Source organism: Clinocottus analis, unplaced genomic scaffold, assembly GCF_023055335.1.
Source record: "Clinocottus analis isolate CAN_PGR_092001 unplaced genomic scaffold, fCliAna1.0.p SCAF_5, whole genome shotgun sequence".
NCBI classification, from domain to species: domain Eukaryota; kingdom Metazoa; phylum Chordata; class Actinopteri; order Perciformes; family Cottidae; genus Clinocottus; species Clinocottus analis.
Window position 1 is genome coordinate 9,291,227 of NW_027176207.1, and position 262,425 is coordinate 9,553,651.

Here is a 262,425-nt window from a genome sequence, read left to right on the forward strand (position 1 = left end):
AGATGTAGCCGGTATCAGGTCGTGAGAAAACAGAGATACCCGACCCCCCTCTTCGAAAGGATATTAATGCGTCCGAAGAAAGAGTATCCTTGGGCCAAGCTTTTTGATCTCATGCTCCTTCATTGTAAATGTTGAAATGAAACAGGAAAGTATGATACATTTTAGCTGTTCGTTAATATCCCCTTTTCCACACCAATTTGGATATATTTACTTCATGATGCCTGCCTGTAATGTTTTGATTTGTTGACAGTGTCATACATAGGTTATCTCTCTCTCTCTCTCTCTCTCTCTCTCTCTCTCTCTCTCTCTCTCTCTATATATATATATATATATATATATATATATATATATATATATATATATATATATATATATATATATATATATATATATGGTATGTCTTATCTAATATCCAGCCTATTTCATGTACATGTGAAGGACAAAGGATTCAACACAAAGCTTCAACACCACCTTAAACCATCACCTCAATATCAAACATATTATTACTAACACATTTTGAACAATGTCCAGACAAACTGGACATAGGAGCTTGCAAAGATAGATGTTGCCTATATTATTGGATTGCATAAGATTGAAGGAGCTCCTCTTGTATTTAAAAATGATACCCATTTCAACTATGTCCTGCATGTACCATGTTCTCTTATATAATAGTGTTAATCTTAATCTCTTCCAGTTCGTGCAGTTTCTGTCCAGTATATTACACTATAGGCACAACCCATGTGTCTGCTTTTCTCCACTGCCAGATGTCTGCCGTCCAACCCTTTTTCCCTCATCACCCTCCCACACCATTCCCCATGTTTCTTTTTCTCTCTGTCCTCCTCGGTGTCCTTCTCTCCTGGATGGTCATTATCACTTCGAGGTCATCAAACAGCTTTGACTCCGTCAGTCTCGCTGACCCTCAACTAGCAGTGTACATGCAGCAGCAAATGGCTATCTAATAAATCTGTCATTTCAAGTCCAGCTGGGAAAGAATGATAAATTAGGGAATCTGTAGTGTTGTACATTATTAAGTATGTACAGAAATAAATAGCAGGCGCTGGGAGGTGGGTGATGGCAGGTATTGGCAGGGTTAGGGAGGGACCAGTTTAAAGTAATCCAATTTTTTTTAAAAAGATTACAGATGTCTGATAGTAACACTATTCACATTAAGCATTTAAACGGGTCAGACCTGTGCTAATAAAACCCTCTTACAATATTATTTACAAGTCTTAAACGTGAATTGTAGTCAAATATGTTGTTATTATTTGATGCTAACAATTATTAAATGCAAGCTCTCCATGCATCTCTTTTTTAATATTCTTCCTCTTTTACTCTTCTGGAATAACATAATCGGTCCTCAAATATCAAGTAAGGCATCTTTGTCTGTCCGTGTGTTCTTCACATATCTCGAGAACCGTTCACCTGATCTACTTCACACTTGGTGGGTGTATCGCTAGGAACCCAGGGGAATGGAGCAATTTAGACATGCAGCACTTTCAATCCAAGCGGATAGCCGTCAGGAACAGCACCACTCTGCCATTGTAACTCAAATTGTGGACGTTTTTCTTATACTAACTTCTATCATTGAAAATGTTACCACTAGCAAAATAACTCGGGGGCCCGGATGAGTCCCCTAGGTGTCTTTGAAATTGCATACGAAGGTCTACTGCATACTGCATAGTTAATCAGAGTGTCCTGCATTAATGAATGATTAAGTATGATTTTACCAGCAGACTCTTCATACCACGGGTTCATAACATATGCAAAGCAACAATGCCGGTTTCAGGGCACCTGTAGTTCATCTCCCATCTCCGATAACGATTCCCAACAGATATTATTTGTATAAATTGACCATAGTGGGAATCTAAATGGTTACTTTTCCAGTAACTAGTAAAACTAGTAATACTATAATATTTACTTCAAGTAAAGAGTAAAAGAGGCATTCTTAGCACAATGTACTTACATGTACTTAACATTTGTTCAAGGTGTTGGTCTCAATTTATAATGCTGGATAAATAATGTATCATCTATTCATTAATATATACTTTGTGAGTATAATCTTAATCTGGATTGTAATCAGTCTATCTGTCAGGCAATTGTAGTACTATGTTTTCTTATGTCGTAGACAGAGTGCTTTGGGGCCCTTTTGTATGTTAATTTGGGTTACCTTGAGTTAGAACAGGAGCATAATTCAATAATTTCATATCTAAATATCATAATAAATCTATAACTGTTGCAGCCCAGGTTGCCCTGCCTTCTGCCGTCTCACGTAAAGTTCTTCTCCTGAAGCAGAGTGTTTGTCACCAGTGTTTCTGAACGTGAATAAACACAACTTGGTGTATTGTTCAGGACCCAAGGAAGCACAGGGTTTTGTGTAAAGTTCTGTAAGAAAGCTGAAAGCAGCAGTATAATTTTTAATCAATGTAATAAGTCCAACGTCATTTCTATCTGTGACCTCCACTCCCTTTTTCTCATTTTCTAATCTCCATTTTGTTCCACGAACGAAAGTATTCAAGTGAAATCTTAATCATACGCTGGAGGGCAAGAATCAGCAGGAGGAAGGAGTAATGTTTGATGGTTGTAAATGTGCTTCAGCTTTACATTTCTCTTGCGGAGGGCAGAGTATTTCTCTCACAGCGGGGTGGATGTTTAGGCAGCGAGCTCGGCTCAGCTAAACGGTTTCTAGGTTTCTACAGAATAACCGGTCTTACAGGCCGCACTCGGGAGGCAACACCCGCTACTCATTCTTCCCCTTTCTCTGTCTGTCTTTCTCTCCCTGTCACATCATTATCAAATTCCCTATGTCCAAAGCAACACAAAAATAAAGCATACATATTTGTCAAATGATTTATGGAATCTATATGTCTACAGATTTAGCCCAAAATATTACTGTGTACAAAGCTACCGAGCGATGCTAATCATCTACTGTATGAAATAGCTAATAGCCAGTTTTTCTGGCAAATGTTTTGTGTGTTCTCGGCCATATCCAAGACTGGATAGGTGCTATGAATAAAACATTGACTCCATTAAAAAATTAATCGCCTTTTACCTTAGGCATAATTATGGTGCAATTCCTCCCTGAGTGTGTGTGCGTGCGTGTGAGCACAAGTGCTCATTTGTATGTGTGCATAGAGGTGCTGAGTTCAAATGTGCACATGCTAATTTCATAACTCCAATGTTGATTATTTATATCTTACAATCCCATTTTAAAACAGTGTTCTCCTGCTCTGATGGGAAATAAAAATCCTTTCCCTTCAGCATGTTTTCCAAGTTGACATTTAGGAAACAGGGACTTCTTGTACTGAATTTGTAATATCGCAATTCATTTTTTAAAATTTGATTTAGTGTCAGGACCCAGTGATGTGTACAAAAGGATCTTTGCTGTGGAAGACAGTGATCTGTGGTACCACTTTGTGTGAACAATTTAACATGACCAGTTTCTCAGCTCCAATACACCTCTATTAATACCTACATAATACTCATGACATATCGTGCTTTTTTATCATTACCAGTAGAATAGAGACTGTGTTGGCATGGTAAACAAAGTCTTTGTTGTTTCATAGAGTATTGTAAACTATGGCAGAGTCAGACTTACATAGTAAAGCTATAAATACACATCTCATATCTATAATAAGTTGTGAACTTTAGTAGGCTTTTCATGAGGTATGAACCTCCCGGGCTGAAAATTAGCACCTATCAGGCCCCGTTGGGAATTCAAAGGTTTTGTATTTGTATAAATTATGTAGATGTTTTTCAGATAGATGGTCTTTAAATGCTGTAACAAAGCCTCACGATGTGCTGTCATAGGGTTGTGTTTGTGTCCTATGAAATATTCAGGGAGTGTTCATGTTGCTAACCAAACGGTGTGGACGTGCTCCTGGGTGGCTTTGGGACACATCAAGGACCTGTGGGTAAAGGGCGGAGTGCGAGGGCAAGGTGTGGCAAATATAAGAGAGGACGTTAGAAGGATAAAAGAAATGTGGGACGGATGCAGAATCAAACAATATGTGTGCATAAACAAGGATTCTAGTTGCATTGCATTGATTTTGAACCGGAAGACAACTTGATAGATGTGGCAGAGCCTCAGTCAGTTTTCCAATATTTCTACGAGTCGGATTTATTGATTTGTTGAATCAATCATTCACTATCATTGATACATTAACTTGAAATATAAATACGAAAACATGAATGTTCTTCATTTTCAATTTTAAAGAGCAACTCTTCTCCTCAATGATTTTTATCTGACAGCATGAGACCTTTCACATCCTTCATCCATTCACAGTATTTGCCTTGTTGTTCCCTCCCTGAGGACTTTACACTAATTAAGGCAAAAGGGTCTCTGCTGGTAAACGCCACCACGGCTGTTTGAAAAAGACACTGAGTGAGTGAGTGAATAAGTGAGCGAGTGTGTGTGTGTGTGTGTGTGTGTGTGTGTGTGTGTGTGTGTGTGTGTGTTGCAAAGGCCAGGCTGATTTCATGACTCTACTGGGTACACACGGGATAATAAATTACAACAGAGCAGCAGCTGGGGGCCTGTGATGTGATTGTCAATGTGTGTGTGTGTGTGTGTGTGTGTGTGTGTGTGTGTGTGTGTGTGTGTGTGTGTGTGTGTGTGTGTGTGTGTGTCTTTGGGCATAGATTGAGCAAATATGTAGGTATGTGAGTAAACACACATTTCAAAATTCAACATTGTAGCAAAACTGGAAAATTTGCCGTTTGACTTGAGTTTTTATTCCTCATTTGTATTGGATCATGCTGTTGCTTCCCATGTTAATAACGGGAAATAAGTCTTTAAAAACAGTGCTTTACGAATTTATAAACTGCAAAATAAAAAAGAAGCAAAATTGGAAGAATTTGCGTAATTACTAAAACTGGCATAGAACATGAGTACTGGTGGATGACCCATTTTTGCCCTAGTGGTATTGTGATAATAAAATGAAGATTTTGCATTATGATGCCAAAAAGTTTCACAAAGAAGTGGGACTGAAAACAATGTCTTGGTTTAGTAAAAGTGTTCTTGTGAATAAATTGGGTCAACGATGTACTGAAAAGTTATAATTTTGTTTGTGTATCTTTCTATCTTTCACTACATCTCTGAGTGATTCTTGTACTATATGTGGCAGTCTGCAATGTGTGAATTTGTTGTTGCCATGGAAATGTTGAATTTGGGCTACTTGTTTATTCATTCACTGTTGGTGACACATAAAAGGGATTCAGATGCTGCTTGTTTTCATCTTAATTTTTTTTTAATGAAGAAAGAAGAAAAATAATTTAGAAACAAGTACCACCCTGCCAAATGTGTGTGTGTGTGTGTGTGTGTGTGTGTGTGTGTGTGTGTGTGTGTGTGTGTGTGTGTGTGTGTGTGTGTGTGTTTATAAATCCAGAATGTGCACAGATGTGTGTGAAATCAATGGAAGGAGTGGTTTCATTTACCTTCTGGGCACTTCTCCATTGCTGATGAGTCTGGCTGGTCACCGGTTGAAAGGAGCCAGGACAACAGACGCTAAAATGAATGAAGTGACCAGCTCCATAAGAATCTCCCAATTTGATTATTTTTGATACATATTTTTTTAATCACATGATGTTCGGTTCACCGTTCAAGTCTCTATGTGAGTCGTTTATTCAGAAAGTGTTTTAATTTGGATTGGACATTAAACATAATCATGCTTCCTCAAATTTCAAATGTATCCACATCTTGGTTTATACCCAAACACCTGCAAAAGTAATGTCATTCCCATCAGCCGCAACTGTAATGTTTAGTGCAATTAGCTAATGTTAGCATGCTAGGCTAAGACGGTGAACTTACACCTGACACACATCAACACCTTAGCGTCGTCATTGTGGGCATGTTAGCATTCTGAAGTTAGCATCGATGGATAGTCACGTGTATATCAGGGAAATATAAATAATTGTAATAATATTTTTTTAACGTTGCATATTGGTAGAATTTCACAAACAATGTTAAATTAACGCACTCAATTCCATATGTGTTCATATCAGATTATTATTTAAGTCTAACTGCCAGTGGTTGATTTAGAGCTATTCGGCACAATTTTTTGAAACTTGTGTAGTTTTTTCTTTTGCCAAGTAGGAGACATTGTTGCCCTCAGATATTCACCAACCTACCGTCTGGGCAGCTGACATTCCCACTTAACTGCTCGCCAACTTGTTTGTCAGTGGTTTCAGCTCCCTCTCTCACTCACAACATGGTTTGTACGGAGTTAGAGGAAGGAGAGCATCCCGTCTGTCATCTGTTTGTTGTCCACTGACCTGCTAGTTGTACACTGACTCTGGCTGTGCCTCTTGTAAGGTCTGTCTGCAATGGGTTCATTGTGTGTGTCTTTCCCTTGTTTTCTCTTTCCTGTGTGTCTGTACACACACACACACACACACACACACACACACACACACACACACACACACACACACACACACACACACACACACACAGTGCTGACAGAGGCTAAAAGAAAGACCAATGGACAGAGGAATGCTGAGTCAAGCAGACGTGAGCCACTCGCTGCCCCAATAAAGGTACAGAGCATGTGGCCTCATCAATAATGAAAAGTCCTCCTTTAGCCCTGAAAGTCACTGATATATGTGTGCGTGTGTGTGTGTGTGTGTGTGTGTGTGTGTGTGTGTGTGTGTGTCAGTCAAAGAAAAAGAAAATTAATGCCTGTCTGTTTATGTCTATAGTCCATGATGTGTCTCTGTGGTCAAGACAGGAACATGGTTCGGTTTATGGTATTTCCAGATCCCTTTAACTGTGAGGTGGAGCTCCATGTGTCTCTTATCAGTTGACACAGCTGTAGCTCTGAGGATACTGTGATGTACTGTGATGTGTGTGTTAGCCAGCAGATGTAGTGAAAGCCAGTCTGAAGGATGTGCACGCTGTGACTATCAGCCGAAGGTTTCCAGACACGAACACACGTAGCTCCCTCCAGCAACTCTGTAATCCCTCAAATCTCCGTTCCTTTAACTATGAACTGAGAATTAGAGTCATCACTAACATTAACTGGGTGTGTTTTGTGTGCATCCAAGATTCTGGGACAATTTTGTTTTTATTGGAAACATATTCTTGTTAAAATATATCCAGCATTTTAATTTGTCCAAACACTATTTTAAAGCATACAAATAATGTTTCTATAAGTTCTTGACAATCTTTAGCAATTGAGCCAGTTGAAGTCAACTGCTTTTGTTTTGCAGGTAGAGTAATGATAGCCTTAATGGTGTTGATCCTTCAATTGAAAGGGTATTCAAAAGATTTGACATCTTTGGTATCCTCACAGTTTGGATAATTTTGTTTTGTTTAGAGATGTTTTCACATGGAATTATGTTCTTTACGTTCACATTCTATGAAGTGCAGTAAAAAAAGGTGGGCTTAGGTTTGGAGGGTTTTTGAAGTTGTGGATATGCCTCTCAAGCCACAAGCAGAAACATCTCAGGGAGCAGAGAGAAGCCGCCATCGAGCTCCAAGAGGTTTTTAAACGAGTGCACGGGCACACAGGGCACACGAGTAGCTGATGAGCTCAGGTGTTTCCACTCAACTGATTGTGCCACGCCCATCTGAAATACCTGCAAGGAAAGCAGCCAAACACACAAAGTAGCAGGCAGACGGGCCAGCGAAGGTCGTCCCAGTGAATAGACTTGCAGGTGGAGGTTCGGGATGAAAGTTTTGCGCATAAAGAAGACATATTTCATCGAGACCATAGTTGAGTGTTAATCTCTCAGGCCTGCAACGTTTTAATTTAAAAACTGTAAAAAAAACTCTTGAATTCTTACTAGAATGGTGTCAACCAAAATGTGTTTTCCTGAAAAAGACAATAGGCCATTTTTGGGATTGGACCGGTTCCCAGACAATCATTGGAGACTCCATAATATCCTGATAATTATCACATAGTATTGAACTATTCCTTTAAGGCACCTCACACCTAACCATTATTATTTTGCCCCGTCTATTTGTTCTATTAAATGAATCTAATTGCCTGCATAAAGATATCCTATATGTCAAATTAAGTTTCTGCTATATGTATGCAATTAAGCAATGGACTACCGATAATATCACTGCTGGTAAATTCACAAATGTACATTGCGGTTATTGCAAGCTAGCTGAGAAATATTAATGTGAAAGGTTTTATCAGGTTCATTTGGCATGCTCTTTTATATTAGGAATCAGTGGGAGTTGGGAGTCTTTGAAAGAATAAGAAGAATAAGTGATTCCTCCCTGTCCTTGATTTCTATTCTTATATTCAGATACTTCATAATTACTCCTACAGATGTTTCTATCATGTGGTGGTCCCTTTAGACCTAAAAACCTTTTCAGCCAAAAGCTAACCGAGGTAACCTAGCATAGTCATAGTGTACTGAGGCCGTTCTCTTTCATCTCAACTTACTCTTAAACCATAGTTCAATACACTGTTTTGGGAAGTACTTGCCTATGCCTTTTATAGATGCCTGTGCAAGGGCAGAGTTACATAACATGACATGCTCCATGATTTCTTAATCTACACTCCAAAAATCTGATCTGAAGTAACATCTCAAGATTTTGAGCTTTCAAACAGATCCGAGGACGGACTGCGGTAAAGGGAAGGTCACAGATGCACAGCAGGTCACAGGAGTTTACAGGATTGCACTAATCTTTTTTTTTAATGACTGGGCGGGTTATGATAGCTGTACGAGTTGCGGTATCAACAAGCAGAAAGACTTTGTGACCTTTCCAGTGAACGACAGTGTAAGAACGGGTTCTTCAGTAAAGCGATTGATCTCTCCCGCCCCAAACCCTCAGGGCCCCCAGGATCTGTTGTTTATTGACCTCAGCTTGCAGAGTTCACAATATGGCCCGTCGGTAGTTAGACCCATTGATTGGAGTATAACACATAGATGATCAATCTGTTAAAATTGCACAGGCTGGGAGCTCAGCCAGTCACCAGTCTCTGGGGTCATGGAAGGCACACAGCCATGTGAGTGGTCATGGGAGTTCTGCATGCATGCAAATAAAAAAGCATTTTGTGTGCATTCATGCATATCTGTTCATCATACTTTCATATATGTTTGTACTGTGTAAACGGACATTAATCATGAACCGTCCATATACACTGTCTACACACACAAAGGTAATGGGGCCCACCATGTAATCCCTCAAAAGATTTATAACCAACAGTTATGTACAATATAGGGTATTCTTTGATCATCTGCAGTGCGCTCCCAGAACAGCCGTTTAAAGCAGAAACATGAATGGTGAATATCACATTATTCTTTCTTCTCTTTCACTGTTTACATTTTTTGACATCCTACTGACTAGGATGTAAAAAAAAAATGTAAGTAGTGAAAAAGATGCTCACAGAAAGACATGACATGACATGTCTATTTCGCAAATGCTAGCATGCTAAAACTCATGATTGGCTCAGTAAAGTTTACAGAGGTGAGTTGTACATTAAATGAGTAAATAATAATGCTTTTCACAGGAGCAAAATGAGAGTTTGGTAGGTGCATTTGGTTATTTACTCCACCACGGCTATCTTGCACTTTATCAAAGGGTTCTACATATATAATACAAGCAATATTATGTATTTGTCATATGCAAACATTCCATATACAGGTCTTCCATACAAAAACCTTAATTTAATCATACGTTCAATGACGAGGGGTCAGATCTCTGTAATGCTGCTTACACAATGACACGTGAGCATTTCGATCTTTTTTTTACTGTTGTCTGTGTTCGTGCTGTCTACTGTGACCCAGTCTCTCTGCATCTCTCTTCCTCTTAGCCAGCAGTAGTGGACAGATGGTAGGATCAAACCCCATCAAACATTTACAACCTCACAGACGCAAGCCTCATCACACTCCCTCCCTGACATCAGAGAGGTTTACCCACACCACCCCCACATGTACATACACATACCTGCTCCAGCTGCAAGCTTGCTTTATTTTCAAGTTAAGAGTTTGATGGCGCTTTGACAGAAGTCTGAGTGGTACAGTAGCTCTTCTTCTCAATGACCAAATGAATTTTTCACCAAAAATGATCCTATATGCTCTGCTTTTCTTCAGCTTAATGCCATACATTCATTAGGTTGTTGAAATTTTGGTCAAGGACTTTCATTACGACATATTGAATTCATCAGACTTTTTTTTTTTACTGCAGCCTTGAGTCCCCAGGGTCCTGTATCTCCAACAAAAGGAGAAGGACGGTAGAGAGGGAGGGAGGACAAGGATGATGAGTCAAGGGTGAGAGAGAAACAGAGTAAGAGAAGGAGGAGGTGGAGGAGGATGACTGTGTTGAGGAGGATGGGAAGAGAGAAACACAGATGATTAGCAGGCGGGGGAGATAGAGGAGGAGTGGTGGAGGTGGAGGAGGAGGCACAGGAACTAAAATGGATAGCTGCATTGCTGTCATGCTACAATGTCCTTCAGGCTTTCACTGAAAAAGCAAGCACCCACTGACTGATGACGATAACATGCAGCAAACGCTCTTACACAGAAGAACTCAAGCTGACATGACTTGCAGAACCACGAATGTATGTTCAGGTAAAAGTCCAGCTTCGTAAACATGATTTTTAATATGCTGAGCTGCACGGAATAATGTCCTTTAGCCTATACATACATTGCAGACATTACTATGGTCAGAGAAGGATCATTTTGGGACTGCAGTCAAACAAACATGATGCATACTTACATGGAGACAAATGCAGAGTTAAAATTGTGTAATAATGATCAGTCTGTTTCTGCCCCAACAACCCCACAGAGATTTGGTTGCCAAGTCAACCACGGCCACCTCGATGACAACCAATCATCAGCAGTAGTCAGCTGTCTTTACTGCTATTCCATATTCATCTGAATCACTCATGCTGCTTTTATCATTATTCATTTGTATTCTACCTCTCAAGCTTTGGGGATCATTACAAGTTTGCATGTTAAAGACACTAGTGTTCATCATGACATTAAGCTGCACGTTCAGTCTTCATTGTACCTTTTGTGATCCATCACTCTGTTTGGCTTGATCTGCCGAGGAGCTTTCAAGAATCTGGTAAACAATGACTACAGGGTTGAGGAGAGCTCTCCAGACGTCAGTAGCACACCGGTCTGTCTAACCATGCAACAAGAACAGCACTGGATGGTGCAGTGAATTGGCACAGTGGCTACAGTTAAAAGTCAGAAAAAGAGAACGCTTCAATCTGCAAAGGGCAAAGTTCACAACTGAGTGGTGAACATTGTGGGGCATTTAGCAGATAAAGAGACAGATATCTCCCTCATGAGTTGTTGGAGTCCAAAGTAAAAACGCTCAATATCATCTTAATCCAAAGTTTGTGGGAAGGGCTGGCGAGTTCAGGGAGCGTGTACACGTACACGTAGGAACGAGGAAGCAAACCAGGAAGAGAGAAAATCTTCTTGGCACACGCACTGGATGAGCAACTTTCACTGTAATGAATGGGCGGCATCTTGGAAAACCACCTTTTGCAAACCATCTATCTATGTGTCTAGCTGATCATTGGAATACAATAACAGCTAGAGCCACAGTAATTATGTTGGATCACAAGGCGGCTGTGATATTGTGGGCATGTCTGCTGACTGATTATTTCACAGAATTTTGATAAAATGCACCATGGCGAAGAAAATGTGCCATAGAATTCAGCACTACTGGAGCGATGCCTAGCTGAGCTTACAGTAGGATTGTAACACATACTATCAAATGAGATGAGCTTGAAAATCAAACACTAAATCAATGAGGATGTGTGTGGAGAGTCTACTCGAAAAATTCCATATGATGTCAGAAATGTTGGATATGTTACACAGTGAAGGAGAGTCAGGGTATGTGACCAACCCATCTGTTTTTATTGTGGTAAATAAGGTCAATCTATTTAGAGACACTTCTTTCTTTTTTGTACAGCAGCTCCTCTTAACGATTTAGACCAATAAGGAGAGGTGTGTTTACACTAAAATCTAAATATTGTTAATTGATCATTTATTGCCCCGGAGTCTCGAAAAGTGAACTATTTCGGTCATAAAAGGTTTTCCAATGGGAGTAACACACATTGGTTTACAGGCTGGCTGCTACATGAGCCGCAACACAAACCGAGATTACATGATGACATGAAGGGTTGCACATGATTCTCTGTGTTCAGGCTGTAAGAGTTTGTAGAGCTTTAGCAGAGCGCAGGGAAACAGTAATGGCATGAACATACCCAAATCAAGCATAAACTACAGCGAAAACATTGGCCTGCTCATACTTGCATGGATTCACTCACTTCCTGACCCACAGACAGCTTTGCTGTCCATGCTGCTTCTTGTCACACCTTGGTCTATAATAAGCTGTGTGAGTCATGCCATTTTACACAGGCAAATACCCATAATGACTCTGGGCATGGAGGCCACCAGAACGACATAGGTGCAGAATAACACAAAGGTCACAATCACACAATAGCCTTAATGACAGTCAGTGCGTCATTAGGCACACTGTGCATATCAAGTTAATCTATAATTTGAGGTGAGTTATAAAGATAGACCAAACAATATCTCTGTCTCTCTTTCTCTTACACACGCGCGCACACACAGAAACCTAGAGCCAGAGCCAGTGATGAGTCTGAAAGCTCTCCCAGTGTTGACAGTGCTTGACTCATTCTGCAGTGTGCCTGCAGTCATTGAGATGCATAGCGAGGTCTAAACAGAGTTGTGCCAAGTTGTAGGCAGCTATTTAACCACCACTAACACACACACACACACACACACACACACACACACACACACACACACACACACACACACACACACACACACATGTAAACATAGATGCACAGGGAGGCAGAGACAGTCAGGATCATGTGAAAAGGCAATTAACTAAAGCCTTTAATATCTGTGGTGTAAATTCAGAAAATAGAATATGTGTTGCATAGATTTTTTAAAAGAGGAAATCATTTAATTGTGTTAGCATGAACATTGCAGAGGTGTTGTATTGTGCCTACTCCCTACTAACATTGGTACAAATGAAAATTAGCAGCTCTGTGACACTAAAAACCCAATGCTAACATGTTTAGCAAGGAATAATGGCAATAATAGTCTCGTAGTATTAGCACTACAGAGCAATATTCTGCAGGTTTCCTGTGCTGCTGCTTTGAAATGATGACTGGTGCTGCTCCTGCAAGAAGAGCATCACTTAAGGTTGGATCAGGAGATGATGAAACAATGCAGAAACCATTCAAAACGCTTCTTGAAATGCAGGTTTAAAAAAAAAAAGTCAATGTGAGTCTGCCATCCAGGTTTATAATGTTCTTTTTTTCACCTCTTCAGCTCTAATCTAAACGTCTATTAAGTGATCCACCTTTTGGTCTGGACTGAAATACCCCAACAACTGTTGGATGCATTACTTCGACCGTTGGTACAGATATTCATGGTTCCTGCAATTTATTTGATGAAAATGGACATTTTCATCTCATACATTGTTTTCTGGCCAACTATTGAAAATATAAAACTACATTCTCCTTAACCTCAGTTGTACTTTGTGAGTAATGCTTATTAGCTTATATTAGCACGCTAACATGAAAAACTATGGCAAACTTCTTAAATATACTTTGAGGTAGACATCCACATGCTGCCACTGCCAGTGTGTGTATTCGCCCCATGATTCGTATTTGATTCTATTTATTTTCATTAAAATCAGGCCAGTATTTTTTCCGTAGTCTTGCTGGCAAACCAACAAACCAAACAGGAAACATAACCTCCTCTGCAAAGATAATTATCCCTGTTTGGGCATTTCTTTGCTGTACAAATGTTGCTCGAACAACCCAAAAGAAGAGTACATTCATAAAATGTTTTGGGCATTTCTTTGCTGTACAAATGTTGCTCAAACAACCCAAAAGAAGAGTACATTCATAAAAAGAGTTATTGATCTATATATTTAAATGTCTTTATTGACATCCCTGCTCTCTTGTCACCAGATGCAGTTAGCTAGTCACACCCCAGATGTTGCTGGAAAAGCTGATGTTGAACTGAGTGTACGCTCCACTAATTTGAATCCAACCCAATGGGGCACACATAGAAAGAAAAAGAAAACGTGGACTCAAACACATTTAGTTGAAAAGCAGGTGCATTTAAAACCAAAAGCACAAAGCAACACCCTGATCTGTAATCTGTAAAGAGCATTTAGTGGAACAAAGGTCACAAGGCAGCAGTTTATCTGCATGCGTGTTTGGGGGAAGGGTTGGCACGATGAAGGGATGATCAGCCAGCCGGCAGAAGGTGATTTAAACTAATCATTTAGCATATTTACTCAGCAACGTTGTCATAGTGCTTTAATTACATGTCAGAATGTTTAAAGAGGAACAATCGTCCACTATGAATATAGTACAAGACTGTATGTTATTAGTCATCCTGCATGATGTTGCAAAAACTACCGGCTTGAATACCGTGGAATTAGTAGGATTATTTAGGATATTCATGATCCCCAGAGGATGGATTTTACCCCTGACTGACAAAAGTATGCACAAAATGTCATTACTGGACAAATTTACAGCACATGTGCTGCAGATTTTCATGTCCCCTTGATGGTGAGGCATTTTGTTTTAGGACAGACTTGAAGGACCATACGTTCTTTGCCCTCGCATCTTCCTTCGAACACACCACCACTTGTCAGTATGTTGCTTAATCCAATAGTTAGCCGACATATTATGGGGTGTGATGGTCATTGCAGCTTCTATCAGGGCCGTAGAAGCTATTACTTGGATTCAATTAAAGCCAATGGTTTAGAATGATAACTCATTCCAAGAAGGGATCCTTTATTTTTTCATAAAAACTGAGATGTGGATTTTCAGGTGACTTTTTTATGATTAGTATTTGCATTTAATTTGCATATTTCCTTTTCTTCTGGGCATTCACTTGAGCTTTGTTGTCGATAAAAAAATTTTTTTTTTAAAAGAAATGTTATATTCACTGTTGTGTGCTTTGCACAAGAACATTTGAGGAAGCCAGACACGGCTATTGCATCAGTGTGAAGGAATTAGCTTCTTCTTTTTTTTTGTCCAATATTTTTCAGTCAATTACCATTTATCTCTGCACGCAAACCTCACAGCAGAGAAGACATCCAACTTTTTTTTCTTTTTTTTTTTAAGAAAAAGGGTAATCACCTGATCCTGCTGTTATAATTGAGGTCAAGGAGAACTCATCATTTATGGAGAAATATCCCCATTCCCAACCCTTTCTCTGCCTCTCCCTCTCCATTTTATCATCTTCTAGGGAGGGTGTCATGGCACCCAGAAAAAACTGTGACCTTGCTGTTCCTCTCCAATCCAATTGTGTGTGTGTGTGTGTGTGTGTGTGTGTGTGTGTGTGTGTGTGTGTGTGTGTGTGTGTGTGTGTGTGTGTGTGCGTGTGTGTGTGTGTGTGGTCTTCTAAAAAGGTTTCATAGGAGGTTTTTGTCCCATCTGACAGAAATGTCTCCCTAATAACTAGACCACATACGCCACACACATTCACACTTGCACAAAATGAATACACGGACACCTGAGGGCAGAAACAAAGGAAGGAAGAGGTCTGTATCAGAGAGCGAGAGAACTGCACTGTCAGTATACATCCAGCCTCATTTTCTAGAAAGCTCTACAGTAATTCCTCAATGAAAGGGAAACTGCAGCGTCACTCCAAACAGGGATGCCATTTTGTTTCAGAGGCAGTGCAGCATGAGAGTATCAGGACTCGTGCGTTGAACACATACATGCAGGTTTGTCTCAGCCCGTCTGTCTATCTCTCTCAGTGTCGATTCCACTGAGTTTCGCTCTGACAATTTCACCATTTTGTGTCAGTGTGCATGTTTGCATACTGTCTTTGTTATCTTTGTCTCAAACATGCATTTTTCTGTCACACCCGCTCTTATCTTTCCGCACTCTCTCTTTTTCTCCGTTTTTGGTGTCCTGATGCCATCAGATAAAACAATGAGATTACCATGACAACATGAGGGAGAGAAGTTGGGGTTATTTCTGAGGGCACGCAAACTTCATGTCACTGATGAATCATCAAGAGAAGTAGGACCAGCATACGTGAGAGCCTTCCTAGTTCCTGCTTATCCAGTATGCATGTTGTTTACATGCTAAACGATAGGAGTTGAGCTGCTACAGTATGTAATGTAAATGATGACAGACTGGTGTTTTGAGTATTCATGGTCTTTATCTGCATGATGTTGACACACAACACTGCTCAATGGCACATTGTCTGTGCTTGTCAAGGAAGAGTATACCACCGGTTCAATTTCTTCCCACAGATTCTCAATAAAGCTCGACCGAATTTTCCTCTTTAACCTTCACAAACACCTTCCTCATCTTCACACCCCGTACCTGACTGGTTTTTTTTCACCTTTCTTCCTCCTTCTATTGTTCTCCACCTCCTGCTGTGAACAGACCTGTTCCATTTCCTTTTGTATTCTTCCTTCTGTTCATCACCACCATTACCCAGCCTTTCGCCTTTCTGACTACTGTGGCGGTGGTTTCGCAAACACCGTCCTCCATCTTCGCACCCACAGCCTCGCCATAGCAACAGAAGTGACTATGGGACTGCCTGCATATCAAGAAAGGGAAAAGACGGAGGAGAGGAGGATAGAGGGGAGAAGAGGAGATGAGAGGAGAGGAGAGGAGAGGAGAGGGATGAGTAGCAGTAACATTGGTCTGTTTGAAGAAAGATAGTGAGGGGAAACGCCAAGCTTTGCTCTCCCAAAAGATAAGTAGGTCAGTCCTAATCTGGGGTTGAGTTTAGCATATAAATAAATAATGAAGTCAGCTTCACAGTAAAAACACCAACTAGGTGGAAAACACTCTAAATATGAAAACCCACTGAATTGCATTATGCAACGTACCCTTACACACGTTTCAACTACTTGGTTAAGTTTTAAATAACTGTTTGCTCCGTGACTTGGGTAGGTGCCGTTTATTATGTATGCAGTAAGTTACGCAGCAGAACTACGTGAAGTGAGTCAACGTTGACTTTTGGTTTCACACGAGTCAAGAAAAAATGCGGTATCTTGAGTGAAACAACTGTTTGTGTGACTCCTCCATCCACCCCGACCTTTGTCCTTCTCTAAACCTTCTATCTGACTTCCTTATCAGCGGTTCTTCATGGCTCACAATTACAGAGGTTATATGTAAATTACAGTGCATTACTTTTCATAGCTAAAGGTACAGACAGTGAATGAGAACCGCCTGCACTCTGATACACATGGTTACCTGGTTCACCTTCACCGCAAAGCATCATAGTGATGAATGATTCGTTGGACGCGGAGTGATGGAGGCAGATGTGGCCTGAAGAAGCTGGCCGTAAGACAGCTGAGATACAGTAGATAATAAGGATTTAATCAGTAGCAAATTGCGTCACTGTGTGTGTGTGTGTGTGTGTGTGTGTGTGTGTGTGTGTGTGTGTGTGTGTGTGTGTGTGTGTGTAAGAAAGAGAAAGAGAGAGAGAGAGAGCCTGGACCTGGTTGGGGAGATGGCCCTGTTGGAGATATGAGGTGCATTAGACAGATGGGGCATGTGATAGGTCACATCTGGTGATGGGTGGGGAGGAGAGGACAAAACAAAGGGTGGTTAGATTTTATTTGCAAAGGGATTTTTAGGGATATTCCTGTACATTTCAGGGCGGAAATTTTATATATATATATATATATATATATATATATATATATATATATATATATACTGTACCAGCACCTCGAAAGCTGAATAAATTACACAATGTATCTCATGCTTACCAAATGTGTTAGTGACATCTCACTCTCAGACAGAAAGTGCATACACTTGAACTGTTCGTATGAATACAAATATACAAACCCTGACACTACCAGGCCTGAGAGAAGAGTTTGATGCCATTTTCCTCACTCTGCCCCCAAGCAGTCCGTCTTCCATCTGTGCATGGCGCCAACAATGTCTTCTGCTTTTGGGTGTTGCTTTCTACCCCACAACCTTTTTATTCATCTTGTGTAGACAGCCCAACCAAACCACTTACGGCAATTTAATTATAAGTACCCTTTTCATGAACTTGCAAGTAATTTTTTTTTTTTCCCAGGCACTTGTCTTGACCCTCAATGCACAGCTTTGTTCAATATCCTGCATCTTGTTCCAGGGAACAACACCTGCACTTGACCCTGTGCTGATATGTGGGACGCCGCTGTGCTGCCTGACACACTTCTTTGTCCCCATCAGACTGCTTTGATTGGGACGGACGGAACAAAGACAGCAGTGGACCCGGCCAACATCTTCCCTCCTGGCATCTATTTTCCTAATCTCGCTTTGCAGTGGCTCAGTCATTTTGTTAAACCCGTTCTCACTCAAATTTCAATCACCAGGTATATGTTCGTATTGTTCTTGAATACATAAGTTCTCTCCTGGAACACTTTTGCATGAATTAACAGTGCTCGTCTTCATAACCTCCACGTCAATGGTGTTTGTGCTTTTCCATGTAATTCAACAACTTGTGCATTCAAACAACAAGGAAGTGATCCGACTCTTGCTATGTTGTCCTTTGTCCTGTCTACTGCGGAAGTGAGAATAATTTAGCACATAAGTAGCTTGTTCTAGATGACAAACATCAACTACTATTTAAAGAGCAGCGCTAACAAAGTAAGTTTTCTCACACAGAGCCGGGAACAGCTGGGGATGTTACTGTTATGATGGCGATTGTGCAGATTGTGTTGGGTATTTGTGTTATGATACCATCTTCAGTCAATCATATTAGTGTAACAAGTTATAGCAATCAATGACATAAACATTACGTCATACAGTTGAGTTAAAAGATTTGATTCTGGACCAACAAAGTAAAAATCACAACAGAGACAGTTTAACAAGAATGCTAATATTGTTAAGCTGCATCATGTGCATCAGAAGTCTTAAAAATAGCTACTGTGAAACACAGAAAGCAAGTTGTAAGCTATTTCATTTTTTTAAATTTCTCTTTATAGGGACCGTGTACAGTTCAAACATGAATGTTATCGTTTGACGCACAGTACCAGATTATTTGGATCTGACAGGTCATGACAAACATAACACAAGATCAAACAGTACAGGATGAAAGACACAATACAACATACGTGGTGAGAAGAACACACAAGACACACAATACAAAGCTACAGAGCAGCACATTAGAAGTAAGTTGTAAAAACCATAATAATGTTGCTCAAAGAGTACAGCGCTGAGCAGCTTTTAACTGATTTTTTAAACTATTTTTAATAGTGTCGCTAGAGATAATGTCCCAAAGATCATCTATTTTCATCACAGATTTGTGGTAGATGTGTGATGTTAGGACATGTATATATTGAACCTTCTGAAAAATGTGGACAAGTTGTTCCCAACTTCGAGAAATGTATATTAGTCTGTGTGAACGAATCAGGATGTGTTTTATATTTGCAGTGAAAAAGTCAAAACGGGAAATGGAATAAAAGGTGACCTATATTCTGACAAAATATTACTTTGAAATGATTTTTAAAACCTGACTGAGATTTCACAGATCAATCTGGAGGGATGTTTTCTCATCTCTTTTAATTTTTGGGAACTCTGCCACTTGTGGCTGCACATTATAAAATCATTGGGAACGCGCGGTCTGGTTTTGGTTTTCCCGGTGTGGTGTGTAAATGCACCGGATCACACGCTGGCTGCGATGGGTGATCTGATTTCCCAGGACAATGGGTGACCTCACCATGTGATTGAACACCAACACTGGTATCTCTGGTTACCGTCGTCGTAGCAACAAACGCTAATGCTTCATGTCCTGATCTGTGTTGATGATGACAGCCCGGTTTGGACAGTTAATCCCTCTTATCAGCAGAATCTTCCTTTTTTGGGCTTTCCATTAACCCTCCCAAACCCTCATCCTCCTCTCTTCATCTGTTTCTAAATCTAAATCACTGCTTTATTAGTCACAAAAAAATAAGGAGGATGGCAGCGATATTGTCCTGATTAAATTATGCCTAAAGATTAAACAAAACAAATACTGAACACATCTTTGCTGCCAGTGGAGATGAGGCTGGTGTTTATCATAGCTGCTGATTCCTCCCATGTGCGGTGTAGAGAATTTCATCAGATTTAAAGACAGATTAGGAGTCACAATGCTTTACATTCTGTGTAACTTCAAAACAGTAAGTCATGCCACTGAAATGTGCACCAAAAGCAGAAACTGATCAAAGATCCACACACACACTCTGCACTACAGCTCCCGATAGATAAGGTAACATCACTGAGCAGTTATTTAAAATACAGTTCTTATTCTAGTAAAAGTCTATATTTTTCATTGTCAACTACTCTCATTAAAAGTTGAGAACCATCATACAATGAACTGCTAACATGTATTGTCACGTATTGCTTTTTGTACATGCAACAAATATTAATGTATGGAGGTGTGTGTGTGTGTGTGTGTATGTGCATGAACATGTGATGTGTGTTTATGTGTAGATGAACCTATGTCTATACAGTATGTATAACAATGGGTCGTATGTGCATATTAACAGTAACATTTGCAGTTACAATGCAACAAAAAAGGTTTGCCTGTATGAGGCAATTGAAAATATAATAGTACGTATTTGCAACTTGTTTTTTCTATTGATCTCTCACAAATTTGCTTCTTGCTAAGTGGCACAGACGGCTGGTTTTGGTCTTTTCCTGGGATCTGTTGACGATCAGAAAAATATCAAATATCAACAGACTAAACCAATAACAGCAGCAGTACAACTCTCTCTGATACACCCCAAACGGACAACAGGTGCCTTGATAAAAGAACTACTGTTTTGTATGAAAACATATTAAATATACTGTAACGTAACATTTCAAAAGCTAGCAGATCTGTCTGGCTGGACTTCAGCAGAGCGGCGCTTTATCATGCTACTGCAAGTCAGAGAATCACCAAAACTATTGAAATTTGTTATGAAGGAAGCACACACGCGTTCAAACTTCATAAAGATCCATCCGCTATGATCAGAGAATTCATTCTGAAACAAAGAGTCAATCTTTTGGCGACGCAAGATGAAATATCAGAGGATCAGCAAGGTCATTGTGACTCATCGTCATGATGAATATCGGAACCAAATTTGAAGCCAATTAATCAAAATGTTAGATTTTTCACAGGATAGTTAAAGACCGGCCATCCAACAGACATTGGCACCCCTATGTAGCACTACTGCTAGTGTGGCTTTACATTCAGGGAAATGCAAGTATGAAACAGAGTCCCGTGGCTTTCATCACTTTGAATGTCTTTTCCTGCTGCACTCTGTCACCTCAGAGTGGGTTTCATAAGATGAACTTGACGGTAGACTGCACTGTGTGGTCTGACCGAGCACAGCTGCTCTTTATGATCTCCTGTTGTTATTCCTGCCCCATTAGGACACCAGAGAGCAGCTGAGTGGAACAACAAAGGACCACACGCTGGATGTGTGAATACTGAAAGATCACCAGATCAACTTAAAAGGTGGTGCTGTACCGGTCTTTTACTTAGAGCTTGTTGTGCTACCCTGAAGTAGAAAACCCCCACAAAAGCAGTAAAACTAGCAGCTCAATCATACAAATGTATGTTAAAAACATAAGTAGAGATTTGCTTTTTCGGAAAACAAAGTTCACAGTAAAACCCTGATAAGAAGAATCCTAATGCGTTATACACCTTTTACAAGTGCAGGCCTTAGCGTGTTATTTTATCGATCGACCTCTTTCTGTTCGTCTCTTTGCTCCTATCACGGACTACACTTTGACTCAGAGATGTTGTTTTCACAGACACCTGTGACCTTCCCTCCTCTCCTTTCACTTGCCTCCTCCTCTTCTTTCCGGTGCCTCTTGGCCTCTGACAGTCTGCCCACCTCCTTCATCTCTCTGCAGCCATTATTTCCTCCCCCTCTTCTCGCTGGACATTGTAGTTGAAGGCCCGACAAGAGCAAAGAGATAAAGCCGGCAGATACCCGGACAGAGAAACGGGCAGAAGGGCGATCTGCTTCTGAGACACATAAAGAGGTGTGTGTAGTTCAAGATACATCAAATTTGTCCAAAGAAAGTCATCATCTGATGCTTTTTCAAATTTATTCAAACATACAAGTGCAAAAGGGACATAATTACTCTTCAACAAAAGACTATAGCACACCTCAAAATCATTATTAACAGGACTCTTGGCCTTGAAATATCCAGACCCTTATGTCAGGATGCTTTGTTTAGATTACAATATCATGGGTCTCAACTTCTGGTCAAATCAAGTCAATTCAATTTGATATCTATAGCTCAATAATTAAAAAAAAAATAGTCTCAAAAGGCTTCGGTAAACTCAACTCGAATAAAGTAAGGAGTAAGATCTCAATTGCACCCAAATGCCTTTTCTATTGACGTGGAGGTCTATGACTGTTACTCACGACTCAGAAAAATCGTTTTTTGGTATCTTTGAATTTCTAAAGATAAGAATTGCGATGCTTGTGGGTTTTTTTTTTTATCTCTCTCTTATTCCTGCCAGTTTGTCACACTAACTTTCTGTGATACATCTGTGTACTCCAGGCCTCAACTAAAATAACCCTGATGACACCACTGAGATAATGTGCTGTAGTGTTTTGTTGTCATCCTTGTTGCAGTCTGCTTAGCACACTGTGCCACAGCGTGGGATTACGCTTTCAGTCATGCACTGGAGGAAGTTGATTACCAACTGTTCGGGTACGTTGTGTATTTTTAGCTTCCTGAGGTAGTTTCAGGACTGATGGGCTTCAAACATTATTTAGAGGGTATTAGTAATCCTTAAAAAAATACTTCATGATGTGTACTCGAGAAACGTACAACTGCAATTCCATTGTTGAGACATAACTCTCTTTTGATTCTCTCTTGAATTTTGAATAATTGTGTCCGTCAGGTTGAGTCATTTTTGGGCTGATTCAATGCAAACTGATCCGGCATAAAGTTAACCCAGGTTTTTTACTTGAGTCTGTCGGTTTTGTCTTTCATCATAAACTTCCCCATGAAATTGAATTCAACACGGAATTACACTTTCATGCCTCGTCCTTCCTGTCAGGCAAACAGCAACAAAAAAACAGTCACACAGAAGCACACTGACAGTCCTGTTTTGTTAGCACAATCACACACACACACACACACACACACACACACACGCACACACACACACACACACACACACACACTGAGAGGATTGTTGTGTGAATCCAGTTCACCAGGCCTCAAGCAGCAGCACATGGTGAGCCCATGTGACCATCACACACACACACACACACTATCTCTCTCTCTCTCTCTCTCTCTCTCTCTCTCTCTCTCTCTCTCTCTGGGGCACATCTGCAGCATTACAGGCTTGAGGATACAGAACATCTGATAAACACATATGACACACATATACTGTATAGTGCTGTAAACACATCACACATACAGTTCTGCTAACACACGTGTGGCTCACAAATACATAGAAATCCCCCACGTGAGATCACTCTGATAAACTTTGACGTGAGCTGTGCACACACATCTACGCTTCGTTGTCCAGAGATTCCTGAGGCACTGATCATATCACCAACTGTCAGTCAAAGGAGACTTAACTCTGCAATGACAGGAATGATAAGGCGTTGTCTTGGAACCAAGCCAAATGACCATCTGCAAACATCTTTAACAAGATAATAATTGTCCTTCTAAACAAGCCAAACGTCACAATGTTCCATCTCCACTCCACCACCCAGGTGCGACAGGGAATTTCACAGCCGTGTTAAAAACACAGCGGCAGAGGCATTGTAGCAAATTGCAGAAATAAATTCCAGTCAAACAAGCCTCAATGTTAATTGTTAGGGAACACAGTATCACCTGCAAGGTGAGGTGGTGAAATGTTGCTATATTTAGTCGTGTTAACTCACTTGTCAAAAGAGCGATAATGAGGAAGAATGGTGGATTACCAAAGACAATAATGTGTAGAACATCAAATGTCTTAAACCGAGTAATAGCTTCTCTATATGTAATAATGTTCATCAACACACTTTTTGTGATGTTCTGTTTACAACTGTTTTTAGGTTTCTAATCCTTTCGTGACATTTATTCCAATCGAGTACATTTTGTATCTGCATTGTCAGAAGCCATGAGATCATATCGGGACGGCCTCTGGTTTTTAGTCACAGTTAAAGTGAAATGTCTTAGTCTTTCTTGTAGTATTTATCAATCCACAGTCTTTTGGTGAAGGTTGCAGATTATTAGAGATATTGGGCATACGAATGTCTGCCTTCTCTCGAATATAATAGAACCAGATGACACTCTGCTTCTAGTTCTTAGAGCGACAGTTAAAATATATTTGGAAAACTCAACAACAGTTGAGAAAGAAACAGCAGTTTCCTGAAATCATGACCCTGTTACTCAAGGTAACTCACAGACCTTGCTTTGAGCAGCTTCATGAAGGAACTACCTCCTGTCTACCGAACTACTCCTGACAACCGTATCACCATGCAGAGGGAAGTGCATTTAACGACTCCAGCTCCCGTGAAAACAATGAGTACCAGTGTGGGTTCGTTCGTTACAATATCTGCTCAATGTTTTGTTGCTCCAGACACCACTCACCTGAAAACTATGCTGTTACCTGCTCCTGTTTGTATAGCATGTGACAAGCCACACACCCTGCACCCCAGCACCCACCTGGAGGGTCTGTAGTTATTATCACCGCTCCCCAGTCCCTGCTGGGCTGAACTTGGAGCCTCCTTGTGGGCAATGACAAGGTCAGAGCCTCAACACTAAATATCGGTGCTGTATGTATGTAATCTTCTATTTCATGTGAGTTGGCTGAATGGACTGTTTCCAGTGAACCTCCCTGTTCCTTCCACAGAGCGCCGTGGTTAATTCAATGGAAAAATAGTTCCCGCTGAATTGAGTTTAAACGCCTACACAGAGGTAAGGTAACATATATTATTAAAAAGTAGTCTCCAAGCTACTCCATAGCTTTCACTTATTTTGTTTGTCTTTATTTATTTGTTTTTATTGAAACCCATGTGTAAATAATGCAATTTCTCGGCCTTAAGTCAGGAGGCAGCACACAGTTAGTCTATATAGGTTCACACTGATCACGTGACAGGGTGTAGTTGCAGTGTGTGTGTGTGTGTGTGTGTGTGTGTGTGTGTGTGTGTGTGTGTGTGTGTGTGTGTGTGTGTGTGTGTGTGTGTGAGTGTGTGAGATAGTGTGGATGACACTATGTTTGTGAGGATCCTCTGTGCACTAGAGCATGTGAGGAATGAAAGAAAAGGATCACATCTTATCTCAGGACCTCAGGGTCTTCTCGTCCCCCGAGCCCTTTTCTGCCTCTGCTCCTTCCTCTCTCCACACCATAACGTGTTAAAGTGTGTTTCAATGAGTAAAAGGAGATCTACCAAGGGCTTGTCCTCGAAACAACTGTAAAGGCTGACGTGTGCTTTAGGATAATGTAATTTGCTGCATATGTATATGTGGATTAGCATCTTAGCAGAGGGGCGGGTGTAGGATGTAGGAAGGGAGAAGGGCAAGAAAGAGGGAAAGGAGAGTAAATGAAGGATGACAAAATGGCAGGATGGAAGAGGGAAGCTACAGCTCTAGCCATGTGTCCTGGCCAGCAAGACTTAATTGACTGAGACAGCTCACTTCCAGTAATTCAGCTGATGAAGCGTTTCACTCTCAGGACTGCTGGCTGGACACAAACAAACTCACGAGCAGGGCAGCAGAGCAGTGGAGACGAAGATAAGGGATAAGGGAGGGCGGTGGGGGGGGATGCACGGTGTTTTGTTAACATGTCGACCCACAATCAGCCCCCTCTACACACACACACACACACACACACACACACCACCACCATCACGACAACTGAGGGGAGACAAAGTGCTGATAGTGCTGTTCCCATTCCAGGGTTGGTGAAGACACATGCATGGCTGGCTGGAGCTGTGAAGATAATGTGGAATGCTAGGCAGTAGACAGTCCTACTGGTGGTGCATAGGAATGTTGTCTGACCCTGTTGGGTCTACATTTTTTAAGACTACCAAAGTCTGAGCTCTATCAACTTGATTCAAATGATCTAATCTAGTACGTAGCCAGTGCAAATCCAGCCAAACATGTCCAACAATCAACCCAAATCAGTTCAGTTCAGCCGAGAATCAACCCAACCAAATTCAGGCATCAGCAGCAGTATGCGGGCAGATTATAGACCCGTGCTTTCCAGTGAAGGCAGCCCTGCACTTCTCACCCCTCCCCTCCTCCCCTCGAGGCTCTCCCAATCCCTGCCTCATTCTCAGCCTTGCTGCCGCATGTGCATGTGTGCCATAAATAGCATCAGCGAGGCTGCAGAGGGAGATCTGTAGATGAGAGACGCATGGCCCTAAGATTACACCTTCTACCGCAGTCTCCCATGCAGCCACAATCTACTCCGATGTTCTGGATTATGAACTGGGATTGAAGTGCAGGAAAGGAAAGAGAGAAGAAGGATGTAGAATAGGAGGGTAGTGGACGAAATAGGATTAGAAATCCCCCCATCATAGCTGTGACTGGTTTTCTGGTGAGGTTTCCCAAGCTTCTTGATAGATATTACACTGATATTTCATCATTGCACACTACACTTGATTAGATTTCTGTCCTTAAATCCCTTTTCATACTTGAGCATGAAATGTCTCTGGTATTAGTTGGAAAGCAATAATCTTTCTCTGTGTGAAAGCTACATTGGACAGATTTATGAAACAAAGCAAGAGAGGAGAAAGAGAGGGAGTTGATACAGGGATTGGCGGAGGAAGGTGTGCCTGCTTTAACCTCGTTCTTGTGATGGAGGTCTGTATGAGTGAGGTAGTGAGCAAACAATATAATGTGCATTCCAATTTGTGCAAAGGACTCTTTGTTTTAGCCAGGCAGGTTATATTATTGCTGTCTGATGTCATTCTAATGATGCACAGTTATATGACCTATGAGTGGAGGAATGAAATGAATGAATTAAATAAAGAGTACGAGAATTACAGTCTACAGTACTGAAGTAAGCAAGTTAAATGTGCCCCATGTTCAGCTTCACCGTCTTAGCTTCGCTTGTGAGATTCTTACATTTCATAGTTCAGTACTAAACACTGACGCTGATGAGAACGGCATTTGTGATTGTGGAGCACAGTATTGCATATATGCACATGTTAAATACTATACAAATACAAAATAACTAATACATGCATTTAGGTGGAGTTAACAGGCTATGTCGTACTTTTCATTTCCTCTCATCTGTTAAACAAACAGAAGATACTCCATATTATATGAAATGTTACATGGAGGCTACAATTTATCAGAACGATTTCCGATTGCGGATCTCTACGGTAGCACAAAGGTGTACTGCAGATATCAATATTCAATTCAATTTGAACTACATTTATTTTGTAAAGCCCCAATCACAAATACGGCTCAGAGGGCTTTACAGTCTTTATACAAATGACATCCTCTGTCCTGGGACCTCACATGGGAACCCCCCCGACCCCTATTTGAAGAAATTCTTCAAATCTAGCCGGCGACCCGAATTTGAACCAGCTGTGGGATCCGACCCGGTCTTTGAGGGTGACTGCAGAGACAAAACATCAGGGGATCTCCAAAGTCATGGGATTCATTTGGATCATGAATATCTGCATGGATTTATCTGTCATAATATTTGACTATATTTTAGAGCTTGTGTGGCTCTGGCAAAATATAATAATAATTATATATATATCTATATCTATATATATATATATATAGATATAGATATATAGATATATATATATATATATATATATATATATATATATATATATATATATATATATCTATATAGATATATAGATATATATATATATGTTCTTAATAAAATATAACTAACATTATTATTTTTTCTGTCAAAAGTGTAATGCAACAACTGGGTGGAAAAGCTGCAATGCTATATACTATTCTATATCAGATATAGAATATATATATATATATATATATATATATATATATATATATATATATATATATATATATATATATATATATATATATATATATATATCAGTCTAGGTCTTTACATTGTATTACCACCATAATAAGAATATGATTATACTATATCCATAAGTAAGAAGAGGATGACATACATGGCTGATAATATGGATATTATCAGCCATGTATGTCATCCTCTTCTTACTTAATAATATCTCCTCTGTTTGGACTTTTTTGAGATTTTCAATGTAAAGTAAATTGGTGTGACAATCTAACGGCAATACTACTGTGTTCCTAATAAGTTAAAAAGTCAAAGCATTCTGAATAGTTGACACATTTAGAGATTACTTTCAATACTACAGACGTCATCCTAGATTAAAATGTGTTATTATTTAATATGATAATTATAAGCACAACTGACAAAGACGTCTCAGGGCCAAATCTGTCACTCAAGCCCTATTGATCTCAAGTAATGAAACAGCGGAAGCGACCACCACAAGGCCATTGTGTCATAGTAATTACAGTGAAATATAGCACAATTAAATTGGAAGCAAAAGGGAGCAGTTTGGAAGTAGAGTAGAAGATACATTTTCTTCCGGGAACATTGGCTCTATTGTTAAAAAGTTCTGGGTATAGACGCAAGATTTCAGAACTTCTATTCATATGTAACCTGTCTGTAATGTTTCAACATTGGCGTGTCATGTGATGTCAGTCATTAATAATTGATTGAACAATGCATCTATGCTTCTTGGATACCTCTCACTTTTGCTTTGGATTTACTAAAATAACATGAAAGGTACAAAGGCAGCGATCATTGAATCACAATGACAAAGTAGTAAATGTGGCAAAGAGAACATTGTTTAAACCCACAATGTTATTATTCACTTTTTGTTTTTTAGAGCAGCAGCACTGGGAAACTATTTTATATCCAAATATCCAAAAGGCTGCGCCTGGGGTAGAGCGTGCACCATCTAGACCTCTGAGCAACAGAAAACAGCAATATGGTGTGATGAGGTCTTTGTAACTCTCATTTAGAGAAAACCAAATCAGTCAGCCCACCACGTTTGCTGCAACAAGATGGTGGATCTGAACCAATATGGCAGCCATCTCATGAGAGTCATTAGCTCCAGTGATTGCTCTGCATGGGTGTAGAGGGAATATGAGGCTTTATTACATGAGCAACAGATACTATTATCATGCAAATACTGTTTCCTCACAGTGTTTGCATATTCAAAGTGTCCCATGTGTACACCTTGGATGCCCTCCCAGTTCACCTCAGTTCACTGCTGTACGTTTATTATGAATACTGCAACACAAAGTGAGGTTAGTTCTTCAGTCATCGTATCTCTCTCAATACTGTACGAGGGGAAATTCAATTAAAGGCACTCTGAAGACAAAATACGGCTTAATTTCTCCTCAGGGACATAAAATCTACATAGTGGTATGGGAGGGGTGGCAATGTCAGTCAGTCCAGACTAAAATATCCGAACAACTGGATTTCCATGAAAATTAGGCAATTATAGTTATAATTATAGTTATAGCGGATGCATCTTCATGCTTTGGTGAACCCCTGACATTTCCTTATAGCGCCATCCTGAGGTAAAAAATGTACTTGTTCAATACTTTTGGTTAATGCCTGCTACCACTATGCATACTATTGTATTTTGTTTATAGCGCTAATAAGCAAATGTTAGTTAAACTACGGTGAAATAAAGTGATGAATATTTGTATAATATGTTTGCATGTTAGCAGATGTTAGCTCAAATTATTGTTGTGTCTAAGTACAGACTTACAAAGCTGCTAGCAAGGCTGTCGACTCTTGTTAATTATTACAGAGTCGACATAAGAAATGTGACCCCTACGTCAGTAAGACCGTCTTTGTATTTAGCAGTCATTTTCGAAAGTTGCCACCGGGTGGATTTTTTTCTGTCAAATGCTTGTCCAGAGCGATCCATATTCTTTCACGTAGAAGTAAAAGCACTTCTATTACACAGTGTGAATTGTGTATATAACGAGAATGTCAAAAATAATACACTGTTGTGGGTAATTTATATTTCTTTACGTCCAAATAAAAAATAAAATAAAATAAAAACTGTACAGTTAAATGATGAAAGTGTCAGGTAATGTGGCCTGACAGATGACAGACACATGAATGAGGCACTAATTTCACATCATTTTTAATTAAAAACTATATTATGTAAATGTCCCAGCAACCTGCACAAAAACTAAATCTATCATAAATCAGGTATTCAAAATGTTTGAAGATTAGCATTTCATTGTGATTCTGTTACTTTCCTGTGGCAATCCAGTTAATGTGAGAACAACAAATATAAGTTGATTTCACCGTGTTGCTAAACATCTTTAGCTGTGAAATGGGGCCAAAGGCAGTGACATATACACCACCGCAGCACAATAATTAACCCCAATTTTCTGAGCCAGATCTTTATTCAAACTCTGAACTGGTGAATGCAACTACATGGCACACTCAAAGGGTACCATTCACATCGGTTTACACATGCATTGCAGTAGGAATAGATCTTTGTGATAACTAGGCTTCACAGACTTGCAACATGTCAGACAGAAGCTATGTGACAGTACAGGGAGACACATAAGTGGGCACAGCGGGAGTTTGTCAGACGCTCCAAGGCAGGGAATGAAGGAAGAAGGGATCCTGACACTCAAGGGGGCAGAAAGAAAACAGGAAGGTAGGAAGGCAGGCAACATATTGGTCTCCACTCATTACATTGTCACTCTGAGTGCCAAATCTGGGACTAGTTGGCATAAATACAGCCTGATCCCACCATGAATGTGTGTGTTTGCATATGCGTGTGTGTGTGTGTATGTGTGTGTAGGCTAAATGACTTTGTCCTAGTGAAACCAGGCCATGGCAACATCTCCTTTGGGAAAATAGGCAGAGCTTAGGTCTGGATTCATATTAAACCAAGGATTACACTAATATAAAGCCACAGGGTTGGACTGTGGAGTGCGTGTTTCTGTCCATACAGTATTTCCGTCTCTCTGCGTGTGTCCATGAGTCTGCCGTACACACGCATGGATGGTTGCTCATATGTGCTTTTGTCCATGCTGGTAGTGCACATATGTGCATGCGTAGTGCATCCACTGTATGGGCGGGTGACCGGGCCACGTCCAGCCATGTTAATGCATGTGTGTGTGTCAGAGCACCGTGCTGTTGCTGAGGGAGGCTGCCATTTGTTTGCCCTTGGCCCGCAGAGGACAATCGGCTGCCAAGGAACGGCTCAGCGGAGTGGTGGAAAAGAGGCATGGAGGAGTAGAGGAGGAGATTGAAATGAGGATAAGAAGGATGAGGGGACGTTTCCTGTATGTGGCTTTCATTTAGGTGAACTACAATTAAATAGTTGTTATATCGTTGTTTCACCTAAATTACAAGAAACATCCTCTTTTAGCTTTAATGGTCAATAAACTAATCCAATTTGGTTTTATGTGGAAGAAACAATCCCAAGAGAAATTGTATCTTTCACAACCCAAGCCAACAATACGCTGACAAAATCTCCCAAATTCAAATGTTGAAAATTTAACTGAAACTATCTGTGTGACAGATATAACCACAGGTGTGTGAAAAAAACATGTCTGTCACTTGTTTAGAGATCTAACTGAAGGTGGCTGCCAGTTATTGTAATTATTTAAGAAATAAAATGAAGAATTAAAGCTATTGCAATGTGCCCAGAGACGATAAAAAAAAACACTGAATTGTGAAATTCTTAGTTTACTGTCCTTGGGTGTTCATAGAAAAATATTTCAAAGTAAAAACAGAAAAGAAAGGAGAACACAAACAGACACAAAATAATAAACATAAAATGAATAATGACCAAAGGCCGCATTAATAAAAAAGGGAAATAGGAAAGGACAAAGGGAAGGAAATAGGATGCAACAAAAAACAAAGACAAACATAAACACACACAAAGTGGTACAGACCATGATCACTTATTCATTCAGACCTGCAGAGAGAGAGAGCTGGGCGGATCAGGTTGCCTAATGACTTACACACACACACACACACCCACACCCGCACGCACACACAAACACACACACACACACCCGCACACACACACACACACACACCCACACCCACAGGCAGTGAATCCCACAGGCCAAGGCTCGCCAGCTCAATTGAATTACTGTTATCATACACCCAGGACTGAGACTGGGACCCTGTCTGCCCACTAACCACACCCTCTTCTGTTTGCCCTGCACTGGAGGACACACACACACACACACACACACACACACACACACACACACACACACACACACACACACACACACGACCAAATACCAGCACTATATCCCCTACTCACTCACACAGGCTCCAACCGCATCACTACTGAAATGACCCACCACAGGCCTGGTCCCATTATAGCCATCATTTACAGTCAGTATCGATTACTGCTCTGGCTGCGGCTCCCACATGCACATATGAAGACATGAAGGGAAAAAGGTACACATATTTGAATAGACAAGCAAGTATGTATTCACATGCATACTGCACAAAGACACATATACACACATGCGCACACATGCTCATAGAGTACACATTTACACATACGTTCCCAAGATATTAGATCTCAGTGTATTGATTTCTACCGGGAATGGAAATCCCTCCTCTAGATTACACTGCTGTATCTGCTCTCTCCCGTCTGTTTTCCTACTGACGCATGTTGTTTCATTGTTCAAACTAAACAGAAAAGAGCAGATGAATAGCCTGACGAATGGTGAAGATCAATGAGAAAAAATGCAAAACAAAAGCCCTACTTAACAGACACGGAGCAGAAACGCCAATGAATGGGGAATTAAAGCATGGCCAGAGAGGCTGCATTTGAAATACTCTGGGTTTGGTGTTGCATAGAAATGCCGGTGTCAGAACTAGAATATCGTCCACACAAACATCACCAACTCAGAAAAAAATAGCATCCAACACTACAAATCTGATAATGAAAACCCATAAAAACTGTGTGGATTTCAATTTATTTATATATTTATAGCAATGTGTAGACACAACAAAGTGAGAACAACCACAAAGGTCAAATGAAGATCAGTGATATGGGAATCGACTGTACAGTATTTATGGGGGAATCGTGGAATTGCATTGTGGCGATATGTGTAACATCTCCATAATTTCCATAACTCGTTGCCAGAGACAAGAGTGGCTGGCCGTGGACCAACTGATGCCATGTAAATGAAGGCTGGTGGCCTGCTTACTGTGGTAGGAGAGAAAGACAGAGAGAGGAAGAGAGGCAGAAGGACGGAAGACAGAAATAAAGGGAGAAAGAGGGAGAGAAAAATATGGGAGTAGAGAAAGCCAGAGGAAGACAGAGGGGTAGGAAGAGGGAGAGATGTAGAGGGCTGATGTTGCTGCCATGGTAACTGGCGTCACCTTGGAGAGGAACAGAACAGAACCGCTCAGGGGAAAGACCCAGTGTGCGCACACACACATACACACACACACACACACACACACACACACACACACACACACAGGCACACAAACGCCAAACTCATCAAACAATCTCTTATTCATTCATGTTTAATCGACACAGCCCTATTTTTGGACGTGGAGTCTTGGTTGAATGCATGAATTCTTGCTGGGTTTCACATCCGTAGGTGCAGTGCCGTCCGTGCAGTGATGCCCCGCTGGCCATTGATGTTTAATTGATATGTTTGAGCCAGGGCAATGTCTTATGGATGCCCTTGCCTCCCTGTCTCTCTTCATCGACTGCTCTTTTGTGCACTATTAAAATTCCCAAAGCCCGATATCGACCAGCTTCTGTTTCCTATAGATTGTATCCTATGCTCACGTACATTTTTTAAACGCCAAATATGCTTGAGTTTAACCTCAGTGCAGTGCCTGTGCCTGAAAAGCCTTTATATGCGTACTGTACACCATACTGTACGCATTCCTCGCCATCTGAATATGCATACTGCATATCCCCTGCTGTGGCTACGAGGAGTTCCCATCCCCCCACATTTCATTTGGAGAGTAATGTGAGTCTCTTCTGCATATGCGTGGAAGATTTCCCCCATTCTATAACGTTATATTCCATTCTATTAATTGTATGGGCATATAATTAGATGTTTTATTAGCTGTGCCTTCTATTAACTAAGTATTGCATTTCTCTCTTCCCTTTTGATTGTAATGCCATTGTGTGAGACAAAGATCAGTCTCAGTGATGGGAAAACCACTTTACATGTTACACAGAGCGCTATCCTGTCACGCATCACATACTGTATGTATGTACAGTGAAGTATCTGTAAAAAACAAAAGGCATCTGTGCTCAACATCTCGGGCAGCAATTACTGATTATATACTTTATGAATTCATCTGCCGACTATTTTTTACAATTAGATTTAGATTTCAGATTTTCATGACTTAAAATGCTGATTAATTTCGTTTAAATCAATTAATAGTTTCAGCATTAAATCTATCCCATGCCAACTTGTGAGTGCAGTGAACATCGTACTGTAAATGAACATCCATGTCCTCTGTGTAGAGTGGTGCAGTAGTTCCAAAGCACCAAATTCCTTGCAGATGCCGTTTTGCTATTTATAGCACATCATGGGCCGGATAAGTGTTAAAACAGATGCAATGGGTGTAATAAAGACATATAGCAAGTAGAGAAGGTGAAGACTGTGATGCTTCAGGACAAGCCCTGAAATATATGCCTGTTATTCAGTATGTGGAGATGGGGCTGGATAGGATGAACACAGAAGATTAGTCTGTAATGCTGGACTAAATGCTCAGATCATATAAGCTTTGTTTACTTCCCCCATCTAAATTTAGCTTGTGAGCATGCCTCTTAGCATGAAACACAAAGTACAGCTGAGGCTGACAGGGATGCCATTAGATTTGAAGATATTTCAGATAAAACTCCGGTGTTAGATGAAAAGTCTGGCGATCCCTACAATCAGCAACAATGAGCACATCGGTCCGCGTGACAGCCGTGTGTGTTACTTATCTGGCTTTGTGCACCGTATCTTAAAACAGCAAGACCCAGCTTGGACTGGCTACAGGGAATACAGGGGATGAACAAAGTGTTGAGTGTTTTAGGTATTGCATTATTTGTCGTTTCCTAGGGAGTACAGACGAACATCTTTGTACTTTTCCTTAATTGGTTTGAGATGACAACAGAGTGGGCTGGTTTTTATCTTGAGTACATAATGTGGTTTCATAAGTGGGAGTCACTTCACCCTTTAATTTGATTCCTGGATTCCTGGCAGTGTCTCTGGTCAGTAATGTGTTGGTCCAACCTCCACAGACGCATATATCATCTTAAATGTGATAATACAAGGTCAGCGTCTGTTGACTATATGCTTTGTTAAGAGTATTGTGATCCGGGGATAGGTATCTACACACCTCGGCTGCAATATTGATTCCATTAAGGCACTTAAAAGGCACATATATAGTCTTAACCGTGGTGGCCATCATTTCTGTGATATGTAAACCTCATAACTCCATTTATGTGTTTGTTTAAACTGGAAGGGATGCGAAAGCTTCTCAATCTCTCCAATTTATGAAACCTCAATCCTTAATGCCAAAAATGTTTCATCATCAAGAAAAATTAATCATGTCCATTCCTCATAGATCCTAGAAAAAAGTACATTTTGGAGATAAGAGGTTTCACCTGGCACGGATTATATGTAAAATGATACAGCAATGACTTGCAACCGGATATTCTGCTAATGCACAGATGATATAGTTTACTGCATGGGCTCCTGCATATCTGATGTCAGTTCTTACTCTCTCATGTCTGCCCTGTAACTGCGGCTGAAAGCAAAGATACATTTAGCAAATGTGTTTTGTGTAACATATAATATGTGCATATTCTCCCACTTCCTTCTTATCTCTAAGGTATATTTTCTACAACATTCTCTGCAAATGTGCGCTTTGCCGCCTGTCATCTGTTCCCCTCTCGCACCAGTTATTTTCCCGTTTCGGTATACAGAATATGTTTGCAATTTGTAAAGACTGTGATGTGGCTAATGAATGGGAGAGATGCTGTGGTTCACACAGAAATGGCTTGAGCATAAGGAGAGGAGTTGGAGGAAACAAGGATGGGAAAGCAAGTGAAAGGTGTATTTGAGAGAAGGAGAGGAGAGCAGGACGCAAAAGTTTAAAAAATGAGGGGGAGGCAGAGGGAGGTCAACAGAAGGAGAAGCAGATGCTTGTGCCGCGGATGCCTGTGTGAATAATTATCCTGATGAGAATCACCGAGAGCGACACGAAATGCAGAGGATTTGGGGAATACCGCACGACACAGAAAAAAAGGCAGACAAAGGATGGTTCAGTTTTATATAAACATAATGTGGTGGAGTGTGTGTTTATGGTATGTGGGTTAGGCACCTACTGTTCTCCTTCATCTGTCTCGTGTTTTCTCCCTCCTCGTCATACATGGCGTGAGAAAGTGGAGCCTCCCTCTCATCTTTTAAAGATGCATGAAGCAGCAGCTACAGAGAGTCAGGCTGAGACTGTAAAGGAGAGAAAGATAGAAGAAGCACTGAGCACCATTGATATATAAAAAAACATAAAGCTTCTTATAAACTTTGAACCCTTTCGAAAAAAGACGAGTGGAAGGACAACTAAACTAAGTGCATATTGTTTAGTCTCCCTCTGCCCTGATTGAATGTAGATGCCAGCCCAGAATGTGTCAGGGATAGCTTTCTGTTTCTAGTGTAGCTTATGTTTTGGACTGCTGTGTGCATCCTAATATCAGTAGCCGACACCTTTTTGAGATTCTGCCCGACACAGTTGGATGGCAGCACATCAAAAACGGACTCAACACGAGTCTCTTTCTTCATGCACTGGTGAAAGAGCTTGATCTGTGTCTCTCTACAATCCACTGCTTTTCCTGAGATTAAAAGACAACACCTGTCTAGGTTTATACACATAGTCTCAAACCACTTGCAGACAAAAAAGTTTGCTAGCATCCTCTTTGTTTCAGGAGTTAGCATGCTAACATTTGCTTATGAGCTTTAAAGTACAGTTCAGCCTGCTGGAACAGCCCTAGTAATGGGCATATTTGGACCTAATGATGGTGCTAAATAAAACATAGAGGGATCATCAAAGTTTTTACAAATCAGCCTGATGTGAATATGAATGTGCGTACCAATTTTTATGTAAGAATCCATGCAACACTTGGTGAAACATTTTGACCAAGACCAGAGGAAAAGTCTGACGATCATTGAAGTCATCAGCATGAACATAACAACTATGACTGTGTGGAGGATGTTGGAATAATCCAGCAAGTATGTTGAGCTACTTCTATCACATGTCCACTATAGAAATATGAATATGCTGTAGGGGGTAGAGGCAGACAGGCACTCAGAAGAACCGTGAATTGGAAATCAATTGTGGCCAAATTATTAAAGAAATAATGTTTCCTACAAAGGATGTCAATTCATATCATTGTCGAGATTATATGTGGAATATCATCTTGTTGTCCTCTGATGTCTGATAAAAGTCCTAAATAGTAACTTAATTAATGAATTAATAACTGGCCAAACCTTTCATATCCTTGGAAATTATATTTTTTGATTAGCAATATTATCCAGTACAAGTGCAATACTGTGAAGAAAAAGGAGGATAATTTGAGGAGAAAGCAGTTCTTCTCTCTGTTCCCTCTCATGCCCGATGCAGCTGATTTGTAGGTCATGTGTGAGTTTTAGAAATAAACCAATAGAGTGAGCGAGCGAAGGACTTTTACCCTCTAGTGGTGAGCCCGGGGAAAGGACTGTCAAATGCATTTATGAGAAAAATATGAATGTCCAATTATCCCTGTTCAGTTGTGCATGGAGGCAGTGACCCAGTTGGAAATCAGTTTCAGATTTCCAAATTTCATATTTTATTCACTCGAGAATGAGAAGCGTATGCTGGACAAGTATGTCAAAGTTTTGTTTTTTTAGAGTACACCACCACTCGGTCTGATGTCACTCTGAATAAAAGGAGCAGATCAAATCGGATGCAGAAGCATATGTATTACAGAGAACAGTGATACAGTCATACTCTGTGCAGTGACTTTTGTCATACATAATAAAACATATACATTTTGATTCAACTCTAAATAATCCTGTATACGGTCTCCCCTACTGCGTATATATTTACAATATTTCCATTTTAGTATGAATAATGAATGTTTATCGAATTTCATGAACATAGATAGACTGCACGGTGGTGTAGTGGCTAGCACTGACGCCTCACAGCAAGAGGGTCTGTGGTTCGGATCCCGGGCGGGGTTCGCATACTGGTCTGGCAGATTCTTCTGTGTGGAGTTTGCATGTTCTCCCCGTGGCAGCGTGGGTTCTCTCCGGCTTCCTCCCACAGTCCAAAGACATGATCCATAGGTTAATTGGACTCTAAATTGCCCGTAGGTGTGAATGTGAGTGTGAATGGTTGTCTGTCTATATGTGTGCCCTGTGATGAACTGGCGACCTGTCCAGGGTGTACCCTGCCTTCGCCCTTTGACAGCTGGGATCGGCTCCAGCACCCCGCGACCCTAATGAGGATAAGCGGTTAAGATGATGGATAAACATAGATGATGCTTGGTAAGCATTAATGTATAGGTCACAAAGGTAAACTGGGAATGGACCACCTGAAGAAAACACACACACGTACGTCCAGGTAATAAATTGAAGAAGACATTTTGTCTTTGTTGGAGGAACAACATATTCAATCTTAATCAGTTACTGATCAGACTGTTTCACGGTTATATTCAGACTTCTCATTGAACTGTCGTGATGTGTATTTAAGAGGAGTTTTTTTGAGAGATCATTGAGCAGTCTTGGATATGCAATTTGTCTATCACGTTGTACTTCTGACTCTGCTCCTTCCTTGCAATGAATAAATGTTCCTGTTTTAATGATTTTACTCCAAGGTGTCAAGTGAATTTTCTAACATCTTCTAAAATGAATCCATATAATATCTCATATAGAGTAATTAATGTCAAATATGCCTATATTTACAGACCAAAAGTCGAAGAACATTGATGGGTACAACGGTACAATTTATGATTTAATGAATGCAGATATTTCTACCATCCTAAAAATAAACCCTGACTAAAAAATGTTTTTCAGTTATTTACTCTTTAGACCAAAAATTAAAGGGTTCTCTGCATAGATTTAAGTGTGCTTATATCTTTTTATTTACTCTGGAAAAGCTCAAATAAATCTTGATTTCACATGCAAATGCTGCTATTATTGCCAAATGAACATTGTAACAGCTGTTGCATTGGGTATTTTGTCTTTTACGTACAGCATAACCACAGTAAACACACAATTTGGAACACACTGCAGCAGCTGCACATGCTGGACACCAGAGGGAAAATCTAGTTGGTTGAAATTCTGTTTTTTATTTCCAGTGTTGGCATAAATTAATACATCGCAGTGTTATCCCTGACAGTCGCGCATCAATAACAACGCTCAACAACTGTGCCTTTTTCATTCCTTTTTTTTTTTTACAGATAAACACAAACACATGCAATCACACTTTCACACACATGCACACAATGGCATATGTTTAGAAGAATTGTCAATGGGCTCAATATTTCACAGTTTTGACTGTCCATATTCCAACACAAAAACTGTGATAGTGTATTTGGGAAACACTATCCCTGAGCAGAAAAAAAATCTATTAAGATGATTTTTCTTTTACAAAGAAAAAAGAAAAAACAGGGAAATCTCTCAGTGTGTGAGAAAGTGTGTGGGTGTGAAAGCAAAAAAGTGGAAGAAGGAATGATATAGATAGGAAGAGAATAAGGAATGTAAAGAGACAAAGAGAGAGGAGACAGGGAGGGAATAGGTGTTATTTAAAATGAAGATGATACATGGGATAGTTTTCCATTGCACCTGAGCTGGCTCTCTTGAGGTGGGAGAAATTTAACATTTCAGAGTCTCTTGTGAAACACAGACACACTGTGACATATGCACACATGCACACGCACACACATACACACATACGCTCACATGAAAGCTTCGCTTGGCTCAGGAGAGGCCGATATGAAGGTTTTCTCTTGAGGTAAAGACAGAATAGAAATATAGTTAATTCTTGAGCTGCATAAGGACCAGGGGAACATTTACTCTACTGCAAATAACGCCATACACTTATAGTGGCTTAGTAAAGTGTGTGTGTGATTGAATTTTTACAACCGCAAACTCATTTAAATGTGGGAGCTTTTCAGCGCATGCGTTTGGTGTTTATAGTGTGTATGCGTGGGCAGCGCTACAGATTTAAAATTCATAGAAATCACCAAACCATTCTGTACCCATTTGCTTATTTATGTTGTCTATACATAAAACATGACTGACCCGCTCTTTCGTTTCCTCCCATTTCCCACATCAAATCTAAATTCCAAACCAAAACGGTGACATCCACACAGATCTCACTGTGTAAATAGGAATTTGAAACCGTTATATTTACCCAACTAACATGAGTGGACGTCCCCTGATTTCATCATGTGTATTTTAAGTGATGCCTCAGTTACAGTATTTATGTAATTTGTTATTCAACAATTGACAGTCACCATGTACTTACATGGTACACGGCTTTATTCACTACATGTCCAAAAGATTGTAAACTCATACTCTTGGTCTGAACATCATAGCTTTAACCAGCCTTTTAGTTCCAATTTAGGGAAATCTAAACCCCTTTCGCATACAGTAATATCTTGTGATATCTTAACTGTGGCAGCAGATCCAATCAGTGTCCAACAAAAGTCCAAAACCGGGTCCAAAGTCTCAATACAACAGGCTATTCCAATATAATGTGAATGTCCATGGTTTAGGAATGAGAAATTAACAATAACATCTGGTGGTACAGGTAAGGTGACACGTGTCCACTTACATTTATCAATATAGTGTACATGCTTTAATTAAATGAAAATAAATTATGTTTATTTTGTATAGCCCAAAATCACAAATTTGCAAACTTGCAAACTTTACAACTGTACACATACGACATCCCTGTCCAGGGACCTCACATCGGATCAGAAAAAAACTGGAAAAAACTTTGACAGGGAAAAAAGGAAGAACTCTTTAGGAGAGAAACAGAGGAGGATCATCCCTCTGCAGGATGGACAGAAGCAATATTATGTCATGTGTACATAATTAACAATGTAACAGCACATTAAATGAATAGCACAGACATTGTTCATATAATGAGTAGTACATTTCTTTAAGAGTCTTTAAGATGGAAATATAAGGCTAGTGCTTTTCAACCTTTTTTCAGCGATGTAGTGATTTCAGCCTGTGAAATATGTCTTCAGCTAATTACGCCCTAACCAGCACAAAGCTTTTGTAGTTTTTCTGTAGTAGAGAAAATATGTAATGCACAGCACTGTGCCATCGGTGTCTTATTGAATATAGAATATATCAAATTCATTTTATGAACTTACACTTGTACGTGTTCTTGAATATTTATTAAATAACATTTTTTTAAGGATTTTTGAATGAATGCTAATTTAAAATATGTTTTTTTTTTTTTTTACAAATCTCATGTACCCCCTGGAGTGCCTTCACGTACCACCAGGGAACACGTAACCCCATTTGAAAACCACTATATTAGGCTGCAGGTTTGTTCATATTATCATATAAACACGCAGCTTGATTGCAAAAGCACCAAATGCATTGAAACCTATTCGCTCCTCCACTTGACCTTTGACCTCCAAGGCTGCCGGCGTCACCTCCCCGTGACCTGAATCCAGACACGTGGACGTTAGCTCGTCCCTCTCGGCTCTGGGGTTGGCCTGAAGGTAAACATGAACCGATATGTACAATGTGTTTGTTTGTTTTTCTCGGACTGGCGGCGTTGTCTGTTGGAGCAGGAATGGCGTCGACGAAGTCCGCCATGTTTAGTCCGTTTGGATCAGTAAGCTAACTGGTGTTAGTTTCGTTGCTAACTGGGTGTCGCGTTTAATGTCGTCCACCTTTGTTGACTGCGTTAAGTGTATTCAACCAACGTTATATAACATTACACTGCGTTTGGCCATATTATAGGTTATTTTGTGACCGGCTAATCGTTCTCAATTAAATTTTTAAAGTTAACATTGGCGGAAAGTACTGAGAAAAACAATAATGGTATTGCTGATTACAGTTATAAACCTGATGTCCCACCTGTCCTGTTATCTAAATGGACTGTTTATGACTAATACAAATCGTCATGATTGAGAAACTGGACACTAAAATAGTCTAGACACATGTTTCATTTAATAGCGTTAAAGAAAACGCTTATTTATACTAAAGTTTGTGTTAATTGTGTCGAACTCCTGATAACTGTAAAATCGCAGAAACATAACTTGAGTGTATATTATCTCTTCAATCCGACATCCGTTTAATAAATAAAAATACACAAACAAGAACGGCTCGTTTTAGTTCAGTTCACCCAGTTCTTGTATGGAGTCAAGTAAAACATGTTTTAAATGATTTGCAAATTGTGGAATTTGAAGTTGTTTTAAAAATGATCTATTTCAGATTTGTTAATTATTATTTTTTTAATTACATTTTTTTCTGTTGCAGCATGTAGCAAGTATTCTTGTCATTGTGATACAGTTGGACTTTTGACACTTTTTTTTACAGGTTTTAAGAAAATCATGGCGGATCAGAAAGCATTGAAGTACAGCCCAAAAAAGACCGCTGCTTGTTTTCGGTCTCTTCGAGACTTTGACTCAAGTTTGCACCTTCGCAGTCCTCAGGTACAGCTGACAGACGATGTGTCGGTTTATCGTGGTGCTGCTGGACTGAGGTAAGGAAAAAGTTGTCAGTATTGTATTGTGCAAGGAAAAGTAAGGCAGGCTTTATTTGTTTGCACGTTTCCTACCAGGGGGATGCACAATGTGTTTTACTTGACGATTAAGAAGAAAAATAAGAGGTGAAACAACAAAAGACAAAAAGAAGAACTACAGTGAAATGCTACCGAAAGGACTTTTATATAAGGAAAAGAAAAAAAATGTCAGACATTGTGGTTAGCACTGGCAAGCACTGTGATAAGTGCAGTGATGTTACTATTTTGGGCATGAAGCAACGATCCATTAATTTTTTTATGTAAAAAAACAAATATATATATAAACTATACTATATTATAGAATTCTGGTACCCTCTTGTTTTCCCAATTTTTCAGAGTATGCCTTGATGTTTGAGCTCATTTCAATGGTGACACATTAACCTTGTTTTTAAATATGACTAACTTTTGTATTTGGCCTGACTTGACCCTATTTCACTTTAGGCCTTTTTTTCGTTTTTGGGGTGCACTCTGATTCAATGCAACCAAGCTGTCATCAGCAATTCAACTTTTGTTTTGTTGTGGCTGCTTGTTACTGCGGTTTCAGATGGGGCCGGTAAGGAGCCTGTTGGCGAGTATGTCCCGTCCAAATTGGGCAAACACACACTGTCGGTTCCTGCAGCTCATTAATGAGAGTTTCCATAGTCACAGGAGACAATCCAGTAGCTCATCATGTCAGATTCAAGTTGGTTTGAATCTGGTTTCAACCTTTGGTCCTTTTGTCATCGTGTCTCTTTTTTTTTCATTTCTGTCAACTATGACATTGGGAACCAAAAAACTATCTTAAATTACACATAAACATATCCCCAAAAAGTTGTTCAGCTGAAAATATGAAACATAAATGAAGCGGTGTGATCCAATTTGTGAGTCCACAGGCTATTTTGATTCACTTCTACTCACTACATACAGGTAAGGGCAAAGGGCTTATGAGGCAATCGTGAGCCTTGTAATGATGCTTTGCTCTTGAGCCTCACCCTCCTTCCATCGCAAGAATCTGTTCAGAACTGTAGCTGCTATTGATTGAAAATATATTATGAGCCTTATTTCATTAAAGATACTCTCTAACTGTTTAGCCAGCTTTGTGATATTGTGGGATGTGCACATGTTCGTTTACAGTCATTTAGACATTTTGAAGGATTAGCTGCTTTATTTAATATTACATCTTTTCTTTGTTTGTTACCATCGTAGGAAGGATCTTCCTGCTTCCGGAGACCATGAGCTCCTACTTTCCGAAAGAGGTTGCGGACCCAGAATTGAGAGCGCTTTCATCCCCTTGCGCAAAGATAAACTTGATTCCGGAGACACCCAATTAGAAGATGAGGTAGATGAAGAGAGAGTCAACATCAGGGTTCTCCATGTCTTTGGTGATGTAATGGGTTATTGTCCAGGCTTTCTTACATTTATTTAATCTATAAAAAAAAAGATAATCATCAATTTCCTCGTGGGGAAAAACTTTATATGAAACCTTTTATATGCAATCACCTGCTGTCATGTGGACGCTATCCTTCACAGACAAACTGAAATGTTGTGGGAATAAATGACTGTATTTGGCCATATTTGAAAATTGGACATGAAAGTGAAATCTCAACACCTGTGATAATTAACAACAGATTACTTGACTGGCAAGTATAGCAACGCCTAAAAGGTAACCTCCAGCTCCAGCTATCTGGAGGGGTTCAAAATCACCAGCAGTCACTTTATCTGAACTTTGAACCACACATTGTCAACATTAATTGGTCTTAATTTGTGCGTCTTGTCTTTTCACATGTGCGAAACCATCAGAATGATTTTTTTTTTTCAGGATAAAGACTTTAATGATGACCACGGTGCCCTGTCTCCCCGTGGCACGTCACCCGCTGCAATCATACGCTCGGATGAAAAGCTCATCCTGGACCAGATCAAGGATCTCAAGAATCCAGATAAGACTGACGGTGCAGTAGTAGTACTCTTAGTGTGTGATGGCAGCATTCATGATCCAATCATAATCTGGCTCCCTGTTGCAGCTTACATCTAAGCTGTCGTCTCTGGTAAAGAACTGCTCCTTCCTAAAAGACACAGAAAAACGAACAAGGATCGTGTCCTCTGGACCATTCGCTTTCCGTTCACTCCGAGAACCGAGTTGTGACTTGTTTCGGTCGAGGCTCTTCTCAGTCCTAAAGTCAGGACAGCAGTCATTACACATCTTTCTACATAGACTGAGAATCATCTCTTTACACACCTCATGCTCCCACTACTAAAACAAGAGCTGAAAGCACTTATTGTGAGTTGCTTTGAACAAAAGTGTCTTCAAAAGAATTTACAACTACAGTCCTTGTAACTAGATGTTTAGGTTTGTCTGCTACATTCATAATACTGGGCCAGACCCACTGCTACATTTCCAGGGAAAAATAAAAGTTGTTGCATAAGGCAAAGAAAATAAAATAGAAATGCAATTCTGTTATTGCATTTAAGATGGTATATCTTCATGTACTGAACTATATAATATATTGTAGCAATGTTAAGCAACAGTCTATAATATATATTTTTTTTTTATCTGAACCACTTAATTTGACTTTGCGATCGAAGTAAAAAAAAAAAAAAAAGTGAAAACTATTTTAGACAAAACAAAAAGGTCATACATCTTAAGTCAATCAACTACCCAGCACACTTTGTGCAGTATAATATTATATACATGCTTAAGGCGAGCAATACTTCTCATCACTTGCATCTAAAAGGTTTTTCAGAACAGCGTTAACATTGTGATGTCCAAAATACATTCTATTCCTTATACATCGCTGTCTTTTGGTTTCATTTTTGTCTTCCAGTTTGGAGATCTGACTGGCACAAGAAGTCCATGTCAGCAGTAAGTAGTGAGAAGTTTGACAGCCTCCTGAAGATGTGCCTGGATTTCTACAGCTGCAAGAGCCACATGGCAGCATTTGTCTTGATACGAGGTATGTTAGTGTAATACACATTGGATTTTCATTATATTCATATATTTATTTTCTACTTTTTTTTAAATGTCTGCCTGCTCTGCATATGGTACATCACACTTTATTTTAGATTTGATTAGCTGTATAAAAATACTGTCCATCTACATAGAAGAATAAAGTTAGACTATAAAAGAAAGACATTGACTTTTGATCTTTAGGATAATTTACAGTATTGTAGATGAGACATTTCTGTTTATCTTCATGTACTGTCAGAATGTTGCTTCACGCTCAGAATAGTAACATCATTTATCCCCATGCTTTCCATTGCCAACCACGATTTTGACATTTTAATGCCGTAGTGCTGTAATTTCTTACTTTTCTTTATTCAAAGATAGACTATGACTGGCAAGTCCTTTCGGAGGCATTTCACTCTTGTTTGCTTCTTTTATATTCAATCAAAGCATTTCAAATATATTGTTAAACATGTGTCATTGCTTTTTCACCTCGTTGAATGCCCTTCACACACCTTTTTCCTCCTGAAGTGCTGGACACAGCAGATGGTCCCTGTGAGCATTACAAGGTGGTGGCGTTGGGAGCTGGCCATTCATGCTGCAGCAAGTGGCTTTGCTACAATGGAACAATGGTCCATGACTGCCATGCCATCATCATCGCCAGACGGGCTCTCAAAAGGTACAAAACTGCTAATTTACAAAGTCTGAATAAAAAATACTAATAAAATGTATAGCTAATTCTTTTTCTTCAGTCATGATGGTCCTTCCCTCCTCTTGTTAGAGCGGATCAGCCTGGAGCAGCCGTTGATGGTGCTTCTCGTAGATTGAACGTGTCGGTTTAAAAATTGTATTTTCAGGTTTCTGTACAAACAGCTTCTGCTGTTCTTTGATGCTGATCCAAAGGCCAAGAAGAACTGTGTTTTTGAGAGTAGTGCAGACAGCCATCAGCTTCAGCTCAAACCCAACACTAGTCTGCATCTCTACACCAATCAGTGTCCTGAAGGAGCAGCGAAGAACTTCTCCTTCAAGTACTGTTCTTCCCCTCTTTGTACTTTGTTGATAGCAATGCATCCTACAAATGTTGTAAAACACATTATCGTTATTAGCCTATTAATAATTTCCCTGAAGATAATAATACGTTCTGTCTTCTTTAGGGACCCTGTGAATATGTCAACAGATATGAAGCTGCAGTGTCATGCCAAGGGCCCGCTGGTCCCTGTAGCCAGTCTTGACCCGAGTGTGTGGGGGGCCAAAGTCTGCTGCATGTCTGGTAGTGACAAATTGTGCCGCTGGACTGTCACTGGGGTGCAGGGTGCATTACTGAGCCACTTCATCCAGCCGCTTTACATCAGCAGCATGGTGCTAGGTAAAGGTGCTCAATCCCATCTCACATCGTGTCTCCACACGGCTCGCAACATCGCCATGGCTGAACTACAGTGCTAACGGTGTTTACCCGGGGGAACCGGAGGAAGGGGGCTATGGTTCCGCGTTGAGGGTCTCACATGCAGTAACATGCTTGAAGTAGCATGCAAGGCCGGCCTGGCCTTGTCATCAAAGCACTGAGTCACTCGAATTACAGCGCACACACAGGAGAGCGATTTAATTTTACTCAGGATGACATAACTCCACTATATTTTTACATTACAAATATTCCTTTGATGCTATGTTTTTTTCTTACCTTTTTTCAATGCTCTTCATGTTGTATATAAAGTAACTATTAGATATTTTAGGGAATGCGCTTATTTTGTTATTTTAGTGAGTTTTGTAAGAAGACTCTCAGATGCTAAATGTGAAGTCACAGCCAGAAGCTTTCTGCTCTCAATGAAGAATTGTTCAGAAAGTACCTCATGAAATCTTTTCCTAACATAACGGAGGTGTTGGTAGACAGATTGCATTACATTTGGACAAAGGCAGAGTGGCTGTTTCTCCAGTCTTTATGCTAAGCAAATTGGCTGCTGGCTGTAGCTTCATGTTTAGCATGCAGACATGAGGGTAGAATCAATCTATTCCTCTAACTCTTGACAGGAAAGAAAATAAGCATATTTTCCAAAATTACATTTTAAAGTTTAATTCTGTATTTATTTTAAACTTTAACTCTAGGTGGAGGTTGCACTCGTTTTACCATACTTTAGTGTAAAGCCTAGTTTAACACATGTTGTATTTCCAATGCTGTCATGCAGAAATTGAGATGTTTTTGAAGCTGTACTAGCTGACATGGATTTATTTTCAATATGTTATTTTAGACATTTCATTTATTTCACCTGTTTCTAAATTACTGTGCAAATGCTGAGATGCAAATGTGGTTTATTTAGGAGTTCAGGAGCTCTTAAATGAGGAAGTGTCTGATATCGCCAACATGCGACTCGGGGATGGATGGGAAGACTTCCTGCCGCCGTCCTACAGAAAACACAACATCTTCTTCCTCTGTGACGACTCGGTGGGGCCTGTTGAGACCGCCCATAGTGATCTCAGTGTCAACTGGTGCCTCGGAGACAAGGGCGTTGAAGTTCTGGACAGTGGCAAGGGCTTTGTCATTGATGGGTAGGATACAAACGCACGCACAATAAATCCATCTCCAGCGCTTGGTCTTTCTGCAAGCTGCATAATGTTCAAATTTCACTAACTTTTCCCTGCCTCAGAATGTGGGACCTTTTTATATAATGTCCTGTATGAGTCTCGAGCTGACTAAGGCTTACTTCATTTACACTCCAGCAGCCAGTTCCAGGGTTGGAACTGCTGGCAGTGCCTGATGCAGTGTGTTTGTTTGACGGTCTCAGCGATGCCTGGGGCTCCTGCCATGCCTCGGTTTTGAAGCTGCAGACAACTGCTGATGTCCAGTAGTTGGAGTGTCACGCAGACGTGGCTCTCACTGGAGGCTGTGTTGTCCTTGGGCAGCGATTACAGCCAGAAATAGATTGTGCGATCGTGCTTGGCGCTCGCAGTGTTGCTCCGTATTTCAGCTTCCGTCCTGCAGCCTGAACTATTCGTTTTATGGGCGACATTGTGTTTTAAAGTGTCAGGATGAGCTCCGCAGGACGTTTCGCACAATAACCTATAAATAGGCAATGAAAAAGAGGCTCCCTGAAAAAGAAGAGAATACATTTAAGGGCAAGAATACAGGACATTAAACGTGTACGGGGAGGCGAAGACAAATTGAAAGGATGCTAAGAACATCTACTGAAAAGAACATACAAATTATAGTGTGACACCTCAAGGAGAAGAAGCTTCTGCTGTCATTGAGACTTTTTTAATTTGGTTATGTAAAAGTAGCATGCCAATTAATCTAAGCTTCTTTTATGAATGGATTTCTTTAATAATTGCTTCATAAAAACCTTGACTTGCACTCAAATCTCTTGATTTTGCGTAGTAGAAAACATTATATGTGGAATGAATTGTTCAGGAGAAAGGAATATAGTAGGCTGTAGACATTGTGGTGGTCATGGATCACCCTGCACAGCCATCTGCTAGTGCCGGCTTCTGTCGATGCTGTCATATCCTCGATACCACCCCAAATTTTCACTCTGGGATCTCACTGCTGGTCTGCTCTTCAGGGATCCTCTCCAGGGTTTCCCTCAGGAGTAGCAGCAGTGGTAAGTGCTGCCTGTGGGAAACCCTTCCATCTCTCAGCCAGAACACACTTTACATTATTTCTGTAACAGCACATAAGAATTGTCTTGCCAAACACTTTTTTTTTTTTCCAATACTCAGCCCAACAAAACCCCTGAAGCGGAGACTGCATCTTCCAAAATAGTGTTAGAGGTGGACAGTGTTAAGAGCAATGCACTAAACGCACATTTACAGTTTTTAGTCTTACAAGTGGATGCTTGAAGAGGCAGCAGCCTCCCCTCAGTGCTGCGAATTAACTGGCGAGCTTCTGCATGAATCATTGGTGAAGGAGTGTGTGTTACACGTACTACAAAGCACGAAGGGCTTGACTTGCTTGTTGCACCGATAATAACCACAACAGCTTTTTGGATGTATTTGTATCGTATATTGCAACTGGATACAACATACTGTCAAATTGTGTCTGTAGCTCCTATCTCAACAATATGGGACGCGAAGGATTCGATAATCTCTTTAAAAAAACCAAGGCATTGTTATGAGGTTGGATAATATATAACGCAGTGTTTGAAAGACGATTGATGGCAGTAAAGGGAAGCATTCATTGCACTTTGTTGTTTCCCAGCTCTCCATCTGTGAGTGGGCCGGGCTTCTCCAGCAGACTTTGCAAGAGAGCCTTCTACAGCTATTTCCTCCGAGTTGCACAGCTGGGTGGGCATGGCTATCTGCTGGAGCTTCCCACTTACCACAGCATCAAGGTGTGTGTGCGTGTGCGTGCGTGTGTATGTGTGTGCGAGCTATCGTTACATCAACAACTTTGCATCATTGCAGTTATCAGACAAATGTGATGCATGAAGTTGTGAATGATTTGTTTTCCAGGTGGAAGCCGTCGTCTACCAGACGGTCAAAGATCTGGTCAATCAGCGGTTTCTGAGCAACCAGGCGGGTCCTTGGGATTCCAAAAAGCTGGTGGACTGCTTCAGCACTTGAACGTGCTCTTGATGACGTTACATGAAGAAGTTTAAGTTCCTCTTGAGTTTGTTTCCTGCTGTTCGCTCTGTACTTCATATTCAACCTTTTAACCGTAAGTTCAGTTCAGTTTAGTTCTGTTTATGTATAATGTTGCTCTTTTCAGTCTGTGTAGGTGTTTGAGAAAAATAAACGAGACCCTACTGTTGTACACCACAGTGAAATATTCAATTTGAATGGGTTGTGGGTGGAAAAACATGGTTTATAGGTCCACATTTGTTTCTTCCTGTCAAGTAGAATTGAGCTGCATTATCACCCATTATCACATTTGTGTTCATGTGCCAACCAACCCGGAGCTGAATGACCAACGTTTTAACTTCCTTGATGTCCACTCTAGTTTTATTGATTTTTTTAAAGGTAATAAATCCTGTTTTCAAAATAAATAGTATCTCAGTATAATTGAATTTGATTTTATTTCTTAAAGTCTCCTTTAACTCAGTAATTTAAATACAATTTTTAAAAAAAAATGTTGACACCTCAAATTTCGTATCTTTTTCCTTTTTGTTTAATCTATCTGATCATTTGGAAGCACACAGTATTTTGTATCAATCTTAAGCTGTTTTACACAGTTTGCTTTAAGTGGTAGTTTTTATTTAATTTTTTCTTTATAAAGTAAGTATTGAGTGCACAGCGTAATAACACTAGAAACAAGACACCACCAGCATTTAGATTGGTTCCCTAGAAGCCCGGCTTTCACACTGCATTGCTGTCTGCCACCTGGTGGGATCGCCCGAGAAAATGAATGTTTGGTTCACGGCACAGAGACGCCACCCGAGTGTCTTTGTGACAGCAGCACCAACAATAATAACACTTGGAACCGCTCGGCAGTCTATTGACACTTAATTGATTTAGTATATTAGTTAAACTGGAACTGGTGCAATTCCCAAACTATGACCTCAACACCTTTGCTGGTCGCTAAGTAGGTTTTGTGAGACCAGGTGTTGCCAGCCTCTGGGTGAGCTTTACACTGTGCAGGAGTCAAGGACAGTCCATATTAAAACACCAGCAACCCTAACCCACATACATGTCAAACTTTATAGGGACAAGTGTATGGACTCCAGTTATGTCTCCATAATGCTACCAATCAAAGTCAGTGGTATTTTTAAAACAAACTATTTTGGGCCATCACATGCTCATCACTAGAAAGGTGTCAGCATTTACATGAACAAGTCAGCAGTCACACATCGATGGTGTGATCCGCTCATCATCCTATTGAAGGGATTAAGGAAAGACTGGATCTTAATTTCTTAGCTTAACCTATAAAATACACATTTTTGGTCACAAATCGAGGTGAAACGGGAACACGGCGAGCCTTGCATCATCTTAAATTAAAATGTGTATTTCCTCATACCACGGTCCATTGTCACCATGGCTCCACTCACCAGTTGCTTGGCAACCAACTCCTCCTTGGAACGGATGCAACTACTCATGTCTAAATAATTACAGGCTCTTTTACAATATTTAGCAAAAACACAAAACAATAGAATTGCATGGTAAAATTACCTAATGAAGATGGAATACAATACAATTAATTTCATATCTCTTTATTGAAATACGATATATGTTAATGCTGCTTTTTTTTTTTTCTTTTCAAGATTTCATGGCAGTTTCTGGAATTTGCATGTCTGCATGTGTCTGTATGCAAATGCTTGCGCCTGGTCTTGTGTGTTTCATCTTTGTTCTTGCTGGCCAAGCAAGTGGCTGTTCCATCCAGGTGTCGGGGTCGTTGCCCTCTGTGGAGGCGGAGCTTCTGGGCCTGAGGAGCGTGTCTGGGCGCGAGGGAGAGTCAGGGAATTCACAAAAAGGCCTAAAAGATAATTAAAGATCCAACAACAAAAACAAATCAGATGTGAAAAACAGACGTTTTCTCAAGTGTGGTTTGAGAATAGTTTAACTTAAATTGAGCCGTCGGATGGTAAAGGAAACCTTTACGAAATAACAATGATGTCCTTTTATGCTCAATTGCCACGGCTTTCATGTCATTATTTAACGCCAGTGCAGCCTCATTAATAAATGCAGTGACCTTCACAGTGATTCTGGCAGCCAAGGGACTGTTATGTCTGACTAAAACTGATCATCATTATTTCATATGAATCTTGAAGATGAATTATAACATTTGACTGAAACCCTAAATGTCTTAATAATAGAGTAGAATTAAAAAAGTTTCATCTTAAAAAAAGAATAACCCATGGTGGTTTATCTCTCAAAACACATTTTTACAAATTAGCTTTTATTCATGCACAGGAAAAACGGGCGAGTCCTTTTCGGTTACTATTATTTTCCTCCAAAGTAGTATTTTTCATCATTTTGGAGCGTAATTACTAGGCGTAGCCAGTAGAGTAGGAACAAATATTCAGAATAAAATCTATTGGTGTAAAACAGCGTGACCACGCCCATCACGGTTCTTTAAGTTCTGTTTCCTCCGCCATGAAACCTCTTGAAACCTCTCACCACGCCGGACTGTTTATGGGATGGAAGAGAATCCAATTCTATAAAGTGTAGAATTATATTTAGAATTGAATCCAATTTATAACAATTCTATATACAAATTGATTGAAATCCAGTGAATTATCATCATGTAGACTTAAATATAAACACTGAATAGAATAACAAATACTCCTAATTATTAACTCTAAAGCAAGAGCATAATTTACTCTATTTAGATTGAGTACATTTCTTTTTTTCAATTTGACTAAGATTTACTTTGACAAATGTAGTGTGGGTATTAATGTTGTGTCGCTGTGGAACTTTCTATCATTGTCTCTCATCATTTTGGCTCGTCGGTGAGCTGAAACGATTTCAGTGTTGGCAGACGGATGGTGAGCTGCTCTGGAGTCACGATGCTTTGCTTCCTCACCCAGGTCTGGTCTCTTGCAGGACGAGTTCCTCTGGCTCGAGTCGGAGGAGGCCGATGTGCTGTTCGTGGAGCTGGACTTGACTGAGCAGACCGACGGTACGAGTGCTCGTGGAGGAATAGATTTGGGTTTGGCTGTAAATCCAACTGATGCAGAGTTGCTCCACTCTGGACAGCAACACCGAACACAGATAACAGATATCAAGTCCAGGATTGTAATCGATTAATCTCACGAGGATGATTCCGCTTTCACAAACAGTGGTGACAAAATATATCTGTATATAAATATGTCACCATAAAAGTAGTTTGAGTTATCAGATGACATCATACAATGTGTGGCTGCCATACCAGAATACTCTTCAAGTCGGAAACGGCCAAAGCAGAGGTGAATCCTCCACTGTTTCCGGACATTTTCCTTCATCAGGCAGTGGAAGAGGAAGATAAAAAGTCCTGGAATATAAAACATGCTGATGAGCTTTGAAAAACAAGATTGGACCTGGATTTGTTTTACTTTGCTCCTCAGCAGTTATTTCTAAAGTCCACTTTAACGATACTTTTCTATCCCTAGAGTAAAAACTGGTGGGATTTTGTTGCGTCACTCCCAGATGAAACATATGGCAATATAACAAAGACCAGTCGAGGTAAAGGTAGCGGAGAAATAGTTGCATCATTCAGCCTGATTCCCCTTTTCTTTTTTTGAAAAATCTGATTTCTTTTGAAGTGGAATGTTGAGGAAAACTGCATTTGAGGTTCGCAAACCGTCACTAAATTATTTATATAGCGGTACATCACTCGTACGTGTCACTTCAGGACACATCTGTTGGTACAAATGGTCCTTACATGGCGCACATTCGCTCTGATTACATATTTCGACGTAAATTACCCAGCATGCCTTTCGCTGAACATATCGAAGCAAGAAAGAAGCTACAACCTTGCAGGGTGTTGAGTCCAGCGAAAAGGTAGAGCAAAAATACTCTGGCTGGTCCCCAGGTGAAGAACCCAACAGTCCACGTTAGTCCTAGTAACAAGGTGAGGCTGGCCACCCCCTTCAGGTCCTGCATGAGTCCGCTGCGGGTCCCAGCCGGGCGATTGTCTCGCATGTGGCGAATCTGGATCAGTACCACCACAAAAACCTGAAAGAAGACTCAAAAGAAGGCTTATTGAAGTTAAATTACATGGAAACAACGATACAATGAAATAATTGTAGATATTCCTTCTTCAAATGAGACGATTAGGAGACTGCTGATATATTTACCAGTAAAATGTGGACATAGCTGAGTGTTTAAGTAGTTTGAACTTTTTGACATTTTATTCAAATATGAAAATGATTTACCGCGATGTTGAAGAGAAAGACCAGCACCGAGTAGGCGACAACAGACACGTAAAATGTCACATCGTCCTGAAGCCAACAGCTGAGGGAACAATGGTTTGAATGAGAAACTCAGCACTAACGAGGAGGAAGGACGGAAAACGTTTCACAACCACATTTGAAAATGACTTTCAGTTTGACACTTTTTACACGTAAGACTAGTTTGATCGGGCAGTTGAAAACATGAACAACCATGTGTGCATAATGTAGTAGTACACATGTAAATACTAATATACATGTAGATTGTATACTGTTGATTGAAACCTGGAAAATGAATATAAGATGAAGCAGAGCTCACAAGTTGTTCGAGGTGTCCAAAGGCTGCAGGCTACGATGAGCGTCTGTGTAGAGGTGACTGCCGTAGGCCTCTCTGTCCACGATGAGCACCAGGATGCAGATCACCAGAGGAATCCCTGGAGGTTCAAACATAGCATAGCATTGTTATCGTGACAGGGTTATAACTATTGACCCACTATTCATTATTTAAGTCAACAGCAATGTCCAGCTAAAAGAGACACTGCTTTGGCCGGCAGCGACCTGAAAGTGGCTTAAGCGTGTGACTAACCCCATCCCAGGGCACAGAACTTGAGGATGTAAGAGGGCACGTAGACGTTGAAGACCTTGACGAGTGCAAAGTACATGTTGACGGCCTCTAACCCCATCCAGGTGAATGACGCCAGGAGGAAGTAGTGCAACGCGGAAGCTACAGCCACACAGACGCCATATACACCCCAGGAGGACAGCCAGGAGTTGACCAGAAACACGAGGTTCAAGCCCAGCAGGGCCAGGGAGAGGTTGATGAGGATCTGAGAGGGGTAGTCTCGACGGAGCTTTCTGAGAAGGAGACGGGAGGAAAAGCGTCCATTAGTGCATTAGTGTTAACATAACCTTTAAGACCTATCAACAGGTTACCAGTCTGCGTGCACAACATGTAGGAAACAGTTGTAAAATAGCAGCTCGGTGGTCGGAGTCTCACTCGAAGGCGGTGTAAGTGAGAATGGTGACTCCCAAGAACACCGATGAGACTCCACATCCAGCGTAGGTGATGATGGTCAGGATCTGCTCATTAGCCGCGTCCACCTGAGTCCTGGAGACATCCTAGACACACACGACACAGGGTTGTAAGAACAGGTGTACTTATTTCCTGGTGTGCCACAAATAACTCTCATAGACACAGACGGCGCAGGTCCTGTTCTCACAGGGTTACCAAGGACAGGGATGACCACTCCGATAACAAGCTGACTCCAGCACCACTGTGTGCAAATTAGAAATTAAAAGTGTCAATTTCAGTAAGAGGAGTTTTTAACCGTGATATTCAATTTTCAAACATGTTACAATGCAAATCCGTCTAAATTATGTAGCTGTTCGATGTCATTATTAGATATGACATATTTGAATATTTTATATAGAAAAAAAAAGAGAAAAGGGGGCATATGTCAGAAAGATGTGGTCTAATCAAAAATAATGAATTGTGTCAGACTGAGCTTGAAAGGAGTTAACTTTTTATATATATATATATATATATATAAAGTTATATATTGTGCTTTGATCTCCCTCTGCTGGTGAATTTGAGTTGAACCACTCCCCCTTGGCCAGAGCTGCGTACTGCAGTCTCTCTAAGGGTAAAAAAAAAAAAAGATTAAATGCAGACCAGAAGAACTCCGAAATGCGTGAGGTGATCACAGAGGCACGTGGTGTATTCCGAGCTGCTGTTGAACGTCCTGCAGCCGTAATCATCCCAGCTTCCCTGTCCGTCTAGGGGAAGACGCAGACGTTTAGTATCACGCAGCTCATCCAGCGATGGACGTGATCATTGAGAGCAGGACCTACTGTTTTTATTGAAGTTCCAGTACGCACACTGCATGTTCTTCTGAAGCTTCAAAGGAGATGGAAATGAAAAGCTGTTACCAAAACCCATCTATTCATCATATCAGCAGCAGTGTAAGCGGCGGTGACTCTGGGACAATGTCCTTCAGCGGCGAGCCGTACGTTAAAAGGCGAGCTGAGCCTACTGTATTGGGTGTCAGATGGTGGAGCGTGACTTTGACATCTTCATCCAGGTCTTTGATTGGAGAGGTGGCATTCGTCACACTGGCCGACACCACAAAGGTGTTGAGACTCAACCCTGTTTGGCTGCTCTGAAAATAATAATAACACAATGCATGTGCACGTTTGCTTCCCTAAATATAACCATGTATAAAATTAAAACACTGATGGGTTTTTTTGCATGTTTTTCCGTTTCCTTTCACATATGCATAGTAAACAGTACCTGAAAGAGCATTGGGGTGCCGAAGAACTGAAACTTGACCCTCGCCGTGCTCTGGTTGGAGCTGCTCTGTGGGAAGCTGTGCTGCAGGGCCGACGGCAGGGAGATGTACGCCACCGTGCCGTTGAAGGGATACTCGTTGATGAATATCTACAACACAAAGAGAAATGTCTTAATTCTCTCTTAAGCTCAGACTCAGTCTGCATGAATCAACAATACCAATGTGATAGAGGACATCGTTGGTTGTTGTCATTGTGACTTCACTCACCTCAGGCTTTGTGCCTGCGCGGTCGGATGACACCCCGAATGTCAAACTGCTAAACTGTCCTGGATATACATCCATCACCGACATAGCAACGGCAGGAGCAACCAGTGTGAAGGAGCTTTGGTAGTCCACCATCGTGTCTCCGACCGCATCGGTTATGTTTAGGATGCTGGAGGGGAAGACAGAGGAGGGTGAACGGATGAGTAACAGAGAGATTCATTTCCCCAGTCCTTTCCCCGTCCTTACGTGTTGGTAAAAGGTTGCAGGTGGCTGTCAGATTCCAGGATGTCAGAGATGGTGTTGATGAGAGCTTGGCCCACGATTGGTGTGATCCGACTTAGGTTGACAACATCCTGCAGCTTGTTGAGGACGGTGAGCAGCTCCTGGTAGTTGAGTGTGGAATGGTTTTTCAGTAAACCGTCAATCATCTCCACCACTTCCAGGGCATTGTCTGTTAAGGTAAATGATACAACTGGCTGTTATGGGAGCCTATATGTGCAAAAAAAAAGTATCAACTATACAACACTGGAGCATACAGTGGCTGGTATACAACACGCAGTGATGTCATTTTTATGATTACATTTTAAACAGACGAAAGACTGATAAAGGAAGTAAAAGCTGTGTAACGGACCAGCAGTGACTTGGACATGATCCAGATCAGGGATGGTTTCCACCACCAGCTGGCAGTCTTTGAGGGTTGGAGTCTTCCAGTGGGTGTTGAGGCACAGTTTACTGTCAGGCCAACAGGTGGTGAGAGGACAGACGGAGAGGGCCTCAGGAAAAATGTTTCTCAAAATGTTTATTTTCTCGTATTGTATTTATCCAACACATCCTGCATCTCATTTTTTTTGTGGTACGTATTCACACTCTATACTTCCCCAAGTCTTGCTTATGCAGAAAAGGCATCCTGTAGACAAAGCTCAGACACCAGGGAGGTGTTTCATCCGGTCAATCACACATCAATTAACTCTAATCATCAGTGACACCCGCCTCTCGATTAATGATTTTACAGCACCGCCTCCTCCAGGTCACGAGCAGTCGTCAGAGACAGTGTCCCACTGTGTCGCCACTCAGTCTTGAACACAGTGACAAAGCTGAATCCAAATACATCATCGGATGCAATCAATACCAAAAGTAGGTCTTTATTTATTCATGTGTTAAATTCATGTTGCCAGTGTCAACCAGCTAGATACACGCACTCTTTTCTCAGCGTGACGAATTATGAATTGTTTGCAGGTGATGAGTTCAGTGATAATAGTTAGCAGCAGTGACCGAATGCAATTAATATGCAGGCGTTAACATACTGGAGAGCTGGAAACATCAGAAAATGTCACTTCACCAGTGTATTTAATGTGCGTATATTAATTTAGCAAGCTTTCTTAGGTAAGAGGCAAGTATTACTACTTACAGTTGACAAAGAAAAGAAGAGTAATGTTAAAAAAAATAAACCGTTTGGGCCTAAACATCAGTGATATTTGTAGATTTGACCAATTTCGCTTTAAGTGAACATTTCGATTACAATGCTTCAATTCAGCAGGAAATTGTAATAAAGAAATAAATTGTCTTTTTATTATTTGAGTAAATTAACTCTAATAATTGTCAATCACAATTTGTCAGAGCACAAAGTGGTGCTTCTTTTGAGCAATCAACAGTCATCAAATCAAAAAGTATTCACGCACCGTGAACTGCTGCATTCAGTGGTGTTCTTCCACAAACTAAAGACATCGCAGTCAGATAAACTAGTCGTGATGGTTGAGGTCAAACTGTGCACTTGTTGTCATGTCAAGCACCTGTAACTATAAGTAAGCAGGCAGTTGTCAAAAATGAAGCAGCAAACTGTGCACTCACCAGAACCGGGTGGCGTAGCGCTGAGGGTTTTTTGGGCATGGATGAGTTGCAGTTTTCCCTCCTGAAGTGGCGGGCCACTCAAACAGTCCTTTCCGTGTCTGGTGGGTTTGTGCGTTGCACTTTAATATCACTAAAACAGGGTGAGAGGGTGTGGAAATAGAGAAAGACAAACTACTGTGTTTTGTCACTTAATAAAACTGAATATCTGTTGTTCAAAGTCATATTTATTCAGTTGTACGTCTTTATTCTGTGAAATCTGTCATTGGATTTGAACCGTCCTCACATATTTGGTGTATCTGTATGTCCTTAGTTGCGATGGAGATGGATCCGTTGTTATAAGGCGTCAGCAGTCGGTCTCGTATCTGCTCTTCCATTTCCTGTGTGTCTGACACCGACATCATGACCCAAACCTGGAAAATACAGCTCTCTCTGCAGCCCGTAAAAGAGTTAATTAGCTATGGGGTGCAAAAAGCTCCGTATCAGTTCAATTTGAGCGTCACAAATGAGGGTGCAGTGTGAGAAAGTGAAGATGTCTTCTAAGCAACCCTGGTGCTGTTTCATTTTCTCATTGTGCATCTCCCATTCAAATCGTTTCAGCTTAATTTGTTCATAGCGTGAGTGAAATTCTGTCGAGCTTTATGATCCATACCTTGAAACTCTGGGCTCGACCACCTGGAAACAATACAAAATATTGACACAACTTCACAGCTGTAGGGACATAATGAATACATTCAAGAAAGAACGTACAGGATTTAAACTGAATGTAAAATCTACCCAATGAAGGGGAATACAGTTTGCCACATTTTGTTCATTCATTTCATTGTCTAGTTAGATTTAGGTCAGGTGAGACTTCATTTAAAGATAATATTCAACAATTTAAATTGTTGAATTATAATTATAGTCAACATTTGCAGAATATGTGATTGTTTTACTGAAAATATTTTTACACCTTTAACCAGAATAAAAGTCCATTCTGCAGCAAAACGCTGATTAGCTTTGAGTTGCATGAACATGTTGAATGTTGAAGGAATAGTTTGACATGTTTGCTTCCCTGCAGGCATTTAGATGAGTCAACTTATACTGCCCTCTTTTCACTACATCATCTGTGAAGCTGGAGTCGGAAAGATGCTTAGTTTATCTTAGCTTAGCATAAAGACTGGAAGCAGGGGAAACGACTGGCCTTCTAAGGCCAACGTTGTCCAGTTTGCCTTCCAGGACCATTTCACTCATAATCATAAATTGCCAAAATTGCACATTCAAAGTTTCCTTTGTGTCGTCAGAGGTTTTTTTTCATTGTTTACTTACTCCGTCAGATGAAAAGAGGTTTGACGGTTTAGAATGATGTCTGGAAGTGAGATCAGTCGCTAATTAAAATTGTTTGCGTTGAAATCAATCTGTGTGATATTTCTGGAAAAGGATGGAGGAAGATGTGGCAACTATTACATACTTGGGGAGCAGCTGGAGGTCAAGCACCATGATCATGTCGTCAGGTAGACTGGAGTTGAGCTGCGGAGGATCACAGGCCACGTTGACGACACATCACAGTTATATTTCTAAAACATAACGAGCTATTCTGTTCTGTCAGACATACCCAGGTTGAAATAATCTGTTGTGGGTCACAGTCTCCCGTTATGGAAACATTCACCGCAATCTCAAAAAACAGCTCTGCAGAGGACATCCAGACAAAATAAGACACAATTCTCTAATAACCCAAACAAGCATGTGATGGCGAGCATTGCTGTGACTGACTGGAGATATTAGCGGGGTGTGTCGTCAAGGTGGTGGCTAAGGCCACAGTGGTGGAGGCAGCTGTGACGGTGCTAGTGGTGGTGGTGGATGTTGTGGTTTTAAATGTGGCGGTTGTGACTGCCACCACATCAGTTGGACCGATGGTGATGGGAGCAGAGAAGCTTTCTAGAAACAGGGGGGGGAAATTATTGTAAACCAGAATCAGCTTTTCTGCAAACCAACACACAGAAGCATCGTGAGAAGTGAGGACTACTTCCTACCAACGGGTGTGGTGTGGATGCTGTCCGTATTAGGCAGCAGCTGAAGATGACCATCGGGGTGAAGGTAGCGGTTACTCAGGTTTGTGCCCATCTCATTTTGCACATACGCCACATCCAAGCTGGGAATAACGCTCACATGGACCAGGCAGTCAAACCTGCATAAGAAAGTTCATGTTTTTACTTTTTGCTTTCTATCCACGAGGCCTTGGTGTGGACATGATTCATATCAATTTTTAACCAAAGAGAGTTTTTTTCTTTCTTTTATAAGGATTTGTTTTTTTTAATCAGCCGTCTTCTTCAGTTTACTTTTTGAGTTACTGTGTGTATCTCAGAAGAGTCATGGGAGTATAAATGGGATGAATTTAAAATACTAAGAAGCTTCGGCAATGTAGATAATACCAAAAAACAACATATTTACCAACAAATATTTGCATGTACATACATTTCATAATGAAAGGAATATCATTTAAGCTAGAGATTGATCCTGCACCCGAGAGTTGACCATCTCATTGCCCTGCCAAAATCTGACTTTATTGTATTTGGAAAAACCTAAATTAAGTATACGAGTAAACCTGAAACATGTTACCTCTTAGTAGTAGGAATCCACCGAATCTGAAGAATAAAAGACACAGAGCCGGAGAAATACTGGGTTTGTTTTAGGTTCACAACACCAATGTTTGAGTTGAACAAATCTGATAACAATGTGTTGGTCAAGAATATTACTTTACTGCAATCTCTTATTACTTATCTGTCAACATGTGATGTGCACGACTACAGCTGTTACTTGACTCGGTCAGCCTCTAATGTACTTACCAGCCTGTCGTCATGTAATGTTTTTACAAGGCTGTCTTCTTGACTGGATCTGCGTAAGAGATCAGAGGAACGCAGTATTCTTACGGCCTACAAGTTCCCCGTTTCAGTCAAATGATATAGAATACGGTTTGATTGATGTGACATTCACAGGTATTTTATTGCAAAATACATAGAGTCAACGTCGATGTTGTAGACCCCAATCTTCTCTTACCTGGTTACTTCAAACACAGACACTCTGTTTAAATAGATGTCGGAGTGCAGAATAGCTCTGAGCTGCAGGAACAACAAACAGCAGAGAGCAGTTAACGTCAGTGAGATTTACTGTTGTTGCAGATACACTGACGTGACAGCGAGAAAACGAATGTTCCAGTGTTTCAATGTTTCAGTAAAACGTAGAACATTTTTGGGTCTGTTTTTACAATAAAATAGGCGATGACTGTGCTTTTCTTGATACGATATATTTGTTTCTTTCACCCAATCATGCGCGATGTTTCTGGCCGTGTAGGGCTCGGTGTCGTTCCCATCAAAACGGATGATGGCAAACATCAGTGTCACTTCGTAGATGGACCATTCTGCCAAACAGACCAAGGAAATATAAAACACGATTAAGGACGAGTTAATAGGTAAAGAACAAGTAAAGGACATAAAAACACAGTCACTGCAACATGGAAACAAATAAACCATACATTTCAGGTATGGTAAAGAAGTCAAGGGTGTTTTTTAAATGTATTCTTACAACGGTTTTGTCCTCGTTTTATTCTAAAACCCTTTGAACCTTATTGCAAACAAGTGTTAACAGGAAGTTTTAAGGTGAACAGCCGGTTCCAGCTTTGCAGAAAGACAACAACAACCCCTGCCAGCTGTATGATTCATGCTCCTGATCGCCATGGTATTGATCACAGAATGGTTTCTATATTTACTGAACTGATAAAGAGACAGGGCGGTCAATATTTATTCTGGGGGCTGAGGACACACAGTAAACCAAAGACAGCCGCGGAGGCGACCATTAAGGTTGGAAAAGCTGTAAAACACTTGATGAAACTGACGGGCCATTTACTGCTCGAAAGTGAATCACTGACTGGTGTATCAACACGGTGGGAAAGGGAGAAAATATTAAACTTGTTGGGACTTGCAGGCGCTGAGGTGAATGTAGGGTTGATCACATTTTAAAGAAAGCCTGTAAATAATCAGAGAAAGCATATCCCAGTTTGCGTAAATGACGTTTTTCCATCGGCTCACCGCACTGCAGGCTGGAGTCACGGCGCGGAGCACAAGTCTGACAGTGCCAGTAGTCTCTCCCCCACTTCACCAGGTCCCCCTCTGTACAACTCATCGACGTCACTTCCTGTTTGCTCCGCTCTCGGCCCCAGAGCCGAAATAGAGATAATTTGGCCACCGGAGCGGGCTGCGGAGTACTCGTCCCGTTGACCAGGCGGTGTGATGCACCCAGAGTAAGCGTTCCATTGGGGGCCAGTTTGCAGCTGGACTGTGCAATGGAGGACGTCGTATCTGCACCAGGAGCGAGGAGAGGAGGAAGCAGCAAAAATAATCAGAGCCAAAGGAGCACAACGTAGAAACAAACTCTCCATTCATCGTTCATAAGGACAACACATTCTGATACGCAGATTGGTTACAAATGGATGATACCCTATCCTTTGCTAAACTGGATGGATCCAGTACACCAGATGGCTTCCAGTTCTCATACTGACCTTATAAAGCAGCAAAGGGATTTGGACCCCACATGACCAGTCCAACCTTAAATACAGTGTCTTTCTCAATGTCATTGTAAATGTACCCGTTCTGATCTCCAGCAGCACAGGAGTATAAAACATATAAAACAAGTATCAGACCATTACCAGAATAGAACACATAGTTGTGAGGAATATAAATGTATAAATACAGGCCTCAACATGTCAAAACACATCAATAACCCTTAAATGGAAACGTGTAAGTCAGTTACTCGCTTGACCCACCTGCCGTGATGTTCACCAGGTTGCCATCGACGTACAGGGCCGGCCGGTCTTTAGTATGTGTCCAGGTCAAGCACAGCGAGTACCACTGTGACAGACGGAGGTTGATCTTCGCCGTGGTCCACGCGGTCCCGAACAGCCAGACCACTAACCGATCCCTGTTTCCACCCAGGCCCAACTCAGTGCACTGACCCTCGGGGTGAGTGTACATGAAGGCGGTCCATGATGTGGAATTCTTAATGGTCTAGATGTGGTTGAGGAAATATCATACATGATTCATAAAGACTTGAACTGTGCAGTCCTTGTAGGAATTACTTGGCCAGTTTATCATGAATACCTTGAACTTCATGTTGAAGCAGACTGTGAGCTCCTGCAGGGCGGGGATGGACACCTGAGGCTTCAGGCTCCACTGGCCGCATCCGGTGGAGGTGAAGTCAGCGACCTCCCCCCACAGGCTGAGCCGAGGGCCTGAGACACAGACGGTACGCAGTAAATCATTAACGCACAGCACATAGGAGTAAATGTCTTGTTTCTGAAGCTGCTTTTTCTACATCTCAAAGTCAACTGCTGGCGGTTGGAGTTGCATTGTGGGTAACATAGGCGCTAGATTAGACTACGGAAGAAGGTGTCGAATGAAAAAGATAATGTCTTCTTATGTTACTGTTGATGTACACAGCTGACATGAGTGGATAGAAAACGTTTAAAGTCCATCACTTTATGTAGGTACATCTCAATTTGAAGATGAAGATGAAAAGATGAAAAGATGAATTGTATAACCAGTTAACTCCTTCAGTTAATGACCTCTGATTTAGCTTGTTTCAAAAAACAGTGAAAAATGCCCAAATTTGACAGATCCCACTGAAATCTTTAAACTGCTTGTTTTGTCTGATACTGATAGAAACTATAACTCATGAACAGATGTTTAATATACATCATCACACTGGAAACAACATGTCTGACATTTGTTTGAGCTTCTCTTGGCTTCCAGCTTTTGATCGTCATCTATAACTTATATATGAAACATGCATGTGCGTCGCCGTGTAGTGTTTAACTTCCGCACTGTTTGCTTTAGATATTCCTGATTGTTTACAATGAACAGTGACTTTCTCACGGACGCGCGCAGGTTTTAATCTAAAAGATAAACACTTATCGTAGAATGAGAAATTGTCTCCCATCATTAGTAGCATTTGGACTCAATGCATCACATTTTATCCAAAGTGACTCGACGTACCTGACTCCATCGAGGTCAGACTGCCCAACAGAGACAGAGTGATAAACACATGCAGGATATTTTGAAGAAAAATCATAATTCTGAAAAACAGAGTAAGTTTAGTGCATTTTAATTTTTGTTTTTCAGTTCGAAGAATCTTTTGGTGTCAACTGAAAAAAGTTCTACAATTAAAAAAAAAAACTTTAGACATTTTCTTTTACAAAATTCTCATTATTAAATGAATTATGTCTTCAGGAATTATAGTTTTAATGGCTTGAAAGATGTGAATAAGTGCTTACCTGCATTAATAAAGATCTCTAAAGGTAAATCCTGCTCCAGACTCTCAATACCAGCAATACTGCAAACCGCTTCAAAGTGGACAGAGCATGAGAGGAACCACACACCCGTCTCTGCAAACACGGACAGTATGACCGAGTGCAGGGGCGTGGGGGGACAGACAGAAATCTGTGTTGAATATCATCCTAACAGTCAGTTAAGGTTTAAAAAAAGTGATTGACTCCCACAAAGACCTCCTGTCAACACTCCTGCACACGTCAAGCTGAATCACTTTATAAAGCTCACATAAAAATCGTAGAGCATCATTTAGTACATGTAACTTTTGTCTCTATATTTATTTCCCTTTTTACAGGCTGTAAAAAGTGTTATTACGCAGTATATTTTAACCTGTTCCTGTTTTCACAAAGACAATGTTATATGTTTTTGGTTTGAGTGTCATAGTAACTTTGTCAAATACTGTGCAAAGTATTTTGCAGTTTGTAGTATGCCAGCATGGACCCTTTAAAATCAATAATAAACATAGTAACCTAAACCGAAGAGGTTTGGTTGGTGCACAGGCTGCTATATCTTTTACTGACCTTAAATATTCTAGAAACGTTGTCCAGGGTGACGTTCGTTTCCTGGATCTGATAAATGTGAGGTCCTCTCCAAAGAGTGTCATTGGATCAGATAAAAGTATGTTAAATGGATTTGTGACCGATATGTGGACCCAAAGCCCTGTTGCTCAGTTTTACCGCCACATCAAACTACTTTTATTAATATTGTGTTACTTCTATAATCAGAATCAGCGTTAAGTGTGTGCACATATAATGAATATGACGTATCTAAATGTACATGCACAGATATCTGCAGTCATACAGCTAAAAACAGGAAACAACGCCGAACAATCATTTGACTATAAACCATGTGAGACATCTTCATGTGAGAGTCGCTCTCCATGTTTGTATCACTCATAAAGTCCACTCTGACCGCAGTGTTCACACACAGCACCGTGCTGTACCATTCTTTAGATCAGAGTGTTACACCATGATGATAAAACACAACAGGTTAGATGTTGAATGAGTACGACAGTACCAGTGATGCTGCTGCAGTGATGATGAACCAACTGTCTCTTTATTTTTTATTGTCATTATTTATTGCCTCGTGAACACATGCTCACTTCCACGTAGAAATGTTTGGTTCTAAAATGACACAAAAATATAACAATTAAATACCTGATGTATACAACCAGGTTGCAAATGAAGCATGAACATTAAATATCAGAGAACATAATCTGTGTTTTATTCAACCAAACCGTAGCTTCATGCTCACCAGCAGTCGGCTCCTCCTGCTGTCCACAAGGTGCCTGAACAGCGCTGCATGCCTTTATGTTTCTGCATGTGATGTTAACTATGTGTGTGAGGCGAGAAGGAAACGCCATCTTTATTGAGATTTGTAGTAAAACCTTTTGTTCTGTAAAAGTTGTTGTTCTCTAGAAAAAAAGTCGGTTGCACTTCCTTCTTACAGGGAAACCCACAGCATACAGAAACACATATTTAACTAATTGAGTTCGCATTTTCCATTATCACAAAGCCAGCGTTATATAAATGGTCTTATCCCATTTATCATTCTGTCTTTATCTAATTGTAACGTAATAATGTCAAATAAACATATTTAGCAATTTGTTGCATGTCAACATGGACCAATAAAATACATTTTAAATCAATAAAAACAAGTACAATACTCAGTTTTGTATACAGTTTATTCAATTTTAGCAACACATTGTGTATATTGAAAATATTCCGATCTCATATTTAAATGTTTCCTTTTTTTAAGCGAGAATGGTTAAAAAAGTGCTAAAAAGTGTACTTACTCAAAACATACAATAAGCAAAGCAATCCCTTGGAAATTACAGAACAATTACAAATATGATGTAATTTAATGATTATTCAAATTATTTTTTATTTAAAAACACCATCTATTGTTTTTCTCACCCTTACACAAATAAGTAGACTTCAAAGTGTATGTTTTAGTGTTAGCATCAAAGAAAATGATAAACAATGGAAACAAATAACATTTGTGGACACAATGTTTTCATCACTTTCATTTCATCTCCCAACACGTCCCATTAGTTATTAAGAGAATATTGAAACGGAGAATCTGACCTTCATGTAAAAATAAAGAAACAATAAAACATGATGACGATATAAAACCACCGTTAAAAAAGGACCAACCTCTCCAGCTCTACTTGCTGCTGCAGTCGGAGCAGAGGATGTCTTTTCCCTTGGCTACGAAGCTCTTGTTGGACAGACTGAGGGAGCATTTCTTACAGTTGAAGCAGTATTCATGCCAGGAGCTGCCTTCATACTTCACCACGTTCACTCCTTTACCAAAACCTGAGCGCAGAGAAGGGGACAGATTGAGTTTATTCCAACCAATGCATTGTATTCTGTCTTGTATAACATTGGAGGTATGGGTCCCTTCATTCATATATCCTTATATGAGCGTGAACATCTCTGATTATGCTTTACTTGTAAAGAAGTCAGGAAAGTTAATGGAAGTTAAATGGATTCACAATCGCCATTGGCACAATTGTCCCAACTTGTACAAGTGAACTGAGTTGTTATCAAAGGAGCATCGATAGGAGCATAACATTTCAGTGCAACATATCTGCTTTTTGACTTTGCAAGTTGACAAAGAGCTTTCAAATGAGTGGCACACTGTGTGAGGCTGGACTGTTTTTTTATGTGCTACATATTAAAGAAACAGTATGAAAAAAAAGTGTCTGACCGGATAATGAAGGTTGCACATAACCCTAACCCTGGAGTGTGTGGATGCTTTTCTTTTACTCATTTTTGGATTAGTAACTCTGAACGGCATGCCATATTGTTTTAAACAACGTCAACAAGGAAAACAAATCTGCAGATTAAAAGGCGCTGAATTTTTGCCCTGTGTGACGTAACAAAATGTAAGTATGTGTTCATTTGACATGGACCTGTGATGGGGTTTTGGCAGCCGCTGCATTTCTTTGCCACGGAGGTCTTGTAGCAGTCGACACAGAAGACCTGGTCCTGGTGGTTGGTGAAGCTGGTCCCTGCCAGAGGTTTGGAGCAGGAGCTGCAAACAAAACAGTGGCTGTGCCACGGCTGGTCCTGGTAGTTCACTCCTCCAGAGGTGATAGCCTGGAGACAGATGGAAGAGAGCAGCTAAAGTATGAATAGTGATTATTGTTGTTTTTGTTATACCTGTTGCTTTTAGGAAAAATGATGCAGGTCTGTTTCCTGTTTGAGAAGTATGACCTTTTTGCAGCAGACGCAGTGCTTAGCAAACTTCTTGTCATAGCACGGGCTGCAGTAGACGTCACTTCCTTTGGAGAGGAAACTCAGAGATCCTATTGGTTGTTTACAGGTGAAACAGGTGAAGCATTCGTCGTGCCACGAGTTCCCTTTGTACTCCACACTCTCCGTACCTGCAGAACACGAGAGAAGAGTTGATGCTACTGCAGAGAAACAGGCAGTGAAGTAAAAGCTGCTTTTTTTGTTAGCGGTTTAATAACAATGTAGGTACTTTTGATGAATTTGTAAGTTCATTTCTTTTGAAATATATTTCCTCTATAATAACTTTTAAATCTTTACAACTACAATCACCAAAGTCAGTTGACCAAATGGCCAGTTTCTTCAGAAGTGCTTTTGAAAGTCTTTGTGCTTTTCTTCTAATCTGATGGGACAAAGTCAAGGTGTGCAGCTCATTCGTCTTACCAGCTGGTATGGCTTTATAGCAGCCGTGGCAGCGTGGAGCATCCTCTCTGGAGCAGCACTTCCCGCACATGATCCGATCGTCTTTGGTGCTGAAGGGCTCCTTGGCCAGAGGCTTGTAACACTTTGCACAACGGAAACACTCCTCATGCCAATACCGGCCCTTATGACTGAGCTCCTGGTGGAGATAAGCAGTTTGATGAGAGGGGAAATAAATGGACAGATCTGATAAGAAATGCATTAAAAAAATAAATAAATGGCAAGCTGATAACACACACACGCACCTTTGATTCCACAGGGATGGGTCGATGGCACTCGGCGCAGGAGTTGGCGCAGAACTTGGTGTGGCAGCGGACGCACACGGGCCTTCCTTCATTGCGGACGAACCTCTTCCCCCCGAGGTCCTCTCGGCAGTAGAAGCAGTGTGGGCTGTCCGCCATCGTCACTCCAAAGGGACGCTCGCAGCTAGAACAGACAAACAAATGGCATTTTCTTTATGTGTGTCTCATAAAAATACTAAAGTTTCACGTCTTTCCCACATCAAAGTTTTTTAAGAAGGTGACTTAAAGTCACCACACAGAGGTGCTGTTGATCCACTCTGGAGGACATTCAATTGAACAAAGCCATGATATTCACTGCTGCATGTTGCTGATTAGATGACTTTCTTTCTGACATAACAGTGCTGCTGAAATATTTGTTTTGTTTAAAAGCATGGCGAATCCTGTATTTTGATGATGGTAACTTAAAATGATATTTCAGATTCTGAATTTTGCACACACAAAGTAACTAATTTGCTCTCAGTGCTGTAAGTTGCCTAGTTACATTTCCCAAAAATATGGTTTGCATTAAAAAAACATTTTTCTCAAAACATCTAATGTTTTTTTTGGTGAAAATTATTTAAAAACTATAAATGTTGTACTCCATTTACCAAAACCTGCTACAATCATATTAATCAATCTGATCATAGTTGGGATAACTCAGACAAAGATTTCAAAAGGTGACAAAGTCCACAATCTTGAGTGTATCAAACCCAAGTCTAGGAGTATAGTCTAATTATTAACATTACACAGACACAGGTCTGTTGTACTTTTACTACAGTGTTTTCATTTTATGGTATTTCACACCTTTTACTTTTATTTAGTTCCAATATGTTGCGAAACTACCCAACAATGTATACGGTTGCACAAATTAGCTCCACCTCAACAAACTACGACATTAAAATACTGCTTACAAATAAATGTATCAATATGGCTTCAATAATATACAATAATCTCCCGTTCACATTTCTCTGTATAATGAGCACTTTAACGTTTGGTGCCTCTCGTAACTGTTGCTTACATGACTTCTGTAACTTGTAAAGGAGTATATTTGTACACTGTTGTTGGTGGTTTTACTGAAGTGAAGGGCCCGAATGCTCATTGCTGTCCACCTTCAACCAAAATTAAGTTCCAAAACTGGATCACACCTGATTATTAAATTCTAACTACAGCATGTCTGCAGCATCCTTGTCTCACTTTATTTATCACACACAATATATTCCAAAAATCACTCTCCTTAAAATACAACACTCATAAACTTCCTAAACATAGAACCAAAATCACCATGTTGATGACCGAAAGAGCGCTGATTACAGGCTCTGGTCCTCTGATGGTAAATGACGCCGGACGCGACGGCAAAATCACAGCGACATAAAAGGCCCCGAATGTGGATGAAGAGACGGCTGAAGTCAGTCCACGCCATTATTTCCCGCATCAAGTTCATGCTGGCTGACCGCGAGGAATTCTCCTAAACTGCTGCAAAAAGCTGTGTGTGTGTGTGTGTGTGTGTGTGTGTGAGAGAGAGAGAGTGTGTGTGCGTGCGTGTGTGTGAGAGAGAGGTGAATACATGAAGGAATGCCTGGTATGTTTAATGTGGTGAGATGTGGAACATTGACAACTCACACACGCACACACACACGCACACGCTTTTTTCGCGGACCACTCCCTTGAAGACCAACAAAACCACAAACTATAGCGTTCACCTCCTGGGCGGAGTGGCATGTCAGCACAGATTCAGGAGGAAGTTCTGGTTTTGGCACAGGAGCGACGTTACCACGAGGTTAGGCTGCGTACACACACCCTCAAATCCTCCCTTTTCTTGTGACTTTACTTCAACCCTCTGCAGAAAATCACAGGTGGATGACTCCTTTTCATAGTCGAGGGCCGACAGACATGGGATCTTTGATGGTAATACGCTTTTGGTGAAGTCATGGTGGTCTTTGTCCGTCGCAGCTGGACAGAGTCCTGGAACATGATCTGTGGGTCCAGGACTTGTACTGCAAGTTGTTCTAGTTATAAATTCCAACACTTAAACGTGTTATTTTAAAACCATGATTTGTTATGCCAAGGTTTTTGGTAAAAAATAGTTTAGTTTTTTGAGGATAAGTCTGAGTAAAGATGATGATGGTGGGTAACTGCAATTAGAGTCATGACCTTCACATTTGTCCCAGCAGTCTCTCCTTTTTTTGGACCACGAACAGCTATTATACAACATATAATAGCTGTTCAGCTAGGTCTGCCCCGCCAATATCCAATGTCTGAAGGGCTCTTTTTTCTGTAGTTTCAAACAAGAAGAAATACTGGAAATTGGTTTGAAAGTAAACCCAGAAGGAAAACATCAATCAAATTCATAACAAGGCCAAGCCAGTCCACGCTGGCTCTGTGTGGCGGCACTTGGCGGCTTTATGCTAACGTCAACAATAGACAACAGTACTGACACGCTGGTATTACGCATGATCATGTTTAGCTAAGGGTAATAAATATCATTAGCTTTGCAGCTATATGAATATTAAGTACTAAAAGTACATCATACATGGATGCACAACATTTTATTGCAATCAATAGTTGAGATATTTTAGTCTGGAAGTGTAGGACCATCAAAATATAAAATGTACAGTCCAAACGTTCTGTCGTTAAACGATGTGTTTTGGAATTATTTAGAGCGACTCTGAGGTTTTCTCCCCATTTTTCTTGTCACTTACTAGCCGAGGCACATGCTGACCCTTACTCATCAGATGACTTTACCGTTGACGTCCGTGTACACGATGAGCTGTTGCGACCTCGAGGATACTCACGCTCTGATGAAGCTTTACAACCGCAAACTAGAGACCTGGGACATTTAGACGATGTATGGCTTCATCAGAAATATTGACCACAAGAAAGTTTCTGAGCAGTTTTAACAGCGGAAGTTCTCACAATCCAATCGTTGAGATATGTACTTCTTGCAAAATTCTCCAGATGTCAAAAGCCTTGCTCATCTTGTGGTATTCTGATTCATGACCTTCTTATATACAGACTATGTTTATGACTACAACAGCTTGACATACGCTGGCTGGTGAGCTCTCTCTCAAATTCATCTTCAGATTTACAGCTATGCTTATTGTGTAGCATATACTGTTTTGTAACAGTACAGCTGATGTTAAAGGCGCTGCTGTTAAACAAGTTGATTAAATAACTTCTTTGTGGCGTTGTCTCCTCAAGAGACAATAAAGCTACAAACTGACACAGACCTCATGTTGAGTGGACATCCTTCACCCGTTCAGTGAGCTGTTACTTCATTACTTATTAATGGAAAACCAACGGCCGGTTTATTTGTTGGCTGGGAGAGGCGACTCATTCATCTTCACTGGAGGACAGCCAGTCCAGTCAGCCAAAGCTAAGGTCTGGTATTCACCTGTTATCTTTACTTCCTACCTCTCCTTAAACTAATACAGATGAATTGGAATAATTTTCTCTCCCTCCTCCTCTTGTTCTTCCTCCAAACTGCACTGGCAAACGCGGTCCTGTGTGACACTGCGTGAGTAGCCCACAGCTACAACTTACTATGTGGCTCTGAAGGCAATAACAATAACTCTTGGCTACCAGCATCATGAAAATGTTATCTGATAGCAGGAAAACAATGGCTGGCAGGAAGCGAGCCAGTATCCACGCAGGTCTGGAGGAAAAAAAATCAGGTTTCACTGACGTCAGACGTCTCTGAGGACAGTGCCTCTGCATGTCTTTACTTTGTTTTCCTGCAATAAACGTTCTCGCTGTGTCATGGCATGAAAGAACGTATACATCATTTTCTTGTATCTGCCAATACAAAACTTTGTTTGATTGCCATGGAAACAGTTAAATGGGAAATTAAGCCGTGTCACGCAGCGGCAGTGCCAAGGACAACTTTGAGTGTGTGTTCACCACAGACGTAAATCTGTTCATGAAGTGACATCATGGGGACTCGAAACCTGGATCCCATATGAATTAAAAATACAGTTATATGGTCAGGACTTGGCTTGTGGTTTCCTTAAGGGTTGAGCCGAGGAATCTAGTGGTTATGGTTCAAGGACAAGACTGGTGTTGTATAATAATCATTTCCTTTTTGTCAACAAATAAACTCAAACAGGAGTCTAACAAGCACTTGTTGGAGACACTATTTTCAGTCACAGATAAATACAATTCATTGTGTGTGTGTGTGTGTGTGTGTGTGTGTGTGTGTGTGTAAAACCACCATTGATTTAGTTTTAAGTTCTTCACTTGTTATTTCTTTTTCTATTGTCTACGCTCTCTCTGTCACACCTCTGTTAAGCTTTCCACCACCTGACTTTAACAATTAGATCTGCTGTTGGAGGTCTGTGGTGTAAAAATAAAACACAGCGAGGTGACATCATGCCATGTGGACGGGAGGAAAATCTTGCACACAGTTTATAATGCAGGGGGGATGATAAAGACAAAAAATAAAGTGAAAATAAAGTCACAAAGGAGAGAGAGAGAGAGAGAGAGAGAGAGAGAGAGAGAGAGAGAGAGAGAGAGAGAGAGAGAGATGGTCACATGGGCTCACCATGTGCTGCTTGAAGCCTGGAGAGAGAGAGATAAAAACAGGACATACGTGACCAGACAGACAAAAATAAAATGGTCTATATTTTTTTTGTTTGTCTGCGTGGAACAACCATCTGTGTGTGTGTGTGTGTGTGTGTGAGTGTGAGTGTGAGTGTGAGTGTGTGTGTGTGTGTGTGTGTGTGTGTGTGTGTGTGTGTGTGTGTTGGCATGAGCTTATCGCTGAAGAATGTAGCGGAAAACTGAGAAACAGGAAGTCTCCATCAGAACGGTGAAGTTGGCACAATTCAGCCACACACACAGGCACAGACACATGCACACACACACACACACACACACACACACACACACACACACATTTATCTAATGTACTGACTGTGTGCATTAACAACTCATTGAAGCTACAGATTCTTTCTGAACTCCGGTTACATTCAGTCTGAGCTGCAGGTGATCTTTGGCTCGTGTGGCGGCCGGTAGAAAATCTCTCATTAGGACTTCCTGGTGGTTTAAAAATAGATTATGGTTGAAACTATGAATTTCCCAAATATTGGTTTTAAATTCATCCACACCTGAGCTGTTTAATGCTTTAAATGTTTCTTCGACGTGTCTTCTCTTCATCTGTTTCAGCATATTATAACTGCAGTGTAGATTCTAAATTTGGAATAAAAAAGGTTAAAAGAGGTTACTTATTGTTTAAATGTCATGTTGTGGTGTTTGGGAACGAAATGACCTTTATATTGTATAAGTCTAACATGTTGTGGTTGTAACTTAATAATGGTCTTAAAATGATAACGTTAGGAAATCCTTTGATGGCTTAAACCAAAACCTCAGCAGTGAACAGTGAGCGCATTATCGAGCTATTTGTTTGTGTCTCACAAAGCAAGCCAAATAAAACATAAATTGGGGCCACAACCAACCAATTTTCTCAATTAATATAAAAAAGAAATGGTGAAAACAGCTTCAGAGCTCAAGGTGACGTGGTGACCCTGCTTTATGTGTCTCCAACAGTTCCAAACCCTAAAGAAGATAATTAACTTGCAAAAGCTTGAAAATGACTTTACGATTGATTGACTAACACACTTAATGCTTATTAATTTGCTTTCCTTTGACTAATCAACACCCTTAGTGCATTATTGCTGCAGCTATAAATACAATTTTGACTTTTTTGTCTTTCAGAATAAGGCAGAAATACACAGTAATGTTGAACTATCTTACAAAACGTAATCCACTGTCGATCAGCAAGAGATGCCTCAAGGGGGACCAATAATATTTGTTTCGCTTGACTTTGTTCTCCACCAAGTCATGAGAGATATATATCGGTCTCTTTAGCTGCCAAATGCTCCACTATGTATCAGAGACTTTTCCCAGAAAACAATAGAGGGGACACAGTAAGAGTGAAGCAAACAGTAAAGTAGACGCCTTCAAACCCAACATTAAGAACGGAGAGATGCTAAAAAGGTCGAAGGGAGCGTCTTTTGATCCATCAGTAAGATGAGAATATTGAGAACAGCAGCTTTAAAGACCACTGCATCTCCCATCATGGCTCAACTTCAGCAACATCCCACTGGGAGCATTCCCCCTTCTGTTCCAGTCCTGCCAGCTCAAAAATAAACACACAATATCAGCATTTGAAACTGAGCAGCGAGTTCAGATAAACAGTTGCACTCCCCATCAGCCGACAAAGAAAGATAATAGTTTTCTTTGGCTCCGGTGAGGCACATTCCAGACCGAGGAACGGAGCCGACACAACACATCTGAGAGCGAGGAGGAGAAACGCAGCATGTCTCACTACACCAATACAGGCAGGATGGTTTTACCAGAAGCTGCTGGTTTGCCGTACTTCAATCTCTCTTCAGCTGAGTGAAACACTCCTTCTGTCTCTGCACTCATATTCTGTTCTTGCCTTGATTCAGTAACTGAGATGTCTTTGAGAACAGAGCAGCTGACAAAACAGGACCCCTCAGCAGCAGCAATGTGGCCAATTTCCATGCCCATGAGTATCCATGACATTTTGTCTGTGCGTGTTCGCCACATTGATTCCTCATCATTCCTGTTGGAGCCACACTGAAGGTCCAAAGCTACATTTAATGCTAAAATGACCTAATGGGACATTTGAGCCTTCAGTTCTGTCTTAAGTGCTTGTTTGCTTCCAAAATTTCCCTTCATAAATCTCCAACCAACCAAATCCCTGAAAATCTCAGTTTGTAACCATTCTCCCAGATTCTAAGCCTAACATCATAAACCACACAAAACCCTGACTTGAACTGAACCATTTCTAAATGAGTGCCAAACATGACCATTTAGAAATAATATACATACACTTTCATTCAGGAGACCGAGCACCAGATCATTTACCATCATTTAACCGTTAAACCACAGGGCTGAACGAACTCCCAGATGAGTGCCAGATAAAAAGGAAAAAGCGACGTAGTCGTGTGTCTTAGTTAGGCTAGCACAAGTCTCCAGAACAACGTCAATAGTTTTGATTTTACAAGTCTCAACTCTACAACTCTGAAGGGATAAAACTGGATTCTCACAAAAGATATTCATTTGGTCTTTGATGATGGAGAGCAGTGTCTAACATGGAGCTCCAAAATCTCCCAAAGACGTCCGTTTAGCTTGAGATCTGGTGACTGAAGACATAGCATTTATGATTGTTTTCATGCCTCGAGTGAGGAACCATCTGTGTTTGTTAAGTTTCTCCACTCTTTTAAAATGTTCGCCCATCTGTTACTATTTAGAAGATTAAAGACGTAGTTTCTTAGCTGACAGAAGATATGTCTCTTGTTGAGACTTAGAGGACAAGATGGATTCCATCCTTGTGTCTGTGCGTTAAATATGACGCTACAGTCAGGAGACTGGCTCGCTCAGCAGACAGACTGGAAACAGCTTTAGCCGAGCTCAGTGGGAAGGTAACAACATTTGCCCACAGTACCAGCTCCAAAGCTCTTGTGAAATCTTGTTTGCTTATTCTGTGTAAAAAGAAAAGTGTGAAAGTTGTGGTTTTACCAGTCGCCTCTGGTTGCCTGGCAAGTTTTGGGTGGCGACAAGACTCCAGGAAGTCACTGCTTCAGGCCAAGAAAAAGACAATTTATACACTTTTGTACAGATGAAACAAATGAGATGTAATCTATACAATATATATTTAATTGTTGAGCTTAAGATGTGCTATTTTGTTGTTGCCTTTGTACAAAGTCATGCACAGCATCCTGTTTATTAGATAGATGTATGAGTCGAATCAATCCTACAGTAACTAAAAAATTATAATTTGTAAATTCCAAAACAAAATAACTTTTTTTAAATATCATAACATTTAATTGGTTGTGCAGCTGCTGCCCATTTTCTTGTAGATGTCCTCGAGCGCCTTCGTTATCGATAGCTTTACCTCCTTCCACAAAAGCTTTTTTCTGTCAGTTTCAATATCAGGGCATTCAAACACTGCAGGCTTTAATGACCGCAGGGGAAATATAATAACCTGCCAAGTTTACCTGTCAAAACATATTTAACCTTCATGTTGTCAGAGCACTAAAACTGCTGAGCTGCATTAAAAAACCTCCAATAAAACATGGTGTGTACCATTGGGGATGAATAAACAGAAAAACACAGCGTCTGAACTCACATTCTATCCTATTTTAGTCACGACGGGAAAAACACAACAGGGAGTTACCGTGACATCAAGTCAGACAAATTGCAAAAGGTTTTATGAGCCTGTGATGTATTTTATGGGACTGAGCTCATAGTAATTTCTTAAACATGCAGGCACCATCTTGTGTGTGTGTGCATGTGTGCATGTGCGTGTGTGTCAGTCAGTTCTGTGTGTTTATGCATGTGCAGTAGTGCATGTTGTTGGAAATTACTGTAATACTGCAAGTACTTCTATATGACTGTTAAAATCAGCAACTTTTATCCAAACGTTTACCCCAGTTGCAACATCCGTGACACGATGTTTCCTTCTGTAATCTTAAAATGTCTCCTTCCTCTTTCTGAATAATCTGAGTTTTCTACATCATAAGGGTTGCAGTCACACAATCTGCTGTTACTCCCTGTGTGTAAAAGAGAAAGTTTTATCTCATAAAGATCCTGCGTTTACTTCACAACCACTTGCAGAGTAATGACAACTGGTGGAGCCAACACTGAAGTCAAGTGTGTGCGTGTGCACATACACACACGTATACACGCGCGCGCGCACACACGCACACACAGGACAATGAAAAATAGCAGTAGCCTATAGGAATTTTAATTGACCTCCGTGATGCATTTTTTAGCCTCAGTGGTTTCATCACACTGAGTTAAAAAAAAAAAAAGTAGACTTCCTAACTGGAAACAGATTTCAGGAGCAGCCCAGGCTTCACAAGTCAGCGTGTAACCGTAGCTCTCTCTCCCTCACACACACGCACACGCACACACGCACACACACACACACACACACATACACACAGACAACGCCCCAGACGGACTTTAGGGACTTGTTTCCTCTCTGGACATGAAAAATTCTGCGATTGAAATGTGCACAAAAATCCTAAAATGTGTGAGAGATGAACAGAGGGACGTGCCAGGCGACTGCACGTGTGTGAGCGGGACACGCTGTATGCGGGGCCACACATTACAAGCAATAACGTTGATAACGGTCACATCATTAACAATGCACTGATACAATATAGTGAAAGTGTCGCGCGCGTGTTGGCAACATTTCCATCACCCAACTCTTCAAGCGCAAACGGCCGAGCAGCGCAGCGGCAGCCAAACTGGTTTAAAAGTCAGAACAAGTCTCAGGAGACGGAGGTTTCGTGAGTCTGCGTCCAGACTGCGGACCGTAAACACACTCACCGGGTTCAGGGTGATGACTGCGGCGCTCGCGGACCTGTGCGCGGGGAGGCAGCGGGTGTCGGCTTTAACCCGGGACCCTCGCGCGAAGAAGTACTGACATCTGCGGCTGCGTCAAGCTGGACGTAGGACAACTGGGACTGGAAACAGGATGTTGTGCCTTCAAAGTAAGAGCATCCGCTTGAGTCATCAAAATCAAAGTGAATGCGACGTTCACTCACACACTCGTGATACTCGGTGCTGTGAGTAATGGCAGTGTTACCAGTTTATAGCATGATTTGAGTAAAACAAAAATAGTGAATGTTCATTATAAAAATTAAAAAAAAAATGAATATTCATCTTTGACTTTGGAAATAGTTGGCCCGCAAAGTCCGTGCTTCAATTGCACTTGATTATCTATATGAAAAGTATGTTTTTTTGTTGTTGAAAGAATGAATGTTGGAAGTGATGTGAAAGAAATGGAAGGTGAGATTATTTAAGATTTAATGGCTTAATGACAAAGAGCAACAGTAAACAGGGTACAACCTGTATAATCTGAAAGAGATTATTTGCAAGAATTGTTTTTATTATCTTCAGGTAGGCTACAATTGCAGATGTCAGACAGACACTGATATTAAATCAGGACTACACAGGGAACAATCTTTTGAATCAGAAATTATTTCCCCCTCAAAAGTTCACATTTGAAAAACATTCACACATAGACTTTGCAGGTGTACTTTTCACAAATACAACTGTCACTAAGCATTTCTACAGACAGTAGAAACGTAAACATTTTCAGATTTTTTGTTTTAGTTGCTGTGCAGTTCATTTTTTCAAAATTCCCATATAAACATAGTATATGTTTGTTTACGGTTCAATAACATTTAAACAATAAAAAGATACCTTAATGATAGAAATAATGTCAATTTACTTGTCCTCTTGATAGTTATGCAGAATCTCAAACCTCTTATTAAGAATAACATTTAGCATTAAAAGACAACTCAAGTGCAGGTTGACACAGTTCAACGCACTTTTGAACATTTGAAAATGGTATTTCTTTCAGGTATGAATTTCTACCTCTTAAAATCACCCAGCAGAAAACAGCACAAACAAGGTTAACTATGGAGATGAAACATCTCTCACTGAGGTGGGAACAGAATATACAGTTTTGGTTGCCAAACAAGGAACAGAAAACACTGCATTGGTAAAAGGTCAGAGGCATCTTCCTGTGTTTTTCTTAACCTTAGAATATGAGGCTTCTTGTTGAATTCATTCAGAATACATATTCCATCATTTTTCTCTCCAATAAATATTAGTGATACGTATTTCCCATTAATAACAGTACAATGCTTGAGTGTGCACTCATTTGGGATCTCCACCTACTGGCCTAATTATACTGGGAGAACAATATTCAACGTCAAACAAAGGATTTTCTGTCATATAAAAACCAAGAAAGAAAATTTTACTGCACATTAGCAAATCAAAATATGTACAAAATCTACATTAAATAATTGAATTTCTGAATAGGCACTTTAAGTCAAAACAGTTCAGCCAGCCCTCAGTCATCTTTGATGATACGACATCACAAAGAACACGGCAGTTCCTTTTGTTGTTGTTTTTTTAAAGAAGATTAAATCAGATGAAGACCCAGAACAGACATTATCCCTGATAACCACATCAGTAGATTTGGACAATATCAATCTGACATCATCCACACAAACTTATAAAATTTACACACACAGGGAAGCTATAGTTTTCAATAAAGTCGAAGGATCTGCTACAGAACAGGAAGGAGATACTTTAACACACCCACGGTAAAGAACACACTCCTGGGGTGAGTATCCACCTCCCTCATGACTTTCTTACTGTGCGACGCCGCTCGTGCGGGAAGAGTTGTAGTGCTTTGTTAAGGAAAAGGTTAGTAACAGCCTTTCACCAGATAGCAGCCCTATTTTCAAACCAAGCAAGATAATCTATTATGTCAAGAAACAATAAATAAATAATAAATAAACAAAATAAATCATTGTATAAATAGATTTTTTTTTTGTTACATAAATAAAAGAAAGTAGTAAAAGAAGTAAAAGACGAAAAGAGGCAGGCAGTGCTCAAATTAAATTCAGGGTAGTAGCGACGCTCCTGGACTCTGTTGTAGAGCAGTTTGATTTTTTAGGGCCGAATGGTGTCTTCTTACAATCTTGTAGCACATTTTTGTTTCCATCAACATGAAAAACTCCTAATACTGTTTCCATCAGAGGCGTCAATGTCCTCCTTTAGTAGTTCCCACCTCGGCCAATCACCTTCTCCACATATGAACTTTGAGAGGGAGACAAACAATCTGGTTACTTACCAGTCCGTGGACAGATGAGTAACATAAGTAATGTGGCTGCCGTGTGAATATTCTTTGATACCACTGAATGTTAGTAAGTGCCTGTAAAATCTGCTTAATGAGACTGTAGGTTATCTCACAAATACTAGTAGGAAGCTAGACACACACAGGTCCTGTGGTCCGGATCAACTTCACCACAAAGAAACGGGTAAACTGCATCTGTTCCATTTAGAGCTCTCGCCATAAAGTCAAAAGGAGTGGGGGCTTTTATAGAGCGTAGATAACCACAGTAGTACCAACGTAGGAGGAAATGAAGCCCCGTTTCATTAAGCTTCCCCAAATGTGCATCTTCTAAGTAACCTTTAGCCTTGAGCTGCCCTTGATTTACAATATCTTACATGTAGTGCATTCACATTCAAGATTACACTAATGCACATAAATGAGTTAAATCAAGCACTCCGGAAGTCTGTCACCAAACTGGGCCTATTTGAAAACCATTTTAGAGAGCTGGTCCCGTCCACATGGCCACTTACATGAAGCAGTTGGTTTTACAAAAAGCAAATAAGCTAACAGATGCCAATTTCTTGTGAATTCAAATGAGATGATTTGTGATTTTTTGTTTTGTTTTTAAGGTGAAAACCACAAACTCCATCCTGATAGTGTAAACCTTCTTACAGTCTGTGCCTGCGGGGTTCAGAGCATGGCGGGGAGGGAGGCGGGGGCAAGGTGACGGTGGTCGGGGGCTCCACCGGGTCATCCATGGGCAGGACCAGGCGGGTGCCCCTGATAGCCACTTCATGTTCTGCTAAGGCGAGCTCGTGGTCCAGACCTTCATCAGACGCTCTTGTGCCGGAGGAGCGGTTGATGGTGCGGCCGGATGCGTCCATGCTGACAGTGACGTCGGCGTACATGGAGCTCACGCTGGCATCATTTAGGATGAAGTCAGAGTCATCGTCGTGGAGTCGGCCTTCGTTCTGGAGATTGTAAAGAGGAGGGAAAAAAATATATAAAAAGCAAGAAAAGCAAGAAAAGCAAGAGGAATTAAAAGATTGCTTTTGCACAAAAGTAGACGAATATGCACATTTCACAAGTTACTTTTATTTGACCTTTATTTGACCTTTACCAGATAAAATCAGTTGAGAACCAATTCTCATTTACAATTGATGACCCGTTAGGATTCCTGAATAATTCTTTAAATACATAGATAAAGGCTAATCAGTAAATATCCATGTATTTTAGATGGTCCAGAAGTTACTGATTGGGTCTTTTACAAGTGAAACGTTAACTGTGATACATTATGCTGTGTCCAAACCTCATAAGCCTGTGGGCTGGTGAGGCATCGGGCCAGCGGTCCACAGCAAGTAGGCATCGTAGCAGTGAGAGGAGGGCCGCTGTGCGTCAGGAGGGGCTTCAGGTAGCTGGAGAAAAAAAACTTGTGTCAAGGATTATTAACAGTTTTTACAACACTTACATTCAATGTAACCATCATCAGTGACTTATCTGTGCACGCTGTCCACAAAGATGAAGTTACTGGGGTATATGTCTTACAGTTTGGAAAGAGCGCCCCCTGGTGTCCCACATTGAATCAAGCATCCACAGATCTGAAGGGAGGATCTTCAATAGGTGATGGCTCAAAGGATACTTGTGGTCGAAGTTATACCAGATCCTGAAGGGCCAGGCGCTCTCATGTTTGGTGTTCCTCCGCTGGGATCCATCCAACACGGCTGAATTCTGTTCAGAAAAAAAACATTTAGTTTTAGGGATATCAACTTGACAAAGCAACCAAAATAGATACAATTTTATAAACAAGAGAGTTTAATCTGTGCTAAATACTTACAGAGTGATCTTGATCGGAGTCCACGCCTACCCTGTAAGAGAAAAGGTATCAGCAGTGACTTTGAGAGAAAAACAATCGATGGACGGAGTGAAACAAATGCATACAAACGGATGCACAGCCTTACGGTATGCTCATAAAGGACAGCATGGGCGTGGTGCCTCCTCCACAGACCCAGACAGTGAAGAAGACGATTAGGAGGGTAGTTGAAAACATCATCTGGCGGGCATAAGTCGCTGTGTCCCTGATCGAAAGAGCAAAGGTCATCGCCCCACGCAGTCCTGGAGGGGACGGATAACGAGAGTGCGAGGTTGAGAAACTGTGTGTGTGTTTCACTAAAAGACAGCGAGGGTGGTGAGCATTTTTTTATTCATCATTAACTCAAGAAAAGCCACAACATATATTTAACTTAATGTTGCTGTTCTTCGGTTAATTCTTTCCTTTCCACTGCACATTAGTTGGCAAGATGAACCCACATAGTGTGCTGATGCAGGTGTTGTTTCTCTCAGGGCTGGTGGAATGGAAACAATTATGTGCACTGTAGTGGAGGGGACTTCCATTAATAGCTAGTTTCAAATGTAAATGTCAGCTGACGTAAGAGCTGTTATCCTTAATGTTACTGTATCTAAGTAGGTGTTGATGGTCTAGAGGGAGGCTACTGTGTTTTTAACAACAGGGTTTAACCATCCTTTCCACAGATTTAATGGAACCAGGTTCCAGCTAGAAAGTAGTTAATTCATTTTCGTCAAAGCCTGAGAAACTTAAAATGATTCATTAGTTGACATCGGAGACTTTACTGTCACAGCTCTGTACCTGCAAACATCATGACGTGCTGAAATTTGGATCCAATTTTGTTCTTGCGGCCCAGGTTGAGCAGGAAAGACAAAGGGTAGATGTTGGCAGCTCTGCCCAGAAACACAGCTACCTGGACAAGGAAGGTCAAGGACACAACAAACAGTGACACAGCAGCTGGGATGGAACATAATCGTGGGTAGATGGTAGTCTCAAAATGCGTTGACTAATCAGTCTTTCAAATGTTGCTGTTATTCTTTGGCTCCTTCAATCACTGAAACTTTCTTTAAAACACACATACTGTATGAATACACTATTATTATCAGCATATGCAGTTGAAAATAGTCCATTACAATTATTTTTTTTGAAGTAAGAAATCAAAACATTTATTATATTTATGTGCAACACCAATCATCTCTAGATAACCAATCGTCTCTGCAACATCCGAGAAGCCCGAACACCGATCAGAGTAAAAGGATACAAAGGCTCCGACGATGAACATAGGGTTAAAGACGTGTGACTGGAAGGAGAAGAGAGTCAGACCCATGTAGGAGAAGATGAAGTTCTCTGCCAGGAAGTTCAGCAGCTCAAACAACTGATGGGAAAGAGACAAACATTCATTCATCATTGATAACTGAAAACGAGAAATTTGCATTGCTTTCAAGTTACTTTGGTGGCAAGGTGTCATGGAAAAAGTGTCTGTTAAACTTTGCATGCCCTTTAGTTGTGAGATGAGTCGCGATGGGATTAGTGCCTAATGTTACCTGCATCGTCTAATTTAAAGACAAAATGTTTTACACATCGAGTTATTACATTGGTAATATAAAAATATTCTTGCGCGATAAAATCATCCTTAATGATCGGACTAAAAACAGAGAAGGAACCAGAATGGAGGTAAGATTTACATCTAAATAAATTGAGTAAAAGTGACAAAAGACATGTGATTGTACATCACCTGTTTGGTTCTGTCCTGAGAGTCAGGGGAGAGATTGTTGAAGGTGTAGTGAGCCTGAGTGATCCCACAGAACAGCACAGCCACGACGCCTGAATAAAAACAAACATACACAGATGTCACTTCATAATCCCTCCAAACCCATTGAATTATACTTCACTGAAGGGCGTCAAAAGTATTTAAAATCAGCTTTACTTTCATGAAATGTGGATATAAGAGCAGCAAACGTTATGGCGAAATACATTACACGTTTATTTAGGAGTCTAAACAGGTGTGTACACAGTTGTACCTGTGAACCCGCAGGCCTCGGCTAAGAGGAAGGTGCTCCAGGACATGAGGAAGAAGAGAGCCGTTTCCAGCAAGGGGAAGTCCCTCAGCTTAGTGAACTTGGTGACGTGAGGAAGACTGTAAGTCAAGGAACAAAACAAGAGGTAGCCCACACACAGCCGACCTGCAGTGTACAAATGGAAATGAGGAAAGAAAGACATCACTGTAGAAACTGTATGAGGTAAAAAACATCGTTCTATCTTCTTGTGCATGGACACAATTCAGGCTACTCTTACTGGAACAACAGCAGCTTTTGTGGTTCCAGGTCTAATAAGACTTGAAGCTGACCATACAATGATTGAACAGCAGCAACTTAAATGAGTAATATAATCTCTTTTTTTAAACCCTGTAGTGTTATTCTGTTGCTGCCTACTTGCCTATCTGTCATGTCTAATGTTGCACCTTCCACCAAGGAAAATGCCTCGTTTGTGACAACATTCCTGGCAAATAAACATTTTTTGATTCTGATTCTGATTCATACCGGTGCATAGACAAGTGTATTATGTAATGGCGAGCAACGGGTGAAAGGATATGAGAGCCGTCATGAATCCAGTGGCCACTCCAAGGGCAAAGGATCCACTAAAGACACCAAGGAAGACGCCGAAAGATTTCAACATGGCCATGGCCTCAAAGCTGTGGCTGTTGTCTCCTGCAGGCTGGTACGCCCCAATGGAGCTGAAGGGCAGACAGACAGAGTATACGAGCAAATAAAAATATTGACGTGGAAAAAGGAAATAGGCAGTTACTAATAATTGAGACAGGGGAACGGGTTACATGTTAACCACATGCTTTCATAAAGAAACAGATATGTCAAAGCCAGGCATCAAATCAAACCTGCAGCAACCCAAATCCAATAATGGCTGATATCAACAGCCTGGTGTTTATCTGATTTTGTATGAATTTAGAAGATTTTGTTTTCAACTGAAAAAAGGCAGCACAAGACTTAAAACACATGGACTGGAGTTGGGTTAAACAGTCACAAAAAGGGAGGAAGTTAGGATTGTGCATGCTTAATTCCAATTGGATCTTGGATTTCTCAAAACCATCCCAATATCCAATTGACATCCAATAAGAATCTTAATAAGTATAAAAAAAACTTATTGTTGGAATTAATTTTAATCTTTTTTATAATACATTATGAACATACTGATAATGCATTATAATGTGACTGTAAGTCAAAAGGTCAGTGAGTAACTAGCAATTATGAAGTATTATGATACCTGACCTTATGAGTCATTATAAAATGTTCTATAATGTGTTAGGTTTATTGTTGTAAAGCATTATGAATATGTTTGAGTGTGCTTATAACTATAATTATGCAGCGCTAGAAGCTTATTATAACGCAGTATAACTATGTTTGTGACATTTCAGACACAGAAATCATAGAAAGGGTTGGCAAACAGTGTATTAAGGTTCTAGCCATGAAGAGTGGTGCCCAAATGACATCAAAACCAACAACGTTGATCAGTAGCGCTAATATTCATCAGTAATAAGCATGTTACTCTCTATAAAGCGTAACGAAAAAGTGACAAACCAGACAAAGAATGGATATGAAAGGGTAGCAGGGGACATCGGTGATCATCCTAATGGTTGGTGGTTCAAGGCTACGTTCTATCTAAAGAATATGCATCACAGCAACTGAGTTGAGGATCAGGTTCTAACCCTATAACTCTGGCAGCACAAGCACTCAAACAGCCCACCCACCCACCGGGGAGTGAATGTCTGGTTTTCTCCCAGCCATTCCTCCTCTCCCTCTGGCCAGACTGGGCCACCATCACCTGGGGAGCGCATAGCTCCAGCCCCCCGTCTACTCTGCTTCTCCAAGCGGAGGAGAACGCTGCATACATACGTACAGGTAGGCGGTGAATGACACGGACAGGTGAAGGAAGGCAAGCAGTGAAATGACAGGGACTGACGTTAGTATAAGTGTCCATTCATATGCAATGTACAACACATAAAGCTGAAGACTCACAACAGTGCAGGTCATTAACACAGAACTAGAAATTGAGAGGATAGGTTCACATTTAAGTCTATCTCAAAGCAATACTTACATGCTAATAGGAATTTATTTATCCTGTCCATACTGGCATGTCGATATTTTGATGCAATTCTAATTCAAGTGATGATAATTAAAATCCACAGCCATCGTGCTGTGTAAAAATGTACTTACAACTTCAACAAATCAAACGGTTTGAATATCTTTCAAAGTCAGTCTTTTAGTTTAGTTACAGGCAACTAATAACTCATGAAATATGCACAGTGTTTTGAGACAGACTTATAAAAATGTTAAACAATCTTTTAATGTGAAACTACTGTTGCTGTGATTAAATAGAAGTGGACAACAACACTGTTGTTGCTGCGTGGGCTGTGTGTGTACATATATCTGCAATGTGTAATCAATCAAAGCTTACGAAGAGAGCACGATGGCCACAGCATCATTGAGGACACTCTCGCCAAAGAGTAAAGCATACAGGTCCACATCTACTTTTAGCTCATTGAAGATAGCCAGCACCGTCACTGAGGCACAAAGGAGAAAATTAAAAATGCACTTCAGAGTATCAGACACACAATGACAGTGCTATAGGACAGGAGCGCAAGAAAGGCCTCAAACAGAAAGACTATCTAACAGCTGAAAGCTAATATAACACGACCTACCTGGGTCTGTTGCTGAAACAATGGCCCCAAAGAAGAGGCAGTCAGTAAAGTAGAAATCTCCCCCGAGCTGGCCCACAGCTTTCATGAAGGACACTAAGCCATACATGATCAGCCTAGGAGGAAAGAAGAATGTGTTCAAGTCAAGACACTGGCTGCAATTGCCCATTCAACAAGCTGATCAAGTAAAAGCAGAGAACATCTCCAATCCGTTACTCTATTTCAGTCTGAATGTATGTATTCAAGAAATTAACAAATGACGTACCCAATAACAAAGCAGGAGATAACTGTTCCAATGAAAGCATAGGCCAGGATGGAGCCGATGTTTCTGAAAAAATGTCTCTGGGAAAGAAAATGTCACAGATGTATTCAAACAGAGGCTGTCCAGTTCCAGTAGCTGGGCCCATAAAGACAAATATCACAATGATCACAAGAAATATCTCAATATGTTTGCAAGTGTGTATGTGGAAAAACAATCGAAGAAAAATAACAAAGGCCTAATAATACATTTTAAAAAAACGCATATTCTAAAGACCTTATTTGTAAATAATCTGAATCTTTAAGTTACATAATTAGTGTGTTATAACTTCAAGTCCTCTCACCCTTTTCAGACTGTAGCCGGCGTGAAAGATGATGGGAGGCAGCAAAATGTTGAAAAACACTTCGGGATCAAAGGTCACCTTAAGACAGAGCGTAAGTTATCAACCAATTATATCAGTTTGTGTATGCAAACTATTAAATTAAGATAATTTGACTGCCAAGATTTTTATCAACTCATGATTATGCTGAGATATATGTAAAAGTTTGTAAAAGCGGTTTATCATACTATGAGACATATTTTCTCCCATTTGGCACTTGCCAGCTGTTACTTTCATACAAGAAGGGCACACACACAAAACAAACTACAACTTACACCCTCCACTAAATCCCCCATCTGTTCACCCCCTTGCCTTTCTCAGCATCTCATCGTCCTGCACTTGGTGACCTTTGCCACGGCTGACTTCCCCCTTCAGAGTGTACTCGTAGAATCGCCCACTGACGTTGACCAACAGGGTAGCAGGACTGGCATTGACGGCACAACCGAGGATCACGTCACTCGTGTTCTGGGGCACATGGACGCCAAAACGCAGGATCACACCCACCAGCACGCCTTCAGGGAAGAAGAGGGAGAGAGAGAAAGGGAGTGAAGAAAAAGCAGTTAGTCGGGGATCTGTAGTACATTATAATAGCAATTTATATACAGTGGCATTGATCAAAATACATGGCTGCTTCACAGAAATGAAAAATAAATGGCTTTAAAATTTTGCAGGGGGGCAATGGGATTGCTTGTGTGATTCCTTGTTCCATTTAAAAACACAGCTTTTTATTAGGTGGCTGTGCCAAAGACTTGAATTAGAATCGGGTCTTACAATAAACAAACAATAACCGGGATAAGTGAATTATTATTGTTAGTTGAGAAGAAATGGGATGATCTATATAACCAATTCAAAGTTGCTCCTCACTGGGTGCTGAAATGACTTGTGGTCCAATTAGGCCAAGGGGTGAGTAGCTTTTTTTCCAGCTGTTTTGTTATATTTACTTAGCAATTAACCTAACTAGTTAATGAGAGAGGTGACCATCCACTCGAACAAAAAAAACAACAACAAAATGTCAATTCCACAACCCCAATCTGGTTGAAGTTTGTAAGTATTGTGGACAGTGCATACTGGACATATAGTATTCCTCTTAAATGCGAACACATGTGCTTATACATATTATTCCCCAGGTATCCTCTCCAATGTATCTTGGCATCGGAAAATAATAATATTAATAATAATAATAATAATAATAATAACAACAACAACAACAACAACAATAAAAGCGGCATCAAAGCCAGCTCGCGGCGCCGCTCCGCTGATCAGTCAACGTGACCTCAGAGGTCTTACCGTATATCATGGCGAGTCCCGTTTCGTGCAGGAACCTAAATCTCCGGTGTTTGAACAACCATATTGTTAAAATGGTGAGCGTGAGGAGCATTATGAATATGAGCAGATAGGCGCTGTCCTGTCGGTGGCTTTCCTCCGCCAGCCTCTCTGTGGCGACGTTGTCCATCGCGTTGCTCTCGCCTTGGCTACCGACGAGCAACAATGTCAACAGAAAAGACAACAACTGAAGCGCCTTCGACGGTTTAACACCAAGAAGGCTTCTCGGTGTGAATCCCATTGTGGTTTTCTGTGAAACAGTTACATTTGCCGTTGAATTAGTAACGGTTTTGATGGGAAACTATAGTGCTGAGACGAGAAACGGCCGAATGACGGCTTCTTCCGCAGTCGTTATCAAAACATTGTAACTTCCGGTTCTTCAAAATAAAGGTCAGCCCACGACTACGCGTAGTTATGACACTAAACAGCGACACTTTTCGCTCTTCACAGGTGGACGTTAGTTACCATTACACAGGCTAATGTTGCACAAAGTAAATAATTAACACAAACTAACAAACAATAAAACTAATAACATTATAAACATGATATCATATTGAAAAAATAACGATTATGACAGTTAAAGAGAAACTGAAATTGATTTTGCGGAAATTATTTTCATAGACCCTATATGTTGTGTAACTTCAATAAACATTATATAATTGTCACACCAACAGATCATACTAATTGCAGTGGTGAACGTCATTGTGTGTATAACACAAGGTGGTTGTCCATCATCATAACCTTTTTTATATACATACATATACTTTATCGATGAGAATGCACAATATGACATAAAAGGATCAAAGGAATCAAATGAACAAGTATTTACATTTTTTGGTGTATGTGTTAATCAGTTTACAATAGTAATGAAAAAATCACAGGAAAGTAAAGCAAACAAACAAAGATCATCACAAACTTAAATGAAACATGTATCTGTCCCACTTTTGTCGAAGAGGACGTTCCTTTTTTATGTTCATGTGTTTAGAGTCTGTATAAACAAGCTTCCACAATTGATCATTCAAGTTTTCATGTAAGTCACATCTGCAGGAAAAAGTAATGACGCAAGCCTGCTTATCAGTCTTATCGCCTAATCATGACACACAGGCCCTCCTTCACACGCAGAATCGTATTCACAGTAAAGGGTTGCAAGGATCAATATCTTCCGAGGTCTAATTTTTTTGTTTTGTTTTGGAGTTTCTGCTTTGGAAAGTTGATACTTTTACTCAATAAATCAAAGTAAACATTTACTTCACTTTATCAAGTATGTGTGCAGTGACACTACACAACTGGCAAAAGTAAATGAGACCACATGGGACACATTTCAGGACCAGTGACCAGTTTGCTTTCAGTACTGTATATAAAAAGGAGAAAAATGGAAAGTGATTTGCTTTGTCGAAAACTTGAGAACTACTCTTCTTCAAATATTTGAATATTGTTCAACTCCTCATGCACGCACATTGTCATTGTATTCATTTTAGCAGGATTTCTCTGACTTGGCCTTGATTATGCTGCAGATGTACATATGTGCACTATAATAAGATAGTCCTTACATTATTTTTCTTAATTACCTTTGATATAATATCAATAATATATACATATTTAGTTCCAGTATTTAATTTGTACATGTAAGTATTTACGTAATGAATGATAACATAGAGCTCACCATTTGGAGATGGGCAAAAAGGCCTCTACATTGTTTTTGTTAAAAAAAATCTAACATTTGAAAATCAAAATAAAACCACAGTGACAAACAAGAAAGCTGAGAAAAGCTTCTTTACAAAAAGTTAATCAGATGTGACGGTTGAGTGCTGGTATTGATATACACATACATTCAGAAACATTTGTTTGTATCTAAAATAAAGGTAGTCCACGTGTCTTTTATTATTAAAGAAGATTTAGCAGTTTGCATGTGTGTTGCTGTCTACAGATGTAGGTATAACTTCTCAATCTTTATTTCTGAAACAGTTTCCTCTGACAGGAAACAAAACCCACACAACTCAACTTTGGAACAGCACAACCAAAAAGAGTGAAACTTATCTGGTATCACATGACTTTGTCACACAGAAAGTGTGACAAAGTCATGTGATAGCTCCTTATTTCTCGTGTTAAAAGGACAGATAAGGACAAATATGCTGTCCATCTCACCAATTTTACTTGAATTCAAAACGTTGTTGTGCACATTTTGATTGACATTTTGATTCTGTCATAAGCAAAATACACAAGGCACAATTTTCCAAATAATAAGACAAAACAGCTAGGTTTATTCAGAATCTCAATATATAAGCACAGAAATATCAAAAGCATGATGTGGAATTGTCTTACTTTGTCTTTATATTGCAAATAAATTATGATGGTTCATGGTTTGAAATTAAATTAATGCAGCTGACAAAAACCTTGTAAAAGTGTTGTCACAACATATTCTAACTTTAACATCTTCTAGCTAAATGTGCAAAACAGAAATGTGTAAATGCAATAGATTATATAGTCATTTCTAATACAATGTGCTTGCCATGGTTATAAATCATTATTTATTGTGGCCTAAAACTTTATTAACATTATAAAACAGTGGTATAATTAGTAATTGCTACCTTACTTCCATGTCATCTCACTGTATTCAACACTCTCCTCCAGGTTTTGAGGTATTAACCTCTTAGATTTCTGCCTCCACCATCCTTCTAGCAACCTGCTCCCTTTTTCCTCCTGTCGTCATGGTCAGAAGCAGCAAGTTTCCTATCTAGCACATTTAGTAACTGTAAGTCAAAACCTATGTTTGGCCAGTAACACAGAAGTGTTTATTTAGAGTATTGTGTGTCTGATGTGTACACTTTTGAACAGCTTTAAAAATAATAATACAGCTAATAAACTAAAAATCACTTGAAATTCAATTTTACATTTTTTAAGTATGAATCTGTGTTCTGTGATTGCACAATGCAATTGCCATTTTACCTCTTTAGCAAATTGCTACTGCGGACGTTTGCATTTTGACAGATATGGTTTTCAAAAATACGATGAGCTTCAAGTTGCTCTGCTGGTCACTTACTACAGCAGCAATGCAGCAATCAAAAATGTGTCCACTTTTCAAACACTTAGCTAAACTTTTTTTTGGAGAAAAAGTACAAACCTCTTATACAACTGTCATAAATACTTGTATTGGGATTATTGTAGTCTGTATAGTTGCCCTGTATACTATAATTTATTTCAAATAATCTCTGTGTTTCTTTACACTCCAGCCATACAACATAACCTATATAACATAACCAACATAACCATCTATAACCTAAAAAGTACACAGCTTCCGCTGACAGGAAACAAAACGTCAGGTTATGAGCAGCACATCGACACTGCGATGCAGAAGTAGACGGACGCAGATGCGGAGAGTATCCTGTTTCTGTGTGACACGATGCCAACGAGGCTGCTTCTGCTTCTCTGTCTGACAGGACTTGTGTTTGCCAGAGAACCGCCTGGTAAGAACATTTCAAATCCAGAATTTAACTATAGTGGAATAATAATAGTAAATAAAATATATCTTTTTGGAAGTACCTGAGCAGTTACTGGATTTGAAGGGCTTCTGATATAATCAATATGGCAAACATAATGAAAAGCTATTTTTATTGTTTCAATTTTACATTGAGCATGAAAATGATAATAAAAAGATTAATAGTATGAATGACCATATTTTTTTTATAACATTCCTAAAAATAATTTAGAACAGTCAGGACAGCACAACATGAAGAAAATATAGAAAATATGAGAACAGATCTTCATTTCGTAAATAATCAATAATTTCTTTTGTCAAATGAATTAAAATGTCAGTTTATGGTAAAGCTTCATTTCCTTGATCAAGCACATTCGGTGTAAATTCCAGTTGACGTCATTGTGTGCTTCCATTTCCTCATTGTGTGTGTGTGTGTGTGTGTGTGTGTGTGTGTGTGTGTGTGTGTGTGTGTGTGACAGAGAGAGATAAAAAGAGAGAGAGAGAGAGAGAGAGAGAGAGAGAGAGAGAGAGAGAGAGAGAGAGAGAGAGAGAGAGAGAGAGAGAGAGAGTGTGTGTGTGTGTGTGTGCAGTTTGAGTAGGTTATGAGTGTGTAACCCTATGATTTTGGGTTTCTGCTCATCATTGTCTCAACCCACGTGTTTCTCTGACAGATGTAGATTGTTTGGTGGTGCATCTGAAATATGTCCACTGTTCCTGGAATAAGCAGAGGGCTCCAGAAGTCAATTACACCTTCTACGGCTGGTTTGTAATTAGTGACAGCAACTCTCAAAAATGAAAACACATTTTGCTTCGTCGTCTGAATTGATCAAACTGCAAAGATTAAAATGTTGGACTTAAATGAAAGATGAAAGAGAAACACATTCTTTAAAACAGGGTGTTTTTTCATGTGCTATAAACTTCTGAAAGCATGTTATAGCACTTTTTCTATTCGTGCATTTATCTGGGGTGCAATCCCTTTCCATGCACGAACATGGTTTGAATTTGTAAGTGTGGAACTCTTACAAATTAATTATTTATCATTTATCTAATGTACCTAGAAGTTTGATAAATATGAGTCATGGTATGCAAAAGTAGAAAGTCACTCCAACAAACCTAACCACCACACTTTGCTTGATATGTCAATGTCTAAATTGTGATTTCTCAACAGGTTCCAGACGGGAAAAAGTAAAGAATTTAATGAGTGCCCCACCTATTTGTCCGAGAACAATACGAACACTGGATGCAACCTGCCCTTTAAGGACAACCAGAGGTTCCTCATATTTAACACCAAGCTGGTGAATGGCAACCAGACATCTCAGATGGAGCATCATCTTAAAACAAAAGGTATGCTTATTCAACTCAACATGGTGAGGTAATATTCAATATGGTAAATCAATTAAAGAATGAGAAAAAGTTATATTTGATGGGTGCAGCAGAACTGTAACACAAACCCATACTCTTCTTTTAGGGAAGGAAAAACAATGCTGTTATTTATAAAAGCAGGAGAGAAAATGAATGGAATTAAATGAAATAAAAAAGAGCCAAAATATATTGGCTGCCTGAGCACCTTGTCATCACATTGTGTATTCTGTACCATTTAATAGTTTGTATCTGTGTCTCCAGTTAAGTTAAATCCACCAACTAACGTGACTGTGACGAATGGATCTGACTCCAACCTGTGGCTCAACTGGAGCCAGATAAAGCATAGCTGTGTGGAGAGTGAGGTTCGATACAGGGTCAACAACAGGAATTGGGCGGTACGCAGTTTGAAGAATAAGAAAAATCTCCCGTCCTTCGTTTTCATTCCTCGCTTTGTTATATTGTCTTCAGTTTGCCCATCTCTTTTCTTAACTCCATCTTACTGTGCACAGACTTATCAGGTTCGTATTGGGGAGCAGAATTACTGCATCAACTTGCCCTCCAACAGTTCCCGCTATGAGATGCAAGTGAGGAGCAGATTTGGGGATGCCTGTGGAAAGTCTTCTTTCTGGAGTAACTGGAGCGAGCCTGTGGTCTGGGGATCCAACAACAGCACACGTAAAAAAATAAATCATTTAAAACAGGGGGACAAGGTCAATATAAAGTAGCTCACAGTAGCTGAAATAATGGCATAATCAAATAAATCCATCAGTTAACAACGTGGGATATCACAAACACACGCATATGATATAACTTTGTATTTTCGCTCAAGGCGAAGGTACATTATGAAACAAGAACAATCCACATCTCTCTCTCCCTCACAGACATCAATCAAAAGACCAGTCCGATGTCTGTGTGGACCCCGGTGCTGTACGCGGGGGGCGCTTTCATCCTCATCCTACTGGTCATGATGCTGCTGCACCATGAGAGGTGGGTCTCTTGTCATGTTTAAATTATGGTAGTTTTAGGACTACAGGGTACTACAGAGTACCACCAATGTGCATACTTGTTTCCTCAGTTTTCTTATTAATTTGATTAAATACTCTACAATATTTACCTAATAAAATGGTTAAATTGTTATAGCGCTGTAAAAGGGTTAGTTGTTCAGAACAACAGTATGTATAAGTGATGACAAAATGAAATTCACATTTGGTAATGCACTTTCTATCATTTGACATGGAAGGGGATTTGTGTTCAGTGTCTTTTTTTTACAAAAGTAATGTAATAAAATTGTATCATGTGAGTGAAAATGAGCCAAAACCTCCCGTACAGAATCAGAATCATCTTCATCCCTGTGGTTCCAAAGCCATCTCCGAAACTTCACAACATCGAGGTGAGTAGCATCCAGAGATGTTTTTATTTAGAAGTTAATAAAACTATAGACCAACACACTGTGGTCATTGAAAGACATATACAAGACAACAATCGAAACAAGTCATACATCCCTTCTCTTCTTTAAAGGACTGGTTTCAATTCCCCAAAGGCCTGAAAGGGAGTTTTAACTACAATGAGCGTCCCTGTCTTGTCCGGGAGTACTGCCATATCTCCCAGTCCGACAGCGAGGACTGCTCCATCCCTGTGAACGAATCGGACCTGTCCACCTCCTGCTCCTCCTCCACCTCCACAGTCTCGACTGAGGAGGAGATGGTTTCTGTTTAGGAGGCTCAGTGAAAAAATACTGCAAAGATCAGACAATTGGTAAAGAATGTTTTGATCCCCTCATGAGAAGCAAACAAAAATCAGTTTGAGGAACTTAAGCAATTGAGAAATTAAAGCAATTATTGTTTCTGATTGCCAACAACCTAATGCAGCAGTTATCGTAAAAAAAAAGAAAAAGAAAAACACTCTGAACCACTTCATTTATGCATCACTTTTAATTTGTGATACACAGTTCAAAGGTTCCTCTTGAAAACGTGCCTCAGGGTATATACATATACATCAAGTACTTGTCAGCCATTTTGAGGCGACAATATTTACTGTACAGCAGAGTTTTCTCTTTCTTCATGAGAGGTCTGTGCATTTCACCTCACAGGAGAACTCATCTAAGTTCCTCTCACATATCAGAAGAAAATGGCATTAGAGAACTTCTACTTCCTCTAACTTCCTATAATCCCTGATTTAAAGCATGTCAGTTAACAGTAACAGTCAACACAGTTATTCCTAAAAAATAAACTTTATTATTAGAGACACATATTTCACATGACTGAACTTCATCAGTGTGTCATTTTTGTACCATGTTTCTTAAAAACAAAAACCCAGCTTCACCATGATGATACCATGAATGTAACTTCAGCACAGGAGGAGGAGGGGGGAAAAGCCATACTAACAATCATTAAATGAGCTTCTGTATCAGCAGAGCGGACTTCCTTCCAGGGGACACTTACAGGATGATAAAATGATCAAATCACTGACGTCACTTCACGTTTTGCTTCAGTCGGGTATTTGTTTCTATATCTGAAATCTGAGTTTTATTCTTCTGCCTAAATTGAGCTAAGCAATATGGTTTTGATGTGCATCGCTATGTGTGTATTATTTTCATATATTTAACTTTTTATAAGACGTTATGTAATGAAACACATCCATATGCCGAAGTCCCTAAATAGACTGCACTAGGAATGTGATACCAACTTCATATACTCAATGCCAAGTTTTAAATAGTATTGCTCTTATGTGACTCTCTTTACACTGACAACACAAAATCATTGTTTGTTTTTTTTTACAATTTACAGTTGTTTGTTTTACAGTTTACAATTTAAATACTGAATTTCATATCGTAAATAGCCTTTGTATTGACTTATTAAATGCAGACTTGATGGTATTTGAAAGTGAAACCCCTTTAAGTGTCTATTATTGGATGATTGTATTTATAATGGCCTTTATAACATTTTGAAGGATACATGTTAGCCTATGTGAGTTTTTACAAACTGGCAACCTAAAATGTGTTCTTATTAGGGCCTTGAAATTAGTAAATACAACATAAGTGAATAACTCATCATCCATGAGAAAAGCCTATGTTGTTAAACCTTGCAGTAAACAATGGCTCATTAGAAAGTGGCAACACAACATTATAACAAGATGGTTGCATACTAGGCCTATATAACGATAGTTTCAACTGAGCGTCTTCAATTTCATAATCCTATTAATGTGCAAGTTACATATACTATCTTTGCACGTACTTTTTGAGTGTAACCTAAGATTTGCATTGTATGGTTTGTGTCCTACATCTAGTCTACTACTCAGGCTTTCTGTCATGATCTGTTTTGTTCAATAAATACACCCTCACGTCTCCATTTCTGCTGGACTACTGCAATGAGCAATATAAGAGCAGCCTACTTCGTCCTGCCCTGCACAGTTCTCTCACTGTCCACTAGAGGGCGTGTCGAGAGAGTTCCGGAGTAAGGAAACGAGTCTACGCATTTTTCTGATTCATGACGGGAAGGCGCAGGGCAAGTGGCCCCCGCAAGAAGAGAGCAGAACGAGTCAGCTAACGCTACTTCCCTAGCTGAACCGAACAGCTATCGCTATCAATTGATGTCTTCAGATGAAATTTAAGATATCGCCGTGCATTTAGTTGGTTTGATTCGCCGTTGGTCGTCCAAAAAACCCCACCCGACACAATGACAGACCCTGCGGTGGCCGACACTCGCCGGTTGAATTCCAAGCCCCAGGACCTGACGGACGCGTACGGCCCCCCCAGCAATTACCTGGAGATAGACGTCAGTGATCCACAGACCGTAGGAGTTGGACGGAACCGTTACACAAATTATGAAGTCCGCATGCGGGTAGGTGTTCAACCCACAAGTCAATACACACCCGGTGGTGCAGTGGTGGCTTTTATTCGCCACGCTAGCTAACAAATACAGGATTGTTGCGAGCTAGTTAGCACGTCGACCCAGCGACCGGGCTGTGACGTTGACGGTTGGCTCCTGGAAGGAGGTCAAGATGGCGCTCCAGTAAAAATCAAGGACCGGGGATTGTGCGGGGCCTGCGAAAGCCTTTGAGGTGTAACTTAGTGATCGAGGCTGTAGAAAGAAGTTTCGTGAACACACCCAGGACTGTTTTATATCTGCCGACCAACCGTGACAGGGTCGACGATAACGACAAAATTAACACACATACTTTAAACATGTTACTTCTGTCCTGTGAACGTGAGAAAAGTCACGTTAAGCTAACTGTTCACGTTACACGTAGACATGTAAAATAACGTTACTAACAAACACATCGAAAAGAGAAATGCTGGGGAAATGTCGGAAGTTTCATAGAATCGGGATATATGCCATTCAGGAAAGTTTGTTTTTCAAAATAAGTTGTGTTTATCGGGCGTTATTCTCATGCTAACGATAACCGTAGTTATTAGCTAGGTAACCCTATGGTAAGAGGAGTATCGGCAGTGAGTTTTACTTCTTCCGAAAGAAATCAAGAGTTGATCTCGTAAGTGTGAGTTACAAAATTGCTGACACTGCTAAATGTAAAAGAAAGTATTTCCAGGAAGCAGATGCTAGCGTGTCATCATTGTGACTTCTTTCTTTTTTCTTTTTTTTTTTTACTACAACGTCAAATTGTAGTGACTTTTATTAGAATATGTCTATTGTAATGTAAATGAGGACATTTTGTAATTCATTCACATAGGCATGCAGGTTAATTACACCATGTGACAGTTTCTTGGATCAGAGGTTGGGTTAACTGATTTATCAACTTGCATATCCAAATACAACAGACACACTTAAACAAAACAGACCAGTCTATGTTCAACGTATGTTTTTTTACACTCCACTTACTGACAACAGTGAAAGTCATGCAAAGGGTTCACTATAACCAATAACCATGGAAGCAGTGAGACATAATTACTGAAAATGAATGAATCGCACACACACTCATTCTAATTCTACTTCTCTTTTTAGACAAACCTTCCCATATTCAAACTGAAGGAATCGTGTGTGAGAAGAAGATACAGTGACTTTGAGTGGTTAAAGATTGAGCTGGAAAGAGACAGTAAGGTGAGTGTGCAATTATGTGTTGCAGTCTAATCAGGTACGCGGGCTGGCTGTTGGAAACTGGTAGTTACAATGATCTAAAAAGTGAGAACGTTTATGTTGTTAGGTAGGAAAATATCCCATTTATAGATTAAAGTAAAGAGTAGGATTAGGATGTAGTTTTTTCTTTTTCTGCATTGATGGTGAAGTTTTGTGCTGTCTTCCTTGTTTAATGTGTTGAATTTGCTTACATGACTCTGCGGTTCCATTCAAAATAAGTGTATTACTTAGCTGGATCTCAAATATATTAATGTAGCTTTCTGCAATTTTGATTTTTTACAGTATTTTGGTGCATGTTTGTCATTTTTCCTATTTCAGATTGTAGTACCATCTCTGCCGGGCAAAGCCCTGAAGAGACAGTTGCCATTCCGCGGCGATGGGGGCCTTTTTGACGAGTCCTTTGTTGAGGAGCGGCGATCGGGTCTCGAGCAGTTCATCAACAGGTCAGTAAATTCGGCCCTGAATTACAATGAACACACTTTGTGTTCTCAGATGTAAATATTCAAATGTATTTTTCACCTAACATGTGTTCACGTGGAAAATAATGGCTTGTTGACAAAAGACCTACAATAATTGATTGTATGGGATGATTCTATTATGAAGCTTGTCTTAATGCTGGTATTCTGTAAAATCTCTCGCCACAAAATGTGTTGATCGAAACTGAAATTCACATTTTAGTAAATTAGTAAAGTTAGTAAATGCTCAAAATGTCCAGCCCAACACAAGACTTAACCTAATCCATTTTTGAGCGTCAACTAACTAATCTACAATTCTGTCTCACTAGTCTCCATGAAACACACTTAAAACAATTACATTTTGTATATTGACCGTTTTGTGTCTATGTTTCTGCAGAATTGCAGGTCATCCCTTGGCCCAGAACGAGCGCTGTCTTCACATGTTTCTGCAAGACGAAAGCATTGACCGCCACTACATTCCTGGAAAAGTATGAGACTAACTAGGGTTACTAAGGGAGATGGGGGGCTTTTTCTTGTCTGTCTGTATCTGTATTCCATTATGTAATTCATATTAACTATATTTTACCCAACGTAGTGATTTAAACAATCTCCGCTGTATATTTTTTTTTGTAAACTCACCATAATGGTGTGTTCACACCGAAAGAGTGGCAAAATATTTGCGCGAGTACTTGTGAAGTCAATGCACGGACACGAATGGTTGTGGAAAAGCAAATGTTTTGCCGGGCGGCGCAAATGACGCGAAAAAGCGTTGTGAATATTTGCTTTTTCGCTCATTCGCTTTTTGGCCTTTTTGCCAGAGTTGAACTATTTCAACTCTGGCGAAAAATTCACCGGACGCTGAGTTGCGAAAGCCAATCACCGTGGAGAAGCTCCTCCCGCCGTCACCGCCGTCCTGCTGTAGCAGAATTCAACTGCTGCCGGTCCGCCCGAGGGAGCGCTGGTGGCGGCTTTGTTCAGACGTAGTTCCTGGAGGAGTCGGAGCTGTGTGCAACTAGGGATAATATTATGAACCCAGACACGGGGGTGTTTGATGTTCCGACATTTGTGGTATTTCCACAACAAGTGTAACGCAGAAATAGTTGTTAATGGTCAATAACGGAAAAGAAAACTGTTTTACAGGAACGTGACCGGGTCAGTTTAGGTTAGCTAGTGAGGCTATGTGCCGCGCCCTTTTTCGCTGCAACTCGTTGCGAAAAAGCGAATTAACCACATAAAAGCAAAAAAGTTGTTTTTAGTGTGAACATGGCATATGGAAAGCACCTCGTAGTATTAGGGATTATACCGTGAAGTTTTGTCACTCAATCACAATTTTCAGACTTAAAGTTGTGTTTGATACATTCCGTCTTTCCCTAAAAAGTGTTGTGTATTCATGATTGTTCACAATGTGAATAATGTCTAAATGTGGCACTAATGTGCAACATACATACAGCCTGTAAATGCAAGTTCTGATCCTGTTTTGTTCTTTGTTTTTTTTAGGTATGAATGAAGTAAGTTTGCTTTATTTGATCCTGTCTCAAGAGCTTTCTGGAAGTTAAAGGTGGCTGCATGGGCACTGTAAAGACCAAAGGCGATAGTTCACAAAAACTTAAGTAGAACAGTTAGAATATCATTTATAAACTATGACCGAGATCTGACTTCAAGCTGTCACTCTGTTCCGCAAAGGGAAGGCTGTTCTGCAAGCCAGTTTTGCCTTAGTCATTATCAAGCAGGAAACAAATTAATGTCAAATCTCATTTGCAGTTGAAAGGATTTTATTGGTAATGAGCGTACAAGAGTGATTCAGCTGTTTCTTCAAAACTTGCTTACAGAAGTTTATCACTCCACCAGTATGAAGCCACTACTAGTGTTTTGAGTTATGTGAACTATTGTTTCCTGGGGATAAGTACTGTACATCACCACTGACGAGCTTTGTGAAACATCTCTCAAACTAATCCTGATACATTGACAACCGCACTAATCATTGAATGGCAACATTTGCATGCTTTCTCTGCAATATATCTGTCTGTGTCACCCTGCATTTCCATTACATGCCTGTAATCACCATCTTATTGTTCAGTCTGACGACTCAGATCTTTATTTCTCTTAATTCTACAGACATGGATATGTGTAATATTTCTTCTGTGAATAGTATTACAATGTCGTGCCATTACATTAGTCCGTGCATCAGTAGATTTTGAGATTGACACAGCAGTGACCAAATCCATATAAGCTTGAACATGTCTCTATTATTTCTCATGTCTGTCTCTTTCTCTCTCTTATTGCAAAGACAATACAGACTGCTGCACCTGCCCCATGTACATTTATTTCGACATCACGTCATTATATAGCTGGTGGAAATGTCAGAACTGATAAGTATCAACAGTGTTGGAAAAACACAACTATTGCTCCTGGATAAAACTAAGAGATCCAATGTATAAATTGTTTGATGTTGTGTCTTTATTCAGTCATTCCACATACAATATGTACATTATTTTTCATTCAGTAATAGGTGAAAAAAACATGTTTCCATATAACCTTTTTGTCATAGCTATATAAATATATTTTTTTTTGATAATTGATTATGTTTTCTGAATGTCTTTTTAAATTGCTTTGATCAAGTTTAAAATGAGGGTAATTTCCTGCTTTGATTAATTTCTTCCTTTGCTAGCAGAGATGTGATGTTGACAATAGCCCTCCAAAGTCGAGCAACATGTAGCATCATGAAAAAGACAGTGACATTTTGTCATATTTCCCAAGAGTTTTATGTTCTGAACATGCTCTTAGACTGGGTTGATTCATGATTAATTGTTTTAAGTCTGCTGTTACGTTATCATGCCTACACTCTGGCTGTGTGTTGTCAAATCGGCTATTGGGAATGTTAAGTTGGGTAAAAAACCATATCTAAGCACTGTGACAAGAGGTTCATTATATGAACAATATTTCATTGTTTAAAGGCGTAATCAGCATCTGGTTTAATGATCTGAAATAAGGCTTTATTCTGCATTTACTTTATTTAGGCTTTATTCTGCACTTTTCTTTCTTCTTTTTTTTATTGTGAGGTGTATTAATACATGTTATCTTTGCAGTTCCACTATTGGTGACGAGGAACTTCCTTGTTAATTCTGTCCTCCAATTAAATTCCCTGCTGCCTGCTGTTTCATGTCTACATGTGTCTTTTCAGTTTTAAAGAGGAGAAACAGAATCCAGTCTGATTTAGTGTCGCACTGAGAAGCCGTGAGAGGAATCAGAGTCACGCGAGCTGGATGAATGACGGCAGATTGGCAAAGGATTTCATTTAACACAGAAATAGGAAAAGAGCATGATGAGGTTGAAATCCCTAGGGCAGAAATTTTACCACTTGACAAAATGATTTTACTTGAAACTGTCAAACTAGAGTGTTTACTTTTGGGCTGGTAAGTAAGAGATATGGAAATGACTAGTGTGGTGAGAATGGGTCGTGTTTTTCTTTGTTAAACACAGGTGTTCCCCACATTAATAATGAATATATTTTGAACACTCCCTTTGGCTTAAAACCCCCTTAAATCCCTCTCCAGAACAACCTGTACTGAACATGTACTATTGGTTAAGCCAGCTATTCACAACACTCGACCAGAGGTACTACTAAATGATTAGATTCGTTAGATTCAATACTGTTTTTTTTTTTTAAATATGTATTACTTGTTTCTTATTAATACTATCTCTTGCTGCTGAAATCCTGCAATTTCCCCACTGCAGACTATCTCATCTCTTATCTTAAAATATACGGTAGTGTTAACATCATATAGATTCGTTAGATTCATATCTAAATTAGCTCAAGAATTCCCATAAGTAAAAAGTCCAATTTCAGGCAGAGACAAATGCGTTTTCTCTGATAGCTGGCTAGGTTCCCTTGGATAAAGTGACAAGATGTTATCACAAAAGAGTGAAATGGCAGACAATCTGTGCCATTAAATGCTCCTAAAATGAAGTGAGGATATATGACCCTGAATACATCAGATCTGGGTTCATGATGGCAGGCGGTGATGGGTCAGAGTAGCATTATTCATTATAGTAATATTAGTCAATATTCATTATATATTTATACCGGTAATTATTGCCGACGGTTACATGACACATCTACAGCCCTTTTAGTTATATATATATATATATATTTAGTTTCGGTGAAGTTTAGTTACTTTTAGAAGAAGCTACTAAGACTTTTTCTTAAATATATCTCAATGGATCTTGTCATGTGCTGCACCGTAACTCACATTAATAAAGCCGTAATACAGTGACAGATCTGTTTTCCTCTGTGAAGTGCATCTTAATAAACCATAATACAACTGCAAACTGGTTTTATGTAACTATTAAAGAGCTGAAACTACAGGTTAACTTTTATTGGTGACTATTTTGATAATTGACAAATTGCAAGTTTTTCTCACTTCTGGCTTTTTAAATATGAGGATTTGATTCACTCTCTTTTTGTCAAATAATTGTAAACTGATTAACTTTTTGGACTGTGGGTCGGATAAAATAAGCAATTTCATATATTATATTACAGATTTGTATTACTTTTGTTTTTTTGTTTCTATTGTATAGTATTTTGTAACTTTGTTTTGAAAGGTGCTATATATAAATAAATAAAGTTGTTATCATTATCACTAATTTGAAGGCACATGGGGACTGGGAAAAGTGTTTTTCACTATACTTCTTTGCATTTCATAGACAAAACTGAAAATAAAAACAGATGACTCACTAATAAAAAAAAGTCGTTGTTGGAGCCCAACTGGCAAAGGATAAACAACCTGAGCACAGTTTGAGTGCAGTAAACTGAAGAAATACAGTATATGTTGCATTAAGGAAGTCTGATAAGTACAGATTGTGACTCTTCAGTCGCAACACTGGGTCATTTTGGTTCTCTAATCTTTTTATCGTTGTAGCTCGCCTTCAGGAAATACAAAGATTAACAGGGGAAGAGGAATTCTGGCCGCAGGTGGATTAAAGTTTTCCCAGAATAGTGATCTCGTAATTTAGACCTTCACCTGCAGGTAATCAAAACTGACTGCAGTTGGACAGAAATGTAGCTTCCAAGAAAATGAAAAAGCGTTAGAAAAAAAGGAACATTAAACAGTTTGGTACCTGCGTTGCACTAAACTATGCAGGGTTCTCTGTCAAGCAGAGGTTACTGTTCATGCAGCAGCCAACGATGGAGCTTAATAACAGAGTGCATGTGTGTTCTTTCAGTGTTCAACGAATATAATATTCGGCGCCACTAAGACTCATCATAGCGGAAAATACAAGAACCTGCAAAGACAAGTGAGACCAGAAAAGACACATTTATTTTTGGCAGGTTTAGGAAAATTGAGCAGTCTGATTTTAGTCACAGCCAAGAGATAAGTGAGACACCTTTTTTTGTAAATTAATTGTGGATGTTTTCAGAATGTGCAATGAAAGGGAAACGTTAGGAGGCGTTGTTGGTCATAGGTTAGTTAACATGTTTTACTTGTCTGGCTCACTGTATAATATGAGATTGTGTTGGGCCCTATATAAACAAACATGAACATTAGTTTAACAGCCCTGCCTTAAATCCACCGTAGATTCAAGAAATGAAAGGTGAGACACCTCCAGATAGAGCAGCCGAGGAGGGATCCTGCTACAAGGATGACACAAGCACGTAATATGTGTGCATATGAGTAGACAGATGTAGAAGTAGAAAAGGGCATTTCATATTTTTGGGGGGATGCACACACTGACCCTGACCTTCCTCATGGGTGAAAACCTTGACCTACAAAACCAGTGAGCTTTGAAGTGCTGGCCTTGTCCCGAGCAATGAAAATGGGCAGACAGGACACGCAGAGTGGGCCAAGGCAGAGATTAGGCGCTGTTTGGTTAACGGTTCTAACAGTGGAGCCCAGTGTGCAGCCATGACGCCTGTTGTGTTTGCAGAGACACCCAGTTGGATTAGCTTGATGAAGTGGAAGTAAATTGGAAGAGCACCCCAAAGCAGTGTGACTGGGCAAGTACAAAAGGGGAAACGAGTGGCTACTAGTACCAGCAGACAGAGTTTGATGGATGGACACGGGGAAAATGCAAGTCACAAATATTATCAATATGTTAATTATATTTTTTACAAATTTTTAACTCAATGAAAAAAAACATTCCAGCCTTTCCCAGGAACAGAAACATTAAATAAACAGAAGTCCAACCCTTTAGATGTAAGAAGGAAACAATTTACAATAACCAACAACAATTGAACAGTATAAAAAAGACAGCATTTCAATGGCTTGGGGTGTACGTAACTATACAATTTATTCATACAGATTCCTCACTCAAAAAAGACCCTAATTTTAGTTTTTTGTTATATCTTGTTCCCACAAACTTTATGAGACAGATAATTTACACTGCTTATTACTTTCTGATTTAAGGTCACTGCAGTAAATAAACATATCATAACTAAAATGAACCTCCAAGCCACAGTTACAATGTTGTATTCCTTCATAGAGTAGCAGCTACCCTGGGGTTTTAGGCTACACAGCCCACAAAGACCTTTTTTAATGTGTGGCAGGTGCTTTGTGGGAATTTGATGTATTACTAATTGAATATGCAACACTGAAGCGCCATATAAGCTAAAGAATAGAACTTTACTAAAATTTCTTATTATTACCCGTCTTGTCTATCTGCTGCATCTTAAAAAATGAATCAACATATCATTAATATTTTTTGTAGAAATGAATTGTCAGAGAAAAACATTTCCATAAGATCACTCATTTCTATATTTTACATTCTTGCAACAGACTGAATTACACTTATGAAACTCTGAATGAGTTTTACAAGAATAAGACAAAATCATCTTTCTGCAGCCATCAGTGCCAAGACCTGTGAGGTGAAATACTCCGGAAACACAAATGTGTTAGCTCATGTGTGAGTTAACTCATGTTCTGTGACCTCTGCCCACGACCCTGATCTCTGCAGGGTTAATGCAGGCTTTAACATTCCACAGTTCAGGTATAAAAAGGGAAACAATTGTTACAACCAAGTTGGAGTTAAGATACATGACTAACCTATAGTTCCTACATGTATATATTAATGGCAGACAAATACTGTTTTTTTAAAAAGTATGTATTACTTGTTTCTTATTAATACTATCTCTTGCTGCTGAAATCCTGCAATTTCCCCACTGCAGACTATCTTATCTCTTATCTTATCTTAAAATACACAGTAGCGTTATCATCATATAGCTACAATGTAAGGGTTAAAGAGCCAGTCCATTACAGAATATAGAAAAAGACGAGATTGACAACCTTAAAGCTACTTAAAAGGAAAGATTGTTTGTTATGGGAGTTTTAAAATGCACTATGTAGTTATTGTTAAACACCGAATCCCCCCAGCGCTGTGTGCATAGCCCCTTCCTGTTCACGACCTATACACCCACAACTGCAACCCCAAACATGAAGAGAACTATGTTGTGATGTTTGTAGATGACACGACCATTATCGGCCGGGTCACGAACAACAATGAGACTTAAAGGAGGAAATCAGTAACCATGCTGAGTGCCACTCAAAAAAAACATCCTACTACTTAACATCAGCAAACCCAAGGAGCTGATTGTTGATTTCAGAAAAAAAGAGATTTAGATTCTCGTCTTTATTACTGGAGCTGATGAGGAGCAAGTTATCAGCCTGACGTGGTCCTCACACATCTCCATCCTGGTGAAGAAAGCACATAAACAACTGTATTTCTTAAGGACACTTAAGATGGCAAAATTCCTAGGCCAGGTTCTTGTCAACTTTTACAGTTGAATAATAGAAAGCTTTCAATCACAAGCCAAAATAAAATTGGAACATCTACATTTACATTTTCATGTAAAACTGTCAAATACTGTAGACTAAATATACCTTGTGGTGAGATTGTTTTGTCAACACTATTTAGGCTGTAGAATAAATTATGATAACGCTTGGATAGGTAACATCAGGGAAACTAGCTAGAGTCAACTAGTTTAAAACGTTTTTAATATATATATATATATATATATATATATATATATATATATATATATATATATATATATATATATATATATATATATGTAAATAGCTCAACTCTTATCCAGTGAAAGAAGCTAGCAACAAAAGCTCCAAAAGTCTCAAAATTAAAAAAAGTCGCCAAGTCAGCAACACTAACAGGCCTTTCCCAAAAGAATGATAATTATTAACATTTACATATCATAATGACCTTCAACAACTAACATCTTTATTGAGTATTGGCAGCTATGTTTTCAAGATCGTAGCTTGTGGAAGACTCTTATCCAATCAGACTGATTGGACTCATTGTATACATTTTTGTCAGAGCATTTGATTTATTAATTCCTGTCAGGATGTAATGATCATTTCAAAAAATATAACAAACAATACTTCCAAAATAAATTACCCGACCTAGCTATACATTTATTTTGAAATTCTAAAATGTCTTACTTCAAACATATTCTGATTTAGTGACACTTAAAATAAATGTTTGTTTACATAAGGTGGTTGCGAAAACAAAGAAAAGTGTTTTGAACTTTTAACATTCCCAAATTGCAAATAGAAAGAAACCCACATGAAAGAAATAGTTTCTTTTTCCCTCCTTTTCTTTTAATCTGAAGAACAATGCTATAGCGGATATAGTGGAGAGTGGCGCCTCGGCCTGTACATAGCTCTCAAAGGGGGAGGGCCCTGACGCGATGATTCCATATATGGGCATTCCTACTACGGAAAAAGCACGCGCACACAAACTCTCTCACACGTGAACTCATTTTCTCTACCTCGAGCACTTGTTTCACTTTTGTCTTATTTTCTTTGTCGTTCAAGCTTACATACGTGGAACATATCACTGCATCTTTATCAGAAACCAACATATTGATATATTTATAAATTCTTACGTCTGTATTTCCATTCAAGAGCGGAAAGCTCCGCCCCCAATTGCGTCAGTTTGTTTGTACACACCCCGCCCCCCTCCTGGCGGATCAAAAGCACACACACGCTCAACAAAGCGGGATATTTCATCAGCGACCACGCTAACAGCCTTCCCACTATCACCCAGAAGACATTAAAGGTAATGCACTTCATCATGTTTAAGTCATACAATTGAACATGCTTTTTCTTTCATTTTCTGAAGACATTTTATTCTGACCGTGACGTTTCATATACCCGGACTTGTTAGTGTTCTCATGCAATCCTCCCTCGTGTGTTATCAGTTGTATTGCCGCGCTCGTGTTTACAAAAAACACAACGTGCTTCACAGGCCGAGCGGCTAACACATTTTCAGTTAATTCACAGTTGTTGACGTTTTTTGAGGTGGCATTTTTTTTTGTCATTTGAGCGGGGAATCAACTGCCAGTCGGATGTGCGCACGGCACCACCGAATGGAGTAGAACGGGACGTTTTGATGAGTTCCGTTCTACTCATCAACGGGACTTTGTGGGCACATGTACAACTTTTGGAATCTGAAATTTAACGAACGGCGAGACACGTTTCCGTGTAACCGTTCGGGGTTTTCATTCAATGTTTTGGTCCTAGATGGTGAGCGTACCCCGCCGGTAGGGGTGCGACCAAGGCGTGGGTGACCGTAATGCGGCATTCAAAGACCTCCCAAAAAGCGCCGACTTTCTAACAATTGACACAATTATCGTGAAACAAAATTGACCTTGTTTTAAGCTATAACTCTGACGGCTGCTCCAACATTGACTCGTTATTATTAATGGACTGCAATCCGCGTCCGCTGTGGTATTGCACCAGACAAACTCCAAGAGAATCAGCTCTGTCTGTGCATTGGGCAACTACGATGTTTCCGTAAACCACGAAGGCAACTTTTCCACCACGCGAGAACCGACGGAGCCACGTAGCTAGCTGGTATCTTATTCCCCGACTGGCCAGACAGATGGGAAGCTGAACATCGCCCAGTGTATTTGACATTGCCCGAGAGTAAGGTTAGTTTGAGTGTACATTAATTTAGCGTTCACTGTCGCCTTAATGCCAAACCTTCCGATGGTTGTCACACTGCGTCCTCCTTCCGGGTAAAGTTCATTAGCATCTTGTCTGTTCTGGGTGTTCGCATGCGTGGGGTTGCATCAGCCGATTTAAAGCCACTCTAGTACTTACAGACGTAGTGTTATCATTGTGGTAGTGAACAAACGTGTAGAGAGTCGCGATGTGTAATGTGATCCCAACCTGCTGAGCGGTGGTCAGGTGGATTACTGGGAGTGGAGACGTTGTTGGACTAACGAGGTAGCCACATGCACGTTACTTTCTTGTAATCTAGGCTTAATTTACACTTCAGTGGTTCCAGCTCAGACAATGTCCCTAAATTAAAAAAGAGGCTGATATTTTCAAGTTTGTGTCATTTCCTGTCATTGCCAGATTGTTAATTTCTTTGTTATTGACCCCTCATTATTGTTAATGTACGTATTATTGACAGTTAGCAGCCCCAGACATCCCAGGACATTTACATTTTTGAACGAGTTAAAACACGTCTGTTTGTTTTTGTTGGTGTGTCTTGAGGAATGTGTCATCGTTTACAGAATCCAAAGTTATGGATGTTTTAGTGCGGTTGAATTGTTCAACGTGGTGTTGTGTAAACGTGTCTAAGGGCTGAAACTGTTGCACCCTGTTGAGCATTTCCATTTCGTCAGTGGAGCAGGAATAGTGGTGGTTCTTCTTCCCAATGTTTGATAAGTAGGAGGCCTGTTACATCGAAGTTGTCCTCGTCCTAGAGCAAACTACCTCTTGGTAGTCAAGATTTTGACTTCACAAATTGGCAGATTTTGAAAGTATTTTGTATTGAGTTATCGTGAATATATTCTTATGAGAAGCTGGCACCCAGTTTTTAACAAGTCAAGAGGGCAATTAAATGCTCGAAAGGACAAATTACACAGAGCACTGCTGTCAAGTTGTTTTTGCATACGTGGCTTAATTTCTTCTGACGTGGGTCATTTAGTAGAAGCATCTTGTAATTCTCTGAATTCCAGCTGATAGGTTATCCTTTCTTATGTGTAGATTACTTATGTTCTTGTGGCACTTCATGTTAATGGTTTTGACACTGGTCGGCATGGGAAAGTGAACAGATCCTTAGTTTAGCACATTCCACCTCACAGCACGGAGCAGTTTTTGGCAGGAGTGTTTTTTCAGCCAGGTGACTTTTGAAGGTCGTTCAGTTCATTCTCAGTGGTCAGTCTGTCCACACATACTTTAGTTTATATACATACATACCTACATGCACACATGCACACACACACACACACACACACACACACACACACACACACACACACACACACACACACACACACACACACACACCCCGAGCCGCAGCCCTAATGTGAACATAAGGAGTATCTCATACAAACACACTTCTGGCTCAAAAGAAATACTGTTCATAACTTCAAAAGCCTAGAAAACCATTGTTTGTGTGTGTGTGCGTGAGATGTCTGAGAATGGGTCAGTGAGTCTGTACAGCCGGTCATGATGCAGCATACCTTCCAGGGCCACAAGTTTACGTTAACCTCTTTCAATGGATGTCCACAGGGAACTTCACATGTTGTTCCCTTTGTTCAGCTGCTGGCCCCACAAATTAACAGACGGTAGTTTTGTCACAAAGCATATTATTATTATTAGTAATAGACTGGGACAGGATTTTCCATGAATCTAAACATTAAACTGGAATTTCGTGCACACATTGAGAATAAATGGTATATAATTATGAGTATAATCAAATTGTAATTCAGAAGCCTAATTGTTTCATTGAAATGTGAAGTGATGCTTATCGGCACTCCTGTACAAGATTAAATGTTGCAACACCTTTTATTATATTTTGAGGTAATGCACACATTAACACATGCAAGTCTTAGGAAAGCAATGCTTCTAAAGGGCGAGGCAAGTTTATCTAATCCACAAATACTATACTTAAACTACTACAACTACCACTGACATGACTAATCATTAACAAGTTGTTAAAGATGGACCACGACAAAGATTCACTTGCTTAAGTTTGCCTCATAAAGTAACTCCACTGTCCTGGGAGGGGAGATGTACTACAGACTTGGAGCAAGATCTAAGACATAGTTGTGATTATTCTACTTTGGCGCAATTTCCCCCCCAAAAAAACATAACTCCTATTTTACTCCATAAATGGTGTGCGGCGGACGAGCTTCAAAGTTAACTGGCGCCTGGCGCTAAAAATGCAGTGATACCTGATAACCTGGTTCGAGTGCTGAGAAGGCAGACGGACGTATCAGTCACTTCAGAGGGCAGGCAGTAAAGGGAAGAAGTGAAACACTGATCCAGATAGAAAGACCAGGCCCACCGTGTGGTTGTTCACCTGGATCAGAGATTAGGCCTGAATGCTTTTTCACACTTATTAAATGTAGGACTCTAAAATGGGGCGGGAGTTTGATGGGCAGGGTCAAAGAATGACTCAAGCTTTTCACACAGTCTATTTTTGTTGTGCTATCAAGTTTTTTTCACACCACGTGTCCAGTTAAAAACCCAAGTTGGTGCTGCTTCAGGCACAACATGCTCGCTCCACTTTTCCACATGAAGCGGTTGTCATCGGTTATGGTTGTTCTTCCGTTGCGCTTTCCCACACTTTGGGGGAAGTTCTCATCCCTTCCAAAGAGGTGACACCAATTTAAGCTCACAGGACTTTTAGGTGGTGCGGGAAAAGATGGCGGTCAGTTTCTACAAAGTTTGGGGTCACACATACCAATTAAAATTGTCCAGTTGGACAACTTAAAAAAGGAAGTAGAAAAAAAGTCTCAGCTGCACATGATGTTATGGTCTAATTTTGGCCTGTTTTTCATAGCATACAGGATAAAAGCTTTCACAATGTTTCAGTACAATGACAAGTTTCTATTAATAACATTAAAAACAACATATCCTATTTATCCAAGCTCCTTGAGTCTTACCATTTCAAAAGAGAATATCCTGCCTCGTACAGTGAAGTGTTGAGAGAGAAAAAAAGACAAATAATGTCAAACAATGAAATACAAACAACACAGAGAGCAGCCAACAATAAACATTCGGCCCTCTGAAGACTGATGGGAAACTGGTACATGGTGGATATTCTTCCACTCCTCTTGGTGTGACATTCCAGAAGCATTTTCCACTCACACACCAGGAACTGAGATCTGAGAGTGTCAATATTGTGTCAGTAAACATTTATTACTAAACTACCGTGGGCAGCTGGCTGTGATCTCCTCGGGGGGTTCAAATCGACACCATCCACACCTTCGCAGGACAAAAAGGCTTCACTGAAGCTTTGCAAGCTGTGAAGCTGTAAAAACACTCAAACATGATATCGGGACTATATCATGTTTTCACTATAATTACTATAGTTCAAGTAAAAAAATGTGAATCTCTTGTCTGCAGACACCTTACGGTTTTATAAATGCGGACCTCCTTGCTCTATGACCTCACATAGGGTGGGCTGATTAAGGCGACGCTCGAGCCCCCTCTACCCGAGTCGATGCCTCTTTCACGTCAGCTAGTTTCTAATCTTTTCCTTGTGGTTTTCACGAGGGTGCCCGTTTGTGTAAGTGGGGCAGATTTACTGTATGCCAGTTTGCGCTGCATTGTGTCTCAACAATGTGAGGTCTAGGAGCTCTACTGCGTAACAACCCATATAAAAAAGGAATAGTGCGTTACCAGCAGTCATGTTCAGTTCATTGATTTGTTAAAGTGTTTCCTAAAAGATTTTGTGAGACTATGGTGGGATTGCTCCCCCTGAAGTATCAATCTAGTGCACTTTTGAGAGCAAAATTAAGAAACTGGATCTATAAAGAATTTGATGCTCTTGTAAGCAATGTTGTGCTCTTGTTCGAGAAAGTAAGTACATTTAGTTTACTGAAGAACTGTACTTGAGTGAAGTATAAGTACCTCAAATAACATTTGAGTATTTTGATTTTAACGATGTACTTATAACTTCACTACATTTATCTGACGATTAGTCACTAGTTTCTGATTATTAATACAAACGTGTTTCAACAAATTAATAAATTTTTTTACAAAGTAGTTAGTTTATGAAGTTTTAAAATTGGCTCCACCTTTACCTGCAGAAACAATAAAGTAATTAACACAAAACATCAATAGTTATAATCTAATGATAAATAATGACCTGTGAAATATGATGTCAAATGGGTCATTTAGACTGCAGAACTTTGAACATGCAACTAAATATTTTTATACAGTGCTTTAGTAAATATTCAAATCATTAACAGATTAGTTTGGACATGTTGTAAAAAATACATGTGACTCATTCTGAAACTATGACGGAACAAAATAGACTTTGGCGGGCTGCCACATTCAAGGTAATACATAGGATACAGTGTCGTACCCGTGTTTAAATTCGTCTGCAACCCCACAATCAGAGTATATTCAACCTTTTTTTTTCTTTCTTTTTTACTAAATAAAAGGCTTTTTATGCTTGAGGACCAACGCTCAGGCCAATAGTGCTCCGGTTCCAACAGGCTTCTGGGATAATGGTACTGTTAGTTGACTTGGCATTGCTGCAATTGCTGCCACATTCTCTAAGAGGATTATCTGGAGAAGAAACAAACCTGCTAACCTCATTACAGCTTGGTGCTTCTCCTCCTATTGCAATACCAAGCACATGGCTTTGTTTTGAATTCCACCGAACAAACAACAACACGGCTCTACAGTTGTATCACCAGATCATAGATGTTATTTCTGCTACATATAAGATTCAAGATGTTTTTACTGTCATATGCACAGGTAACAGACCGTTATTCTATACAATAAAAAGCTTATTTTGCTCGGTCCTCCTAACACAGAATTATAATAAACTTAAGGTAAAAAAAGGATTTAAAAAAGTAAAAATACTGCACAAAATATAAAACGTATAACAGTATTGCACAAAAATGTGATTTTACCATACCACATGGTTGTGCAGAAATACAAATATTTAATGTATGTCATGTACATTACATTAAATATAATAATTACATTAAATCGTTTATGTCATGAGTTTGTTTACTTCTCCCTTCTCCCGCATCATATTTCTCTTTATCGCTTCCTTTCGTTTGACCAATCAATAGATGGCCCAAATTTATAAAGTCAACTTTATTCTGTGATATATTTTTTAACCCTGTAAAATTACACCTCCCTCTAAAACTGCACTGAGCCAGCATGGCTCCTGCTGTCTGTCTGAGGAAATTGTTCACTCTGAATTCACTGAATATACTTCTTTTTTATATGTGTAATCTCAATGAGTCACCCAGCAGCAGTATGAAGGAGTACATTGCCTAATCTTAGTGAAGCATTTAATCCAGGTAGAGTGAACCAACATCTGTAACCTGTTTAAGCACCGGGATTTAGACAAAATAATATTATGTAATGACAGAGACAACACATTTCCATATAACATCTACAAATCCAAACTTAAGTCTATAGTAGTATGTAACTTTATCTGTTTTAACTGTAATGTGCAATGTAAGATAGTTAAATATCGTAGTGGCCATCGACTTATGTGACTTTGAACCGCCTCCAAAGAAAAACATTGCATCGGAGTTCATCATACGTTTACTCTGTCTGTGTGTGTGTGTGTGTGTGTGTGTGTGTGTGTGTGTGTGTGTGTGTGTGTGTGTGTGTGTGTGTGTGTGTGTGTGTGTGTGTGTGTGTGTGTGTGTGTGTGTTATCATCATTCACCCTTCATGAACTTGACATACTCTTACTGCTGACGTAAAATGTGCTGCTGTTGTCCTTGAGGATGACTTCATCAGTTGTTTTTTTCAGTCAATGATGAAGCGCGGGACAAAGATCAATAGGACTGTGCACTGCATTTCGATTAAGGAACAGTAACTACTATTACAAGTGCATCTCTACATGCAGTATATCTTCAAACTTAAATCCACAGCTCTGTGTGCTTCAGACAATAACACGCTCGCTCCGTCCTCATCAGCAAGGCCTGTTGAGGGCGGCTGTGGCTGCAGGGATCCGGTTTATCACCTCAGTGTTCTGAACCTGCAGTGAGATGAGGCGGTGATTGAGTGGGTGTGTGAAATCCTGTTTTATTGTGGTTAATTACCGTATTGTTTAGCTATGGCGGATGTGGGGAGACTAATTGCCCTGGCAGCGGCGCTGGTTATTTCTGAGTTTAGCCCAATTAGTAAGGGATAGCATGTTAAAGAAGCCGGTGGACTGGGCCTTCCTAATGCTCAGAAACAACTGCCCTTGGGGTTTTTAAATGGGGTAAGGGTCAGTTTTTATAGATGCTGTGTACTTTATCCGTACCTTCTTCCAGTGCAGCTGGTTCACCTTATCGAGCTGCTGGTTCACGCTGTCCTCCTCTCCCTTGTTGATATTAGCTTGCAGAATTCAACCATATCATTTCTTCACGGCCTCTGGCTTTCCCAGGCTTCTCCCTGTCGACGTCCATCTGTTGAAAAAACACAACACCAGTAGTAAAACACAACAGAAGTAGTAAAGTGCTCTTGTCCAATTCTCCACCACTCCCTGCTGTAGTAGGGGAGTGGTAATGTGTTTATGTGTTTTTATATTGGTGTGCACTTTTAATTGGGAGGCTGAGCGTTTCTGATGTCTGCCCTAACTTGTCTCATGTTTTGTTACTGATAGGTGTACTGGTATGAATTCCTTGGACTTGAAATACTGGTATGAATACAGGTTCTCGTGTCGTAAAAAGTGTTTGTTTTTATTTTTTGTCTCACCAAACCTGCCGACTGACTATCTCCTTTTGAGGGGGAGGAGGAGGATATTCCAGTAAAGTTTCCAACATCGCAGGTGTTACTTGGGTTCACTTGAAATGCACGAGGCATAGTATGTGATATCACACTACACAAATAAACTTGACAACCTATACTACAAACTTGGTTTGTATAGCCCAGGTCGGAGGGATCACGTCGAGGTGACAATCTTTTAGGGATTTTTGTGTTCTAAAAAAATATTTTTTTTAACCCCACCATGGTTTCCTTGCAGTTTGAATGCTTTTCCTGGAAAGAGAGCACATGATAATCCCGCTGCACACGCAGAGCTGTGTAAAAAATGAGCTTTGGATCTTACCGAATAGTTCTCTGTTTTGAGCTCCTGTTTTCTTGTGTTTTCTCACAGGTCCTAATCTGCTTCTGCAAAACACTGTAACAGACCGGCCACTTGGTGCTCCGTGTGCTCCTGTGCCTGTTGCCCCAGCATACACTCCACCTACACTTAAGGATCAATAATCAACAAGTACTTGGTTTACCTTCCCATCTGCCCAAAGTATTTCTACTCTCGGATCAGTCACACGTGTTCAGTTTGAGCTGTCGATCGCTCACACCCACACTAGAAGGATTTAAAACAAAGCTTAGTCCAGCGCCCACACAGAGTCACAGCAAATATGGCTGCCAAGCTGGCCACATTTGGCAAAATCTTGCTGCGCCGCCGAACATTGGACTGCTCTAATGAAGAGACCCGATTTGCCCGCTGCCTGTCCACGCTAGACCTCATCGCCTTAGGGGTGGGCTCCACACTCGGCGCCGGTGTGTACGTCCTCGCTGGCGAGGTCGCCCGAGAAAAGGCAGGTCCGGCTATCGTCCTCTGCTTCCTCATCGCTGCGTTGTCCTCCATGTTGGCCGGACTGTGCTACGCTGAATTTGGCGCCCGTGTTCCCAAAACGGGCTCTGCATACCTTTACAGCTATGTGACGGTGGGAGAAATCTGGGCCTTTATTACTGGGTGGAACCTCATCCTCTCCTATGTGATCGGTGAGCTTCTCTTAAGTTTCAGTGGAATTGTTGGGTTTCCATTTTTAGTGCGATAGATTGTTAACTCCTAAATCTGCTTTCTCTTATAAATAAAGGTACTGCCAGTGTTGCCAGGGCATGGAGCTCAACGTTCGACAGCTTGCTCGAACAAAAGATCTCGACATTCTTTAAAGCCGTCATGACGATGAAGGTGCCAGGGAATGTGCTGGCTGAGTACCCCGACCTGTTCGCCCTCATCCTGGTCTTGCTGCTCTCTGGTGAGTTCGCCCTGCTCGTCATCAGTCCCAATTTCCTCAGTTGATAAATATGAGATTGTTAGAGACTATTAATACGACGGGAAAGAAGAATTAAAGAAATGCATTTCATTGTTCGGGTTCTAAAATGTTGCGTAACGGCCAGAACTCTTTGCAGCATGCCAGTAGCCGTGTTGGGAAAAAATAAAATATATAATAAGTGATTGATTGGTGTCGCTGACTAATGGTTTGTTGGACGCTGTGAAGTACAGACACATCCACCCACATCGCAGGATGTGTTGTTCTTGGTCTGAAATATAAACTCTGTGACATCCCTCTCTTCCTGTCCTCAGGACTTCTGGCCTTTGGTGTGAATGAATCGGCGTTGGTGAATAAGATCTTCACGGGCATCAATCTGGTGGTTCTGGGCTTCGTAATCATCTCTGGCTTTGTTAAGGGGAACACGGCCAACTGGAACCTGACGGAGGAAGACTACCACCGCTTCATCAACGACACCAACAGCAGCAGGGTTTCGAAGTGAGTTTTTGACAGCTGCCGGCAAATGTACTCACAGTTGTACTCTTTCGCCCGTGTTTGATTGCTAAGTGTCTCCCGTCACTCAGAGTCGAGGAGGAATTTGGCGTGGGTGGCTTTGCTCCGTTTGGCTTGAACGGAGTCCTGTCTGGTGCGGCCACCTGCTTCTACGCCTTCGTGGGTTTTGACTGCATCGCCACAACAAGTGAGTGGTTTCAACAAATGTGTCATAAGCAACATAAAGACACGGTTCACAAAATAGCAATATAAACGGGAGAAAGACATCCAAACACTTAAGTATCTGAAGTTGCTACCCATGCTTTCTGCTCTAGCATGCACAAACTCTGTGACATGGGAAGTGAGTATCGTTCACACATGAAGTGGACCCACTTCTGATAATCGGTTTTGTTCAAAACAACACCTGTTTCCTGTTTTTAAAAGGAAAGGTTGTGTTACGTGTGGTTCAGGTGCAGTGAAGACTGCAACGAAGTTACGTGCTTAACAAGCAAAACGAAAAAACCCATGTCTGTTCTCTTTCGTGTCATGTGAACACTTATCAACCAACTCTTTTTGTCTTGTTGTCTTCAGGCGAAGAAGCAAAGAACCCCATGCGTTCCATTCCTGTTGGCATCGTCGCCTCGCTGCTGATCTGTTTTTTCGCCTACTTTGGCGTGTCTGCCGCTCTGACCCTCATGATGCCGTACTACCAGCTGAACACCCAAAGTCCTCTGCCTGAGGCCTTCACCTATGTCGGTTGGGCTCCGGCCAGATACATCGTGGCTGTGGGCTCTCTCTGCGCTCTGTCCACCAGGTAAGGAGGGGAATTGTATTCTTTGATTTCAGTGTGCAAAACCTTTCAATATCTATGTTAAACTCTTAACTATCTGATCTTCTCGCAGTCTCCTCGGTTCCATGTTCCCCATGCCCCGTGTCATCTACGCCATGGCGGAGGACGGGCTGCTGTTCCGTATTCTGTCCAGGATGAACACTCGCACCAAGACTCCTCTCCTGGCTACCATTGCGTCTGGCGTTGTTGCAGGTATGTAAGTTGCATAATACTGACTAATACCATTTTAACTACTAACAGTTATGTCATTCAACATTTCAGCCTCTCCCAGGGGCGGAGCTCTCCTACCTTTAGGAGACAAGCCCCACTCAGAAATGCTCTAAACTGCACTTTAGTTGCAATGTACAAAATGCAAACCAGTTTTAAAATCACAGCTGCTGTGCTCAGGAAGTAGAGCGGTTAAATGGCATCAAACGTCATCTTCAGCACGCAGCAATGCCATCGTTTCCACTCTGTTTCAAGTATTTGTTTAATCTTCACTTTTCTGCATCAGTTAATCAAGTGGTGAATCAATCATTTGAATAGAAGAATAGAGGGATTGGTTTTGGGTTTGGTGCGTCTGGGACGTTTCTGGATACCTCGACACCTTTCTTGTTAGCTTGCTGCCTTTGGCCAGCAGGCTGTCTCTGCTGTGTCTCCTGCCGCAGCTCGACAGCAACCTGTCTGTTCAGACTCAATAACGCTTCAGAAAACTGCAAAAGACAGATGCTGTTTTTTTACATTTTAATCTGAGCCATTGATATATGTCTGTCTTCTTCTTCCTTTCTGACTCTACAGAGATGTGTAAATGTTCTAAGAAATCCATCTTTACTTCTCCTTACAGCTCTGATGGCCTTCCTGTTCGACCTGGCGGCTCTGGTTGACCTCATGTCCATTGGAACTCTGTTGGCGTACTCTTTAGTGGCCATCTGTGTCCTCATCCTCAGGTAGGCACCTTTTCATTCCCTACTACCATCTTAAATATTGCTAAGTGCTAATAGCAATGAAGCCAGTTTAAGAAAACAATGTATCACAATCAGTGTACCGACAAAATGGTTTTGGACTAAACTGAGTGACCGCACATTTGATGAAAGCCATGTTTGTATGCAGCCAGTATTTCTAGTTTTTAGGTGATTCACTCACTCTTACTCTGTCCCTCCACAGGTACCAGCCGGGCACCCTGAGTTCGTCTAGCCAGACGGAGAAGCTTGTGGAGCTGGTAGAGGGGGAGAAGGTGGCTGTAGGTGGAGGGGACAGTGGTGACGAGTACGGCATGGAGACGGATGACAGGCCGCTCCACGAGACCTTCACCTTCAAGCTGCTCTTCCACCCAAGTGGAAAGATCCCAACAAAGACCTCTGGGAACATCGTCTACATCACCACTGCGGTTATTTGTAAGTGTGTCTGGGAGGAATCTAAAGATTGTTCCTGGCTCTTGTGGGCGGATTATTCTTAAAAAACAAATAAATGAATTTGCATCATGGCGCCACCATGATAGATGGTTAGAGAGATAGATAATGACTTTATTGATCCTGAAGGGAAATTCAGGGTCAAAGTAGCTCAAGACATCACACAACATAATATACACATACACACACTATTAAAAAGGATTGACCAACAAATTAAAAACAAGTTGGGTGAGAAGAAGTCCAGGCTAGGGTGGAAGGGGGGGGGGGGGGGCGTTGTGCAGAGGGCTAACAGCCAGTAGCCAGTAGGGGCGTTGTGCTCGGGGCTAACATAGCCAGTAAATAGTGAACATAGTGTAAACATTGAGTGACTTGGGGGCCGTGCATATTTGAGGGGGTGGAGTCTATGCAGAGAAGTCTAACACAGTACCTTTGATAGACTTCGATAAGTAACGTTGTCTTGTTCTTGTCTCTCTGCAGCTCTTTTTATCACGGTACTGTGCGTCATCCTCGCCAACGGTCTCACGCAGCTGCTGGCCGGGCATGTCGGCATTGTGATGTCATGTGTGATCTTGACCCTGCTCTGTATCGTCTGTCTGGTCATCATCTACAGGCAGCCTGAGAGCAAAGAGGCCCTCACCTTCAAGGTAACGCTGATCAAACCCTGCGAACGTGTGACAGAAATGAGAGTACTCCATTTTACTGTTTATGATTCCTAGTGCTACGATACCCACTTTTATTTACTTCATCACACATTGCTCCCTGATTCTCTCCCTGAGTGCCACGTTAAGCAGAGCCAGGCCAGTTTTTAAATAGCTATGCTGACCTTTTCCTACATCCTCCATTTCTCTAGGTCCCTCTGCTTCCCTGGTTGCCCCTGTTCAGCGTTTTTGTCAACATCTACCTCATGATGCAGCTGGACTGGGGGACGTGGTGCCGCTTTGCTGTCTGGATGTTTATTGGTACTTTTAAATATTTCCGACCATATTCTCCTTTCTAGTGCTCCACATTAATGTGACTGTTTTGTAACTTCCCATCGCCTCTCTCCTTTCCTCCAGGTTTCATCATCTACTTCTGTTACGGTATTAGGAACAGCAGTGAAGCTGGCAAAAGGGCCTCCCCACGTAAATACGAGCCCGCGCTGCAGACCAAGAGCCCCATTTACACTGGCGCTGTGGACGATAGCGACATGGAAGCAGGCAGCGGCCCCTGAGGCGCACAGACATGGACCTGGGGAGCGTTGCCTGAGCATCTACACTCATTTTGGCAGTTCGGTTGAACTAGCAGCCAAATGCTGCAATGTAGGCGGCTTGGAACGCAGCTCTGGGTTTAAAAGGGAGGAGAGGCAACACACACGCACGCACACAAACACACACACACACACACACACACCTTACCTCTGATTTGGAGGCTGATTAACTTGATGGCTAGACACTGTGAGAGAGCCACTCTCTGGCCCATGTGTCTGTTTCAATCTGTCCGTTTGTACTTAGCCTTAGCCCTCTGGGAGATATTTACCTGCCTCTAACACATGCTACGAATGGACCTAACTAACAAAGAGTACTGCGGGTCTCCTCATCCAAGTTCTGGTTTCCGTTATATGGGGGAATGTTAGACTTTAAGCCTTTTCGTCTTTGCTTCCTTGCTTCCTCTCCGTTATTGGTGGCGTCGTGTGAAGCCACTAGGGGTAGATACCAACTACTATGTGCATGACTAAAAATTATGACTAGAGCCAGCAACATCGCGACCGTAAAGACACTCGGATCAGTGAGCTAGACCTCCGTAAACTGATGCCACCACAAAGTGACCGGACCTCCAGTCGTCAGCGTGTCTAGTTTATTGGTCCTTGTTTATATCACCAGTCTGTTTGTTTGTGAGTAAACAGGGTAGCGCTGAGGCTGCAGGTTTTACAATGTCAGTCAGGGCCTTAGTGCAGTTAGGTCAGTAGCACACAGACGATGATGTCATCAGCACCGTTTGGTTCAGTGTCTGAGGCTGATGTACATGCCTTACACATTCTGCCCATTCGCTCCCAGAGAACAGTCACTGCACATGGCGCCCTTTTTAAAATAGTATGAAATCAGTCGCTTATGGTAAATTATTCAATATTTCTTTCCTTATAGACATGTTGAAATTGTATTTGCAGGTATTTCGTGGCCTTTGTTTCAACTTAAACCAAATAACCAAAATGTTTTATTTAATGCTTTGAATAGAAATTAGTTAATTTCCTTCCATCAAAAGGACCTTTTGAGTCCAGAAATTATAGTAAGAACTGCAAAGCAGAAGTCGTATGATTTGCCCATATTTGGTTGCGTATGATTTTTCTCTAAAACATGTGCATGTAAATATCCATCAATTTTAAAACATCCATCTGGTTAATTTGAGAATTCCAGATTTCATTCACACACTTGTTTTACATTCTTTGCGTGGCTGTATGGAGATATTTTTGCAGATCTGAGGAGGTTGCTGATATTTCCACTCAACATGCACATTAATGACATTAAGTTATCTTCTGACAAGCATTTACAATTTTAATATCTGTCCACCTATAACGGATCTGGGAGCTGAGCATGTGTTTCTGAACACGGGGTCTGTCTTTGGTCATAATCTCCTTTTTGTTTTTACTTCCTTGTGCGAAGACTCACAAAGGTTCTTGTTTAGTTTCAATTGAAACTTGTTCTTGGCAGCTTTGTCTGTTGAGTTCACTTTTACTGTATTCAACTGTTTTTACTACATTATTTACTTCTACTGATAGAATGTTAATATTAAAATCTTTGAAGTATTGTTTGTTAGGGACAAATATTTCATATCAGTCGCAATCAGTTTTAATATGCTTTTTAGACTTTAATGTATTTGAACATGTACAGTTTTTAGTGTGCGTGTCTTGTTATGACTTTTGTTGCAAGTGTTTTGCGTCAAATGATTTAATCCTTTCAGACCAAATTGACTTGTTTTTGCAAACATGACTTCTCCAAAACAAAGAATGACCATTAAAAGTTGGTCTCTAAATTGTGAAATATAAAAGAATGTTATTAACCTAACCCTCTAGTCCATATAACTTATTGTTTATAGTGTGTTCTGTTGATTGAGTCAAGTGCTTTACTGTAGACTGTACAGTATTAGTTTTAAAATGTATCTTTTTTTGTTTAATGCTGTAAATCATACAAATACTCTTTAACATATTACTTTGAGTATAATTTGGGAAAAGATGTTTTCGTAAATTACCTTTTGGGAGGAGTTTCATTTGACCATGCTACTGAAATCCTTTTTTTTCTGATTCAAATGGTCCTGCTGGATGCAATATTGAAACATGTAAATGCTCATGGGCGTCTGTAATGTTCATGGGGTTTTCCCCTTTTAAAAAAGGCTAATGGCGAGGAGGGAGGGCGGTAGAGGTAGATTCGGGTTCTGCCAGTGTTTCTGGAGGATGTGAACCAATAAACAGGTGCCTACAAACCCATCCTTCGGCCTGAGGAAAACACTTTGTGAGGAAAACAAAGTGTCCAGCTGCATTTTGGACAATTCAAATACTGGAGTTGGTCAGTCAGCCTGCCAGCGACCTCATGAGCAAGCTTTGTGGCTGTGACGTATCACACAGCGCTCATGCTCAGCCCTGTGCCTTTTACAATCTCCTCTTAATGTCATCTCATTAACAGCATTTTCTTTCTTAGTTTCTATATTTCTGTACATATCGCTGTCATGTAAAAAAAAGAGCTGTATTTTCTGTGTTTGTAATAAAATAAAACAATAATTCAGTAACTCAGGCGGAGAGCGTGCTATATCTCCTGTTTTTTCAGACTAAGATGCAGGCCAGACTTTTCTCACTGTTTTCTCCACGAGTCGCCTGTGATGACTCGTGACGTTGTGTTAACTATGTTAACAATGACTCATGGGCTGTTTTACTGATTTCTCACATCCTGCGGCCTTATTTATGAACAGGATTTTTTACTTTTATCTCTTCACAGTATTCATGCACCATGAATTGTTCAGTCATTATTGGTTTTAAGGATTCTTAGGCCATCATTTTACCAGCTTAACATGCAGAACTCTGTTACAGTGTTTACAGTTTAATTTCCAATTAGACCAATTTCTAAAACACTAAAATCACAATAGTTTCTAATATTTAATTTGTCCTACAAAGGTTATCACTCATCCATAAAAATGTAAATTACTTTTTCAGTGTGCAATGTTCACTTTTCTTATTCACAGTAAGACTATATGTATCAGTTAAGTAAAACTAAATAGACATTTAATTAAGAACAGAAAAAGGTTTTAATACTAAATAATCATACTTGCCATGCTTATTTTGTTGTGTAATAGGTCTAACAGTTAAATACATGCACACTTGTGCACAAAGCAACCATCCTGTGTGTCTACCTCTGCATCCGGCACAACTTTTATGCTCCTTCCCTCCTGCGTGAGAGGCCTGTTGTCTCTAATATTTGCTCGTTCTATATTCAAAAACTGTGGTACCTTTCCTTTGAAAAGCTCACCCATGCTTCGGCTGTAACTAGGATTGAGAAACGAGAGTTACACGCAAAGCATTAGAAACGAAGAGTAATCCACTTTGGTCACCGTGGACAATTCAAAACCTTACTGGGTCAAAGGATAAGAAATGTATATTGTGTGGGAAAATTAACTATTGACTTGAGGATTATGATTTTCATGTGTGCAGTAAATTCTTCATTATTTCAGTACAACGCACATTTGGAACATTTCTTTATTTTAGTTTGAATAGGCCAGAATTTTAACAACTAAAAACACAAAACATGGTATTGAAATAGCTTTTCTCTCGGCCCTCCCTTCGTCAGACATTCGGCTGCCATCTAGTGGCCGCATACAGTATTACGTCAAACTGTTAACATTGTGGGAATGACCCATCACTATCTGTTACTTACACAACAATCAGTTTTGTGGTAGAAAGAGCAAAGTACCTTCACTTTTTGCACAAGAAAAATCTTTATTAATTTAGGCATGTGTTATTGATAACTCGCTATATAATAATCCCGGAGTCACAACAGCATTGAAACTTGACTTTGTCAGGGTTAGGTTTCAAATACATTATTTACAGGTTGTGTCATGTGATGACAATGTGTTTGCTGCCGCCTTACAATTGACATTGTAATATTCACAGGATAAACACACAGGAACTTGCCTGTTTGTGCTAATTCTGCTTTTCTCTTTCAAAAGACACTTGAAAGAGTGGAGCTTCAATAAATATGGAGCTTTCAAACAGAAACTCACACATCGGAATCACTAAATAATGATGCCAAAATATCCTAATTCGTTCGCTTTCGCATACATTTGTATCTGTTTTATTTCTGCTACGATGAGATTTCAGGAACTCAATTAAACGGCTATTTACATTATAATTTAAAAAAAGAAATATTTCACATTCTTTAGTTCAAATGGAATGATTGAATGTGAATGAATCGCTAAATGCATTGTAGGCATAAAATAAATGTATGACCTGAAGGTGCCATGTATTGGTTATTGTTAATGTTAAATTAATAAAATCAGTTTCCAAAAGTGTGTTTAATATAACAAGTTAATATGACAAAGAATTACATGAATCCATCGTGTGCAATTTATAAATCAAACATGTTTAAGTTCCCTTCCATGTCATCATAGGCAGATATTTTCCAAAGTATTTTTTTATATCCAAGGACATTATTGTAAATACAGTTTTATCTTTTATTTCAAGGGGTCATTTTAACCAAAGTTCCCATTTTCTTGCTGTTTTTCTTCTTTTTTGTCATTGACCACTGAGGCATCAGTGGTAAATAAGCACAGTACACAGACATTGTGACTATAATCTCTTCAGTTTAACACACCGAGCTGAAAAACTACACAGGAGTGTGAATTATGACCAAAAGCTGGTTAATTCAGAGTTACTTTGTGTTTTATGAGGAACATCTGGGATCAAATGCAGCCATTCAGTTTCTCAAAGAGCATCTAACTAAAAAGGATAAACGGCGAGATATGCTAGCAGCTGTTGAATGGGGCAAGGTGACAACACCATTGTCATAAACTGTAAAATAAAATGTGGTATGAAATATACTTCCATCTTATTCAAAAGGGGTCATTTTAAGTAAAAATATAAATAATCAAATAAAAATAAACTCCATAAAGTTATTATGAAAATAACAAAATAACAAATAACATTTCATCATAAGTTTGAAGCATTTATTTATTTATTTTACAAATGGTTGGTTCCTTAATATATTTTACATGATTTACTATTGAACATATTGGGGTTTAAACAAAAGGCTTTAAGGTTACGACTAACAGTTCTCACCAGTAAATCAACACAGAGCAGTCAACATGAACGTGGGTACTTTACATATTGATAAATCTCCTTGCTATTATGAAGTTATGATGGCTATCAGTGAGCAGCTACAGTATCTTTTCCTTTCAGCAAACGTACCGTTTAACATTTTCACAGTGCAAACTCTTTCTCAAGCAGTCGTTAGCAGGTCGCAGTCAGACAAACAAACAACAGGTCCAGCTGACTCTCAAACTTTGGTTCAATTTGAGTTCACTTGCATCATCATCCGCTCTCTTTATTTAATAAGCCACTTGGATTCGTAGTGCAGTACAATCAGTGAGGACCTCTTTCTGTCTCGTCTCTCTCACTGGTTAAATAGTCTGTACACGGCTGCAATACATATACAGTATATTATGCATGTAAAGAAAGAGGGATGGCTCAGTCTCGGCATCTCTGATTCAGATTTAAATTCACACAGTTTACTGACAGTTTTAGTTTTTAAACGAAGACACGTAACCACTGGAGTATATCTGTACACATCAGGGAAGGCCAAAAGTGCAGTAAAGCTGAAGTGTTGAGAGCTGCAAAGACAGCAGGATTATTACAGTCAGTTACACACACACACACACACACACACACGCACACAAACACGCGCGCGCACACACACACACGCACACACATGCAAACAGAACAGTGAGAAGATTGGGATGCTTCTTGTGCTTCTACGCCTGTTAGGGACATCAATGAAGCGCCATAAACAGGCACTGAAAGATATAACAATGTCTTATATATAGAAGTAAATTGTGTAACTGAGCAGGGAAAATATCATGAGTCCCAAAAAATCTGGCCAGTGCAGCCCAGGCATGAGCCAGATCTCTCCAGGTTGGAGTCCGCTGAAGTATTACTACCTGTCACCCCGCGCGCTGCCGCCGGGTAACTCAGCAGAAGCACTGGCGGCCGCCCTTGGTGACTTCCTCAGAGGAATGGACGATGTTCGGAACAAGTCCACTCTTGACGCCCTCCCAGCCATCCTGGATTGTGATGTCCCCGCTCCGTACCAGCTCAAAGATGTCCTTCGTCAGATCCACAAATGCCTTTTAGAAAAACAAGCAATATCAAAACCAGATTATGAAGGATCATAAACTAATCTCAGTGTGGTGAAAAGCTTCAGAGGCAACACGTTGGGCAGGGGCGCAGTCGGGGTCAAAAGCGTCCCGGGAGTTACTGTCGGAGCGGCCCACTCAACACACGACGCGCTGCCCACTCAATGCATTACACGTGTCGACCAGTCAGTGGTGAGTGGCCAAAATATACCCATCGACTTACAATTATTTTGGACGATTACAAAGAAATTACATCATATATGTTTTTTTTTATATAACATTGGGATCCACCAATCTGCCTGGATGGACACATGGAATAAAATTTTAGGTAGGTATAGTTTTCTAGATGAATATGCTTAACTCTGAGCGAGTAAAGATGGTTATATGTATAACTACAGAGCCTTAAGGAATGAATGTCAGATTTATATCAACTGTCTTGTATAAATGAACATACTGTAATGGAGACAGGAAGAAGTTATTCTAGAAAGGAGTTGTTCTAGATAAGAAGACAGGTTACTGTATTTACTGGGTTCAGGAGGTCAGTGAAGGTCTCATGAGCTTCTATGACCGGAAGCAGAGGTGAAGCACGTTAAGAGGTTTTAACAGGGGGTTGACTGTAGTCTTGGCGGAGGCTCCGCCCACAGTAGCCTGTCATTACAGACTAAACTAAACTGTGTGTGTGTGTGTGTGTGTGTGTGTGGGGGGGGGGGGGGGGTTAGGTGCATAAAAGTGGCTCAAAAACGGCTTTGTTTGCAAATGAGTGACGAGTTGAGTAGACTTGAGTGATTGACATTTCATAACACCTAAAATAAAGTTAGACTGAAAGAAGAGATCACATGAGTAAAGAAGATGGAAACCATGAGTGTGAATACAGACCTCAAGGAGTAGTACAAAAGTCAGTCAGTGATGATTGACTTGTATTAGAGTAAATTGACTGTGTTTTGTGAAGTATAGAATATAAGCGGGTCCGGTGATGTCAGAGGGCCGGTTGGTGATGTATGTGGACCGGTATTGGACCAGCCCAACCCTGTCAGCCTACTGGGGTATCCCCTATGGCCAGTCTGGGGGATGAAGCTGAATGAGAGAATCACAGCTGGTCTTTTTTTATCTGGGAAGGAATAGTAAAATCTCGTCCACACCTTCTCCACGTTGATGGATTCTCGTGCCGATGTCTCCACATAGCGCATCCCGTAGGCCCCCGCCAGCTTCTCCGCCTCCTGCTGGGTCACCTGACGCTGCGCCTCCAGGTCACACTTGTGACCAACCAGCAGGAAGACGATGTTGTGCGGCTGCACGTGGCTCTGGGCCTCCTCCAGCCAGTTGTGGACGTTCTGGAAGGAACGGCGGTTTGTGATGTCGAAGAGTAAGAGCCCTCCCACCGAGTTACGGTAGTACGCTCTGGTGATGGACCTGGAGAGATAGATGATGGGTTGTGAAACTGACTTGCTTATGCTAAAAATAGAAGATGAAACCACAAATGCTCATAGTGGCCAGCTGAGTTATGAAATTACTGAGCCATCTTGTTAATTAAGTATATATTTATGGCTCTTTTTCTTTTAAGATGTATGTCTTCAGTAGGAATCAATGGGTTTGTTGCTGAGAGACACTCAAACATGGGTATGTTGTCAATATTAAAAATTAATTATATTGCCAGCCATATCTTTTAATTATGCTTAAGATATAGTCTATTGTATAGAACATTTCATCCAGTGCAACATTGTGGCACTGGTGTGTTGGTAATTGTTTTTGGACAACACATTTTGGATACACAGGCATAAAAGACACGGCCAATGTAAAACACAGCACATAGGCTCTGTCAGGTTTGCATCCGTTTATCTTGTATGCCCATCTGGGACCTCCAACAGGATCGGGACAGGGTTGGAGTATCAGGTGCAAGATGTGTATGTCATGTTGGTGTGTATACAGAGAGAAATACATGGAAAAGCAGGAAAGTGTTTTTTTTTAGGGTCACGATGCTGTTTTGTGGATGGATGAGAAGGATCAAGTGGGAGATGAAAGAGTTGTGGCTTTACCTGAACCTCTCCTGCCCCGCAGTGTCCCAGATCTGTAGTTTAATTCTTTTGCCCGGCTCGATCTCCACCAGGCGAGAGAAGAAGTCCACACCCACCGTCGGGTCTGACACCTGGGCAAAGCGTCCCTCGGTGAACCTGCGGATCAGACACGACTTGCCGACCGTTGAGTCTCCGATGACGATCAGACGAAACTGATAAAGCCATATCGTCTCCATGTCTCACCAAAATCTGTCGGACAGAAGTATTCACTTGTGAGGTCACTGTCATCTACGTTTTGGCTTCCAATGTTTTGATTTGAAGCCAAAAAATAATCTGTTATGAATTGCCACTTGATATTTCAGATCGAATCCACATTACAGTAATTATACATTCATATGGTTCTTATGCATCTCATCTTTTAAAGAGAAAACAACAAAACAAAATAAAAAAGCAGTCAATGAAATTTAAAACATGGTCTTGTCTTGACCTTTGGCAGTAGTTTTGCTTATTAACAATAACGATCCTTCAAAGGGAAGAAAAAGACATTAAATGGAACAACAGCTTAGATTTAACACGATTGAAAGCCTCAAAAGTGAAAACATCAGAATGACAGAGGATGTGTTTGAATAGATTGAGATGAAGAACAAGTGTGCATTTAATCCAGACTGTGTCGACCACATGGATTACTCTTGGATTATGGCTGCCACCATGAGGAGAAAGTAATCATCTGGCAGTGTCCATGTGATTTACAGTTGGGTGATCTAATTTGAGGGGAAGGGAGGAGGAGGGCGAGGGGGGAGGCCACTCCTCCCCAACTCAATAAACATTGGTGTAGTCAGCCCCCATGTGGATAGTAGGCTGCTTCCTATACAGCAATAATACAAAATATGAGGCCTTGAGCTTGCCAAACATTAGCTTAATAAGGAGATAACTGCTAAAACGGACTGCTAGTTAATAATAGACCAAGTCCTAAGACATCCAGTGTTGCTCATCGTAAAATATCAAGATCAGTTTATGAAAAAATATCAAGGCCCAACCGATTTAGCTTAATGCTAGTCTGAGTATTATTGACATTAATGATTAAGATGCAGGATAATAATCTAATACAAATCACTAATAATGACCTACCTTAAAGTTAGGAGCTCAGTACCTGTAAAAAACAAACCCCATATCGATGATTATGTCTTCTAAAAATAATCCTCCAGAGTAGCAGTGGTTGGATTACAGATATAAGCAGCTAGTATCATGCATCATATTAAGCAGGCCTCTTGTCCGCCATCAACATTTACAGATGAAACCAGGCTGTTGAGTGCTCACACCGACAGATAAGAAGAGCTGCTGGTTAATTTGATAATTTGTCCGTGATGATCCGCGGATGAAATGGCAGCAGGACACAACGGCAGCATCACACATCTCCTCCTCGCCCACATCAGCACCATTACCGTAACTGTACGCAGAGCAGCGCAGCAACAACACGCACAGTCCCGCGGTGCCTTCACAGGCTGTAGGAAGAAAAAACAGAGAACTGTAAATTACAGCCGACTTAACTACCGGCCTTCTATCTTCATTATAACTCCACACTTACATGGACTAAATGATCAGAGATTGAAAAAATAAAAATGAAAATACAATATAGATGAACTAAGCAGAAAGATATCAGTAATTAATGTTACCCATTCAACACCATATATTGTTTTAGATAGATAGATAGATAGACAGACAGACAGATAGATAGATAGATGGTTTTACCTACGTAAAGGTCTTACGCCTATTCAAGAAAATCAGCTGCGTGACGAATCCTGAAGTCCAGTTTTTACGAGCATCACTGAACGCAGCACCAGCTCAGCCCTGCGGTGTGGAGTTGCTCACAGGAGTTGACAGTCGGCCGTCATGTGTGATTAAACGGGAGGACTGCACTGATCACAAGAGGCCTTGACCGCTGCTTTCGCAAATCTCGATTGCTATTGAATCATAATCTCTTTTTAATAAGTGCAATGGTCTGAAGAAAATGTTCAACTAGCCTAATAACATTGATTATACTTTCCGTTACTTTGCTGTAGTTTACAATTGTGTTACGATACCTGTGCACGAACATCCTAAAGTTACACTAACTTTGCGAGGAGAGGCAGAGCTGCCACCATGCAGCAGGAGCTTTTGTTCAAAGTTCTGGTCATTGGGGACTTGGGAGTCGGGAAAACGTCAATCATCAAGCGGTACGTGCATCAGATCTTCTCCCAGCACTACCGAGCCACCATCGGCGTGGACTTCGCCCTGAAGGTGCTGCAGTGGAACAATGACACTGTGATCCGACTCCAGCTGTGGGACATAGCAGGTCTGTCAAACTTTAACGAGCGCATGCTGGTTTACAGGTTTATTATGGCATCGGCTGATTGTTGGAACCATAAAGCTCTGCAGGATTTATTTTCAAGAATGTGTTCTTTTAGGATCTTTGGAAACAAAACCCTTTTGTTTCTGAAACTCTTTCAAAAGCTACTTCTTGTCTCATATCAACAATATATCAACCATATCTAGAATAGGACTCGAACAAATTGATAATATGGCGATTTTTTACAGTGATTGGCGTGAACAGTGTGTGTGTCTGTGCTGGATGCCTGGTCCCTCCCTCATGTGAAGCCTGCTGAGGAATGTAGATCTTGTGCCTGGCTGTGACTCAAGTGATCCCATGCAGATCATATCAGTCACATGATGGCAGCTACTGTAGAATAAATAAACACACACACACACACACACACACACACACACACACACACACACACACACACACACACACACACACACACTATGTTTATCACTGATAAACTGTACAGTGATTTAATTGTATGGACTTGAAGGGTGTCTTTTCATATATACGTGTGTGTTTTTGGTTTTAATTGGCTTCACCATGCGTCCCAGGACAGGAGCGGTATGGGAATATGACTCGTGTCTATTACCGGGAGGCGGTAGGAGCGCTGGTGGTGTTTGATGTGACGAGGGCCTCCACCTTCGACGCCGTGCGGAAGTGGAAGGATGACCTGGACTCCAAGGTTAGCACAGACATGTCATTTTGTACCATCCAGAAGAATACAGGTTCATATTAATAATCATAACCCCATGCCCACAAACAACGTCATTAATGCCAAAATGAAGGATAGGGCAGTAATATTGTTTTGGTTTGACAATTTCTCATAGTTACTGGACATCATCCACATTTATGTTTAAATCCCCTTTATATTCATTGCTATATGTCTACTGCTTCTTGCAGTCACCTGGATTTACGTACTGTAGGAAAGTGAGATTATATGCTAAAAAAAGGATTTAACAGCTGTCAGAGGCAGAGGCGTGAGCTCCACAGTTGAGAAAAGTAATTTGAAAAATTGTAGCCACAATGACCTAATATTCATGTGAGGTGACATATAAATAGTCTGCAGAGAAAAAAGATAGCATGTTGTAACTGCTTGAGGCGTCAATATACACCTTTCAGACGTTATATATCCAGGATATCAAACTAATTCAGCAGCAAAAAACTGTTGTGAAGAAAAAGATCCCACGACTTGCGGGACAATAAATGAACACTGTTCTTGTAAAGCTGGGTCGGTCTTTATTCACTGTTACAATAAATGAAAAAAAGCAGCGTGTGCACAGTAGCTAGCATAGCATACACTTGTAAACACTGGTTAATAATGTGTTAACGTGATTGTTAGCGCCGCAGGTTTTTCAATAGAAACGTTATCTTCAAGTATCCATATTACACAACTTTTAACAGTGACTACCGTGATGATTGGCCAGTCTGCGTTCGAAGGCGGGACTAAGCGAAGGGTCAATTCGCAAAGTGTTAGATAATTTCTGTACTGGTATCAAGGTATCATCAAACCAAGTACAAAAGAGTGTTTGGTTGAAGACAAGGTGAACAGCCTGCTGCCAGATGAAGGGTGATAATTACTCAAATGTGGAAAATGACCCACACAGTAATCGTGTAGAAAATGTCAAAAAGAAAGCTGGAGAGTTAAAGCAATTCTAAATTCTAACATTGTAACGTGGGAGGAGAGGGGCCCTCAGACGCTATTTTACTCGCCTAAAAATACGTCTGTTAATGACACCTTGAAGTGACTAAAATAGATATCCTCATAACAACTGATCAACCGTGATTGCTGTTGTTGTATCCAACATACGTACAGACTGATAAGGGTATTTACAGTTACATTTTGTATTGCCTATATTACAAGTCCGTACAACCATCATCAAAACTGTCGTTCTTCACTTTTCAGGTGACCTTGAACCATGGGAGGCCGGTTCCAGCTGTACTCTTGGCCAATAAGTCCGACCAGGTGGCTCCACAGCAGCCCAAACTCGACTCCTTCTGCAGAGAGAACGGCTTCGTCGGCTGGTTCGAGACCTCTGCAAAGGTACGAGAGGGGAGACCTTGGATATGTGACTTTGGATGCAATTACGGCAGCTTTCTGGAGGGACATCAGTGGGAAAGACATTTGGAGTTAGATTGAAGGGTTATTAGTAACATTTTCCATTAATTGCATAATATGCTGGTGATTTATATGCAAATCACCAGCAGGTTAGAGGGCTTTTTTGATTAGTCGTTGTGAAAGGGCTTGACTTGCGGCAAAGACTAAATGACTTAATTTTGGGTAAATTACATCACCTGCTCTTCACATAATATACGCAGTCTGGTTAACTACATATTTAGTCCGCTCAAACAACAATATAAATACAACAGCGGCCCACTATCAAAAATAAATGATTTTGAAAATTACTGTTTGGTGTTTCAATTCATAAGTCAGTTAGTATTTGTCGTGCTCTCAAGAGTCAAACAGAGGAATGTTTGCAGTCGGGTGTGAGTTCAACCTCTGCTTTTCCAGCCAGTCTAATGAACTACAGACTAGGATGTGAGTCAGAGACCGTAGTGGAGTTACTGAACGCAAAAGGCTCAGAAGACAGATCAGAAACAATAGTGTTTTATCAGTGTGGGACTAAATAAATTAGATGCTGTCTGAAATCAGACTTTTTGATATGCTGCATTTGCCATCCTGACGGTGAAAAGGGCTGCTTTAGACATGTGTATGCACTAATAATGGAAGAAGAAACAGCGCAACACTAAAGAAGTTACACCCTTATACATTTAGGGGGTTTGGTGATACCAAAGCTTGGTTCAACATGACTAATTTTACAGTGTTCCTTACCTGACATTGTTGTGTAAACTGACATTGCTGTGTCAGTTTGCTGACTTAATGATTCTTGTGCTTTTGTCACACTTAATTTCAACAGGACAGATACACATCTTAGTGGTTTTATCACAGTAGTCATCCATAGAGCATTGCCACTACGACTGTGTGTGAAGTGGATAAAGAGTACGTGACGATTTCTTTTCTTCAGGAAAACGCAAACATTGAGGAGGCAGTGCGCTGCTTGGTGGGGCACATCCTGAACAACGAGGAGGGCCCGATGGTAGAGCGGGACCCCAGCACCCTCGTCCTGTCTGGATACACTAACACCACCAAGGACCATCTCAACTGCTCTTCGTGTGTGAAATGGTGACTCCGGACCAATCACAGACAACCAGGAAGTGAACAGCTGTGAGGCCACCAAGATAAGTCTGACTCAGGGACTGTTTGTAAAAAAACACACACTGCCTGAGGCCAGAGTGTAAAAGTGTAAAACGGGTAAAGCAAATGTTCACACTACAGGACAACAGGATATCTGGAGCACGAAAGATGGACTTTTGATTAATACTGCACAACCTCTAAAATACTTAAATTGTTAAAGGTTTTAGAATGAAAGGCATTACATGTTTCAGACCGACATGTCAACTTTGTATTTTGTATTTCACAATGACACAGAACAAAAAGTTAGTTTATTGCATCCTTTTTTGCCACATATTGCACAGTGTCATTTCTTTTTCTTGAACATATTTTAACTGACATGTCTTAAAACTTTGACTTCTACTGTCTTTTACCAGCTGAAACTCTGAATGAGAATGAGATGAGAAGACTGATCTTTCCTTTTAATTAATGGCCAACAGCCAGCTAGTTTAGTAAAGCATTGATATGAAGCCAGCTCGCCTGGCTCTGTCCAAACAAAATCAATATCTAACATGCTCATTTGTGGGCCAGCAGAACACTAACAGATTTAAAGGGCCAGTGTGTAGTATGTCCGGTGATTTATTAGCAGAAATTGAATGTAATATTCATAACTATGTTTTCATTGGTGTATTATCCCATGAAAATAAGAATCAATGTGTTTTCATCAACTAAGAATGAGCTGTTTATTAACGTAGATAGCAGGTCCTCTCCACCGAGTCCACCATGTTTCAACTGTAGCGATAAACAAAACACTGGCTCCGATGAGAACCTGTCATCTTTTATGTCACTTGAAGTCCACCGCCAAGTCCAAGTCCGTCACAGGTGTCTAACACACATGTGAACTCCAGTAACATGAGCGTCAGAGTGCAAACCGTTACCGCAGACTTAGAAGGGGATGATCAATTTGTTGCAATCTGCAAGTATGCCGCTCGATGCCACCACATTCTACACACTGCCCTGTAACGGAGAGACAATATGTTAATTCGGGATATTTAGAGGTGCTACAATGTTGCTTTGTTTCCAGTCATCATGTGAAACTAACTGGCTGCTGGCTGTTGGCTAATATTTAACAAACAGGTATCATAACTGTAATCATCTTATACTGAGCAAGAATGTGAATAATGGGTATGTTGAGATTTAGTTTTGATCAAACCAATTTTAATATAATCATGCATAGTCTTGTGCTCAGTTAATAAGATGATGATTAAAGTAATTGAAATTGTGTATACAAAAAGAAAATGTATACAAAAAGAAAAAGAAAAATGGTGCTGCCCACAGTGCCCGGCCTTATTTTCTGTTGTGTATCATTCAGATCAAATCATTTGAATCGTGTCATGTGTTTTTGGTCTGTGGTGGAACTGGTTACGCTGTATACTGTATGACTTGACCATGGTTGGAGAGTAACTTTGTCGTGTCAGACCGTTAAATAACATCTCATCTGTCATTACACAGGCCGTACTATCCATCGACTGAAGATCACAGCCTTTTTTCTTTGCTAATCTGACGTAAAAATTAGTTTCTTTATGTAACATTACACAGAGGGTGCATCCCGTGTATTCATAGTAGGCCTGCTAATACGTGAAGACATTTCCTTTCACACTGGATCATGAACTGACGGGCTAGAAAATCTGCTCTCACATGCTACCAAGAAGAAGAAAAAACAGCCGAATCCTTTGCAGTTAGAAATAAACATAAATGTTATGGAGATAATGGGGTCGTGTCTGTTTAGCAGATATGTCCATCAAATGAAGTATTCAAAACCTGAGGCTATTAGTGAATTGAGAATTTCTTTATTTCAGTGGTAAAGTGTGAGCTACTTCAAAACGTATGTGTTCTGCGAGCACTACTGTCCTTTCATGATAAACAGCACCTCCTTCTAGTTAAGCATGAATATCCATTTCATTATGTTTACATGTGTGGTTTCACATCCCTAAAGTGAATATTTCAAACTCAATATGAATAACTTTGGTAGCAAAACCGACTCAATGTCAAACTACGGGCAGTATTGTTACTATGGAGCTTTCTTCATCACTAAAATTGATTTCTTGCCAGTCAAACATGGCATGCTTTGCTCTTTTTAGTGGGCAACAACTGAACAGACGCCTTTGTTGAGTCTGCCTCGAGTGTTATTTGAAATTCCATGTTTTGGAATTAGGCATCGGCTCTATTTCACTTCACTGCCTTTGATGTCTAATAGCCTTGTAATGCAAAGCGTGTGTCACCGCATTCTCCGTGGCCCAGACTACATGCAATAAAAAAAAAAAAATGCATTTGTAGTGTCATATGCGATGCATGTTCTCAGCAGCTTTGTCCTTTCATGATCTTTAAATGCATCACGTCCTCTCAGCTCCACACATTTCACCCGCAAAATTAAGAAATCAGCCTCAACGTTGACCTGATTCAGACAACAAGCCTAAATAGAGCTGAAACAATACACTGATTAGTCAGCAGCTATTTGTTTCTTATAATTAACAAATCGTTTAAGTTTTTTTTTTTTTTTTCGCAAAAATTGCAAACATTCCTTCAGCTTCTTTTTTTCATACAATGATCAACATAATATCTTGGTTTTCCCCAGTTTGTGCCTCTCATGTATTACCCTACATTTGAATCACAGAGGTAACCATCAGTTTCTAAAAATAATTAACTCTCTGAAAATACCGTCAGAACAGTAGTAAGTGTCAATGTCACCCAGAGGGTTTTATATGGTTAATTATCTCTTTGAGAAACCGACAGTTACCTTTGTGACCCGTCAGATGCTAATACATAAGCGGTACAAACTGGGGCTCGGGGTTAACATGCTGATCAGATGAAATACGACATTTGAGGAGGTCACTTGGGGTTTCGCTATAAATAGCAGTGTCTTCATATCAAGTTTTTATTGTGTGACATTTCTTTGTGTAAAAAAGAGCATTTCCATGCAATTTCCAAATGATGTTTCCATACAGATTCCCAGGAGTTTTCTTTTGAACTATTTCCTTCAGCAATAGTTGCTGCAATGTGAGGTTCCTATAGAAATGTCTCCATGTGTCCTTTCAAACAAAACAGGAACCATAGCTGATTGCTCCCACATGTTATTTACTTGACCATGAAATGCCATCGAGACACAGACTGGGAATGTTGTTGGAACTAAATAAATCAAACTGGAACATTACCAGGACGTTTTTAAGTCCATAAGAAATGTCACCGAAGGGAGACCTTCGTATGAATGTATTGTTTAATCAGTAAAAACCATACACTATCTCTGTAAATTGTGGGGTCATAGCCACACTAATATAGATTAACAAACAACAGCATGAGATTGCCATTTTAATGTCAGAAAAATCACTACAAGATCCTCAGAGTCACCACCAGTTTTTAGTCATTATACGACTGCATGAATCACACTGAAGCATTGCACAAATGGAACATCTTGTGTTGATCTTATCGTGGATTTTCCTCCATATGTGTCTACATTTCATTGGATGGCAGGTAATCATGATTACTTTGCACATGACACCCCACATGCATGCAACGAGGTGATGACAGCTAAAGCCTTGCCTTGAAGACCCGGGACAACCTTCTGCTTTAAGATGCCCTCCCCGGACGCAATAAGTGGCCCAGTCACCCTCCTTTCCTAGTCACCTGATTCACGTACTGCCATTTTACACACAAGTTTGACTGACAGAAAAGAAATTCTGGAAAAAAAAACAAACCCCAACCTGAATTGGCCTATCGGCAACCTCAACACAGAAATACACCCTTTTGTAAGAAGATTAAAAAAAAACTGGGGAGAGAGAAAAAAAAAAAAATCAAAGCGGCGAGGTTAGATGCAGCCAGCGCGGGGAGCTGTGTGGATCCGAGAGGCGTTTGCGGTCCGATCTGTGCGTTGTAGCTTCAGAGGAGAACCCGTCCGAAGAAGAGGAGAAAAGGGAAAGGACAATGCTGTTTGATATCGTCTTTGAAAAATGAGTCTTCAGTCATAGGGGATGCCGCATAAATTTGATATTAATCACCGGTAGCGTTTCGATTATTGCCATCTTTATTTCCGATTCAGCTCTCGTGCGTATACCGCCGGCATCTCAGGGATATATTACAGTTTTCTGTAGTACACATTGTCTTATCTCATTAGAGGCTATTTTTGATGCAGGCCGCTCCAAATTATACATTTGATTTTTTTTTTTACATCGGCTAATCATTTTTCCCCCCCCTGCAACTGGGTCACCCTGAGGCTTTTCGACTGAATATTAAATGGTTCCCTGGATGTGACCGTCTTATGTTTTATTTGGCCGCCGCATGAATTCTCCCACCGGATCCTCGCCGGTGTACGCTGCTGTCCTCCACCTCCTCCTCCTCCTCCTCCTCCTCCTCCTGCTCAGACGGCCGATTCTCGCAGAGGGCACTACCCTCCTCCCTGCCTCTAAAGACATTTTGATCGTCCTCCCCGGTTTCCCCCACCAGGACTCCTCGATCACCACCACTCCGCCTGCCTCCTCTTCCTTTTCCTCCACCACCACCACCACCACCACCTCCTCCTCCTCCTCAGTAACATGTCGGGGCAGTCTTTGACGGACCGGATCGCCGCGGCGCAGCACAGCATGACCGGGTCTGCCATCAGCAAAGCCGTCTGCAAGGCCACGACGCATGAAGTCAGCGGACCCAAGAAGAAGCACCTTGACTGTAGGTTAAGCATGCCATCACTGGTTACTGTATCGATAGTATGCATGCATCATGCTACCAGCATCTTTCCTCACAAAGGATAGCTTGTATAAACAGCATCTGTTATGCTCCCCCCCCCCCCCCCCCCTTTCCCCTCTTCTCGTTCTCATCCGGCCCGGTTATGTTTGCAGCCTCTTTAATTAGACATCACATTCCCTTAGATTAAAATGGGATTTACGCATTAAATCACGTGCTACAGTGTATATGGCTATTAGTGTTACCAGTAAATGTGGGTATTCGGTGAGGGGCAGCCTGTGCATGTCAGTCAGTGTAAATAGGCCACTCTGGTTTGGTCTAATCATATTGCAACCAGCCGTTTTACAGTGTAGGCCTATCCATTATTAACGCCACTATCGGCGGCACTGGATTCTCTCTCTGGAGACCCTTCAGAACAAAATGTGCGTTATTTTCTGCAGCATCGCCAACATCTTCTCTTAGATTTCTATAATGTCACATTCAAGTTCACTGTCATGTCCTCTGGTGCATTACAGTCATTAATGGATGTGTTACTGCTGTCAGTCTTGAGGTGCTGGAGGAGCAGAGAGGCAGTGTGTGTACTGTATAGCTCTGCTGGTGGGTGTTACAATGAGGCGTTTGAGCAGACAGATTCTTTATCTCCACATTCTGCTAATTAGCAGTGTGTGCAAACTGCAGCAATTATGTACACATGGGAAAAGGAGGATTCCTCACATGTAGATTTGAACAGAGATTATTAGGTTAGCTGTGTTTTCTGCCTCACTATAATTACTTGACGTGATCGATGGAGAGCACGGGTAATCGATGGGGCCGGGAGTCAGTCACAGGCAGTAAGTCCGGACAGATAGAACCAACAGACAGACAGAGACGAGTGAATAGAAAGATGGCTAATCAAGAGGAAATCAGTCCGAGAGAAACAACAAGGCAGGTAGCCAAACAGCCTCAGAGTCAGTCATCCAGCTACACACACCCAGGCAGTCAGCTGGCAGGTTTGGCAGTGGATTAGTCAGTCATGTCCACAGCAGAGGTGACACTGGGAATTCTGGGCTCCCTCACAAGATGTGCCACCGGGCACCTCAACACAATACTTCTAAATCAGGCCTGTATCACTCTGCCATACAAAAAAGGCTATTAAAGCGAGAAAAAACACCCAGTGGGGGAGTTTGAAAAGGTTCAGAAATGCACTTATGATGAAAAAGCCCTTTTGTGACTTTTGAATCGCAACACAGAGTAATTACTTCTGCTTTGATTGCATACAAATCTTATCTTGATTGTGACCACCACTAAAAGCAAATTATCTCGGTTTTTCAATGTTACTGTTGTCGCCATTTATGAGGGTTCAAATCTCAGCTGTTACAGACGAGGATTTCTAAAAGTACATTAGCCAACACTGACTGTGATTTTCATTTTCTAAAGAAAATCAAGCCAATTGATGACCCCAAAAACAGTATTATCGTAAGTGCAGAAGAAAATAACCAGTTAAAGGGCATCAAGTGATTGGCACCATTATGGTTTTATTGTTGTGCTTCTTGCCGAAGCCACAGTTTTACAGGAACACAATACCCCCGCAGTTATTAAATGGCAGAAGGTCGTCCACCTTCAGCACCAGTCATAAGTTGCAGTCTCTTGGAAACCAGTAAATGTCACTTAACTCAAGGGTGAGAGCAGATCTTAAAATAGAACTGGTTCATTTACATGACACATTTTCATCTATCAAATGGATTGAAAGAAAAGGTCCATACTGCTGCTCTCAAGGACAATGACGTCTCTCGCATAATAGGTCAGTTCCTTCTGGTGGAGGTGGTCACACGAGGCGTTTCTGGCTCTTATTCTGATCATTAGTGGAATAAAAAGCTCCACGCCAAAGCAGAAACTGAAGGCCTGGCTCAATTCACCCCCCTGGAAGCCTGAATTGAATTTTTTAGCTGAATGAATGTTTTGTACATGGACCATTCAGATGCAGCTGTTCTAATAGACACTGCTAGCTTTCACAATAAAACACTTCCCATGTCCTTCTCGATGGGCCTCACTTCTCCATCTAGTACATGATATAACATAGGGCTCTCTGGCAGACACAGGATTTTTGAGGTTTAATGGAAAACGCATGGCGTTTGTAATCATGCGGTCAGTGGATCGACAGTAATCCCTCGACTGACTAAGAGGAAAGCGGAGGGCAAGTGATAATTGAATGCAAAGAAAAGGCGATGAACTCAACTGCTCTAAAGGAGCTCCTGATGAGCCAGTTGTACAAGACTGTGGGTCAAGCTCAGGTGTGAAAGTTCAGGTGTGTGTGACCCTCAGCAACTCCCCCAGACTGGAGTCTTTTCTTATGCAACTTTCCTGGTAAAAACAGTTTCATAAAAACTGGCAAACACTTAATCTGGGTGTTGAGGTAATAGAGGCGTGCAGGTCGCAGCAGGAATAAAAACAGAACAAAATAGACTTAAAGGAACATATAATGGAACAGAGGATGCTGGCAAATATTTAAAATTCTATCCACTGGAGCCAACTTCACATTTGCATCAGAACAAAAAGCACCTGGGCATTGATTCTGAATCGGTTTATCCGAGAGGTTTGATGAATACAAACAATGTCTCAATTGCCTTGAAAATATACTCAACTTGTTATAATCCCTCCCGGCACAGTGGAAAGAATAGATGAATTGCTGTGCCGTTGCTCCAAATGCAGTGCATGATAAATCAAACACATCGCTGGCCATTGAAGCTATTCAGAGTGCCTCACCGGCATCTCTTTTTGAATACAGTGTCATGACCTTGACAGAACGGTTGGTGACATAAACGGCCAATGTTGACTATTTACTACCTCACAGCAATGATGAGCATGACAGACGGAGTAATGGGATTTCACTTTCACAAGTCAGTATTCTGCATGGCTGAGATAGCGGAGAGCGGCGAAAGAAATAAGATGCATCACACATAGAATAGTAATCAGGCCAAAAATGACCTTCTGCCCTGAAAGCAACACAGCTGTGTTATTCAGCATATGATTTATTTGGTTGTGTGTCATGGCTGTAATAGAGATGTACCGCAGACGCAACAAAACGTGTGGCGAATAATCAAAGGCCTTATGTACCTTAGTGGCTACATGTTTGGCCTTCCAGCTAAATTAGGTGAAATAGTGAAGATGTTGAAATGAGGACAGAAGAAGAAGAATAGACGCCATGACTTCACAGGCGTGAATGCATACCTCCACATACTTACTCCCACATCTGTGTTAGTATAATGACCCCATCTTCCAATGCAATTTCAAGTCGCACAAATGACTCACTTTGTCTAAAGCCAAGGTCTTGAAACATCTTACATTTTGTATTACATTTAAAATACCTCTAGTCAAACATATTTTAATACACTTGTTTTACATTTTATCCTTACACATGTGGTGAATTTAACTTGATGACACCACGTTGCCGTTTTGTTATTTGTATTAACGTTTGCGTAGCGTTACCCTTAATCATATTTCTAATTGTGTTATTGATGTACATTATATCATTTGGACTGCAGCTTATCAATAATCTAAGTTGGCAGTCAATATTTCATCCCATCCTTCTGGCAATCTGTCACGCGGCTTTGATTAAATCCTTGCTGATGCATTATCACCCAAAGGAATGCATGCAGGTGGACCCAGCATTTGACTGGAAGTTTGAATGGCTTCGCTGTAATTGTATTAAAGTAAAGCATGAGTGCTTTGCTATTACTCTGTATAAAGTTAAATAATACATTTGAACACGTTATGATAGCTGCTCTCATAGTCTGTATTAGCCGCAGTAATCCTTTGTGCTGAATGCTAACAGCAGCATTTAAGACAGCTGGCCAAAAGTGTCCAAAAAAGACTTACGGCTGAAGTGTCGTTTCACTCTGAACTGAATTTGTTACATCTGATTGAGCAAACTGTCACAGGAAAAATAAAACATGCCACATAAATCCTCGTCAAATAGGTGCAATTTATTTTAATAATATGTTCATATATATAACATTTCCATGTCAATATATTCAAAATAAAAATTCATAAAAAACATATTGGAAGTTGGTGAGGATTTAAAGTTAAATGTGTGAAGCGAACCAATTTGTACATCTGTTAGCTCTGAATTAGCTCATACGTTCAACTAAGAAACAACATAATCCATCACAAATACAATGCAATGTATTACTAAATTGCATGCTTGTTAGACATCATGCATCTAAAATAGACACAGATTTCTCAAACGACCATAAATGACGCAGTTTGAAAAGGTAAAGTGGACCGACATGGACATTCATACAGCAATGCCGCTATTAGGCCGAAAAAGTGTGAATCTGGTCCCCCTTAATGTTCTGTTTGTTCCCTTGTGACAGGAAACGTGAATTAGCCAAAATCAATATTGTTCCATTAATTATTGAGTCAGAAAGGAAATTCACAAACCAACATTAACAATAAGTAAACCATGACTGAACGCTACTATTACCATGTACCATTTTTGATATTAATGCCTTGAAATTTAATTAGGAGAAATATTAAAAGTCCCTAATTATTTCTAGAGGCAAGTCCATTGTTCTACAGCAGTAAAGTCTGATTAATAGCGGTCTGGTATAAATAATAATTAGCATTTATGCATGTGGGACTTATTTAAAAAATTGTTTGAGAATTATTCAATGATCTTTAAACATGTTTTCTACATGTTTCACTTTCAGATACGGGAAGTACACAAACCTTTATATTTGTTCGTCATGCGGGGCAGCACATGTTATGACGTTAATGCAGCAGAGTGAGAGCCAGGCACGGCAGGCAAAGTTGGACGAGTCGATGAAGCCTATAATCAATATCGTGGGAGTTATTATCGTCTGTGTTGTTGCCCCTGAGGTTTTCACACTGCTAAATAACATAAGTAGTGAAGATGAACAGGATTGAAGCATTAGCTGCGGTGAACTGCCGGTGCTCCGGTTGCCTCTGACATGCATCAAACACTTAACCGCGGTATCAACTGGCACTCTTTGGTATCCAGCGTTTCAGTGGGCGCAGAAAACATCAGAGAGCTTTCAAATAAACCCTGATAACCTCTGATCCTGCGGAAGAAACAGACCACGGCTTTGCCTCAGAAATCAAACCTGGCTTGAAGTTTTCTCACAGTAACTCAGCATGCAAATGTTTCTCTCTCTGTCGCTCTTTGAAGACAAGTACACTTCCTCTCACTCCCCCAGTGGGTTCTCTAACTCAATTTGCATGCTTAAATTTAGTTTTTTTTTTAGTTGTCATTATATATGTTGGAGTTTTGCTCTTTTCTATGTTGTGCTCTGCTGCCAAATTCAAGTAGACGGCTTCTTGTCTTTCATTTTTCCATCTCATATTTGTGATTTATTCCTTTTGGTGTTTTATCACTTTGTTCCATCAGTAAATGAGGCATTTAATTCAAACTAACGTAATAATTAGATCTTGTTTCTGACCAAGTTTTAAATGATCTGCTCAATCTCACGTTTTCACAGTACAGAGACGATTGTGTTCCTCTGAACAGTGATTTTCAGAGCAGCATAGTGAGATAAATGTAATTGGTTTATCCATAAAAGATCTTTAACGTCATTGAAGAGATTGCATGAAGCCGCTCTAGAGCGCACAATGCAGTCCATTGACAACACAGTCCATTTACAACACGGTCCATTTACAACACAGTCTTAAGGCTTTACTATAAAACACATATGGTCAAGTTTCAGAGATAAAAAAATCTTTGTATTTGGAGAGTTTAACCTTTTCTTTTTAGTAATCCAACTAAATCCCAGCTAAATAAGCTTTGCTGAATGTGCAGTGTACAGGGCACATACATGTGTTTCTGCTATTTAAAAGCTTGGTTCCTAAGCAAGGAAGTAAATCTTTCAGATTAAACAGAGGCTGAACATACTTCACATTTTGATCCTTTGCGGGAAAAATCCTTGAAGAATTTAGGGTCTTGTTCCACCAATCTGACCTCATTGTTCGGTGTTCACTGCTGAATTTCAAATGACTTGTGTTTTTTGGGACATATTACCCTTAACATAAAACATAAACCTTCTCTCTCTTGCTTTTAAAATTGATCTGGTCTCCTGGTGGTTCTTCATTAAAAATACACTCTCAGACGACCATTTTGTCAGACCTTTTCAAACCAACACGCAGAAGAATGTTCAGCTATTTTACTTTACAACAGATAGTTTACAATATGAATGACTTTATCATTTGGTAAACATTGGAGTCAACTCTTATTCAGGCGGCAACCACTGAGTCTAAAAAGTGAAGCCAATGGGGAAGTCCGTTAAACGTGCATTCTCTCTAATGGCCATCAAGGGGCGACTCCTCTGGTTGCAAAATAAATCAGATTGTATAGACGTCTAAGAGAAAATGAATCTACCTCTCACTTTATTATCACAGTAAAAATAGTTTATGGTCTCAATCACTAGTTTCACATCTCTATCAATACAGCATAGTGTTCATTTAGTAAAATATTGTCCTATTTGGATTAAAATAGACAATAAAGCATGCTTTACAGCGCGCTACCTTGTAATTGACAGGTCCGGGAGGGATCTGTGCTTTCGTCTTACAACTTTCACAGTGTGTTTTATTAATTGTAATGTTTCGCTTGCCTAAAAATGTCCCGTTAAGCACCTTCTCATTTCACTCCTGGAGGTGGAAAACAAAATGGCGACGGTTAAAAATCAAGAATGGCGAAGGCTAAAATGCCAAAATGACTACATCCTATTTTTATATAAAATGTATGGTTTTGTTCTATTTGTTTGTTTGTTATTTGTTGCCAAAGATGCTTTGAAAGAAAACTGTGATTCAATATTCATGATAGGTCTAATAGTTTGACCATTGGTTTAACATACGCGTCCCTTGTTGTTGTTGAATTGACCTTGACGTAACTTTGCATCTTCTCAGTTGATTACTGGTATTTTGGTGGATAGTGGGTAGCACTGTTGACTATTGAATAAAAAACCACAATATGGATTTTGTGATACAGTACGTTCTAATTCATGTGTCGATTCAGTCGCTATCATTAAATAATAATTTATTCATTGATTTGAGTGCTGATATTGAGCGAGTCAAAATGAATGCACCGGTCGATAAGACTGCCTTCATCGAAGAGGTTCATTCATTCCATCGATTCTCAATAACTCAGCCCGTACACTCTCAAAGGTAATAAATTATGATATTGGCATGTGGCTGGTGCGTTTATTCACAGTGACTTAAAGTAAGTGAAAATACAGAGTTTGAGCTCAAGGACACATGAAGCTTCATAGCAGTCCAACCTGCAACTTTACAGATGCCCTGTAACCTCTAACCTCTTGGCCACACCCCTGTTTTTTATCATCTTTGTTTATCTTAAACCAAAACAATGATTGGTTTATTCTTTTAAAGCGTTCTCTGCATGTCCAGAATATTTGATGTTGTTTGTTTCGTGTCCTCCAGACCTAATCCACTGCACCAATGAGCTGAACGTCAGCATCCCCCACCTGGCAGACACACTGCTGGAGCGCACAGCAAGCAACAGCTGGATAGTGGTTTTCAAAGCGCTCATCACCACACACCACCTCATGATGTACGGCAACGAGGTGAGCAAACAGAAAATCCTCAGGATGACTAGAAAGTGGTTTTTCATCTTGACATAGCAAGCTTGTTTTATAGGATCAAATATGTTCTTAAGTGGCCTCAACAGAAGAAAAAATATTTAACATTTAAAAATGTTACGATGATGTCAATTTTCCATCAGTTAATGGACAGAAAACCAATCAAAAACAATTTAGATAGTCTATTCATTTTTGGGAATACTAAATACAGATGTGTTGCTCATGCAATTAGTTAGCTGCAGACCAACACGAGATGATAAACTATTAATGAAGCATTAGAAAAGTGCACATGGGAATCAATGAAAAGATGAAACAAAGACATTTCCGGTGCAATCTACTGCTCTCTGGGCCTCCGCCTCCATACACACAAACATGAAAAAGAGAGACTGATTGCCAATCGGCTAGCTCGAGTCATTGATCTGTCCGGAGACTGACATTTTGCTCACAAGGTTGGAGCAATTTCTCTCCAACTCTTGCAGCGACTTTCTCTGAAGCGGTGTCTTCCACATGTGCAACAAGGACTGATGATGTATACCGCTGACATTTCAATGGCCAGTGTGACAAATCACATCGCTCCGCGAGCTAGCGCACACCACAGGGGCCACGTCCCAAACATCAAACACGCTAAACGATGAGCGTCTCAGACCAGACAGAGGGATTGCGGCGGGGATCCTGACCCTCTCAAAGTTTTCAAACAACAAACTTTTTGCTGCACAAATAGGGACGCGGTGTTCTGTAACTGTAAGGGTTAAAGCCCCGAGCATCGAGGCTCAATGTCATGCATTTGTTGTCTAAACAGGATGCTGGAATGGGATCATTGTTCAATCTCACACCGACCTTGAAAAAAAGGGCAGCCAGCTCTCTGTGAAATGCTGGTAAAGCTGCAGTGCCTGTCTACAAACAAACCTTCACTTTGCGTAACACAGACGCTGTTATTGTGTCTGAGTGGACATACTGGATGTTGTCAGGGAACCGCATCAGATAAGCCACTAACTCAATCCTCTCTTTTTATTCCACCAGAGATTGATGCAGTACCTTGCCTCCAGAAACACACTCTTCAACCTCAACAACTTTCTAGATAAGGCTGCGCTACAAGGTGATTTAATGCTGTTTGGCTGTTCGTAAACTCAGCAGTGCTGTACGTCTAACATAATGACTTTATGTCTCTCCATGGCCCCGTAACGCTATCAATAAGCCCATTTCAGAGTTGATTTCGAAGGGAAGCTACGGTCCAGGATTGAAAAAACGACAGATAAATGTATCTTTTGTTGGAGACAAGAAGCTGCTGAATGTTACTGAAAATGGAAACACGTGACTGTAATTAAATATACTATATGATATATATGAAAAGCTGAATTTAAAAGGGCGCAAAGGCCAGTTTGGAGAAAAGCAGGCTGCCCGTGTAGAAGTTAGCCCACTTACTTTGAGGGGATGATAGCTTCTTAACCTGGTTTGACAATAGGCCGAGGTGATCTGTCTCTCACTGCAGCCCCCTCTGTGCCCCCGCAGGGTATAACATGTCGACTTTTATCAGACGCTACAGCCGCTACCTGAATGAAAAAGCCATGTCTTACAGACTAGCAGCAGTGGACTTCACCAAGATGAAGAGAGGGTAACAAACTCAACACACACGTCACATATACAGAGAGGAAGTATGGGCTTTATCAACCAAAGAGGACGGGATTGTTAATTTCCACTTTTCATCAGACGGTGGTCACACCAAGTGTTTTTTTTATTTTTATGCTTTTTTTTTAACTTTATAAAACATGTGATTCAACATCCAAAGGCTAAATCTGTTCGCTATATAGTCGATGAAGACAGCCAACATCGAACACTTTGTCTTATTTGACAATGTGTGGGTTGGTAGGCACAACAGACCCACTTGTATGTGCAGAAGCACTGAAAAAACAACAACACAGTTTTGTTATATATATCCCGTTTAAAGTGTGTGTTTTTGTTATGCTAGTCCACAAGAGTGTATATCTGAGGGACTTCCTTACACACGTACACACCTAGTCTACAGGCCTAATAATCCCTGTGTGTGTGTGTGTTGCATGTGTGTTTGTGTGCATGTATTCTTGTCTGCTACCAGAGCTGACGGTGTGATGCGCACCATGAACACAGAGAAGCTGATTAAGACTCTGCCAATCATTCAAAACCAGCTGGACGCACTGCTGGATTTCCAGGTAAAACATCTGGCTTAAAAACTCAACACTTGAATGTCAAATATTGTAAATCTTGATTCAATTTCATTTATTTCTGTCTTTCTCCAGCCAAACTCCAATGAACTCACCAACGGCGTGATCAACACAGCGTTCATGTTGCTGTTTAAAGACTCCATACGGTTGTTTGCTGCTTACAACGAAGGGGTCATCAACATGCTGGGTACACCACACATACAATACAGCCGATACAGCAGTATTCATGCACTAATCTGTCTCACGAGCCTGACTCACTGGATGTAGACTGCAGGTATGAGCCTGCCATTGGCCGGCAAGACTATGGTGATTAATTTAAAGGAATACCAGAATGTACCAGAATGACAATGTGTGGAACCAGACCTTGCTTTAGCGCTGACACAGCGCAGTTTGGAGATAGGTCTGGCTATGCGAGACTTAACAAGACTGCGACTCCACTCAATCCTTCCTTAAAAGGGGAAATCAATTTATCCTCCGACTGTATCTGTGTCCAATTTAAGATCACCTTCTTTTCTTCCATTAATTATTAAGCCAGTGAGGAGTCAGGGGACAAGAGCAGACTTTTGAATGACGACTTCAAATTAATTAATTAATTGACTTGATCTAAAGGACTTCAGCTAAGGTTAAATAGTTACTTGGACTCTATGAGGAATCTAATTGAGCCTACATCTGCTCCAGATGTGTGGGATTATCAATGCCAGGTTGCTTTCGAAAGCCTTAAAAAGAACGATATACACTTTCTAGTACCTCAGTGGGCTAGATGATGCTTAACCCCGATTTGTCAATGAACAGTGTGCTGATTCTGGTTTTCTGATGCACAGAGAAATACTTTGACATGAAGAAGAACCAGTGCAAAGAAGCGTTGGAGATCTACAAGACTTTCCTCAACAGGATGACCAAACTGTCTGAGTTTCTCAAAGTGGCAGAGGTAATGTTCGTTTGTCCTGCTGCTCCTCCACGGAGGAAACAGAGTTATACGCCATGGAGAGGGCGAGAGTATCTGTCTGGGGCGAATCTCGACGGCCTCCTATAAAGGCATCACCATGTTCAATTTTAATTTCATCCTGTTTCTCTGAAGAATTTTACCTGAATAGAAAATCCACTTAAACCTGTTGAGATTCGCTCCACACCTCTGTTACCCTTTGGATCTGATTTACGGTTGTTATTTTCAACCTAAAACGGACCGTAGATCAGCGTCCAGGGGATCTCCTTAATCTTCCTAAGTCTTTTTTTGCCTCTAGATTTCCCTCCTGTTTCTGTCCTTCTCTTGCCCTGACCAGGGGAGGGGGTGACTCCATGACAAGTGATTAATGGCTGAGTCTTAGTCTATCAGGGAGTCACTCATGTAGAGCTTCGAGTTGAGGGACCCCTCGCGTGCTGCCTGTTCACATGCCTGCACTGCATGCCCAAGCAAGCTCTTTTTCTATCTCTATCTCTGTCCCCTTCCTCTTATTTTTATTTCCTCCCTTTTCTTAAAAAACCCTGTTATAATGGCTGTTTCCCAGTAAACAGTTGCCGTTCTCGCTAGACTGAATATAAACAGTGTTATCCTGCTTAGATTTATCCCGTGCGCCATCTTCAAAAGCTTTCTCTCTGCTTGGTTTCGTTCCTATTTGGAAGGTTTGGGGTGCAGCCTCTCGATCCAAAGAAAAAAACTACAACAGACTAACGTTGACTTTAAGGACCCATTCATTTTATCTGTCTAACAAAATGTGTGTTTGTCTGTTTGTGTGTCATCTGTGCCCCCCCCTTTTCTCTTTCTGTTCAAAGTCAACATTAGTTGAGTGTCTTCCTTTTGGATGTTTCTTACCTCGCAGTCACGTGACCTGTTGTCTGCCCTCTCTGCCCTGCCTGTTCAATCAGTCGGTGTGCTCAGCATTCATTTCAAACCAGTCTCCAGATCTCAGTGTGTTTGTGCGTGTGCGTGTATTTATAAGTGTGTGTGTACATAAACTGTGTATATGTATATATATATATCGGTGTTTGTATGCGTGTGCATGCGCCCTCCTCCTCTGTTGTCTTTTATTTGTTTTCCTTTCCAGCCACTGCATGAAGTAATGGATGCTTGAGTTTGATTCTTCTTTCTCCCTCCTCCTCCTCCTCTTCCTCTTCCTCCTTCACACGCCTCTTCCCTTTTTTTTATAATTTGTTTTACTCTGTTGGATTTTTTGGTTTATTCCTTGTTTTATTTTTACATTTGGTTTATTTTTTATTTTGCCTCCCTCCTCCCTCCCCTACTCCTCCCTCCTTTTTTGTGACACAGCGAGTTGGGATAGATCAGGGCGACAGCCCCGATCTCACACAGGTCAGTCTACATCTCATCTCAATCAGTCAATCAACCAATCAGTCAACCAGTATTTAAATCCGTCAAGTCAATCCCATAATGCTTCATTCTAAGCGCTCCCGTTCCCTACTCACCCTACAGACCTGCCCACACTGCAGCTGCCATGTCCTCCTCTCTTCTTCACTCTCCTTAACTTCTTCGCCTTTTCTCCTTTTCTCTAGAATAGAGAGGAAACAATAAAATGAAGACCTGCTTATAGCCTTGAAGCACATATATTTATCCCCAATTTTTAAGCATTTCGCGCAGGAATGACATTTTTTTCATAATCTAAATCTTTGCGAAACAAATTTTACTCTTGGTTAAGATTTTGAAAGCAGCTGTATGCAGCTGAATATTAAAAGTTTTTAGCCTCTTTTTTATGTGCATATTTCTATTTTAGACATCCATGACCGGGGCTTATTATTTCCACAGCAGTATTTCTGGCATTTTCACAGTGTAAATATCAAGGCTTGTCTCTTCATTGAAAGGCTTATCATATAAATAAGTCAGCACAGCTTTATGAAATAGGTTTTTGCCCATATAAGCAGTGTTCAAATCATTTCCCTGGAAAGATTATGTCCCGTTGCATTAGCTGTGGGGAGAGCAGCGAATGGTTTTTATTAAATAGGTCTCTGCAAATATGACTTGGATAGGTGTACATAATGCCATCATAAGCACTGCATATCATGCTGAAGGCCGCAAATACAAAGCATCCTTTTCAGTGGAACCATAATTGGATGTTTACAAATGTGAGAAATCAGGTAACGTGCTGAAAGGGGAGAAGTTTTTTGAATTAATGTCATGTCTGTAGTGCTTAAGAAGACCTTATATGCCCTTATTCAACAACATAGTGACCCATGCCTTTACTGAGCTCTAGATATGTGTCTGTTTTACTTTTAAACCTTCAGCATATTCTAGATTTCTCTGAAGAAGGATATCCAGAATTCACATTTTACTCTCTTTCCCCCTTAAAATAAGTATATGAGAAATCTTTTCTTTGCTTGTTGTGTTTTCGTTGTGATCTCTGGTGCTGAAATGTAAGGCTCTCGATGAAAAACATGGTATCACATAATGGTTCAAATGAACCCATCCATCCCTTTTGTTTTACAATAAAGAGTGCTGGCCCGCTGCTCGATGTGTATACCTGCTTTTTCACCAGATGTTTTACATTTCACTGAGTTAACTTTCTTGGCTTCCAGTGGGATCCAATTGTTGTACTTTGCTTTCGCTGCTGCCTAATTTCCAAAATAAAAAAAAAAATATGAATACGTTGATTTGACTTTTACCCTAACGTGGAATCCACCAGTTAACTCTTGATTTTTGGACTGTGATTTTCTTTACCCGTGAGCGTGTGTAAGTGTGTGTGTTTAAGATAGCGTTTGTGCACTGCTGGCCTCTGCATGGGCTCGTTAGACGGTTCAGAGACGTGTTTGTGATGTTTCTACTCTGGAGCCCTGCAGAAACAACGCTCTGCTGCTCTGTCCTGACCTGTCAGTCCCGCTGTGGACTCGTTTGCATGATCCAAGGCTGACGTTTGCATGCCGGTGAACCAAACCTGATGAAACCAAATGCAAAAAAAAAAAAAGAACAAACAGCTGTTGTAGAGTAGATTATGAATTTGAGGGTAATGTCTTAACTTTTGCTGCCGCTTTGTGCGCGTATGTGGGTGAGTGAGATGAAATGAGGAGGTGAGGCGATGGGAGTGAGAGAAAGCGGTTTGTCCCATTTTGTCCACTTGGCTGTGGTTCTAATGATACCCCATCAACCCCCCTCCCATTTACACCCTTCAGGCTCCCAGCTCTCTCCTGGAGGCTCTGGAGCAGCATCTAGCCTCTCTGGAGGGCCGGAAGCTCAAGGACCTGTCAGCAGCAAGCAGGTAAGATCTGACCTCAAACACACTCCTCAGATCTGCTGCGCCAGACACCTCATACTAAAGTAAAAAAAAAAAAAAAGGTTAATTAACGTCTGCTCTGAGTAAACAATAGCTACATTAAAATGTGATGAAATTATATATGATTGTTAAAGGGGATGACACATTTAGGCTACACAAATGTTTTATTAGATGTGAACATTCTGTATACCCAGCACAAGAGCTCCAAAACCCACAGTAAGTTATATTTAATAGATTCATTTAATAGCCCAACACTTCTTATAGAATGAAGAAGGCAAGGCAGCAGCAGGCTGCACACTGTAAACGGTCCGTGCAGCCTCTCTGTTGTCTCAGCATGTGTCCACTCAGCCTCCTTAGGCTGTACAAAAAGTTGGAAGTTAATTTTGCGAACAACGCAAAATCATATTTCCTTGGAGCTTTCACTGGCAAAAGTTTGTCTCTCACCTTTTCATTTAAAAAAATGTCTCCGTTTTGTGTCCCCGCCTCAGAGGAAGCGTTAGCTGACAGTGAAAACAGACTTGTCTATGATGGTGTGTCCTGATTGCCGTGGGACCACAAGCTCTCTGAGGCTCAAATAGGTTTAAAATAGCTGTGTTGAATCACTGCTTTATTCAGCTTGATGCAACCTTTTGCGACCTACCATAACACTAACCATGACGCATAACGATGTCTACCTCCATTTATTTCATTGTTGTGCATTCATGTTCTGTTCCCTATGAATCTCAATTACTTTCCTCGTACCTTTCATAGTGTATCATCGATCATCTAGTCATACTATAAATGTCCAATACTTTCTGATCTCTTAACTGTTTGGTTTTCTCAAAAGTGAGCATAAGAGCTGCAGGAGTGTAGCCTTGTTAAAATAAAGTAAAGGTCACAAAGCATTATAAAGTCCAACGTAGTAAAAAAAAAAGAGCGTAGTCAAACGAAACAAAGCAATGTGTGTCTCTGCGTCACACCTTTAGATCCAACACCTTGTCCAGTGCAGTGTCCTCTCTCTCCAGCACTGGGATCTCTCTCAGCCGCATGGACGACAAGACAGAAGACAACCGACTGCAGCAACACAAGGTGAGACATGGAGACGAGGTTAGACGGCCAATGTTACACACAAACAATACTGTCCTCCATGAAACCACGGTGTGATCGTTGTGAGTTCACGTACTTTTACACAAATGAAGCTTTCATGCGACACTGACACCGTTTTCGATTGTGTGAAGCGTACGTGAAGTCTTTTTGTCCTCCACACTGCTGTTGGAGTTGAATGGACATGTGCATTAGTCCTGCAGTACAGTGCAATACACTGTCTGTGTTTGGCTGCTGGCCCGTAGCGTCGAGCTGCACAGAGAATGACAATGAAGTCACAATCTCAAGACCCTCTGCAGTGGATTTCTCATTCAAATAGAGAAGCACCCGGGGATGGAAATGTTTTGAATGGCTACATTTGATTTGGTTCGTTTTCCCGAGCAGGGTTAACGCGGTTCGTGTGCGCTTCACAAGTATTTACAGATCATAATATACTGACGCTGCTTCCCGTTGCAGGAGGACAGTCATAAGGTGAACGATATTCAGACACCCAACGTGTCACCCAGCACCCAGTCAGTGGGCAGTGCCAACAGCAGCGGTGGGGCCACAGATCTCTTCTCCAACTCACCAATCGTACCAGTCAGCAACCAGTGAGTCTAACATCTGCAGTGTAACGCTGCGACAAAGGGAACGTCATCTGTTTGTTGCAGGAAGACTGCAGCTCTTCAACAAGAGGCCTGGCGGTCATTATCGATCAGATTTGTTTTTACTGATCTTTTCTGGTTACATACGAATAAAATGAGAAACAAAGCGGTCCTCTCGTCCCGATTTTCCTCTCCACAGTGTGCCAAACCTGACCAGTGAGCTGTTCACCCTGCAGCCAAACTACACCCCAATCCAGACCACACACACTGTGCCCAACAACAACAATGCCTGGGGAGGTAGGGCTGGATACACAACACACACACACACACACACACACACACACACAAACACACACACACACACAATCATGCAATAATACAAGGAAGCATGCAAATAAACACGCACGATTCAGAGCTGGATCAGCTGTGACAGCTATGTCCAGTTGCTTCATGCTCTTGACTCATTTCCCCTCGTTTCTCCTTTCATGTTCCCATGGTAACCTTTGGATGTCAGGCGACCTGCTAAAGCCAGCCCCGCCCGCTCACATTCACAGCCCTGGAATCCATATGCACTCTGGGAAAATGTTGCCCAATGATTTGGACTCTTCATTAGCCAACCTCGTTGGTAGTGAGTATGCAGGATCTCGTGAAATATTCAGTCACCGCTTCCATTTTGATCTGTCATCCTTCTGCCGCTCTGCTTCCCTTCAGCTCATGTGTTTGTTTATTTTCCTTTCTCTCAGATCTGCAGTTTGGGGGGATGCCAGCTAAAAAGTGAGTGGGTTTTCCTGACATCTAAGACTTCGCCACAAGCAGATGATTCAGCTGTCTGTCCAATTCTATCACTTTTTAAACTCTTTTTATGATTCATTAGGCCGGAGCTCCAGTGGAGTCAGCTGGTGGAAAAGAAGCCAACAGGAGGCTGGCAGTCAAAAACAATGTGCACCAGCACCAACTGGACTCACACCACCCATCCCATGGCACCTGCACCCATGCCCGTCCCTCAGATGGTAAATTAAAAGCTACATTTGCACGGTTGTCAATTGTTTTGTGTGTGTGTGTGTGTGTGTGTGTGTGTGTGTGTGTGTGTATGTGGCATCGCAGCTTGATAACTCACAACTCACTCATTCTGTTAGTGATGAGCAGGACACTTCATACTATTAGGAGTGGGTGCATTCCACTGCTGTGAAAGATTAAATTCAAGAATAAAAGCTATTCGGTTCACGTTGATGTAAAAAAAAAAAAAAGGCTGCCAGTGTTTTGGTATATTTTGTCAGAAGAAGAAGAGAAAAAAGTGTCATGAAATCTTAAGTAAAGAGGTAGAAATGAAGCGTTGCCAATTGCCAGTACTTTCACTATTTCAAGGGTTAGAGTGTTAAAAGACATGTAACATCTATTTTTGCCGTCTTGCCTCTGGGAGTTACAAAATAACTATTAAATTAAATGAAAATGGCAATACAATCACTATATTATCTAGGGTCAGGGCTGTGAATGTGGCCATTTTGTCAGAGAAGCACTATCTAGCAACAGGAGTTTGGTATTGTGTATTCATTTGGTGTCATCCATCATTCTGTCAGAGAAGTCAGTTTCTCCTAATAGTCATATATCTCATTCTGAAATGAAACTCATTAAATGTACCTGTTGGCCAAATGTAACTTTCCACTGCTCTCAGGGCTTTTTAAAGGAGATCCCGAATGTGTGTCTGTCCTTTGTGCTCCACTCTAATTATCCGCAAGTCTCTTCCATTCAATCTGGTTTCATCTTTTAATTTTCGTCTGATTGACCTCGCGACTCAAACTGCTCATTTATTCAACAAATGGCTCGGAAAGCCGGTGGCAGGACAGGAATTTAAAGCAGAAGTCTTTTGAACATGAGGAATGGGCAAAGGTCTGGTTTATCTCCTCTGCTCATGTAGAGAAAGGGCTGGTATTGTTGTAACTCTCTTTCTCTGTATCCCTCCACAGAATGGGATGATCTATACTGGCTACGTAAGTACATTTATTCACTCCACCTTCCCTTCCCTCCTCTTTATGTCGTGGATTTAATCCTGACATCCTCTAAAAACCTCTTTGCTTTTTTTTATGCTCGTGACACTTTTCTTATTGGGCTCTGTATTGTTGATAATACATGAATTATCAGAGGAAATGGGAATCATCTTTGCTCATTGTGCTGCCTTGGCATTGTGTTTCATCCCTTGTGGCTGCCAATCTTTTCCCTCAAGTCCACGTTGTAAGTTATTGCAACTCTTTTTGTTGCTGAGGATTCGGTGTCTCGCTCCACAAAAACAAATGTGAAAGAGAGTCAAGACATGTCTGTCTTTGTTGGGGGAATTCTTTGACAGGTTAGACATGAGGCTGAGAGTATCAGGATTATATTAGTAATCAACTTTCAGGTCAAGTTTTAGACTGGACCTCAGCCAGAAAGTGGTTTATTATTTTCCTCTCCTTCTTCCAACAGGCTCCTGCACCAGTGGCTTTTCCTATGACGTCACCCCAAGTGCCTGTGTATGGAATGGTAAAGGACAGCTTTGATCTCAATCCTTCATCCATACTCAGACGGCATGACTGGCGATGACTCGAAATCTGAAACATTGTGTTATCTCCTGTCCACTCTCCATCTATTGCCAATCCTTCTCCCACCTGTCCGCTGACCAGCTCCCTCCTCAGATGAGTCATCAGATGGGGGGTGTTCCCATGATGCAGCCGCAGACTGTCATGTACAACCAGCCGGTCCTGAGACCCACCAATCCTTTTGGACCCATGCCGGGGACACAGGTAACACACACACACACACACACAAACACACACACACACACATATTTGTGCATATGCCACATATTGTATTGATAAGTAAGTAGTCAGACATGTTGGGATATTTGCTCTCTTAGTGAGAGTCAGATGAAAAGATGAATAACTCTTACATATTTGTTTGTTCGTTCAATATTCTGTTAACATCGCTCAGGAAATCCCAGTTTATCTCTCAGTATATGTAGACGTGTTTAGGAGAAAATAAAGAAGGTGTCAGGCGAAACAATCCAAACTTAAACTTGACTGAACATTGGGCTTTTAGGGTGTGTACCTTAAAGGAAAGTAGTAGCTATCACCATTTTTCTGGAGGATATTGAACATTTTTTTGGGAAGCGTAGGAAATGACTAACTTCAGCAGAACTGAAGAAGGCACACTGCAAAAACTACCTGGGTAGACCCAGTAAGATTAGGACATCCTACATGTAAACCTAACTATAGCAGCATAAAAACAATAAAGATTAGACTTTTACCTGGATGTGCTTCCTGTTTGCATGTCTTCTGACATAATGGAGCACTCAGTCATAGCTAGTTTTAACGACTGATAAGTAATGTCAAGGTGAGGACACTCCCGAGAAGCAGCATCAATCATGTTGTCACATAATTGAACAAGTGTGAAGATAGTGTTTTACACAGCGAGTAACCGTCAGTGGGTACATCCACAAGACTCTCAGGAGAACAAACAAGTATATTTTGACCAATTATTTACAACATAACGGGAGGAGAATAATTGCTGACTGAGCACTCACGCCCATGTAAAGCTGTTTTTCTGGCACTGCGGCAGGTAATATGCTTGTTAGTCGATGCCTGAACACTTGATGGGGTGTTTTGTCAAACTAAATTACTCTCCATTCTCCTCCCATCCTCCGCAGATGCACTTCATGTAGGGATGATGTTGTAACCATGGCAGCAAAGCCAAGAGAGAGAAGGCGAGAGGAATGAGATGGAAAGAGAAAGAGCGAAAGAAAACAAATCCAGAACCAAATCCAGTGCTGGAGGAAGAAAGAGGAAGACGTAGAAGAAACGGGAGGGGAGAGGAAGAAGGAGAGGAGGACCAGAGGATGGATAAAAGATGAAATGCCGTATCTGATTCCATGTAGCCTCGACATCTAATCTCCTCTCCTCTCTCCATGTGGCTAATGATCTCTCTGTCTTTTAATGGGGTACCAGAGGCTCCGCATCAATCCCACTCATCCTCTGTTTGATTTGCCAATTAAGACGGCGATTATGACCTGCGATGACAGCTCTATGGAAGTGCAGAGGCTCTACTGCCACTTCCTGACCTCCTCATCCTGATCATTTCCTGTATAGAAAACGTACCCACTTCAAACTCGGAGGACACGCGCCTCTTTCTCTGATTGGATTGTTTGCTGGCACTTTACTCAATGTGAACTTTGCCAAGGGTGTGTGTCTGTGTAGGTGATTTTAGCGTCTTGTTCAGATTGGTTCCTGGTTGTGTGTCATTCATCACCTGATGTCAGAAGTAATCAATTTGAATGTGTGTGTGTGTGTGTGTGTGTGTGTGTGTGTGTGTGTGTACGTTTCCTTTTTCTACATTTCAACGTGCTGCATCAACATTACCGTTTGAGTCTTTTTATGAGCTCCATTTGTTCTTGATTGCCAACTTCACATCAAAGATCCGACGGAGCGATACTTTGTGGGTGCGCCTGTGAGTGTGTGGATGGACGTGGCTGTGTCGGGTGTGTACTCTATGTGTTTCTCTTTTGGTACCTGATGTCATTATTGTGTTGCCAGGTACCAACGTGTTACTGCACTGGAACTAACTGATGAAAGCACTGAGCCAGATCCAGGCATCGCATTTGGATGTAAACAAACCTCATACACTAACTTTGCTACTTGGGGTCGTGCTGTACACACTTTGTCATTTGTCCTCCCCCTTCTCCTCCTCCTCCTCCCCCTCCTCTTCCTCCTCTACAGCTGTGCAATATCATGCAATCTCGTTACTGTCTTTTCCACCCATCTGTAGGCTGTTTAGAAGGCTGTTTCCTGCTGTAGTGTTGTTGTTTGTCCACATCAGGTTTCTGTACAGAATGATGTTTTACTTTGTTTTCTAACTTGTTCTGTTATACACGTACTGCTCTAAAAGTAGTGAAAAATGCACTGAGCCAGACAGAGTTGACTGGATGCTAGGAAGGCGGGGTTTCTCAGTCTTTGCCAATCAGAAATGGTCTGAATCCCAACTGTATGATTTCCTCCCTGTCCTGATTCGTCCTGTTCAAAATGAGTCTCTCGTGATGTCCTTTACACTCCAGAAAAACTGGAAAGGGGAAATTACTGCAGCGGGTGTCTCACCTCCACTCGAAGTGGTCAAAGACACCGCAACCACAGAGAGGGCTTCGCTAATTTAGTGTTAACATTTATGGACAGGACAGCTAAAGGTCAGTCGGAGGCGTCGAATGAGGGCCAGACTGTCGTCAAACGACTGAGGGTAATGTCTGTTGATCCGGACCCTAGTGATGCTGTGACGGCATGCAGATTAATTCAGACAGCCAGACGGGAGGCTTTAATGAGACGTTAAACGTTAATGTGGCTTTTGCTGGCAGACCCAAGGTCAAGTTAGACCCACAGACAGACGGTATATACATTTATATATAGCACAAACCTTCAAAGAGGGGACAACGCTCTGCTGCACAAAAACCTAAAATCATTGCTGGGATGTACAGTTGAAAGGGGCAATAATCGATTGGGGATGAAGTCGTTTTCTATTGATTGTGTCTGTTCTATGTACATGTACTGTATGTGTGTTTGTGTGCACACGCCTTCCCTTAGAGATACACAGGGTCGAGTTCCTCGGTTAGAGATGAACGGTCTCTCGTGAGCTGGTAGTGTGCACAACTTAGCAGTGAGTGTTATTGTGGCCGTGTCTCAGTCTGTACAACCCAACATCAAATTAAGGTGGTTCCAAGGATCACTCATCTGATGAAAACAACGCAAAAAAGCCCCGAAGTCGTCGGCCATGGAATCTCAAAGTGAATCGGAAAGCTGGAGCTGCACACGCTTGTGATTCTCACCGAAATCGTCAGAGAATTGCAACTGTCTGGTGGCGTTTGGTTCTGATGCTTTAACTGTAACTGCTGGCTACGCAAAAAACAACCTCCCTGCAGCTACGACTCTACTACCAGCAGAGAGACTTCAGTTAGAAATCGTCACCAAGCAGGCAAATATTCTCTGAGGTTTCTCACCAAAAGGCCAGCTGACATTTGGAAAAATCGTCATTTCACCCTCTTCCATTACTCCTCATCCCAGTGGTTTGTCTTTCTCCGTCAGCTGAATGCTCTTCTCATTGTGCACTTCACTCCCACGACGCAGCTCCATCCACCCTGGGCCAACCCCTGACTGTTACCGTGTCCTCTGTATATAGGAAATGCCGTTCATGTGTTTTTAGACGTGCTCTCTCTGTAAAGTGATCGAAGCCCCATTGGATGACGTACTGTACGTGGGACAATTTATTGCTGTTTCTGTGTTTGAATGGTTGTATTTTGAAGGTGTCATCATCCAGGGATGTGTGGGAGGGGGGGGTTCGATGTTTGTGATGTTTGTGTCCATCTCGAGGAGGAAGTGGGTGGGATCGAGGGGTCAAAGGTACACTATCACAACTGGTCTATACCAAGAGTGTCTTCATCGAGGAAGTGGACAGGACAGGGTCTGTCCTCTTCGAAACAGGAACATTTTTTTGCACCAAAGTCATCATCAAAGCGCAGCTTCTTCTTATTCAAGGTCACTACGGATGGATGATATCAGAACTCAAAAGATTTTTTGTGTTCTTTTATTTTTAGAGACAAAGAAATTGTCTTTTTTTTGCATGATTAAGTGTCGTCTTTTTATTGGCTTGTGTGCCCGGTAAAAGCATGACCATTGTGTGAACTCTCACTTACCGGTGTGTTTGGAAAACTTTAAGGAAATTTCTCCATGAGATTTTTTACTTACCTCTTGACATGAACGTTCATTGACATTCATAATCAACTGTTTTACAATGTAGGGTCCGTAACTCTTTGAAGGCTGCCTCGCATGCAGAAATGCAACTTGCAAGTAACCCATCAAACTTCAAACCCAGTTACCATAACTGCATATTTGTAAAACACCATGGATGTCAATGCCAGTTATCACCTAGCTAGCTAGACATTGCAGTCTTGTAAAATCGCTCTTTATTAAAACGTTGCTATTTTCAATACGTGTTTGAATGCTCGCTCCTTTTTCATACTATGCCAGCAGCATCATGGGAGGTTGTGATTGAAAGTCAAAGTACTGTAATATGTGTTTGGTCTGGTCAACATTGTGTGGTGTTTTTAACGTGTTTGCCCAGTCTTGTCCTGTCTGTTGCCATCAACTGGACTTATTCTTTCCCAGCCATCCTCTTAAAGCACAGGCTGGTTTCCTGAAAACAGGCTTTGATTAACCGGAAGCTTCAACTTTATTTTTGAGACGATTTCGGCAAACCAGGCCCAGAAAGTGTACAGACCTGGACAGGAGTTTAGAGATCTATGGCATCATTTTTTAACTGCAGATAAAAACTTCAGAAAACATTTCAGAGAACATTTCCATCAGCCATGTTTCTGTACACTATATTTTATTGTGACTCAGTTTCATTTTCCTTAATTTTAACCTACTAAAGTCAATGTAAGGGACATGGCATAAAAGCTATAAAGCAAAACTAAAAGTTGTGGTTTTAACTCTAGGGGTTGGATTTCCTGAAAACATTCTCAGACTTAGAGCTGCTTCAACCGTTGAGTCTGTTTGTGAAAGTCTAATAAAAAGTGCCCTAGTATCTACGTAGATTGTCAACGCACACAATACTTCTACCTGCACTCTAACTTTACAAAAAGGACATCAGAGGTTAGCTTCAAAGGGGTGCTTCCTGTATAATCCATACTGGAAGACTCCCAAGACCATTATCAACCGTCTGTCTACAAAAGAAGAAGACCTTTGTATTCATCGCTGAAGCTACTTCACAGAATAATCTGGCGGCTGGAAACCAGACTTGCGTGTTCGAGTAGAAACTGCATTTCCATGTTTTGCCAGTGAAAGGCGCATGATGTCGATGCAGTTTCGCGCTCAACCCTTCGTCCATTTAGGTGCATAGGCCGACTCACCACATTACCTCAGTATACCCTCAGTACGGTGTATACTGCACTCGCTACACTCATCCCGTGCTCTAGTGTCCATCTGTAAACTGTTCATTGTTGTTGAGGGCATGAAACTCAGCAGTGTCCTTGAAATGTCTTGTAAGCAGGGAATGAGGTTCCATACATTCAATGTCTTCATTATATTTTTTTGTATTATCAACAGGTTTGGATTGTTATCAAATTATTGTTTTTTATTTTAAAAGCATAGGTTGATGTTTTAAGAAAATTGAATAAAACGTCATCTGATGCTGAGCTTTTAAAGTTTTTGGTGAATCTTCCACAAACACTTCAGGACCCTCAGGATGATCAGCTACTGCTCCAACACAATCGCTAACGGTGACTAATAACACACGAGACAAGTAATAATACATTAACTGATTCATAATTGTCTTCAAATATTCACACAGAAGCTACAATTCAATTCAAACGTATTTATTGATAATTAAACATTTCAAAGAACATAGGACAAAATGTAATTTAAAACAAAATGATAATATTTGTGTTCATTGTCATTCATACAAGTTGAATGTGGCATCAAAAATCGTTATTTGGGGGGAGAAGGGGAGTCGAGCGTTGAATCAGCAACCGATCCTGAGCCAGTTTATTCAACTCTGAAATGAAGGGCCTACCGATGTGCTCTTACGCAAGGCACTTTATCCCAAAGTGGCCCCGAGGGCACATTTACAAAAACTAACACAACCCATCCTACCTAAATGTTCCACGTCCAGCTCCGGCTGGAATGGCCTGGTACTCTTGAATGGCAGGCTGTTGAGCTACGGGTAAACTAACAACGTGCCTGCTTCAGATTTACTAAAGACGAAATACGTGTCTGCATCTGGTGTGTGAGCGGTCAGTATGTTGGGAGCAGGAATGTATGAGCAGAGTATGTTTTGGGGGGAGAAATGCAGGGATATGACCAGGAAAATCAAAAGCAGGAAAACCGTTCATCTCCCCTCAAAAAAGGATGTGAGATTAATTCCCAAAAATCTGAAATCCTGACAAAACTCCCTGAAAACAGGAGAGGAATAGATGGATAAAGGTGCGTGTTTGATTGTGTTTGAGAGTGTAGACTGGTGTTTTCAGGGAGGGGCAGGAGTGTGTGGTCTGAGTGTTTACCTTAGTGGGGGGACACCCCATCGTCCACAGCAGTTTCAGGCCTAACGCTGTTTCCCCATCCCACGCTACAGCTGCGTGTGGCGTACGTCCAGGGCAAGGGCTCAGTTTGGCTCCCTCCCACTCTAGCTGCAATAATCAGCAAGAGGAAGAAGGTGGCTGGAGCAGCAGCAACAACAAGGCATGCAACTAACAGTTCAAATGGAGAAGTTGGAATAATGTGGAAATTTAGAGAGGCTATGTGTCACTTAAACCTAACAGCACCACCAACTCAGGTGGCAAATTAGAAATAAGATGAGTAACTAGGGTGTGGAACGGAACTACTATTGTAAGTCATACAATACTGATGGAATTAGGTGTGCATTAGTATCATTTGCACGTGTAGCCTGCTTGACATGAGTAAAATGCAATGAACCCAGTTAAAATACATCTAGATACAAGTGTGGCGATGGTCGAGGTGTGGTATGAATGCAGGGAAAGCCTGGAAGCCTCGTCAAACAGAGCTGTGTGATTCTGGAGAGATCAGAAGAGGGACAAGGAAAGGTCATCAGCCCTTCTCACAGCTATTCGGAAAAAAGAAATCAGCAGACTTTACTAAATTCGAAACAACCCTCAGTCACCTGCAGCACCGAGACTGTCACCTCATATCCACTCAGTCAATAACCCTACGCTAGACGGCAACATGCCACCGCACTGCATTTAGAAGAAAAATACACTTGTATCTGCTCTCAGATCAAATGGTGAATGGTAGAACTGCGCTTCAAAATCGAATGCAATGTTTGATTTTGCAGCACGCTAAGTTCATACACTCACATGCCACAATGGATCAACACCAAAGAAAGAAATACATTTAATGACTGCAAATTACTTAGTGGTTCAGCTCTAATGTTTTAGAGGCAAACACAGACTTGAACAAAACTCATGACAGGAAATATTTAACTCCCGAGTTTGTGTGTACATCGAAAAATACAGAGAGCCTGGGCTAAGCAAGGAAACTCAAGAATGAGAAATCAAGGAAAACTGCTCCAAGAAAACATCCAAGTCGCATACTTTAAATTGCTAAAAATGTTTTATCCCAATGTATTTTTAACCGAGTCATGTTTACACCTGGCAACCCTTGTGACTGAAACTTAACGTTTGAAAATCCCATTGGCAATATCCTAAAAGCCTGTGTGACTACAAATTTACTGTAATAATTCCACACACCGAGAAAATTGTAAGGCCAAAAGGCAAAATGCAATCTTGAAATCACCCAGAGTTAATTGGGTTGCAACAAGAACATCGATCCTTCAATTAAAGAAGTAGTTTTTGCGATTATCCGTCTTATTGATTTGCCACGTCAAAAAAGTCCACGACCCGAAAATAGACAAAAATGATACATAATCACTTTTAGTGAGAGTCAGTCAGTGAAACCAGCTTGAAACAAAAGACAAGCCGTCCAATTAACAAACATTCTCGATCTTTACAAAAAAGAAGGTTCTTCAGTAAAGGCAACAAAAACCTTGCTGAAGCTCCGCTCCATTTCACTTCTTCTGCTTTCTCTAATCGGCGCGTATGACCAACCGGGCAGTTGAATGTCTGGACGAACAGACTGGCTGTTATAAAAGGGTAAATGGAGCTGAATTCAAACGGAGGCCTGTTACATACTCCACAAAGGTTGTTCCTACGCCAACACTAGCGTGTGGGTTTACATTTTAAAATTGTAATTATAAGGACATGTGGAAAATTAGTTTTTAAAAAGGCTGCAAGCCTAATGCATCTTGTGAAAAGGCCAAAAAAGCAGATTGATAATTTTATTTTGCACGTTCAACCGTGTAAATAATTGGAATATGTTTTTATTGTTCATTTTTTAGTAATAAATCAGTTGCATTACAATTTGTGCTACAGTTGAAATGTGTGATGATGCATACATTTAGACTGCTTATTTTTCTGTACAAGTTTCCCAGGAACTTGGTGCACATGTTTATGTAGAGTACATAAAAGGCCTTGATTCAGTAGCAAAAAAAGCCTCCACTAAGATATCCTACCCTGGCCTCCGAGAACAACGTTGTACCAAGAAACATGCCCCTTTACAACCAACAGGGAACCAGCTGTGCCTCACAGTGTCAAACAGTAACTGAACGCTTGACAATATTACAAAATTAGCTGTCCAACTAATCCACAGGTATCAACTGACAGGCAAGCTAGTTAGAAACTCGGTTAGGATGGAGAAAAGGGGGAAATGTTTCCGATTTGAACTACATTCGAATTACAACCTTGCTACCTCTCTGGTTTACACTGTCCCTTATGTAAATACACATGCACACACACACATCTGCAGTGTGGAAGGAGTGTGTAGGGATGGGACTATCGATAAGGGGGTTCTGGCGTGTGGTAAGGGTAATCATGGCGCTGGGGCATGGGTTGCCCGTGTGCGGGTGTCTGCTCATACGGTGTGGATGCGGAGTAGCTTCCCGCTGCTGCGTAAGCTCCCGATGAATCATATGCTCCAGGTGCCCCATAGCCTCCAGATGCGTCATAGCCTCCTGACGAGGCATCGTAGTTGCCAGATGAAGCATTGTAGCTCCCTGATGAGGCGTGGTAACTTCCTGAAGTGTCATATGTTCCTGGCGCTGCGTAGGCTCCCGGTGCTGCATACGTTGGGGGCGCCGAGTACGTCCCTGGAGGTGCTGTGGTGGAGGCCTGTGTCTGTGTGGTGGCTGGTGGAGGCGGAGGAGGAGGTGGAGGATTGGTGTAGGCATACTGGAGGTACTGATACTGCTGCTGGTACTGTTGATACTGTTGGTATTGGTGCATTTGTTGGTAGTACTCTGTGTAAGACCTGGAGTGCAGTTTACAGTTGAATAGGTGAAGAAAGAAAAGAGAGAAACAAAGAAAGGTTAATTGTGGTAGTTATGTAATGGACCACCGTCTATCCATGATCTATCCATGCACGGATCTCCGTGAATTGCAATCCGATCACTGATTATGTTCCATCGTAGACAACCAAACTGTGTAAATTGAATTCAGAGTGGCGGAAATGGTGGTAAAAAAATTAAAATAACTGTCTGGATCCTTGTAGACCTGATGTATAATCATACAAAGGGATATGTATCTGCCAATATAGCTCATCAATGATCAGCAATTAGCATCTCTTATCAAAATGTATTATGTGTACCTAGCAACGGGATCTGACCCTTCAGGTGTGTTGGTGGCAGCTGGAGTCTCTTCAGGTCCTCCAGGTGGCGTGGGCAAAAGGGCGCGGCGTTTAGGTCGTATCTGACCGAAGGATCCTGGTACAGGGTCGGGGAGGAGGGGGACTCGATTTCCTCTTATTGGGCTGCGATCTCGCTCACTGTCTGCAGATGCTGCCTTTCTCCCCGACTGCTGCTCTGCCAGAACCTTCAATTCAAAATATGTAAAAAAAAAAATATATGTATACATGAAAATGTACAACACTAAAAATAAACTGAGGAGAACCATAACAAATGTGAAACTACCTTCTGTCCCTCCTGAAAGAACTTTGCTCTTGCAGCCTCGAAAAGCGTTGTTGGATCTGGTGCGGTTTCTGGATCTACTTCTTCAACAGTGGCAACAGTTGAAGGATTGTGATTGGCCATATCTTGATACACCTGGTCAGCAACGGATCCGTACACCTGGCTGGCTAGTGCACCGTAGATCACCCCATCTGCACCCTTCGCACTTGTAATGCCCTTCAAAGCAGCGTAGGTTGGGTCAAAGGATGTGGTGTTGTAGAATGAGTTGTGGACACTTTGTTGAACCTACAAAGAAAGAGGAAAAATACCGGCATTTAAAATAAAGCATTAAAAAAAAAATACTCAAACTTAATTTATCTAGAAACAAGGGTGAGGGAAGTGTAAATGCTTGTAACTGTTCATAAATGCATGAGCTTAGTCTTCAGAGATCATAAATAGGGCTGGGCAAAGTTGAAAAAATTTAACTGATTAATCGCATGATTTTTCTGTAATTAATCGCATTATGTGTCAAATTCAATAATAAAATAAAAACTAGTGTATGGCACGTTATTATTTTAAAGTAATGTTATCAGCACAATATAACAGGCACTCTCGAGCAACAGAAAGTTAACATATATAGTTCTTTTTTGTTTTCTGAACAGGGACTGTTCAGTAGTAAGGGTTCCTGTTAGGGACAAACCACTCCTTCTTTTGTCCATGTTCAGTCTGTTGCTTACCTTAAATATGTAAGTTAAAGACCAGGAATTGATTAACTTCATACAAAAGCAATAAGTGCTTTTAATGTTTTCCAATTCGTCTTCCAGGAACCGCTTTGCGCATGTACAATTAACTTTCAATATGGATGCGAGCCTGCAGCGCGAGGCTTCTGAGAGACTTCCTGCCTGTGAACGCTTTGTGAGGCAGAGCGGCTCGTGGCAGCACTCACTGCTTGATGAAAACAGAAAGTACATAACAATAAGTGCTTTCACATCAGGCTGAAGTTGGCAAGTCGTCAACACTGCCTATCGGCGAGGCTACGTCTTTAAAGTAAAAGTAGTGTTGTATTGCATTTACGGCATGCATTCTTTTTATTTTTTATGTTTGATTGACCTCACGCAGTTAACGCATGATCAAATAATTAACGTTGTAAATGGATTGAAAAGTTAACGCTTTATTAATGAACTAATTTGCCCAGCCCTAATCATAAATTAGATATTTTCCAAAATAGTGGATGCCCTGCTGGAGAATTAACTAACTTGTATTGGTAGTCCAGCTGCAGCGGCTGCAGCTGCAGCTAGCACGGCTGCTTGACTTTGATGGTGCTCTAGTGATGGAGGTGGTCGCGGAAGGAGACCGTCCCTGCCACCTACAAGGCGAAATGAGAACATGAGTTGTTTTCAGCATTTAATATGATGCAAAAACTTAAACACAAATGGATAACGTCATCTTTACCACCACCGCCGTTTCCAGCCATTGCAATCTGGTTGATCAAAGGTTGGGCTTTGGACAGCTCTACGGCCAACTGACGGCCCTTGTACATGGTCCCGTTGAGTGCGTCAATAGCTACCAGGGCCTCCTCCTTCCTCTCCATATGCACAAATGCATAGCCAACATTTGAGCATAATCTGGCTGTAGAGTATACAGGAAGATCAACATGAGTAATTTCAAATTAAATACATCCATCCCATATTTCTAGAGTCACTTTTTATTTCAAAATGTAACTCTTAAAAATGTCTAGATGACAAGATAATCTAAAGACTATTGTTACATTACAATGTATGGATACCACCCAGCTCATTTTAATACAATGCAGATCAGGACCTCGACAAAAAAAAATCTCAAATTTTTAATGAGGACTGCATATATTTGTGTTCCACAATGAGTACTGATGAGGGGGTTTCTAACTCACCTTTGACTTTGTCACAGTCTAAAACTCTTCCAAAGGTTGAAAACAACCCGTGCAGGTCATCTGCTGAACAAGTTGCGGCGAGGTTCCCCACAAACACTTTAGTAGAGTTGGGTGGGCGTGCACGCGACTCCTCGACCACCAAGGGCCTGCCTCTGTACTCTTTGCCATCAAGATGTCGTATGGCCCTGTAAGAGTTAGAATGACAAATATGTTGAGGCGTCTTTTAGCTAGTGATTATATATTTAATTGGATTTCATGCATTAAATTGTTATCTACTCTAAATGACAAAGGCACATAACAGCAGTATCATACTGTGACAGATGATGTTCATCTATGTAAAGTTTGTTTCATCATAATTGGGATGTTTGTCATACACATACCTATCAGCAGTTAACTTTCCTTCATCAGTTCACTTGCATTTAGAATAAGCACCTAACTGTGCACTTCAAGTTTCTCTATTTTTTTTAATATAACAATGTATATATTTTGTTTTAATTGCACATGATATACACATTATGTATACATTTAGTTTTACTGTTCACAAAAGATAATTAACACATACATTTTCTTCAGAATAACTGGCGTGCATATGTTATTCAAACACCCAGTGACAGTATAAGCAACAATTAAAGTTGTTTAGCAAACGTAGTTGACTCATAATTTAAATTGTTTGTGTATAAACTTTTCATATAATCCACATTAGATTTTATCCCCAACATAAGCAAGACTATTTCCAGACTGTCAATTCATTCATACTGTGTAATACTAGTGATAAACCGTGGAATACCTGTCTGCAGCCCCTTCTCCCTTCAGAGTGACGAAGGCATACTGTCTGAGCAAAGAGCAGGTGTTGATCTCTCCATATGGAGAAAAGAGCTTCGTTAACTCGTCGTGAGTTGCATCTAAAGGAAGATTCCCGACAAACAACTTCACGTTCTCACCGCTCATCTCTGTGTCGAACAGGCATCTGTAGAAGGGGAAAAAACATGGTGTGTTGGTGGAAACGTCTCCGTCGGATGCAGGTGACGTTAACGGTTTAACGTCAGCTGACGTTAGTGAATCCCTTTCTGCGTGGCTGATTAGCTGATTTCATTCACCTTAAGTCATAGTGCAAGCTGGGGTTATTTAACATTAAAGCCATTGTCTGCTAAGAAGCATATTGACGTTAGCTGGCCGGGTGTTATTAGCTTAACTGGGCTAATAAAGCCTTTAACGTTGAATGAAGTATGCGTAGCTTAACGGTAGTTAATGTCAAACAAATGGCGCATACAACATAACATGCAACTGGTTTCATTGTAAGATGTACAATCAGTTATGTGACCAACAGTTACCCAAAAACTACGACACTACTGGCCATTTTGTTAAACGCAAACATTAACGATGTCGCTAACGCTAGCTAAGCTAGTAAGCTATCGCAGTTGTTTCATCACAGTGTTATAAAAATGTGCTTGAACTAGAGCTTCATCGCTGGTGTGAATCATCGTAACGTAACTCTATTAACTACCGTTAGTCGTATTGCGCATTAAATTGTGTTTAAAACGGGGGAAAAGCCGTATAATAATGCTAGCATAGTAACGTTTAACGGACTCCTTACCCAACGCGGTCCTGGAGCTGTATTTCAAACCTCACTTCCGGATCCGGTTTCTCCCACGGACGCAGTTTCATCACATTTGCACCAGAAGGCTGGTCTGTGGTCTTTACTGGCGCATTCTCCCTCTTGTCTTGAGTCTTCCCGTTTTAAAAACAACCATGATCTCTAACTGACTTGGTGTGATACATGATTTGTCCAGTATGTTCGTGCACACACGACTTAAAGACCACAAAGACCATAAAGAAAGAGCATAAAGACCCCCAAACCTGACATGTTGCGTTCACGTTTATTTAGTTATGGAGCACCGTGTTTCCTGAAAGGTTAACTCCGCTTCAGAGGGCGATATTAACCAAACTTAAATGTCATTGATTTAAGGGTGTTATATTAATTGTGGGTAGTGGGGAATAGGTAACAGTTTAGGCTACTCAGATCCTTCACTTAATAATACAATGCACAAGTCTACTTTTACGTTCTTTACGTATTTTGTTTTTATCATATTTACGACATTTTAATCATGTAAAATGTTGAATACATGACGATAATAGCTATTTGTTTTACTTCAGGAAATGTCTTAGTACTTCTTAAATTTCATTTCATTTCATTCAGCTTCGCATATTTCTCCTCACATATTTCCAGCAGGACTCGCCTGTTCTGCTGGTGCCCGTGTCATAGGCTGTACAGTGTCACATGTTTGTTTCCAGGTGAGGGCGAGGAGGAGGAGCCAAAGAAGAGAGACGTCTCCGGATCTGAGACCACACGTCATGACAGGCCAAAGTTTTCATCCTTGAGAAGTTGATGGAAAAATAGCAGCGTGTCAACATAAAGTGGATCCGGAGGGGATACAAAGAAGTATCGGGGCAAAGAGGTAAACAACGAGTCGTGTAATGTAAAAACTAGAATCCCGCAGTACACAAACGTTGTGTAATTTTACAACAAGGATACTCAAAGCTTGAAGAGGAAATGTGCACGCTTTACAGGAATGCGCGCTGCGGATCCAGACAGATGTTGACATGTAGGCTGCGGTAAAACTTTAATAGGTGGACAGACCTATTTGTCCTGAAAAACAGCCAAAACCGACAATGTCACTGCTAGCTTCTGTTTCGTTATTAGTGTTGCATCGCCGTCTGTGTGTCGAGTTTCTGTGTCTATATTTTAAATGTTAGTTTCTCGTTCCATTTCATTTAACATTTAAGCTTCGTCTGAACTGCTGCACTTTACCAAGTCTGAACTTGCTGAAAGAGAGAGAGAGAGAGAGAGAGAGAGAGAGAGAGAGAGAGAGAGAGAGAGAGAGAGAGAGAGAGAGAGAGAGAGAGAGATGAGCCACAAGGTGAGCTAATAACCACCTGTAGTCTGCACACACACACTATGGGTGTGTGGGCAGTGGCAGGACGACTAATTGCAATGGGTGTAACTTTTGTTGTGTGTATAGATGGCACAAGAAGAGCCGCTGTATGATTTCCCGGAGCCCACCCAGTCGTCAGAGCAGAAGGTGCTGGGGCATCAAAAGGGACGGGGCTCCCTGAGAAGTGTCAGTGTACTGGACCGTCTCCTGCTCACAGTTCCTGTCTGGCTGCAGCTCTCCATCAACCCTGCCACCGCCCTGCACATACTGCAGAGAGAGCCTCCTGGGGTCAGAGCCGCATACACCCTAATCTAGATCAAATCACAAGCACAACATATGTCCACACACCTGTAGGCCATACCTCTCTTTCTATATGCTACACACTCACTCAGTAATTACTTGTCCTCCTGCAGACCTTCCTGGTGCGCAGGTCTCGCACGTCCAAAAGAAATGTGCTGTGTATTCGCTTGGCGGATGACAGCGTGCCATCCTTTGTTCAACAATTTGGCATCAGAGAGGAGCAATCCAGCCAAAGTATGACAACACCCATGAGTTGTATATTGTGACCAATCAAGACTGTATCTGCCTTCTTTGGTACACACATATGTAGTCATACTTGTTTGATAATATCAAGATTTTTTCAGATTTCTTTGTATTTTCCTCACCCCCAGCTCTGGCTCTGGAGACTTCAGCCATCAGCTTTCCAGATCTCCCAAGATTAATTTCCTTCTACTGTGTCAGCAGGTACTATTTTGCCTTCCTTATTCTCATTTTTCTCAGGTGTTTTTACCTTTTGTTTCTTTTATTTTCCTTACCTTTACTTCCTCTACAATATGTTATCAGCTGTTTCTCCTCTTTCGTCACCATCAATATTTGTTGATCTGCAAGAGCAAATGTTGGTGTTAATGTTGTATATTGTTTGTGTCAGAGATGTATTACGCTTCCCTTTGGAGCTTCCTGAAGCCATTGCAAAGGCAACATCCCACAAAGAGCTTGAGTCCATCTCACATATGGGAATAGGTTGGTGAACACAACTCCTTGTTTGCATGCACACTGCACCTTATTATCAATACCTCCCAGCTGCGGGGTGATACACACATTACATATACATACTTTTATTGAAGGACGAATGAGTAGAAAGACTAAGGTGGTTAAAATAAAGTTGAATTGATATTTAATGATTCAATCTTTGTACAAGGGAAGATACGGAAATTGTTTAAAATTGATCAATTAAGCATATATTATATTTCATAGAATTCTGGAATTCCCACCTAAACGTCCGTGGGCCTCGGGAGGCTCCAAAGCCCCAGAAAGACATGGAGAAGAGGCCAGACGCGGTAACCTCAGTCCCGCCCGCTGCCGCCCGCCAGGCGGACTCAGACAACCAGCTCAAGACGGGAAATAATTCTGACAATGACAACAAACAAGCAGGTTCAAATCCCACCCTGTTCCATGAGTTCTGTCCAATCACGACACGGAGCCCCCACGAGCTGGACTATGGCTCCGGCCAGGGCGCTCTCTGTTTCATCAACCCTCTTTTCCCGCAGTCCCAAAATTCTTTGTGCAGACGCCGCATGTTCACCCGCAGCCTTAAGGTTCGGATTTCCACAGAGTCTTCAAGCCTGCTTTCGCCCCCACTCGCTCGTCCACCTCCACCACCACTAATGCCCAAAAAAAAAGGAAAATGTAATGCCCAGAAACAGGGCAAAGGAACCGCAGATCCCAGTAAAGGTCTGGAACCAGATGAAAACCCAGGTGAAGACACTCAGATTGATCTCACCGCTCAGGACCAAACACAGATGGAACCAGGCCAAAGTGAAGCCGGAGTCATTGTGACGGAGAATCTTCCACAAGATTCAGACTACATGCAGCCATCTTTAATGACTAGCTCCACCAATTTGCCATTATGCTCTCTTTCCCTCTCCCCATACGTTTCCCTCATGGCGCCGCCACTTTTCCCCAAAGTATCTCAGTCCCTCTCTCCTTATGACTTTCCCGGGGCTTCTCCATCCCTCTCCCCTTATCAATCCCCATGTCTCTCTCCATATGACTCGCCCACTGCGTCGCCTTCCCTTTCACCATACGAGTCCCCGTCTCCTTCGCGAAAGGCCCCTTTCTGTCTCTCCCCGTTCACCTCTCCATCCTTCCTTCAGCTGGCAGAACAGGCCTATCACACACCTTCAAGACCAGATCAGCAAAGCTCAGAGAGGGAGGCAGAGGAGGAAGGAGCCTGTGCGGATGTAATTAAGGAGGAAGATGAGGCAAAAGAGGACCCGCATAAAAAGAGGGAAGAGGAGGAAAGGGGTCTGGTTTTACAGAGGAATGTTGCTTCTCTAAATGACACAGACCGCTCCAGTTTCTTCAGCAGTGTTGCGGGAGCAGCGGAGACTCCACCTTCCTCCCCCCACAAACAGGACAATGGTACAAGCCTCTAGTGAACAAACATTTTTAGACTGGAACCAATTTACATTTATTATGGCGCACTCTGTGTAGTTACACGTGAATGTGGTCACAGCACCTCAGGGTCTCACCCCGAAAAAGCAAAGCTTTGAATTAAATACGTTTTTCAAAACAAAGACTTTGTCACGATACTGGTCGTTTGTCGTTTGCAAATGATGTGCACATTTTAAATCATGCTGTAGTGGCAAAACTGTTGACTGTTTTGCAAACTTTCACAAAGCCATTAGTTTCCTTTATCAGTATTTTTGGAGTAGTGGTCGAGTTTCCTAAAATGGAAACCAACAGGTGCTTTTTCCAGTGATTAGTTTTTGACTCGTTTTAACAACTCACTGCTCTCTGCAGACATGTCGACATACAGACTTTACCTAAACATGCGCATGAGGGGGATTTCTAATGTTAAAATATATTTAGACTGTGAATGAATTTAATAATGAAATGAAGTACTCTGGTAAAAAAAATAAAATGCCAATCTTATCAAACCAATTTAATTTGTGCAGATTCAGCGGGGCATTTGTAGGTACAGCGCTTCCTTGGGCCTTCCAGACATCAATATTTTATACAGTCAAGTAATCAGTCATGACTCATGAATTTCACATAAAATTAGTGTCAAGCATTATTCTGTCTGTCAGTCAAAATGAAGCCGTCATCGCAGCTTTTTAACAACCATAACCTTTCAATTAATCATCATGACTGGACAAGTGGTGATAATTTTAAGGTTTGAAGCCACATTCTGACCTCGCAATGATGAAGTGAAAAACACCTAACAGTTCCTTAGATACACGTTTATACCGAGGAGACATTTTTATTGTCAGGCAGCATTGGTTAACTGTCCAGTTCTCAATACTTCTAATTGGAAGAATATGTCTTGCATGCTTTTAAAAGAGTGGCGTCATGTCATTTATTTGTATTTGATATCAAAGACAGCACCTGACGTTGGATCATGTCCAGAAAAACTGGCGTCTTTGGCAGATGTTGTTATGGCTTAACCGTATAGTATGAAACCTACATTTCGCCTCTTCAGAAACAGGATTTGGAGCACAGTTCCGCACAATCAATTTGTGTTCACATACAAAAACACCTCATTTCAGTTAGTATTTTAAAAGCAGCTCATCCATCAACACCAGCAGGGAGCATCTCTTTTGCACAGCTCCAAAAGGTCAGTCTCCAGCTGCTCCGGGTCGTCTTGGAAGCGCTCGGTGAAGGAGCGAATCAAACCTGCCGGGCTGGCTTCGTATTCAACCAGCTCTACGCTGTCCCCTGGAAACCAAACAGAGTCGGGCTCAAACTAAACAATCTACAATTGCTTTACCACATCCACAATCAGTCTGCAACTCCAAATGTTGAACAGAAAAATGTTTTAAAATACCATTGTCAATGCAATTTGTTATTTTGATAAGTTATAAAGAGTTATGAAGTATTGCAAACAAGTGCAATAGCAGGTATAGCCGCAGGTACATACCATTGACTCTGGTGTTGGCCTGGACAAACATCTTACGAGCATCCTTCCTCAGCAATACTGTATCCCGGAGACGCACAAAGTTGTGCGGGCCGCTGTCGTCGACGGTGGAGTAGCGTTCATAAAGAGCTCTGCCTCCTTCCACGTCTGCTGTTGACTTTAAGACCTACGTAAACGGTGGTTTCCGGTTAGCAACACGTTGGGTGTAGAGATTGGGAGAATTAATATGATTGTTAAAGAGAGACATAATTAATGAATAAAAAAAATAATTTATACATCACTCAAAAGTATACCATGTGAGGTTTTTGACCTCTAATAGAGCTATAAAGTAGTTAATACACCCCAAATGTCTTTGTCTCTTGCAGATTTACAGTGCCATCAGGTTGACATGCATCTACATTATATTGATTTCATCCAGCCAATATAATCTTTTTTTTTTTTAGGATTTGTTGTACTTTCATTAATCCGTTGCACTCTAAACCCATTATGAACCAAAACATACCTGCAGTTTACAGAGGAACCTGTTGATGGCGTTCTTCCCCACAGTGTGGATCTTGCTTCTGTCCAGTGTGATTCGAGCATCAGGCTTGCCCTTCGGACACGTCACTTCTTCCAGGCCCACCAGGCCCTCCCCAGCTTCCAGCAGGACACGCAGGATCACGAAACGCGCCTGCATGTGGGCCTTTAGAGATCGAGACATGCGACACACCGTTTACGCCTCCTCTTGACACTCATCTAAACAGAGACGGACTTTGTGTAAACTGACTTATGAAACGACACAGACCCTTTAAATTGGGCCAGTCAGATTGTAAGAAACACAAGCTTAATGGTCTGTACGTTGACTTGTCTTGTAAACACGGTACGCATCTCTGAAGCTTGATATAAATTAACGTTAAGTATATATGCACGTATAAAGCTATGATGAATTATTACATGTTTCAAATCAGTCCAAATAAGGAGCATGGAGAAAAGCAACTCATTAAAACAGACAGATTACCTGTCTCCAGCTCTTGCTCTCAGCCGTGTAGAACTCCAGGCCCAACAGTCCAGCTTGGACCATGCCGAGCCAGTTGACGTACACAACGTCCTCGGCATCCTGGCCTTCGTGGCCAAAAATGCTGGAACATACATACAAACAATGTTCAACAGGCTAGTCTCCTTCAGTCCTCAGCCACAAATCACCTGAGCCCCGTTTCTGAAAGCAGGCTTCACAAACTCTTGGAGGTGATTAAACCAGAGATGGGAAACAAGAACCGCTGATCAGTCAGTTCAAATCAACTGGAACTATTTAATCTGAAAGTGCAAGGTAATACGTCAACACAATAAAGTTTTATTATGCATTGTCCGTTAAAATGGTTAATTATTTACCAGATGTACGCTTCCTTAATGGATAATAATGCAGTGGAATCCGACAGCAATAAAAAGAATTTCAGCTATAAGATAACTGCAACTGAAGAAAAAACAAAACGTAAAGATTAAAAAAAGAAATCTTCATCTTCTCACAATCTGATCCACATCCACTAATAATTGTTTGGTGATGTAAACTCAAAAAGGCTCTGAGGTTCAACTCTTCAAAACTTACTTTCAAACTACCGCCTGCAGATGCACCATGAAATATAAACATAATCTCCAATATTCTAGAAATTTCTGTTTCATCAAAATGACCAATCACATTAGGAGTGATAAAGGATATTATTCTTTGATCCTACATGTCTTAAGCTCCATACCGATAACTTTTCAAACTGAGCTTACCCATTAGGTGCAATAAACATTTTATTGTGACTGCATTAACAAACTGAGAGCTGCCTTGTGTGCACAGAGTCAGTGTTGTAAAGGACATAGGTCTTATTCTCAGCTAATTGTGACTTGAAGGTGTGGCAAATTTGAATGAATCGGCAAAATCCATTTTTCAAAGAAATTAGTGACAGCAATAAAAAAAAATAAATAAAAAAAAAAAAAGGTAATTTAGAATAAACTAATATCCAACCAGGATTTAGACTCACATAGTTAACTGTATGACATAGAATGAAACAGGGAAACGCTCTGTAAGCGTCTCCTCTAATGTACAGCGATGTAAAATACAAAAACACAAAATGAGTGCAAAACATAACATACCTGAGGACTTGTTTGATGAGACACAGATAGAGTCCGACACACTCAGCACGACATTCTTCATAAGAAGAAGCAATCGTGGAGAATTTACTGTCCCACGTCTCGCTGCCGCGATACCAACTGGACACCTAAAAAAATATATATATACACAGTCACACCGGCAACTACTTTGTCCTTTTTTGGTCACATTGGTGTCCACACAAACTAAAACTCACCAGCTCGCCAGTCTCTGGGTTGGTCACCTTATTCTGGTCAAAATTGAATTTACCCATGTCATCCTGTGGAAAAGACACAGAGCAACGAAAACTCAAATCAGTTTTTATTTCTTGCCAATGATTCTTTGAATCAGAAAAACAAACAAAAAAACAACAACATTTCAACGGGGAGAGATCAATACGTTTGACTGACCTGGACAAACAGCTTGCCACTTCCATGGCCCAACAGCTCATGAAGTCCAACCTGCACCTCGAATGATGGGCCCTTCCACTTGATAAACAAATCCTAGCACACACGACAATGTAGAATTACAGGAGTGTGTGAGGGAGACAAGAGCTGCTGTGTGAGAACCAGGAAGCTGCGTGCGTTACCTTGTCCTCCTCCTGCAGGAAGGTTTGTTTTTCTTTTTGTGTATTATAGGCTACAGCCAGCACATTGCCTAGCGACACATTTTTAAAGCCCTCGGACTGTCTGATGTCATCATCTACAGACAAAGACATTGTTATTAAGTATAATACTGAAAGACTTAAACCAACAGCGTAATTTGCCATATCACTTAGTTTAAAACTACGTCGGCGTACATACAGTTGGGGATGTTGATGCCAGCTGGTATTCCGCTGCCAGCAAAGGTGAGAACATCCAGCGAAGTGAAGTCAGGTTTCAAGAATGTGTCTTTTTCAAACTCCCTCGGCCAAGGCAGCTCAGGGAGCAAGACTTCTGCTGAGCTCACCAGTTTGGCAAAACGCTCACTCATCGCCTTGTTCACAACTGCTATGAAACCTAGAGTGAATTGATACAAAAAAACAAAAACAATCTGACTAACCGTGAAGAAAGTACTATGAACCCACCAGTTATTTCAGATAAACTCACACATAGGCACTTCTTTTAATGTTGACAAAGTACATCAATAGCAATATGTTGATTATGGACTTACGGATTGAGTACTGTCCAAATAAATAGTGCAATTATTGATCAATCTTCTTTATATCATGTCTCTCAAAAAGAAATTATTGCTTGGATTAAAACATGATTTGCATATTATCCACTAGAGTTAAAATAGTTTATTTACTTAAGTAACCGTTTTAAAAGTAGCTTAACCCCAATAGACAAGTTCAACATAGAAGTTCTCTTGAGTCCCCAGACTATTTTTCAAGAAACCTAGAAGGTTCCCTCAGCCCATTGTTGAAATTCAGAACATAAACGCACTGAAATAACCAGAATTCATGTTTCTCTTATTCACAGCACTGCAGAATCTCTAATCTGCTGCCCGACCGGTCACTCACTCTAGCTTTGCCGTCGGCTTCCCAACTCATTAGGAAAAAATAAATTTAAAAAATGTGAAAGATGAAGATTAACTTTACTTTTAATGTTATCAAACAAAGAGAAACGCTTTCCCCTTCATCTTAGAGCGACACTAGAGTATGTTCTTGTTTTATGAATGAAGAGATAAGATATGATTCATTGTCCCGAGGGAAATTGGTCTTTCACATACAGTGGATCTGCTCGGCCCACGACTTATGTCTACTTGATCAATCAGCGAAGGTTGTCTAGATTATGGTCCCTGCAGTAAAAATGCAGCGGTACCCTAAAAGGTTTCTAATCCCTGGGAAACGTTCCCGCGGCTAATGTTAATTTCTCCTAAATAGTCTGCAGTTCTGCGCTACAGAAAATAAACCCATGATCACAGCTTTTATGTCATTGAACACATTGATCTCTTGATCACAATGCCAGTTACCTTCAAACTCTCCTCTGGAGCCAAATGGGTCTCTGTAGCTCTCTATGAAACCTAAATAACTGAGAGGGAGAGGGGGATTACTACATGATGAAAGCAGTATTCAACAGCCACAAAGTTTAAAGAAAGAGTCAGTTCGGACCCAACAAAAGTTTTGGAGTTCACTGGCCTCACCTCTCAACAATTGGTCCCTTGTCTTTGATCCAGTAGCGAGAGCCTTTTTTATGAGCTTCCACTGAGCCAAAGGTGAAGCTGCGACTATACTCTTCCAGCATCTTTCTCTGGTTCTCATTGGCAGCAAAACCCTGTGGAAAGTATTTGGAAACAGAGGAAGAATTACATGCGGCACTGAAGGATTTAAGCTTAAAAATAACCTTCCTGCCAGTCGCTTCTGCAGAAATCTATGAAATTTCATTTAAAAAAAATTGGACATTCAACCCATCCCCAGCGTTGTGGGAGCAGTGGGTTGCTGTAAAGACAGCTTGGGGTACAGTATTTTCCTCAAGGACATTTTCGCTGCTGTATCAGCTTTATATTTGGGAGATTTTCTTTCTGTTGTGGTTCCAAACAGCGCAAACAACCCAGCTTGAAAATGGACCAGTCTGTACTGTTACCCTCACCTGTGCTTGTTGAAGGTAAGAACAGACTTTCTCCATGAGAGGAGCATAGTCTCCCCTCTTCACAGTGAACTCTTTGTCTTCAAACTTGAAGCTGCCGCAGCATGACTCGCATTCCCCCTCCACTGCACAGTCTGTGAAGCAGTAATGTACATGTCATTGCTTTAACAGACTGTAGACAATATAAAATGTAAAGCATAAAAATATCAATTGGTTAATCACAGATAAAATTGTTCGAGTTCACGAGCTGGAATTTGTCTTGCGGAGCATGCAGACTCTTCATGAACATGTGATAAATAGTACATTCCGTCACAAGTGCAACCCTTTAATCGGACACTCACTGAAATACTTTGTGAGGAAAATAGGTTACTTGCACAATAAAAGGGCTATAGTGTTGTGTATCTTATTGTAATTCTCATGCAAGACTGTTAGTTCTGACCTTTCTGCACAGCTGAGGCTAGGCGCACCTCATAGCAGGCTTTTCCTCCATTGTCCCTCTTAAACAGGCGGGTGTTGTAAGCAGACAGTTTCTAGAGATGAAACACAAGAACACAGCTAAGAATAAGCCAAACCAGACTGAGACACACACGGAGTAAGAAAAGACACAGAAACAGGATGAACAATTGAAATTGAGGGCAGAAGTGAGAGAAGATAAAGGAAATTGTAACTGGAGTGTAACAAGGAAGGAATTAAGAGTCAGAATGGAGTACAGAAGACAAGAAAGTTCAGGTTACCAAAAGATCAGGGATACAACGGAATAAATATTACTTACTTTAGAGTCAAGAAACCTCTGGGCCAGCTCAGCATCCTCCAGACTGCAGTTTCCTGAGAAGTAGGTGGTAATTCCCTGAAGAGAAGAACAGCAAAAATACTTAATGAGCTATGCATTTATTTTACTTTTTCCTCAAAAAAGGTGCCAAGTCCCCTGAAGAACTCACAAGAAGTTTCGGTTCACAGGCTTCTACAAGGGTGCTAGGCTTTTTTACAAACAATCTAAACATACCAAACTGTCGATTATTTGATATTTTGCTACCATCTACTTTTATATTAAATGTAACAGTGCTTATGATGTAGAATGAGAAAGTAATCTTAACATGTCTCAAATCCTTCATGTCCTGACAACACAATTTAGGTTTCATTGAATATTAAAAGACACAATAGTTTATGGTTACAGCTGAAATGAACTCTGTATTAAATAATCCCACCTTATCGCCCAGCCCCAGCTGTTTCTGTCTGTCTTCCAGGGAGTAGAGGAGACACGAGCAGCTGTCCCACAGAGCCTCCATCTCAGTGGGCTGGTCCTGGAATGCCTGGCTGGCCTTCACCAGAGCCGTCAGCTTGTCCTGGATGGACAGACACAGACAGTTTAAACTATGTCACAGTAGTTAGACAAGTGATAAATCCAACTGTAAGTAATTGCATTAGAGTGTACATGTGTTCCATTTATTGTCTTCAATGCCTATTAAAAAAAACAGTTTACAAATCAGCTTAACTGGATTTTTACCTTGGGTAGATTTGGGATGAACTTCGTGTCTCCAAAAGACTTGTAGTTTCCCATGTTGGCATACAGACCAGCTGCATACACCAAGAACGCCTAAAACAAAAAAATCAAGAAAAATACAATTAAATTATTTTGTATCTCGTGGATCATATAATAAACAGGTTTGCATTTGTATGTGGGTGAAAGTGTGGGTCAAGACAGCAGTGTACCTGGTACTCCTCTGAGCTGAGGCCAGTTGCTGTTGCGACCTGCTCCAGCTGTGCGGGAGTCTGCTTCCTGAAGATTCTCTGCAGCAAGACAAAGATATCTGCAGACTCTGGGGATGTCTGCAACAGCACTGCCAGACCACCATACCTAACGCGGTAAAAAGTCCGCAGGATTTCAGTTTTTCAATTGTTAAGTCATTGTTTAAAACAGGTGAGAAATTCATTAATTTATGAGTACTTGACCTTGCAATATCCTGTGATTAGTAACATACCAAGCTGCCTGTGACAGGTAGTGGGCGTACATCTTCTCCTGAGGTGAAAGCAAACGGAAGGCCTCGCTGCAGTCAAGAGCAGCTACAGCAATCTTATTTGGGAGGTAGTACTGGGAGTCCACCATATTGAGTCTGAGGTTTAACACCGACGACGAGGAACTGAATTAAGAGAGAGGAAGGGAAGTGGGGAAAGAGAAAAGAGAAAAGGAGAAAGAGAGAAAGATGAGGTAGTAAGGGAAGTGTAAATGGGATGAGAAAGAATGGTGGAAGACAAATGTACAATTTAGAACAAACACCATTGGCTATTTAAAATGTATTTATATAACCAACTATGTTCCCAAGCTTTAAACATGCAACACAGATTGTGTACCAACACAAAAATGCACATTTGTAGTAAAAACGGACTACTTTAGTTAAAGTTATACAACTTGCAGCTAGTTTTGCCACATGTGATTATTGTATAAAGGATACAAGTTATGGTAAAAGACTACTTGTTACTGGTAAGTCTACCAAATACTTAAACAGTTGACACATCAAACAAGGCTGCCACAAGTTAACTAACTGTTGGTAACTTTTCTTTATAATTGTTTATGAAATGTTGTGATTAACCATCACATTTTACCACCTAAACATAGGGAAAATCTTTAAATGGCTTGTTTTGTCCAACACTCCGCAAAGTAATAAATACATTACATATAATATTCAATTATCAATAACTTCACTTCATTGTTTAAGAGTTATTAAAATGGTTGACGCTGAAGCCTGCATTTAAAATAAACTAAATGGATAGTACAGTGTGGACTGGCAGCTGAAGAGGAGCTAGGAGCTACTGCCGAGGTGCCCTAAAGTCAGGCACCACACCCCCAACGTGCTCACCAGCTGCCCACTGCTCCTTATACTAGAATAGGTTAAATACTGAAACAACATTTCATTGTGAAATGTGCAGTTAATATGCACGACAGTACATTTAGATGTCACGTTAGATTCCATTTTTTGTTTCACTTTCATGTAATACCAAAACATTCTGAATCACTCACGTCTTTAAATTATCCTTTAAAATCAGCCTACTAACCACTCAATCCCTTATGTTTAAGAAAACAACCATATGTTAACAGTAATACGGTACTCGGGCTACAGCAAATAGCTAACTTAACGCTGACGTTACCGTTAGCTCGTCGCGCGAAAGCTAAGTCAGCTACTGAGCGCTACCAGCATTAAAACGTGCAGCTACAACTGCTGTAAGTAAAGTAGTACGCCCAAATATTATGCAAACCATTTACATGGATGAAGAACATCCAAACCGCGCACTTCGAGACGTATAAAGGTGGGTACTCTATAGCTCATTACCTTCTTTTCTTCTATAGCTCCGTCAAATTGCAGTCTCACGCTGGGCTGTATACTTCCTGTATTTATCCAACGTAAGACCCGCCCTTTAACCAACCACAAGTTGTACAATTTGATTGATGGTTAAACTAACCAAACACCAAGTACCTGCACCGGACTTTTCGCTGCGCTACAAATAGTAATTATCTTTCCACGAGTAAGCAAGAAAACACGATGTACTGTTCAAAATAAAGCTCACGATACAGTAATAACAATAAAAAAAAATCAAAAGAATACATCCATGTAGTTATAGACAATTACCAAAGATGCCGGCCGATGGTGACACAGGACGAGGTGGCCGAGTGGTTAAGGCGATGGACTGCTAATCCATTGTGCTCTGCACGCGTGGGTTCGAATCCCATCCTCGTCGGAGATCTTTTCCATAGTCGAAGACTTCTCAAAAGCATTTGGCCACAGTAAACCTTGTGCATCAACGTTGTAACTCTCGCACACTAGGAACACGTGACAAGGTCACGCTTTAGAGAACTTCTTCCGGTTTGTTGGAAACCTTGACCTATCTCCTTCCCCTCACCCACAACTCCCTTTACTCTTGTTGTTTGAATCAACAAAACCTTTAATAAAACCACACAGTATTTCATCAGTTTATTTGTTTTATTGAATTCTAAAAACACAATCAGAAAGTGAAGTATTTACAAGGGGTCTGCAACAAAAAGTAGTGGGCTATTATATCCAAATGGTAGGTTTAGTGACAAGCCCTGCTACACACAAGAGAAATGTGAAAGAAAAAAAACATCTGTGTGTGTATTTGTTTATTTAAGGGTTCATGCTTGGGTTTTGCCATCCCTCCTGCTAGGAGGCGTTGAAGGGAGTAGCCAGCGATAGCAGTCTGAGAAGCTCAGGCTCTTGTCCACAGCGCAGCTGGTGCAGTAGACGATCCCCAGAGCCAGCATCACTACGAGGAACACACACAGAGGCACCAGCAGGGCCACCAGTAACCAGCTCTTGTCATGCTTCCGTTCACCTGCAGCAGATTCAGCCCCCGCCTCTCCTGCGCTATCCACTTTAGATCCCTCGCCCTGCCTTGTTCCAGTGGCTGAGCCCTTTGCAGTTTCAGCCACCCCCCTATCTCTAGCGTCGCTACCTTCAGTCTTAGCTTCAGCCTCATGATCAATTTCGTTGCCTGTGTTGCCTTTTTGCGTTGGGGATGGAACTGTCGGATATCGCTTTGGTGATATGGCGTCCCATTGGTTCAGATGATTGTCTGACCCGTGAGCCATGTCAGGGGAGAGTACTTCAGGGGCTTCTGTCAGCCAGCCAACGTCAAAGTTAGTGTCAGCTTCAAAGTTTGGGTCTGGGGTGAATGAGGTGCCCCAGGGAGTATCATGGTCAGGCTCCCATTCGGGCATGTGAGCGAAGTCACTAGGGTCAGGGGTCAAAGTGGAATATTCTCCATCATCGGGCGAAGGCTGGCAGGTAAGCCCATCTGACTGCAGGTCATAGCCATTGTCACAGTAACACTGGTACCCTCCCATATAGTTGAGACACTGCTGCTGGCAGGGCGACTCTCCCACACACTCATCTACATCCACACACTCTCCTCCGCTGCCCAACACGTAACCGGGGTTACACAGGCATGTAAAGGACCCCACTGTGTTTTCACAAAGGCCGTCACAGCTGTCCTCAAAGACGCACTCGTCGATGTCCGCGCACTCGCCATCATCATCCGGCTGGTAGCCAGAGGAGCATGTGCAGTGGAAGGTACCTGGGATGTTGACACACAGTTGCGTGCACGGTTGCTGTTGACATTCGTCGACGTCAGAACATTTGCGGCCATCTGGACCCATTTGGTAACCGGGAGGGCATGTGCAGCGGACGCCCCGCAGTGTCTCCACACAGTCGTACTCACACCCCATCTCCACACAGACCTCTTTCATATGGGGCTGCTCAGTGGGACCGGCAGAGTCAGCGGATAATTCTGGTGGGTCAGTTAGGCTCAGGGGATCGGGCTTACAGCTGTACCCGTCCTCATCTATTGTAAAGCCCTCAGAGCAGTAACAGTAGTAGTCTGTGTCTGTGTTCTGACAGTACTGCTCACAGCCATGATCGTCGCTACACCAGTCCTGGTTCTGCGGAGCGGCACTGGATGAGCACAGCGGGGCATCCCTGGACCAGCCCACTGTCTTGTCGTCTTTCTCCATGCAAAGCACTGTCTGCTCAGCCCGAGCGTCCGGGTCGGAGCCGTCTGCAGGGCATGGCACGGCCGCTACAGAGCCATAGGGCACGTGGGTCAGCAGTGTGCTGACAAGGTGAAATGGGGTGGAGTAAACGGCTGGACCACTGCCCTCGTCCTCCAGGGGCGGACACATTCCTTTGTAGTTGTACTGGCAGACGTATCCATCCAACGGCAGCGAGCAGGAGCCGTCGACCCACCGGAAATTGTCACTGCTCTCACGTCCGCTGTCAGAAGTGTGGACGGTCATGGCCACACAGCGAGGGGCCGCACAAGTCCCAGGGGTGTCTTCACGGAGCCAGTTGGTGAACTGGCCGTCCTGGTCTCCTGTTGGGAGATGAAGACAAGGAGGTCAGTAAAAACATATATGTTCCCTCTGTTAGTTTAGGAAATGCTGCTGGTATTTCATTTTCTTTTCAGATTTATGATACATTTTAATTGTAGATCCTTGAGATTTTGATTAAAGCTGCCACGTGTAGTATATTTTATGTGACTTGTTAAAAAAAAAACAACAACTCTCTATGCTGATGTTACCCTAATCATTGTCATAACTTCTGGGTTGGGGTGAGGGGTTACAGCTGCTGCGTTGTGGTCTGCCAGAGTGTTTTATTTAATTTGTGTTACTGCCACAAGGAGTCGCCAAATATGTTAGGATTCCACATTTCATATGAACAGGAATACATCTCTATATCAAACCTGAGTTAAATTCATCCAAAATCATCCTGTATAGCATTGCTAATGCTATGAAGGAATAAGTGAGAGACATGTTTTTTTTAATTTAGGGAAACAAATCCTTTAAGTCATGGCAGATGAAACACCAACAAAAGCTAAAATGGCCACATAACTCTTTAAAATGTAATATTTGTTCTAAGTCCAAATCAAGGCAAACACTTTGATAAAATAAAAAATGAAAAAATCTGCCTTTCAGTGGGTCAAGTTTTCTGGAATGACTAAATCCGGTCGAGGCGTAGCAGTCAGGTCAAAAGGGAATTCACTTCCTTGGTCGTGCCAGCTCCGTCTCTGTGAAACACAAGTAGCTAATGCAGTAACCATCCAGTCCGTGCAGAGCTGGAGACAGGCCCGGGTACCAAAGTCTGACAGAGAGGTTAGGGCTGGCGTATCTATTTATGATTATTGTTACAAACGATGTGTGTCTGTGTGTGCAAGTAGTGTTATTGAAGTAAACCTAATGGTTGTCAATACTGATTACAGTTTAGGAAAGTCTATTGTTGTATCATAACAGGTCCAAATTTAGTTTTGTACATGTAAGTCCAAACACACCTGAACTAACTTCATCAAGCAGGTGATTAACTAACTAAATGATGTTAAACAGATTCAGCCTTAATTGTACTGGCCCACATTTTTTCCATGAAATTGGTCAAAACCTGGCACCATTATGTACCTTTCCTTATTTTGGGGCCATTCTCAGTTATCAACATCCACTAAAATGACTCAACTGAACTGACACTGAAGGGTCAAATGTCAAAAAGGTGAGACTTTGCCTGTGACCCAGACGAATCCCCTGAGTGCTCTGGTGGTTGAACACTGGCGTGGCGGTCTGTGCAGCCCAATCCAGACGCGAAGCCTTGACCTGGTCCCCTCGATGGCCGACAGCAGCTTGTGGACCACGCCCGCTGCCTCGTGGGTATGCATCGTTGCCAGGGTCCCACCTCGCTCCCGACAGCTCCGCCCAGCCTCCCTGAAGGTTCTCTTCTGGAGGAAGACGGTGTAGCATCCCTCCGGGTGGCAGAGCGCGTCTCTCTCCGCAGGCCGAGTGCTGGTTCCTGGCTGCTCCCCGTCCGTCTCCCTCAGCCTCTGGCCTTGGCTTCCAGGAGCCAGACAGACCAGCAGCAGCCACAGGACACACGGGAGAAGCATGCTGCTGAGGCTGCTCCTGCTCCTGATGGTCTTTTGCATCCTCCACCAAGACATGAGGTTTAAACTAGGCCAACATTAGTACTCCAACCTTACTGTCAAAATAAAAAACCGAATAAAGGAAAATTAACAATTTTTTCTGACCTCTTGTTAAAAAGAGCCTGACCCAAATTCAATAAATTTTAGAAACTGTCCTAACTTTTTTCGATCCTTTTAATGTATTTGAATAAATAATCTGGTCTAATTTACTAAAAGCAATCTGAGGCAGATAAATCTCAAACTGCCCGAGCTCTGGACAAATATCCTTACGGTGCAGAATCAGTCAAACTCAATTCATCAGCAAGATTATCCCAGATCCTTTATACATCTAATAAAAGCCAATGCAGTCCAGTTGAGTCCAGTGCAGTCCTAAATAAAGTCCAGTGAAGTTCTTGTAGTCCGGTGGTCCAAAATTGTTCAATGGAGCAATCTGCCTTTCAAGTGAGTCCAAAAGAGTTAAATAGACTCCAAATATGATAGTGATGAATTCCGGTATCGGACACCCTCTCCTGTATCTGATCCTGCAGGGCTCTCTTGCCTCTGCAAAGTTGTCTTCCTGACTGAACCTCAGAAAGAGAGAAAGCTGGGGGAGGGTGGAAGGGGGGGAGGCTACGTAGAGGAAAAAGAATTGTGTGTTTTTTGGAAGAGGGGGCTGGTAAAATGTGTGAGTGTATAAGGGACGGCAGGAGGGGTTGACAGATTGTTGTGTGCATGTACTTGTGTGTGTGCATGTGCTTGTGTGTGTGTGTGTGTGTGTGTGTGTGTGTGTGTGTATTGAAAACCCTCAGATAGTTATGAAAGCCATACGGCAACATTCTGACCCCCTGTCTCCCCCCCCATCTTGCCTATGGCTTTAGACACACGTACACTCTCATCTACCCCCCCCCCCACCACACACACACACACACACACACACACACACACACACACACACACACACACACACACACTGCAGGCTGCACAGCATCCACAGGAGTGGAAAGTGTTTGTCAGCTCTGAGAGATGCAACGATCCTCTCCCCCTTCTTCAACTCCTCTTTTTTCTTTTTCCTCTTCTGTCGGATTCTCCTGTTCCCTGTCACCATCGTGTTGTTTTTGTGTTCCTATATTTATTTTCTCTTAATCTCATTCTTTCTTAATCTTAATGTCCCCCATTTTCCGATCCATTGTCTCTTTTTTTCCACCACCCGTCATTCCCTCTTTTTACCAAGCACATACCAGCTGGAACTTTTAACAGTCTAATGGAAACATTTGAGTATGGAACTGGAATACCTGTTGCACTATTCACGTGTGTGTGTGTGTGTGTGTGTGTGTGTGTGTGTGTGTGTGTGTGTGTGTGTGTGTGTGTGTGTGTGTGTGTGTGTGTGTGTGTGTGTGTAAGAGAGTGAGTGAGTGAGTTCATTTTTATGCTGTTATAACGTATTGGCACAAATGTGTAAGAGTATAAGGTTTTTCCCTGTGTGTGTGTGTGAGAGAGAGAGAGAGAGAGAGAGAGAGAGAGAGAGAGAGAGAGAGAGAGTGTGTGTGTGTGTGTGTGTGTGTGTGTGTGTGTGTGTGTGTGTGTGTGGGGCTACCACTCAGGGGCATATGGAGGAGATGAAACAGGAAATGCCAGATGTGCATCAGCCTGACCTCTCAGTAACTGGGGAGCAGAAGCGTAGACTGATGGTACCTCCACTGCTGTCACATGATCCGTCCACAAAGTCAAAGCTGAGTTAAATAAGATAATAATAAGAATATCGAATGAAGCCGACAGTTGATGGGAATGTCACAGATTTAAACCGGCAACTGTCCGAGAGACTGCAAATTACCACACACAAACAAGCTGAATTGTTCAACAATACATCAACACAAGTGGAAGAGTGTTTCAACAAACAATAGTCCTCAGTGGAAAGTGTGACCTGCCACAACACATTTTATGCAGCTTGATGTCATTCTCATATATCGCTGTGGCGTCTTATTGCGGGATGATGAGATGGAAAAGTGCTGCTACTTGCGGAGTTGAATCAGTTATTAGCGGCAGTGCTCTGTTCTCTCTCTGTGTTCACCAGATGCGCTGGCTGGCTGCGGCGTGTTGGTTTTGGCAGACCGAATATATACAATACATTCAAACAATTCAGTAGTCTTTTCTAGTTATGTTACAACCATCGGAACCAGGGGGAAGAAAACATAAAACCTCAGGATCCTGGAGATCCTAAAGAGCCTTTTAGTCTTGTTCCCCACCTCTTTCTCCTCCTCCTCCACATCCCTCATCATCTGCCTGTTATCCTCTAATTTTCTTTTTCTTGGACTACCCCCATCCTCCTCTGTCTCCGCTCTTCCCTTCCTTGTTATTCTTTCATCCCCCTTGTCCCTCCTTTAATGTATCCTCTCCTCCCCTTCCTTATCGTCTCCCTGCTACTCCTCTCCCCCTCTTCTCTTTTAGTCTCATTATTTGGGCTCCCAAGTCAGCAATCTTTCCCTCAGACCCCCAGCTTTTGCCCCAAAGTCCTCACTCTTGGTGTGTTAGTCCTATCGTGCAGGTTGACCCCTCCTCCTCCTCAGACTGCCACGCCCCCAGAGACACATTCCAAAATGTAATAGATAGAGCAGACCAAACTTCTCCTTTCCATAGTCCTGCACTCCCAATCTCCCTTTTTAACATTAATCTACTTACAGTACCTCCAGGCTGCTCTATCTCCCAAGCCGAAGACTTCTAATGGAACATACAGATCTTCTGACTCTCTATTCCCCATCTCCTAGGTCACAGCCTAGGCAGTGGGGAATAGACTAGTCTAGCTCCTTGACTCCTAACCACTTGCCACATAACGTTACTGGCTCTGATATATCCTCAACTTGAACTGTAACTTCCAGCTCCAAAGCTCTATTTCACTCCGACCACAAATTCTGTTTTTTTTTGTGCTGAATAGCTGTTCTTGATTTGATTTTCTTTGGTTTCTACTAAAGCCTTGGTGTCTGGATTGCTCACACTTGAATATACTCTTTAGGCCATTTCACTAAAAGAACATGTGACATGTATTTAAGAAGACTAAAGACTTTGTTATGCTAGAGAAGAACTCGTTTGTGTGATGTTCCAGCCACGTTGAAGCGCACAAGTGTTTTCAAATGAAGGCAGAGAGAAAAGAAGGCCATGATGGAGGGATAAGAGTGCACAATTCCAGGCTGTATGACACTAAATGTACTACATGTCAATTAACTACCATTGCATATATGGAAAATATATTCCTCTTCTGCAATTCTGTTTCTATGTTGGTGGATGAAAACAACCAGACTCATAACTGATACAAAGTGCGAGATTTCCAGGCCTCTGCTTTCATATGTAAATGAAAACTTTTTTGACGTTTAGCTGAAAAAAAACAGACTACCGCTGGACCTGAGGTCACCAAGCTTCCACACTGATGTCAAGGAAACTGCATTTCCTTATTACTGTGGGTCAGTGGAGTTCAGACGCACCATTCAGGCCTACTGAACCATTTGCCCCATATCAAATAGAGCAGGACATGTCAGTTTTTCCCAACCACCGGTGTCTTATGTCATGCACACACACACGCACACACGCGCACACACACGCACACGCACACACACACACACACCCACACACACACACACACACACACACACACACACACACACACACTGAAGCAATTAGCTGTGGCCTTGTGGTTAAATAATAGAGTGGAGGCATTCCTGGTGATTTCTGTGGAGTGGAGGAAAAAGACGATACTTTTATACCACTTCTTCTACAAGGTCCATATGTTTCATCTCTCACAGCAGACATCCATGTGCTCTCCTTCCACACCCAGACTGTCAACAAATCTTCACCACAAATATCTGAACAGACTGGGGTCGCTGTCGAATGGTTGAATCCAGAAGGAATAATTCTCGGAGTTGATGTCTACAGTTGTTTAAACCATAAGCTAAAAGAGCTAAGAGAGAGAGAGTAGCTGTAAACAAACTGTGCTCACAGGTATACGTCTATATACCAGATGACCTTTACTTACCTGTATTTAACCTTAAGGTAGTGTACCGAGCATGCTTTTCATTCATGTAATTATTCTTTTATGCTCAGTTTCACACATGTTTAAACCTTAAAGCTTCCAAGCACAAATTAGAGATTTTCAGATCATGAACTGTCAACAAACTGGGCACCGGGAGGGTTTGGAAAATCTAATTTGTGTCTTCATTTATCATTTTCATCTAGAACTATTCTTGCCTTGCTTTCCTTAAACTGGCAAAAAAAAGGAGAATGGAAAAAATGAATATCATTGAACAGCTGCTCCTAAAATTCCGGTTAGGAGTCATATGGCAATTTAAAACAAACACGGTCGCTGATGGAAACTGCAGTGGCCACGCTGCATCTGTCCAAAAACAGTTTTTAGCTTTGCAAAGACTAAGCAAAGGCTCGGGTGATACTGATGCATGATCGTCTGAACTGCAGTTGGAGTTTGCGGCACGTAAAGAATCACACATGTATAAACAAACCTCAGACTTATAGAAACTCTGCGAAAAAAGAAAAAAAACCTCCAGAAAACTGTTCAGGTTTAAAGAACTGCTGAGAGGCAGAAACAGAGATGGAGAGAGCACTGGGAGAGCATCATTCCTGACAGATTATTCCTTTTCCAGATGATAGGCTCAGCTTTTCCATAGCCACACACGCGCACACTCATGCAGACACACACACACACACACACAGACAGACATCTTACACTTTGTAGTGTCTTTTATGATTCAGTCATATTCCTCCAGAGACGGAGCCATTTATGTGTCCATGTCTGTGTGCATGTGTGCGTGTGTGTGTGTGTGCGTGTGTGTGTGTGTGTGTGTTAGTGGTAAATGGATTAACAGTGGGGAGAAAGGATGACGACACTCCAAGAAAGAGACAGGAGACAAAGGCTCAAAGAAACAGAAACAGACAGACGTCGGATGTGAAGGACCTTTGAGATAATCAACCACACGTCTGACTTCTCTCTGCGTCATTTCCTTCTATTCTCTTTGGACTTCTCCTGTTTAAACTACATTCGTATCCTACATTCACACACCCCACGTAACCTGAGCTCTATTTTCAGCTTGTGTCTCACAAAGAAAAGCTATTTTGGAAGAAATGGCAAAGAAACAGTAAACTGTCTGACTCAGCATCAGCAAAAGAAGGTAAATCATTCCCTAACCACAATGCTAAAATCTTCTGCAGACAAGCGCTGTGTGGGGAAGTTAAATAACAGCCTGTTTGTCGTCGCTCCATTATTTCTGCTGTCTTTAAATCCCATGACTGCCAAAATCGGAGGTTGTTAAATTTAATCTCAGTGTAATTCTCCCGGAAAAACTTAAGGAAGGTAAATAGGTAATACAGTTGCTTCGGGCTAAAACTGCTGTCAAGCTTGATCCTGAGCAGCAAAGTCCCCCAAATCCCCAAACTCTCAGTGACCAGCTGAAGACTTTGTTGTACTGGAAAGATCCCAAGTTATGACTGAGTTGAAATGTATGAAAGCGAAGCAGTGAGAGAGCATGAGAAATAAGCAGTATTTTCTTGGATGAATAAAGATATGAAGAAAAAACATCCTTATTCCATTTAAACCTTCCAACATTTCACCGCAATGAGGAGAATAGAAAGTTTTTCACCTGTTGTTATAGGAAGTAATGAGGAGCTGGTGCTGTTACACTCTCGCAAGCTTAGCATGAAGATGGGAAACGGCTAGCCTGGATCTGTTCTAAGGTAAAAAAACAACAACAACAACAACAACTGCTTATTACTTTAAATCTGACTCATGGAGTCACCATGGTCGCCTATAGCAATTGTTTTCAGCCAAGATATAAAAATCACTTAAAAATCAATGCATTGTGCTTTTTACGCTTTGTTTTTTGCATGGATTCGATACAATCTGTCACTTACTGAGTTTTAGACATTCTTTTCGGCCAGACTGTTTCCCCTTTTTGTCTTTCTCTCAACTTACTTTGCCTGTCCTCGTCTGGGTTATAAACATTTTTTTGTATAATTAGCTCATCAGTCTGAGTCGTAAATCTTAATTGTCTAACACAGCCTTTCACCTCTCAGTCCGAACCCTCTTCTTCTCAACTCTGTTACTCCACATTCTAAATTTCCTTGGGGACACACAAACGTTTCCCCCGTCCTCCCCCTCCATCTTTCCTTTTCTGCTCTCCTTTATTTTTTCTCCTCTCCCCCTTAATGTCTGTTGGCATTGTCCGTGTTGCTTCTGGCTGTAACAGTTTTTTCTCACAAGCCTGTCTTTCATAGCCTTATTTGTCTTATCAATGGGACTTGTACAGTTGTTCCTCTCCATTTTGTTTCTTTGGAGTGTTACTTGACCTCTGTGTCAGTGTCTGCCTCCCTTCATATGTATCTTTCTTCCCTGCTGTCTCCTCCATTGCTTTCCCGTCTTACTCATTCACTTTCACAGTTCATCTGTTTTTCTCTGCCACACACACTTTTTCTCTCTCGGCCAGTGAAAGTTGTACTGGTGTTGCGTTTCAATACAGTAGGAAATATTTCCAACCCTCCAGGAAATGTCTGACTAGCTGGGATCTTTCTCTTCTCGTGCACACATCCACCCACACCCATATAAATGCACACACACACTATATAAAAATACTTTCTTTATTAACATATCATAAAATGAAATCCATCGTAATAAAAAGAATATGTTTTAAGAGCTGGAGTATATTTAATTTAATGGAATCTAGCATGCAGACATTGAAGGGTCAGCCAGACTGCAGACAGGAATGGCACCATAGAAGAAGGGGTCTGTCAGCATGGAGAGTAGCACCAGAAACATCAGCAGCCCCATCAGATAGGAGAAAAGCAGAGCAAATCGCTGAGGGTGTTGCAGGGCAGAGCTGATGTCCGGCAGCCCTTGACTGTTACAAAACGAATGGCACAAAACTGGACCCACAAGATGACCTTCAAAAAGAGATTACTCATTTACTGTATACAGGCGTGTGCCGTATGTGAGCATGTGGTTAATGTGCTGTTCATCTCTCACCAGTTCTCATGAATATGAAGGACGTGAAGGCACCGAACACAGTAGTGTACAAGAACTGGATCCCTACAACAGAACAGCACAGTTTTCCCTCCATGAAACGTGTCAAATTTAAAGTTCATTCATTCATGTACTAAAAGGTGTTTTACAATGTGATCCATTACTCGTGATCCCAAAATTCCACAAACAATGTCACAGAATATGAACTTTATTTGAATTAGTTTGCTTTGAGGAGAGTTTAATAAGCTCACTCACCTGACACCACGAGGAGGACACTCATACTGTCCTGGTGGAGGCGCCGTTGCTCTATGATGTGGTGTAAATGGGCTAGAATGACAAGTAAAGTATGAATACATACATAATAAAGCTCTTGCTAACATGTGATATGACTTGTCTCCAGGCTGAAAAAAAATCTGGTTTCAAATACCAACACCGAAGAACAGCGGGGCCGTGAAGATGGCAGCTGTGGGTCCTGTGCAGGGCACCAGCATGGGCAGCATGGCCCCTCTGAACACCAGCTCCTCCGTCAGCGGTGCCACCACCTGGTTCCTCAGCCACACTGCATCTCCCACGCACAGCATCCATGATTGGACATCTGGGAAAACAAAGTCTTGACTTACACATCGAATCCATGCAGGCACACGTGTAAAACTCCCCGAGCGGGACGGCACATGTAACTCACCGAGTGCACACTGCAGTTCCCCAGTGAAGCCTTCGGGGTTGTCCATCGCAGAATGAACCAGGGGTCCGAGATAAAATACCTGAAATCTGTTGTTTATTACATCCAATGGAAGTATATATAAAAAGATTTAAGAAGAGGATAAAGAGACTACAGGCCACATTTCTTTAGACATGCGGGTTTAAACATGCACCTGGGAGGTTGTGAAGCCACGTGCTGTATGGAAATGTGATATCTAAAACCTTGAAACTGCTTTAGTTCAGCTTAAATAAAACATATCAAGAGGCAAACAGGATCCACAAAGTAAGAGGTTTTTGGGTTGACTTCAAAAAATATGGCAGTAAAAGCAATTTTAAAAAGTCAATGTTGTTTTACAGGAACTCTGGATATTAGATTTTTAATCTGGTCTCAGACTTCTCAATGAAATCAGCGCTCTTAGCCAAGCCCTGTGATGCCTTTACGCAATCAACCGTGACAAGCAGGTGCTCAAGTTGCATCTCGTTGAGTTCTCGTTGAAACTGACTGTAAGAGGTTGGGAAAGACAGGAAAGTGTTTTTTTTTGTCAAGGTTTAATCTGGGTTGTGACTCTCGGACATACCACGGTTAGCAGTAGTGGCAGCACGGCTGCAGGAACCAGACCTTCCAAACGAACCCCCATCAACTCCCACACTGACGCATTGACCTGGAGGAGCAGAATGCGGCTTTATAAAGATCATTTTTTACCCTCAAGGGATTATGAGGTCAACAGTGTGGCCTCAGGCTTAACCTCACAAAACACCTTATGGATATAGTGAATATGCCCCCAGGAGTGAGGACACTGTCCTTCACCTGGACGGCCAGGGTTCAGTATCCTCTGTACAGGGTCTTTGAGAAAGACCTGAATCTGCAGCTTGACTGAGAGTGACCTTTGACCTCCTACCGGTTTACACTCTGTGCTCGGGCTGTATTGTTTTGGTATAAATTGAGCACAGACAATAAACGTATACACATTCAGTTGTGAGTTTATTAGGGACATCTTCACTAATGTAGTCTAAAGCGGCAGTCTTGCAACAAATCCTACCTTCATAAAGGCCATAACTGTTTTAAAGAGGTGTTGATTAACTGTTTCACTGGATGTTTGGGGCTGTACGGAGATGTCTGAGCCGAGCCTCATCGAAATAAATGGGCTGGACAATCTAATACTTCACTTGACAAAGCCTGTCAAAGATTGAGGTGTTGCTTTGCTAAATATATATTATTATATTATATTTATATAATCAGTACAGGGCGCATACTGTTTGTGTGATTTTTGATTATAGATCAGTGGTTGGATAAATATGCTTTACTAAAGTAGAAGTAGCAATGCTGCAACCTAAAATAAACTCCATTGTTGGAAAAAGTATTTTTGCTTAAAATGGTTTCACACGGTGCACCTAGCTGCACCAAGATGAAGTTTGTGGTCATTAAAGTATTTGTTAATGTTTTAGGTTTGTAGCTCTACTCAATATTATACTACTTAGTAGAAAGAAATGGAAATATTCGATTACAAATGCCTCGAATTTGTAGCACCAGCCAGATCAGATTATGTTTGAATTGGAGTTCAATTCAAAATGGTTTGTTAGCATTGTTTATTGAAGGAAAGGAGAATTGAAGAGAAAGGAGATGAGGAGAATGTGTTTCGTTCATGTGTACTCACCTTGACCTCCGCCCAGTGCATCCATACCTTCACCACTGCAGGTGACAGTGCAGACACCAGCAACACACTGGCACAGCGACGCTTTATCAAACTGGGATGGTCCCTGCCCGTGCACACACACGCACGCACACACACACACACACACACACACACACACACACACACACACACACACACACACACACACACACACACACACACACAGAAACAATTTAACAGTCCAGTCTAACAGCAGCGTCACAGTCTGCTGGCGAGTTGTGTACCTGGGTAAGCTGCTTCTCCAGACGTACAAACTGCCAACGTACAGGCAGGCGAGCAGAAGGCAGCTGAGCACACACACCCAACACCTTGTACGGGTGTGCTCCACCTGCATTTTAGGGCCATGCTCTGGTTCCAGCATGACTGAACTGAGGGTTTTCAAGCTTCAGGAGGTTCCTACTGAGCTCCAGCTAACATATTGGTTCTGTCATTTAAGATTAGCATATCCCTATAAAGTGGAGATCTGTGCTGCAGCGTCAAGCTGATTAGCTCTAATACTCTGGGAGGGGACATACACAGGCGTGCGTGTACACAGGCACACACACACACACACACACACACACACACGAACAAACACACACACACACACACACACACACACACACACACACACACACATTGTAATTACTCATTCAACAGATATATGCTACAATAAAATGAGCAGATACAATACTTTAATACTATCTTATACCATAGATTACATGAGTCTGTTAAAATGTTTCCACTGGGTAAGGTTGACCTGAGGTGCCTTCACTTTTTTGCTGTTATTTTATTATGTGCTATAATATGAGGAGTTTTTCCCTTTATTCTGCAATCCAGCGCGATAAGTCAAAAAAAAAATTAGTACATTTGAGGTTGTATTCATAGCCAAGGGGTTGGTTACAATTTGTAATATTTGGCATACTACATTTTCAGTCCCGATAAGTTACCTGGCCTTTGAGTATCTATCTAAAGATCAAGCAATATCGATGCATCCCAACGTAATTGTTGCAGGAACAGTCATTGTATCAAATTGTATTATGTTTCACAGCTTCATGTTATGTTAAAAAAAACAACAAACAACAATATCCTGATGCAAGCAAACAACCAATATTTATATTTCTTCAATGTATTCATCAACATCATTCATCATATTTCCAACTCATAAATATAGACAGCATCGGGTACACAGTAGTAATAGGAGGGAGAGAACCACTTCATCAGTGCACATAACACAACATGCTTACAGTAGTGCAAGACACAGAAGAGAGGAAACCGCTTCATTTCTGTGATTCAAGCAGACATGAACATCACAACCACACATTGTTTAAGGCATTCAGGGTCTGTTTGCACACAAGGTTTAATAACTCCTTAAAAGGAAGAACACTTTCAACATATATATCTATAAAAAAAAATCAATATTGCAAAAGTAGCACGAGTAGAAATGCTTTTTAGGTTTAGAAAAATGTAATGTTGGGGATTATACTTAAGCTTAAAACGTGTACCCTGTACTCTCAATATTGAGAGTTTGAGTCCAGCTCATGACTTACTTTTTTATTTTTATACCTAATATGTTTGGCATGTAACAAAAGGACAAGGCACATTTTGGTTTTAATCCAGCAGATTGTGTCAAGAAAGGTAACCTATTCTTTATTCAAAAAGAAGAGAAACAAACTCACACGTGAATACACACACAACACATGTACAATAGATGTACAACAACCTGATACATTATTTAAATAAATAAGAATATGTGAACTGAATCAAAAATAATACTTAAGACGGATGGGAACTTTGACACAACAGTTATTCATTTTCAAGAAAACAATTTCATAGAAGACACAGTTTGTAGCCCAAATCTTATATTTCCCCTTAATGGGTTTTAACAGCTCTTCAGGAAAAAAAGGCACTCAGAAAAACGTGAAATATGGATCTCCAAAAGTCCTGAATGATCATCTTTTGCTAATAAAAGCAGTGTGTGTGTTTGCGTGTGACCTCTCATCTCACTGTAGGACACACTTATCTTTGTTATTATATTTTTGCCTCCTCATCTCCAGGCCGCGTTCTAGACGCTCATCCTCCTCCATTGCCCTGCAAACACAAACACACGTGTCAATACAGCGCATCAGACATGAACTCTTTTCAGATCTCTATCAATTAAATTGAATGTAAATAAGGAATTTAAAAAATATATCATTGAACTAATTACATGTCATGTTTTGCAGGTCAGTCTTACAAGAATTTACCTTCAATCTACTTTTCAATGCTTTCTCTGTAATCACTCTTTATTTTAGGGATTTGCTGTCTCCCTGCGACTTGTTTTTGTCTTTTCTCAAACAACTGTACACCCACACACACACACCCACACACACACACTCACCTTCTCTCCTTGGCGTCAATGTCTCTGATGATCTCGTCCCGCTGGTTGACCAAAGACACCAGCTCTTGGAGGAGCAGCTGCTCTCTCTGCTGCTGTGTGGACGACTTCTGCCAGTCTGCAGGATAAACAGCAGAACTTCACGTCATGTTTTGGTCTTGTATTAAAGGTTCACAACGTGATGCTGCAGGCGAACAGCAGATACAAGGGGCAGATTGGTTGCCAGTGGTGAAATGCATTCATTTCACTGGTTTTAGTTATCAGCATGCCAGTCATATGTAAACACTTTGAATTACTACTTTTACTTCAGTAAATTATCTTAATACATGTTGATTACTAACCTTCTATAGCCATCATCACCCGGAGTTCCCTGTTCAGGAGCTCAAACCTCCTCTCCAGATCTTGCTCCTCTTGTCTGTAGACAGTTGATAATCAACAAAAGTGAAGTAGTGTGCGTACATGTGTGTGTACATGCGTGTGTATTGTTTGTGCGTTGCGAGGTCTTACAGTAGCTCCAGATTGTCCTGTCTGCGTATCAAAGCGTTCTTCTTGTTCACCAGAGTGAACCACTCCTGGATCAGTCTTTCTTCTTCATTACGGTCGCTTCCTGTATAGAATGAAAAAACGGTATATGAGCAAACCTACTCCGTTCACTGATGCTCCACGAGTCCTTGTTGTTTATTGCTTATATAGATTTTCCACGTGTGAGAGACTCACCTGTTTCCATGAGGCTCCGCAGTCGTCTCTCCACCACGGCGGCTCTGCTGTCGATGTGCTTCTGCTCCGACTCCAACGCTGCCAGCTCACTCAGCACATACTGACTGGTGTCCTTCAGACACTGACCACAAGCCACATCGCACACACACATACATGCAAACACACACACACACACACACACACACACACACACACACACACACACACACACACACACACACACACACACACACACAATCACACATGAACATACACAAGAGAGGAAAAGGGGGGAAGGAGATCAAAGGAAAGAGGGAGTTGGGGAAACAGGAAAACAAGGAGGAGAGGATGGTCAAAGGATTAGAGAGCGGCCAAAAGGATGGAATTAATGTGAACACATTTGTACAAAGCTTCTGCCAGCCGTCAGTCATGATCATGATTTCATTTGATTTGATGTGAGAAAGGAGAGTCAAAGATAAAGAAAAGAGTAAGAAGAGAAGAGAAAGGGTTCACTGAGGAAGACATAACTGACCATTGTTTCCTCTTGTTTGGGGGGCTGGGTGTCCACGGTACTCTGCAACTCTGCACACAGAGACACACACAGGACAAATCAAGTGTCTGAGAAAAAGTGAAATACATACTAATCTTTAAAAGGCTTGGGCTTTAGGTACTCACCTGTATTATTAGTGAATCCTGTCTTTGTGTCTTCATCCTGGAAAAGAAAACAGGACACCATTAAATACATGAACTATTCTAGGGCTGACATGTACAGTGAATGCTGTAAATACAATTGAAAGTGTTTTTTTTTTAATCCTGTTAGAGAAAACAACATTACAGTTACAACAGGAAAGTCAGTTCCAGTAAAAAAAAATAAAAAGACAGAGAAGGTGTCACCTGATTCGGTCCAGATTTGCCTCCTTTGTTAACCGACCTCGGTGGTGGGACGGGGGTTATCGACTCGTCCACTAAAAACAGATATGAACGACTATTACAAGTTGATTCTTGAACCTAATAATTCATCCCAATTTCCCGAGTAAGCTTTAAATAATTTCCCCTTTAGTTTTTTTCCTGACATTTGTCTTTATTAACTTCCATCGCGACTGGAATCTTAAGTGAGTTTGACTGCAATAATAAATAAATCAAGGAAGGAATTGTGGTAAACATAACAGCGAAAGTATAAGAACGTTGACATGTGTAAAGGTGGCATAGAGGCTACCTTTAACCAGTCGTTTGGTCCTCGGTGGTGGGACGACCAACGTGCTGCTCCTTCCTTCCTCTAAGCTCACTCCTTCGTTCAGTCTGGCCATGCAGAAAGCGGCAGCATCCACGTGAGTGGGACCGGGGCCGGAGAGGGCGGGGCCGTAGCTGGACTGGCTGCTGTTGTGCTCTATCTGCAGCACGCTCAGCTCCTGGTTGGTGAAGTGTGAGCGGATCTGGCTGAGGTAGGTCATGACTATGAGCCGGTCGGGGACAGACAGAAGAACCATGTCGGACGGCTCCAGCAGGCGAGAGATGCTCAGCGCCTCGAACCCGTCGAATGCCTGACGTGGTCAGAAGACAAATACAGAAGCAAAGAGAAATATCTGTTAATAAGTGAACTATGGACTATGAACTATGATGGCAGTTAAGAGATTAATATAAGATGTACCAACATGAGCCACGTCTTTACCTTCTTGTTGTTCAGCTTGATGTCATGAGAGTCCAACTGGTCAAAATCTCTAATGGGACAAAACCAGGGACAAATATAATATTAATGTAAGCAACATTCAGGTTAACATTTAAATTCATGCACGACCAATAACTTTTATTATCGATTAACTTGTTATTTTCTTGATGAATCATTGAATTTAATTGACAATTGATTGTTTCAGCTCTAAAATATTCAAAGAAAGATCTAAGTCTAAAGAGGCATGTCGCTCAGAAGCAGGTTATGTATGTCTTGCAAGTCGTACATTTTGTCTGGATGGAAATGATGGAGGATTGCACAGAAGGCCAGACCATTTCTCCAGGAAGTGCTGAAGTTGGTGACCTTTATCCCCCGGTACCCGTTGGTGATGTCCTGACACCACTGGAGCAACGACTGGCTGGAGGTCACCAGGCCCTGCAAGAAGAAGACGAGAGAGGAGCAAGTTCAGTTTTGTTTGTGTGATTAAAAAAGCATGTCAGAGTTTATGTGCACATCAGTATTATTGTTAATATTTACCTCAGCTGCATCGTCCTTCCCGTCGGCCTCTTCTCGGACCATTGGTGCAGGTTGAGGGGACTTAAGGTCAGAGGTTTCTTCTTCTAGTAACGTCGGAAGCCGAGAAGCCGTAATCTCACTGTGATGGGGAGGAGTGATGTGTGCGTGTGAGCGCTCATCACTGGTGTGTCGGCTGGAGGCGTCTCCAAGCTGTGATGGCCGATTCTTCTCTCCACCATCAGGTAAGTCAGTACATTGGCCTTTTAGCCTGCGAGGAGACAGGACATACACGACAGAGAATGACGGGTCATGAAGGTAAAGACAGTTTTTGGAACAAAGGAGATCCATCCCAACAGCGATGAGCGAGAGACATGCAAGCGTGCTGGCGGCTCAGCCTGAATGTTATGTGGCAAGACAGGGAACATTCAGCAGAACCTTTTGCATAGCTTTCTCAACACAGGTCTATGCTGTTCGGCCAATTTCAATCACTTTGAAACAAAGCAGATTCACCACACACTTGTCTCTTTCATGTAACTGTCCGTGCTTTGGGTACTCAGTTGAAAAACACATCATACACAGCAGCAGTCCTGGAAGCTACGCATGCTGCCAGGTGGCAACACACACACACACACACATTGCCAGAGCTGGTTTAAGTCTTTGGCGAGTCCAAAAGAAAAACATTTTGCTTGCTAAGCTGAGTTGCTCTGGTATTTTGTTGCGTGGCTTTGTGAATGCCAGTCTGGTGATCTGTCCACCACCACAGTCCAGACGGACATGATGAAAATGAAAAATATATCCATGCCCAAGAGGAAGATTACGTATTACTTTGGATTGGAGATTCTGACTTTACCTCGAGTGCCTCCAGAAGGTTTACATTAGTCTCGATAGCTACTGGATGGATTTTCGTGAAATTTGGTATTTTGGTTTATGACCAAATAAACATTCACATTAGCCTCAGCTGTACTTAGTGAGATATTAAACATCTGAATGTTACTTTAGTCATTTAGTATGCTGATGTAAGCATTTAGCTCCAGGCTCTCCTCAAGCCTCACAAAACCGCTAAAGACTCTTCATGGGATTGTTTTTATACATAGTAAAAAAAAAGAAGAAGCATTGTGCTTATTAATGATCGTTAATAATACAGTGTATTTATATCCTTAATTTTTGTATTGTGACTGTCAAGCTCACTTTTGTGACTTAATTCCTTTCAAATCTGAATTTCTGCACATCACATACCCAAACAAACACAAGGATTCGGTGGCACTTCATGTTCTGGAGCAGCACAGGTTGACAGCACATGCTGAACTTACACATCCTCCTCTCCTTCTTGATTTTGCTCCAGCTCTTTGGCTGATGGCTCCTCTGCCTCAGTTAATGATATTTCCTGCAGGGCATCGCAGCAGTACTGACCATGATCAACAAGCTCTGTGGCGTCACAGTCCATATCACTAGGGTCGGGGATGAGGAGCTTCATACTGCGAGGGCCAGAGACAGGAGACGAGTCCCCTGTCATCAGATTGATTTTAGCCAACAACTGTCTCTCCTCCTCTTGGAGCTGTTGGTCTTTGGTTTGTTGGTCGAGACCAGGGGTGTGTGTTTGTGTGTGCGGGCTGTTCATTTGACAGCTGTCACTCTTTGTGGTGTGTGTGTCCCCTACTTTGGCCATTTCTGCGTCATCGTCCATCTTATTGACGTTTGCTCCTGTGTGCATCTTGGTGTGTAAGTGCATGCTGGCATTGTTTGTGCTCAGCGGAAGTGGCCAAGGAACCACAGACGATTGAACAAGTTCTCCCTCCTCGTTGGCTGCTACCTCCAGGCTGTGGCCAGTGTTTGGGACATCATCCTCTCTCCATTCTTGCATTGGCGGTTTTTGAGCGCCACTATTTTGGGGAACAGATTTGGTTATAGTTTTCTGACCGTTTCCTTCCTCTTGATTAGACCCCGAAAGAGATTTGAGATGAGGATGGTCTGCCAGACTGGTGGTTAGAGATTGTTCAGGTGTATTTGGGTGACTGGCAGCAGAACTGTGGTAAAAGGTTTGTCCACTGGAAGAGAGTAAGGGGGGCATCTGGGTAACAGCGAGGGATGGGTGGCCTGGGCTGAAGACAGAAAAGGAGATTTCAGAGCTGAACCTAAAGGCTGATCAGCAACAGATCCTTGTCATGCTCCATTCCCCTCTGGCAACATACGACCATTTAGCTCACACAGCCAGAGATCCACATTGTTAATCTCACAGAGGTCGGAGGAAATTCAGGTAAGACACTTGTTTGTTGCAATACTTAAAACCAGTCAACAGTAACTTGAAGACAGAGCAAAGTGTTGTAAAAGAAAGACCCTCCAGCTAAATCTCCTGACCGTCTCAAGAGTTCCAAGGGTCCTTGTAACCTCATCGTTTTGAAAAGATTTCCCCCCCGACTTCCATGAGTTTGATGGGACAGAGGTGTGGCTCCGCAAAATGATGCATAAACGAAAACAAGACACCAATTTAAAACATGCTCCATCCTCCATTGTATTGCAATATCCAATGGCCAAACCAATCCACTTATCCATGCTACCTGATGTGCTAGAGCTGCATGAGTACTGAACAAAATGAGGGGCAATATTCATTTAAGACAGCTGTGTCGACAGCAACATTAATGGACAGCAACATACAGTAGATGCAAATACATCCATTATGCAGAACCTCCTTTTTCATGCAGGCTGCACTACTGCTGCGTCTTTGACCAAATCTTTATTTGAATGACTCCCAACAACAATATCGGACTTATTAAGTTAATCTACACTGGAAAGACTTTGGCAAATTGGCACCATTTGCCGAAATAGCGATTGGCAGTTCCTATTTGCAGTTTATCCATGGATAGACAGCTATCACTGGACTACTGTGAAACTGAAGAAAACATAAAAATTAAATGATTCTTAGGCAAGGTCTGGAGTTTTAAGGAGTAATTATTTATGTATTATTTTGAACGAGACTTATGGAGATCACGTCCTCGGAAAGGGTTAGTTACACTAAATATAAAATATGTGTATCATGTCGGTGTGTTCAGTTTAAGTCAGGACTTTGAGAAGGAGTGAGATATTTCAAATAAGTTCACCAAGGGTTTTAAAGTACCATAGCTGTGTTGATAATTAGACTTCCCGTTGTTTCTGACCCCAATTATCTACCTCGCAGTTTGAAAACCTCTGTTTTAAATCTTATAACCAGGACAAGATGTGAAGAGGAAATTACAGTTTCTTTCACAAACAACATGGTCATTACGTTGTTTGGGGGGGTCACATCCAGTACATGACTCACATCAACATGCCAACACACAACTTTCTTAAAAAAGATCGGCAGAAAAAGGCCAAACCTTGAGCAAATGAAAGATAATGCTTAGTAACTATTATTTCTCTGCAGATATAGCGAGTGAAAGCCTTGATGACTTGAGGATGCATACACCACAAACTCACATCCAGAGTGCTCTGGTCCACAAGATGCAACAAGCAGATCTCTCTCATATAACCGACTCTTTCCTGCTTATTCATTACTCTCTTCCTGCAGCTCTCTCTCTCTTTGTCTCTCTCTCTCTCTCTTACCCACCCTTACTCACCCTGCTTCAATTTCCATGTACAGCTCAGCCTGCCAGACGGAGCCGAGGTCTTCCTGTCCCCTCTCAAACTCCACCTCCTCGTCCTCCTCCTCTCTCAACCACACTGGGATGGCACCAGATCTCAGGTTGGATTTGTCTTTTTTAACTGATCTCAGAACAGTATTATCCACGGCTTTCTTACCAGCAGTTACAGAGTCCTTGGATTTGACTGATTGGGAGTCGAATTGGCTTGTTGGTCTGGGGACAGAATCAGCAGGTCCGGTTGAAACCAGTTGGACACTATTTGTTTGCACCAGTTTGGGATCAGGCTTGTTTTCTGGCTGTTCTTCCTCAACCTGTAACCTCTCATCATACGCGATATCATCCAACGCCACTTCCCTCAGAGGAGGCCAGTTTTTTGATTGGTTGATCATGACTTCCTGCAGTGACATAGAGCCAGAAATCTGTTTCTGTTGAGGGTTTTCTCCTTTGCTATCCTCTTCCCTTTGCCTCCCACCATCCTCCTCTCCCCTTTTCTTCTTTTCCCTTTCCATCTCTCTCTTCCTCTTCGTATTTGCATCCTCAATATGCTGCTTCCCTTCTTTCTCTGCCCTTTCCTCCTCTTCTCTTTGACTGTTCTCCAGCGCTTCCTTCTTCTTTTCCAGCATCTTTGCATCCTCCTCCCTTTCCCTCTCCATCTCTCCTCTCTCCTTTTCCAACCTCTCTGCCTCTTCTCTCTCCTCCCTCTTCATGTTTTCTATTCTCTCCTGCTCTCTCTCATTCTCCTGCTCACTAGCTGCCAGTCTAAGACTTGCCACCAGACTCAGCCCACGTGAACGCCTCTGGGTCAACCCAGCCTGTTCACTAATGGTCTGGATTTCTGTCGTATCAGAGAAGGCTGTGGGTGGAGAAACATCCACACCAACAGGAACAACTGGTTGGTCATCGGGCTCAGTGGAGTGCAGAACTTGTGCATCCACTCCATGTAAAGGTGGCTGATCTTCATTACTCATAAGGATGCATGGTTGGCCTGCAGAGCGGTGTGCGTGAGTTGCTTCAGTGGGTCGAGTTGTTTGCAGGATGGAAGTCACTGTCTCATAGCTAAGAGACGGAGACAGAGACGAGGGACAGCACATCTCTGAGACAGTTCTCACCCTAAAATGACCTCAGCAGGCTCTGAACAGTGTGACAGACGTCAGCATGCTTGATTAAGTACTTTTTAAGTACTTTTTCTCAGACTTTGTTTTGGTGCTTGTCCAAAATATACAGAGGAAACTTCCCTATGTTTTATTTCTAGCTAGTTCACAACACTAGAGCCCTCAGGCGTGATTAAGAAAACGTGTTCATAAGTCATGAAAATGCTGTGTATACAGAAAAGACATTCTCTAGTACGCACTGAAATTATGAGCACATTGGGTTCAACAGCTCACTGAATGTGATTATAAATAAAAAATACAAAACAATACATCAACCATTCGGACCAACAGTATAGTTCATACTTGTAAGTGGTGGCTTTTAAGTGCAGTTTTTCTCGGCAGCGCAGTTATTAAACGGCAAACTGTTTCTGGTTTACCTCACTAATATACACTATATGTCAAACTCAGCAAGCCCATCGCATAATTTTAATAAAAGGTATGATAAGTAGGCTAAATTGTTAAACAGACTGCTATATTTGCTGGCCATTTTAGAAAAGATATGCTTTTATCTTTAAAAGACTTTTTAAAACCTCTGATATGATTAGTTGTTAAATATAATTATATTTTCTTCTCTCTTAACTCTTGATTAATACACTACAATTATCAATTCTATTATATGAAATATTATTGAACTTTTTAAGTTATGTTTGAATATTGCTGCACCTGTTTTGTGAAACATTTAGAAAGATATTTTATTGTATTTGACAAGTTATTAAATTATCAAAAGCTTGTTGAATTGAGAGCAGTGTTCTGACTGTATTCAAGCTGTATCTACAAGCATGTATTTGTATAATGCCTCACCCTTTAACCATGAAAAATGTTTAATATAACAATGACAGAGCTCATAGGCGACAGGCAGGCAGAGGGACTCACCCTTTATACAACACCCCGACTACTGCTGACATGAAGCCAGTAGGCGGCTCCAGCTGCTGCTCTGTAACACACACATCTGCCTCTGTGTGCGCACATTTCTGGGCACTAACATACACACACGCACACAAAATGTACTCTTGTTAAAAACTCCCAACAAATAATGTCCATTGAAACAGCAGCCTGACAGCATAGACAGTGGTCGAGATGACGAGAACGGCCTCAGTTTAGATGAAGTGCAACTAAGCGTTGGTTAGAGGAATGTTAATCAGTACACATGTACAGGTGTGTGTGTGTGTGTGTGTGTGTGTGTGTGTGTGTGTGTGTGTGTGTGTGTGTGTGTGTTAGTGGCAAGCAAAAGCAGTCATATGCCATGCTGCAAAGGAATGGTCACTGACTCACCCCCCTGTTACACCACCCTCCTCACGCTTCTCATCCTCTTCTTCAGTGTTCTCACTGCTTTCCATCCTTTTGTCCGTCCCTGTCTCCGGTGTGGTCTCCTCTACTGTCGCCCACAGCTGCGTTTCCGCATCGCACACTGGCTCCTTATTGTTGCTGAAACCCTCCTGACCACCAGTCTCGACCTCAGCTGGTTTCTCATGCGCTCCCTCCTGTTGTGGTTCTCCCGATGGCTGGAGAACTTGTTCCGGCCGCAGTCCTGGTTGTGGTTCTGGTTTCGAGGGAAGCAGCGGCTCCAGCGCCAAAGCCGTGCCCTCGACGGTTGCTTTGGGGGAAATTTCATGTGAGGTTTCTGGTTCCATGCTGGGTCCCTCTGGCTCTTTGGGCTCTTCTTCAGCCGGTGGTGCGCCGGGTTCAGCAGGAGCTGGGGACATGTGATGGGCTTCTGAGTCTTTCACTGCTTTTGCTTGGTGCGCCTCCATGAGAGGGGTGTCCACCTCAGCAGCATCTTCTCTTTGTGAGCTAGAAGAAAAAGATAAAAGCACATGAAGGAGTTTTAATATGACATACCTACTGCATCACCGAGAAGCCAGAACAGCAACGCAGACACGCAGATAGACAGAAAGGAAGATAAAGCAGACATACACACATCCCCTCATCCATTCTTACCCTCTGCACAAAGGTTTTGTACACTCGCTTGCAGAGATCTTTTCAGAAGTATCTTTCTCACTTTTCCCTTCTAGTGCCTTCCAAAGAGGAAGCTCAGCACACAGCCTCTGTGGAGGTGGCACCAGGGTCAAGACCTCTAGTGTGAACGCTTTATCCTGAACACTGGGGCCTGAACAGATGCCACGTGGAGTACATGTGGCAGCTATTTTCTTTTCTGGGATAACAATGTGTGCCAATGAACTTTCCTTGAGGAGACAGGGTTGCCCAAGGCTGGAATGAGGGGAGAGAAAGAGGGGAAGTGGGGGTAGGCTGAAGAATTACCAAGGAAATACCACGGCCAGGACCACTGATAAATACTTTGAAATGATTAGAAGCAGCGAGGGAATGGGTCATGAGGTAAATGCATCAATGTTTACTGCTTTTTAAAACGCAAGACAGCTTTCAATGGTAAACATTGCATTTTTATTGTGTGGATTTTCTGAAATAACACATGCACACAAAGCAGCAGCAGAGAAGCGAAGAGTGCTCGTAAGCACAATCTAGTATTGCTACTCAAGACAAGACCTAATATTGGCGGTATCAATACTTTGGGGTTTGATCTACCTCCCTGCACATGGATCATCTCCCATGAGCAGAGAATCACAAAATAATCATCACAGACGAACAGAGCCATAATGATTCGGCCCAACTTGATACTGGGGGACATGATTGCAAAACAAAGTCTGATGTTTGAATCAGTAGAAAGTGAATTTAAAGTAACTTTTGATAAATTGAGTTCATTTTCTGATCAAGAAAGCAGATGGCAGCCGTTTGAGTCATGGGGGGAAAAAATAACACCTACAGTGAAATAATGACTTTTTTTTATTTCCGGTGTGTAACTCACCGCTCACTGGTGGCAGAGCTCGGTTTATCGACTGATTGAAGGGTCATCGCTCTGTTTTGTGATTGGCTGAGCGTTTGAGAGGGCCGCTGCTCGGATGTAATGCTGGTTTTGTCCGTGGGAGGGAGGCGGGGAGCAGGAAGTGGAGTTTGTGTTCCATCTTTGAGAGCCGTGGGCGAGTGTGAGAAACTGGGAGGAGGGGTGCCGGTGTGTGCGTTTAGCAGAGGAACTGGTAAAGAAAGAGAAACTAAAGTTTTCATCTTTTGCTTGACCTCGTCGGACTCGTTGGCCTGCAGACTGCAGATCGCAGCAGCTCGGTCCTCCTCACTCCTCTTGTTCTCCTCTTTCTTTTGTCTTTCCATCTCTGCATTCTCTTGCAGAAGCTTATTCTTCTGTTCATCCTCTTTCTTTTTTCTTCCCTCTTCCTCCTTTATTTTTCGTTTTTCTTTCTCCTCTAAATGTCTCTTCGCCTGCTCTTCTTTTTTCTTTTCTTCCTCATCATATTTCTTCTTTTCTGCCTCCTGCCTAATTTTCTCCTCTTGCAGTCGTCTTTCTTTATCTTTCTGCTCCTTCAAGAGTGTCTCTTTCCTCCTCTTCTCCTCTTCTTCACGCCTTTTCTCCTCTGCTTTTTTCCTACGCTCAATCCTTTCCATCTCCTTCTTTAAGAGCCTCTCATTCTCTTTCTCCTCTCTCCATCTTTCCTCCTCCCTCTCCTTTTCCTTTTTGAGTACTCTGTCAATTTCTTCTCTCTTTCTCCTCTCCTCTGCTTCTTTGAACCTCTTCTCCTCCTTCCTATTTTTCTCTTCATCATTCCTTCTCTGCTCCTCCTCCCTCTTCATCCTCTCCTTCTCTGCCTCATTTTTCTTTCTATCCATCTCCTCCCTCTTTTTTCTCTCTTCCTCCTCTTTCATTTTCTGTTGCTCCATTTCTTTTTCCTCCTTCAAGCGTTTCTTCTGCTCTTCCTCTTCCAGGAGCCTCTTTTTCTCTTCCTCCCTCCTTCTCCTTTGCTCCTCAAACATTCTCACCTCCTCCTCTTTTCTTTTCCTCATTAATTGCTCTCTCTCAAGTCTCTTCTCTTCCTCCCTCTTACATTTTACCTTTTCCTTTTCTTCCTCCTCCTCCCTAGTCCTCCTCTCCTTTTCTGCCTCATGTTTCTTTCTTTCAGCCTCCTCCCTCTCTTCTCTCTCTTCCTCTTCTTTCATTTTCTGTTGCTCCATCTCTTTTTCCTCCTTCAAGCGCTTCTCCTCCCTATTCTTCTGCTCTTCTACTTCCAGGAGCCTCATTTTCTCTTCCTCCATCCTTCTCATTTGCTCCTCAAACACTCTCACCTCCTCCATCATTTTTTTCTCCTCCTCTTTCCTTTTCCTCAAGAATTGCTCTCTTTCAAGTCTCTTCTCTTCCTCCCTCTTACATTTTTCATTTTCCTTGTCCTCCTTCTTCATCCTCTCCTTCTCTGCCTCATTTTTATTTCTCTCAGCCTCCTCCCTCTTTTTTCTCTCTTCCTCCTCTTTCATCTTCTGTTGCTCCATCTCTTTTTCCTCCTTCAAGCGCTTCTCCTCCATATTTTTCTGCTCTTCCGCTTCCAGGAGCCTCTTTTTCTCTTCCTCCCTTCTTCTCCTTTGCTCCTCAAACATTCTCAAATCCTCTATTCTTTTTTCCTCCTCCTCTTTCATTTTCCTCAAGAATCGCTCTCTTTCAAGTCTCCTCTCTTCCTCCCTCTTACATTTTTCCTTTTCCTCCGCCACCTCCAGCAGTCTCCTCTGCTCTCTTTTCCTTTTCTCCTCTTCATTCTGCTTCCTCTTCTCCTCCTCTTCTCTCAGCTTCTCCTGTTTGTCTTTTTTCACCTTCAGGAGTCTCTCCTCCTCACATTTCTTCCTCTCCTTCTCTTTCTTGAGCTCCTCTTCCTCTTGTAAGAGCTTCTTCTTCTCCTCCTTTAACAATGTCTTTTTCTTTTCCTCATATTTTCTGCTCTCTTCCTGCTTCTGGAGCATTACTCTTTGCTCTTCCTCTTTCCTCCTCCTTTCCTCCTCTTGTTTTTTCTCCCTCTGCTTCTCCTGCTCTGCCTTGATCATCACCTGCTTCTTCATCGCTGCTCCCTCTAACGGCTCCGTCTGTGATGGCTTGTCTCCACCCACCTTTTCAAAGTGTTTCTGCAGACTGCAGAACAGATAAACAATATTACGTAATCCTGAATCTGTGTGTGTTTATTATCAGTTCACATTTTTCAAACTTATTTTTTAATGCTGTGGACCTTGATTTTTATCAGTGATATAAATACTCACCCCGGAGGATACCTTTTGATAGTATCTCGCTTATCATCCTCCTCCTCCAGAAACAAGCCCCCTGATTGTTGTTGCTGAGACTCAAATGACTCAAAGATGATGTCATCAAAGTCAGGCTCTGGCTCTGCCAGCGGCGGCTTTTCGGCCTTAAAGGCGCTAATAACACCCATCTCATTACTTGGTGTTTTCAAATCAGTTTCCCTCTGAGCATTTGGCTGTTTGGGAGTGATAAATGCTGCCACAACATTGGTGGAGGGCTGCTGAGGGGTGGAGCTCTCACGGCAGGAGAAGGGCCATGGAGGGGGCGGGGCTATTATCAGCTCAGAATGTGACTGGGCAGGACTGGGGACAGAAATATTGGAGGTCAGGCTCGAGAGATGAGTGGGTGAGACTTCATAAGGTGACCGTACAGGAGGGGATTACGAGTGGAAACAAGCGGGACACAGAGCAGACTACAGGCCTGATGATTATTCCTCTGCCATGTACAGGAAGGTCAGTGCAACCGGAGGCAGCGTACAAAACACTCTGCAACTGTTAGCACGTGTTAACGTCAAGGAAGTACAAGCACTAAGGAACCACGAGGCCTTGAGCCATAGTTTGACAAATCTCTTGCTCAACAAACAAGGTTAAACTGTTACTCAGCCACACACGCAAGCTTGAGCAGGTTTGCCTCAGTCAGCACTAAGGTGGGCGAGCTCGGGGTCATTTAGACCAGTGGTTCTCAACTGGTCACCACCCCCCTTAAGGACCGGCCGCGACCCCAATAGAGGAACATTCTGAACTTCTTAAATGTATTTAATGAAAAGATGGTGCAGTTTAAACCTGAGATAGTACAGAATATGTACGCCAACACAACCAGTTGAATGATAAACCAAAGTGACCAGTTGGTGGCGATGCTGGAGAGGGAACTATTTCCTTTTTTACACTCAATTAGCTGCAATTTAATTAAACACCAAAAAGTGCAAGTATTACAACATTCATAACAATTCAGAATCAACAGCTTTGATGCACGAACAAAAAGCAACTAAGAAGTAGTTTCAAAAAGACTCAAATGACCTAACTTTAACTGAGAATACACACTAACCAAATCTATGACAAACACTTTATTAAAAAAGTCTTGAGGAGAAGCTAATGAATTAAACAAAACGTGCAATTCAAATACAAATATACAAAATGAACTTGTCTTGTCATCTCATCGGTAGGTAAATACTAAAAAAAAGTGCTTTACAGACAATTAAACAGCACTTAATTATCCTGTACTCTTGTTTTTCCTGTCATGGAGGCAGCGCCATCAGTTGTGAATTTCATATTCAGTAGGTTGTTTCATTTAATAATCCTAAAAACCCAGCGTCTCCCCCCTATCAGGATACTTTGACCCAACCTGTCACACGCTGCTGAAAACATGGAGGGACAAGTGCAAAACAAGTTGAAACCAGAGCCGGCAAAAAAAACGACACTTTGTTGCATGAAAAAGTCCCTTCAAATTAAAACCAAGGAATACGAAAAAAATATTATTAATTATTATAATTGTTTTTTCCCCCCGGCACAGGCAAAGACTTAATGAAAACCACCCACCAGTTGAGAATCACTGACTTCATGAGTTTGTCAAGATGCTGATCGATACATATGATTGGATTGGAGGAATAATAACAGGCTTACTGTTTTCTCGGTGTACAGTCCAGTGTTTACGTTATTCAATGCCAACTTTCTCATCGCTTCATATTTGAAAGACGAGAACGTTATTAATGATCTCATCAAGAAAGATTTTGACCAAAAACTATTTTTTGAAGCCTTCATGCAATTTCAAGCACTGAAAGTGTCCAGAAGTGCTCTGGTCACACACAGACGTTCATGAGTCTGTGTGTTTCTACCAAGCGGTGTTGGGGCGGGCACAGTCATCAAGGCGCCTCCTCAGCTCTGAGGTATGCTGACACATTCTCGCTTCACACAGCCATTCAGGGCCAAACATATTTCGAAGGATCCAAACCAAGCAATCTAACTGTAATCACTCATGGGATATCATCGCATGACCTCACCTGATACTTGCTGGTTCATCTTTGATGGCCACCTTTGAATCCTGGGCAGGTACAATTGGCTGGTTGGATACTTGGATGTTGGCCACTGTCTGGTTATTTTGAGGAGAACCCTTGTCCCGGCTCAGAGGCCTCTGAGTTGTCTCCTCGTCTACTTGAGTGAGGGGGAAGGTTGAACCTAAAAAGCAAGATCATTTGTTTGATGAAATCGGCTTTTCAAAAAGTCATACACCGTGAGGTAATTGTGTCGGCCGGAATAAAGCCTGACAGGAGATTATTTAAATACTTGGCTGGTATACCTGACCGAGAGGAGCTGATCGGAGCAGATGGAGCAGAAGGAGATACAGCAAGCAGAGGGTGAGGAGAGGAGAAAAAAACTGAGGTGGAAAGAGAAGAGGAGCGAGGGGATGAGGAGAATGGGAGGGAGGCAGTGAGGGCTGGAGCTGCGGGGTCACAGAGGGCATCAAGGTCAGGACTACTCAGCAAGGGGACAGGGGTGATGTCGCTACCAGATGTCAACCATGTCCCCTGAGCACCTGAGGAAAGCAAAGAGGAAGGAGAGGAAGCAGAGGGAAGATGAGGCGGAGAGGGAACAGGGGAGACTAGATGAAGCAGGTTTATAGGAAAGAGTGAAATGATAATGATGGTGGAAGAAGTCAGAGGAGAGTAAAACATGACGGTGACATTGGTTACCTGACTCTATGACACTGGGGTGAGTTTTGGGGAGAGGAGCTGACTCAAGAGGAGGTGCATCAGCGGAAAAAGGAGATGGAGAAGTTGGGCGGGCGATTGATTTGACAACGTGAGGTCTGAAAATGTGAGCACGGCCTAGTTGAGAGGACAGACGGTGAAAAGTATTAAAATCAAACCGTGGAAGGACAGGAGAGAAGAAAAGTAGATTTTTAACGGTTCGAAAAGAATATCAAGAGTGGAGCGTCTCTTTATTTTATACAGTCACAGCAGAGACACGGACCAGAGACTGAAGGAAGATCATCAGGAGTTTGATCCTCCAGGGGGCGCCGTTGATGTGAAGTAGGAACTGAGGACACCAGAGGGAGAAAGAGTGATGAACAAAAGAGGAATAAAGACAAACAAATGAATATTCAGCTTGAGGCTAAGAGTGAAAGAGGAACAGAGCAGCTGAAGAAATTCTATAAATGTACAACAATAGAATTAAAATGGTTGAATTCAATATTGAGTAACAATAACGTGTTGTAATTCACACATCTCCTGATGGCTTACATGTCATTAATTAAATAGTCTGTATTGTAAGAATTTTAATGTGCATTTATAAAAACGTTTAGGAATAACAATATGCTAGAAAGATGTAGAGAAGTCTGTCATCATGGATTGAAACGGACCAAACCTTTGAAGATTCACCTCCGTGATGGTGTAAATCAACTCTTCTGAAGAAACAACTTATAGTTGTTCTTCCCTGAGGTACTGCACCAATGTCAAAACGTCCACATGTTTAACTCTGATCTCAGTTCTGATATCATGACAAACTGATCTTCTTCACACCACACACGATGTGTATAAGAGTAAAGTAACACGGACATGACTCTCATGTGAAAGACGAGGTCAAACCAGACCAGCGGTTAGTGGAAAGCATGCAGCATGCCGGTCTGCCAGCCGGCCACTTTGATACCTTTTCCTGAGCATGACTGGAAGATTCTGGGCAAAGAGGGAGGCTGAGAGGGGGTCCGGGTGAGTGGAAGGTGAGCGGACGGAGGCTCAGAGGATACGGTGGACTTAGAGGGAGAGGAGGATTTAGGTGGGAGAGGCTGGGAGGCAGTAGAGATGGTCTGATGGGTCATAGTGGATACAGGGAAAGAAGACATTTGGGAAGCCGTGGAGGAAGACGTTACGATAGCCTTGAGTGGTGACAACGCAGAGGATGGGAGTTTGGGAGTTAATGAGGTGATGCCAGCTTTTGAGCTACTGGGCGGCTTAAAAGACAGTTCAGAGGGAGTATTAGAAGACGAACTTAGGGGAACAGACGGCACTGCTGAAGAAGGCTTCACGGACACAGATCCAGAGCATTTGGGAGATGGAGGATGAATGGAAGATGAAATGTTTTGGGTTGAAGGTGTGATTATGGTGGACTTTGGTGATGGAGGATTTGCAGGAGACACATCAGAGAGAGGCAGGACACAGGAGGCACTTTGGACTGAGGAAGTAGCCGCTGTGAGCGGTGAGCTTGGAGGATTAGGTAGTGGGTCAGAAGAGGCCACAGCCTCGGGGAAAACAGGGTTTGATGATTTTTTATGCTTGGACCTGGGCGAGGGCTGAGGGGAGGGGCCGGGGGACGGCTGGATATCTGACTGAACAGGGGTGGTGGTGAAGGGGTGTCGGCTGCGACGGGGCGATGGGCGAGGAGCAAAAGGCAGAGGAGGGCGGGAGTGGACGGCAGGACTGGGAGGACCGCCACAGGCTGGATGAATAGATGATGGATGGATGGATGATCAGTGAAAGTCGAGTTTTGCATAAAGAGATATGAAAAAGAGAGGAAGGAAAAGGTCATGAATTGAGAATGAAAATGAAATGAACTGGGAGTCAATGACGGTTGATGATTTGACTAAAGGCGAGCACATCAGCACTGGAAAGAAGTACATTTATGAAGTATACTTAAGTGTCGTTTTCAAGGTACTTTACTTTTTATATGGTATCTCCATTTTCCATGGTTTTACACTTCTACTCCACCACATTTCAAAAGGAAATACCCTACTTTTTACTCATTTATCTGACAGTTAGTTACTGTTTTTGTTTATTTTAATTAAATTTATACTTTATTTTTAATTTACCTTTTGTTATTTTACTGAAGTACAATTTGAAATAGTTCTTTCTCCACCACTAGTGCCTATTAGGTTAACAATGTGCACCTTAAAGCCATGCAACAGATTGGTGATTTGACAGTAATGCCTCTCTGGACACGATAACCTTTAAATGCCATTTTGCATGAAACAAACAAAGTGTCATGCCTCCAAATAAACTTCCAAAACATCTGTGGCATTGGTCATCACATGCTTCTTAATAATGTCTGGATGGGAAATATGCGGTAAATGCAGAACAAATGGCATGAGTGTGTGAATTACACTGTTATATAAAGTGAGCCTCCCAATAACACACAGGCGGAGAGAGCCTTCCTGTTCACACCTCCTCCTCATGGCGACAGAAACTAACAGAGCAGGAGAAAGAAAGGGCAAGAGGAAGCTACCTGAGACTGGAAGAGTTGCTCCAGTGGAGTCTCGCTTGTCAGGAGGAGGGGGAGCGGGCCGATTTGGGCGAGTAAGAGTGTGTGGAACAACTGCAGCAACCAGAAAAGAGTGGAGCAAAAGAAATGACAGTGGGAAAAAGAAAGTAGAGGAGGAGGAGGAGGAGGAGGAAATGTCAGGAGAATGACCTCACAGCGCAGATCAGAGAGAAGAAGCAGTGTTTGTGTCGGGCGGCCCACCTGAAGCAGTGACAGACTTCCTGTCCTCCTCTTCGTCGCTCTCATTGAAGTCGTCCATGTTGCCAATGTCTGCGGGTTTGACACTCATCAAACTGGCCAGACTCTGCATGTCTTCATCACTGAGGAACAAGAACATGAGAGCAAATGTGTATCACACGGACACCACCTTGTGAGGGAAAAATCCTGTTTGATAAATAATCTAGTTTGTATATCAAATGTGGTTGAAGCGTCATTTCTCAACCTGGCGTCCATGTTGAAGTACGCACTACTCCTCGAGATAAAACTACTACTCACGTGGCTTTCCCCTCGCGAACGAAGACGCAGGACAGCGACAGCTTGAGCGTGGCCTCCACCACTTTGACAGACAGCGGCTTGAGCTTCAGCGTCAGGTCCGTCTGGGTGGGCGTCTGGCTGGCAAAGCGCTTCAGGTTGATGTCGGCCGATGCCAGCACCTTACGATGTCCCTTGGTCTCCTTTACATGGCCAACAGTAACAGTCACGAACCATAAAGGATTTTCAATCATATCCATGTAAAGATTCATAAGCAGCGGAGCGGTTGAGAGATACTTACACCCTCGATTACAAAGGTCCACTCTTTGTCCTCAAACTCATCCGCGTTGACCTCCTGAAGAGGTGAGAACAACGATGAAGTGTGCAGTCGAAACATCTGGCACGACCATTATACACACGGTTTCACACATGTGGTAGCAAACGCTGTCATTTCATGAACACATTCATTTTTCGGTTTGTGGAACAGATTCTTTATGCAACAGGTGGAAATGTGTGACACATATTATCATTAGTATTTTTTAATTGTGAATTCTTGTAATTCTTTTAGTTTATTTTTACTAATTGTTTTTTCAACATTCATGTATCCTACATTCTTTTAACATTCCTAATTATTTTTTAACTGTAGAATTTTGTATACTGTGTGTATATATTTATATATGTACATTTGACTTGGTGTATAGTTATTTCCAATACTCATCTATGCCATCCAAATGAAGCATCTTGCCATATGAGTAACATATGATAATCCTTTATTAGTCCCGCAGTGGGGAAACTGCAGGTTTATAGCAGCAGTGCACACAAGAGACACATAGTAAATTAAAAAAATAGTTATTTAAATAAACAGTAATAAAAACAGTAAGTCATCCACAATTGCGATATTATCCACAATGGCAATATTATATATAGAAACAGATAGTGTACAACATAGTATATTGTAACTTGTATTTTAGATTCTTATTCATTTTTTGTTATTTTTATTGTACCTTCATGTGTTGTTGTGTGATGTGTAACGCTGCAGTTTGCTTTTGGGATGAATAAAGTACTCTGACCTCTACTGGACGCCTCGTCCTCTTTATGGAAGCTTCTGCATTGGTTAGATTCCTCCACTCTCCATTTCTCCCGCTAATTTCTCCCGTTTATATGTGTGTAGTAGAGTAAACAGTGTGTTATGTTATTTTGGTACCTTGAAGAGCGTAACAGAGATGTCGATGTTCTCTGGGACGGGCCACACCACCATGCCCCTGTAGGGGTTTTTGATACCAGGCGGCCAGCTGTGGAGCTGCACAACAAACAACGATGGTGAGACAGTGATGGAAGAAGCACTCTAAATGTTTACTTTAGTAAAAATAGCAATACTTAGTGTATAAATACTCTGTTACAAGTAAATGTCCTCCATTTAATATGTAATGTATGTAAAAGTATGGGTATCAAAACATTGAAAGTACTAAAAGTAACATTATTTATTATGCAACACAACTTCTGTCTAGTTTTAGAATCTTATATATTTTATAAATGATGAATCAATGTGTATATTCATTTAATGTTGCACCTGGTAAAGGTGCAGCTAATTATAAACTTTACATTCTGCCAGGAAGTTAAATGTTTAAATTAAAAACACTTTTGTTGTTGATTATGTTGCTTTAATAATCAGAATCTGTTAAATAAGTGGTAACAACAGCTTTAACATAAAAGTAGTGCAGTTAATTGTATATTTCCCTCTGAACGTAGTGGGATAGAAATATAAAGAAACAATAAAAAGGAAATTAGTACCTCAAAACTGTTCTACAGAACAGTAATTGAGTAAATGTACTGCGTTACTTTCCACCTCAGGAGACTGTGAGCGCCACTATGTGCGTATGTCTGTGGTGGTTTAGTGGTTTCACCTTGGAGCACATGCGTCTGTTCCTCCTGGTCCACACCACCCGCAGCTTGTCTGGTTGCCTACGCAAAAAAACAAAGAAACGTAGATCAACACACATAAATTACGTCTCGCCTCATGTTGTCAGCTAATAATCTTGATGACCTCAACTGCTCTTCTGCAAAAAGGTCAAAACAACCATTCGATCAGCATGAGTGACTTTACAAATTCCTATGTTCAAACTTCATTAAATCATGTCTCCAAACAAAGTGGATATTATAAAAAAAAAATTAAAAAAAAGAAGAAAAAACAAGCTTCAGAAGAACGTCTTGTGAGTCCCTGGAGGATAATATTACCCTGGAGTCAAAGACAAGGCAAATTCTGAATGAGTACAGCTGTGTGTGTGTGTGTGTGTCTTTGTGTGTGTGTGTGTGTGTGTGTATGTGTGTGTGTGTGTGTGTGTGTGTGTGTGTGTGAGTGTGTTTCATGCGACTGTTTATCTTTAAATAGGCTACACAATGTATCATTTTTGTTAATTGTGTGTGTGTGTGGGTGAGTGTGAGTGTGAGTGTGCGTGTGCGTGCGTGTGTGTGTGTGTGTCTGCTTGTCATTTTGTACATGCGTGTTGGTAACACGTGTATGTTTGTCTCCATTGTATTTTCTCAGTCCTCTGTGGCAGGACGTGGAACTGGAGTCACGTGATCGGAGTCTATATGTGAATGTGAAGCATGCATTTTGACAGGAAGTAAAACCATGCACACGCACACACCAAATAATACACCACTTCATAATGATAACTCATAATACTTCTCGAATCTCTGAGCCAACTCTAAATATGTCCTATTTGAAACTCTATTTCTCTTCTCAATGTTAGTTCATAGAATAGCTGAATGTTGTCTCAAGTTGCAGCGTATCAGTGTTTAAGTATCGCAAGGAGGGCATGTGTGTGCGCAAGTGTTTATGTGGCACAGTGTGTGTTGGGGGGTCCGTGGCATTAGAAATAGCATGAGAGGCACAGCGGGGATGACGGAGGGCGGAAAGAAGGAACAGTACAAACAAGAGACGAGGGATCCGAAACACAGTACACAACAACAGCTTGTGAACCAGCGAGCTCAGTAAGTACTGGTTTCACACACGCAAACATTAGGGTGTCATGCAGTTGTGTAACATGTAATTACTGTAATTGTGTTTTTTAATTCAGCAAACAATGGTTTAGTCCACACCTGACTAGGGGAGTGACAAACATGACACAGCATGTGGTGTTTGTGATCATGTTTGTGATATGATGATAAAAACATTTACAGACAGTAAAATAAATCAACTTGCTCACGAAGCCCATCTCATGGTCACGTAAAGCACTCCTTGTGTAAATGTAAAAATAACCTGTTGCTAAGTCTTTAATTATATCTGTGCCTCTAAACTGCCTGTGTCGACATCATTTTATCATTTTCTGACTGTTGTGATGTACGAGCTTCTAGGCCTGCTTATCTTTGGCCTCACTGTATTTCAGCTTCCTCTGTCCAAGAGCTACTTATGGTGACTAACTTCTCCTTCCAGTCATGGTATCATCCAGAAACAGGTTGTGAAGAAAACTTTATGAATATTATAGAAGTTAAAGTTGATGTGGTGCACTACTTACATATTTGCGTACACGTCAGACAATTACAGAGCAACATTGTAATTCCTTTGAAGATAATTATGGCAAACTGATGAAAAAAGATCAATGTCCCCTCTCTTTTAGTTTTGTTTTTGGTCTCTAAAAACTCCTGTGAGAAATATCGGTGTGTCTGCTAAATGCCCCGAATGTTCACAAGCTACTTGCTCCCTTTATCTGTCTGCTGTTTGGTACCAAGCATGTAAAGTAAAGTGTTCTTTAGAGATTTGACATCCAGGAGTCATGTGAAGTACACATAACAATAATAAACAAACAATGAAAACATATGTCGCTGCCTCACTGTTGTCTGCCTCTGCTGAACAGTCAAGTTGTGAGTTACACCTCAATTCATGAGTTTATCTTATGAGACATTTGTGTTAAATTGTTATCGTTAGCATATGAAGATGCTAACCACTAGGCTACTTCGCATAGCGTGAAATGCCACGGGCATTTAGGAAGTGCTCCTTAGAACTGCTATGAGCACCTCATTTGTGTAGATGACACACTTGTAATGCACTTTAGAAGGATTTATATTGGTATAGGGCAGACTGTTTCTGAAATAAAAAAAGGAGTTCAGATAGATCTAACTTTATCTGCTTGGGTTAGTTGATGAAAAAGTGGCCATAATGAGATACATCCAGAATCGTTGTGCATTCAGGTGAAGCGTAATCGCATCGTGAGGAAAATGAAGGCACACCTCTAGAAGGCAGTTTATAATCTGTATGTCTATCAATGGGTTTCTCTTTGCAAAATAGATAATAGGATTATGAGCTATGGATATGGGAAACAGAGAACAGAAAAACACCTGACGAGTTTTTAAAACCTCTGAAGAATCCTCATTACAGCGCTAGACCAGTGTTACATTCCTACTGGTTTTTAAATGAACTGGTTTCTGTACCATACTGTTCACTGAACACATTCACAATCATAATTCTTGTGTTTTTAAAGACACATCTTATATCAACTGCGGCAAATATGATTGTACAGGTTAGCACTACATCTCAGCCAGCTTCAAATTCAAACATTTTAGAAAATATGTACTATAAAGATCCCATTGAGGTGGATTTGATCTCATTCGAGCAAAACAACATATTTTGGGTCCTTGTCGTAACTTGAAATTCATCACAGTAAGTCTGTATAGAGATGACAGTCTCTAAGAAAGCCATTGGTTTCAAATCATAGCACTAAATTAGAACAACCCCCGAAACACACACACACACACACACACACACACACACACACACACACACACACGAACATGTGACTTGTGAGACACTTTAAACACCCTTGTGACCAAGGTCTCATTTCCTGACTCTGATAACCTCTGATTAATCCCACAAGAACTTTGGGTTGATTTTATTTGAAGAAAACCACCTCAGGCCTGAAGTAGTAGAAGGTTGGATGAATCTCCAGTCTTTCTTCACTTCCACCTGTTCTCTTTTCTACAGGCTGTGTTGTTTCTGACCCTTGTAAAGGGTGAGCAACTCTGATGTCATCCTGTGTGGGAGTTGCCACTCTTTCTAAATCACTCTATCCATTGCCTCTTTTTAAACACACAACATGTCTCTGCTGCTGAACAAACTCTGACAAGTTATTGATAAACGCCTTCATACATTGCAGGATATCGTACTGATGACATGCCGCTTACACAACTACAACTTCAACATAATCTGAACAAATAAGCAGGTGGCTCCACAAAAGGTGGCGATATTATTCCCATTGTTTTCAACGAGACGCGAGCACCCTTTACTAACACGTTTTGACAGTATGGTGTAAGTATGTTTTCTTGTTGGTGGGTCAGTGCATGTCAGCGTAAAATGAATGATGCTCATTGCTGCATCACCTGGCCACCTCCCAAAATGTTTTGTCGAGCAGGAAATTGCACAAGAGGGGGAAGCCCTTCAGAGCCCGAGGCTACAAAATGATTTGATTGCTCGGAAATGAAATAACAGTGAGACTGATTTGGCGTAACATTACAATGATACATAATTGAATATTGATGTTGAATGTAAAACTAAATCTGACTCACAATGTAGCACAGACACTTGGCCTTTTCTAAAATAGTGAATGACAGTTTTAAAACATTAGCAACAAACACAGACTACAATAGTCATTGTCATGTTGTATTTTACAGGTAATGTCTCTGTACAACTTTGCATATCACATAATTAATCTTGAAAGTACAATAGTCCTTTAGAATGGACTGTTTACTGATAACTGTCTAAAGGTTAACACAAACCGTGTCAAGAGGCGCGGTCGGGAATCGAACCCGCTATCACTGTGAAACCGCTTATCACATGGAGGCTACAGACATAGAGGGACGCCCTCATACCAGTCGCAGTGGAAAACTGTTACACAGCATGATAATTGTCACAATGGAGTCTCGCTATAGCTAATAACGTATTAGACCAGTTATGGTTATTTGGCGGACGTATGGGTCATGGCAGGAAAACTCGTAGAGTAACTGTAATGATCCAAACTCACCATTTCTTTGTACACTCCAACACCAGTTCCTGGTAAGAGGCAACAAACTGAAACTTTGAAGCTTTTTTACCAACGCGCTGCAGTCTTTTCCACACCGAAGTCATCGCTTCCTCTGGTGAGATATAAACAAGGGAAAGAAAGAAAGAAAGAAAGCCTCGCGCTCCTCCGCGCAACAATAATCCAAGTTCCTTAAAAGGACCTCTTCTTCTTCTTCTTGTCCTTCTTCAGCAGCTGCTGCTGCTGCTGAGGATGAAGATAGAGGACTTCCTTCACACAAGCTGCGACTTGCGCTCATTGGCAATAAGTTGAATGACGCTCAGAAATGTCGCCATGTATGAAGGAGGCGAGCAAGAGCAGCTCAGAGGCGAAGAGGAACCGACTCCTTGCTGCTCGCTGTCATCCGGACAGCCTGTAAAACCTGACGTGTAGCTCACGTTTCACCCCAAAACTACTGCAGCAGCAGCGACAACGTGTGTCTCTCTCTCTTTTTTTCTGGCAATAATCCACATGGAGACGCGCTTCGTCAAGTGTTGCTGGAAAGAGGTCTGCTGCCTTACTCCCTTCAGTGGCAACAGCCTGTGACAGATGGACAGGCGGAGAGAGAGAGAGAGAGAGAGAGAGAGAGAGAGAGAGAGAGAGAGAGAGAGAGAGAGAGAGAGAGAGAGAGAGAATATGCAAAGACGCTGTGGTGATGTAGCAGTATGCAAAGGTCTCTTTGCTGCTTCACTGTGTGTGTGAAAGCAGAGAGGAGACAGTCTGCAGTCATACATGTACTTTGATCCTGACTTTCTGTGTCACTGCTTATCTATATTTCACAGAATCAGCTCTGCACGCTCAGATCTCCTGCAGGTGTACAATCATGCAGGCTGTCATGCAACTCACAGTGTTTAGCATAAATACATAAAAGGCTGTGTAAAAACAAATGAATTTGAGCTCATACTCAAGGCACTTCCTGAGTTTCAACTGCGCCAGTCAGTGCTTTCAAGAAACTGGTGTTAAACCAGTTAACTACAGAGGAACAGTTTCCATGTAGAGGGCCAGTGTGTGTGTGTGTGTGTGTGTGTGTGTGTGTGTGTGTGTGTGTGTGTGTGTGTGTGTGTGTGTGTGTGTGTGTGTGTGTGTGTGTGTGTCTTCAAGCTAGGTCAGAGCACAGGGATTTTCCTCAGTGAGAGCAGGAGTGTATTTTTAGGTGGTGGAACAGGGATGGATGGATGGACAGAGGCAGCTGGGTGGAGGGCAGCAGCAGGGGAACAACTCTCTCATGACTCAGACTTGGTCTAACGTTACATCGTGGGTCGATCATTCAGAGGGGCATTATTGCTTTTGGTACCAACAGCTTGTACGGCTTCCTGTTTTCGACATACCTCATCGTAAACAGATCAAACCACCGTACGACTATAAGTTTTGCTTTTCATGTCCCACAGACCTTTGTGTCGTGACACCGTAACACATCCTGTCGCTCTCCCTGCTGACAGCCACCACTGACCTCCAGCCAGGTGTCGATTTATTCAAAATAGTAGTGCACTAACAGCCCTCGCAAGTAACTATGGGGAGTGATAATAACAGCAATCGCGAATAGACGGCCAACAACAAGACAAAGAGCGGCAGAGAAAGAAAGGGGCAACATTGAAGAGAGACCAACGGGGGAGAAGACGTGCATTGTGATGAAGAGGCGGGCCCACGCAGTTAAACGCTCACGCCTGTCAGAGAGACAGACAGGCAGATCGTTTCTAACAATAACCACAACATATGTTGATTATAAATAGAGAACAGCGTGAGGCTGTCTGCTCTAAACGTCACTCCCCCTTCATTCCTGCTCTCCTCACAGCAAATGGTTTTCCCCACTCCGCTGCTTCACCATGACCTCAGAGAGGCCTGCAGAGTGGGGCGGCTCTCTGACAGGGGCAGTGTGTCCCCTGTTGGTCACATTTTGCAATATCATCCGCTGATTATATTTGATTCAAATACAGAAATACTGTGCGTCATGCCTGTGGTGTACGCTGTAGTTTTAAAAAAAAGTTTTAGTGAGTAATAAGTGAGTTATTGACGGGCTTTTCTGAAGCAATAGCATAACTGTTTCCTCTGGTTTGTGCCACTTTACTTCATAACACACAGTTGAGTCGTCATATGCTTTGTTCAGTTCTAAAGGTTTGAGCTAAAAAAACAAACATGTTACAGATATTATAGAAAAAAGCTGATTATTTAAAATAATTTAATTAGTTTAATATGGCTCCTTTACAGCAGAATCCTACCAGAATTATCCTTTAGATTAGTAATTTCTTAAAATTATCATTTTTACTCAGGCATGTTGAGTTTAAACTGATAACGTCTCAAGATAACGCAACTTCAATAAACACACAATTGTATTTAACCAAGAGAGGTGTCCAGTGAAAAAAGGCCTTTCACATACAACATAAAAAAGAGTTACAAAACTTCAATGGTGTTTAACATTTAATAGCCAGCCAAGATATGACTTCTAAATAAGTATACGTGCAATCATTGTTTTGAAGCTCTTAATGCAACACAAAATGTCAGATTTATAAATGGTGTTATGGAATGACAAGCTAAACGTTGTTTTCAAAATAATTCCTCCTTATATTTGGCTCAGAAATATGTGTCAAACGCTTATGGAACTAAAGAGAATACAGATAGTAGATTGCTGACACTTCTGTACTTCAGTCAAGACACTAAATGGCAGAAAATATGCGATGGGAAAGATTGTCCTGCTTGTTTTACATAACAGGGAGTTTAAAGAGTCTGAAATTATCAAAAAATCACAATCAGGCCTGTATCAAAAGTGGAATAAGACTTACAGCAATTCTCATAAATATTTCACACAGCTCCATTTCACTGACAAGCGAGCAGCATGTAGCATGAATACTATGTCATGAAGAGCAAAAGGCAGATAACATCCAGTCTCACTTCTCTATCTTGATTGTTTTTCTTCTCTTATAGTCAGTCTTAATCTTTGATGAGACATACAATCGATGGGACATTTAACACTTGGGTAATATCAGAAACACTGCAGTCAACAACCAGAGCTATTGATTGGTAATTGACTGATTGGTCCATGGCCATAAAAACAGACAGAAGATGCATGGTATTAAAAACTATAAATGGTGCCTAAAAGTACACTAAGAGACTTTGAGAAAACAGCACAGTGTGTGGTGCATGTGTGTGTATGGACATCAGGGAATATGAAAGGAGTCTTTGATCCATTGGTCCCTGGAGTTGCTGCTGGGTGGAGGCAGAGACAGGGACGAGGAGGACAGAGGCTGTGAGGGGATTCCTGTCTCCTCGTCATCTTCGTCCTCCTCCTCAGAGGATCCATTATCAGCACTGAGCGAGGCCCCAGACAGAAGCGAGTAGCCCTTGTATTCCTGGATGGCCTCATGGAGAGACCACAGCTGGCAGAGCAGAGACATGTCGAGCTGACGCAGGCCGACCTGTTACACAGAGTATGTCCTGGTCAACAACTATTATTCACGTAAGAGGTACTTTCATTTCCACCTTTTACCACATAGAGTATGCAGCAAAAAAATAACCTTCTTCATCTCAATTGCTGTTACTTATAAAGAAGTATACATGACATGCAACTCTTAATCTTAATCTTAATGCAACAAGAAATGCCAGGACGAGCTATTTCACTAAATACTGGTCAACTAATATTATAAGAGTGACTTTCGTTTTCACCACATAAAGAGTGCTTGGAAAAAGCCATGAGAGAAGCGTGAGTGAAGATCTTTTTTCTGTCACAAGTGCAGATTTGTGTGAAGCAGAGCTGGCCAGTTGACCAGCTTTCCTTTGCACAGGACATTGCAGACAAAGGCAGGATATTCGCAGACCCCCCCCCCCCCCCCCCCCCCCCCCCTCACCATCTCCTTCCGCAGCAGAGCCAGAGCAGCGTCCAGTCCCCCGGTCCTGCCGGGACCGCGCGGCGCGTCCCCGCCGCCCCGGCTGATGTCGGCCTGGATGCGCGCTCTCTTGCTGTGCACCTTCTCGATGTCCCGCCACGACCCGCCGCTGGAGTTAAGGATCCCGCTCAGGCCTTTGGGCAGCGGCGGCAGCCCCTCCGCCGTGAAGGCCGTGCTCAGCGGACAGCCCGCCGCGCTGCGCCGACTCCCGTTCATCGCGACGCCGCTCAGCGGGGGACGCGACGCGAGGGACCCCTCTCAGATGCGCCTCTGTCTAACGCCGTCTCACCATCGCCCAAAAGATGCTATCGCCCTCTCGCCAACGTGTTGGAAACAGGCTTTTCAGAAGGAAAATCAAGTCAATACATTCCTGCTTTTGGATGAGAGGATTCTGCGGTAGGAGGCACTGAATGTGAAGTTAATGTCAGGCTTCCCGTTCCTGGCTTTGTTTTCTTTCCTCTCCTTTGTGTGGGAGAGTTCACCGACACAGACAGACAGCCCCCCGGCTCCTCCCGGCACTGGCCGCGCCACGCCCCGCTTCACTGGGGTTTTTTTTTGGGGGGGGGGGGGGGGGGAGATTGTCTGTCGGTGTCTGTTGATTCAACTGGTTTACTGCGCAGCCACGCTGAGACAACAAACATACTTAATTTAATATGAAGTGCGGTCTATTGATGAGTCCACAGTTTATTTGCTCTAGATGCTTTTAATGAATGAAGAATTATGACTTGACTCCTGAATGTTGCCCATGTCAGAGCCTCACATGACCATCGTCACCACCATCATGTATCAAATATATTTACAATAAAAACCTCAGAACTGCCAGCACACATTGACAATCTTTGCATCACTCAGACAACGGTATCTTTGTGAATCCAGACTGAACAGTAAATAGAAAAATGCTTCTCTTATCAGAGGACTGGTGTTTTCAACAATACACCAACAGGCGTTACAATATAATTGGTGACTTTCGGTCTAGTAGTATGTCGTACATCAGCAAAAACACTGTTTCATGTGCAGACAATCAATAACACAGACATTTGGGCACAAGTTTTAGCTTTTGTTTGAATTTGCAAGCAGTCGCAATTTTTGGATACTACGGAACAATCAGAAAACTGACCAGATATCAATTTGGTGGCCTTTTTGGATTAATCAAAGCCAGTCGACTGAAGAAATACGTTCACAGTCTTTCACTGTAGTTAATGTCTTAATGGCCAGATAGTTTGGAATTCAAACCAATGACGAATGTGCATTTAGACATGTTCAGTTCTTGTCATCCTAACTTCCAAATTGACAAAAACAGTCAAATGTTCAAACATGTGCACTTAAATGTTTTAGGAAACAATGTAACATGATATTTCTGCCAGCCATATCGGTACGCTAACTCAAGAGCAACTTGTGAACTTATGACATTTTAATCTTATTTCAAGTGCATTTGTTGACCAATTTTTAATTCAGTTCTATGCAAGGAGTCGGTCAAAAGGGAGATGCTCCAAAGCAGCCAACCAGAGTCAGTATTCCAGGACAAAGGCAAGCAGAGACAGCGCTCCAGGGTTTCAACCATTTCCATGACGGTTACTGGCTGAGCTCCTTGAGGCTGCGCAGCGAGTTGGCACAACTGGTGATGAGGCTGCAGAGCTGAATACTTGATTCCATGGAGGCCGAACTCTGTAGCTGGTTAGTGGCCCACCGAAGTTTGATTAGGACAGCCTCCTCAGCTTCTTGCAACATAGTTTGGAGGACAGGACTCGGTGGAATCACTGGGGGGCGAGCAGGTGCCAGAACTGGGGTGGGGGCAGGAATGACAGGAGGAGGGACAGCAGGCGGAGGCAGGAGAGCTCGTCCCCCTGCTGCAGCCCCCTCACAGTGCTCCGGTCTGGGCAGAGGAACTAACACACTTGCCTGACTGCTGCTGGGGCCGCCATCGAGTTCAGGGGCCAGGGCCGGTGCATTGGCCAGAGCTGCAAGTTGTCTCTCTCTCACTTGGGACAAAGCTGCCTGTGCATTCAGAGCTAATTGGGTGTAGAAAAGGGAGAATGGGAACAAAGGGAAGAAGAACCAAACGTTACAAAAAGGCTCAAGGCAAGAAGTGCAGCCATGAAGAAAAGGAGACAGTGAATTTATTTAATACTCATGTGCATTAAATACGAGTGAGTGAGTGTGTACCAGGATTGTCCTTGTCAACGTCAGAGTCCAGCTCCTGACACGAGACACAGTAGTATTTCTGCTGTTTGTCCTGGAGAAGAATTGTCTGGAAACACAAACCAAACTTTATTTAAACATTCATGATGGACGACTCCATCTTTTCCACATTACTGAGGCTCCCAAAATCCCAAACACAGCATGAAAGTCAACTTCACTCACCCCACACACGTCACAGCACTCTCCCAGCATCCTGTATCCTTTGAGCAGGTAGTCTCCCATCAGCTTGCTGATTTTGTCTTGTCGCTCCCTGCGAGCCTGAATCACCTTCATCTCTGCCTCTGTTGGAGGCTCCCACTCAAAGTCCTTGTCATCTAGGGTCAGTGACAAAGTGCCGATTTAATTCAACTGTACTCACACAATGCAGAGCAACAGTGCTGACACGTGTGTGTGTGTGTGTGTGTGTGTGTGTGTGTGTGTGTGTGTGTGTGTGTGTGTGTGTGTGCGCGCGCGCGCGCGTATGTCTGTCTGTCTGTTAGCCTTCTGTCATATGTATGAATTCGACTTCACAAGACTTTAGCAGTGGTTAAAATACGTAACGCGAGATGTTTTGTTGCATCTTTCTAGAACGTGATTAGCATTGCCGCAGTGCTCTGCTAAGGAATGATGATAAGCTAGCTAGCCAACCGACCCGGCTAACGTAACCTGTACGGTGCTGAACACTTTCAGAAGAAATAAAAACACACACGGTAACTAATGACCACACGCGCACAAAATACTTTCTCCTGAATAGCACGGGTGAATTAGATACATGTCAAAGTTTGGTTGCTTATAAGATCATAACTTCACAAACCTCCATTCAGAGCCATGTTGCTTCAGTGCTAGACGTTCTACGTGATGACGTCAGAGTCGCCGAGTTCCTTCTTCTTCTCTTTTGAGCGTTTAGTTAGCCTCCGTAGCGTTGCACCACTGCCCCCTTGTGGAGTGTCTCACTGTGTACTTTCAAAAATTGGTCTCTTATTGACACTACTTAAATTAATCTCCTCACTAAACATGTATAACGTCTGAGCCGAAGTGAATTTAAATTCAATCCAAGTCTGTATTGGCATTATGGGAGTGAAATAAATGTATGATTATCGAAACATGTGTATTTCATTGATTTTCAGCAAGTTGTACCTCAGCATTACCTTTCCAAATGTCTATTTTAATTTAAAAATAACACCTATAAACTCATGGCTTATATATTTCCAAATACTAGCTGAGAACATAGTTGTCTCATTCTAAATGTTTTTGATTTTATGTAATTTATACAAGATCATTTTCGATCTTTTTTCTGAACATATTTCTACCTCTATATACAGTACATTGTCCATTTTATTGCTAAGGCTTGTGATTTGTAATGTGCGGCAACCCAGAGGATTTGAAGGTGTGCAGGTAAATGTTCAAGGCCAAACGCCCTGTGGCTGCAGCACCTGAACTGTACAGAACACTTCCTCCATCACTTCCTCAATCTGAGGTGAGGACCCACCCCCAGTGCTAAATCTGCTTGACTTTCCCCCCTAGTTTTCCACAATTGGTATACAATATTGAATTGGGGCACGAGGAAGACCAAGAGAAGCAGACTGAATGTTTCAGTTCCTCAAAGAGAGACATGGAGAAAGTTAAGGCCTCCACTTGTTCCTCCTTAATCGCTCTGCATGAAGTCACATAGCTGAGGGCTTTCAGCTGAACCGTTTGATGACCTTCAGGACCCTCAAAGCGAGAAACAGAATAACGTAATAATAGAAGTACACAGGAGACCAAGTGTTCCTTGCCCAGTTAACGCACCAAGTCTCTGCTTACCAATAACCTTTACACAAATACAAAGAAATAAGAAAATAACTTTTTTGAAAATAATGTCATATCAACATGAACTAGGTAAACACGAAACAATGTACTGCGTCAACTTATAGACCGTACTGGCTCCATAGGTAATGTAGTGGAAAACTAAATGTAGTATACATGATTGTGTGTGTGTGTGTTTGTGTGTGTGCGTGAGAGAGACAATTACTGTTCCCAATTATTCATATAAAGGATCCTCAAATTGTCAATACTTCCTATTTGGTGTCCCCATAACAACTAAAGTGTTGTAACATTAGAAATCAGTGGACACAGGAATTTAAACAAAACAAACACCACAATAATTTTGTTTTTACAATCATTTTATTGTATTTTTTTGTTATTTGACCTGACATCAAAATCATAATCTGATACATTTTACAGAAAGAGGAAAGTGCCATTCAATAAGAGTGAGCCACCGAAGTCCAAAGCACAGTTATTTACTGGCTTCAAATTGATTTTCCATTTTCTCGTATTCTAAAGTAAGGTGAAAAGGATTTAAAATTTGGATGTGAACAGAAGTAGTACAGAAGTATTTGATATATGTTGGATACTATTTTACAGAATCCTTCTTCTCCAGCTAAAGGACAGTAATTAAACAACAAAAACAAGAACAACAAAATCTACGAGGGGACTGTTACATCTGTGCATATGGTGAGCCCAAAAGGTCATCCTCTTGAGTTGCTTGGTTTTTGTGATATTAGTACATTCCACCATTGATATCATCCTTCTTCTTTGTTTTGCGTCTCTTCCTCGTTGTCTTCCTTTCTTTCTGTGGGTTTCTTCTCAACCTCCAGGGTAACATCCTCTCTGGGTAGAAGGACACACACAAAGAGATGTTCAAAACACCTGGAGAAAAATAACACAACTAATACCAGACTATTGCTACTAACACTTTCCATAAAATAAAAAATCTTGCATTAAATTACCATATGGATGATTACTGAATTGCATTTATTGTAGCATGCCATAAAGAGACAATTACTTCTTTTTTTTAAAAAATAATATTAAAAATAAAAATAGCAGAAAGACTGATCCTAATGTATGTGCATGAAGGCACACACAGAAAACAAAGCAGGGACAGATAGATCATAAACATCCACTTAAAACTGAACTCTCTATGAACCTCACCTTGACTATGAAGGGGTGTTTTTTTAAAGACACTGTAATAGAAGGAAAAAAAATATGAAAAGAACCATTTAATACAATATTTCATGAAATAAATGTAAATATGTCCCCTCACTTTTTTGGTATTTGGGATTTAATACGTACACTGATGTTCAGCCTTTACTCTGCTCAGTTTGGAAGGTAGGTTGATGCAAATAGTAGGATGAGAAGATGAGAAAACCATTTAAATTCAGTCGATGCACTGGTATCAGCAAGATAATGTCCGTCTGTGTGAGTTATTAAAACAATACCTTCAGGTTTGGGGTGCATGAGCTGCAACGGCAGCTCCACTGTGACATCACTGCAGAGACACATAACAAGAACAATGCAAATGATTCATGATCCCCGGCTGCATGCCCTTTGATATGCCTATAAATAAACCTAACTCACCTGGAAGTGAGGCCACCCAGCAGGCTACATGAAGACACAAGAGTTTGTTTTAGTTCATTTCATTAATTGTCTCCGAAAGTTTCTACGCACCAACATTTTTAAACAGGCTCAGACACTTACCCTCCTCCGGCCACCATGAGATTGATTTTAATCTTGTAGGAAACCAGGATCCCCAACACATCTTTTTCAACACCCTGCCGCAGCCTATGGAGTATTACAACACAGACTTATTGGATTAGAATGTTTAATTCAATTAAAAATGAAGTGTCCTCTTAAAAACAATTATATAGCACGACACGGAGTGACATGCCAGAAAAGTTACAAGTACATGTAGATCCTGCTGTAGAGACAGATGTGTGCTCCGTTTGTGCACTTACATGGTGGTGGAGGCCAAGTTGGTGTCCTCGTCCTTCAGCCGTCCGTCCAGAGCCAGCCCCCTTTTCTCCTTGTTTTCAGCCAGCACGGGGACGATGGACAGAGTGTTTTCGTAAGTGCTGTTGGGCTCCACTGTCTCTCTGTGAAGGATTAAACACAAACAAACATAAACACACCAAACTGCACGCTTGTGTTTGCTGCGTTTCTCCATCTTCTGTCCACCTACCCAAACTCTTGGTTATAAACAGGCTTGGTGTACTTGTCTGCAGAGTAGAGGACGATGTCTGTGGTTTGTTCCACTGGAGAAGGAAGAAGGAAACAGATTATTATGGTGTGCTCTCAGTAACACTCACATGCGTTTCTCTGGGCAGAGGTACTCACCAGTGACACTGAATTTCTTAACTGTTTTGTTGGTCTCGTTGTTGATTTTGATTTTGATCTTGATGGATTCCCCGTGAAAGTAGAGCTGTGGTCAAACACCAGGAAACAACCAGTTATTGGTGGGGAATGGTGGTATAAAACAAAGTCTGCGTTCAAACTCACTCTGGAGGTATTAATAAACATTTCGAAGAGCCGAGACATGACACTTTAAACCATTAAGTTTCACTACTGTACATCTTTCTCCAAAGAAGCTTCAAGGTGAACAGGCTTGTCGGACATCATGAAGCCCTTGCAGATCTCGGCCTTGGGCCCGGCGGCCACTTGACTGGGGGCGTACTGGATTTTACGAATGATAAGGCGAGCGGTGTCCCTGTGGGGGAGAACGGGACAGAGGAGAGAGACTGTTCATCGGGCGGAATAGTACGGCCAACAGCTGGAAGAGGAATGAATACAAAGAGATGGTGACGACAGCAGAATGGAAGCATACTCACTTCTTGTCGATCGTCTCATCAGCGTTGCACTTGTCATTGGCGAGGTACGCTTTGACCTCAAAGTCGACGCCACAAGCCTGCAAAGTAAATAGAAAACGTGAGCAACAAGATCAGCGAGCATGGCTGCTAACACACTGGACAAGTATCCGTGGAGAGGTGAATGTGTTTGCAGATGAGCGTGAGGTTTACCTTCCCCTTGTCATCGGGTCCAGGCTGCAGAGAGACGGAGCATGGCAGGTTGGGGGCAATCTGGAGAGACAAAGAAGAAGAGTTATCTTTATCTGTTTGTACAAAGAATGAAGGATATTTTCAGAGAGTACAGCCAAAAAATATAGCATAATGTATCGGAATCAGTTATGGGAGTTCAGACACATTCCAACACACTATTAATATATCAAACACATTTAAGTAATCTGCCAGGACTTTTTTTGCACATGAAGCAACTCAGCATCTTTGAAAACTGTCCATGAAGTATTGTGTCTATGAATCATTTTGAAAAATAAACATTTCCTTTTAACCTGAACACAACAGGCAGAATGTGTGAACAGTCACACTTGAATCTGGACATGATGTCATACTTGAAAAGTGAAAGGGTATGAGTTGTCTCCAGCCTTCTTCATCAGGGTGTTGTGCATTTCGGTCAGCTCGGGCTTGTGGCTCTCTGGGTAGATCTGGACTGCCGTGATCCAGATGTCCTTCCGGAAGCACAGGCCCATCACATCCAGGTCGTCACTACCGTACCGAAAGGCACATGCCAGCTGCACAAACACTGTCGACACATAATTCAGTATGTAATTACGATCGCTTGCATCTCTGTGACTCCATAAGTGGTTCTCTTTCAGGACTTTGGAAATTGATGACGTTACCTTTCCTGCCTGCAAAATCAGCTGTGTCCAGCTTCACGACACCATCTGTGAATGCAGAAGATGGTGCAGAAGATATTATATTTATCACCACACACACACACACACACACACACACACACACACACACACACACACACACACACACACACACACACATGCATTGAAGAAGGAACGTACCAACTTGGTCCACTAAGGGCATATGGTCCACATAGTCTCTCTTCCCCAGGCACAGAGTCAGCTGTCAGACAGAAGCAAAGGAACCAGTTGAGTGTTTCGTTTTTCATTCATGAAACATATTTTAAAATCACAACATAAAAGAAAACAAGAGACAAACTCAAGTCAAACTTAACAACTTACTCCTCCACTTTTACTGGTCTTCTTGAAAACCCTTTGAAAAAAGAGAAGAGAAACACCACTTTAATATATTGTTTGTATATTATTATTATTTGACTGTTTCTTATTCATGAAGACTTGAATGTAGTTGCAGAACTACATATTCGTGACAGAATAGTCAACATAAGTATCTGACCAAAGTTTGTAACTGAGTTCCTGTCTGGATTGACATGATAATATATTTATTAGTTTGAGATTCTGATGGTAATGTGTGTTCCTCCGTAGGTAGCAGAAGGGCCAGTAATCCCTTATTCCCTTTTATCCAGTTAGGGACAGCTAAGTGTGGAGCAGCTTTACCTCACCGTGCCCGGATTGAAAGGCTGGCCCAGGTGAGGGAGCTACAAATGGTGTGCCAGGGATCCTAAATAGCTGATCACACCACATTTGAACCCACGCATCAACTGACTAAGCTTTTATGAGCCTCAGATAAATACTTTAAAACTATTTGTCAATTCTAGGGGTTGCCTGACCCAGGGTCAAAGTCTGCTACTCAGGTTTTAATGTCAGTGTTTCAGTTCCTTTTGGGAAAAGGATCCATTCCTGTGAATATTGAGTATTACGTTCTGAATGTTTCTTGACCCAGGTGAAGTAGAAGTAAGAGAACGACCTTAGGGGAACAGAAAGCAAATAACAAAAGTAAAACAATACTTACTTTGCCATCTCTGCAAGTATTCTGTTCAAAGGAAAGAAAGAAAAAAGTGACTTTTGGTTATTAGGAAGTCATAGCATGAGTAAGAGGTCAGACGATAATGTCATAAAGACATTGATCCTTCATCAACTGTCTGTACTGACTGGATTTATGTTTTGTTTCTAGAGTACAGGAGGTTAATCCTTTGCGATGAGATTACACCATCTGTGTAAGGGCTACACAGCACAAGATTATGTCACAAGGTGTTTCCCTCAGACCTACCAGCTGTGCCAAATCTGTTGCTTGTTGGACTATTCAAGGACCGTTAAAGGTTTAAACACATTCAGTAGCATGCTATAGTATTGCTGGAATTATTCGGATACGAACTTTCGCGTTCTAGCCTCGTAATAAGGATCTTTACAGAAAGCTGTGAGCATTTGATTAATTGTTGCTCATTAATGATGAAGTGGGGTTTAAATTCCTTTCCTTTTCCTTCCCTTCCGAGTTTTACTTCATATTTACTGCATGTGTGGGCTGCATGTGTATTTTAGCAACATGCAGAGGTACAGCACAGGAGCATCCCTCAGCTATAGCTGAAAATACTCTGTGACCGCTGCAGCCAGAACCAATGAGCCAAATCATTACTTTTATGAAACTATTAAGAACTACATTTTATATTTACTCTTTACCAGCGAAATCAATTTCAATAGTCATATACACGCAGGTACAGGCAACTTCATATCTGCATTTAACGCATCATTTAAGAGAGTGGGCTGCTGCGAAGGGCCCGGTAAGTAACTTGTGGTTCAGTGTTTTGCTAAAGGACACTTCCAGATGCTGACAGTAAGAAGCAGGATGGACTGCCGATCATCTGATTACTTGACTACCATTCAACCCACTGAGCTGCAGCCGCCTTTTAGCTGGATGTTGTCTTCAGATAATCTAGCTCTCACCCCTGAGCTGAGGAACTGTGTCAAGTATCTGGATTTATTATGTTGTATCACTCCCCCTGACATTAGTAGGCACTTGTGGCTCAGCATCAGGGTTACAATGCTGTACTGTCTGGGAGATGAGCACATTAACCTGCAAGCTGACCATCAACCATTAAGGCTGTTTAAATACTCCATTTGCCATACTGTGAAGCCTTGTGCCAGCTTGCTGTGTTGACACGAGCATTTAGCAAAACTATGTATCTTTCTAATTGACATTTATTTGTTGTAGAAACTCTTCCCAACTCCCCTGTAGGAAATCGTAGGATGTAAAATGTCTCATGAAAGACTGTACAGTGGGATTTAATTAGGATGAGTAAAACCAAACAACCAAATGAGTTAATATAACTCTCTGAGTTTCAGAGTTTCTTGCACAAGCCCATGTTATCTTTCAAGGATAAGTGCATGCAATGTTTCCTTATCAGTGCATTCTATTCAAAGTGTAAAATCATGCTCCAAACTGATTGTAATTGATTGTCAGCATTAGTGTCACCGGCAGCAATATTCTATACACCCATCATCCATCCACCCACCCACACATCAAGATGAAGTCTTACCTCTTGTCAGTAGTCTGGGAGCTTGGTAAAGTGTGTCAGGGTAGGAGGAGAGTGGTGTCTGCATAAGTTGGTCAGCCTTTTTATACGCGCAGCCTCTCACTGGGCATCATTCGGGCTTAACTTGTCCATTATTGTTGTCGAGGATGCCTGCTTCATAATCCAATTAAGCAATCAGCTGTTATCTTTTTTTGGACTACAAAGGGTTTGAAAAGACCAGCCAGCTAAATCACAGGGACACACATACAAAAACATTGTCGCCACATGGCTGCGGTAGTAGTTAGGCTGATAATCCCGTTTGCACCTCCACAAACAAAGCAATCGGGGTTCCTTTAATTTGGAATAAATCGGGGTCATACATTTGAAGGCTTGTTCAAATCAGGGTTAACTTATCTCAGAGAGGTTCTGGATGTGTCTGGGCGTGAGGGTTGCTGCTCGCTGTGTTGTTGTTTTGTAAATGAAATGAACTGCCATTGTTGCTTTTGGCTTATTATGTTTTTTGTGTTGAATATTAAAGCTCACAGACACAAAGGCGACGCACAAACTGACAACCCAATTCTGCATCTAATAGATGAGAAAAGGATGTGTATTAGACCCAAAAAGACAACAGTAAACGAAAGCTTTTGCTTCAGCTCGTAACTCTATGGATCCCAATATAATTTTTCTCACAGAAACAACAAAACTGATTTTAAATGAATGAATTATGTTATATTGTAAAACCAAAGGTAAACAGTACAAATACAAAGTATGAAATATTTGTAGTTCTTCATGAAGTAGTGTGGAGATTATCAGTATTCCAGTCTGATCTTAGCAGATTAAGAGCTCCTAGTCTTATTAGGGTATGGATGATGGGAGCATCGACGGCAAAGTAACAGTAAGCTGTGTTATTCAACTGTGCCTCATGAACGTGCCAGAGATTATCCAGAATCACCAGAAAGATTCCTATGTGACCTTTGAACCCTTTAGCACTGTCGTATATCAATGGTGTCCTGTAAAGTGCTGTAACAAGCACATACAGAATATTTTATTTGAAAAATGAAGGGCCATAGGGGCTTGTTGACAATACAATGGTTCAGATCTGTAAATACTTTTATAACACTGATTCATACTGACACACAGATATTTGTGGTAAACTTTGATTTTATCCTTATTTTTTTATGGTAAAATTACTTTAAATGACGATACTTACACAGCACCTGCAGTGTATCCCATTTTATAATGTTATTCAAAATGCGACGAGAAGAAATGACCGGGAAACACAGACCATCATTTGGAGGCCTGTGGGCTAAGCGGGGATATTTAAAAAAAAAGAAAAGATTTACTAAAATGCTGTATTTGTTATTAAGATATGAGTAAAGGGGGGCAATGGGACAAAAGGTCTGAGTTGGAATCCAACCGGCCGAGCGACCACAAGGCGACGGTCACTACGTTGTAATGAACTGAGACTGAGCTGTGAGTTCACTCAAATCAAAAATAAAGAGGTTATGCAGGTTAAGTGTTAGTAAGAGCTTTATAAGCTTATGCATTGCTCAGGTGGCTTTAGCTATTTCTTGCATTAGGAAACATCATGCAGAACCGCACATATTAGTGATCTGGCCAAGTTAAAACAAAACATATATAGTAGGCTCAGGTTTTATTGGAACAGGTCACAAGACTCCATACTTACCACTGTTTTATCTGCAGTGCAATTAGTTTCCTGGAATTAGAGTGGCTTCCCTGGCTCTCAGCACGCCAAACACATGGTGAACAATGAACACATGACCACCTGGCGAACAATCACACACACACACACACACACATACACACACACATTAAAAGAGACAAAGATTGCAATTATTTTGGGCTTCTGAATCACTGTTAGAAAGCACTGATTGTGCTTGAAAATATAGTTGTGGTATCTTCTTGTTTCAAATATACAGATTGAAATCAAAACAGTGGAAATACTCCAAACTTGCTGTATTAGTTTGGATTGACTGAAACTGAAATTAGGAGAAGATGACAGAGACTAAGAGGTTAATTAAAAAGAGGATATTTAATATACTTTAATGCAGAAAAAGGCAGCGTCAGAGACTACATAAATAATGCTTTCTTCTCGCACAGATTTTGTGGTCCATTCAGAACAAAGGCCAGCAGGTTGAATGCAGAGTAAAACATGAAAGTATTCTTTTGTCTTTCAGTGAAATTATTGCTAACATTTCTCCACAACTCTTTTTTAAATATATATATATATATATTATTCAGGATGTGTGACATATTAGTTCTCATATGGAAAAAAACAACATTTTAATTTAACTCAAAACAAAGCATTATGAATGCAAAATGACGTCCTCTTTTTACAGAATTTTCTGAGAATAGCACAGAAATAGATCTAAAAAGGCCACAGCTTGAAACGTGCTAGCACATGGTCAGAAAAGCCCACGTTGGCATAAGTCCCATGAGAGCTTTCATTTAGGACCAACTAAGTCAACACACATTAGGAGCAACCAGCAAAATCATTTATATAGAACAGAGAATGAACACGCTAAAATGTTCATGCTATAACACAAACATGTTCTAATTAGCACGACACACACAGCACAGACAATGCTTATGGTTGCATTAGTTTAGTAGGGTTTTGGTGATAAATGAAAAGTCCTCAAAGCTAACAGGAGTCATTCCCTGGGACCATACATGTCAGTACAACGTTTGTGTTACGTCCAGACCTCCTGTGTTGTGTGTCTGTTTCTGTTGTGTTGTCTGTCACTCACCTTGTCTCTGTTCCAGACTCCTCCCTCCTCGTGTGACGCCCTCCTGTGTGATTGCAAGCCCCGCCCTCATTGTTTCCACCTGTGTCTCGTTCCCCTGTGTATTCAGTCTGTGTCAACTCCCTGTCCTGTGCCAGTTTGTTGGTTGATGTCTGTGAGTGTTTGCGTAGTTAAACCTTGTGTTTAAAACTACCTCGCCTTGTGTGTGCTTGTGGGTCCTGCTCTCTGTGGTCCCTGAGAGTTTCATCGTAATCCATTTAATACTTCAGTCCAAAATCTATTTATTGTTTTTTTAATGCACTTTTAGGCATTCCATAAACTAGAAAACAGGCTCTGTCCTTGTGAAATGTGTTAAGGTATTTTCATTATTAAAAATTGATTGCAAATTCCTACCACTAAAGTACAATATCACTAAAGGTCAGTGCAGTATTATTCACTTATCTTGTCTTTGTCTTGTAAAGGGACCCTGCATCAGTACCCTTATAATTTCTATATGTTCATATTCTTGAAGTTGTTCATAAAGGCCTCAAAGTTGTATTTTTTAAATCAGCATTTGAATCTAGTTTTCCATATATTTTCAGTGCTAATCAAGCAGATTTGTTGAGTTAAACTCTTAATGAATAAAATCTAAATGATGATTTTAATGCTGATCTTAGTTGCTTTTATGATGTTTATTTAATGTTATACAAAGAGTTGAAGGGCTGTAATACCTCAAGCTCGTTCACACACAGAACACCTTGGAGTTGTTCTGGTCTCTCAGCACAATATTGAAGCTGTTTTCTACCTTGCTGGCTCTGCATGAGATGAGCTGGAGGTTATTCAGAGTGGGAGGAGGGCGGGGCTTGTCAATGGAGAGCTAACAGCAACTCTTTGCTCCGAGGCCCCCTAACTGCACCATGACTGCCGCTTGTTTCAAAAGGTGACCCAGAGGTGGTTTACAATGAGTTGCGAGCGCCATCTAGCGGATCCAGTGAAACGAACCAATAGCTACTTTCTCTCTTTTTCTAGTCCTACCAGTGCGTAGTGTCTCTCTGCTTAGCATCACGGGCATAAAGTAATCTTCAAGTTGAGGTAAGACAACTTATCTTGCAGCGCAGGCGAGGCGGGGCATTTACACTGCTTAAATGTGAACATCGTGGAATCTTAAGGAAAATCAAAAATAAATCGTCGTTTATAGGCCTGTTGGATTGCCGCTAATAACAATACGGATTTTTGTGCAGCTGTGGAGTGACAAACTTATTTCGGCTTTGACGTCAGGTAGGTGAAACACACCCATCTTCCTGGTCCAGAGGAGAGTTGCGTCTGCTGAGGTGCGCACTCGGCGCGCTGCTCGGGCCGCCGGACACTGCAGTGGAGGTTACCTCGCCATCGCTGCGGCTGCTCGCTCCCGACACCGCGTCCCGGCTGCGGACTTCCAGAGCCCGGGGGCATCAGGCGGACCCGGGAAGCGCCTCGAAGCCATGGCCGAGTCCAACCCGCTGCGGGGGTTCCCCCGTCTGCGCCGGGCCGCGGTAAGCTCCTCCGGGAGGTGGGGAGGTGGGAGGCTTCAAACGGGGCGGCGAGGATACTGCAGCAGAGAGAGAGGAGCAGAGAGGGGGAGAGAGAGAGAGAGAGAGAGAGAGAGAGAGAGAGAGAGACAGGCGAGCGGCTCCTAAGACAGTTCAGTACTGCGACACAGAGGATGGGATGTGCTCTTAGTGCAGCACAAACTCCATTAGATATTTAAGATGCCTCTCGGCGGTGACACTGGTCAGAATCAGATCGCAGTTAAATGAGAAGTGGATGTGTGCAGGACAGGACAATGACAAACGTGCTCTGTGTGTGTGTGCGAGCGCGCGCGCCCGTGTGTGTGTGTGTGTGTGTGTCTCTGTAACTGCAGATATACAGAGCAGCATGTGCCTCCACCAGCTCTGCAGTCTGTAGCCTACAGTTGCTGTGTAGTGTCTTCAAGTTGTGCACCTTTATGTAACAAATTTGGGAATTAGAGTAAACTACTCAATGCCCACAATCTAAATGCATGTGTGGGATGCAGTCATCCCATAACATCGAGCATGGCTGCTTTTAGGAGTTGGTTGATATTGACGACTTGGGTGGCTTTGGTACAAAAGGCCACTGTGTGTATAGGCCTGTAGGTAAGTTGGCGAGACAGCTGTGTGTATTTGTTGTAAGGTCAGCAGTTTCATTTAAAAGTCTAGTATTGATTATTACAACACACTAGGAGGCAGCTATACTGTGCACTTTCCCTGCCAGGTGAACCCGTTGACAGAGGGTGGGAGAGGTTTATATGCAGTGTGAATCCTTCCTTGTGATTGATAATTCCTCGGGCTATTAAATCTGTGACCACTGTGCAAAGTGCATGTGGGATGAACAGGTATCTTTGGTGAGAGGAGAGGAGATGGGACTAAAAGACGGCAAGCAGGTGAGGAAAGAGTCATCATCGCAACGGGTACACCTGGTTGCTGCTCCCCTCAATGGTCATAAAGCTTGTATAACTTTCAACTGGACACAACTGGAAGTAATAAGACATATGATATGTGAAGAATATACTATTAGAAATAACAACAATAATACGGCCGCTTATGGTTTGTATCGAGATGGAAAAGGGAGAACACGCAAGGCACGTTATTATGAAGAAGAGTGACGAAGAAGCAGAGTCAGTTGGAGCAGCTGACTGTCAGGGAGCTCCTCCCTGATTGACGCAGAGAGATGCTGATGCTGTGTCGAGCTTTGCTGGACTGCTTGACTGTCAACATGACTGTCTGACTGCTCTCCTCCTGTGCTGCTCTGGCCACATATGGGGATGTGGTGGAGGATGAAGCCACACAAGTCAGTTTAGCTCATCGCAAAGCTGACATGAATACATTTCCTCTCAATACAGTCATGGTGTATAACATTGGTCTTCTGTCCTATATATTATAGTCTAAAAGGGATTTACAATTGTTGCGTAGTGTATTTTTTGTGACTATCTTCCATCCTTTGTCATCTTTTCCAGTCCACTATTCACCTGTGTGTAATCAGTTAATAATACGTAGCTGAATACCGTACTACACTTTATTTTTCAGACCTCATTTCCAGGAAATCTGCATTTGGTGTTGGTGCTCCGCCCCAGCGACTTGTTTAGCTCAGCCCCCAGTCCGTCTTCAAGCACTGACCTGGACTTCCGCTTCAGCCAGGATGACTTCCTGTTAAAGATGCCGGTGAGAAGGGGTTAAAACTGAGAATCGAGGGGTGGGAGAACATTTTTTACTTTTTCATCTAAACATATTCATTTTATTTATCCGACGCGGCACAATCCTGTGTCTGCTCTACACTCTACACAGTCTTCCTTTCCATTTTGAGTAACAGTAGATGCTCTTCTCTTATTTCCTCTAACTGCATGCTGCCAAACACACGAGTTGAAACATGATGTTGCTTCACTGGCCGCCTGGTGCTGTGACTTCAGGTGGTGATGCTGCGTTCGGTCGGGGACCTGCTGCGCTACATCGACGAAAACCACCTGACAACAGACTTCACGGCAAAAGTGGAGTACTGCCAAAGCGATTGGATCGTCCTCCGCACGGTACACACTTATGACCCCACTCAATTCACCGGAACATGCAATGCTGCTGTTGAATATAAAGAAGTTAAAGATCGATTAAATCCATGTTTGCACAAGCTGCAAACTTCTCTTAAGGGTTTTGCAACTAAATTCATTTAAAAAATCAGTTGAGCTCAGCTTGCAGGCCTTATTTTTGTTCTTTGTACTTGTCAAATTTGGCAAAGATTATGGCTAATTTGACTTTTATGTGTGTGTATGTGTGTGTCTGCAGGCCATTGAGACCTTTGCGGTGACAGTGAAGGAGATCGCTCAGCTGCTGCAGGGCTTTGGATCCGAGCTATCTGAGACCGAACTTCCAGATGAAGCCAATGCCATCGAGTTCCTGCTGCACTCACACACACAGCGATACAGACAGATGAAGGTTTCCCCTGGCTCTTCTCCTTTCTTTCCTCTTTCACTCTTTATCTACGTGTTATCTATCTTTTTTTGTTTTATGGATTTCATTTGTCTTTTCTTTTTTTGTCTGCCGTGTTGTTTCAGGACGATATCCGGAGCGTGCAGAAAGAAGGTAGGCTGCTGCTGTCGAACCTGGAGACGGCCAAGGCCTCTAAGAGAGATGTAGAGGAGGAGAGGGACCTAAAATTAGACGTGGGCACTGTTCAAAGGTACAGACATCTTATTTAGAGGAATGACTTTGGCACAAGACAAGTTTTAAAAGAAGCGAGAGAAGGATGAATAGATGAGAGGATTTAGGAGACACACCGTGCTTGACACTACCATCCTATTAAACCAGACAGCGTGTCTGAACGTCTGTGGGTCCTGTGTGTTTCAGACTCCTGGCTCAGCTCCGAGACATGGAGGAGGCGTTTGACGGCTTCTTTGACAAACACCACCTGAAGATGCAGCAGTACCTCCAGCTGCTGCACTATGAAATGAGTTTTCAGCAGGTGTGGCAATTGGCGTCTGTTCCGTCAGCGATGTCTGGATGTTGCGCTGCTGTGACGAGGAACTCTGTGTGTGTGTGTCTTTGTGTAGATGGAGGAGGCACTGGAGAGGATCGGTGACCAGGAGATGGACATTGCCTCCGTGGGAACCACAGTGGTTCTCACAGAACAGCTACTGACGGACCTGGAGATGCTGGACACACGCGCTCAGGTCACAAACAAAGTCACACAAGAAGCACACAATGGCAGTTTAAGCTGTTGCTTGAGGGAAAATGCTGAGCGGATCAAAATGTTCTAATAACATGTTTCTATTATTTAAATGCCTTCTGGTTCACTCGTGTCACAAATAAAACATTTTGAATACATTCATGGTTAGCGTAAGACTAGTCCACCTTCACAGCCTCGTTGTGTGAACTCACGCTCATATGACGTAGTGTAGTTAGTTTATGACATTAGCTTTAAAAAACAAAAGTGGAGTTCATTTGTGAATATTATCCTTCTGAACAAAACGTGTAAGTTATTTAAACGTTTGTTTCCCCAGTATATTTTCTGCAATAATCCAAAATCCAATGGGAAAATACCATTAGCTTTTTGTTGCGTTGACCAGTAGGATGCTAACTTCTGTGTTGTCCTTTCTGCAGCCCCATTGGTCCTGTTGCAGACAACCATAATTCTTGCTTTCGGGACCGGAAATGAACATTAAGCCCGAATGAAAATCAGCATAAAACCTTCATGTGTGTGTTTGTGGCTCAGGAGGAGATGGCCCGTGCTCAGGTGGCGATCCTGCACGGCCACCAGTTGGCCGCCAACCACCATTACGCCCTGGCGCTCATCGTGCAGCGCTGCAACGAGCTGCGACATCGCTGTGACGTCATCACCACTGCCATACGCACCAAGCGGTCCTCGCTCACCCGAGCACGAGACCTGCTGCTGCGTCTCGAAGGGGTAACAATGTTGTCACGACACAAATATGCAAAGTCCGAATTATTAATGCTAAAAAAACATGAAACAATCATTTCTTATTGTGTATTTTTGTTTTACTGCTCTTTTTTTTACCCTGCATGCTCTGCTTCCTTGTTTTTCAAATGCAAGTTTCAAGAAAAACATCATGTGGTGTCTGCATGTTTGATTCAATATCAATATATAAGAGAACAAAACAATTCACACAAATGTAGGTGTGCAATGTATTCTGTGCCCATCTTATCTTATTTATGCTCCGGAAAGACAACTATTGCTTTGATTGTGTGTCACGTTATGACATAAGAGGGACACAAATCTGAAAGGGCCGTTGTTTTAGATCCTCATGTGAACCTTTTCTCCGTTCTTTCTTTTAATCACATTCAAAAATGTGCCTCGCCTAGATTTAATGGGTTTTCATAAGCCGTGTCCCACGTTTGTATGTGTGCAGGCCCTTCGGTGGTGCGACGATGGCGCCTATCTCCTGGCCAGTCAGATGGTGGACAAGTTCCAAACCAGAGAGGGCGCTCAGGAGGCGCTGCAGTACCTGAGCTGTCACCAGGAGAGGGCGCCATCTGCAATGAAAAACAACCAGGACATTCTGAGCCTGGAGTTTGAAGCCATACTCACCCCACAGCTGCAGGTAACCCACCGCGACTGAACACCAACACACAAGATGATCCGCCACTCCGCTCAACTTGCACCTCTTTTCTTTCCAGTCCCAAATCTCCATGGTAACAGAGAAGCTGAACGCGGTGCAGTCCATGATCAGAAACAGAGAGCAGTGTCTGAAAAAGTTGGCGGACGTACAAATCAGACCGATTCAGCTGGTGGCCCCCAGACCGGAACTTGATCCGTCCTCGCAGCGCTGCAAGTCACCCCTCTTCTCCCCCAAACATGGTACGACCCAACTCGACGACGCCTTTATGTCGTCCCATCGCTGTTTTCCTACATTTATTTTTGTGTGGATTTGTTTTTTTAATGGTTTAGATTCTGTCTCCCACTCTGATTTTATTATGATACACTTGTCTTAACTTCCCTCCTCGTAAGCTCCACTTCAGCACCACGTTTGGTTCTCTATTGTATGACTCGTGTGCAGTATTTTGTTTGCATTTGCTCTTCGCTCCATTACCACTCATCAAATTTGTGTGCATCTGTGATTCCCCCCACAGGTGTAGACTTTAACGTCCTGAACTCCAAGTTCTCCTTTGACTTGCTACCTGGCAAAAGAGCTGCGAGGAGGAACAACAGCCAACGCAAGGTGTGTGTGTGTGTGTGTGTGTGTGTGTGTGTGTGAGAGGGTTTGAAGTTGACTGTAAAATTGATTGCTATTTCATTTTGTAAAGACATTCGTGGTCCTTAGAGGATGAATTGTAATGACTTTGGTGATGCACTGATGTTTCCTGTAGCACAATATGAAGTTCACTTTAGTGTTTTAGATGTTTCAGCAACAACTATTAGATAGATAAGATAAAATAAGATGAAATAAGATAATCCTTCATTAGTCCCGCAGTGAGGACATTTACAAGATTACAGCAGCATATTGTCGGACAGGTTGTTTTTATTTTGGTTCACACATGCATGCACACTTCAGGATGAATTGTATTAAAGTTAACTATTCCTTGTTTTCAAGCGCTAACATCCGGTCAAAACTTAAATATGTCCAATAATGTGTCAATTTGGTTTATGGCTGCAAAGCTGCAAATCTAATGATACTCCCTGCCGTGTTTTGTGTTAATTGTCAAATGTTAGCAAGCTTAAAAAAACATGTTTAATGTGTGTTTTGTAAGATCGAGGTGATGCATGACTTCCAAGGCAACCGCAGCTGTCTGTATGGCTCCACCACTGAAACAGATTCAGAAGCAGAAGACAATCCAGAGCAGGTCACACGGTACGCAGTCTCTCACCCGTCACACGTGATCCTTCAGCTGACTCTTGACCCTTTGCTCTATTGTCCCACTGTATTTGTATGGCCTCTTTCTTTTACCAAGGTCACAGTGTGCATAGTTTTTTTTTCTGTTTTTCTAAATTTGTCTTTTTTTTGTGTGCTTTTACTAGCCATGTTATGAAGGAACTGATTGCTACAGAGAGGATCTATGTGGACGAGCTGCTCTCCGTCCTTCTGGTGAGTTGATTTTAGATGATCTTTCTGGCATTTTGTGGTTCCTGTTTAGAAGTTGTCTGGATTTGTGATTGTTTTTATCTCCTCTCCTCTCTTCTCCTCTCCTCTCCTCTCCTCTCTTCTCCTCTCTTCTCCTCTCCTCTCTTCACCTCTCCTCTCTTCTCTTCTCCTCTCCTCTCCTCTCCTCTCCTCTCTTCTCCTCTCCTCTCCTCTCTTCTCTTCTCCTCTCTTCTCTTCTCTTCTCCTCTCCTCTCTTCTCCTCTCCTCTCCTCTCCTCTCCTCTCCTCTCCTCTCCTCTCCTCTCTTCTCCTCTCCTCTCCTCTCTTCTCTTCTCCTCTCCTCTCTTCTCCTCTCTTCTCTTCTCTTCTCCTCTCTTCTCCTCTTCTCTTCTCTTCTCCTCTCCTCTCCTCTCCTCTCCTCAGGGCTACAGGGCAGAAATGGAGGACCCATCTATGTCTAATCTTCTTCCTTCAGCTCTATGCAGCCAAAAGGATGTTCTCTTTGGCAACATGCCAGAGATTTACCAGTTTCACAGCAGGCAACTCACACACACACACACACACACACACACACACACACACACACACACACACACAAGCTGTCACAGAGTTGTCTCCCCTTCTTTTCATGCGGATCATTTTCCTCTCCATTTAGGATCTTCCTCCAAGATTTGCAGGGTTGCCTGGAGACACCCGAGAGGGTGGGGACTTGCTTCCTGCAACGGGTAAAGAAAATATTAGGAGAAACATTGGAACTTTATGTGAAGTGATATGACATATTATATATTTAATAGCGTGTATGTGTGTGCGTGTGTGTGTGTGTGCGTGTGTGTGTGTGCGCAGAAAGAGAAGTTCCAGGTGTATGAGCGTTACTGCCAGAACAAGCCTTGCTCTGAGTTGCTATGGAGACAGTGCTCTGAATCACCCTTTTTCAAGGTAGTTCCATACCATAATATCTATGATTCATGTAAAGCTTGTAAAGCTGTTGTCTTTCTTATTTTTTACAACCCAATCATGTTTTCTCCTCATGCCTCCTCCATTCAGTAAAGTCTTTCTCTCTCACTCTGCAGGAGTGCCAGAAGAAGCTGGACCACAAGCTGGGTCTGGACTCTTACCTCCTCAAACCAGTCCAGCGCCTCACCAAGTACCAGCTGCTCCTCAAGGTTTAGTACACCTAAGTCAGTCAGTGATGGAGCATCCTGTGGTAATGCAGCTCACACAGAGGCCTGCATGTTCAAGTGGTTCAGTTTTTAGGTGTCAACATGAAGACAAATAGTTTTGAGTTTACATGTCCATCATTTCAGAAAATCCTGCCATCTTTTTTTGCACTATGATAAAGATTTTGCTGCCTTGATGCGTATCAAGCAGCGAGTGATTGATTAGCAGCTTTGGTCATGATGAGACAAAGCGTACATTTAACACACCTACTCTACACTTTTGCTGCAAAGCTTGTTTGCGTGTAAAAATTCTGGTATATAGATTTAATAAAACTAATCACATTGGCTACAAGAAGAGTCTGCAGTCATGCTAGCTAAACGCTAACATCAGCATGCTAACAAGTTTACCATGTTCACCAAGACATGCACACCAACAACGAAGCAGACACAGATATAGTCAGATCAGATCAAATCACTTACCTTAAACGGACACAGACACACATTGACAACAGCCATGCCTGCATACTTGGTTTTAAACTAAAAAAAAAAACATTGACCTGTCATCCTGTGTTCTTGTCGTGGCTCAGGAGCTGTTGAAGCACTGCACGGAGGAGCGATACCGCTGTGAGCTCCAGCAGGCTCTGGGCTCCATGCTGGAGCTGCTGAAGTCTGTCAACGACTCCATGCACCAGATAGCCATCACTGGATACCAGGTGGCAACCAGTCAAACCAAGAGATAAGATGGAACGGACAATTTAGATTGCGTTGTGTTTTTTCCCATTGCCTTTTATTTTCTTCCACCTCGGGTATTAATTACATGTAACTTGTAAATGAAACTAAAAAGTGTTACGTTCTTGGAAAATCCCAAGTTAACTGATTGTAAGCGCTGACATTTTTGACATGAACGATGTTAACACGTCGTTTCATTTGTGGTTCAGTCTGCTCAGAAAACACAATGTCCTCTAATTTTGTGTTTTGTTGTGCGATGAATTTCTTACAAGTTGGTTAAGTTCATCTACGTCTTTTGGGTCCACCGGTCTTTCCCAGGGGGACCTCAGCCAGCTGGGGCGAGTGGTGATGCAGGGAGGCTTCAGTGTGTGGATCAGCCATAAGAGGGCAGCGGTGCGAATGAAGGAGCTGGCCAGGTTCAAGCCCATGCAGAGGCATCTCTTCCTCTATGACCTTGCTCTGCTCTTCTGCAAGCGAAGAGACGAGGACACTCACGAGAGGACACCTTTCTACAGCTTCAAATCCTGCCTCAGAGTAACAATATATAATACACTCACTTCATTAGGTACAGCTAGCTACAACCAATGCAATCCAATTCAACAGCTCCCCAATACAGCCGTCTTTTATGAAGCTTAACATGAATTGCACTGCATATTATTGGTCAACATGGTATAGTAAAAAAGAGTCAGTGAGGATGACGGGTGATCCGGAAATGTAGTTACTTTTCTATGTTTTTGTAGATGAGTGCGGTGGGAATCACAGAAAATGTGAAAGGAGATGTGAAGAAATTTGAAATCTGGTACAGTGGCAGAGAAGTAGTGTACATAGTTCAGGTATTTGATCTTTTTATTTCTATTTTCTCTTTCTCTTTTTAGTGTTTCAGCGTGTGTACCTTTTAGCTCATTCACTCAAACCTCTCTTGTGGTTATGGTCTCTCTGTCTAGGCTCCCACACTGGAGATCAAAGTTGCCTGGCTGACAGAGATTCGAAAGATTCTCACCAACCAGCAGAAACTGTGTCAAGGTTTCTATCAATGCTATTCATTCATTCACTGTTCCCTTCTTTCCTTAAATTGCCCAATTTTATTTTAATTTTAACTTATGTTTAGCTCTGGCAATATATCTGCCAATGTGTCTGCGTCCTCTGTCCCTTCTCCTTTTCTCAGATGAGGCTCCTTCTCTTCCACTTTCCGACAACCCCCTCTCTGACAGGTGAATCTCTCTGCATGGCCTCCCATTCATCCTCTGTCAGTTTATGACCTCCTGGTGTGTGGTGGTGGGGATGGGTCAACTCACGCTTGAACCAGTTTCATTTACAACATTGATTTAAACTTGATACATTAAGGAAATGGCTTCTCTCCATTCTAGTGTTAATTATAGGAATTCAATTTCTGAAATAGCGCCTCCATTTCACCCAGATGCCACCCTATCTTGTTTTTGTTTTTAAATAACAAAGCATGATGATCATATGTATGCAGTGTGTTAAAGTTATTGAGTGAGTTGATCTGTTGTCTCTTTAGCATTACCTTTGAGAACTGGTTTTCATGACTACGTTGATGGCTTCAACACTGTCCGTGGCACTGAAATAATAAAGGATTATCTTATCTTATCTGAAATGGCACGTGGCTGAATTTCACCAGTGCAATCAACACCTTACCAGGATGACGCAATCTTTAAGAGATAACTGTCAAAGTGTGAGTCAGAGGATTTTCTTTTTTGTTTAAGATCCTACAATCTGATGCTTGTTTGTCATTGAAAGCGTTGGTTCTCAAAGGAAGTGTCAAAATGAGGCTTTACAGGGTGTTGGTGGGGCTGTATGTGTGTTTGTAGGAGAAACTAATGTTCTGTTTACTGATAGCATGCTAGCATGCGTTATATTTGATGAATGGCAGAGTCTTCTGAGCTTCACAATTATCTTTGCCTTGGAAAATGATCAATATTGGCTCATAGTTTTTTGGGGGTCAAATGAAAATGAGAAGATCAAAACCAACCCTCCATTGATCCTTCTAACAAGTATTGTTTGTGTAGCAAAAACCTGATAGCTCATCCCTTTGTGCCATAGATCTCGATTGTCCAAAAACAATTCAAAATACATCAGTTAGTTGCATTGTTGTGCACAGTACTTCTATTTAGTCGATCCGACATACACTATCTGCTGCCGTAAATACCAGTGCATACAATTGTGAATTACACCGAATCTGAAAATAGTCCCCAACAAATCAACTCTTTCATACTAATTGAGAACAATTCGTTCAGAACTTCAGGGCCCAGTTGTGTTTGGGAATTACATAGCCTTTTAGAGTATTTAACTGCATCTATGTGATCCATTTTTTTTTAAGATTTTCACCTTCCATAACAAGGGAATTCAGAAAGTTCTTATAGATGCATGAACACATGTTGGTTTTTGTCTTTTCCTGAGGTTTGTTCGTAATGTAAAATCATGCCAGTCATATTCTGGGTGGATACACTCACAAAGACTCACAGTTCAGTCGAAGCATACGAGCATGGGATAATCCTATTCAGAGAATGTTTTGTGGTATGTTTGATTCTTACTAACAGACACAGGATAAGATATGAATACTGTCACTTTTTGAATGATTTGTCTACATGAGATGTGGTCACAAAGCATTTGTAAGTAATTTGTAAAGTCTTTCAACCGTAGAAATGGAATAGGATTGGAACATCTGTGGTCATTTTCATAATACAAACGAAAATGACAATGACTGTTGTTCGTTGGAATGGTGACAACACGTGCCAATTGCCGTAAAGTGTTGTTGCAGCTCAGGAGGAAGAAAGATTTGAGGACATGTGAGGACATGGATGGTTGCTTGTTAGGTCGTTAGCTCGTCCTTCTCCGGAGCCGGAGTGGGGCCCCTGGACCGTTACCCCTGGACCGTTACCCCTGGACCGTTACCCCCTGCATCAGTGGGTCCGCAGCTTTTCATAAGACCGTTTAGGTTATACTGAAGTTAGCCAGCTATGGGAATGTCCATTTTAGTCCTATTTTATTTCAACGATTGCTCCGTGAATTAGCAGATGTGTAGGCTTTAACAACATCAGACAAAGCGACTTTTGAATCTCTTTCCATACATTGGATTAAGGTTCAAACTCCACCCATCTACTTAAAGCCACACTGCATTGTTTGCAAATGCTATTTAGGCCACGTATGTATGCAGAACACTGTGTACTCAAAGTAATATTTCCATATATTCCAGCGATTTCTGATAATATTGGTGTGTTATGAACTCAAACATACCTTACAATCAGACGCTGAAATATATGTGATTGTGAACTTAATTGAATGCTGTTTTAATTTACAGAATGTGAATGAGCTTGTTTTGTGACACCGTGGATGTTGTTGTTGTTGTTGTCTTGTCTGTGGTTGTGTCTTGTTCCAATGGTGATGCGGTTCAGTGCATCAGAGATGTGTGTGTCGTGGGGCGGAGCGTCGGTGGGAGGCTGCTCAGCGTGTCTCCCTGTTCCTCACAGCTCCTCGACAACAAGTTACTCTCACAGGCTACGGGGGGAGGAGTCAATAGACACAAGCCCCGCCCACACAGAACCTGTCGTTCGGTCACCGCGACGCAGTGAGTTGCTGAGGCAGATTGCCCACAAAATACAACACACAGCAAACACTTTTTAACATTTTAGTACTGACACTAATTACTTGCTCCATTTTCTTTTGAAAACCTTTTGTCTCTTCAAAACACTTTCTGGTATTCTGGTCTTTGGAGAGATGTTAAGTGATGTCTCTCAAATTTAACTTAACATTATTTTTGAGGGAAACACACATCAAATTAAATATAAGATACGTAAAACAAGATGAAATGCAAAAATTCTTTAACAGAGTATCATACACATTTAACCCTTTGGTGGCATTGACTTTCTTTCCTACAGATTGTGGTGTTAACTTGAATGTCATAAATATTTGTAGCCCTAAACCTTTCCAATAAGCCAACCGTTATTAGTGGTCTCATTGAGAGCGTAGGCCTTCACTTTAAAGATAACATACTGTTCTTTACATTTCTTGGAGTGGAAGATTGTTTAGGATATGAACGTGCTGGACAAACTGAAATATATCTTTGTCGTGGGTTTCACAGTGGATACACACAGCTCGTGGAATATTAGTGATTAAAAGGTGTAGCGCTACTCTTTCTAGTCGTCAAAGCCGTCTTGTCACCTGCAGCTTGGCCTGTTCCTGCCCACTCAGTGGCCATCTGTGAGGGTCTGGAGGACTGGGGAGCAGCGACAGACCTCTCCAACTTATCGGACTCAGACGAGGAGGATCAGCCGGCCCCCCTGGTGAGAGTTAGTCATTTTACGTAGTACTAGAGAAATTATATGTTCTTAAGTCTATGGGGGGAATTCACAAACACTGATAAGTAGGGCTGGAAAAGTTAACGCGTTAAAAACTCCATTAAAAAACGTTATGGCAGAACACTTTAAGTCACTATCACTTCGGGATCTTTACTCTTCTTTTAAAGAGGAGAACTTTCCACACATAGGGAGGCATGCTCAGAAGATGTCCTCTTGTTCAAGTTACTTGATCAGAAAAGACCTCTTGGGAGGCCTCTTGTATTAACAAAACATTGATGACCAACAGCTTGGTGGGTAAACACAGAGCCAAAATACTTTCGGTATGAGGGCACTCTAAATTCAGACTGCCGCGCATTTGGAAAAGTAGCAAAATGCACCATTCTCCTGCTTTGTACTTGTCTTTCTTCTGTTCCAGGTGGCGGGCAGGTACAGAGTTATGGTAGAGAGCAGCATGGCCAGCACCGATGACATCATCTTTAACTGCGGGGATGTCATCCAGCTACTACATGAGGAAATGGCGGGAATGTGGTAATGTGGTGTTTCAGAAATGTTTATTACACATAATCTTGAATTGAGTGTCTAACGAACCTGGAGGTGAAAATACCCAAATAATTCATGTTAAAATTGTTGTCTCTGTTTTTCCGTGTAATCGCAGGATGGTGAGGAATGTAAGTCGTGGGGAAGAAGGGCGTGTTCTACCTGAGGACCTGCACAGGATTCTGGGAGAGACCTGCTGAGAGCCAATCAGAACAGATCATAGATGACACACATACTCCACTTGATCTAAAAGGGACACGTGACACTGCAGAGATGTTCGGCAGATTGAAGCACACCACCTGTGAATTTTACTCTTCCAACTACTGTGACATGTCCACCTCAGAAGGCTGTACAATTCAGAGTGGACCTCAGAAGACTGTAACAATGCAAAGCACATACATGGGAACTTGTTTTCTTTATCTATTTTTGTTCCAGCAGTACATTATTTGGACTTGGTGTTATAACTGAAGACGTTGAACTTTTATTGGAAAAGTTTTATCATTTCTATTTTCTTATGAAATATGACCGAAATCATGCATATGCCTAATGACATATCATTAATGTTCATGTGCCAAACAGCTCAGCTAATTATTGTTGCTTCTTTTTATATAACACGGTCAGTTATGGAAAATAGCTTTACTTTGTGGTGTCTTGGTTTTCAATGAATTCAAATCTTTGACAGAAGCCAGCAACGTCACTATGCATGTCGCAAATCAGCACGGTTACTCCGCCTCAGACATTTTCCTCCTCTTGGTGAACGTACAGGACCGGAAAGTACAAAGGGAAGAAAAGAATATTCAGCAATAGTCAGTCAAGATCTCCCCATTCAAATCAGACATCGTGGATTTGTTTTGCCACTTAATGGTTTTGGTGAGGGATGTGTAGCTGAAAATGTGATTGCATAGCCTTTTTTTTTTACTTTTGCTGCTGTCGATAAATTTGGTGATTTTAGATTGGTTATAATTTTACAACTCTTCCATCAAATTAATACCTCCTCTGCTGCAGCTGAGATGAGACGCGCTTTATGTTTCTGTTGTTCGCTGCTCTGCATGGACACGTGCCTGATGCTTTATTTCTGTCTGTACTGCTAGTTTACGCCAACATGGGAATTATGCTCAGTGTTAGGTACTAACAATAAATACATTAGTGTAGAATTATAATTGCCAGCTGAAGTATTTCATAGAATTAGAAAAAAAAACCATTCACAGGAGACTATTTTATACTTACAGACAGCTATTCAGTTAACTGTGAATATGTAAATAGTAAAAATCGAAAAAGAATTTGATGTTGAACCCAACTTTGGACAACCGTCATATGAATGGTAAGAATGTTTTTGAACAGTCAGATGTTGGCACTCATCTGTCATGTGACCTGCAGTATTTGCTGAATCTTTGGATTACGATGATTCAAATTAACTTTAAAACCGAATAAGATTGATTGGAAGAGCCAGATTGTCTAAATAAAGTGTAAGCAATGCAACTCCATAATGCGTAAAATCATGTTGAATTTATTTGATGTCCACCCAACACAGGCTATGGTGTAACATTAGATTTGTTAATAGACAGGCTACAATACGTCTTTTTCCACAGTACCTTTCACTGGTGATTGCTGCTTTTGCTCATTTTGCACTTTGATATTTTGAATCATCTGAAAGCTTGTATTATAATGCCTATTTTCATAAATATAAGCACAGTATTATTTGATTTGATTCAACCCGACTGCTGTGATTTCTTCTCGATATGACACAGTAAAGGCCTGCAGAGCCTCATAAAGGGAAGGCACCCACAGGTGTTTTCACTTAGCTTGCCTGATTAGACCTTCAGGACTATGTTAGCATGTAGAGACTATGATTGTCATATCCTAAACTGTTAGTTTTGTTGCACCTATTGAGGCAGGACAGCTTGCACCTTTATAATCCATATGACATGACACCAGAATTCACTGCCAATTTATCTCAGTATTCTAACTGATCTGACCTTCTGCTAAATCTGCCCCTTTCACGGCAGAGATTTTGACAAAACATAGCAGGTAACACCAGTGTAATTAATAATATAAATACTTTTAAATAATTGTAAATGTAAAAATGTTTGTTATGAAAAAGGCCTAGTGAACTTTAAACTGTAAAAACATGAGGGGCCAATGTACCGGTTTAACATGGAGGGTGACATTGATCTATTGCATATTTTGCCTTGGTGAGATCTGAATGCAGCTTAATGGAGTTTGGCAGTGAATTGTCACCATATCTCTGCCCAATAATTGAACAGAGGTCTAATCAGCAAGTGAGTGAAAACACCTGCATGGTGAGCAGGCCAGTCCTTTAAAGATCCACACAGGTGTTTTCAGTTAACCCTGATTAGACCTCTGCTCAGGACTGTATGGGCCTCGATAGAGACTCATTGAGTTATATTTTCATAAGTCTCCTTTTAGCTTTGTTCACCCTGTTGGCATGAGACAGATAACATCTTCATCATTCTTAATTAAAGGAGATTTGTGACCTAATGTGAACCTATCAGTTCGGATCCACATTCAACCTTAGCAGAGGTTTAATTAGACCGAAGAACTGAAAACACTCGTTTTCAGTTCAGAAACATGAAACACAATTGTACATTGGCATATCAAGATTGCATTTATTTGCAAATCAAACATTTTATGAAGAGCTACAAAGTATTAGTTTGCAATATATCAACAGAGAAATTAAAATACTCACTTGATTACCTTTTATTGTAAGAATCTAAAATAATATGATTCAATAGAAAAACCCATTTCACTTCCTCTGTATATTTTGTTGGCTGACAGCTCTGTTATTTCTTTACATTTTGGGTTCTTTACACAGTCAGTTATATTGGGATCCCTGTTTTCTGACTGATCCACTTGTGGTAACGGGATACTCGAGTGTATACACCATACTTCCCGACCACAGCACATTTCTCCCCCCAGCTGATGATACCTGTTAGAAACCAAGTGCCTTTGTATTTAGTGGCATGCGGCCCCCCACTGTCTCCCTGGCATGCATCCTTCTGTTCATTTTGGTAGCCAGAACAGAACATATAGCGCGTAATCTTATCCGTACTGCTTTGTTTACATGCGGTCCGTTCCACGTAGGGGACCTCCAGCTTCTTAAGTGTGGAAGACTTTATGCCTCCAAAGTTCAGCTTTCCCCAGCCGCTCACCAGAGAGCTGCTGGCGTCCCTCAATATGGTCTCTGTAAAGTCTCTGGGGCCCAGACAGATGGGACGCCGTTGCTCGGACAGTTCCACTGGAGTGGCAAGCTTCAGCAGTGCAATATCATGGTTATACAGAGAAATTGTTGCATCATACATGGGGTGTTTATGCTGTTCTGCCACCTCATGGTCTTGCTCTGAACCCTCATCCTGGTACACATTATGTTCACCTAGAAGCACAGATTAATATACATATTCAGTAGTATTACTCTCTGCACAAAGCAATGGGATAGATCTCTTCTGATCTTAAATCTCAGACGTCAAAGCACCACTGAGTGCACCAACAACGATGAGGCCATAGCATTTCCACACCATGATAAAATGCATTGACAACTGTTTGATTATCTATCTCCAATAAGTGTCAAGTAGGAATTTATTTGTTCATACATGACATGTAACCAATGACTGCTTGGAGGATAGAAGAGTCATGCTTTGGGAAATAGTTAGCAGTAATGACATCATATGTAAAGATTAAGACCAGTTTGTTGTGGTTATGGATCATAGAATATAATAGTAATGTAACATAAGTTTTACTTACCCACTCTGACGAAGAAAACAATATCAGTTTGCTTCAGACAATGGGCAGCGGTGGCGACCCATAATGCACTGAGAAGAGATCCTCCACAGAAAGCCTCTGCTCTTTCAAGGATGGCAGAGTAAGACATCAGAGCCACCTGCACACAAACACAAATGCATTCTGATACACAATATGGCAGAGCAACATCACAGCACATACGTTCTCCTTTTTCCATTTACATGTTATTTTCTCCATCTGCAATCTTATCTTTCACCTCACTGCTCCACTTTGACATCTTCAGACTTTCAAGAGGTATATTTATACCTCTTGATACCCAATCACAAAATATTGTTTACCATTTGCAGGTGACCTAATAATACCTCACATCTTGTGAAAGAATAAATAAGCATGTCAATGAAATTTGACCAGCAACAACCTGGTCAATTGAAGACAAATGCATGTGGCTTTCTTTATTCTGGCTTTTTTCTTTTACCCTTCAACTCAGTCAACTGTCTATGATATACTTCTTGCTCCAAATACCTGGACATGTTGGAGTGGAGAGAGTTGACATATGCACTGTTATACTGACTATGTTTTTCAAATGAAGCATTGGATTGTTGTAAACAAGAAAGCGCAACTATATCCTATTTGTGAATATCACCAATTTGCCTTCAGCTCATCCCCATCTCTTTATTCTGACAGTACCTGCCAAGGTATCTCTCCAGGAATTGCATCATTGCCTCCCACAATCCTCTGGTCAGTGTTGTCTTGTGCTATGATGGTGGGGAGTGTGGGGAAGAAAGCCCAGGAAGGCAGCTGCTTTTTCTCCGTTTCAGTGACACTGCTTGCCTCCCAGCTACTGACAACCTCCGCTGGATTGACAGAGGAGCTTGAATCTGACCTCACTGATCGTGTTTTTACTGCAGAGGCCACAGAGATGTTCGACGAGTCTGAATCGTTCGTAAAGATATCGTAGTCGTCATAAAACGGGCTAATATCCTCGTCATAGTAGTCATCCTCCAGGGTGGAGCTGGAATTGTATTTTATTTTAAAAACGTGTGTCGTGTTTGACGATCGCGGGGTCATGGACTTGGTGCCGGACGAGGGGGACATGTTCACATGGCCGCAGCTGAATTGTTCTGAGTGGGGAATAGAGGACACAATGAAGAAACAGTAGCACTTGATGATAACTACACAATATTTAGCACGAGTAAAGCATAAATAAACACTTAATATATCTATAAAGCATTGTTCCAACATGTATGTGGCAATTCATGGAAACAGTTATACATGTTTTATTCTTGATGAATAAAGCTTGACTAATGTGCGTTTCATGATTGGATTTTCATACTTTGTTTCATACTTCATTTTACTGCTTGTGTGTCTATTTCCCTATTCTGTTGAGAAGATAACTGAGACTTGAGGCACTGCTTATAAATGTATTGTAAAAAATAGGTAGTGCTCACTTTAGATGGGGGTCACAGAACATACTTAACTAATACTTAATGACAAGCAACTAACAAATTAATCTTGACATTAATTAATTTTGACATATAAACATGCTAATATTAATAGTCAAGCTCATTAATCAGGATGGAATGGTTTTGTCCATGTGGAAGCAGTTGCTCCGGTTTAAAACATTTGTTTTTATTTTAAAGGTTTAAAAAGACACCAGGATTATATTTATTTAGTAAAATGTTTCTGTATACTATGAGGTTCCAGTGTTGTAGGAATAATTTAATTCATACATATGGTTACCTTTTTGGTTTGGTACTATACTTCATGTAAAGTTACTATGCAAAGGTGAAAAGTATATTTATTTCAGCATAGTAGCTTAATTTTCTGTTACTTTACTGTACGTAATCAGATTTAATATTCAAATCTTTTACTTTTTACTCCTACATAAATTCCACCTTCACCAGCTGCATCCTTAGTGATGTTTACACATTAATGATTGATTGATGAATCAATAATGATAATCCAATGATATAAAATCCACTATTCTGAAATGAGCTATTCTCTTTTATGAGTTATTTTACTCTTAAGGGATACTTTT

At 41.4% G+C, this 262,425-nt stretch overlaps 20 protein-coding genes and 1 non-coding gene across 47 annotated transcripts in view; 9 read left to right on the forward strand and 12 right to left on the reverse strand.

The window, feature by feature from the left end:
• The first annotated feature begins 41,520 nt into the window (after positions 1–41,520).
• On the forward strand, positions 41,521–50,536 carry adad2 (adenosine deaminase domain containing 2). 2 transcript variants are annotated; one of them, XM_068601060.1, is made up of 11 exons: positions 41,521–41,659; positions 42,483–42,648; positions 43,873–44,005; positions 44,486–44,615; positions 45,489–45,617; positions 46,139–46,286; positions 46,465–46,635; positions 46,762–46,973; positions 47,920–48,148; positions 49,794–49,926; positions 50,048–50,536. In XM_068601060.1, exons 2-11 carry the CDS (start codon positions 42,497–42,499, stop codon positions 50,156–50,158), a joined length of 1,548 nt encoding a protein of 515 aa, XP_068457161.1. In that variant the 5' UTR covers positions 41,521–41,659; positions 42,483–42,496; the 3' UTR covers positions 50,159–50,536. The 2 variants fall into 2 exon arrangements, with proteins under 2 accessions (XP_068457161.1, XP_068457162.1); XM_068601061.1 differs by lacking the exon at positions 41,521–41,659 and adding an exon at positions 41,728–41,775.
• Positions 50,537–66,883: 16,347 nt separating this feature from the next.
• LOC137802511 (four and a half LIM domains protein 1-like) lies at positions 66,884–78,608 on the reverse strand. The gene is made up of 6 exons (XM_068600440.1): positions 78,513–78,608; positions 69,117–69,297; positions 68,836–69,010; positions 68,377–68,546; positions 68,073–68,259; positions 66,884–67,473 (listed from the first exon to the last, which is right to left on the reverse strand). Exons 2-6 carry the CDS (start codon positions 69,270–69,272, stop codon positions 67,322–67,324), a joined length of 840 nt encoding a protein of 279 aa, XP_068456541.1. The 5' UTR covers positions 69,273–69,297; positions 78,513–78,608; the 3' UTR covers positions 66,884–67,321.
• Positions 78,609–79,053: 445 nt separating this feature from the next.
• On the reverse strand, positions 79,054–89,674 carry LOC137802436 (sodium/hydrogen exchanger 6-like). The gene is made up of 16 exons (XM_068600291.1): positions 89,297–89,674; positions 88,322–88,521; positions 87,974–88,051; positions 87,637–87,713; positions 87,375–87,487; positions 87,131–87,236; positions 85,253–85,394; positions 84,682–84,787; positions 84,396–84,484; positions 83,922–84,035; positions 83,462–83,573; positions 82,776–82,929; positions 82,652–82,682; positions 82,457–82,545; positions 82,127–82,232; positions 79,054–81,788 (listed from the first exon to the last, which is right to left on the reverse strand). Exons 1-16 carry the CDS (start codon positions 89,571–89,573, stop codon positions 81,486–81,488), a joined length of 2,097 nt encoding a protein of 698 aa, XP_068456392.1. The 5' UTR covers positions 89,574–89,674; the 3' UTR covers positions 79,054–81,485.
• Positions 89,675–92,700: 3,026 nt separating this feature from the next.
• On the forward strand, positions 92,701–97,503 carry LOC137802607 (cytokine receptor common subunit gamma-like). 3 transcript variants are annotated; one of them, XM_068600601.1, is made up of 8 exons: positions 92,701–92,796; positions 93,479–93,573; positions 93,976–94,151; positions 94,431–94,564; positions 94,679–94,844; positions 95,051–95,156; positions 95,499–95,559; positions 95,688–97,503. In XM_068600601.1, the coding sequence occupies exons 2-8, from the start codon at positions 93,509–93,511 to the stop codon at positions 95,883–95,885; spliced, it is 906 nt and encodes a 301-aa protein (XP_068456702.1). In that variant the 5' UTR covers positions 92,701–92,796; positions 93,479–93,508; the 3' UTR covers positions 95,886–97,503. The 3 variants fall into 3 exon arrangements, with proteins under 3 accessions (XP_068456702.1, XP_068456701.1, XP_068456703.1); XM_068600600.1 differs by having other exon boundaries at positions 92,707–92,796; positions 93,479–93,569; XM_068600602.1 differs by lacking the exon at positions 92,701–92,796 and having other exon boundaries at positions 93,087–93,573.
• A 137-nt stretch (positions 97,504–97,640) lies between these two features.
• Positions 97,641–102,869, forward strand: snx12 (sorting nexin 12). Its single transcript, XM_068601029.1, has 5 exons — positions 97,641–98,008; positions 99,128–99,223; positions 99,578–99,702; positions 100,112–100,202; positions 101,212–102,869. The coding sequence occupies exons 1-5, from the start codon at positions 97,844–97,846 to the stop codon at positions 101,215–101,217; spliced, it is 483 nt and encodes a 160-aa protein (XP_068457130.1). The 5' UTR covers positions 97,641–97,843; the 3' UTR covers positions 101,218–102,869.
• A 5,743-nt stretch (positions 102,870–108,612) lies between these two features.
• slc7a3a (solute carrier family 7 member 3a) lies at positions 108,613–122,802 on the forward strand. 3 transcript variants are annotated; one of them, XM_068600399.1, is made up of 12 exons: positions 108,613–108,783; positions 116,808–117,439; positions 117,535–117,696; positions 118,026–118,209; positions 118,296–118,411; positions 118,795–119,017; positions 119,106–119,245; positions 119,877–119,979; positions 120,197–120,426; positions 120,919–121,085; positions 121,292–121,400; positions 121,497–122,802. In XM_068600399.1, exons 2-12 carry the CDS (start codon positions 117,073–117,075, stop codon positions 121,649–121,651), a joined length of 1,956 nt encoding a protein of 651 aa, XP_068456500.1. In that variant the 5' UTR covers positions 108,613–108,783; positions 116,808–117,072; the 3' UTR covers positions 121,652–122,802. The 3 variants fall into 3 exon arrangements, with proteins under 3 accessions (XP_068456500.1, XP_068456501.1, XP_068456502.1); XM_068600400.1 differs by lacking the exon at positions 108,613–108,783 and adding an exon at positions 109,322–109,657; XM_068600401.1 differs by lacking the exon at positions 108,613–108,783 and adding an exon at positions 109,898–109,955.
• Positions 122,803–126,614: 3,812 nt separating this feature from the next.
• LOC137802442 (ras-related protein Rab-39B-like) lies at positions 126,615–131,251 on the reverse strand. The gene is made up of 5 exons (XM_068600304.1): positions 131,139–131,251; positions 130,950–130,971; positions 129,843–130,070; positions 128,949–129,219; positions 126,615–127,800 (listed from the first exon to the last, which is right to left on the reverse strand). The coding sequence occupies exons 3-5, from the start codon at positions 130,055–130,057 to the stop codon at positions 127,645–127,647; spliced, it is 642 nt and encodes a 213-aa protein (XP_068456405.1). The 5' UTR covers positions 130,058–130,070; positions 130,950–130,971; positions 131,139–131,251; the 3' UTR covers positions 126,615–127,644.
• A 709-nt stretch (positions 131,252–131,960) lies between these two features.
• rab38c (RAB38c, member of RAS oncogene family) lies at positions 131,961–135,531 on the forward strand. Its single transcript, XM_068600305.1, has 4 exons — positions 131,961–132,153; positions 132,735–132,865; positions 134,087–134,224; positions 135,207–135,531. Exons 1-4 carry the CDS (start codon positions 131,961–131,963, stop codon positions 135,366–135,368), a joined length of 624 nt encoding a protein of 207 aa, XP_068456406.1. The 3' UTR covers positions 135,369–135,531.
• Positions 135,532–139,069: 3,538 nt separating this feature from the next.
• On the forward strand, positions 139,070–162,742 carry LOC137802649 (phosphatidylinositol-binding clathrin assembly protein-like). 4 transcript variants are annotated; one of them, XM_068600676.1, is made up of 19 exons: positions 139,070–140,068; positions 147,512–147,654; positions 148,690–148,765; positions 149,179–149,281; positions 149,762–149,855; positions 149,943–150,054; positions 150,689–150,795; positions 152,131–152,172; positions 153,981–154,066; positions 155,047–155,149; positions 155,621–155,754; positions 155,948–156,045; positions 156,236–156,376; positions 156,492–156,522; positions 156,623–156,758; positions 157,713–157,736; positions 158,206–158,262; positions 158,403–158,522; positions 159,425–162,742. In XM_068600676.1, exons 1-19 carry the CDS (start codon positions 139,939–139,941, stop codon positions 159,437–159,439), a joined length of 1,752 nt encoding a protein of 583 aa, XP_068456777.1. In that variant the 5' UTR covers positions 139,070–139,938; the 3' UTR covers positions 159,440–162,742. The 4 variants fall into 4 exon arrangements, with proteins under 4 accessions (XP_068456777.1, XP_068456778.1, XP_068456779.1 ...); XM_068600677.1 differs by having other exon boundaries at positions 156,263–156,376; XM_068600678.1 differs by having other exon boundaries at positions 155,086–155,149.
• Positions 162,743–164,146: 1,404 nt separating this feature from the next.
• Positions 164,147–171,811, reverse strand: rbm14a (RNA binding motif protein 14a). 3 transcript variants are annotated; one of them, XM_068600685.1, is made up of 9 exons: positions 171,768–171,811; positions 170,961–171,140; positions 170,174–170,358; positions 169,717–169,893; positions 169,521–169,630; positions 168,289–168,570; positions 167,967–168,190; positions 167,241–167,630; positions 164,150–164,938 (listed from the first exon to the last, which is right to left on the reverse strand). In XM_068600685.1, the coding sequence occupies exons 2-9, from the start codon at positions 171,119–171,121 to the stop codon at positions 164,935–164,937; spliced, it is 1,533 nt and encodes a 510-aa protein (XP_068456786.1). In that variant the 5' UTR covers positions 171,122–171,140; positions 171,768–171,811; the 3' UTR covers positions 164,150–164,934. The 3 variants fall into 3 exon arrangements, with proteins under 3 accessions (XP_068456785.1, XP_068456784.1, XP_068456786.1); XM_068600684.1 differs by having other exon boundaries at positions 164,147–167,630; positions 167,985–168,190; XM_068600683.1 differs by having other exon boundaries at positions 164,148–167,630.
• On the forward strand, positions 170,980–175,682 carry LOC137802650 (ras and Rab interactor 1-like). Of its 2 annotated transcripts, none has more exons than XM_068600681.1 (7): positions 170,980–171,224; positions 172,466–172,629; positions 173,194–173,394; positions 173,520–173,640; positions 173,778–173,850; positions 174,035–174,126; positions 174,361–175,682. In XM_068600681.1, the coding sequence occupies exons 3-7, from the start codon at positions 173,194–173,196 to the stop codon at positions 175,539–175,541; spliced, it is 1,668 nt and encodes a 555-aa protein (XP_068456782.1). In that variant the 5' UTR covers positions 170,980–171,224; positions 172,466–172,629; the 3' UTR covers positions 175,542–175,682. The 2 variants fall into 2 exon arrangements, with proteins under 2 accessions (XP_068456782.1, XP_068456781.1); XM_068600680.1 differs by having other exon boundaries at positions 170,980–171,195.
• Positions 175,683–176,621: 939 nt separating this feature from the next.
• dpp3 (dipeptidyl-peptidase 3) lies at positions 176,622–185,457 on the reverse strand. Of its 2 annotated transcripts, none has more exons than XM_068600686.1 (19): positions 185,323–185,457; positions 183,679–183,837; positions 183,410–183,554; positions 183,204–183,293; positions 182,905–183,042; positions 182,472–182,546; positions 182,139–182,229; positions 181,703–181,833; positions 181,257–181,387; positions 181,086–181,144; positions 179,936–180,130; positions 179,722–179,834; positions 179,543–179,635; positions 179,350–179,412; positions 179,138–179,262; positions 178,020–178,140; positions 177,525–177,704; positions 177,026–177,188; positions 176,622–176,823 (listed from the first exon to the last, which is right to left on the reverse strand). In XM_068600686.1, the coding sequence occupies exons 1-19, from the start codon at positions 185,421–185,423 to the stop codon at positions 176,681–176,683; spliced, it is 2,316 nt and encodes a 771-aa protein (XP_068456787.1). In that variant the 5' UTR covers positions 185,424–185,457; the 3' UTR covers positions 176,622–176,680. The 2 variants fall into 2 exon arrangements, with proteins under 2 accessions (XP_068456787.1, XP_068456788.1); XM_068600687.1 differs by lacking the exon at positions 185,323–185,457 and adding an exon at positions 185,026–185,077.
• On the forward strand, positions 185,350–185,431 carry trnas-gcu (transfer RNA serine (anticodon GCU)). The gene has a single exon. It is a non-coding gene; the product is annotated as a tRNA-Ser (tRNA).
• Positions 185,458–185,669: 212 nt separating the features above from the next.
• Positions 185,670–189,169, reverse strand: LOC137802341 (complement component C1q receptor-like). The gene is made up of 2 exons (XM_068600142.1): positions 188,755–189,169; positions 185,670–187,579 (listed from the first exon to the last, which is right to left on the reverse strand). Exons 1-2 carry the CDS (start codon positions 189,167–189,169, stop codon positions 185,844–185,846), a joined length of 2,151 nt encoding a protein of 716 aa, XP_068456243.1. The 3' UTR covers positions 185,670–185,843.
• A 6,688-nt stretch (positions 189,170–195,857) lies between these two features.
• On the reverse strand, positions 195,858–198,911 carry LOC137802973 (CAAX prenyl protease 2-like). Its single transcript, XM_068601206.1, has 8 exons — positions 198,775–198,911; positions 198,512–198,614; positions 197,435–197,518; positions 196,840–196,918; positions 196,585–196,752; positions 196,413–196,484; positions 196,161–196,223; positions 195,858–196,078 (listed from the first exon to the last, which is right to left on the reverse strand). The coding sequence occupies exons 1-8, from the start codon at positions 198,909–198,911 to the stop codon at positions 195,858–195,860; spliced, it is 927 nt and encodes a 308-aa protein (XP_068457307.1).
• A 721-nt stretch (positions 198,912–199,632) lies between these two features.
• LOC137802204 (EH domain-binding protein 1-like protein 1) lies at positions 199,633–225,978 on the reverse strand. 7 transcript variants are annotated; one of them, XM_068599875.1, is made up of 30 exons: positions 225,424–225,978; positions 221,311–221,368; positions 220,611–220,706; positions 219,708–219,761; positions 219,431–219,609; positions 219,137–219,255; positions 218,900–218,989; positions 217,331–218,116; positions 216,656–216,721; positions 216,376–216,510; positions 215,982–216,218; positions 215,686–215,860; positions 213,650–213,991; positions 211,371–213,524; positions 209,822–210,340; positions 209,423–209,527; positions 207,375–208,454; positions 205,095–205,883; positions 203,806–204,052; positions 203,555–203,703; positions 203,272–203,320; positions 202,819–203,143; positions 202,497–202,567; positions 202,278–202,314; positions 202,135–202,184; positions 201,624–201,735; positions 201,414–201,513; positions 201,248–201,321; positions 200,910–201,024; positions 199,633–200,620 (listed from the first exon to the last, which is right to left on the reverse strand). In XM_068599875.1, exons 1-30 carry the CDS (start codon positions 225,525–225,527, stop codon positions 200,533–200,535), a joined length of 8,505 nt encoding a protein of 2,834 aa, XP_068455976.1. In that variant the 5' UTR covers positions 225,528–225,978; the 3' UTR covers positions 199,633–200,532. The 7 variants fall into 7 exon arrangements, with proteins under 7 accessions (XP_068455976.1, XP_068455977.1, XP_068455980.1 ...); XM_068599876.1 differs by lacking the exon at positions 215,982–216,218; XM_068599879.1 differs by lacking the exon at positions 207,375–208,454.
• A 2,063-nt stretch (positions 225,979–228,041) lies between these two features.
• fam89b (family with sequence similarity 89 member B) lies at positions 228,042–229,904 on the reverse strand. The gene is made up of 2 exons (XM_068601279.1): positions 229,299–229,904; positions 228,042–228,869 (listed from the first exon to the last, which is right to left on the reverse strand). The coding sequence occupies exons 1-2, from the start codon at positions 229,551–229,553 to the stop codon at positions 228,612–228,614; spliced, it is 513 nt and encodes a 170-aa protein (XP_068457380.1). The 5' UTR covers positions 229,554–229,904; the 3' UTR covers positions 228,042–228,611.
• An 860-nt stretch (positions 229,905–230,764) lies between these two features.
• On the reverse strand, positions 230,765–232,373 carry znrd2 (zinc ribbon domain containing 2). The gene is made up of 4 exons (XM_068601278.1): positions 232,330–232,373; positions 231,699–231,850; positions 231,501–231,585; positions 230,765–231,346 (listed from the first exon to the last, which is right to left on the reverse strand). Exons 1-4 carry the CDS (start codon positions 232,343–232,345, stop codon positions 230,910–230,912), a joined length of 690 nt encoding a protein of 229 aa, XP_068457379.1. The 5' UTR covers positions 232,346–232,373; the 3' UTR covers positions 230,765–230,909.
• Positions 232,374–233,708: 1,335 nt separating this feature from the next.
• Positions 233,709–243,775, reverse strand: arr3a (arrestin 3a, retinal (X-arrestin)). 8 transcript variants are annotated; one of them, XM_068600074.1, is made up of 19 exons: positions 243,605–243,775; positions 241,255–241,353; positions 238,070–239,741; positions 237,382–237,412; positions 237,202–237,262; positions 237,025–237,069; positions 236,737–236,927; positions 236,348–236,407; positions 236,159–236,235; positions 235,902–236,037; positions 235,668–235,752; positions 235,513–235,585; positions 235,289–235,426; positions 235,032–235,115; positions 234,912–234,935; positions 234,773–234,822; positions 234,627–234,646; positions 234,486–234,517; positions 233,709–234,164 (listed from the first exon to the last, which is right to left on the reverse strand). In XM_068600074.1, exons 3-17 carry the CDS (start codon positions 238,075–238,077, stop codon positions 234,642–234,644), a joined length of 1,068 nt encoding a protein of 355 aa, XP_068456175.1. In that variant the 5' UTR covers positions 238,078–239,741; positions 241,255–241,353; positions 243,605–243,775; the 3' UTR covers positions 233,709–234,164; positions 234,486–234,517; positions 234,627–234,641. The 8 variants fall into 8 exon arrangements, 7 of the variants coding, with proteins under 7 accessions (XP_068456175.1, XP_068456174.1, XP_068456179.1 ...); XM_068600073.1 differs by lacking the exon at positions 243,605–243,775 and adding an exon at positions 242,336–242,560; XM_068600078.1 differs by lacking the exon at positions 243,605–243,775 and having other exon boundaries at positions 238,070–238,090; positions 239,592–239,741; positions 241,255–241,781.
• Positions 243,776–243,792: 17 nt separating this feature from the next.
• On the forward strand, positions 243,793–258,312 carry LOC137802286 (proto-oncogene DBL). Of its 2 annotated transcripts, none has more exons than XM_068600080.1 (26): positions 243,793–243,843; positions 245,395–245,529; positions 245,775–245,891; positions 246,142–246,291; positions 246,411–246,535; positions 246,703–246,817; positions 246,906–247,025; positions 247,568–247,759; positions 248,223–248,414; positions 248,491–248,671; positions 248,944–249,032; positions 249,562–249,662; positions 249,830–249,896; positions 250,316–250,431; positions 250,548–250,617; positions 250,736–250,828; positions 250,963–251,055; positions 251,637–251,762; positions 252,097–252,312; positions 252,519–252,611; positions 252,723–252,801; positions 252,944–252,989; positions 255,192–255,364; positions 255,964–256,079; positions 256,510–256,622; positions 256,750–258,312. In XM_068600080.1, the coding sequence occupies exons 1-26, from the start codon at positions 243,793–243,795 to the stop codon at positions 256,829–256,831; spliced, it is 3,051 nt and encodes a 1,016-aa protein (XP_068456181.1). In that variant the 3' UTR covers positions 256,832–258,312. The 2 variants fall into 2 exon arrangements, with proteins under 2 accessions (XP_068456181.1, XP_068456182.1); XM_068600081.1 differs by having other exon boundaries at positions 255,267–255,364.
• A 934-nt stretch (positions 258,313–259,246) lies between these two features.
• f9b (coagulation factor IXb) overlaps positions 259,247–262,425 on the reverse strand; it is a 5,231-nt gene continuing 2,052 nt past the window's right edge. Inside the window, exons 6-8 of the mRNA XM_068600082.1 lie at positions 261,075–261,508; positions 260,391–260,526; positions 259,247–260,022 (exon numbers count right to left, since the gene is read on the reverse strand). Of these exons, the coding sequence (XP_068456183.1) occupies positions 259,469–260,022; positions 260,391–260,526; positions 261,075–261,508 (1,124 nt within the window). The 3' untranslated portion in view covers positions 259,247–259,468. The remainder of the gene's footprint in view (positions 260,023–260,390; positions 260,527–261,074; positions 261,509–262,425) is intronic.

Excerpts from the sequence above, each read along its gene's own strand:
- LOC137802973 (XM_068601206.1), bottom strand. The coding sequence starts at position 198,911 with ATGCTGGAACCAGAGCATGGCCCTAAAATGCAGGTGGAGCACACCCGT. Across the intron at positions 198,615-198,774 it reads TGGAGAAGCAGCTTACCCAG|GGACCATCCCAGTTTGATAA; the intron begins GTACACAACTCG and ends GTGCACGGGCAG. Across the intron at positions 197,519-198,511 it reads TGCACTGGGCGGAGGTCAAG|GTCAATGCGTCAGTGTGGGA; the intron begins GTGAGTACACAT and ends CTGCTCCTCCAG.
- LOC137802204 (XM_068599875.1), bottom strand. The coding sequence starts at position 225,527 with ATGACTTCGGTGTGGAAAAGACTGCAGCGCGTTGGTAAAAAAGCTTCA. Across the intron at positions 201,736-202,134 it reads CCAAACAAGAGGAAACAATG|GACACCAGTCAGTATGTGCT; the intron begins GTCAGTTATGTC and ends CAGTGTCTGAAG. Across the intron at positions 201,025-201,247 it reads GGTGATGATGGCTATAGAAG|ACTGGCAGAAGTCGTCCACA; the intron begins GTTAGTAATCAA and ends TTTATCCTGCAG.
- LOC137802511 (XM_068600440.1), bottom strand. The coding sequence starts at position 69,272 with ATGGCGGACAGCCCACACTGCTTCTACTGCCGAGAGGACCTCGGGGGG. Across the intron at positions 69,011-69,116 it reads CCATCCCTGTGGAATCAAAG|GAGCTCAGTCATAAGGGCCG; the intron begins GTGCGTGTGTGT and ends TATCTCCACCAG. Across the intron at positions 67,474-68,072 it reads CTGCCAAAACCCCATCACAG|GTTTTGGTAAAGGAGTGAAC; the intron begins GTCCATGTCAAA and ends CTCTGCGCTCAG.
- LOC137802650 (XM_068600681.1), top strand. The coding sequence starts at position 173,194 with ATGGCACAAGAAGAGCCGCTGTATGATTTCCCGGAGCCCACCCAGTCG. Across the intron at positions 173,395-173,519 it reads TGCAGAGAGAGCCTCCTGGG|ACCTTCCTGGTGCGCAGGTC; the intron begins GTCAGAGCCGCA and ends GTCCTCCTGCAG. Across the intron at positions 173,641-173,777 it reads AGAGGAGCAATCCAGCCAAA|CTCTGGCTCTGGAGACTTCA; the intron begins GTATGACAACAC and ends CCTCACCCCCAG.
- LOC137802341 (XM_068600142.1), bottom strand. The coding sequence starts at position 189,169 with ATGCAAAAGACCATCAGGAGCAGGAGCAGCCTCAGCAGCATGCTTCTC. Across the intron at positions 187,580-188,754 it reads GGGATTCGTCTGGGTCACAG|GAGACCAGGACGGCCAGTTC; the intron begins GCAAAGTCTCAC and ends ATCTCCCAACAG.
- LOC137802442 (XM_068600304.1), bottom strand. The coding sequence starts at position 130,057 with ATGGAGACGATATGGCTTTATCAGTTTCGTCTGATCGTCATCGGAGAC. Across the intron at positions 129,220-129,842 it reads GCGGGGCAGGAGAGGTTCAG|GTCCATCACCAGAGCGTACT; the intron begins GTAAAGCCACAA and ends CTATCTCTCCAG. Across the intron at positions 127,801-128,948 it reads AATCCATCAACGTGGAGAAG|GCATTTGTGGATCTGACGAA; the intron begins GTGTGGACGAGA and ends TTTTTCTAAAAG.
- LOC137802607 (XM_068600600.1), top strand. The coding sequence starts at position 92,733 with ATGCCAACGAGGCTGCTTCTGCTTCTCTGTCTGACAGGACTTGTGTTT. Across the intron at positions 94,565-94,678 it reads TCAACAACAGGAATTGGGCG|ACTTATCAGGTTCGTATTGG; the intron begins GTACGCAGTTTG and ends TACTGTGCACAG. Across the intron at positions 95,157-95,498 it reads ATGCTGCTGCACCATGAGAG|AATCAGAATCATCTTCATCC; the intron begins GTGGGTCTCTTG and ends CCTCCCGTACAG.
- rbm14a (XM_068600683.1), bottom strand. The coding sequence starts at position 171,121 with ATGAGCGGTGAGAACGTGAAGTTGTTTGTCGGGAATCTTCCTTTAGAT. Across the intron at positions 169,894-170,173 it reads AGACTGTGACAAAGTCAAAG|CCAGATTATGCTCAAATGTT; the intron begins GTGAGTTAGAAA and ends TATACTCTACAG. Across the intron at positions 169,631-169,716 it reads GGCTGGAAACGGCGGTGGTG|GTGGCAGGGACGGTCTCCTT; the intron begins GTAAAGATGACG and ends TTCGCCTTGTAG.
- znrd2 (XM_068601278.1), bottom strand. Across the intron at positions 231,586-231,698 it reads AGTGCTGTGACGTGTGTGGG|ACAATTCTTCTCCAGGACAA; the intron begins GTGAGTGAAGTT and ends TTGTGTTTCCAG. Across the intron at positions 231,347-231,500 it reads CGTTGACAAGGACAATCCTG|CTCTGAATGCACAGGCAGCT; the intron begins GTACACACTCAC and ends ACACCCAATTAG.
- fam89b (XM_068601279.1), bottom strand. The coding sequence starts at position 229,553 with ATGAACGGGAGTCGGCGCAGCGCGGCGGGCTGTCCGCTGAGCACGGCC. Across the intron at positions 228,870-229,298 it reads CTCTGCTGCGGAAGGAGATG|GTCGGCCTGCGTCAGCTCGA; the intron begins GTGAGGGGGGGG and ends TCTGTGTAACAG.
- arr3a (XM_068600074.1), bottom strand. Across the intron at positions 237,070-237,201 it reads GCCCTTAGTGGACCAAGTTG|ATGGTGTCGTGAAGCTGGAC; the intron begins GTACGTTCCTTC and ends CTGCATTCACAG. Across the intron at positions 235,753-235,901 it reads AAGCTTCTTTGGAGAAAGAT|CTCTACTTTCACGGGGAATC; the intron begins GTACAGTAGTGA and ends GTTTGACCACAG.
- LOC137802436 (XM_068600291.1), bottom strand. The coding sequence starts at position 89,573 with ATGGGATTCACACCGAGAAGCCTTCTTGGTGTTAAACCGTCGAAGGCG. Across the intron at positions 82,930-83,461 it reads GCACGTCATGATGTTTGCAG|GACTGCGTGGGGCGATGACC; the intron begins GTACAGAGCTGT and ends CGTCCCCTCCAG. Across the intron at positions 81,789-82,126 it reads CCAGCCCACAGGCTTATGAG|AACGAAGGCCGACTCCACGA; the intron begins GTTTGGACACAG and ends TACAATCTCCAG.
- LOC137802649 (XM_068600676.1), top strand. The coding sequence starts at position 139,939 with ATGTCGGGGCAGTCTTTGACGGACCGGATCGCCGCGGCGCAGCACAGC. Across the intron at positions 150,055-150,688 it reads AGGGGTCATCAACATGCTGG|AGAAATACTTTGACATGAAG; the intron begins GTACACCACACA and ends TCTGATGCACAG. Across the intron at positions 157,737-158,205 it reads GGATGATCTATACTGGCTAC|GCTCCTGCACCAGTGGCTTT; the intron begins GTAAGTACATTT and ends TTCTTCCAACAG.
- rab38c (XM_068600305.1), top strand. The coding sequence starts at position 131,961 with ATGCAGCAGGAGCTTTTGTTCAAAGTTCTGGTCATTGGGGACTTGGGA. Across the intron at positions 132,154-132,734 it reads CCAGCTGTGGGACATAGCAG|GACAGGAGCGGTATGGGAAT; the intron begins GTCTGTCAAACT and ends CATGCGTCCCAG. Across the intron at positions 132,866-134,086 it reads AGGATGACCTGGACTCCAAG|GTGACCTTGAACCATGGGAG; the intron begins GTTAGCACAGAC and ends TTCACTTTTCAG.
- LOC137802286 (XM_068600080.1), top strand. The coding sequence starts at position 243,793 with ATGGCCGAGTCCAACCCGCTGCGGGGGTTCCCCCGTCTGCGCCGGGCC. Across the intron at positions 243,844-245,394 it reads CCCGTCTGCGCCGGGCCGCG|ACCTCATTTCCAGGAAATCT; the intron begins GTAAGCTCCTCC and ends TTTATTTTTCAG. Across the intron at positions 252,990-255,191 it reads GACAACCCCCTCTCTGACAG|TGCATCAGAGATGTGTGTGT; the intron begins GTGAATCTCTCT and ends GATGCGGTTCAG.
- slc7a3a (XM_068600399.1), top strand. The coding sequence starts at position 117,073 with ATGGCTGCCAAGCTGGCCACATTTGGCAAAATCTTGCTGCGCCGCCGA. Across the intron at positions 118,210-118,295 it reads AACAGCAGCAGGGTTTCGAA|AGTCGAGGAGGAATTTGGCG; the intron begins GTGAGTTTTTGA and ends CCCGTCACTCAG. Across the intron at positions 119,018-119,105 it reads CTCTGCGCTCTGTCCACCAG|TCTCCTCGGTTCCATGTTCC; the intron begins GTAAGGAGGGGA and ends ATCTTCTCGCAG.
- dpp3 (XM_068600686.1), bottom strand. The coding sequence starts at position 185,423 with ATGGGATTCGAACCCACGCGTGCAGAGCACAATGGATTAGCAGTCCAT. Across the intron at positions 183,838-185,322 it reads ACCATCGGCCGGCATCTTTG|TTCCTCGTCGTCGGTGTTAA; the intron begins GTAATTGTCTAT and ends CTCTTAATTCAG. Across the intron at positions 181,145-181,256 it reads AAGGGACCAATTGTTGAGAG|TTATTTAGGTTTCATAGAGA; the intron begins GTGAGGCCAGTG and ends TCTCCCTCTCAG.
- snx12 (XM_068601029.1), top strand. The coding sequence starts at position 97,844 with ATGACAGACCCTGCGGTGGCCGACACTCGCCGGTTGAATTCCAAGCCC. Across the intron at positions 99,224-99,577 it reads AGCTGGAAAGAGACAGTAAG|ATTGTAGTACCATCTCTGCC; the intron begins GTGAGTGTGCAA and ends TTCCTATTTCAG. Across the intron at positions 99,703-100,111 it reads CTCGAGCAGTTCATCAACAG|AATTGCAGGTCATCCCTTGG; the intron begins GTCAGTAAATTC and ends ATGTTTCTGCAG.
- adad2 (XM_068601060.1), top strand. The coding sequence starts at position 42,497 with ATGGCGGATCAGAAAGCATTGAAGTACAGCCCAAAAAAGACCGCTGCT. Across the intron at positions 45,618-46,138 it reads AGCATTTGTCTTGATACGAG|TGCTGGACACAGCAGATGGT; the intron begins GTATGTTAGTGT and ends TTCCTCCTGAAG. Across the intron at positions 48,149-49,793 it reads AAGGGCTTTGTCATTGATGG|CTCTCCATCTGTGAGTGGGC; the intron begins GTAGGATACAAA and ends GTTGTTTCCCAG.